General features: G+C 45.7%; 11 protein-coding genes, 2 long non-coding RNA genes and 2 other non-coding genes across 41 annotated transcripts; 9 read left to right on the top strand and 6 right to left on the bottom strand.

Moving 5' to 3' along the window:
• The first annotated feature begins 12,111 nt into the window (after positions 1-12,111).
• Dpysl5 (dihydropyrimidinase like 5) lies at positions 12,112-95,433 on the top strand. Of its 3 annotated transcripts, none has more exons than XM_040271469.2 (13): positions 12,112-12,351; positions 47,153-47,417; positions 72,118-72,276; positions 74,290-74,469; positions 75,288-75,356; positions 76,793-76,837; positions 78,551-78,626; positions 79,795-79,951; positions 83,859-84,000; positions 85,878-86,020; positions 86,483-86,690; positions 90,020-90,188; positions 92,482-95,433. In XM_040271469.2, the coding sequence occupies exons 2-13, from the start codon at positions 47,157-47,159 to the stop codon at positions 92,565-92,567; spliced, it is 1,695 nt and encodes a 564-aa protein (XP_040127403.1). In that variant the 5' UTR covers positions 12,112-12,351; positions 47,153-47,156; the 3' UTR covers positions 92,568-95,433. The 3 variants fall into 3 exon arrangements, with proteins under 3 accessions (XP_040127403.1, XP_005322612.1, XP_077885639.1); XM_005322555.5 differs by having other exon boundaries at positions 12,113-12,355; XM_078029513.1 differs by lacking the exon at positions 12,112-12,351 and adding an exon at positions 42,557-42,673.
• A 27,080-nt stretch (positions 95,434-122,513) lies between these two features.
• Mapre3 (microtubule associated protein RP/EB family member 3) lies at positions 122,514-175,803 on the top strand. Of its 2 annotated transcripts, XM_078029512.1 has the most exons (7): positions 122,514-122,699; positions 171,207-171,334; positions 171,967-172,112; positions 172,711-172,912; positions 174,167-174,321; positions 174,454-174,606; positions 174,879-175,803. In XM_078029512.1, the coding sequence occupies exons 2-7, from the start codon at positions 171,214-171,216 to the stop codon at positions 174,945-174,947; spliced, it is 846 nt and encodes a 281-aa protein (XP_077885638.1). In that variant the 5' UTR covers positions 122,514-122,699; positions 171,207-171,213; the 3' UTR covers positions 174,948-175,803. The 2 variants fall into 2 exon arrangements, with proteins under 2 accessions (XP_077885638.1, XP_013212870.1); XM_013357416.3 differs by lacking the exon at positions 122,514-122,699 and having other exon boundaries at positions 172,711-172,867.
• A 5,179-nt stretch (positions 175,804-180,982) lies between these two features.
• Positions 180,983-183,335, bottom strand: LOC120885072 (uncharacterized). Its single transcript, XR_013429161.1, has 2 exons — positions 183,201-183,335; positions 180,983-181,670 (listed from the first exon to the last, which is right to left on the bottom strand). It is a non-coding gene; the product is annotated as an uncharacterized LOC120885072 (long non-coding RNA).
• Positions 183,336-183,418: 83 nt separating this feature from the next.
• On the top strand, positions 183,419-192,116 carry Tmem214 (transmembrane protein 214). Of its 4 annotated transcripts, none has more exons than XM_078029509.1 (17): positions 183,419-183,596; positions 184,409-184,608; positions 185,113-185,263; positions 185,450-185,656; positions 185,824-185,906; positions 186,304-186,409; positions 186,516-186,597; positions 186,890-186,991; positions 187,375-187,516; positions 187,925-188,016; positions 188,309-188,357; positions 188,535-188,648; positions 188,864-188,981; positions 189,875-189,995; positions 190,185-190,353; positions 190,484-190,635; positions 190,852-192,116. In XM_078029509.1, exons 1-17 carry the CDS (start codon positions 183,452-183,454, stop codon positions 190,976-190,978), a joined length of 2,160 nt encoding a protein of 719 aa, XP_077885635.1. In that variant the 5' UTR covers positions 183,419-183,451; the 3' UTR covers positions 190,979-192,116. The 4 variants fall into 4 exon arrangements, with proteins under 4 accessions (XP_077885635.1, XP_077885636.1, XP_005322608.1 ...); XM_078029510.1 differs by having other exon boundaries at positions 183,420-183,596; positions 189,899-189,995; XM_005322551.5 differs by having other exon boundaries at positions 183,421-183,596; positions 185,522-185,656; positions 189,899-189,995.
• Positions 192,117-202,135: 10,019 nt separating this feature from the next.
• Positions 202,136-204,445, bottom strand: LOC144369421 (uncharacterized). Its single transcript, XR_013429160.1, has 3 exons — positions 203,495-204,445; positions 202,573-202,654; positions 202,136-202,361 (listed from the first exon to the last, which is right to left on the bottom strand). It is a non-coding gene; the product is annotated as an uncharacterized LOC144369421 (long non-coding RNA).
• A 151-nt stretch (positions 204,446-204,596) lies between these two features.
• Positions 204,597-204,685, top strand: Trnay-gua (transfer RNA tyrosine (anticodon GUA)). Its single transcript is given in 2 exon segments — positions 204,597-204,633; positions 204,650-204,685. It is a non-coding gene; the product is annotated as a tRNA-Tyr (tRNA).
• A 340-nt stretch (positions 204,686-205,025) lies between these two features.
• Trnaa-agc (transfer RNA alanine (anticodon AGC)) lies at positions 205,026-205,098 on the top strand. Its single transcript has one exon. It is a non-coding gene; the product is annotated as a tRNA-Ala (tRNA).
• Positions 205,099-205,462: 364 nt separating this feature from the next.
• Positions 205,463-223,340, top strand: Agbl5 (AGBL carboxypeptidase 5). Of its 7 annotated transcripts, XM_005322549.4 has the most exons (16): positions 205,463-205,622; positions 206,722-206,988; positions 207,225-207,396; positions 207,710-207,873; positions 208,410-208,587; positions 208,840-209,018; positions 209,423-209,879; positions 210,373-210,542; positions 210,971-211,106; positions 212,094-212,296; positions 212,821-213,035; positions 220,097-220,252; positions 221,373-221,485; positions 221,782-221,828; positions 222,323-222,456; positions 222,807-222,948. In XM_005322549.4, exons 2-15 carry the CDS (start codon positions 206,768-206,770, stop codon positions 222,369-222,371), a joined length of 2,460 nt encoding a protein of 819 aa, XP_005322606.2. In that variant the 5' UTR covers positions 205,463-205,622; positions 206,722-206,767; the 3' UTR covers positions 222,372-222,456; positions 222,807-222,948. The 7 variants fall into 7 exon arrangements, with proteins under 7 accessions (XP_005322606.2, XP_021580279.2, XP_021580277.2 ...); XM_021724604.3 differs by lacking the exon at positions 221,782-221,828 and having other exon boundaries at positions 222,807-223,340; XM_021724602.3 differs by lacking the exon at positions 221,782-221,828 and having other exon boundaries at positions 222,233-222,456; positions 222,807-223,340.
• Positions 223,203-224,349, bottom strand: Ost4 (oligosaccharyltransferase complex subunit 4, non-catalytic). The gene is made up of 2 exons (XM_005322550.5): positions 224,091-224,349; positions 223,203-223,441 (listed from the first exon to the last, which is right to left on the bottom strand). Exon 1 carries the CDS (start codon positions 224,225-224,227, stop codon positions 224,114-224,116), a length of 114 nt encoding a protein of 37 aa, XP_005322607.1. The 5' UTR covers positions 224,228-224,349; the 3' UTR covers positions 223,203-223,441; positions 224,091-224,113.
• A 6,356-nt stretch (positions 224,350-230,705) lies between these two features.
• On the top strand, positions 230,706-238,545 carry Emilin1 (elastin microfibril interfacer 1). 3 transcript variants are annotated; one of them, XM_005322547.5, is made up of 8 exons: positions 230,707-231,367; positions 232,300-232,425; positions 232,856-233,076; positions 234,255-236,180; positions 236,561-236,677; positions 237,302-237,319; positions 237,468-237,605; positions 237,803-238,545. In XM_005322547.5, exons 1-8 carry the CDS (start codon positions 231,198-231,200, stop codon positions 238,138-238,140), a joined length of 3,054 nt encoding a protein of 1,017 aa, XP_005322604.2. In that variant the 5' UTR covers positions 230,707-231,197; the 3' UTR covers positions 238,141-238,545. The 3 variants fall into 3 exon arrangements, with proteins under 3 accessions (XP_077885633.1, XP_005322604.2, XP_040127408.2); XM_040271474.2 differs by having other exon boundaries at positions 231,231-231,367; positions 231,688-232,425; XM_078029507.1 differs by lacking the exon at positions 232,300-232,425 and having other exon boundaries at positions 230,706-231,367.
• Positions 238,546-238,826: 281 nt separating this feature from the next.
• Positions 238,827-249,629, top strand: Khk (ketohexokinase). 4 transcript variants are annotated; one of them, XM_013357423.4, is made up of 9 exons: positions 238,831-239,402; positions 242,591-242,707; positions 244,738-244,872; positions 245,059-245,193; positions 246,963-247,035; positions 247,692-247,838; positions 248,870-248,958; positions 249,075-249,232; positions 249,317-249,629. In XM_013357423.4, the coding sequence occupies exons 1-9, from the start codon at positions 239,311-239,313 to the stop codon at positions 249,400-249,402; spliced, it is 1,032 nt and encodes a 343-aa protein (XP_013212877.2). In that variant the 5' UTR covers positions 238,831-239,310; the 3' UTR covers positions 249,403-249,629. The 4 variants fall into 4 exon arrangements, with proteins under 4 accessions (XP_013212876.1, XP_005322602.1, XP_013212877.2 ...); XM_013357422.4 differs by lacking the exon at positions 245,059-245,193 and having other exon boundaries at positions 238,827-239,402; positions 244,653-244,872; XM_005322545.5 differs by lacking the exon at positions 245,059-245,193 and having other exon boundaries at positions 238,830-239,402.
• Positions 249,630-250,226: 597 nt separating this feature from the next.
• Positions 250,227-264,569, bottom strand: Cgref1 (cell growth regulator with EF-hand domain 1). 4 transcript variants are annotated; one of them, XM_013357424.4, is made up of 6 exons: positions 264,415-264,567; positions 253,374-253,476; positions 252,127-252,192; positions 251,970-252,040; positions 251,715-251,836; positions 250,227-251,518 (listed from the first exon to the last, which is right to left on the bottom strand). In XM_013357424.4, exons 2-6 carry the CDS (start codon positions 253,457-253,459, stop codon positions 250,946-250,948), a joined length of 918 nt encoding a protein of 305 aa, XP_013212878.1. In that variant the 5' UTR covers positions 253,460-253,476; positions 264,415-264,567; the 3' UTR covers positions 250,227-250,945. The 4 variants fall into 4 exon arrangements, with proteins under 4 accessions (XP_013212878.1, XP_021580275.1, XP_040127417.1 ...); XM_021724600.3 differs by lacking the exon at positions 264,415-264,567 and adding an exon at positions 264,237-264,393; XM_040271483.2 differs by lacking the exon at positions 251,970-252,040 and having other exon boundaries at positions 264,415-264,569.
• A 2-nt stretch (positions 264,570-264,571) lies between these two features.
• Abhd1 (abhydrolase domain containing 1) lies at positions 264,572-273,760 on the top strand. Of its 4 annotated transcripts, none has more exons than XM_005322542.4 (11): positions 264,572-264,706; positions 267,665-267,769; positions 267,882-268,134; positions 271,392-271,552; positions 271,887-272,069; positions 272,246-272,291; positions 272,472-272,584; positions 272,711-272,884; positions 273,058-273,106; positions 273,198-273,363; positions 273,483-273,760. In XM_005322542.4, exons 3-11 carry the CDS (start codon positions 268,021-268,023, stop codon positions 273,692-273,694), a joined length of 1,218 nt encoding a protein of 405 aa, XP_005322599.2. In that variant the 5' UTR covers positions 264,572-264,706; positions 267,665-267,769; positions 267,882-268,020; the 3' UTR covers positions 273,695-273,760. The 4 variants fall into 4 exon arrangements, with proteins under 4 accessions (XP_005322599.2, XP_021580273.2, XP_040127412.2 ...); XM_021724598.3 differs by having other exon boundaries at positions 271,854-272,069; XM_040271478.2 differs by lacking the exon at positions 271,887-272,069.
• Positions 273,712-277,564, bottom strand: Preb (prolactin regulatory element binding). 4 transcript variants are annotated; one of them, XM_078029511.1, is made up of 10 exons: positions 277,193-277,334; positions 276,979-277,025; positions 276,350-276,539; positions 275,946-276,166; positions 275,699-275,779; positions 275,462-275,586; positions 275,116-275,289; positions 274,939-275,011; positions 274,605-274,764; positions 273,712-274,422 (listed from the first exon to the last, which is right to left on the bottom strand). In XM_078029511.1, the coding sequence occupies exons 3-10, from the start codon at positions 276,456-276,458 to the stop codon at positions 274,328-274,330; spliced, it is 1,038 nt and encodes a 345-aa protein (XP_077885637.1). In that variant the 5' UTR covers positions 276,459-276,539; positions 276,979-277,025; positions 277,193-277,334; the 3' UTR covers positions 273,712-274,327. The 4 variants fall into 4 exon arrangements, with proteins under 4 accessions (XP_077885637.1, XP_005322600.1, XP_013212860.1 ...); XM_005322543.5 differs by lacking the exon at positions 276,979-277,025 and having other exon boundaries at positions 277,193-277,562; XM_021724597.3 differs by lacking the exon at positions 276,979-277,025 and having other exon boundaries at positions 274,353-274,486; positions 277,193-277,564.
• A 999-nt stretch (positions 277,565-278,563) lies between these two features.
• On the bottom strand, positions 278,564-280,205 carry Prr30 (proline rich 30). Its single transcript, XM_005322638.3, has one exon. The coding sequence runs from the start codon at positions 280,131-280,133 to the stop codon at positions 278,910-278,912; it is 1,224 nt and encodes a 407-aa protein (XP_005322695.1). The 5' UTR covers positions 280,134-280,205; the 3' UTR covers positions 278,564-278,909.
• Positions 280,206-280,856: the final 651 nt, after the last annotated feature.

The raw sequence follows: 280,856 nt of genomic DNA, 5'->3' as shown, positions 1-280,856 counted from the left end.
AGTGTTGAGCAAAGTTACATGGCACGTGACAAACTGGAGATTGAATGCAAAAGATTTGAGAATCCAGCTGTCCTCTATTCAGCTGAACGTGATTTGCAAATACAAATTCTTCTCACTGGGCAAGGTGGCACATGCCTGTGATCCCAGCAGATCAGGAGGCTGAAATAGGAGGATCGTAAGTTCAAAGCCAGCCTCAGCAATTTAGTGAGGCCCTAAGCAACTTAGTGAGGCCCTGTCTCAAAATAAAAATAAAAGAGGCTAGGGATGTGACTCAATGGTTAATTACCCTGGGTTCAATCCCTGGAACCAAAATCAAACCAACAAAAACAACAGAATGTTACCTCCATTTTGGTTGAAAATATATTTATTTTTCATACAATATGTTAGCATGTAGTGATTTCAGCATTTCTCATTTCAAACAAATAGATATTTTTTAAAATTCCATTTTAATGGAAATGTCTGGGAATTATTAATATATGTAACTCATATAAACAAGTGCCCTTTGGGATCCTCAATAATGTTTTATATGTAAAGGTCTCTAAGACCAAAATGCTTGAGACCTGCTGCTTTAGGAAAACTACTCTTTTTCCTTGAAAAACAAAAGGCACACAGCATCAACAATGCTTATTAATTATAACTGTTACATAAAGTAACTAATTTCTATTTTACACACACAAAATTAATAAACAAGTGTTGAATAATTGAGAAATGTCTGTTACCCATACATATTTTTTGCAGAATACACATAACAACTTCATGTAGCCTTTTATATCTTTTTTAAGGAGCAAAAAAGAACACCTTCATTAATATGTCCCAAAGATATAGTTTCCCTCTGACATACTAAACATATAAAAACCTCTATTTAACACATAAAAAATAACAAATGCAGCATTTAAATGTAAAATTACCTTAGTGATTTGTTTCAGTATTTTATCTCATTTGAAGATTTTCTAAGTATCCAATGATTATCAAGTGATTCAATTTAGTTTTAGCCTGAAGTTTTAAGTCACCTAAATATCTTGATAATAATCTTCAAGAAGATATATGATAAAATGTAGTTACTGTGAACTTAAAGCTTATCAGGCATGTAGATAACAGACACAGAAAGTTCTCAGAGTAGCTGCTCAGTAGCTTTGCCACAGGTGGGTAGCAAACTCAGGAGGTGGGAGTGCAGCTCAACGGTGCAACTTGCCCAACGAGCACCAAACCCTAGGTTCCATCCCCAGCATTGGGGTGGGGGTCTAATCTAGCCTGAAACCTAATTCTAACCTTGAAGAAATGTTCTTCCCAGTGGGCATGATAGTCTTAATTGGTTTGAGCTCAAAATAGACCAAAAAAAATTTTTTTTTAAAAAACCCTCTCATTTGTCACCCAGAAGGGAATAATTTCTGTACAGAGATTCCCAAATTCTCAGACCATAAATTCCAGTTGTTGCTGCCACCCCAGGAGAAAAACACTGACTCTGGGCACCCCAGTTTAAGCAAAATATAAAACTGTAAGGTGTGGGGGGCACAGAGAGGAATAGAGAGCAGAATAAAGTTCAATTACAACTTGGGGGTCACTCTGAAAGCCAAGGGAAAGACCTGACTGGGCATAAGCAGCCCTCAGGTAAGCTCACTTGGGTGAATTCATTGGGTGCCTTGATGGGACATTCACAACCAATAAGGAATAATGATCAAATTATGACTTTGTATGGGCACGAGTGTGTGTGGTGTGTGGGGTGTGTGTGTGTGTGTGTGTGTCTGTGTGTGTGTTGCTAAGGATGCACTTAGGGCTTTGCACATACCAGACAAGCATTCTACCCCTGAGCTACACCCCCTGTCCAGTACATTACAACTTTTTAAATGACAAAATTATGACTCTTGTGATTAGTTCATGCTAATATGAGATAAACATATATTAAATATTTATTTAACTTAATAATTAATGAAGGAACCCATTAACTTGTCAGAACTTATTCCAAGAGGAATACAAAAGACAGACAAATATATAGACAACTGGACAAGCTAAAAAAAAAAAAAAACTTGCTAATAAGGCAAGACTGGCTTCTTTCACTGGACAGAAATCCATTTCATCTTTATCAGACAAAACCCATTTGCCTTCCTATAAATAGGAACCATTTGCATCACCATCAGTCATCCACAAGTTAATTTCTATTTTTTAAAATATTTTTTAAGATGTTGATGGATCTTTATTGGATTCATTTATTTATATGTGGTGCTGAGAATCGAACCCAAGGCCTCACATATGCTAGGCAAATGCTCTTACCACTGAGCCGCAACTCCAGGCCCACAAGTTAATTTATCTCCAGAGTTGCAAAGTATTCAATGACAATGAAAGATACAGGTTCCTTATAGAACCAGACAACCTAGATAAAGTCCTCTGAAAATCCCAGTAGAAATAGAAATACAAGACAAGCCACAAGTAAAACTAAATTTTTTCTATTGCCATATTTTAAAAAGTTGAATGACAGATGAATTGATTTTAATGATATATTTTATTTAACCCAATATAACCAAAATAACATCATTTCAATTTGGAATCAGTACAAAAATACTGGTTTGTTTAATTTGTGATGACTTTCATTTTTGTACTGTCTTTAAAATCCAGTGTGTATCTTGGACTTCACACTAGTCACCTCCAAGTGGTCAAGTGTGGTTAGTGTCCAGCATCTCAACAAAAGGATACTTGATCATTATTTTAAAAGTCCTTCACAAAATTTTCTGGCAAAAAATAATGATACGAATTAACACAGAAAAAGGCTAGGCTAAAAAATGACATTTTAAATATAATCTTATTTTTTTTAGAAAAAAAAACCCACTTAAAAAAACTTGGAGAGATATATGCCAAAATATTTACTGTGATTTTCTCTGGTGATGGAATCGTGGGTGGCTTTTTTAAACTCTTTTTTTTTTCCTTATTTATCCTCTTCAATTTTCCACAGCAAATACATCCTGCTTCTACCATTTAAAAAATCAATAAAATGCAATTTTGAAAAGACATTTAAAAGCTCTAACCTAGATTTTATTTACTGTGAGCAAATTTTGATGCAATATCAAGCCAAGTGCTCCCAGCCCATTGATATATCTGGAACAATCCTTATTCTTTTTTTTTGGAGGCAGGTACTGGGAATTGAACTCAGGGGCACTAAACCACTGAGCCACATCCCCATTCCCATTTTGTATTTTATTTAGAGACAGGGTTTCACTGAGTTGCTTGGAGCCTTTTGCTGAGGCTGAGCCCCACCACAACTGGCCTTGGGGTTATTCTTAAACCCAGGACTTGCCAGGCATCGTGGCACATACCTGTTATCCCAACAACTCAGGAGGCTGAGGCAGGAGGATCATGAGTTCAAAGCCAACCTCAGCAACTTAGTGAGAATCTAAGCAACTTAGTGAGATCCTGTCTCAAAATTAAAAAAAAAAAAAAAAAAAACTGGCTGGGGATGTTGCTCAGTGGTTAAGTGGCTCTGGGTTCAATCCCTGGTACCAAAAAACAAAACAAAATAAAGAACCCCAGGACCTTATGAGAATAATAAAGGCTCTGAGAAGAATGATTAAACTCTTCCTAAGATGGAAATCCAATGTTTCCAGCAGATTGCCCCAAGATCTTCAGGAATTTTTAGTAAATGTTATTTCCTTTCTTCTCTTTCTATACCTTCAGCCTTGACGAGGTACAGATCAAATGGCCTTTGAAGGTCAATGCTGTGTTGAACATACCTTCTTGGCTTCTTTCTCTCTCTTTTTCAGTACTGAAATCAGAGTCTCTTGCATGCCAGGCAAGCAGTCTACTGCTGAGCGATATCCCTAGCTGCTCTCCCATGTTTAAAAATTATCTTTGAGAAAGGGTCTTTATAAATTGCCCAGGTTGGCCTTGAACTTGCAGTCCTCCTGCCTCAGGCTCCAAGTAACTGGGTTTACAGGTCTTAGTGGCTTCTTTTGACCACTGTCCTTCATGAACAGTCTATGTGCCTTTCTGGTCTAGAATCTGATCTTGGCTCTCACCTGGACCTCTCCAAGTGATAACCACTGAGTCTGGGATTTATTTTATACCCCAGTACCCTGTCCTTCAAGCTAAGGTAATAAAGGACATACCCAAGATCCCCCATGAGTCCTGGCAGTTCCTTCCTTATAGAGAATCTGCCTCAAGATGGATGTTAGGGTTCACTGTGCCTTTAAGTACATCGAGCACATTTGAACCATTGTCTGGGGAGTCCCAGGGTTGATTTTTACATCTCTCTCCCTATCCAGCTGCTGAGAGCCCTTCTCCTATCATGGGAAAAAAAAAGGCCCCAGCTCTCCTTGGCCCTGGGGCAATGCTTGGGAACTTGGAGCAGGATGGTCTGGGTTCAAGCTGGGTCTCTACTATTTCCTGATCTCAGGCACGTGACTCAGCCTCTCTTTCAGTGTCCTCCCTGTCCACACTATTACTATGGGAAAGTGGAAGCCTGGAGGCCAGAACAAAGACGCAGCAGCATGGGTTGCTGTGAGGGAGAGTCAGTGCTGAGGACAGGTGCTTGCTTACCTTTTCCTGCCATCAGCCACGGAGCCCAAGTAATTGCTGGGCAAAGCAAGGCCAGTGGCTTCTTTCAGGCTGAGCCAGGGTTGGCATCACACTCAGCCTGTGCCTGGAGGGCAGCTTCTGAGTAAAGGAAGAGCTGTTCTTCTATCCCAGGATGCGGGAGGTGACAAGGTTGATCATGCTGGGTAAACTGACCCTGGACTTTACACTTTTCACAGCAGGGCTTGGGGTTGCCCAAAGTTCACGCATTGGCATCTTAATCCTCAAATTTAGAGATGGAGCCTTTGAGAGCTAGTTGGGATTAGATGAGGCCTTGAGGGTGGGGCCCCATGATGACATTAGTGGCTTTATGAGAAGGGAGACTGGAGCTAGCTCTGTCTTGCTATGTGATGCCTTTGTCATGATATGATGCAGCATTATGGCCCTGACCAGATGTCAGCACCATGTTCTTGCACTTCTCAGCCTCCAGAACCATGACACAAATAAACTTTCCTTCTTTATAAAGTACCTTGTTTCAAGCATTTTGTTATAGCAACAGAGAATAGACTAAGACAGGATGTGTGTCATAATCAGGAAACAGCCAGAATCCATATCCAGAACAGCCCCTAGATGGCCCTTGTGAGTGGTCACTCCCAAATACCTCAAATATACTAACATGGGAACTGAGCTTAAGTGTTGACTCACGGTGCCTCTCAGTCCTGACACGGGGACCCTTTCTCACATGGTCAATCTGACACAATGCTTATGTTTATGGCATGCCTGTAATCCCAGTGACTCCAGAGCTGAGGCAGGAGGATTACAAGTTTGAGGTCAGCCTTAACAACTTAGCGAGGCCTTGTCTCAAAATAAAAAATAAAAAGGGCTGGAGATGAAGCTGAGTGGTAAAGCACCCCTAGGTTCAATCTTAATCATTTTTAGATGGTATATCATTCTTGATATAACACCTATAACACTGTAGGACCTCAATAAATGTTTGACCGAATTCAATGGAGAAGAATCTTTCCCATATCACATCTATATTTGCTGCAGGAAATAATTACAGAAGGATTAGTAAAAGATACGTGTGAGAAGCTCTTCAGGACTTCATGCCGAATATAGATTATAGAGATGGACAGGAGACCTGAGCAAAACAAGACCAAGAACCAAGAAGAAAAAAATGACCGTTGAGGGCTACAGGGCTGCTCCATCCAGTCATCATGCTGGTCAGAGGGCTAAATCTTTGTCCATGTTGGCCCAGCATCTAGGCTGGGGGCCTACACAAGAGTATGGGGCCTGTCCCCCTGGGTGGCTCAACATGGGAGTGCGTTTCCTCAGAAGAGCTAGTGACTGATGGCACTCTATAGTGTGAATGCCACCTGTCCGTGCTGGCTGTGGGGAAGGGGGCCCTATTCTGTAATAGGAACCTACCTAAAGAGTTGACCACAAGACTTGTTAGGTGAATAAAGCAACCGCACACATGATTAGCTTTCCTCCTCGGAGCTTTTTCTCCTCATGCAGAGTTCTGACTCTCCCTCTAGTTAATGGCCATTTCTTTCCTGCAGACTCAAGAGGAAGGATTCCCATACAAGCAATGAACCTCCTTCTCCATCTTTTTTTTTTTTTCATGCTAGGGATTGAACCCAGAGATGCTCTACCACTGAGCTACACCCCCCAGACCTTTTACAATTTTATTTTGGAACAGGGTCTTGCTAAGTTGCCCAGACTGGCCTTGAACTTACAATCCTCCTGCATCAGCCTCCCTAGTCACTGGGTTGTAGGTGTGCACCACAACACCTGGATCCTCTATCTTAAGGCAGTTTGAAGTTTAAATTGGTGTTTGCAGGGAAAGTTATACCTGTCTTTGTCTAGAAGGGGTTTCAGTAAATTTTTTGATTCTTTAACTCATTTTGTCTATACTTCAGCCCAGGAGAAGAACAAACTTTACAAAAGACACCCCTTCCATCAATCCAGGTAGTGTGTAATCCTAAGGCTAGCACCTGCTGATCAACTCCCCATACATAAAAAGGGAACAAAACCTGGTGACAATTTAGGCCTCAGATCAAATCACATGAGAGTAATAACTGGCATCAACAGAATGCTTTATATTCAATTCAAAACAAGATCAGGCTATTTCCTAAAAGTCACCTTGTTTGATCAGGTGTCCTAAGGCATTGTCTGATCCTTAGGTCCTCTGCCTGGGCTCAAGTGAACACAATTCCCAGCACAAACATCTGTTGACATGGCTCAAAGAAAACCTTAATTTTAGCCAACTGGAGCACAGTGGCCCCTTCCCAAGAGAAAACAGCTCAAGTGAGTTAAAGGAGATGATACGCTGGTCCCCTTCTTATTCTGGCCTTAAGGTGGTTGGGGTAACAGCCCCATTGTTTGGCTGATGGTTCTCATTTTCATCCTTCTAATGGGAGAACCTCTGGCTGGGCATGGCCTGGCCCCCTTCAGGAAGTGTGGCCTATTGAATGACAGGCACAATAATCTTAGCTTATGGTGTCCACGTCAGAGAGGGGATAAGAGAGTGAGAGAAGTGGAGGCCTCTGCTTGGATTCTGGATGCACAGAACAAAATCTCCAAAGCTTGTTTGAAGGACTTCAGCCCAACTTCAATCCCTGGACAGGTGCCCAGACCTTGTTAGGAACTGGCTGAACACCTAGCAAGTCTGGTGTGTCAAGATTCCCAGCAGAGAACGGCAAGGATCTCAAAAGACTATTTCCACTCCAAATACAATAAAGCCAAGTAGACTTCTCTTATTCTTATCAGGACCAGGATCTATATACTGTTTCACACTTGGTGGGCATTTGGTTCACTAACAGATAATAATGGTCGTAGTTACAATTGCTGACATCTTTTGAGAATTTACTTGAGCATTGACTTATTCAATCCTCATCACACTCTGCAAAGTGGGTGCTCTCTCCTAACAGTAATTCTTGGTTGTATGGGCTTTACTGTGACAAAGCTGTAGCTTATTAAAATGAATATATATCAATGAATCTATATTGATGAATCTATATCAAAGATTGACACTGAACATGTACTGTATACACAAGCACCTTATGTACACATCCTTATTCATTCCCTGCAGCCTCTTTGAGGATAGGTACTGAACTGGCCTCTTTCCACTGAGGAGGACACCAAGGCGTAGAGAGGCTGTTTAACCTGACATATTTTCACAGGGGAGTGAATGGTTCAGGCAGGTGTCAAATATAGTCCACCAGCTCCAACAGGCTGGGACTTGTCCCTTCTCTGTTGATCCTCAAAATAACAGAACCACAGATCATGGACCTAAGTGGGGAAGAAAGCATCCACTGGGGGAAGTGACCCCTTCCAGGTCACTTAGGCCCTTGTCTCCACTGACCCCAAAGTACAAGTCTCTGGAAGATGGGAGGATTTAACAGCAGGACACCTGGTTCCCTGGGGACCTTACTAGAGGCTTTTTATTTAAAACTGGGAAATCAAATTCAATAAAATCACCAAGCTCCATGGGGTGCCCACTGCCTTGAAAATTACAATATGAATTCAAAATATCAAAAGGCCAAATACAAAAGGAATAATGATCATGAGAGGCAGTGTGGTGTAATGGAACCTGAAGTCAAACGGGGGCTTTGATCTTGGCTCTGCCCCTTCAAATTGACAAGGTGAGTTACTAGCCTTTAAGGACCCATTTCCCTCTTCCATAAAGTGGAAGCCATATCTGTCTTACAGGTGCGCTGTGGGGTTGAATGAATGCCATACATAAAGGACTCAAGAAATGCTCAATAAATATTAACTTTAATAGTTTTACTTACTCATTTATTTTAAAAAGGGGTTGCCCCGGCTGACCCTGAACTCTGATGCCCAAGCAATCTTCCTGCTGTGATTACAAGCTAACTTTAATTCTTATTGAAATAAGTTCTGATTAATGCAACTAAAAAGGAAAAACCAGATCAACAAATGGCTGGCTTCATACTATCAGAAATAAAAAATCAGGTAAAGGCAGCAATGGGTGTTTCTTGCTATTTTATTTCTTTGGATTCATTTTATTAAAAACTCAATTTGAGATGAGGGACTTCTTTCCAATGTCCTCAGCTCCTCACATTGGTAGAGTTTAATAAGGCATTATGTTGTACAGTGTGACTGGTGGGGGCAGAGGAAAGATGATTAAAGTTCTGGTTCTTCGCTGATGTAGTGGCCTGTAATCCCAGCAGCTTGGGAGGCTGGGGCAGGAGTTCTAAGCCACTCTCAGTAACAGTGAGGTGCTAAGCAACCTAGTGAGACCTTGTCTCTAAATAAAATCAAAATAGGACTGGAAAGTGGGTTAGTGGTCGAGTGCCCCTGAGTTCAATTCCCTGTACAAAAAAAAAAAAAATCTGGTTCTTAAAGTAACTCTTTAACTCTTGTTCTCTGAAGGTGATTGTTTATCAGAGTTGTGTTTCTTGCCCTCATTGTTATTCTTGCTAACACACAAATGAATTTTACTAAAGGAGAAAAAAGCATAAAACAAAGCATCGTTATCCTCATCCATATAATGTTGGCATTGTGAGACTCTGCAATGTCTAGGTTCCTTTTGGCTTAAAGAATTGTTATATGTGTGTGAAATAAATGCAAATTGAGAACTATGGGTTTCTGTTATGGGGCTCAGGCAGCTGCATCATCTTGCAATTCCTCCCTTATGCTGGTGTCTGGCCATTCTAATTCCAAGAGAAGACAAATTCTTATTTTAAAATCAAACTTGCCAGAAGGAATGATTTAAATTTGGGGGGCGGGCTGGGGATGTGGCTCAAGTGGTAGCGCGCTCGCCTGGCATGCGTGTGGCCCGGGTTCCATCCTCAGCACCACATACAAACAAAGATGTTGTGTCCATCGAAAACTAAAAAATAAATAAATAAATAAATGTTAAATTTATCTTGAGGTTAATGTATTAAATCATTAAAAAAAATAAAAAATAAACAACAAAAATTAAAATAAATAAATAAATAAATAAATTTGGGGGGAAGCTGGGCACAATGGCACATGCCTATAATCCTAGCAGCTTCAGAGGCTGAGGCAGGAGGCATGTGAGTTCAAAACCAGCCTCAGCAACAGTGAGATAGGTGCTAAGCAACTCAGTGAGACCCTGTATCTAAATAAAATACAAAACAGGGCTGGGTATGTGGCTCAGTGTTCAAGTGCCCCTGAGTTCAATCCCTGGTACTTAAATAAAATAAAATAAAATAATATAAAATTGGAGGGAGTTCATTGGCCTTTCAAGGGTAGTGATAAGCCACTGGAATTGATTCTGATGTTTTCTGCTGGAGCTCCCACCTCCCAGCCTCTCCAGGCTCCTTCCCTATTTCCTATATGGGACTGGGTAGCCACAGGTCTGGGGTCTAGAATTCTTTAGATCTCATTTCCCACTGTCTCAGTTTCTGCATCTAATTTTCTCTATCTATCTATCTATCTATCTCTATTCTATCTCTATCTCTCCCTCTCTTTTTGGTACTGGGGGGTGAATCCAGGGCCTCATTCATAATAGACAAGCTCTCTACCATTGGGCTAGATCCTCAGCTGCGTTTCTGTTTGTAGAGCTTCTTTGTGCTTCCTCTGTGTCCTGTCATCCTCTCCCAATGTGTGTTTGTCTGTCTTCTAGTCCATTTTTTGGCTCCTGCTCTGTGGAAGTGACCTGGATATAGAGGTTTGTTGTTGACTCATGATGATTTCAATGGCTAATGGACTTGACAATGTGTTCCCCATATTGGTGTTGGCACCAAGAAGTATGAGAGGGGCAAATAGGTGAAAAGAGAAGTCTGAGGAGGAAAACAATATAGTTTCTCAGCATGTTGGAGACCCTTTTCCCAGAGGGCACCCAGGGGATGAATCCGTCCAAACAGCAGAGGAAGGAACATCTAGGGGCTGATGGCTTGCCAATAGCCTCTCCATGAGTCATCCACTATTAGGACAGTCTCTGCCCTGGAGATCCAGCCCTCTGGAGGGAGAAAGAGGAAGGAGTGAGCTGAGGCAGAAGAGCTGTGTAATTCTAAGCTCTGCACTCTTTTTGATACTCAAGAGAGAACCTAGACTGTAAATGTGTGTGTGTGTGTTTTGTGTGTGTGTGTGTGTATATATATATATATATATATATATATATATATATATATATATATATATATAATTCAATTTTGGGGATATTTGCAATCTTGGGTTTGGGTACGACCTTTTTCAAGCCAACAGATATTCTTAAGCCAGCCCTTTCTTTGGTCAGGGCAGGTAGGACCAAGAAAGTAGAGTCCCAATTCAAGGTCCACTAAACACTGCAGAAAACATTTCCTGCCACTAGAGGACTCCCTCTGCCTTAGGCAAAAAGCGCGTGGTGGCACGGCGCGGTAGCGGGCGGATCAGCTGCAGGGAGGCGGCTGGTAACTCCGCTCCACCTGGCAAAGTAGCTCACTTGGACCCCGCTTTGGCGGGCTTTGCAGGCCGCTTGCCAGAGTAGATTCGGTTGTGATGCCGGGGGCGAGGACTTGCCCCCAGGAGTCGTGAAGTATGCTTTTCTTTGAAAGTAACCTGAGGTCACCTCACGAGACTATGGCTTGAGGAAGGCATTGGGTGGTGGTGCGGAGGATGACTCCCCACGGTGGAGTGGGGAGGGAGAACCCGGGACAGGAGGGTCTTCTTCAGCAACCGGTTAGGGGGTCCCCGGATGGGGTTAAGATGCTTCATTTTAACGTTTTGAAACACCTATGAGGTGATATTAAGCGAAAAGAAGCAAATTACTAAACCATATCCAAAGAATCATTATAACTACAGAAAATAACGCAGATGTACAGCAAAGGCTTGAGCGGGGATAACGAAGTGAGGAACGGGGTGATGATCCTCCTACTCCTTTTATAAATTGTTTTTGTTAAATGATGCGTGTAAAACGTGAAGAAAAAGGTGAAGCGGGTGGAAATTGGGTTACAAAATATTTCCAGTGGTTTCACCATCCCTTGAAAGGAGATGCCAGAAATAGGACAGTCAGCCTGGGCCAGAAAGCTCTGGATGCGGAAACCCCAGCGCAGCGCTGGTCAAAATCGTCGCCGTCCGAAAATGAACTCTACCAGACCTCAAAGGGGCCAGCTGATTTCGCAGCGAAATCAGCTGGCCCCGCTTGGCGAGAAGAGTTTCCCTGTAACGACTACCCTAGCCCTCTGCAGCTAGCAATTCCGCCGGCGTCGCACCGGGTCCGGGCGCGAACTCGGAGGCCTCGGTGGGGCCCCACAGGAAGGGGCAGCTCCGCAACTGCCAGGGAGAAGCTGCAGCCTCATTGTTCCAGGCCCTCGGGTGGGGTCCTGCAGGGGGAGGGGAGGCAGTGTGTCCTCGGAACCCTCCCCCGTAGCCCTCCCAGGAGACCAGTGCATCAGCGCGTTCCAACGCCCGGGCTTTGTGAAATGTTGCAAGTCACCATGGAAACCCAAAGGAACGCGGAGAAGGGCGCGCCGGGGGGGGGGGGTCACCCGGGTTCTCGGGCCGCGCCCTCTGTCCCCTCTCGGACCCCGGCTCTGCAGCAGGGTCTGTCGGGAGTTGTAGTCCCAAGGCGGCAGCCGCCGCGCGCCGCGCGGAGGGTGCGGGATGCCGCGGGTCCCAGTCTCCCCCTAACCTGCTAGCGAGAGGTGGGGAGCGCTGGGGAGGAGCCATCTGATCCGTGATTGGCCCAGGCCTCTCCCAGCCCCCACTCGCGTCCCCTCCCCCGCTCGCCACTTCGGAGTCCAGCGCCAAGCGCGCTAAGGCGGCCACCGAGCGAGCGCGCTTGCAGCCGCTGGCGCCCCAAGCACCGGCAGCTCCCGCGCCGCGGCGAGACCGGGAGACAGAACGATCAACCAACCATCTCAGCAGCATCACGGAGGAGTGGGTGAGGGCGGTGGGCACAGGGTAGAGGTGGGCATAGTCTCCCCAGGCTGGGACCTCCATCTCGCTCCCTCCCTGTTTTTCTCTGAGGTGCACAAAAGGGAGGGAATGGGGTGCGTCGAGGGGCCCAGCTGCCGGGGACGCGGCGGAAGGTTTGGAATTGGGGACGGCCAGCCTGCTGAACGGGAGTGCTAGGCAGGTCCTCTTTGTACGCCCACAGGATATCGTGCCTTGGCGTTTTATGTGTTCGTGGGATTTGCAAATAATTGGGGCGAGGAGGTGGCTGGGTGGAAGGGATTCGTGCTCAGCACACAGTAGGTGCCCTACCCTTGTTGATCCGCGTGCAGTGAATGGCTGGAAGGCAAGGGGCGAGGTTGGTTTCTCCGTTCGCCGGCTCGTCCTGCCGCGTTCCTGGATCGGCGCTGTCCCCGGTCCCCACCCACCATCCAGATACACAACCTCAGTCCATCCCACTTTATGCCAAGCCTGTACCAGACTCCGCGGTCCGTTCCATCCGCCCGGTTAGCGAGCGGACGCCCGCAGAAGACTCCCGCCATCGCCTTTGAGGCACCTGCGGGAACCACAAAGGCCTACTGCCGCTACCCGACCCCTTCCCGGCGCGTATCTGCGTCCCTTCCTTGAGCCCTGAGCCAGAGCCCAACCCGCAATATCGATCCCGGCGGGCGAGGACCTCGACGCCCTGGGCTAGGGGAGGGGGCTAGAGTCTGAGCTGGAGAGGAGCCGGGAAGGGAAGAGACAGAGGCAAAGGCCTCGTTTTGAGCAAAGATAGGGAAGGCTGAAGAGTTGGGTGGGGACAGGTGACTGAGTCTGAGGGAAGACTGTAGGGACCGGGGTTTGAGAAGGGAACGGGATGGGGGGCGGTGAGGGAGGTTCGGAGGGCAGAGGGAAGGCGCTCGGTGCAGGTGGCGCGGGGCGAGGCTGATCGATGAAGAATGAGAAGTGGAGGAGAGATGCGGGAGGGTGGAGACCGCCTGGGTTTGAGGAGGGAAGCCCGGAGGGGGTTGGAGCCTAGAGCTCTGCGGGGGAGGGGTCTGCCTTAGGAAGGGCCGTCTTCCGGGGGGAGGGGCAGGCAGCTGAGAGGCGGGTCTCGGGCCTAAAGACCCTCAGTGCTGGGGAAGGGGCGCGGCGGCCCAAGTGGCCGGCTGGGCGTGGTCCTAGGACGGGGCAAGGGACTCAGGATGGCGGCTCTCGGACGGGTGTGAAGCAGTCCCCGCGAGGAGCTTTGTTTCCCAGCTTGGAACGTGCCCGTAGGGACTCAGTTAGGATTTTGTGATAATCTGCAGCGCCCCCGGCACGCCCTGTTCTCGCAGAGCTGAAGGGCTTTGCCCGGAGGCAAATGCTGCCAGGGAGGCGGTATGGGGGGCGTCTCCCGCCCCGGAGAACAATAGCCGACCCTGGTGTTCGCCCGACGTCGAAACAGGGCCCCCCAGAATTTAGGTGTGCAATGTTCTGGTATGGAAAATGCTCCCGGAGAAACCTCAAGGCACGTGCTGTCTCGTTGGGGTTTGCGTTGGGGCCCTCGGCCCCGTTGAGAATTCCACTTGGGAGTAGAGCGTCCCCACGCTGTGAGGCTGGGGCACAGTCGCCTCCCCAGCTTAGGGTGCCTTCAGGCTGAGGCGCCGCCGTCTGCCCCAAGCTGTTGACCAGCAGCTCAGACGTGCTGTGCTTAGCGGCGCGCAGCGGACGGTTGCAATGCAAGTCCCAGAGGCCAGAGGTCTCCTGGGTATAGAGTCTGCTCTCGAAAGTAGCTGGCTTTGTGTGACCAGATTGCCCGGGTCTAGGGACTGCTGTGCTTCCTAGGGGTAGTCATCAGGGCTGGTGTTAAAACTGGGGAGAAACAGGCTTGGGGATTACCCGCCAAGGGTGCGGCTCTTGGTTTTATAGCCTACAACCGGGGGATCAGTGCTTTCATTTGCCGGTGACCACACCCAAGCCAGTGCGTTCTTTGCAGATTTCGCCTGTATTGTCTGCTGACCTAAGACTGAGATGGCTCTGCCATAGGTGGTGGCTGCTTGCCCATGGGAAAGCAGATGAACAGAGTGGAAACACAGAACAGGGATTCAGCTGAGCTTTAGGTGTACTTAGTCTTGCCAGCTATCTAAGCACCTTGCGTGTCAGAGCTGCAGAGCCTTGACATGTGAAATGTCAGTCAAACAGGATTCTGTTATGTAAGTTTTCTGTGATAATTGTTTAACTGATAAGTTAAAGGTGACTCTTTAAAATAAAGTTAAATTGCCATTGGTTTAAAAAAGAAAAAGCAAAGTAGATGCATTATTGTTTCAAGAGTGAGGAAAACTTGTCTAAATAACAAAACAAAATAGAACAGATCGTCGTCACTTACGTTTGCCATTAAGTTAATGGATGAACCTTATGGCTGTCTTATCGTAGCCTTGAAACCTCAGGAATTTATTTACTAACCTGGTTAGTAAAGTAAGGGACTGTGATGTGACGGTTGGTTCTTGCCCAGTCCAGACAGTACTTATCCACATTAAGGTCTCTTGTCCAGGATCAGCAGTAGGTAGGTCTTGCTGCTTTTAAAAAATGGTGCTTTAAGGAGGTGCCTCCCAGAATTTACAAAATTGATCTGAGCTTTAAGGAGGTGCCTCCCAGAATTTACAAAATTGATCTGAGAGGATTATCTGGAACATTGTTCATTGGATGTTTTTATCTGTATTTTGGTTAAGAATGAAATACAAATGAATATACATGCATGCATTCATGTATACACTCATGTATGTTTGCATACTTGCATCCTAAGTGTGTAAAACTAGGAATCCCAATGTCGGAAAGTCAGAAATCTAAACGTGGAGTTTTTCTTGTATTTTTGTGAAAGAAATGTTTTCATGTCATTGCCCGAAGAGAAAAGTTTCAAGAGGGACTGTTTTATAGGCTTATTCTTTGTGTAATAATTGAACAGATTTTCAGGAGGGTTTAATTATATGAAAACATTCTGAAAAATCCAGTAGGAACCCATCCTCATGGAGGAGAGTCTAAGGATGAAGACTGCAGTATGCCAGCTCATTTTTACAAAGAAGAGGGAGGGAAAGCAACAGCATCCCCATCTCTTCTGCTGAGGCTGCTCCTGTGAAAACTTCTGGGACACAGAACCCAAGAGGGGAAAGACAAGTGGCCTCAGAGAAGGACTTTATACCTCTAGGATTCTAGAGTGCCATTCTTTTTTTTTTTTTTTTTTAAGAGAGAGTGAGAGAGGAGAGAGAGAGAGAGAGAGAGAGAGAGAGAGAGAGAGAGAGAGAGAGAGAATTCTTAATATTTATTTATTTTTTTAGTTCTCGGCGGACACAACATCTTTGTTGGTATGTGGTGCTGAGGATGGAACCTGGGCCGCACGCATGCCAGGCTACCGCTTGAGCCACATCCCCAGCCCATAGAGTGCCATTCTTAACTCTTTGTCTCCCTGACTTTGGGGATCTTAGCTAAGTCTACACAAAGATGTTCATGGACCATGAAGCCCAAGCAGTTTTCAACATAATCTCTCCCAGATGAGAGAGGAGCCAGGATAGTTCTATGATTCTCAATGTGCTGCTACATGCGTCTATCTCTGGAAGCAGTTGCACAGCAAGGCACATTTACAGTTTGGAGACTTAGAATAGCCTTCACTTGTAGTACCTCCACCTGTCTCCATATTCCTCCTGATGTGGGTATCTGAGAATATTCCCTCCCTAATATCTCCTCTGATGCCGGATTCAGCTCAATCCTGCGTTAATGCCATAGAACTATGGACCAAAGGATATTGTAATTGTGGACAAATCTCTGGGACAAAAAGTAAACTGTTTTTATAAGTCTTTTTCTTTTAAATTAGGGCTTAGAAAAATATTGAGAGCCAGTCGAGTTGGTATTATTAGACAAGAGTATTTGAGACCCAGTCTATCTTTCTGGTGTAAAAAATTATCACTTTCTGATAGAATCTGATCCTGTATATCCTTTTTTTGTTTTCTGAGCTATAAAAAAAATAATTTGAGGGGCTGGGGTTGTGGCTTAGTAGTGGAGCGCTTGCCTAGCATGTGTGAGGCAAGTTCGATTCTCAGCACCGCATATAAATAAATGAAATAAAGGTCCACTAACAACTAAAAAATATTTTTAAAAAAGAAAATAATTTGAAAAGTAGTTCACAGGATCCTATAGGAGAACAATAATACAGAACATCTTTTGTCAATGTGAAATCCTATAGGAAGAAATTGGTGTAATAGGAGAGCAAATTAGAATAAATGTGTTTTATTATTTTTCAAGAAAGTGGATGTTTGATTTTATTGCACTGCTAGTGAATAAATGAGAAGTAATTTCAAAATGGCCTTGCCTTATGTTTTTTAGATAAAGATGAAAGACTCAAATAGTAAAGTATGAATCTTTTATGAACTTTGATATTTATGTATAAAAATGGGCATAAATTATATATTTCAACAAAAATCCATGAAGGAACCTGTTTATAATTTCTTCTATTTCAGTCTTGAGACTTGTTTAAAATAGGTTGACTTAACCATAGCACCGTCTGAGCATGTCAAATGCTGCCATCAATCAAAGCTCAGTTTGTGCTTCCTCCCTTGCCTCTTGCTCTGTGGACTCCTCCTCACAATCCAGGCTCAGAGTGTACACAGAAGGGGAAACTAGACCTTGGGCCAGAAAGCCTGGGCTCAAATACACCCCTTTCACTTTCTGTCTGTCCTTAGGTGAGTTGTTTGTCTATCAGGGACTCAATTTGGTCCTCTGCATAATGAGCATGGTTGGTGGATGTAGCATCTACCTGGAGAGCCCTGACAGCATTTATTGATCATCTAATGAGTGATCAATAAAGGTCAGCTATCATCATCATCACCATCATCATCCTCCTGTCCCCCCAAAACATATGCCCACAAAAACAACACTTTAATTCCCCATTGAATTTTTCAGTCCTGGGGGGTCAGGGCAGGTTGCTGTGATAGAATATCAACAGTGAGGACAGAAAGAATGATGAGGACCCCTTTTTGAAAACTCCACCCTTGCAAATAGTAGGAATAGCTCTGTGCTGGGTCTGTTCCTGGGTAACCCTGTTATACTCAGCTGCTTTGAGCAGCTGAGAACTTGGAGAGTTAGGAATGTTCCAGAAGTGCTTTGACCCCAGCGTTGCCAGATTGTCCCTATGTGTGGGGTTAGTCTGATGTCTCACTCTGCCACCTGTGACTGGTGAGGGTCATGGTACAAGGCTGTTCTGTTCTTGGAGGAGAAAGGAATAACTAGTTGATGACAAATTATTAGAAATATAACATCTGTAGTTTTCCAGCTAAGAAATATAGATGCTACATCTTTCACAAACACTTTCAAAATACCTTCTCTGTTCTGGGGGGGTTTCTAATTCCTATGAGTTAGAAGGCTTTTATTATTCCCATCTTACAGATGAGGTAATGGAGGTAGAAGGATCATCGAGGGAGGGAAATGGCAGAACCAGAGCTCTAACACTGAAGCCTGCTCAGGATCAGTGTCAGTTTATCTTCCCCAGAAAAGCAGAAGCCTATAGGGTTTGTGTGATGGAGGAGACTGGCATGTATGATATTTGGAGGACAGGCAGGCAGGAGCTGATGTTTCCATCTTAAACTAGAATTTCTTCTTTCTTAGGGACATCTCAGCTTTTCACTTATTCAACGTATGAGGCTCACTCCAATCACTGAAGGAAGTTTCCTTTATGCTAATTGATTGTGGATGTTACATCTACAAAATTCCTTCTGGGCAACACTTAGATGAGTCTTTGATAACTGGGTACTACAGCCTAACCAAGTTGACACAAAAATACTAATCATCTCAAGTTCCATGCTTTTAAACACTACCCCAACCTGAGAACTTCAGAGTTGGGTATTAAGTTTACAATAAACTAAAGAATTTAGCAGTGGGTTATCAAATAGCAGCTCATCATGTTGAAAATAGAATTTGTACCTCTTTTCTCAGCCATGTAGTTTCTAACACAAAATATTGCTCAGAGCAGGCATCCAATAGATAATATTGAAAGGATGACTGAATGATCTAGATATTATTTTTATGGGATTTTTGCAGCCATTGAGACCAATGGGTTCCCCTTTAAATTTAAAATCATTTTGCCCTTGTGAAGTTGAGGTTTTATGAATGACTAGATTCTCTTGAAAAAAGGAGCATTTCTGCATTCCAAATTGATCCATGTCATTCCCTGCCCCCTGACATCTGTCCGTTTTCATTGGCTTGGCAGAGTTTTTTGGGTCTCTCCGGCCTGGACTGCGTGTGAATGTGTGTCTCCCACACATTAGCAGTGCCCTCAATCACACTATCTTTGTGTCACGCCAGTGTCCATTCCAGGCTGCCCCTTTGTTGCTTTCAAATCTGCCGTGGGCTCACTCTCATTTCTCAGGCCTGGGTCTTTATTCTCACTTCTTTGTCTGGTCCTGTCCTTCCCTTTGTCCTTCTGCAGAGCAAGACCTGCTATTGATGCAAAAGCCGTCTTCTTTCTCATTTTTACCACTTTGGATTTCCATCCTTGTGGACTGACGTACTCATTCTGTTGTTAAACCAAAACACCACAGCTGATTTTAAAATTTCAGATCATTTTGGTCTTGTTTCCAACATCTGTGGAATCCTTGTAACCTTCGTGAAGTTACTTGGACTGATTTAAGCATACCACATTGCCAAGTGGCAATACACATACATAAAATGCTGACTTTGGGGGAGAGAGATTGGCTGAGGGTATATTAAAATATGTATGAATATGTATTTAATGTAAATATATGTATATATATATCTATAAATATGTATAGATAGATTCTAATAGATAGATAGATGATTTTTTTCATTACTGGGGATTGAACCCAGAGGCATTCTATCACTGTGGCACATCTTCAGCCCTATCTATCTATCTATCTATCTGATTATTTATTTATAGTGGAGATTGAACCCAGGGGTACTTTATCACTGAGCTACATCCCCAGGGCCCCCCCACGTCCCTCCCCTTTTTTTTTTCTTTCTTTTTTTTTGATACAGGGGCTTGCTAAGCTGCTTAGGACCTCACTAAGCTGCTTGGGACCTTGCTAAGTTGCTGAGGCTGGCCTCAAACTTTCAGTTCCCTTGCCTCAGCCTCCTGAATTGCTGAAGTTACAGGCATGTGACAACATACCCAGCTTATTTTTTAATTTGAGAACAGAGTCTAAGTTGCCAAGGTTGGCCTCAAATTTGGCCTCCCACCTCAGCCTCCTGAGTCGCTGGGATTACAGGCATGTGCCACTGAGCCCTACTATAATTAACTATAAATAAATAAATTTAAATTTTAAAAATATGTGTATTTGGTGCTGTGGATCAAACCCAGGGTCTTGCATATGCTAGGCAAGCACTCTACCAATGTTGGGGTAGGTTTCCTTCCAGCCCCCAAAATATGTTTAAAAACTTTTTAGTGAGATATAACAGGTACATAGAGAAGTATGCAAATCATAAAAGCATACCTTGATGAATTTTTGCAAACTAAATATACCCATGTAATCAGCCTCAAGTCAAGAAACAGAAGATTACAAGTACCCAAAGCCCCTGTGTCATCTCCCAGTGACTAATGTTTCCTTCAAGGTAGCTAACCACTATCCTGACTTCTTACAGAGTCAATCAACTTTGCCTGTTTCAAACTTTTTACAAAGCGAATCATAGGCACTCTTCCTGAGTGGCTTCTTTTGCTGTTATGTTTGTGAGATTCCTCTTATTGTTATATTTAATTTGCTCATTTTCAATACAAAGTATTGCATTTTATAAACATCCCACAGTTTATTATGTTGTTGACAGGTGTTGGGGTAGGGTTCCAGTTTGGGGGGCTATTAAGAACACTGCTGCTATGAACGTTCTACTAGTAGGTGTCTTTGGTGAATATGTGTGTTTTCCTCTTGGGTATATACTGATGAGTGGAATTGCTGAGTCAAAGTACACATGTTCTGTTTTAGTAGATTGTGACCCCCACCTCCATCAGCCTCCAACAACTCCCTACTCTTTACTGTGAATTTGACCATTTTGGTTTCTTCATGTGATTGACACAGGCAGTATCTGTTGTTCTGTGACTGACGCTTTTCACTTAGCGAAATGTCCTCCAGGTTCATTCATGTTGTTGCAAATGACAGGATATTTTCCCTTTTTAGAGGCTGAATAATATTCCATTGCACATGTCTGCCTCATTTTCTTTCTCCATCCATCCACTTAGGGACACTTAGTTTGCTTCCATATCCTGGCTGTTACGAATAATGCTGCTGTGAACATGTTCAGTGCACAAAAACATGATACCTCTTCAAGATGTAATTATAACTCCTCTGAATGTATACTCAGATGTGGGGTTGCTGGATCCTATAGTAGTTTTATTTGATTTTTAAAGAAACCTCTATACAATGTTCCATAGTAGCTTCATTCCCACCAAGAGTTCCCTTTTCCCCACATTCTCACTGATCCTTTTTTTCTCTCCTCTCTCTGATGATAGCCATCCTAACATGAGTGAGGTGATCTCTCTTTGTGGTTTTGGTTTGCACTTCACTAGTTAGTGAGGTTGAGAACCTCTTCTGTATCTTTAGGCCATTCTTTGAAGAAATGTCTATTCAAGTCTTTTATCCATTTTCAGTCAATGTTTATTTTTGCTATACATTAGTGTGTAACTTACATATTTTGACAATTTACTCTTTATTGGATATATGGTTTGCAAATATTTTCTCCTACTTTGTAGGTTGTCTTTTCATTTGATTATTTCCTTTGTAGAAGTTTTTTAGTTTGGTATAATATCAAGTTGATTTTTATGTATGGTGTAAGACAAGGGCCTAATTTCATGCTTTTTCATAATTTATTGAAGAAACTATCTTTTCCCCATTATGTGTTCTTGATACTCTTGTCAAAGATCAGTTGATAGTATACATGTTGGTTTTTTTTCTTGGCTCTGTCCAGTTCCATTGGTCTATAGATCCCAGGTTTTTTGCTAGTATCACATTGATTTGAATGCTTTATAATGCATTTTGAAATTGGGAAATGTGAGTCTTTCTGCTTTTTTGTTCGTGATTCAAATTGCTTTGATTTTTCAGAGTCTGTCAGGTTTCATATGAATTTTGGGTTTTTTTGTTTTTGTTTTTGTTTTTTCTATTTCTGTAAAAACTTTATTGAGATCTTGATCAGGATTCCATTGAGTCTTTAGATCACTGTTAGCAGTATAGACATTTTAACAATTGTAATTCTTCCAATCTATGAACAGGAAGTCTGTGCTTTTATTATTTTTTTTTTAATCAGTGTTTTATAGGTTTCACTGTACAAGTCTTTCAAAAGGAGGGCAGTGGTTTCAGAGGTCTCAGTCCAGGGTCCACTGACTGTATTGCTCTGGGCCTACATGAGGCAGAGCATCATGGCAGAAGGGTAGCAGTGGAGGAAGATTGTTCAGCTTGTGATATCCAGGGAGCAGAGAGAGAAAGAAAGAATGTATCTCATTTTTTAATGGACTTCTGAAAAGACTCAAAATAGATATGATTCCTCCAATTGAATTATAATAGAAAGAACCTCTGCGACTAATGAAAAACCATAAAGATCAGGCATGGACACTTGAGCAGTAACCTTTAGATTGTGGATAGAAGGCAAAGCCAGTTCATCTCTGTGACTGGTCTTCACTGTGTGGCCCAGGGAGCATGGCAGTGATAACTAAGGCCAGTGTAGACACGGCAGTGATTTAGGAGTAACTAGACAATGGCGGTAATGAAACATGTATACCAAAGGATTCTAACAAGGCAGTCATGAATTCAAAACTTGGCTGTTTTCTTTCTTTCTTTCTTTCTTTCTTTCTTTCTTTCTTTCTTTCTTTCTTTTTTGTCTTTCTTTTTTTTTTTTTTTGGCTGTTTTTTTCTTAGAAGATCTGTTCACACCCCAAGTTATTCCTGAGAAAGATTTTTATTTTCTTAGCATGAGCCCTGTTTGGTGTTGGTCCTCCTACAAGCAAATATGTAAGATCAGTTCATTGCTCTAAAGCCTAGACTTAATGATTAAACTCTGAACCCTGTAAGCACTTAGATATTTCATGTTATTTATATATAGGATTTAATTTTGTACACTAAAATGTATAAATCTAATATTCTAATATTTAATCAATTAACCGTTTACCAACCCAGCCAATGTAATTTTTGCTTGTTCCATTCAAATCCTTGTCCAAATGCTGGTCTAATTCTTACAGAATTGAAAACACACTGGATTCTAGTTCATATTCTCTTCTTTCAGAAATCTGACTTTAGAAAATAGTTTTGCTCATCTCTACCTAATTTACAGATGCAAGCTTTTAAATGGCTGTCTACCCTTCCATTGGAATGTACTGTCTTCTATTTAAACATTTACTTATTGATGGACATTTAAACTGTGTCTGATTTTTTATTATTTCAGAAAAAAAATAGCAGTGAAAATCCTTGTTCATTTCTCGTGACAATCACAGACATGATTTTACTACCCAGCTGATAATACTTTTTTGTTGTGTTTTGAGACATTGTCTCTCTAAATTGCCCAGACTAGCTCTTCTTGCCCCTATCCCTCCAGAAGCTGGGATTACAGGGATGCACCATCATGTCAGGCCCAGTAATATGTATGTTTGTTTGTACTGGTGACTGAACCCAGGGACACTTTACCCCACTGAACCTTATCCCCAGTCCTTTCTATTTTTTATTTTGAGACAGGGCCTCTCTAAGTTGTTGAGGCTGGCCTGAAACTTGCAGTCCTCCTCCTGCAACCTCCTGAGTCACTGGGATTATAAGTGTGTGCCACTGTACCCCGCCAATAATAAGGTTTTAAGAAAATACACACACATACACACCCATACACACACATAATGTGTTAAGAAATATATATCTTTCTTTATATTTGCTACTTTTTTTCTTTTTCTTTGTTCTTTTTAGATATACTTGACAGTAGAGTGTATTTTAACATATTACACATATTTAGAATATAACTTATTCTAATTAGCATCCCATTATTGTGGTTGTACATGATGTGGAGTTACACTGGTCATGATTTCATATATGAACATAGGAAAGTTATGTCTGATTCATTCCACTGTCTTTCCTAATCCCATCCCCTCCCTTACATATATTTCCCCCCCCATTTTTCCCAAGGTCATATAGCTACCATATAGCAAATGGCAGTCACTTATTCCCCCCTGATTCTTCTCAACAGATTAGTCTTTAAATAATCCGATTATTTTTCCTTCTCTTTCCCACTGCAGTTTCTCATCTCCTGCTTTTATATGCCTGATTTAGTTTTTAAAAATGAATTCTTTTTAAATTTCTATTATTTGAAAATGACTTTTCATTCATCACTCTGTTCCCCCTCCCCATGCTTGATACAATAAACAGTATAATAGTGGTTTCCAGAAAAAGGCATCTCTCTCTTTCTCTTCAGATAAGCAGTTTAGGGAATTTTCTTCCAAACTGAGCAGAAACTACTTCTTCCTTGAAGACTCCACCATTACCTCCTCCCTGGCTCTCCCTGGGTCAGTCCCTGGGGATGGCAGCTATCTGCCTGCCTTTGGCCCTGGTCAGGGTAGAGGTGCCTGCATCAGGACCTGAGCAAGTCACAGGAGGGTTATGGGGCACTGCCACCTGTGTGGCCAAGGAGGCAGAGCTGATAGCAAATTCCAAAGAGGGGCTGCTAAATATTAAGTCATTCTTACTCCCTTAAGCATCTTTGCCCTACAGCTCCCAAGGCCCCTGTGAGAAGGGAGAAGGGCTTAGTCTGCACATACACACACACACACACACACACACACTCTCTCTCTCTCTCTCTCTCTCTCTCTCTCTCTCTCTCTCTCTCTCTCTCTCTCTTAGCCAGACTCAGCCAGCCTCATCAATAAGAAGCCCTGTGGCTTTGGAACTAAGCAGGTCAGTGGTTGGATTGTCATCTCCACCAGGATGGGAACTGTATACATCCCTTCTCCAAAAAAGTGTCCTAACTAATACTGTGACTAATATAAGTGATTGGGTAGAGTCAGAATATATAATTTTTAAAATTGCTTTTTTGATGGATTTGCATATCTAGACATATGTAAACGAAACCATGTATGTATGTGGTCTTTTATGACTGTTAAAGCCTCGTGTTTTAATCTTTAAAAAAAATGCAATGTCTAGTTCACAATATGCTCTTTTTGCTTTAATATAAAGATATAAAGTAGTTTGGAAATTACATACAGTTAAATGGTTAGCCCCACCAGCATGCTCTGGGAAGAAGTGCCCTTTTGTCCTTAAGGTCTCAATTAATGCCACACTTTTGGACCCCTATCTGAAAGAAGCAGACACAGACAATTCTGAGGACATCTTAGATGGCTTTCCATCCAGAGCAGGTGCAAATCCCAGAGTAGAATTATTTGAATAGATGATGGGGAAGATAGCTGACATTCTCTGAGCATCTGCCAATCTCAGACCCATCAGAGTACCATAGAAAGGAAAAGATGGATAGGAGCCCCAACCATTAAGGAGGCTCAGCTGCTTCCTGTTTGGAGACTATGCAGTGGGCAGTGAAGAGGCAGAGTGTAGCAATGTGGGGCAGGGCCCATGGGGCTGCAGGCAAGAGAACCATCCTAACTATTGGGATCCAGCCAAGGTCTTCACAACCAGGTGTGTGGGTGGAATTTAGGGGACAAGATGCCAGACAGAAGGATGGGTGTGAAGCTGCAGGGCAGGTTCCAAGGACCTGAGGGATTGGCTTGGAAGGTGTGTGGAGGAAGAGGAGCAGAAACAGAGGGAAAGATACCCAACGAAGCTGGGGCAACTAAGCATGTTGCTACTCTCCAGTTTCATCTCTTCCTGGCTCTTTCTAGTTGGAGTCTGTGTGCTACAGGGAGTACAAGGCTGGGACCCAAGGAAGGGGCCCAGGAGAGTGGAAAATTAGCAGAACCTGGCTTTATCTGTATTAATTAACTCAAACCCATGTTGTCCTGAGCCTCCAGACCACGCTCAGAAATTTTTCTTTGCTAATTAAAATCAGTGACAAGCTTGAAAAATATAGATTTGTTTCTGTGTGTGTGTAAGAAAATTGTGTGCATGAATGCAACTGTTTTTCTCCTTTGAACTTGTATTAAATTAACATCTTTTGTTCCTCCTTCCTCTGGGAACTTTTGTGCATGCTCCAAATAGCCAACAAAAATACATAAAATATGGATTTTCCTCCTAACTGTAGAGTCCTATTCCCAGTTAAGATGTGGAGGTAGGGTTTTATGTTTGTTTTTAGGTTTAGGGTGAGCTTGGAATAATTGGAGCATATTAAATATTATATAAAAATTATATTGCAATGGGTGAGGCCCATGAGAAAGACACTATGGGTGAAGAGAGAGTCAAGAGCTGGAAAAAACAGCTCATGGATTCTCCTGCTGTGTTTTCACTCTTCAGTTAGTAATCAGTGATTCAAACATGTACAGAGACCTGCGCCAAGACATCGATACTAACTGTCCTTGCCTCCTCAAGCAGTCACAGGCTGAAATGCTAATGGCCTTGAGATTCCTGAAGGCCAGGACCCTGTAGTACTTGTTTTGAACCCCAGCATCAAGGATAGTGAGAGGTACCTGCCAGGGGTTTCTATGCATGGTAAATGAGGGGACGCACGGGTTGGCCAGATGAGGGAATAAATGCCCTGTGAACTACAGAGCTCCCAAGGTGAGAAAGCAGTGCAGGAGAATGTCTAGGAGTTAAACCTACATTTAGACCTTGTCTTGCCACACTTACCAGTAACCTGTGAGACACACGCAGGTTACCTAACCTTTCTGAGACCCGTAGGCCTCCTCCATTATAGTGTTGCCATAAGGATTAGAGAAAAAGTACTGTGGTATCCATGTCTGCCAATTCTGCATCCTCAGATTTAATCAACCATGGATGGAAAATACTTGGGAAAAAAATTTTGTACTGAACACAGATAACATGCTTTTTTGTCATTATTTCCTAAACAATATAGTATAACAACTATTTACATAGCATTTACTTTGGATTGAATATTAAAAGTTATCTAGAGATGATTTAAAGTAAGCAGAAGAAAAATAAAGTACGCAGGAGGATATATATATATATATATATCCTCCTGCGTACTTTATTTTTATATATATTATTTATATATATATATAAATAATATATTAATATAATAATATTTATATATATTCTATGCAAAATATTCTATGCAAATAGAGGTCTTGAGCTTCCATAGATTTTGGTGTCATGCAGAGAGGGGTGTCCTGGAGCCAACCTGTGGATATAGAGGGACAGCTGTGTATAAAACTTCTGTTCCTACTCGTGGCACATAATAAGGCTCAGTGAATTTGATAGGCCTTAAAGAATTAGTAGATTGTTTTTGCCTCAATGAAAATCATTTCATTGCTTTTTTCTTCTGACTTTATTAACAATACATATCCACTTCGAAAGTTAAAACATAACATTAAAAATGTATAAGGAAGAGAAAGGCACCCCAAATCCCTCAACCCTAATATAGCCACCTAGTAATTTGGTGACCACTTTCCTGCATTTCATCATGCAGATACACATACTCAACATTCACTCTGTTTTAATTATTGGTAGCTTTTGTTTCTTTTTTTAAATAATGAAGATTTTTTTTTCTATCATTATCTCCAACTTTATGATTTGAATGTGAGGTGTCCCCCAAAAGCTCCTGTGTTAATGCAGGAATGGTGAGAGGTGAAATGATGATTGGGGGAGCAGAAACCTAATCAGGTTAACCTAGTTTGAATGGACTGGGTGGTAACTGTAGGAAGGTAGATTGGGGCTGGAGGAGGTGGGCACTGTGGGATTGCCCTGGTAGGCTCTGTCTTTCCTGTCGCCCCTCTTGCCCCTTTCTCTTTGCTTCCTCTGCCCCATCTTGGGCCATGATATGATACCTCATCTTGGTCCCAAAGCAATGGAGTCGCCTGTCTATGGACTGAGATCTCCAAAACTGTGAGCCTCAAATAAACTTTTCCTCCTCTGAGTTGTTCTCGTGGCATATTTTGGTCACAGTGACTCAATAGCTGACTAAAACACCAACTAAATATTATGTTGAGGAAATCAACATCAACAGGGGGTTCCCACCCATACTTTACTCCATTCACAAGCCAGTGAATATAAATACATGTACATGGGTAGGTTGTTTTTTTGTTCTTGTTCATTTTACCAAAATGGGATCTGGTTATTTATGCCTATATATGGGGAAATATTGGATCTTACTTGGGTAAAATGTATCTCTGCAACCCACCTTGTCAGTGGTGGAGATCTAAATTTTAAAAATTGCAGAACATTCTAAGGCATGGATCCCACCAGAGTCTATTCAACCATTGTGTATTCATCCACATTCAGTTTATTTCTGGTTGTTTGTGTTTTGCCCTACCGACAGTTCTGCTGTGGCCATCTCAGTAGCTGTCTCCTAATGTTCTGTTGCTTTTATTTTTATGCATAGAGTCCTAGCATAAGGACTTAAAAGGACCTTAAAAAGGGTCTTTTTAACATTTTAATAGAGGTCTCTTCAGATCTTTCCTGAGGGGTGTAAGACTTGGTATTTCCATCAGCAGTGTCAGACCATTCTCACAACCCGACCTGCACCTTTCCCAAGTTTTGTCAGGAATCCCTCTTGAATTTTGCCATCTAACGAAAGTGAAATATGAAACCTCATTGCTACTCTCACGTGCATGTCCTTGGCTACTCAGAGTTTGAACCTCTTTTCCTACACTGTGGTCATTTAGATTTGATCTGCTGTGTATCATTTGCTCTGTCCTAAGCTCCACTTTCTCTTGTTTCTTGTGTTTTTCCAGTTGATAAATAAGAGCTCATAGCTGTCAAATGCATTGCACATGTTTTCCCAGGCTATTTATTACCTATTAATTTTATTTCTATGGCGCCTTTACTTTACCAAATTAAAATTATTTTATAGTATCATAAATGTGTCTTTTCTTTTATGGGTTCTGGATTTCCAGGCTGAGTTTAAAAGTCTCCCTTGTTTCTTTGTTGTGCATGTAGTTTCCTGGAACATCTTCTAGTATTTTTCTATGGCTTTTTGTTTTACATTTAAATAAATTTCAGATAGATTACAGATTTTGGTGCATGCTGTAAGACAGGAAGCCAATTTTATTTTCTTCCTGACGAATAGCCAGTATTGTATTGCATAAATCATTTCCACTGAATTGAAATATCACTTTCATTGCATTTAATTTAAATCTGCTACCCAAGCAGTCAGTTCTGCTCTTCTCCCTTTGTCTAGTCTGATGCTGATGTCATATACAGTTTTTCATATGATTTCATATAACATATTTAATATTTACTGAGAAAGTCCATACTAGTCACCAAAAGTGTATAATTTACTGATTAGATATTTACAGTTATGTTAGTCTAATTTTAGGAAATTTCCATCACTTCAAAAAGAAACTTTGAGCCCATTTGTCCTCAATTCCTATTGCAACTCTCAATCCTAGGCAGCCACTAATCAAATAGATCAAAATAGAGAAAATACGCTCTATCTAGATGTGCCTTTTCTGAACCATTCTTAATGTTTTATTCCTTATAGTAAAATGTGTTTCATTATTGTGAATACAACATTTTTTTCCTATTTCTTGCTAGCTATTTGCTCATATACAAAATACTGACTTTATTATATTTATAATAACTATTATCTTACCACTTTTCTTAAGTTTTCTAGGTATATAGTCATAACACAATTTATCTGTTTTTAATGTTTTTTCGGAAGATTTTGTTTTCTTATGTTACTATATTTTCTAATAATTTACAACATTGTTTAGTAATAGTGGTCAAGGGAAATCGTCCCTGCTTTTTCCTAATTAAAATGACTATGAATTCACTGTTTTAGCCATCAGGATGATTTTTTTTATTATTATTTTATTTTTTTTCTGGTAGCTTGTTCTTTTTACACGTGAGTAGTGAAATTCCTTCTAGAGCTGACTCAAATTCACTAAAATATTCTGACTGAAACCTCTTTCTGACAGTCCAAGCAGTTAAATGAGAAACCTCCCTTTTATCTGACTATAATGAGGGTTTCTTTCTTTGCTTGAACTGCCAGGATGCTTACAGCTAAATGTAATTCCTACTTTCCTCCTCCTTCTCTTTGTTTTCTTTCTACTTCTATCAACTTTTTTAAAGTTTTAAATTGCATACAGTAAACAGCCTTTTCAAAGTATGTTTATTTTAAATATGTAAATATGTTTTACATATTTATATACTTATATAACCACTACCATAATCAAGATATGGCATATTTCCATTACCCCAAAGAGTTCCCTTGTGCTTCTTTCAAGCCAATCTCCTTCACCCCTACCCGCTGGGTAACCATGACCTGCTGTCCCTGTAGATCAGTGATTCCCAACCAAGGCTGATTTTGCCCCTCAGGGGATATAGGGCAATGACAGGACACATTTTTTGTTTTTCACAATAGAGCAGGTACCCACTACCTGGGTGGGTAGAGGCTAAGAACTTAACAGTGCCAAGATTGAGAAGCCCTGCCATAGATAGAGATTGGGGTATGAAAATGATGGCCTATAGACCAAATCCAGCCTAGCTGCATGCTTCTGTGTGGCCTGAAAGCTACAAATGGTATTTGTATGTTTAAGTGGTTGAAAAAAAAAATCAAAAGAAGAGTGATACATCATGACCAGTGTTCTATTCTGGCCCTAGACAGACTGGATGATGTCTCTCCACACTGGTAAGGATGAATCTTCGTTTCTCAAGTCTACTGATTCAAATGGCAATCTCTTCTGGAACACCCTCGCCAACACACCAGGCAATAATATTTTGACATTTCTCTAGGCATCCCTTAACCCCCACTTAACTTGACACATAAAATTAGCCTTCACACTATTCTAATGGGCCTATAGTGGTATTTCATTATAATTTTAATTTGTGTTTCCCTGATAATCAATGATGTTGAACATCTTTTCACGTGCTTATCTGCCATTTGAATCCTCTTTGTGAAGTGTCTCTTTAAATCTTTGGCTCATTTTCCTGTTGCATTTTTTTGTCTTATTGAGTTGTAAGAGTTCTCTTTATATTCTGGCTATAAGTCCTTTATCGGGTTATGATTTGCAAATGTTCGTTTCTGATCTGTGACTTACTTTTCATTTTCTTCACAGTGTCAATTGAAGAGTAAATTTTAAATTCATTTTCTTACTAGTATTTATTGGAGAGCAAACATTTAAATTTTGATAAAATTCTGTTTTTTTCAGTGTTATCTTTTGAGGTTCTTTTTTTTTTTTTGGTTTTTCTAACTCAAGGTCCTTCTCTTTCTCCTATGTTTTCTTCTTTCATGGAAGCATGTATTTTACATCTATGATGAGGTCTCTGATCCCTTTTGAGTCCATTTTTTTTCCTATATGGACATCATTTGTTCAAGCATCATTTATTAAAAAGACTACTCTTTCCTCCATTGAATTACTGGCAACTTTTTCAAAAATTAATCCATCAAACTGCCTAGCATGGGTGAGGCACTGGGATGGATTCTCAGTACCACATACAAATAAATAAAATAAAGGTCCATCAACAACTAAAAACATTTTTTAATTAATCTATCATATATGTGTAAGTACTTGGACTCTATTCTGTAATATTCTTTTCTCCTCTGCCTCCCAGTGATACTGGGGAATGAACCCAGGACCTCTTGCATGCTAAGCAAGTACTCTATCATTGAGCTACATCCCCAGTCCACATGTTTGCCTGTTCTTACACCAGTACCACAACCATCTTGAAACTGGGGATTTATATTAAGTCTTGAAAGCAGTAGTTTATCTTCCAACTTTATTGTTTTTCAAAATTGGTTTGCCTCTTTTAGGTCCTGTGCATTTTTATGTAAATTTGGAATCAGCTTATCAATATCTACAAATGGCCTATTAGGACTTTGAGGCCATATTGAATCTAGAAGTTGAATTAGAGAGAAGTGATACCTTAATATTGAGTCTTCCAATGAAAAGTCTTTATTTATTTAGTTCTCAATTTTTTTAACAACATTGTATAGTTTATACAGATTTCTCATGTATTTTTAAAATCCATCCTGGTTTTTGATGTTATTTTAATGAGATGAACATATTTTAATATTGAGAGCTGCCTCATTCTGTCAGTTCACAGAAAAGCAATGATCACTTTATTACCTGTGACAAAATAAGGCAGATTGAGAAGGGCTAGGCCTGGAATGGGTGGGGCAGGGTGAGGGGACCACCGGTCACAGACACTAGAGCAGTTGCATTCCACTGTACACACCTGTGATGGCAGGGAACAGCTGGGGTGACCCATGAAAACAGATGGGTAGGGCACAATGACAGGAGTGTAGGCACAGGTAGAGGCAGGCAAGCAGCTGGAGTCTAGTAGTCGGAAGTCCTCAGACACAGCTGGGTAGGCTTCAGCACCTGGAGAAAGCAGTGGGTAACAATGGAGGGGAGTGTCACCTTTATAACCGGGGCTGGAGCACAGGGAACTGGTATATAATGTGGAGTCCGGGGTCCAACACTCAGGTCCAACCTTGGAGCAGGCAGAGAGGGTTTAATCTAGCACTAGGTGTCCGAACCTAGAGTCTCAGCATGGCTCAAAACTTGCCTTCTGGTCCTTGGCCTGGATCAGGAGTTGCCTGGAAAGGAGGCTGCCAGGGACTGGGAACCAAGACAATCTAAGCAGCTTCGCTGGGAGGTGGAAAGAGATTAATTGAAAGCATTTATAAAAAGAATCTGGGTATCTGTCATCAGTTCCAGCTTTTCCTGTCCTCTAGCAGGAGCAGATAGAGAAGAGGAAGTGCAAGCAATCAGGATGAATGAATTAGATGTGCAGACAGCCAGACCTCTATTCCTGCCATTTGCTTGCTTTCAAGATGTAGCTGTAGGCATCTCTCTTGTTGGGAGGCGTTCTGCAGTTGCTCAACAGCACAGCACAGTCTGGAAGGGAAGGTTCGCTGCCTCTTTTTATTAAAAGTAAATGAAGTTGTCTGCATTTTTTTGGACTCAACCACTAGGAAAAGCCTTGGAACCCAAACAATCTGTTGAATCTCTTCATCCCCTTGTTCAAGGAAGGTAGCAGCCAGGCTGGCCAGATCACACAGGGTATCTGGTTTGCAGCTCTTTGAGAAGATGCTGCCATATCCAGGGCCCAATAAACAGAATGAAGGAAGGGGGACTTATGGAGTTGGACCTAACATTTGCTCTTCTCATCGAAGGTGATATGATGCCCTTGCCACTGGTCCCAGGGCAGAGTACAGTGGGGGCATCTTTCACTGATGGGAGACACTGGAACAGGAGCCAGGTGGAGACTGAGCTTGATGAACTTAGTTTTAGACATGGACCAGTAAGACATCAAAATAGAGAGATCTACACACCTCTAGATGTGCAGATGAATGGTTGTGTATTTATATGTAACGTGTGGGTTTGCTCATGAATTGCTGGCCCCGGCACTATCTTCCTCAGCACGTACTCCAGCACAGTAGCTCCCTTGCAGGGCTACTGCTGATTCCATGGCAATTTTATTGTAAAGATATTTGAACAGTGCAGAGATCCAGTCCCACAGCAATTCCCTTTCTCTGGGACAAGGCAGTTAAAGGTTTGTTGGAAAACCTTCCCAGTGTTTTATGCAGAATTATATTTGTATAAAGGAGATTTCACATATATGAAATACACTCACACATATAATTTCTCTTACATAAATACACAGACACATGTACCATGAGTTCTGTTCTGGAACCTGCTTTCCTCACCTAGTACCAGATCACCTTCCAAATTGAACTTAGGGATCTACATAGTCCTTTCCAATGACTGTATAGCCTTCTGTTGTGTGAATGTACCATCATGTATTTATTTTTTATTTTTCCACCTTTTTTTTGTTGGTGCATTATAGTTGTACATAATGGCGGATTCATTGTTACATACTCGTACATGCACACAACAATATAATTTGGCCAATATCATTCCCTAGTATTTCCCTGCTCTCTCCCTTCCTCTCTCTCCTGGTCCCTTTCTTCTACTCTCTCCCTTTGATTTTCATGAGACCCACCCCCAACCTTCCTTTTCATATGAAAGAAAACATGACCCTTGACTTTCTGAGTCTGGTTTACTTCACTTAACATAATGTTCTCAAATTCCATCCATTTTCCTTTAAATGACGTAATTTTAATCTTCTTTTTGGCTGAATAAAACTTCATTGTGTACCACATTTTCCTTATCCATTCATCCATTGATGGACACCTAGGCTGTTTCCATGGTTTAGCTGCTGTGAAGTGTGCTGCTATAAACGTGGGTACGCATGTATTGCTGTAGTATGTTCATCATTTATTTGCACAGTCTTCCTGTCACCAGACCTTGAGCTTCTTGTACAGATACTTGCCATTATAAACAACAATGCAGTCAGTGCAATAACTTCACAATGCATCTTTGTACAGCTTTTCTTTTTTTTTTTTTTGAGAGAGAGAGAGAGAGAGAGAATTTAATATTTATTTTTTAGTTTTCGGCGGACACAACATCTTTGTTTGTATGTGGTGCTGAGGATCGAACCCGGGCCGCACGCATGCCAGGCGAGTGTGCTACTGCTTGAGCCACATCCCCAGCCCTGTACAACTTTTCAGTTATTTCCTTAGAAGAAATTCTTAGACATGAAATGTACATTCTGAGTTTTCATTATAGACGTATAGATTTCCTTCTGGAAAGGTGGTACCCATTTGAATTCCTGTTAAGAGCATATGCTTTTCTCACTTGCTCTGAGCATTTTTCTCTTCCATTGGTGCCATTATGACAGTTGAAAAATGTGATATCGTTTTGATTTGCATTTCTTTGATGATTAACAAAGGTGAGCATCTTTCATTTGCCCATGACCATGTATTTCTCCCCTCCTCCAGTGAGTTGCTTATTTATCCTTTGCCTAGATTTTTCTAGTGAAGCATTTGTTTTTCTCTTCAGATTCATAAGTGCTCTTATATACTACAGATATTAATCCTTGGTTATGTTACAAACCAGTTTTATTTGCCTTTATTAAAAATAACTTATAGTATCTCTTGCTATATCACCATTTTTCACTATTAAGTAGCCTCATCTAAGTCAGTCTTATTTTTTATGTTTTCGGGCTTTGGATTATGCTAAGAAAAGCATAACCCAACCAAAGTTATAAACCTACCCTTCTATGTTTTCTTCTAATACTTTATACTGTTATATTTTTATGTAAAAATGCAAATCTAATGATGCCACTTCTTCACTTGAATCCCCAGAAAGCCTTCCCTTACCCTCAACATCTAGGTCACACTCTCAAGTGGCATGTCCCAGACCTTGGAGACCCACACTCAACCATCACATCCCCAGCCCTCCTGAATGCACTGAGCACGAGGGCACCATGCAGCTCTGTCCAGCATGCCCTTCTTGGCTTCCCGGTCATGCTGGATGAACTCCTAAGCCTCACCTCAGTGGCGCTTCTAAGGAGAGTCCTCCACCCCAATTCGTGTTAATGTTTCCACACCTTTCCTGTCCTGACACAGCCCTCCCAGCTCTTTGTCTCACACTGAAATGTCTGTGCTTTCTTTTCCACTGTGAACTTCTGAGCTCCTTGAGAGTTGGCTCAGTATCTGGCACCCGATGCAAGGCAAGTCGTAGGTGCTAAGCCTGCTTCTGTGATCCGATTGCCCTTAGCAAAGCTCAATCTGCTAACAGTGTGGAGGCCTCAAGATTGATTAGAACAGCCACATAATGGTGCTGTCATAGTGTCTAGGAAGGAGATAAAGGCTAGAGTGAGGCCGTGGGTGGAGACAAGAGGACGGATGAGAGACAGATCAAGTAGGTAGAACTGACAGTGTGAGCAGTGTTGGGTTGTGATGTCCCCTAACTATTCAGCACAAGGGATCAGTGAGTTAGCCCATCATCACAGTCCTGATCTTTGATTTTTGTTTTTTTGTGTCTGTGTGTATGTGTGTGTGTGTTTAGAATTACCCCTATTCTTCTTCCCTTCCACAAAGCTGTGTGACCTTATCTAGCAACCCTCCGTGTCATCATCCATCAAATGGGGTTAGTATATCCACCTCCAAGAACACCTGTGAGTGGTTTCCTTGAAGCACCATGTATAAGAGCCCTCCAGTCCCTGACACACAGTAGCACTTAGGGTTTTGTGCTCTCCTCCACTCCCTTACCTTGGGTGAGTGGGTTAGCGCCATCTCCTGACTGATCTGAAGAATTCCTAGGGAGAGCAGGCAAAAATCCGCTTTTGTTAATGGATTTCCATAAGTCATGGGTGCAGCCTGGCCAGCAGGTCCCCATCTGTTCACGTGGCTCTATGCTCTGCTCTGCCACTGTCATCCCCAAGCTATTCTTTTCCTCCAGGGACATCCCAGCATTCCATCCTTTCTGAGTTCTGCTTCTTCCTTTTCTATTCCGCAGGCACCGCCTAGTTAGCCCAGTTGCGTCCTCATGCCTGGCTATCGCAGCCATTGTCCCCCTGCCTGCAGTCAGCCTGGGCCAGGTGAAAGAGTGGGAGATCAGCCCCCAAAGCCCGTTTTCATCTGTGAGCAAACTCAGGCTCCTGCTTTGGCTGCTGCAGGGCATCATGTGAGCTGTGAGTCTTTTGGGCTCTCCAAGCGCCTTTCTCATCCCCCGCCTGTTACCCCAAGACAGAGAACCTACCCACCACCCCCAACTTACACTTGCTGATTTCTGTAAGAGCAGTAAGAGAGAGCCCTCTGGTCTTCTGACCCACTCCTTGAACAAACACTCAGAATTGCACCAAGGGCTCTTGGGAGAATCCTTCCTGCCCCTCCCTGTTAGCGCATTCCTGCGGCCACATCGTCACATATACAGAGCTCTTCACACCAGCTCACTGTCCTCCAGGGCCCCAGAGCATGTCTGCCTTCACCAGGCATCTAGTGAGACCCCCTCCGTGGGCCAGGCCCCGAGAAGGATGACATGAGGCAAAGGCTCTGCTCTCGAGGGGCTCCAGTGTGAAGGGCAGGAATTCCAACCCGAGTTTCCTGGGCCCCAAGGGGATGGTGTTTGATTACCTCAGAGGCTGTTGTAGGATTTATGTGAATTGTGTGTGGGCCTGACACATAAGAGTTCAAAGTGATGACGATATGCTGATGGTGTGGATGTCACCCGGCAGCCACAGCCACGTGGCCAGAGGGCAAACAGAGCCAAGTGGATGCTCCTGGCTCCGCTCCACCCTATCACCTTTTCCAGTCCCCCTTCATACTCCTTCTGCGTCCTTTGCCACCCCTACTTCTTCTAAGACAGGACTCCGAAATGTTAGAGGCATCAGCCCTGGCCTAGGGAAAGTTGGACATTTTCATCCCAAGGCCTTTTTTAAAGTGTCCTGAATGCTCACTTGGCCTGTTGCTTCTGGTGGGCCCCATGCTCCCCGTAGGAGCCTGGGTGTCCCACACAAGTGTCCCAGCTCACAGTGGCCCATCCACCCTGTCACCCATCCCATGAGTTGAGTTTCGTTACTTGTGTGTCTCCACTTGTACTGAAGGGACTTGGCACTCAGGCTCAGGAATTCTGGATTGGGATGAGCGTGTCTGTTTGCCTCAGTGAGGGAGGTGACTGGGGCCCTTGAGAAGGCAGTAGCAGAGAAAGGCACAAGGGATAGGGACATCCTTGACTGGGCAGAAGCATTCTTGGATCTCAGTAACTGGCAGGTAAAAGCAGCTTCAATTGGGGGAAACATGTTTTAAGCAGAAGATGAAATTACCTGGTACCTGACACTCTGAAGGAGTTCTATATCTCAGAGGAGATGGCAGGTGCCCTCCTGAAATCTGTTTAATTTCAAGAGTCAAACAGCCCTTTCTCAAAACCTTCGAGAAGGTGACATCATGGTGCGGGCAAGACTTCTTGAAAAGAAGAGGGGAAAATTTTCACTTTATTGCAATTTTTTCCCAAACAATATAAAGTACCAGCATGGCTTAAAATATTTACTATTTTTGTTCCTTGCCACATTGGGGGTTGAATCCAGGGGTGCTCTACCACCCAGTTACATCCCAGCCCTTTTATTTTTATTTTAAAAAATATTTTTAAATTGCCAATGGATTTTTAACTTTGTTTATTCATATGTGGTGCTGAGGATCAAACCCAGGGCCTCACACATGCTAGGCAAGTCCTCTGCCACTGAGCCACAATCCCAGACCCCCTTTTATTTTTTTGAGACAGGGTCTTTCTAAGCTGTCAAGACTGGCCTTGAACTTGCCTATCTTCCTGCCTCACCCTCCCGAGTCACTGGTATTATAGGCTTTTACCACTGCCCCTGGCCACAATATTTTCTTGAGGGAAACATCACCTGTAACCTTTCAATACAAACCCTTGTTTATTCTCATGGGGTCTGTTTTTGCACACATATTTTGGTTTTGATAATACTTGACATGTATTTGTATAAACATGCAATTATTCCAAGATTTAAAAATTTTTAAATGTTTGATGAATTATATACGGAAGAGTGAAGAGGATGTATGTGCAGTTTAAAGACTAAAGCCATCTGCATCACTCCTGTGTCCTCTCTTATACCTGACACTTGAAGCCTTTGAGAGCTCCCTCTGCCCAAGAGCCCCTCCCTCCCCCCAGATGGAACCCCACTGTCCTGACTTTTCTGGTCATCACAACTTTTTCTTCATGATTTTACCATTATATGCTAAAACTCTATTTCACTTGTTGTCTGGTCTTGATCATTATCTGAATGAAATCATACTTTTATTTACTATTTCATGTCTACTTATTTCTCTCAATTATTGCTTGCAAGATATTGCAAATGTCTATAGTTAGTTGATACTAATTTTTCGTTTAAAAGAGAAAAAAATAGAAATTTTATATTCCTGCTCAATTTTGTCCCCAAATCTAGATTTGTCAAATGGCCCGGACTTGCAGTACCTTTATACTTAGGAACAGGTGTTTTTTTCTCCTATTAGTGACTCACAGAAGAGTGCAGAGGATATATGCGCAGTTATCACACCCCATCTGTGAACATAGTCCCAAGCTGAGAAGAGTCTGCCCCATCACTTCCCACAGTGGGGGGCCGGCCCCTCCACCCTTTGGCTGGCCTGCTGGGAAGCAGCCACTCTGGGCCACTGGAGCCTTGGAGATGCAGCTGCTGTTCTTCCAAGGGAGCCGATGGAATTCTTCCTGGGATCAGGGACAGCTGGCGAGGGCCTGGAAAGCTTGGCAAGGGTGAGGAATCTGCCAGGGGATCGTCAGGGGTGGCGACTCTACTGGCCACCTGGTATTCTCTGGTTAAAACTTCCGCCAACAGCCTGAAGTCCTCATCACCCCTATATGCACACCCCTTCTGTCCTTCTCAGGGTTCTGCAGGAACTGGCCTCGTGGAAGTGGGATCATTCAGACTTACATTTCCCAGTATTCAGCCTCCCTGAACCTCAGATGTAGCCTCCTGATGGTGATGAGTGAGTGACACCTACAAGGAGCCAGGTTTCTGCACAAATACCAAGGTCTGCGCTACACACCCCTGGGATCGGATGCACACCTAGGTACACGTGCACTAACACACAACTAAACCTGACCTATCCCAACATGTACCACCACGCTGACTCAGTTTTGGCTTTCCACAACGACAACTGCCAGTTTTTCTTCTGCGCCTTAGAGCTAATCTTGTTGAACAAGTGGTCTGTGGCTCCATTTCTTTCCACCCTCTCAGAGCTAATCCTTGGGAATTTAGCTTTTGTCCTGTGCGCACTGATGGTGCTTGCTCTTTACATCCTGCCGTGCCGAGCCAGGCCAATCCAGATGAACCCGTGGGATTAAAACCTCTTACTCCATCTTAGCCTGTGAAGGACTCAATCCTTTGGATTTACATTCTCCTTCCCAGAAGCTGTTTGTTTCACTCAACTCTGGCTGGGCCCACCAGGTGCCATCTCTCGGGTGGGCTTGAAGCAGTCCTTTGTCCTTAAGTTTGTTTTTAAATGTCCTCAAGAACAAGCCCTTGTTCACTGTGTTCACACCCATCGTGCAGACAGGTTGGGATGGTGTTTGCTTCTCTCTGACAGTTCTGAAGAGGCTGTTCTGGTGCTGGCTCCGAACTGTAGTCCTGCCCTCCCCTGACCAACTTGGTCCTCTCCAACTTCTATGCAGCACAGTGACAAAGGTGGTGGCAGTACTCTGGTGGAGATGCTTCATGGTCCCTAACTACAAACACTCTTGGCCAGTCCTCCCCAAGAATGATGCAGGCCATCTTATAGATTTGACCTTGTCCAGCCTCTGGGTTAATAAAAAGGACCTGGTGGGGCATGAAGAGGCCTCCTAACTAGCCAGTTTGACATGGAACTATGCTTATGGACCCAGGGTGTGTCATGGTAGACATAATATAGGCCACAGCCTCTCTGTAGCCTCTGTCCATGTGCTATTCTAACATATGTTGGTCCACCTTCCTGTTCCAGGCCCTGGTACCAGGTCCCCCACCAGGTTGGGTTGACTCTAGGAGGAGTTCCAGATTTCTGGGGACCATGAGGGTTGATAGTGGGGTTGTTTTTGGACAGGCTGAATTCCTGCTGCCTGTGGAACATCCTAAAAAAGTGGTCCAGTGGGCATTTGGACAATAGTAAAATGCCCCTGATCCGTCAATAGGTTTTCAGATTTCTGCCTGCTTTGGAAAGTGGAGGAGAGGGTAGTAAAGAACTTGCTCACAGAGCAGGTGGGGTAGGTCTCTGGGAGAGGAGGTCATAGGGGAAGAAATAGCTACAATCTATTTTTTTTTTACTGGTGACCTGATTGTTATGAGTCATTAGTTTATATAAATGCACTAGGGAATTGAGAAGGAGGACATGAGGTTAGTTGGATAAGGTGTGGGGACTTGGATGATAACAATGCTGAGTCCACAGGTCTTTGCATCATTATTCTGTATGCCTTACTTGGGTGTTAGAAATATTTTTTTATTCTATTTTGTTGATTTATTTGTGTTTAGTGCTAGAGTTTGAACCCAGGGCCTTGCACATGCTGAACACAAGCTCTCTACTACTGAGTTAACATCCCCAGCCTCATAAATATTAAATCTACTCAATAGTTTAATTAAAACAATATAGAGGGCTGGGGTTGTGTCTCAGTGGTAGAGCACTTGCGTAGCATGTGTGAGGCACTGGGTTCAATCCTCAGCACCACATTAAAAAAAATATAATTGAAATATATTAAGGTTTAAAAAAATAAAGAATTAATTATAACATTATACTGTGTGTTAATATTAGTTAAATATTATTTAGTGCTTTCTAAATTTGGAAAGCAATTTACTTTTTTTTTAAATTAAATGTATTAACCTAGACCTTCAACGTCTCCCACTCATCTCAGACTCCCCTTTGATTTGGGGGATCTGTTGAACCTTTGATTTGCTGTCATGTTTCATCTCAAAAGAGAATCCCTTTCCTGAGTGACCCTAGGGTGCTACAAGTGCCAACATTCCCCTCCCCATTAGGGATGGCTCTAAATTAGAACAGAGAGAAGGCTTCTGAAAGCTGCTGATCAGAAGAAAAATAGCTGCGGGTTAGGGTTCCCAAACAAGTGTGCCGGGTGCCTTTTGATCCTTTAGAAGTGTCATCTGTCTGGAGCCAGCCTGTGTCCTCTGCCACTTGTGCTGACTTCACCTGCCCTTCACGTTGCCACCCAGGTTGCCATTAGGCTTGGCTTCATGTCACGTCAGTTGTGTAGCTTTCCTCTCGCAGGACATCACAGTGATAGATTATATGTAAAAATCACACATTTTTCTCTGGATTCGATCCAAAGAGGGAATGCAAGTCAAACTGTGCCTGTTAGAAAGAGGAAATCCATGTGTTAAACCAATACCTATCAAGTTTATTTTCAGGTCTTTATGCAAGAAGGGTCCCCTTTGCACCTTTCTGGCCCCATGTGTCTGTGCAGACTCCAGCTGAGCTGCGGCAGGGCCAGCTGTGCAGGACAGACCGTTCAGCTCCCCTTGTCTCACACCTCCCCACAGGCCCGGGAAACTGGGAAGGTGATGACAGAAGTAGACAACTCCAAAATGCGGTGTTGGGGTTGGCATTTCCTTGGCAGAACTACACTGCATGCCTTGTAGGAGGGTAGGGTGTTCGCTTGTCATGGGCAAACAGCGGTAGCCGGCATAACCTTGACTGTCCCCTCAGCACGATGCTCCCTGTGCTGTTCTCTGCATGGGAACAGCTCCAAGGCAGTTAAAAAGGGTTGGGGAGCTGGGATTTGTTATCTAGCAAAGTTGTTGTTGATGGCAAAAGAGTGTTACTATTTTAAACATGAAGAGGCTCTTTCATAAAAGACCTGGTTATAGTGTTGTCCCCACCTGGAAATCCCAGTTTCAGCATCGCACATCACCTTCACTCTGAACCGTAACTGGTTCAGGAGCATAAGAACACTATGCCACAGAACTGGGAAATCATGGGATGCAAGCTGTGTACGGTTGGATAAATCTTGGCATAGCAAAGATACCCACCATCTTGCCATGGAAGGCATCATTGCTTCCTTGAATAAATTGTAAAATCCTTCAGGTCCCTGTATCTGCCGTGTACCACCACCCTGCTAGTCCTGGACTACTGCCCTTCAGTTCAAGGTCACTGTTGATAAAATCTGGGGACTGGAGGGAAAGTTAGGGCAAACTGGATGAATCTGCACAGTGCTAGAATTCCTTACTTCTGACTTATTCTTATAGCTTTAACTATCAAACATTTTTCATCATTTCTGTCTGAGAGGATAGACATGTGTTCTGGATTCTTTTGTTTGCATAGACAAAATAGCTGAATGATTAAAATTTTTTGTTAAACATATGGGCATGTGTGATATAGCCAGACGTCTTTAATGGAAGTGACATTTATTTTAAGGCCCAGTTGTTCCTTAGTGATGATTTGATTATAATGTTCGTTTCTGTCTAGTGTAATATCTTGGTGCATTTGGCTGCTGTAACAAAAATAGCATAGACTGGGTGACTTAAACCACAAACATTCATTCCCTCACAGTTTTGAAGACTGGAAGGTCAAGGTTCCTGCTGATTTGGTTCCTGGTGAGGGTTCTTTTCCTGGCTAAGGGACAGATCTCTTGTTGTTTCTTCATGCGGCAGAGAGAGATCTCTTCTGTCTCTTCTAATAAGGGCACTAATCCCATTCATGAGGCTCCACCCACATGATCTAATTACTCCCAAAGGCCCTGCCTCTAAGAACCATCACACTGGGGATTAGGGATTCAGGGCATGGGGTGGGGGAAGGGCACAAACATGTGTTCATAGCATGCAGTGACCCAGTGGGCCAGATGGCTGGCTCTGTCTTCACAGTTACTGCAATTTAGAATAAACCAGGTGGCTTGAAGCATCATAAATTGGTAAATCTGCTACTGACCTTCTGGAGAGCTTCTATTTCCTTCTGACCACAACCTCTGGTAAGAGTGTTCTCTGGATACATGGCCTCCATCAGAGCAGAGGGAGAAAGGCAGCCGGTGGTCTTTAGTGTTTAAGAGCCAATGTTACAATTGCCCTGAAATCCTTCCCTTTGTGGGGACTCTCCTGAGAGGTGCAGAGTACCCACCCCACCCAGACACCCCCAGCTCCATGCACAGACCACATATATGCTGCAGAGAGAGATGCCAGGGACATTTCCTTTGTGTAGTTTAGCAAAGACTAACAGAGAGGAGGAGCTAATGAGGTTACAGGGGGAGGTAGGGAGCAGCAGAATGAAGGTCAACAGTCAACAGGTAGAGGGGATTGGAAGGGGTTGGGCATAACTTGGAAATGTAGAAATGTGTGGGAGAATTGATGACCACGGAACTGCTGGTGTCACCCTTGCCGGCTCTGATCTCTGGAGGGAAAGACTCCATTTTAAATCAACACCTGCCAAATTAGTTAGTGTCCGGCTCATCCTTCAATCCCTTAGTGAAGCAGTTGCCTCTCTCCCCCAGTAGGCTGAGTTTCTTGAGAGCAGAGCCTGTGTTTTTGCCAGAGTTGTCTCCAGTGGAAAGGAATGAAGTTATGAACTATTATACCATACACAAATGTTCATTTTCAAAAGCTATTCTCCAAATGCACATAGGTAGGGAATATGTTAAGCAATTGTGCTACAATATTATCCACATAAGCCAGCGCAGGCCTAGAGGGTCCCAAGGCTTGGGTGAACCGGACAAGTTGAACAGGTGGTTCTGATGACAGCAGGCCACATCATTCCCTGTAACTAGAAGTGGCCCAGGAGGCAAGGGTAGAGCTCACCATGCCAGGTTCAGTCAGGCCTCCAGGGTGGGTTATGATTTACACTGAAGTGTTTCTACTGGGTAGCTGAAGATCTGGGGACTGAGTGACCCCACTTCCATACTGGCAGCATGGTTCAAAGCTAAGAGTGTAGGCACTTGTGTTCATCTGTAGAGCTGGATGACAGAATGCCATAGACAAGGTGGCTGAACAGAAATGTTTTCTCACAGTCTGAAGGCTAGAAGCCTAAGGGTCCATTTCTGGTGAGGACTGTCCTCCTGACTGGTAGATGACTGTGTCCTCAGATGACCTTTCTTCTGTTCACATTCATGGAGAAAGAGAGAGGATACTCCAATGTCGCCTCCTCCAAGGTCACTACTCACATCAGATCAGGGCCCCACCCTTAGATTCATTTAACCTTAAATTCCTTAAGGGCTGCATCTCCAAATGTAGCCAACTGCACTGGAGGTTAGGGATATTCAGCATATGAATTTGGGGATGAGGAGAGACAAACCTTCATCCCTTAACTGCTCCAAAGACAAACTCTCTTTCCATCTCTGCTCTTATAAACTTTATCTTAAGGAAGTTTCTTAACTTTCCTAAGCCTCAGCATCCTCTTGGTAAAAAAATGGAGTGGTCATGGTGCTGTCCGGGGCATTGTAAGGATTAAATAAGATAGTGCATATATGGGCTTAGTGAAAGGTCTCATGAATAGGAGGTGCTTAATGACCATAAGTTAACATTATTCATAAGGTCCTCTCTGCTTTGAGATGAGTTACCTCTGCACTAGTTACAGGAGTGCAGTCCAGCCTGGATTTCTAGGACTAGTCCAAGCCTGTGGGAATGGGATCCCTGGGCCAGGGAGGTCCCAGAACTTTCCTCTATTCTTTAGGGGAACCGACCCTCTTCTGCGCCAGGCTAACCTTCTGAGATTTCCGGCAGGAGCTGGAACAGGTGGTGGCAGTCCAAGGGCCAAGAGAAGGGGAGTAAGTGCTGGGACTGGTGGAGCAGCTCTGTCTCCTCCCAGAAAGGATGTGGCAGAAGGGACGGCACCCGGTGGACCTGAGTGAAGGCCATTGGATTCCTTCTGGATTCTATTTAGCTTAAAAAAGGGAAAAGCTCTTTAACATAAATGCTCAGACTAACCCAAGTTTATTATATAAATTTTTGAAAACATAGGAACTTATGGGCTGGGGATGTGGCTCAAGCGGTAGTGCGCTCACCTGGCATGTGTGCGGCTCGGGTTCGATCCTCAGTACCACATACAAACAAAGATGTTGTGTCCGCCGAGAACTAAAAAATAAATATTGAAAAATTCTCTCTCTCTCTTTAAAAAAAAAAATAGTAACTTATGAAGACCATAACAATCACCCCCGCCTCTTTTATGCAGAGTTCACACTTCCAACTTCCTTTGCAGCCAGACAGACCTGGTCTGAAGCCCACACCCCCTCCTGGAGTTGTGTGACCCTTAGTTGGCTCTTGTTTCCTATTACTTTTCAAATTCTGTTTCCTGCTCCTCTAATGATGCGAACATTTACCCCCCTCCCTTGTTCCCATTTTGTAGAATTGCTGTGTAGATAAAATGCATGTGTAGTGCTGGGTGTGTGGTATTGAGAGCCATTGCTCTTGCTTCTCTTGAAGATGATGCCCTTGGCTTTGATTGGAGTAGCAAAACTCAGTCATTACTATACCACACACTTCCTGGTTCTGCACCAGGCATGTGCTGTGAAATGGAAGCAAACCAATGTTGTTATTTCCAACAGGGACTTAAGAACTATGCTCCTTTTACCCTGAAACTGTTCTGGAAATGTAAGGATTCATATTTGCACAGAGGATCAGATGTGTGTCCTCTTTCAGCAACCCCTGCCACTATCATCACTCCCCTCTTGTGATGCAAACTGAGAACTTGGACCTGTGTTTTCATAGTCACACCTGAGCATGGCTTTGGAATAACTGAGAGGGAGAGGGAGAGGGAGAGAGATTTGGTCAGAGTAGCTTTGTCCATCATCTGAGAACCCAACCATTTCAAAATTATTGCTTCTGAAATTAAGTCTCTGGTTTTCAGATCATGAGACGAAAGATCCTCAGAAATATGCCCAGTTTCCACCAATAAACAGAATTGTGGCTGTGGTCATCCCAATTCTTCCCAGTCTCTCCAGCTCAACTCCTCCCATGGCCTCTCTGCCCTTCCACACCAGGGAGCAGATCTCTTCTCCCCGGAGGTCAGAATGATAGCTTGCAAAGAGCAGGTGTTCATAGGGTACCACTGTCACTCCCAGCTACCTATCTTGTTTCCCAGCGCTCCCCCGCGCAGGGCCCCAAGGGCCAGCCTGTGTGAACTGCAGGAGCACCTGGTGCTCAAGGCTCGGAGGGCCCTGAAAGCTTCTTGGTGTTGAGATTCCAGGCGCTCCAGCCTGGCCCACTTGGCAAAAGAATAAGCCAACTGCTTAAGCCAACTGTGTCCAGGAGAGCAGGCCAAGAGCAGAGAGCAGAGAGATGATGTGTCCCCTTTCAAGAGGAGTCCCTTCCACAGGTCCTCAGGCCTCTTCATCCTGGACACTTGCCTGGTGGAAGACAAAATGAAGTGACGAGAATGAGAGACAATATGTTCACAGTTATTTGTTGTATTCAAGAAGTTGACCATTTATCCTAGACAGAGATGCCAAATAGCCCAGGAGACAAATATGGAATCGGCCTACTCAGTGCCTTAACATTTTGGTTGTGTCAGAGTGCAACAAGAAGATGAGGTTATTCATTCGATTATTCACCAGTTTCAGGTGTCCTCTAAGAGAGGCTGGGGATGAAGAGGAGGTGAAGGCAAAGGTCACCGATACCATGTGGTCTTGAGGGTCTCAGTCACTTGGTGGGGACAGAATCCAGAGCTGTAGAAGCATTTAATCCCCCGAAGACCCAGAGAATCCGTGAAAGCTGCTTAGAAGAAGAGACGGTTGAATTGAGTCCTAAAGAATGAGAAGTTTGCTGGGTATAAAAGTGGCCTTCATTCAACCCCCAAATCTCTGGGGGTGGGGCTTGGCCACAGGTGTTTTCAACAGCTCTCAGAAGAGCTGACCATGCAGCCCCATGGGGGAGGGCAGCCTTCTGGAGGCCCACCCTGAGGCGTGAACGGAGAGGGTCCACCTGAAGAATGCTATGAATTAGGCAGCTGGGAGGGCTGGAGGATCTGGCTGAGACTCGCCCCAGGAGCCTCTGACGTCTCGGGACACCACGGAGCATAGTAGAGACACTGGTCATGTAAGACCTGCTCGTTGGCTTGGCTACTTGGTAGACATAAAGTCCTTGGCACTTTGACTTTCTCATCTGTAAAATGCGACTCCTGGAGTTATTGGGGAGCTAAAATGAGATAGTAGATATGAAAGTGCTTTAGAACTCTCACAGCATTTCTGGAAGGTAAAAAGGGTATTTTTGTGGGCCCCAGCTTCCTCTTTACTGCCACTGTGTCATGAGTTCCATTGTGAGGTCATTGGGAGGCTCATGACCCCCAGTTGGCTGTAGGACCAGTTTTCTGAGGCTCAAGAGTAACTTTCTCCCCATTTCTGCTCACCTTGACCACAGAGTTTGGCTCTAGGAAGGGGTGACTGAAGTGTGGCTAGGAAGGAGTGGGCCTTAGTGACTGTGAAAGGAACTTTGACCTTGACTGGTTCCCCTGTCACCTTCCACAGGAACATGCTTGCCAATTCAGCCAGCGTGCGTATTCTCATCAAGGGAGGCAAGGTGGTGAATGATGACTGCACCCACGAGGCCGATGTCTACATTGAGAATGGCATCATCCAGCAGGTGGGCCGAGAGCTGATGATCCCCGGAGGGGCCAAGGTGATTGACGCCACTGGGAAACTGGTGATCCCTGGAGGCATCGACACCAGCACCCACTTCCACCAGACCTTCATGAATGCCACCTGCGTGGATGACTTCTACCATGGGACCAAGGTAATGCTCCTGTTTGCCAAAAGTGGCTTCTTTATTCTGCTCCTGGGGCTGCTCCAGATGAAACCCTGATACCATTTGGCCTTGAGTCTCAGTCACTCAGTGGGAACAGAACCCAAGAGTGGATGCTCCCACTCTGTTGCTACCAGAAGAAGGGTGTCTCCAGGGGCTTTTATGGCAACTAGGGTAGGGATTTCCACCTACTTGTCTCAGACAGTTTAAAAGACAGAATTTAAACCTGTTTGTTGATTGCATTACTTACCCATGTACCCAGGCCAGGAACTGATTGTATTTTCATATATTTAAAAAAATTTTTTTTTTCACAACACTGGGAATTGAACCCAGGGCCTCATGCATGCTAGGCAAGTGCTCTAGCTCTGAGCTACAACCCCCCCCAACCCTTTTTAAATTTTATTTCATAAGAGGATCTCACTAAGTTGCTGAGGCTGGCCTTAAACTTGCAGTCCTCCTGCCTCAGCCTCCCAAATAGCTAGGATTACAGACAGGCGTGCACCCAGTTATTTTTATATTTTTATGTCATGTTATACAGAACTAGAGAAAGAAGAGGATCAGCTGTGTTTATTATTGTGTAGGAGGGAAGAGTTGGCTTGGTGGACTTGTTTATGCTTGATAAGCTAAATTGAATCCCCAAAGTGTGACAGATTATAAGTCACCTCTCTAGTTGGTTTTGATAGCAGAAATCGTGAAAAAGCCATAATTATCTTCTGTTTTCTCTCCTAGCTTGTTTGTAGTTTGTATAAATGACTTAAAAAATACCGATTGTTCTCTTTTTAGTGTGAGTTATCAGGAACAATATTTAATTGGGCTGGGTCTGAGCTACTGTATGTTCCTGAATGCAGAGGACAAAAATTCAAGCCTGTGAAACATAGGAATCAGGAGCCACACAGATGGGTTCTTTCATTCTTTCTCTGTGCTCCAAACCTATCATTGATGTCATTCCTCTTCATCATAATGATCTGTCACATTCCAGCCTCTTCCTGGACATCAGACATCGGGAACATGCAGGGCAAAGCCTCTGCATTCCTCAGCTTTCCTGGAGCCCGCACTGACCTGGAGCCTAGCTGCCCGTGAATATTTGTAGAATGAATGGGCAAATGCTGCATATCCAGATGGCTCTCTACACCCAGGGGGCGTCAGATACATCTAGGAAGTTGTTTTCAAATACAGAACTGAATCAGAATCTCAAGGGCGCCAGTCTCTGACCCTGGCAGCAGTTCCTTATGCTGACTATTTACAGTGGGCTTGGCCTCTAATGCTCCCTGGGTGAGAGGAATTCACCAGTTCTTGGTCCTAGATAGGCTGACAGCCTCAAACCCCCACCCCCCGGGGCCTTACAACCTAAAATCCTACTAGTACTCTATCTGGGGTTAGGGGCGTTGTCAGAGAACCCTTCCCCTGTGCTCAGGGATTTCCCCCTGGGATTCATTTCTTGGGGGCTCAGGTGTTCCTGATGCTAGGCAGCAGCTGATGAGGCCCCTCAAGGCCACCCTTGAGGAGTCTGGCTGGGTCTGTACTATAGGAGAGGCTGGCCCCTATGGACCCGTCTGCCCCAGGTAGGTGGCCTGACAGTCTCCCTGAGGTAAGAACCGTTCTTGCCCCATCCAGGATCTGCAGAATAGACCCTTGGAAGGTTGAGCTGTGATGAGTCAGGACCCAATAGCCAGGAACCAATCTGAGTTGGGGTAAGGACATTCCCTGGCCTCCGAGAGCACACCTGCCCTCTCTTGTCAAGCCCAGGGAAGTCAGGCGGAGGGAAGATCCTTCTTCTCTCCTCTGAGAACTCCCTTGGACTCTGCAGGTGATGTCTTGCTAATGAAGTGGGTAACCCCATCCTCATAAACTGGGGTCCTCTTGCATGGTACCCAGGTGGTAATCAGTACCTTTTTAAAGTGAGTAAACCTATCCAGCTTGCCGTCCTATGCACCAGGGCAGGACAGGACAGGACAGGACAGTTTTATTTGTGGTTATTTTTGATGTCATTTTTGTTGAAATGTAGCCTGCATATGGAGAAGTGCACAGATATTAAATATACAGAATTATCAAAACTGAACACACCCTTGTAACCAGCTCCCTGTCGATTAACCAAATGTTATTAGCATCCAGAAGCCCCTTCCCGTCACTGGTCCCCACCAAGGATAACCACTATTCTAACTATAATCAGAATACTGTAGTATTTTTAAAATACCATAAGTTTTTTAAATCTAATTCACATATACACCCATCTAAATTGTAAGAGCCAGGGATTTTTAGTGCATTCATTACAGATTGGTTTGGAATATCATTACTTTATGTGAATGAAATCAAGCCAGGTGTGCCTTTGCATTGACTTCTTTTGCTCAGATTCACCCATGTTGTTGTGTGTGTGTGTGTTGCTTGTGGTTCTTTCACTCTCGTTGCTGTGTAGTATTCCACTGTGTGACAGACTACATGTACTTACCCATTCTGTTGTCACTGGGCATTTAGGTCCTTGCTGGTTTGAGGTTAAGACATCGTGGTATGAACATTTTGTATACATCTTTGGCAAACATGTATGTGCACAATTTGTTGGGCATTTTCCTAGGAGTGGAATTAACAGGTCAAAATATGACACAAAATGTTCAGCTTCAGTGGATACTGCCAAACAGTTTTCCAAACTGTGACAGTGTATGCTCCCCGCAGTATGAAAGAAAGGCCACAGTATTTCACATTGACATGCCTCTGATAGTGAGTGACACCAGTCTATGCTGGGGTGGTATGCTGAGGCCTTGTACCAAAAAATGGTTAGTGTTCCTGCTTTGGGGGACCTTTAGTTCAGGGCCAGATGCCATGCTGTCCCTGTGCTGTCTGCCGGCCTCATGGAGGGCAGCCTGGCCCTCTCAGTCTTATTTTCCACATTGTCATCTGCCAGAGCCTCATTAGCCAGGAGTTACAGGTTTTCCCCTGAGAGCCTTCAGCTCTTCAGAGCCAAAGAAGAGCTCTGCACACGAATCTTTGTGCAAAATGGAGGGTAACTCTTGATCTTTTACAGGCTTCTCCACTGTTACTGGGGTTGGCTTCCTCCAGAAAACATCTGAAGGACCCTGTGTGATTAAAGGCTCCAGACCTTCCAGTTTCTGCAGGTTCGGGGTGCCTTCATATCAGGCACCAGTTGTGCTGAATTTAGACCATAGACGACCCCCACCAAGCCACCTGATTGGTGGTGTCACCTAAACAGACTCTATTATATCCATCCCCTCAGCAAGATTGCATGTGTCTTTACGCCCCAGCCTTCCTGTTGCCCAGCCCCTGAGCTAGCCTCCTGGACCCCTTTAGTAGACCTGCCCAGAGTCCTCCTCAGGCCTCCAAGAAGGATTCCTGCCCTTGCACCCTTCTGCCCTCCACTCTCACATGGCTGCTCCTACCGCTCAACATTTTGTCTTCCCATTTCCTCTGGTTCCTGAAAATTTCCTGGGAAGAGAAAATGCTCTCCTGTTAGAACACTGGCTGACAGGGACGTGTGGGTTTAATTATTCACTCCACCTTGGCACTTGTGCAGAGGCCATGTGCCCTGATAGACCGCCACCAACCTATTCAGCTCACACCAAGAAAGTCTGGCTCACTTGAAGCATATTATTATAATAGAAGAATGATCCCAAGGAAGAGCTCACTGAGCGATTAGCCAAGAGAGATGGAGGGATCACATCTCGTCTTTTTGTGCTTATCAGACAGATCCTCCGGGTCTTGAGCCTTGAACCCCCTCAGCTTTCGCCTACTTGTGGATTTGGCAGCAGCAGCCAGGGCTGGAAAAACAAAACAGTTGAGAGCCTGGCTTTGCCCGGAACATCTGGGTCTCCATTGTACTCAGCCTGAAGGGATTTCTCGCCAGCACTTTAGCAAACGCCTTCCACGCCGCAGCAGCCTCTGAGGCTGCGACAGGCTCTGCCTGGCTCCCCTGCTCACAGCCTGGTCACTTGATCGTCCGCCCTGCCCCAGGCACCACCGCCCTCTTCCCCTCTAACCTGCAGACCTCGTCCTCCAAGGCCAGAAGCAGTGTTTACCGGGAGGTGCCAGGACCACCTGCTTGCTGATAATACAGACTCTCTTCTAGAAAGAAACTGTGGGGAGACAAGGAGAGGGGTACTGAGGGGATCCAGTGACCCACCTGTGTTGGTAAAGGTCTGGAATTACAGTCAGGTTGTGGGGACTTGACCTACATAGAAGTTAACATTTATTCTTTTGTACATATTTAATATTGCATCACAAAGAATGTTCATATGGGCTCTCGACCAGGGGTTCTCATGTCCAGGTGGAAATACAGAATCAGTCCTTTCAGCTAGAGACACTAGCCCCTTCACTAAGCCGGTAGAGAAGGAGCAGCCATAGACAACTGAAAAAATTCTGCATCCCTTCCCTGCCTCCCTCTCCTCCAAAAATATTTTAAGAACCACAGTTGGGCCAATGGTTTTCAACCCTTGGAAGCAAATTACATTAGAACCACTTGGGGGATTTTTAAGAGATGTCAGTGTCAGGCCCCAGCCCAGACCAATTAAATCCATGTCTCTAGGCCTGCCTCCTCCCCCATAAATATTTTTTAAAGCATCTCTGGTGATTCTGATCACTGGCCAGAAGATTATTCAGAAGATTTCTTGGTGTTTGGAATGGCCCAACAACCTGGCTGTACTATGGTGCCCATCTGACCCTCACCTTATATGCCAAGACTGACACCTGAATCTCCTTTGAAAGTATAGGCCTTGCCTGACCTTTGCCTGTCTTATTTGCTTCTCTCTTTTCATTCACACTCCAAGACCCAAACCCCAGCCTAGGGCCTAGATCCCTTAGGCTTGCCAAGTGTCCCTGGCATGACGTTTGCCCTTCTATCCATACCCCCATGGGTTCATCATGGTGAGAGAAGTTGGCAGTGGTAGAGGTGTCATCAAGTGGAAGATTGACTGGGGTTGGCCCACTTCCTGGAGGGCCAGAGACAACCTCTATCTAGTCTTGCCAGGGGTTGTACGTCGTAGAGACAGACAGCCTTCCAGGAACTAAAAAATCAGCACCAGTAGGAGATCTTACAGTCAACTTATAGAGGAAGCCAAATCCAAAGCAGAAGAATGCTTGTTCAGCACGGGATTGGCCTGGTGGACGTTCAGTGGCATAGACTAGAATGACGTGCTGGGTCCCACCCCAGCCGAGGATTTTGGCTCTCCCTTTCCTCTCCCACTGCAGAGGAGCCTCTGTGGTGGAATCCTGAGATGTGCCACATAAATAGATGTAAACACGAACTCCCTTTGGTGTGCAGCCCTGCCAGCATCCTTACGAAGGATCCCATCCATCCATTGGGCACACTACTCTTGCCTTTGAAATTTGGCTTTAACCTTTAAATGCTGCTCATGTCCTTTCTTCTTTTTCTTTGACTCTATTTAATTCTGGTCAGAATATCTTTTTAGTCTTGAAACTCTGCTGTGTTTTCCAGCCTATGGTGACCCATGCTTATGTGGTCTTATTTATTGATTGGTGTTCCCAAGTTCACATATTCCTTCATTATTCTATAATGTTGGAAGGGACCTTAGAAATCATGAACCCAGGGCTGGGGTTGTGGCTCAGCCGTAGAATGCTCGCCTAGCATGAGTGAGGCCCAACACCACATAAAAATAAATTAAAAAAAAAAAAGGTATTGTGTCTAACCAAAAAATAAATATTAAAAAAAAAGAAAGAAATCATGAACCCATCCTCCCATTGATAGGAGGCCCAGAGAAAATGAATGCATTGCCCCCAGTCCCAAACACAGCTGGACCCGAATGCAGGTTTCTCAGTATAAGACTAATTCTTTCACCAGTCCATTCAAGGTCTCCTGAAACCCCAGAACTGACTGGATAGTCATTCCATTAGTCAGCCTGTGACCTCTTGGCTGGCTGTATACAAATACTTTCCTTCACCCAATATGACTCTAAACTTGCCTGGACCAGAGGAGGGTGTCAAGAAACTGAGACCTCTCAGGCAGAGGCTGACAAACTGCTTGCCCACCAAGATGGTGGCTTTGAGAAGCAGCATTTCCCCCTGCAGGGCTAACATCGCAGTTGGTGCCTCAGAACAGGACCTTTGATAAATGGTGATTGTGAGGATTAACGAGGTGGTGTGTGACAAATACTTCAGAGTGCTTGATCAGACGTAGAATAAATATTGGGGTCTGCCTACTTCCACCCCAGGCCTGTCTTCCAGTTTCTTGAGTTCCTTGAGAAAAAATCTGCCCACTTTGGCTCCACAGTGAAATTGATCTACCACCCATCTGTGCCCATGCTGCCTGGGTCCCTGGCCGTACACCCTGGTGGGTCTTCTCTGGACATTTGTCCTCACCTCCCAGCTTGTTTTCCCGGTTCAGCTGCTATCACATCCTTTCTGCTCACTCTACTCCTCTGCCACTGGCCGTGCTGGTTAGGATCACTGTCTTCTCCGAGTCACCCACAGTCCCACCAGAGAGTGCTATGAGTGCTTCATGACTTGGCTTTCCCTCCCCAAGGGGGAAACGTCCCTTCTACCCTTCCCTGTGTTGTCTGGTCCACTTGCAGGGTGTGTGTTAGTTTTCTTCTGTATAACTAAATACTGAAAATTTAGCTATTTAAAATACCCATTTATTAGCTCATAGTTCTGTAGTCTGAAGTCTGGGCATGGTGTGACTGAGTTCGCTGTCCCCACATGGGACATCGGGGTGTCACTGGGCTTCATTCTCATCCAGAGTTCAGGGTCCCCTCCCAAGCTTATGTGGTGGTGGAGTTCGGGGCCTGAGATGCCCATTTCCTTGATGGCTGTCAGTCAAGAACGGATCTCAGATTCTAGAGGAGGCCAGCAGGCCATGCCATGTGCCACCTCCATCATAAAGCCATCACCTGATGCTCTCACCCTGAATCCCTCTCCCACATCAAGCCCCTGGCTGGAATCTCTCTCAGCAAGAAGAGCCCCTTCGGGCTGGGGATGTGTCTCAAGTGGTAGCGCGCTCACCTAGCATGCGTGAGGCACTTGGTTCGATTCTTAGCACCACATAAAAATAAAATAAAGACATTGTGTCCACCTAAGACTGAAAAATAAATATTTAAAAAAGATTAAAAAAAACAAAGAGCCCCTTCCCTGTGTGAGCTCCCATGACTAGTTTAGGCCCACTGAGGGTCAGCTCCCTTATTTGAAATCACTGTGTGTGCCACACAACATGACCTTTTCATAGGTTGGGTTTCACATCTTATTCACTGGGTCCCTTCCCCACTCAACAGGAAGGACTGTCGAGGTGGCCGTCATGGGAGTCATCTTAGAAGCCTTTCTGCCACCAGGGGCCACATGTACTAACATGGCCACCCTATAGACATTTTGCCCTGATATGCCTCTGCTCACCAATTTTGCTGTAACTATTTAAATCTGTTTAAGATTCCATTTTTAAAATAAAAAATCACCTTAGCCACTGTCACCTCACAGCTCTCTCTGCTTTGTACCATGTCCCCACCTGAGCACCTGCAATGATTCTCTGTTATCTAAGACATCAAGGGTGAATTTCTGGACCCTCGACCTGGGCAACTCCTGATCTGACTTTGTCCTGGCCAGGCATCCCTCACAGCCAGCTGCTCTCTGCCTGTGCCGTTCATCAGGGAGATGGTTTTCTCAGCCTGCCCCTGTGAGCATCCCCTCCCCACCTGTCCACAGAACCCCTCCTTCCAAGCTCAGTCACTCTTGTTGCACTTCTTTGGCAGATTCAGCCCTAGCATCTTGCTTCTCACCAGCTGAAGTCATGTGTCACCCCGGGGCTTTCAGATTGTTTCCCATGTTAAGTTTGTCTCGAGGTGAGGGTGAAGACTCCAAGGGGCCGAGACCACGATTTATATGTGAGTCCCCACAGACACACAGATGGTATAGTCTGTGTATATGGTAGACATCCATGCATTCGCTGTCAGCTCAGCCTGATGGTTAGAATGAGCCCTGGACAGGCTGCCGGAACCGAATTTCAGCTCCACTTAACTAGGTGTGTGATATGGGCAAGTTAATGTCTCCTGGACCTCCATTTCCTTATCTGGAAAATGGAGACTATAACGGCGCTTTCTGTGGATTCATTGAGCCGCTATTTGTAGAGAACTCAAACTAGTACTTAGTACTTACTAAGCATTATATGAATTTTTAAAAATAAATAAATGGATCATATTGATCAAAGACAGACCTTTTAAAAAGCCATTTGTGCAGTTTCCTCCTGAGCATACATATTAAACTGTTAAGCATCAAATAGTAGCTGAAAAATTGGATTCCATTTCTACCGTAAGGGTCAACTCTGTGTATTAGATTTCAAATGGAACCTATTAGTAATGGTGAGAAATTCTAATGTTCTCTGTTTTCTCTTTCTCCTAAAAGCAGACAGAGCCGGTTATAAATTTTGCTGGCATTTAAAGACGTCCACTTCAAACCACTTACCTTGCTTAACAAAACCTCGATGGCAACTCTCCTCCTACCTGTGCGTTAATTGGCTGCCCAGAATGTAAGCCAGGTTGATCCTTCCTGGCGGATCTAGCTCTTTTATCAACTTTTGCATTTATAGTGGAAATAACCTCCTGTGGTGACAAAGCAGCTCTTCAGTTCCCAGAACAAAGAGTATTTGCAAAGTATCTATCGACATAAAGAGATCTTTGAATTTTTAAAATCTTGAGTTCAGAATAGAAACACCTGTATGCATCTTGGAAACCATTCATACCTAGGACAAGAAACCTGCATTTTGCTCTCATCCTTGAGTCTAAAAAGAAAAAAGGAAGAAGAAAAGATATCATGTGCTGTATGTGCACTTCCGTGATACATATGGCATATGAATTATGTATTTTTCTTTTTCTTTTCCCTTTTCTTAAATTCCTACTTTTTTTTAGTTGTAGATGGACACAATAACTTTATTTAATTTATTTATTTTTATGTGGTGCTGAGGATCAAACTCAGTGCCTTACATGTGCTAGGCAAGTGCTTTACCATTGAGCCACAACCCCAGTCCATGATTACATATTTTTTAGAGTTTAAAAAATTTTTTTCTGAATGTGACCTTATGGAAAATTTCAAAAAATCTCAGTTGAAAGTATCTTTTTTCTCAAACTTTTCTAAGTTGCCATATTTCTGTGTTGAACACGAGGTGTATGTCTTAGAATGGTTCATACCAGGTGGACCTGAGTGTAGCTGTTCCCTCTCCCCTGGGTGGTTTCAGCCTCCTCCTTCCCTTGGGTTATCATTGCAGCCAACTGTGTTTTTCTCTCCTTCTGATCCTTTTTTATTTCTCATTAATTAAAACAAAATCTATACTTAATGACTATATGAAGATAAAACAAAGGGCCAACAATAGTGAGAGCTTTCTCGCTGACCAGTGTTTTCCTCTCATTCCACATCTCTCATTTGGACATCCTCTCACTTGCACATTTATGCACCTGTTTTAGATTTAGAATTACCATTAGAGATGAATTAATCCAACCCCTGATCCAGAAATAACTTTCCTATTTGATTCAAACTCTCCAGAGTAGTCTCAATTAATATTTGAAAATAAAATTAAAATTGATATAAGATGGTGAGCTCTAGAAAAGAATATGTAGAGAAAGTAAGAGGTCATAGCAAGGTGCATGCCTATAATCCCAGCTGTTTGGGAGGCTGAGGCAAAGGGATCACGCATTCAAAGCCAGCCTCAGCAAAAGCAAGGTGCTAAGCAACTCAGTGAGACCTTGTCTAAATAAAATACAAAAATAGGGCTGGGGATGTGGCTCAGTGGTCGAGTGCCCCTGAGTTCAATTCCCAGTACCAAAGATAGAGAGAGGTCAGAAATAAATAACTTGAGAAACCACTCTTTTTCTTTTTTAATATACATCTTACTTTTAAAAAAAAAAACTTGATTGAAGTATCACTGATGTACAATAAGTTGCACATTTTACATTATAAAGTTTAATACATTTTGACATATGTATACACCATGAAGTCATCACAACTAATATAATAAATACATCCATCTCCCCCAACCCCAGTTTCTTTATGTCCTTGTAATCATCTCTCCTTCCAACCCTGCTCCTGTCCCAGGTAATCCCTGATCTGTTTTTTTATGTTTTTTTTTTTCTTTTCTTTTGGCTTTCCTTCTGTTTTATTGTCATTTTTCACTCATCTGTTTTCTGTCACTACAGATTAGTTTGCATTTCCTAGAAGTTTTATGTAAATGGAATGAACGATACAGTGTGTATTCCTTTTTTGATCTGATTTCTTTCCCTCAGCATTAGTAAGTCTGGGGCTAAAGCTTCTCTGAATGCTCATGTACACGTGTATGTGGACATAAGCTGTCATTGCACTTGGGCAATTATCTAGAAGTGGAATGTCTCAGTTGCTGGATTATGTTTAGCTTTTTAAGAAATTTCCATACTGGTTTCCAAAGCGGTTGCAACAGTGGATATTCCTAGTGGTAGCTGCTCGGCATCTCTGCTGTCTTGTTATGTTCAGTCTTTTCCATCTTAGCCTCAAGTGGGTGTGAAGTGGTATCCCATTGTGCTTTTAAATTGCATTTCCCTCATCACTAACATTGAGTATTTTTATGTGTTTGTTTATCTCTGTGTCTTTGGTGAAGTGTCTGTTCATGCTTTTTGCCCATGTTTTAATTGAGTTGCTGGTCTTCTTTTTATCTAATTGTAAGATATATAGTCTGGTTATAAGTCATTTGTTGATTATATGTTTTGCAAATAATTTCTTCCAGTCTGTTTAATTTAACCTTTTCATTTTCTTAACAGTATCTTTTGAAGTATAAATTTTTAAATTTTGCAGTGTAATTTATTGTTTTTTTTTCTTTTATAGTTCAAGCTTTTTGTGTTATAATCAATTTTTTTTATGATATCTGAAGTCATTTAAAATTTTTCTCCTATATTTTCTTAGTCCATTTTCTGTTGCTATAACTAAACATCACAAACTGGGTAATTTATGAAGAATAGCGATTTATTTGGCCCACAGTTCTGGAGACTGGCCAGTCCAAGAACATGTGCCAGCATCTGGTGAGGACCTTCTTGCTGCATCATGGCAAAGCAGAGAGCATCATATGGGCAAGAAGTGCAAGGGTGCTAGCTCTGGTCTTCCTTCCTCTTCTTATGGATCCAGCCCACCCTCATGACTTCATCTAATCCTAGTTATTTCCCAAAAGCCCACTTCCAAAACCATCAACAAGAAGTCAGAGATTAAGTTTTAACACTGGGGGCTGGGGATGTGGCTCAAGCGGTAGCGCGCTCGCTTGGCATGCGTGCGGCCCGGGTTCGATCCTCAGCACCACATACCAACAAAGATGTTGTGTCTGCCGAGAACTAAAAAATAAATATTAAAATTCTCTCTCCTCTCTCACTCTCTCTTAAAAAAAAAAAAAAAAGTTTTAACACTGGAACTTTCGAGGGATACATGAAAACCATAGTATTTTTCTTACGGTTAGGTCTACAATGCATTTAAGTTTATGCATGTAAGCATCTTAAGTTAATTTATGTACAGCATGTAGGAAGGGTTGAGGTTCCTAATTTTTTTTGCATAAGACTATCCAGTTGTCCCAACACCATTTGTTGAAAATATTTTCCCTTGTCAAAAATCAGTTGACCATATACATGTAGGCCTGTTTCTGGAATCTGTTTTCTCTTCTGTGGATCTATTTATCTATCTTTGTACAGCAGTACTGCACTTGATTATTGTAGCTGTACAGTAAGTCTTGAAAGCAGGTAGTGTAAGTTCTCCAACTTTGTTCTTCGATTTCAAAGTTGGTTTAGCTAATCGTTGTCCTTGGAAACAACCACTTTTAGAGCAGGCTCTAAATCAAAAACTGTGAACAGAGCTCATGAACCAGGCACCTAATAAACATTCTCAGTCATTAGCATGGTCCCTTTCAGTTGGCTAAGAGTAAAAACTTTCTCAAGTTACTTGGAGGAAAAAAAATCTATGACATGATTATAGATATTATAGATACATAATCCACATCTTAAAGTGCAGTGTGATGACATCATTGGGGACAGTTGGTTCCATACCCACTTTGCCTTAGGGTCAGCGGAGAGTAGTGATAAACGGGGGTGTCCCAAGCAGACAAGATTGGGATAAAACTTTTCCTGAACTGAAATTCTAACCACAGTGCCATTGCCACCATCTGCCGTGTCAGGTTTCTGTTCTTTTCGGTTCCATTCTTCTCATGGGGACTGGGCTGTAGCTTTCCTTTTTGGGTTTATTGTCTTGACTCCGTTTTGCCAGGCTTAGCACAAGCCAGGACTTGTGTTCAGGAGGGTGCTCTGGCTCTGAATCTCTGTGCCCTAGACTCAGTGGCCATCAAAGAGTAGATTTTTCCTTCCTTGTGGGAAATGTAGTGTCCTGAGTGTGGGGCACACTCAGTCCCTGGCCGACTCGGCATTCCAGACCCCAACTGGCACCTGGTGGCGTGTGACTCCCCATGCGACCTGAAGCCTTAGCTTCCACCCGCCTGCTGTCTCCCCCTGTAGTGCGGCTGCACCTGAGCACGGAGGCCTGTGCCTTGGATTAGAGTGCTCCTGTATCCATTATGTTTGTTTTGATCCTTGAAGCCCTGCTCAGGTAGATCTCATGATCCTTCCCTCACAGGTGGCAAGCTGGGTTGCAGAGGTGAAATAACCCACCGGGCGGATAGGTGCAGGGCAGGTCTGCCAGCCTCCCCTGGCCTCGCTGCCCCGATTCTTCAACATCAGTTTCCAGGGAGGGGGCTTGGCAGCCTGCCTCAGCAGCTTCACAGCACTGTCACCACCTTGCCGTGGGACTGGAGAGGACCTTGACAATGCTGAAACAGATGAGGAACAGAAAGCAAGTGGGGTCACATGTGTTTCATTCCAGATTGCTGATGAGTCCCTCCTCTGTGGCATCTGTGGGCAGCCCGGACGCTCAATAAACATCACTGTGGCCTGCTGGCCCGTAAACTTCCCCACTATGGGATCAGAAAGAGCTTTGTCGCGGAGTTGAGTGACAAAGGACCTCTCTGTGCAGCTCTATTTTAGATTGGCTTCCGCAGGCCCCTTCGCCTGGTTCCCTCTGCCACCCAGCTCCCTTTGAGGATCATCTGCAGTCTCCATGGCAACTGCATGTCGGGAGACAGTCTGCTCTGGTGCTGGGGCTTTGTATTAAACACAATGAATTTAAATTGGATGCTCAGCAGTGAAGATAATCATTCTGGATTAGAGGGGAGCCTGGAGCTCCTCATTTCATAATTTTAAATGTTGGCACAATTCTCACTTTTAGCCCCATAATTCAAGCCCCAGCCACACCTACTCTTCTGGGTCTAAGCTACAGCTAGGTTTCTTTTCACGTGGAATTTCTCCATTCTTTGACCAAGAAATCTTGGAGATGGGGACACCTTGGTCAGGCCAGGGGTACCATAAGCTCAGAAGGGGGATGGCCTAATGTAAAGGAACGTGGAGCTCTGAAGTCAGGCGGACCCTCTTTCAGTCTGGCTGTGCGATTTCCTTTGTGCCTGTTTTCTTGTCTGTAAAATGAGAAGAGCGGTCCCTACCCTACAAAGTCCTTTTTTAAAATTTTTATGTTGGTTGAATATTCATAACATGAAATTTTCCATTTTAATCGTGTCTAAGCATACATTCACTGGGCTTAAGCATATTCACATTATTGTACAGCTGACACCACCACCCATCTCCAGAGCTGTTTCAGCTTCCCCACCTGGAACTCCAAACCCATTAAATACTAACTCCTCCTCCCTCTTCCCTCTGACAACCACCATTCAACTATCTTTTTCTTGGTTAAGGGTGGGGTTGCAGTACTAGGTATTGAACTTGGGACACTCAGCCACTGAGCCACATCCCCAGCCCTATTTTTTATATTTTATTTAAAGACAGGATCTCACTAAGTTGCTTAGAGCCTCGCTTTTGCTGAGGGTTTGAACTCTCCATCCTCCTGCCTTAGCCTCTCCCAGTTGCTGGGATTACAGGCGTTCACCATTCAACTTTCTGAATCTATGAATCTGACTCTAGGTCCTTCATATATGTGGAATCATATAGTATTTATCCTTCAGTGACTGTCAATTGTTTCACTTAGCATAATGTCCCCGAGGCTCATCTATGTTACAACATGTCAGAATTGCCTTCCTTCTCAAGGCTGAATAGTATTCCATTGTGTGCATAGACTACATTTTTCTCTCCCATTCATTCATGGATGGATACTTGCGTTGCTATTTTAAATGCTGAGACACGTGAGTGTACATTTATCTGTTTGAGTCCCTGCTTTAAATTACAAAGTCATTGAGATTCAAATAATAAATATTAAGAACCCTGCACATAATAGGCCATTAGTAAGTGCTAATTCCTTTCCTGTAGTAAACCCAGAAACTCCTGGTCTGATGATTTTGGTGAGGGACGTCACTTTGTGCTAGCAGGCTGCTTCTGTACCCCTGGGACTTGCTGGCCCGACAGCCTGGAATTTCATTCATTCTGGGATTTAAGGATATGTGTGTCTTCACCATGGAAATGGCCATCATGTCTCACCATAGAAACAAGCATGCTTATATATTTCTCCTACCAATTGATACCCTTATATTCCTACTTCCAAAATGAAAAAAGGAAATGTCAGAGCTGTTGTGTACACTTCCTCATCTGTGGCTATTTTAAGTATTCCCTCTGGGAGACTCCGAAGCTGGGCTGGATGGCTGCAGGCTTCGAGGCTCAGTGCTTAGCTACTGGATCAGACTCAGTATCACAGGAGAGTGTGAGGCTTGGAGTAAAAATACCTGGATCTCAGACTTGACTGATCACTAAAAAGCTAAGATGATGGCAGTGACTGCCACTCATGGTGTCTGAAGGTTAAAAGGGGCAAGTACTTTACTGCACTGACCCTGCATTCCTGGAATGCTCCATGCATGTGACAGAAGGGACAGGGCCTTGGGCTGGTTTTGCAAATCTCTGGAGATTCTCTCTGGGTCTAATTCATCTGAAAGCATCCTTTGGGGAGTATCCATCCACCTGCTGCCTGGGAACCCTCAGAGGTGAGGATCCCAGGCCTGGAGCCATCTTTCCCTGTGGGTGCTCTGCAGTGATCTTTCCAGGCTCCAGCCAATGTTTCTGCTGCCAGCCCTGCTGCCTGTGCGGTGGAGAGAGCCAACTGTCTGTGTAGAGGAACTTGTGGCAGAAGGCAGAGGCAGCCTCCTGACCATGTAGGCCCGGCTGCTCCACAGCGCAGCCATCGAGCCTGCTCCTTGTTGGCAAGGCTGTTTGGAGGAGGTGGGGGGTTTCACACAGCCTCACAGAGCTTTCTCTTCCTTGGCAGCCACGGCTGTTGCAGGTAGTGTGGTACGCACCTGGAGTCTGCCTGTTAAGCAGGCCTTCCTGAGTAGATGTGCTCATTGTCCTTGAAACACAGAAGGAGCCCTGGTCTGCTTATCTGTGGGGGGTGAAGGCTCAGGGGTCCCAGGAAGGTGCTGCATCTTGACCTCCGAGTTCCCCTCTTCTTGAAGCTCGTGAGCACAGGGAGTGTCTGCACCTTGGCAAGAAGGTAGCTTGACTTCCGTAACCCTGTGCCAGCCTGGGCTTCCTCTTGGAGATTCCTTCCCATTCTCCCTCCTGGTCTTGTCTTCATCTTGACCCTTACCAGATGGTCTTCTCCTCAGCCACTTCTCAGGGAATCCGTTGCTGATGATTCCCATGTTTATGGCTACAGCCTAGACACCTCCATGCACTTCAAAAGACCCTCACACTGAACACTCCCGCCACTGGGATCCTCTCCATCGTGGCCTGCTCCACTTCCAGAGATGGCACCCCCAATCACTCCATCCAGGGCTTCCTAGCCCAAGACAGAGGGTACCTGAGTAATTCAGCCAGGACTGCACTCCAGGTCTGCTGGTCTCCTTTCCATGGCGGTGACAACTACCTGAGAAAAACAACGTAGAGAAGGAAAGATTTGTTTTGGCTCCTGGTTTCAGTCCATGGTTGACCAACCCCATTGTTTTGGGACTGAGTTGAGGCAGAACATCATGGTGGAGGGCCATGGTGGGGGAAAGCTGCTCTGCTCATGGCAGCCAGGAAACAGGAAGAGACAGAGAAGGATGGGCTAGGAACAGGTATAGTCTCCGTGCACCCAAGGACCTACACCGTCCAGCCATGCTCCCTGCCTACAGTTTCCACTACCTCCCAGTAGTCCATGTGGCTTTCAATGGATTAGCCCACTGATGAGGTCAGAGGCCTCAAGATCCATTTACTTTCCTCCAGCCTCACCTCTGAGCTTTGCTGCATCAGGAACCAAGCCCTCAAAACATGAATCTTTGGGGGAGACTTCCTAGCCAAACCATAACAGACAGCCTCCAAACTTCCCAGCTTCTCCCGCCATCACCTCCCGCCCCTGCCCACGATCACAGAATTGAATTGCATTTCTAGCAAACTCGAGAGTGCAAATATTACTTTCAACCCTCAGCCCCCACCAAACTCAGCCTGCCTTGGGACCCCCCCCCATTCTGGAACTGTGCTGGACTTCTACCAGGACCCCTTTGTTGGCCACCCCTGCTCTCAGCTATCCCAGCCTAGTTCTGCCTCAGCTCCTTAGGCCTCAGCTCCTCAGCATCCATTCCATAAGTCACAGCATACCACCTTGGCTTGAGCCAAGGTGACTTCCCCTCTTGTTAACTGTGCAGGGCATTTTCCATGTGGTTGTCCTAAACTTCATCTTGACTCACACCAATACTCCTGGTTGCCCAAAACCTTCCCTTCAGGAATTTGGCTTCTTTCCTATTTTGCTTCTTTTTTTGTGTCAGTACATATTAATTATACAGAATAGTGGCTTTCGTTGTGGCATTTTTGTGCATGCACGTAACATATTTTGATCATTTCCATCCCGCCCCATCACCTGCCCTTATCCTCTCCCTTCCCCTCCCTCTCATCCCCTTCCTCTTCACTAACCGTCTCTCTCCTACATTCAAGTCACCTAACTTCCTATTTTGCTGAGAAGCCGAGTTCTCTCAGCTCTCTTCCATGTGACCTGTGACTGTCTCCTGTATCCACATTCCCTCAATGGATGGGAAGAAGTCTCCCAGCCTAATCCATATGAATGTCCACCCTCAGTTCCCTGTCTGATCAAGGGGATTAAGGGCATCCATTTCATAAGGAACTCTAAGAAGTAAACACACAGAGTAGGTGCTCAGTGATGGTACTAGTTATTAGTTCTCTTCATCTCTACCTGAGGTCTCTTAATGAGCTCATATCTCATTATATCTAAAAACTGCCCACCCACTAAATTTGGTCTTCCTCTTGTGAGACTGTTTTTCAGACACTGTGAAAACTCTACCCCCTTATTTATTTTCACCTCCTCCTCTGTTACCAAAACTTGCTTCTTCCAGGAAATATGCCCCTTCTGTCTCAGTCCCCAAATTCAGGTCTGTCATCCCAGCGCTGCCGTTGAACTTGCGCCCACAGCCAGAGTGATGTTCTTAAGTCTGATTTCCATGGTCTTCCTCTGCCTGGAAACCTGAGGTCCATGAGACGGCCATCCCCGGGAAAGGAGCTGTCCCAGGATGTGGCCAGGGTCCTCTCAGCCATGAACTCCTCGGTCCACACCTCCTGAACTCCCTCATTACTACACTTACAAGTGTCCATACTTACAAGTTGACAAACTTGTGGATTAGATGGAATCCAGGTTAATCAAAGTCTACACACTTGGTCTTAATCAGATTTGCCTCAGCCCAAACCAAGCAGGTCCATTCTCTGTCCACTGGCTGTGTCCTTGACTGTGCCACATCGCTTCCTGACCTGGATGTCATGCTCACCTTATGGCTCACAGCCTTCTGGTCCTAATGTGGTCTTTCCTTCCTCTGGTTTTCTTTTGAACTTGATGTTCTCCATCATTACTGAGGAATATTATCTTGTACTCTCATAGTATTCAGAAGTCATTTCTATTAAAAAAAAATTAACTGCTTTCCTGTCCTGTTTGTGAGTTGGACTCTAAGCTTACATTTCTCCCTTCTTCCAGAGCACCTGGTACTCAGTGCAGGGGCGCACAGCGTGTGCGTTAGTGCTGCCTACCAGTTATGCTGTTGTCAACAATCACCACAGTTTACTGGGCTCCTACTATGTGCAGGCACCAGGCTGGGTGCTTTCCATGCATTGTCTCATTAGGTTCTCATAGAATCCCCTCAAGGAATATGTTATTATCCCCATTTGTAAAATGGAACTCAAAGCGATTAAGTAACTTGCTCAAGGTCTTACTGCTAATAAGTGATGGAGCTAGGATTTAAACCTAGGTCTACCTACCTGACAGTCTCATTCATGTCACTAGCCTAGTTTGCTTCTACATAGCACTAATGTGTTTTAAATAGCAGTCGAGTTAAGTATGGGAAAATGTGACTTTACTAAAGTATGCTGTGGATTGAATGCTGTCTGTTTACCCCCAAAACAGTTGAAAGAATAAAGTGTGAGTTTTAGACCTGGTAATGCTTAGAGTGACCACACTAAGATGTCAGGAGATATGGTAGAGACTGTAGCTCCAGAAGGTAGGAGTGGAGAATAAGAGGAAGTTGAGAAGAGCAATCAGCTTGTTAGTACACAAGTTAGAGAAAACCCATCAGCTGCTGGATAAACTCAACAGGCTGCTAATTATCACTCAAAGATAAGACTTGAGAGCTGTATGTGGCCAGAGGGGACAGTGAGAGTGGCCTTGAGAAACTGATGATGCAGTACTTGGGTGCCCTAGAAGAAGCTTCAGAGAGGCATTTGATAAAAGAGGGTGGGAGAGGGCTAGGGTTGTGGCTCAGTGGTAAAGTGCTTGCCTAGCTTGTGTGAGGCTCTGGGTTTGATTCTTAGCACTGCATATAAATAAATAAGTAATATAAAGGTCCATCAATTACATATATATGGGGGAGGGGCTCAAAGAAGGTGGAAACAGGGGTCAGCATCCCAGCAACCTAATTAGGGAAATGATTGAGTGTCCACAGCTCCAGTGTGTGCTGGTGAGTTGCCTGGTCACTGTGTCAGCCCATGTAGATGGTGAGCTGGTGGAAGGAATGACTATTTGCAGAGCCTTGTGCACAAGGGAAATGTGGAACTGCTTTTTTGGTTTGGTGTTTGTTTGTTTGTTTGTTTGTTTAACTGTGGGTTGAACCCAGGGATGCTTTACCACTGAGCTACATTCCCAGCTCTTTTCATTTTTATTTTGAGACAGAGTCTTGCTAAGTTGCTTAGGCCTCACTAAGTTGCTGAGGCTGGCCTTGAACTCAGGCTCTTGAGTTGCCTGGATTATAGGCATACAGCACCATGCCTGATGGGAATTCCTTTTTTAAAGAAAAAATAATTAAGAATTTCCAGAGAGCGACTGCAGAACATTAAACCAAGTGAGTACACGAGGTCCATGAAGCTGGCCTGGCTGTGGGCTTGTGGGCTTGTGGTCCAGGATGGGAAGGGTGTTTGCCCCATGTCAGGCATGGTTCTGTCTGCCCTGTATGTATCTTCTCACTTAGTGATAATGCTTGACCCCTCTTTCTGGAAGCTACTTCTGTCACAAGACAAGATGGTGCTAATACCAGGTCTCCTGGAGGACCAGTAAGCGGCAAACAGCTGCTGAAGGTGAAGGAAGTTACCCCAAGAAAGAGAAAAACTACTGAGCTGGTACATTTTCTTCCCCTCTTATATTTAAGGATGATATGTACAAAAAAAAAACAGAAGATAATTTTAATATGAAAAGAAAAAGATACAGTTCAGCAATTCTCAGAGAAACAGAACCATCTGAACAAATGATGGCTTCCCTAACCACATTAAGAGATGCACATGTTTTCATTTCACTGACTAGTTTATGAGGCATAACTGTATTCATCTGCTTTCTATTGCTGTAATGAAATACCTGAGGCTGCATACTTTATAAAGAAGAGAGGTTTATTTTGACTCATTGTTTTGGAGGTCCCAGGCTGAGGGACTACATCTGATGATGGCCTTCTTGCTGGCAGAGTCCTGAGACAGGGAAGAGCATCACATAGCAAGAGAGAGAGAACATGAGTATGAGTCTGTATATCCTCTGGTCCCTCCCTTCTTATAAAGCCATCAGTATTTAATTGGGGGCTCCACCCTGAAGACTTTAGGTAATCCTAATCACCTCCCAAAGACTCCACCTTTGATCACTATAATAGGATTAAGTTTTCATCTTAATAACCTCACAATGGAGATTAAATTTCAACACCTGAACTCAAACTATATCCAAACCATGGCAAATCTAAATACTTGTCATTTGATTCTCAGTGCAGTATCCCCCTTTAAAGATCGCGTCGCCCTTAATCCATGCATCTGGATAGTAGCAGACCCCGCTTTTCTGATTCCAGTGTCACCTCCTCAACACACACCCCTTTACCATGCACCTGTACGAAAATGTGCTCAGAAAGCCCCTCCCCTCCTCCAGTGGAAGAGAATCCCACAGATTGGTTCTGGCCCAACTGCTTTCTCAAAGCATAGCACAAAGTTTGTGCCTTGACCCATGGGTTCTTGGCTTTGGAGTAAGACAACCGCATTGTGGCCGGGGGAAGGGAGATTGCAGGAGGAGGAGGAAACCATGGCTACAGGAAACTCAGAAAAGCACGATTTGTTACATGGCAATATGGAAGATGGTAAGATCAGAGACCTCTGCCCTGATAAGAGAGGAAGTATCAATACATTGTTTTCTCTAATATTGTGAGGTTGGCAAGTAAATCACATAGGAACAGACTTAATATCTGAAATTTCTTTCCAATTGCTGATCAAGTCCTACTTGACCTAAAGTCCTGCTTGTCCCACAATGGTCTGATAAACTTCCGAAGCATAAAGATGACATTTAGGAAAGGTCTAGGTTGAGTTCTATATAAGATCCTGCTCTTTGCTAAGTAGGTGCCTGGAAATTGTGTCATTTGGATTACCATTCTGTATATTGGGTGTTTTTAGGGAGCAAATTGGGCAATACTGAGTATCAAACAAATCCAGGTTTACGTAGCAGTGCATCATAAATGTCAACAGCAAAAAAGAGTGACCCTTTGAAATAGTAAAATTAAGTTTTGTACCCTGCCCCATGTGTAGAATGGTGTACTGTGACTGTTGGTTAAACAAACAGTCCTAGTACCAGATTAAATATTCTGGGTATTCACAGACATGTGAAGTCCTACATGAGGACAAAAACATGCTCACTTTCATAGTGGCAAAGACTTAGCTGGACAGAAGTTTAAATTTAAAAAATAATAATAAGGGCTTGGGTTGTTGAGTGGGCAGTTTTGGTCAGCCACAGGCCCCAGGACGCCCTAGCAAGGCAGCTTCTCCTTGGAGGGTCTGGGGTAGTTGGCAGTGTGCACGCCACAGACTGCAACCCCACCTCCTGGCAGAGTGTGGGCTCTGCTCATAGGTGCACAAGAATGTTCAGATATCAGGTTAAGTGTCTATGAACTCAGGAACAGATAAATTCATGGAGGGATGTTCAGATCTTGAATGAATTAAAAGGAATGAAATAAATTTTAATAAAGAAAATATTGAGTAAGAAAAAAAGCGACTTACAAAGAGATAGACAGTAGGATGCCTTTTGTTTGTTTGTTCTTTGGGTACAGAGATTGAACTCCGGGGCACTCAGCTACTGAGCCACATCCCCAGCTTTTTTTTTTTTTTTTTTTTGTATTTTATTTAGAGACAGGGTTTCAGTGGGTTGCTTAGGGCCTCACTTTTGCTGACGCTGGCTTTGAACTCATGATTCTCCTGCCTCAGCCTCCCAAACTGAGGCATGCATCACCACACCCGGCAGGCCTTTTGTGTACATTCTTTAAAAAAAAAAAATAGTAAAAGCATAAAAACATAAATGGAAGGAATTTATATCAACCTCAGAGAAGCAGGGGTGGAAATAGGATGGAGACCTTCATCAGAATTATTTCATTTCTTTTTTTTGTTTTGTTTTGTTTTAAGCATCAGGGTGGAGGGTTTAGATGGTTTTTTAAAATTTCATTTTAAATTTTTTTCTGTGTGTTGGGATCCAGCTCAGGGCCTGGTACACACTGAGCATACCCTGTACCACTGAGTGCATCCCCAGCGCCCTCCCCCACCTACACAGTTGCATGGTCTTAACACAATCCTTTTGAAAGCCTCAGGACCAGAGCTGGGCCGAGCTCCACGGATGATCTCAGGTTGGCTGTGGGCTGACACTGAAATGGTCTGTCACATCCGTGATATTATATTCCTGTGGAGACAGCGCCTGCAGCATTCATCCAGGGGTTGGAACTGCACATATTTTAAAAGCCAGCTCTGTGTGTCTTATCCAAGAGAAGACAAGCACCATCCAGCCAGGCTCCAGGCTGGGCTCCCAAGCCTCCAGCTGGGAGAGTGTGCTGACCCTCTCTGCACTCTGGGGGCTCAGGTGCAGAGCGGGCACATGGCTGTTCCTGGATCTCAAATGATTTGTGGAGAATCAAGACCCACCCGGTGTCCCACACTCCCTCCAGAACTCCTAGACCCAGGAAGGAAGGGACTCTGCCCCAGGTGCTGAACTCTCAAGGACACTGCTTGGACCTTCTGACAAGTTGTTCCCCTTCCTCCCAGGGCTCAAGAGCCATTCCTGCCCAGACCCCCACAGCCCACTCCCAGGCCACTGGGATCCCTGCAATTCCCTGACCAAGGTCCTGAGCCCTTCTAGGGCCTGCAGAAACGTGAATCTCTCCTCCAGGGACCCAGACCACGAGTGTGTGCACGCTAAGCCCAGGGGCAGCATTTTGCAGGGTCAGACAGAGCTTAGACCTGTGGGCTGCAGGGCGAATCCGGGGTGGAAAGTGAGGGCTGGGTGGGGCAGGCATAAAGGCTGAGGCCAACTTCCCCCTCAGTGTAGCTCAGAATTTTGAAGACCCCCTGCCAAAAAATTCTAGATGCAAGCCTTGCCCTCTCGATCATTATAAGGATATATTTGTCAAAGGATAGAATATACTCTGTGTCACAATTCATTAGCTCGCTCTCTGCCTTTTGAATATTTATACTGGCACATGCACCTCCTTTTCCACTCTCGCCCTGGGATCCCCAAATATCAAGGACAGTCCTGGGTCTTTTAGCACGCTGTATTGTGGTTCAGGTTCCCTTTTTTCTCTCCAAGCCTGCGGATGTACTGATGGAGAATGCAAAGGAAAGCAATCTGGAACCACAGAAAAATAAAACAATTTAGTGTGTAAAATCCCAATATATCAAACACCCCCACTTGCACGTGTACAAGCAAGAAATGCATTTCAGGACAAAATAGAGTACAACCACCTGCTATGCAGATGAATCAGCCTGGCAGCATCCAGCAGAATCAGAAATAGAAGCCAGCGAGTAAGCTACAATCTGCCTCGTGCTTCCCTTCTCTCTCTCCCCCACCCATCTCTATTCCTACTGTGTCACAGAACTACCACCCTCTGTTGGTGGCTTGAAGTCATGCCACTGAGGCCCCCAAGAGGGCATGGAGAGAATTCTCACTGCCCCAGTCACGTCAGTGTAGACAACCAAGGTTGCAAAGTTTTATTTTTTCCTTTTTATTTGGCCACGAAACTAGTTGTCCTCAGTGCCTTATTTCCTAGCAGTATTTCTGAATTGTGATCAAGGATTTAACTGAATAGAGAAGCATGAAATCATGAAGACAACTCCATTATGTTTTTTACCCATGCAGAAAACAGGTGAACACCTACATTCTGAATAATTAAACACACACATCAGGACACTTTACCAGATCTATTCCATAAGTGATGACCTACTTGACTTTTTACAGCTGTCCAGTAGGAAGCTGACCCAGGTATAGACAAAGAACCTGCATCTCAGAAGTTGCCTGGGTGCAGTGATCACCTATGAGGTCGCAGAGCAGGACTCCAACCTGGAGCCCCGATTCCGAATCACTCTGAGTTATTTTCAATTTTAATAACAAAGTGTTGTTTGGGAACAACGCATTACCTGAAACACAAACTCGGGTGTCACCTGGCCAAATTTGTTTTCTAAAGTTGAGAGGAACTTGATATATGTTTAGTAATTTTCTCTATCAGTGTGTTTTGTGATTGCAAGTAAGGCTTTTTAAAAATTTCTTAAAAATGTAGAATTTTGTGGAGATTGTGAATTGGATTTTTTTCACTGATAAATTAGAGTCAGCATCTAAAAAGTACTCCATCTAAAGAAAGCTAATGTGCTTGGAAAAACTGAAGATAGAGACCCTGATGTTGAAGAACCGGTTAAAAAGATAGAGTAAGATTGTTTCTTGAAGTGTGAGAGAAGAAAACAAAACAATATATCCCAATTAACATTTTATACCTTGTGGTTTAAGTATTTGTGTATAACTAAATTAGCAAATGTTACAAATGGACATTTGGTTATGCTTTATATTACATTAAATTATATGATAGCATTTGATTGTGTCATCTTTGTATTCAGGTTGACAAAAAGTCATCTGGGGGAGATCCTACCTGGCAAATAGAGATTGCTCTGGGCGTGGTGACACACTAAGTTGTTTCCCAGGATAGCAAATTGAAACCCGAATGGGGAAGAGACAGGCTTGTGTGCTGGACCCACAGTAATAATAAGGAACGGATGGCATTCAGTCACACACTGGCTCTGTCCTTGGTGCAACCACTAAGGTTTCCCAAACCTTGCTGCCTTTAGTCCTCACAGCCTCTTGGGAGGTAGGCTCTGTGGTTGACCTGAGTGTCCCTCAGGACCACATCTTGCCACATCAGTGACTTGGGTTCAGGTAGAACCGTGACAAGACTGCTTTTTCCTCTCTTCCTCAGGCAGCGCTTGTTGGAGGCACCACCATGATCATTGGCCACGTCCTGCCTGACAAGGAGACCTCTCTCGTGGATGCCTATGAGAAGTGCAGGGGTCTCGCCGACCCCAAGGTCTGCTGTGACTACGCCCTCCATGTGGGGATCACCTGGTGGGCACCCAAGGTACTTCTGCTGGTAGAATCTTCAAAGAAGGCATGAGAGGTCTTGTGGGCAAAGGGGCCATCTGGACTCAGCCAGCTGGGCCCTGGTGCTCTCCTGCCTGGGTGGGGAGGGATGCCCACTAATGCCCCCACTTGCCAAAGCAACTGACCTGGGGTTCCACAAGGACAGTGGGTGGGCCTACCCTGCTTTACCCATATTGCAGCAGACACAGGGAGTGCCAGGCTGCAACAGAGTCCAAGGCTAGGGACCAGAGGCCAGGCCTCAAGAGCACTGGCTCCTTGCTCTGACCATAGGCTTTCAGCATATTATGTCATACGAGGTGTCACTGTCGTCTAATGGGGAGCATGCCAATTGGCTGGCTGAGACAGCTCAGGTGCAGAGGGTGGTGTCCTGTTTGTACTGGGAGTTGATAACACTGAGCTGAGGTCTCTAAACTGAGGGTCATTCATGTCCTGGCTCAACATTGCCTGGGACAAATGGCCCAGGGGATGCTTCTTTCCTATAGGAGCCTAGCGTTTACTGGGAGAAGACTTGAACCTGTCCTGGACTGCCCTGAGGCTGGTTGCCTCTGAGCCCTTTCTCAGTCCAGCTTCTGAGCCCATGTTGTGTCTCTGCCCTTGGCCTCTAGCTTTCCTATCCTCCCCCTGCCCAGGACCAAGGGCCAGAGCCCAGCCTCTTCTCCCTGGATTCCTACTTCCTTTTTCTTCCTGAAAATAGTATATAGGCATTCAGGTTTTGCTTCATTGCTGGAGTTTTATTGCTTATTACCCAGGGAAGTAGACTGTGCATTCATTCTTCCCTTATTTATTAAGCTCAATGTGCCAGTAGTTTGGTGGATGCCCCATACCATAACTAACATGTAAGCTTCACAAAATGTACAATTGTGGACCCTAGTCTAAAGGGTCCTCCAACCCCCTTCTGAGATGGTAACTAAAAGCCCCATTCTACCTCTGCCCTTCTGGTATTAGCCTTGAGTTGGGGACTTGCCCAGCCTCTCTCATCATTTCCTACCTGTTACTTATGGAAAGTGAGACCCTCACACACGAAGGCCCCCCTGATTGTACCAGGCTAATGGTGCAGAGCATGCTTATCTCAGATGGGAGTCTCCTTTCTGGACACCCTTCTGGGCTGTGACCCCTACTTGGAGCCCCTCTGCCTCCCCCTGGAATTGGCCTGAAACTGAGGACCCTTGCAGATTCCCAGCAACACTAGGGCCAGATCAGCTGCCCCTAAGTTGCCAGAGGTTGTGTAGACATTCATTTATCTAAAATTCTAAATTCTTTTTTAATAACATCATTTTTTAATCACATCTTTTTTATAAAAAAGGAAACACATAATCCATTTAGGCTTATTTCTTTCAGTCTAGTCCATGCTTTTCCATAGCAGCTCTGTGAGCACTCTCTATTTTTGTTGCACAGTCTTTATGAGCTTTGATGTTAATGGCCACCTAACATTCTAGCAAGCAAATGAACCTCAAGTTGGTTTCCTACCATTAGAACAATGTTGCTTCCATTTTTCCCCCCTAACATAAATAATGTTCGGATGAATGCCCTTATTTGCATAGCTTTGTTCATGTTTTGTTTTGTTCCTAATTTGATTTTCCCAGTCTCTGGTTTTTTAGTGTAAGTATGCCTTCTTTGTGACCCCACTTCCACTCTGGGGGCTGGGGAACAGACCACAAGAATAAAAGTTGTTTTTCCTACATTTATCAAGGAGGCTGGCTTGGAGGTGCAGACCCAGGACAAGTCTGTGTGATGGGAAAAGCATGTTGATAATCTAAGAACACAGTTTATAATCTAAGTTCAAAGGACTTAGGCATCCTCTTGGTCAAGTGACCTCACAGCAGCCTGGGGTGGAAGGACAGTGAGACACTGCGAGGTTGAGGGGAGTCATAAGGTGATTTGACCTGCAGAGCTGGGACTGGCCCTGAGTATCCATGCTGGGCCAGTGCCTGCCCCATCGCCTCTGGGATCTCAGTACTCACCTGGCATTACCTTGCGTTATACTCTCCAGGTAAAAGCAGAAATGGAAACCCTGGTGAGAGAGAAAGGCGTCAACTCGTTCCAGATGTTCATGACCTACAAGGACTTGTACATGCTTCGGGACAACGAGTTATACCAAGTGTTACATGCTTGCAAGGACATCGGGGCCATCCCCCGAGTCCATGCTGAAAATGGGGAGCTTGTGGCCGAGGCAAGTGTGCAGGAGAGGGAGGCAGATGGGGTGGCACCAGTGGGGACAATTTGTTGGGGTGTGAGGAGGAGTGTCCTGACCACCTGTCGCTGATACTGCAAGATTCAGGCAAAACAAGTTATAAAAGAATTGTGAGATGCAAACACTGTCGGTGCCAAATGGTAGTCAGAAAATCCAAACTTATATACTGTATATTAAAAGGAATACCTCTTTTTTAAGTTCTAATGGCAAGATGTTTAAAGTCCATTATCACAAAAGAGTTTGGAACACCTCTTAGAGATATTTTTCATGAGATTTGACATACAGAACAAACAAGAATCAAGCTTTCTACCTTCCTATATCTCTTTGGAGGAACTGAATTAGTATAGAGATCTATTCTCTGATGCCAAGAAGGATAGACCTCTGGATTCTCCTGGGTCTTGGGATGAGGGTTGGTCTAGGAGTTGCTGAAGCTAGAGTATCTAGACTTCCAGTGAGGAAATACTGACTTTCAAGCCAATCAACAGTGTTTGTCTTTGGCATCCCTGTCCTGTTGGCTAGTTATGGAATTATATTTTTAACAGAAAAATGTATGTCTGCCATTAAGAAGAAGAATCGGGGCTGGAGTGTAGCTTGGCAGTAAAGAAGTGAGAGCAGGAAGGTCCTCACTTACTATTGGGATCATGGGTTTCCTCTCTGAAGATAAGTGTTATAGAAGACAAGTGTTATAAGGGCTGTGGCCACCCTGTGAGGACAGCAGTGTCTAGCATACGTTTTGTCCTTTGGATTAGGTATTTTCTTGTATTTCTATGATTCAGTTTTCCTTTGCTATTATTTAGGGTGCTAAGGAGGCACTAGATTTGGGTATCACAGGCCCCGAAGGAATCGAGATCAGCCGTCCAGAGGAGGTAAGGAAGAGCTCCTGTGTCCTCTGTCAGCTTCTCTCCTGCAGGCTCACAGAATCTTGTAGGATGGAAGAGGGGTCAAGAATATAACTCATATCACTTCCTCTCTGGGTGAAATTTCCATCTGGAAGCTTCCCAGGGTTCAACTTCCTCCATGCTGAGGCCAACCTGATCTCGAGCTTCCTTAAAAGAGATAGTTGTGGGGCATCATAAAGACCCCACCCCATTTGATTCTGGGGAAAATGTCATCGGTTCCAGGAGTTGCTTTGCCCAAAACTGAATCAGGAGACAGAGAGACTGAAAGGGATTTTGGATGCTAGAAGGAAGTCCAAACCATAAGTCAGGGTCTTAGCATGTGGGGAATCAGATCCCATCTGAGGAGCACCTTGGACCATTCCCACCAGAAACGAGGGGCACCTGCCTGTCTGTGCTCTTCTGCCCTGCTTACTCATTGAGATGGAAATTAAAAGCCCTGACAGCAGAATTAATTACATAACTTTCCTATGTTCATATATTAATACACCACCAGTAAAACTCCACATCATGTACAACCACAAGAATGGAATCCTAAATAGAATAAGTTATACTCCATGTATGTATAATATGTCAAAACACATTCTACTGACATGTATATCTAAAAAGAACAAATTTTAAAAATTTTAAAGAAATTAAAAGCCCTTTCTCCTCTGCCCTCTGATTTTTATCTTTGCATACAGTTTTGCAGGGTATTGACACACATAGTGCCCCTGCTACAGAATTCTGCTCTGGAGGTTCTGTATCAGATAAACAATGCCTTCTTGCCCCGTGAGTGTTCCGACATCCTCTACTATGTGTAAGGGAAAGTGCTTTTCCTTTCCTCAAATGTAGAGTGGTGGTTGGATATCAACAATGTCAAGGAGATGGGATTTGTGGTCCCACTATCACCCAGGAGCCATGGTGGCCCGCCTTCCTCCTGCCCTGCACCTGTCTCTGAATATAGGTCCTGTTTGGGCACCTCAGAATTGGTAGAGAAGGATGCACCAAATAACAGTCAGTCGCCTGAGGGTGCCCATGAGAACGGGTGAGCAGGGATGTGCCCAGGCCTGTACTTGCTTTGTTAGGTTACATGAGGAAAGAGCAAGGCTTTCACTGAGGTGATGACAAACAACAACATCTGCCGGTTAAAGGGAACCGCTGGTACCAGCCGATGGGATTACAGCGGTGCCTTTTAACTATGCCCTGAGTAGCGTCCAGCAAGGATGTGCATAGTATTCTAAGTCCCAGGACCCTCTCTCCATTGGAGCAGAAGTTTTTGGAGCCTAGTGGCCAGGCCTTGCCCTCAACCCTCAACCCCATCAGCCCCTGAGGGTACAGCCAGCCCCTCCTGGCATCCCTCCAAGGCTACTGTGGCTCAAGGAGATGCTGAAGCTGGGTTCCTTCCTGTTCTTTGTTTCTAACAGCTGGAAGCAGAAGCAACTCACCGAGTCATCACCATTGCCAACAGGGTAAGTAGCCGGGATCCCAGAGTGGCCTCACTCTGCTGTGGCCCCCAGGGCCCCAGCTGTTTGCTGAGTGGAGTGTTATTGCTCTCTGTTCCACTGACTTGAGCTAACTGAAGCCCTAGTTCATTGCTCAAGGGTAAATGGCCCAGGGAGGCAGAGGAAGGTGGGGGAACCCCGAGACTCTCTGCAACTGGAATCTTATTCCTTTTGGAGGAACAGGTAGACTTATAGTTTAGAAAATCACAATTAGACCTCTGCTGCTACATCGTTGTTTTTGAACATTTTTCCTTGGTCTAGTTCAGGTAAAGCCCCCGCAGGGTTGAGAAGGCACTGGTGGAGGGTGATGACGGGACGGTGATGTCAGAGTTCCAGACTCGGCCTTCACCTAACCTCAGCTTTTGACCACATGCCCTCTGATCTGCTATCTCATTATATAAAGTTGGAATAATTGTGTCACTTGCTTTTCACAGGGGAGTTGTAAGATCAAAGGAGCCCAGGAAGGGAAAGCACTTCACAGACAGTAGAGCCCAGGCAGGTCATTGCCCCCAAGCCAGCGCTGAAGGAGTCGATTTGCTCAGATAATCTGACTACTGCCTCCAGAACAGCTGCTTTCACCCCGTGGTCTCTGGACCTGCAGTATCAGCATCATTTATCAGAATTAGGGACTTGGAAGCACAAATTCCCACTAAATCAGAAACAGGGTGATTTCCAGCAATTTGTATATAATAAGCCCCCCAGTGATCCTATAGGACCTTCCCTTCTGGAATGGCCTGGGCCACCCAAAGCCTATAATCTGGGAGATGTAGTCTTAAGAATTTGGTGGTAGTGGGGGACAAAGAGGCTGTAAGTCATTCAGCCCCAGAATTAATTAGTTGACTTGTAACATGCACATGATATAAAGCCAGTTCCTAAACTCTTATATCCTCCTAATTTGATTAGCAAAGAAAGCATCCAAATAACATTTGATGAAACAGTTTCTATTAGCTCTTTATAGCTCTGGCAGTTAGACAAGGACCTTATTTCATTTATTGTGACAATAGTTACTTTAGCAATTACCTCCTGATGGGAATTTACCCCAGAATAAGGAAAGACTAGAACAATGAAAAGGCAGCTCTTTGGTTTCTAGCTCAAACGGGTGCCCAGAGAAGGTAAGCCATGCGCCATAGCCACACAGTTCAACAGAGGAAAAGCTAATCAATTTGACAATCTAGGTGTCCACTCACAAGATGGTCTTGTCTGTCCTACACTCTGAACCCTGACCCTGTTGTATTTTGTTCTTCCCCAGGGTACAGCTGTCTCCTAATAGGGCAGCCTGTAGACAGCAGGCATTGTAATTTTAGATATAGGATACAATACACTACTATCTCTAGGTCATCATGTTTATAAACAGGAAGTTGAAATAGGAAAAACAGTCCCTCCCTTTAAATTACAGTCCAGGCCGTTGGATGGGAGAAAATGGGAGGTTCAGACTCGACTGTCTTGACCTGAGGTTGCCTCCAGGGTTGGCCTCCCTGGCAGGATCTGCTGCTGGCTGCCACCTGCTGCCTCCTTGCAGCCAGCCCTGCATCCCAGCATAAGACTGTCACCTGGACAGTGGGGTTGAGTTACATGGGCCAGTGGTGATGCCCATGCTGGGACTGATTGTTCCAGGGTTAATTTGGTGCTTGTTACCTGTTTGGGGGTTGATGCTCTACTTCCTGCATTTCTTGTATTTAGACTCACTGTCCCATCTACCTGGTCAATGTGTCCAGCATCTCTGCTGGTGACGTTATTGCAGCTGCTAAGATGCAAGGTAAGTGCTCAGGCTTGGGTGCATGTAGTGTTGTGGATTGGAGAACTGCAGGGCACACCAGCTCAGTGCACGCTCAGGCCTGGCTTCTGAGGTCGGGATGTGTACCCACTCTTCCCTGTTCTGTGCTCCTGTGGGCCTCAGAGTGCCCCGCCCTCGCTTGGGTTCATTCTGTGAAACAGGAGTTTTCTCCTCCGCACATTTGTAAGTGTAACAGCTTTGCAGAAATGTCTGTCACCTCGCCTGGGTCTGATAAAATGATCTAAGTTTTAAATTGACTCATTAATTAGTGTCTTTTTGGCCTCAGATTTTACTAACAGTTGCCTTGACAACTACCATAAAACCCTGGGCCAATTCCAGTGGGCATTTCTGGGGGTGTAAGGAAGTCCCTGGAGGAATGACAGTGTGTGAGCCCAACTTCCTTTTTCAGCCATTTGGAGCCCTATGTGCAAGCCCTCAGGGCACTCGTGTAGCTCCCAGTGCTGATCCCCTTGCAGTACCTGCTTTATGGCTGTGTGTGGTCCACCCAGCACAGGGTGCTGGCAAGGGCCTAGTAACAGGGAAAACAAAGTCATGGTCACCACCCTAGGGATGTCAGTCAGAAGCAAAATCACCCCAGAGTTCCACAGTTTTACCTTCTAGGCCCCACCCTTTGCCTCTCCCCTAATTGAAGCCCCTTGTTGGGATCCCACTGGATTCTTGCCCCACCCTGCTGGGTGGATCCCCCTCATATCTCCCTGCCGTCTAACCTTACTACGGATCCCACCCCAGCAGTTCTTTTGGAGCTGCTCACAGCACCTGCCAGCTCAGAAACAGGCCAGGCTGCCCCTTTTCCCAGGTTTCATGCCCTGCATCCTGCCAGTCACCACCAAGCCTCAGCTCCCTGCGGTACCCTACACACACCCTGGCCAAACTGGGTTCCTCAAAGCGTTGCTCTGTGCTCCCTGGCCTCAGAGCCTACGCCCTGCTGTTCCCCTTGCCCAGAGTTAGCAGGACAGTAGGGAAGTCCCTGGACTTGGACCGAGCCAGGCTTTCAGATGCCCCAGTAAGCTTGGGGAAGTCCCTTCCCTTCTCCGCCTTCAGCTCCTTCAGCTCTAAATGAGAGGCTCGGGCCAGTGATCTCTTGGACTCAGTGGCTTCCAAGTTACAATTTTGCCTCTTTTTCTTCCAGGGAAGGTGGTGCTGGCTGAGACCACCACCGCACATGCCACACTGACAGGCTTGCACTACTACCACCAGGACTGGTCCCATGCGGCCGCCTATGTCACCGTGCCTCCTTTGAGACTGGACACCAACACCTCCACCTACCTCATGAGTCTGCTGGCCAAGTAAGACATTCCAGCAGGACCACGCAGCCATCGGCCCACTGTGCATGCCCCACAGTGGATTCATAGGTCTTTAGGAAGATGTCCCAGAGTCCAGGAAACAGACCTGACCTAGGTTTGGTTTTGTTGTGCCCGTGAGATGCGTTTCTTGTATTTCCCTCTCCTGAGCCCATCATAATCCCTTGGGCTTCTCTGACCCCTTGAGAGGGAGTTTCTGGGGTGTGAGAAGGAAGGGTTGGAAAGCTGAGAGCAGTGGTGAGTCAGCATTGCAAAGGACAATGACACTCCAAAGCCCAGTGGGGAGCTGGAGGATGTGGCCCATAGGAAGGGTCCTTTTTCTCTCCCCCTGCATCTCTCTCTTCCTCTTTCTGTGTGTCTTTCGCTTCTTTCTTCCCTCTCCTCCCTTTTTTCCTTTTCCCTCTTCTCTTCCCACCCTCCCTCCAGGTCCCCTTCCCTCCAGCACCTCTCTAGCACAGCCTTTCCCTGTTCCGTCCCAAACTGAAGAAGATGGTCCAGTGAACAGTCGGAATTCAGTAAGGCAGAGCCATGAAAAGATTTTGAGAATCGTAAGTTCAAGGCCAGTCTCAGCAACTCAGAAAGACCCTGTCTCAAAATAAAAAAGGGCTGGGGATGTGGCTCAGTGGTTGAGCACCCCTGGGTTCAATCCCTGGTACAAAAAAAAAAAAAAATTGTTTTGTCCCAGTAACTTCCTGCAGCTTCTTTCTCTTTTCTAGTGACATTGGGGGAGGAGCCATTGCTTTGTCTTCACTTTTGGCGGTTAAAGTGACATCTAGTTTAAAAGACAATCTAAAAAAAAAAGAAAAAAAAAGTTAGTCTCCTCCCCTTCCTTTCCCAGCTCAATTCAAGTTAGGGTAGGTGGATGAGGGGGAAAGAGGGCTCTTCCCCATGCCCAGGCCTGCGTCTTTCCTTGCTCCCAGTGCTAGCGAGGACCCTGGCAAGGCAGTGTATGTCTGGAAGCTTACAGAGCTTGGCCCACCCTCCCCAGCACTCCTCACCCAGAGCTTAGGGGCAGAGCTGCCAGTCCACTGCCCATCACTGTCTCCTCTGCCCTCTTGAAATGCTCCTACTTGATGCTGGGGTGGAGAGTCTGAGAGCAGAGCTGCACCTGGAATAGGAGGCAGGGCAAGACACCAGGCCACTGCATCCAGTGGACACTCTTTCTTCCACAGACCAGGGGCTGGGGGAAGGCAAAGGTATCTCTTCTGGGATGATGCAAGGGAGTTGAAGGAGATGATAGGCCCTAATGGAAGGTGGTTCTCTTTAGATCATGTGGCACTTAATTCATCCCTGTCCTTGGTATTCAGTCCTGGTTGCCAACAACTAGAATCTCAACACTTGACATGTTAAGGCCCTAAAGAGAAGGGTGGGGAGGGGGCTTTCCGTGGAATGGAGTCTGGGGTAGAGGCCAGTGTGCACCATGGTCTAGTGGCAGTAGTTAGAATCAGTCTCATTGTTTGGGTGTGGTGCTAGGCAGCAGCAGCAGCAGTTCTTACAGATTCATTAGACAGATTCATTAGACAAATTGAGAGGGTAAAGAGGTAAAGAGAGAATGTGCTGGGTCTGCTTTTCCTTGGGAGAAACCAACCTCCTTTTCATAATTATTAACAACCCACCATATATAATAACTTGGGCTTGGTTCCAAAGTCAGAGAATCTTTTGAAATGCCTCCACTTGGTACAAGCAAATTTACTGCAATAGCAAAAGATAATAAGTGCCCCAAACCCACACAAATCAAGAATTATTAATTGAATAACTGAAGTGTTTATATCTAGCCTATTTTGTCCCAGAATTTAAATAAATTCTATTCATTTAAGAAGAATTTCAATTTTATTTGTTAGAATTATCTGAAACCCTTTTTAATCAGTACATATTGTATTTTATAGGATTTGGAGCGTACTTTTCACATTTTAATTATTTATAGAAATTTGTGGTTACTATAATTTTGCCTATATAATATATTGGTGGTGTAATTTCCATGATGCAAAATACTTGATAGAAAACCCAGACACCAATTATTATTGCTAAAAGAGAATAAGAGTTACTCTATCATTATCTATTTTAAGATGTGATGTCATGCTGAATAGGAAAAAAAAACCCACAATCTATACATATGAGGATTTGTCCTTTATTTAAAAATCTGTCTTGGGGCTAGGGTTGTGGCTTAGTGGTAGAGCGCTTTCCTGGCATGTGCAAGGCTCTGGGTTCAATCCTCAGTGCCACATAAAAATAAAATAAAGACATTGTGTCAACTACAACTAAAAAATATATTTTAAAAAATCTGTCTTCTTAAAAGGCCCAGAATTTTTTTTTTCATTTGAACATGTAAAACATTGAAGTACATCTTTGACAAACCCAGTCTTATTTTTAAGCTTTGAAGATTTTGGATGGGTATTTTCCATCTCCCAGATTTGGGGCAGTACTAGGAGAACTCAAATGCTCTTCCAGAAAGTAATGCATTCATTCTCACCTTCCTACTTGTTGGGGAGCCTTCTGAGAAAGTTAGGCATCTATCCCATGCTGCAAGGTCCTGACCTGCAATCCCTGACTCTGTGGTGGGGTCTTTCCTGATTTAAGCCATTCCTGGTATCTGGAGGCTCCTAGAGAGACCTTGAAAGCCCTGGAGATCCCGCTGTCTGGTGGGTTTTGCAGGTGTGGAGAACACGGGGAGCCATGGGGCTCTAGAACACACCCTCTGCTCAGTGCAAGAGTCTCTTCCGCTGTCTCTGAAGCCTAGGGGATTGTTAGCCTCAGTTGCAGAAAGGGCTAAGTCATCTTACTGTGGATTTGACCAAGCACATCAATCATTTGGCAAGAGCTGAAACTGATGAGCCTGCCAGGCCCGGTGGAGATAGCCCATGCGTGGTGTTCGCTGGCTGTTGTCTGAGAGCCTCAAGATTATGCCTCCTGACCCCACCAGGGGGCTTTCTGCTCCAGATTCCCCTTCAAAGTCAGCATCGTAGGTGGCCTGTGCACACTCACCTTGTGCCTCCCACAGGGCAAAATGAGGCTCCTGCAGCAGACCCACGAGGGCCCCACTGTGCACTCCAGCAGTTCCCTGGCCTCCTGCCCTCCTAGGGCATTTCTTCCCAGGGTTGCCTGACCTTGTTGACATGGGCTTTCTCTCTCTCTGCTCCTCACAGCCTCTGAGCCCTCTGCCCACAGATATCTCGAGTAGGGGCCAGCTGCCTTCCTCCTCCTTTGGCAGAGTGCAGGCCACCGTGTGTCTTGTCCTGAGTCTTAGCCATCCTGCAAGCCATTGCAAGCCTGGCCTGTGCCTTATGCATCCACAACCCTAATAACCGTCTGAGGACCGTGAGCATGGACAGCATTAGTGACGAACCAATCAACTTTCAGACCATGTCAATGATGTCCCTTTCTCTTCTGTTGTCCCTCTTTCTCTTCTGGATGTTTAGAGCCTCTGCATCCATAGAAGACTGTGGCTCCAAGCCACTCACCAAAGCTTCACATTGAACTTGTGAATGTCTCACTGGCACCCGCTTGCTGCCAATAGGGTTGGGGGTCTCAGGGGGAACTGATGAGAGGAATTCTGGCGTTTGGTTCCATGATAGAAAACCACCTCCGTCATTTCATTTCAGCTGAACCCAAAGTTCGGTTGTTCTCTGCCCTGTCTCATAAAAATCGCCTTCTCAAAGGCTGTCACTAAAGTCTCCTGTGACGCGTACTGCACATATTCCCATTCTGTAGATGAGTAAACTGGAATTCACTTAGGCGAACTCATTATAGGTCACACAGCTACTACAGGGCACCGCTAAGACCAGAGTCAGCTTAGCCTGGTTCCCAAGCCCAGGCTTTTCCCCGGTACCTATCCCTCCCTCTGGGGACCCTGGCCTCCCCTCCCCTCATTGGTTGTTTGCTTTTCTCTCCCCAGTGACACTCTGAACATTGTGGCATCAGATCACCGGCCATTCACCACGAAGCAGAAAGCTATGGGCAAGGAGGACTTCACCAAGATCCCGCACGGGGTGAGCGGCGTGCAGGACCGCATGAGCGTCATCTGGGAGAGAGGAGTGGTACGTGTCTCGGGACCTGGCTCCTGGGGGCTGGGGGCAAGTTTTCACTCTGAGGACCCTGCCAAAGACCATCTTCAGGAGGGCTGCTTCAGCCACAGCTCCTTATTCCACCCAAAAACAAAAAGCTCAGGGTGGGGCTGGGGCTGGGACTCAGTGGCAGAGCACTTACCTAGTATGTGTGAGGCACTGGGTTCGAGCCTTAGTACCACATACAAAAATAAATGAAATAAAGGCATGCTGCTCGTCTACAACTACGAAAAAAATTAAAAAGAAAAAGCTCAGCTGGGTGCGGGGGCATACGCCTATAATCCTAGTAGTTTGGGAGGGGGAGGCAGGAGGATCATGAGTTCAGAGCCAGCCTCAGCAATTTAGTGAGGTGCTAAGCAACCCGGTGAGATCCTGTCTCTAATAAAATACAAAAATAGGGCTGAGGATGTGGCTCAGTGGTCAAGTGCCCCTGAGTTTAATCCCCGGTACCCAAAAGAAAAAGAAAAAGCTTAAGGTGAGCTCAGTGGTAGAAAATATGCTTGGCAGGTGCAAGGGCCCGGGTTTGATCCCCAGCTGCAAAACAAAACAAAAAATCCATGACACAAAAAAGGTCTTTTCTCCCCTGATTAGAAAGGTGGTAAGACTTATTATAAAAATTGGGAAAATACAGAAAAGTATAGGAAAACAATTCCTGTCATTCCAGGCCTAGAAATTAAACTATTAACATTTTGGTGTATTTCTTTCTAGTTTGAGGTGTGTACCATACATTATTTTAAGAACTGGGGATATCTTTTTTCTTGGTAATTAGTATATCTTGAATGTCTTATATCAGTAAAAGGTCTTTTAAACATCTTTTGAAGGCTGAATAATATTCCCTCCAGTTGAAGTACTGTGCTTTATTTAATCCTTCCTGGTATTCAGAACTTGGGCTGTTTCAAATTTTTGTACTTAATAATGCCATAGAGAACCACTTTGTTCATGAGTGTATGTCAGTATTTCTAATGCTCCCGTAGGATAGATTCCTAGAAGTCGATTTCTGAACCAAGGGATATAACATTTGTAAGGTTCTTGGTATATTTTATCTAATTGAATTTCAAAAAAGATAGGGACTGCATTTGAATACCACCTGTTCTGCCCATGAAGAATAAGTTATTTTTGGTCTTGATCTATCACGGATTAAACTCAACACAAAATATGAGCTGAAAGAGATTTGAAGTCCCCCAGCTCAGAGGAGGCCCATGAGCTGGCTCAGGGCCCCTTGAGGGGAGTCCGCACTTCAGGGAGGGAGGCTGGGGTAGTAGGATGCTTCTCCAGAGCACAGAAATACACCTCATTATGTACTCTCTTATCCAGTGCCACTTTCCACCATTTTAGCTACATTCCATCAACCTCAGTCCAAAAGTAACAAATGGAAAATTCCGGAAATAAGTAATTCATAAGTTTAAAATAATTGTATTACAGTCTATTATTATAATTGTTGTTTTATTATTGGTTATTATTATTAATCTATTGTTGTTCCTAATTTATAAGTTAATTTTTTTTCACAGCTTTGTATGTATAGGAGAAAGCACAGGCTACATAGGGCTCAGTACTCTCTGCAGTTTCAAGCCTGCACTGGGGAGTCTTGGAACATCTCCCTCACAGAAAAGGGAGAACTACTGTAACCCCTTTGCAGATAAAGGGAGGCCCTGACGCGTCCCTAGTGGGCACAGGAGTAGACTGCGCCTGGCTCCTTGGCTGATCTGAGACGGTGCTCACGGCAGTGTCCTCCTTAGGATCATAATTGTCATACCCTGATCTAAAAGGCCACAGGGCCAGGGTCAAAAGTGACCAGGATGAGGGGTGCCCACCTGGAGCCTGGTTGATGTGACTCCTCTACAATGTTCCAGGTTGGAGGAAAGATGGACGAGAACCGTTTCGTGGCTGTTACCAGTTCCAACGCGGCTAAGATTCTCAACCTGTATCCCCGCAAGGGCCGCATCATCCCGGGAGCTGATGCCGACGTGGTGGTGTGGGACCCGGAAGCCACAAAGTAAAACTTGCTGCTGGTCTCCAGGGCTAAGGGGACTTGGGATTTCAAAGAGCTTGTATTGGAGAACTCCCAAAGCAGATGGTCTCCGCACCACTTCTGGCCTAGAGAATGTGACCCTGGCTTACTGATGGCCATCTTCTCCCTCTGTTTCCTAGGGGCACCTCATGTTTGGTGTCTCCTCTTTTTATAAGGATCCCAGTCAGACTGGATTGAGACCCACCTGTCCTGTGAGCTCGTTTTTGCCTTAGTTACCTTGCTAACTGCCCTGTCTCCAAAGATGGTCACATCCTGGGGTCCCGGGGATTAAGCCTTCAAAATGTAACTTTTGAGGGGTCAGAGTTCAGCCCATGACAACCAGCCTTTGCAGGCCATCCCTTCCCATGCGCTGTCATCCCTTTCCATCAAGGGGTGGCATCTTGACCTCTTCTCAGAGCCTTTTCTCCCACCGTTGCCTCCCACCAGGACCATCTCCGCCAGCACCCAGGTTCAAGGAGGGGACTTCAACCTGTATGAGAACATGCGCTGCCATGGCGTGCCGCTGGTCACCATCAGCCGGGGGCGTGTTGTGTATGAGAACGGTGTCTTCATGTGTGCCGAGGGCACCGGCAAGTTCTGTCCCCTACGGTCCTTCCCAGACACTGTCTACAAGAAACTGGTCCAGAGAGAGAAGGTGAGGTGGGCAGGGCAGGAAGATGGGTGGGAAGAGGTCAAAGCTTCCACTGGTGGACAGCTCTTGTGACTGTTTAAAAGTCCTGTTGCCATCTAGCCAGTGTTGAGAAGGCAGGACAAGGGAGAATGCTAGAGTTGGAAAATTTTGGTTTCCATTTCCCATCTTTGATTACCAGATAGAATTTTTTAAGAACAGGCAAGCAGGGAGTCCTGAGTTCCTGGACACACTAGGGAAACGTGTGTCTGTGACCGCTGAGATCCTTTTATACACAGGCTGGCCCTGGAGTGACAGCCTTTGCTTCCTCCCACACTTTCTATGAGTGAAGGTGGGTGGAGCGGGCATTCGAAGGCCGTCATCCAGAGCATAAGGGGAAGCAGGTCTGCTGACTCTCAAGACCAAGACTGCTGGAAAGCTCTCCACATGAGAGGGCCTGAGCTCCCTGAGTCACTGAGGCCAACGGTACAGAACCCCATCAGTATAGAGCACTGTGGGGGCGGAGGCTTGGGCTGCCAGAAACAGGCGTGACTTTAGTTACCATAGCATTGAATCCAAGCACAAACTCAGGGTGTCTCAGGCAGGCCGGCAAATAGTTTCATCTTAAGGTGCTGATCCCCATACTTAGACAGTGGGCAGGAGGAGGCCTCAGCCTCTGGAGAAGGTGCCAGAAAGAGCTGGAAAAGCAGGGCATCTGCACTTAAGATTGTCTGACCGAGGGAGGCCATATTCGGAACACAGGAGAATAACAAGTGTGGGCGAGAATGTGGAGAAACTGGAACCCTCAGTCTTTGCTGGAAGGAATGTAAAATGGTTCAGCCACAGTGGAAGAGTTTTGCACTTTCCCCAAAAGTTAAATAGACAGTTAGCATATGACCCAGCAATTCTACCCTCAGGTTTCTACCTAAGAGAGATGAAAACATGTCCATGCAAAAACATGCACCTAATCATTCATATAACACTATGGATAAAAGCCCAAAAGTAGCAACAACCCAAATGTCCATCAGCTGTTGAAAGGGTAAACTTGTGGTATATCCATCCAGTGAAATATGATTCAGCCACAAAAAGGAATAAAGATGGATAAAAACAGTACATTCAATGTGGATAAATCTGTTATTCTGAGTCAAAGAAGCCCAATACAAAAGATAACATATTATATGATAGTATATGAAACGTCCAGAAGAAAATACAATCCGTAGACAGAAAATAGATTAGTGGTTATTTAGGACTGGGAGAAGGGGAGAAAAAGGAGTGATCAGTTTTCTTTGCAGGATAATGAAAATGTTTTGGAATTAATGGCAACAGTAGAAAACCTTGTGAAATACTAAATCCCACTAGATTTTATACTTTACATTGTGAATTGTGTAATATTCTAATTATGTCTCAACTAAAAAAGAAGAATCATCTCTGACAAGGGTCCATGGCAATTCCTGAACAAATATAGTCAGGAAATAGGATGAAAAGAGCCAAAGACGCGTCTCAGACTTCTAGGAGCCAGCCTCCTCACTGTGGGCCAGTGGGTGGGGGAGCAGCCCCGGGCCTCAGGAGGAAGCTCCCCAGAGCTTGTGGGCCAAGGCCAGTGACTGTTCCAAGAAGCAGCAAGTAGGGGGAAAGGCACAGACTGTGTTTGCAGGTCAGACCAAGGGATGGAACCTGCCCGCTGGGAGGGCACCTGAGTCCCCATGTTCTCAGAAATATACTACAGAGGAAGGTCTGCCAATCTTGAGGATGTTCTTGCTGTCTCATGAATGCAGCGCCCCAGCTGAGACTCAGGAAGCCTTGAGGTCCAGACCCTGCCAAATGTGCAGTGTGACTAAGTCCCACTTAGACCAGAGTCCTTAACGCTGTCTGTTTAAGGAACCTGATCTTCCGCCACAGGCCGGGTGTCTGGAATTTGTTCTGCCTGCCCAGCAACCTAGGAAGACCACATCTCCACTTTTGAGCAACACTTCCTTCCTCCACCTTGACCTTGGGACTTCAGTGAAACTGCAATCTCTGATGTCCAGCTGGTCAGCTGTGGGGAAGGTGGGGCCCAGAGCAGCCAGAGCGCTGCTCAGGAAACCTGACAATGGACCCAAGGACAGAAAGCCCCGCTGATAGCAAAGCTGGGATCAAGCTACCTTCCCCTGTGGAGGGTTACTTTTGCAAAACATGATACAGAAAATTGGGCAAAGTGACAAGATTATAGATAGATGGAGAGAGTTTTTAATGACCAACAACAAAAAAAGAAAAAAAAACAGGTTTGGGGTAAGGCTGCAAAGGCCTGGAAATCAATAACAAGTAGGATGTCACCCAGCTTGTGTAGCAGCCAGTGTTGGCCGGCAAGCCCCAGAGTTAGACTTGTGGACTGGCTCTACTGTTTAACAGCTGTGTAACCTTGAGCAAATTGCTTAACCTCTCTGGAACTCAGCTGCCACATGGGGTAATAACAGCACTTCCTCATAAAGTTGTGTGAGAATTAAATGTGTTAATAAATATCAAGTCCTTATAATGGCATCTGAGTGCTTGATACATATGATCACTCTCTTTCCCACTTGGAAAAGGAAAACTTGATCTGTTGTCAGAGAACATGAAGGAATGGACTTTGAGAAATCACCCAGGTCTGTTCTCTCTTAACAAGATTGTCAATGAGCATTAAGCAGCAATGCAGTTGACGCTGCATCCCTGAGGGGTGGCAGAGTGTAAATGGTCTCTGCTGCTCCTTCACATTTACGTTCACACACCCCCACACACATCTTCCTGCCCACCAAAAACAACCTGGGCTGGAGCAGTTCTAAGAGCTTTACTCCTATTCATTTATTGTATCTCATGACAACTCTTGTGATGTAGGTACAGTTACCATCCTAATGTTGCAAAAAGAGGAAGGAGAAATTAAGTGATTTACACACTGTCACACGGCTTACAACTGGCCGTTAGGATTGGAACCCAGGCAGCCTGGTTGCTCATAACCCTGCTGGTTTGGGGAGTATAGGATTAACTAGCCTTCCAACTCAGGGTCTCCAGATCAGCTCCAGAGCCTCTATTCCCACAGTTATCAGACCATAGTAAAAGGCATGGCCCCTTGGGAGCCCGGCACAGAGGGGTAGCATTGTCCCATGTGAGCTAGCATTGTCCCACGCTAGACGAGTCACCAGAGTTCCGCCAGTTTTGAGGGGAGCCTTGGGTCTCTCTCTAGCACACGACGCCCTGAGCACATGCACATAGGCGCTGTTTAGGGGGAGCAAGAAAAGAACCCCCAACCTCTGAGCTGAGGCACGGGAAGCCCCGCTGACGCCTGACTCAGGTCCCCTCGCGTTTCCCTCGACTCTGACACTATTGTCCTTTGCCTTCACCAGACCTTAAAGGTGAGGGGAGTGGACCGCACTCCCTACCTGGGGGACGTCGCTGTCGTTGTGCATCCTGGGAAAAAAGAGATGGGCACGCCGCTGGCAGACACGCCCACACGGCCGGTCACCCGGCACGGGGGCATGCGGGACCTTCACGAATCCAGCTTCAGCCTCTCTGGTAAGGGTGGGATGGCGGGGCCAGGGCCTGGAAGGCCTGCTGGACCTGGGCATCCCTCCTCCTCCCCCGGGAGGAGCGCTGGGCCTGCTGTAGACACACAAATATGGGGAGGGATGAGCAGCACAGGGCTCCCCCTGGGCTCCCCACACACCGGGTGCCCAGCGATGCCCAGGCTGCTGCGGTTCACGGCCCTCGGCAGCTCCTCTGGGGGCCGGTCATCCTGCTCTTTGTTTCTCTCCGACCCTGCCTCACCATCCTCACTTTTCCTCTGTTTCCATCTTTAAAAAAAAAAAAAAAAAAGGAACTATATTATATATATTTAATTCTCTCTCTCTCTCTCTCTCTCTCTCTCTCTCTCTCTCATACACACACACACACACACTCTATTTATTTTAAATATTTTCTGTCTCTTGACCTCTGACTCCCAGTTCTTTTCTTATCTCTCTGTCCCTTGGGCCATGTCCTAGCCCCCGTCTGTCTGCAGAATCTCTGAGCTCCTTGGCTGTGTCCTGTCCTCGTTCTTTTTTTCTTTTCTTTTTGTTTAATATTTATTCTTAAGTTTTAGGTGGGGGCTGGGGATGTGGCTCAAGCGGTAGCGCGCTCGCCTGCCATGCGTGTGGCCCAAGTTCGATCCCCAGCACCACATATAAACAAAGATGTTGTGTCTGCCGAAAACTAAAAAGTAAATATTAAAATTTAAAAAAAAGAAATACTGTAAAGTTTTAGGTGGACACAGTATCTTTATTTTACATTTATGTGGTGCTGAGGATTGAACCCAGTGTCTCGTGCGTGCTAGGCAAGTGCTCTACCACTGAGCCACAACCCCAGCCCCAAATTCTTTTTTTGTGTGTGCTGCTGGGGATTGAACCCAGGGCCTTGTGCATGCCAGACAGGCACTCTGCCAACTGAGCTATGTCCCTACTGAGCTATGTCCCTAGCCCTTCTGTCCCCATTCTTTATGCCATAATCTCCTACCGACACCAACAGCAGAGCCCTAGGCTCCCCTCAGCCATGGCCATGTGTGCACAGGGACCTCCCTGTATGGAACTGGGATGCGATCACTGCCTCATAAGTGGTAGCCTTCAGTGGAGGAGGTAGAGGCTGTGAGATGTCTTGGTCCTTCTGGAGACTTTGGTGGAAACTGTCACCACCGCTTAAAAGGAGCAGGGGGCTTGGGTCCTCTCAACCTCGGCCCAGTAGCCCTCAGGACCAGCCCAGAGAGAGTCCTCTCTGCCAGAGCTATGCTTGGGGTGGGGACAGCAAGAAAAGTAAGACCCCCATCATCCCACCCAGAGCACAGACCACTCCCTAGGACAGGCAGAGGCTGAGTGAGGGCTGGTGAAGGAACCTGCCTGCAGAGGCCCCTCCTGCACAGTAGGAGCGCAGTGAAGTTCCCATCCGAGGTAGTGGTGACCTGTGGGTCAAGATCCACACACACAAACACGCTGAGGGCCACTGCCACTTCCACCTGTGACAGGACATGAATGCTCAGAGTCAGAAGCATCTGTGCCTGGAGGACTTGTCCTGGCACCCTCAGGCCTCACCGGCCAGGAGGTGTGAATCCCCTAGGCTGCCTGGGTACAGTCCTGCCCTGTGGCCCTCACGCAAGAGCCACATCTGGGCAGAGCTCTGCTCAAGCACTGCAGGCTCGGGCAGCCCATCCTCACCTCTCTTGTCTACTCCAAATGGGTCAGGCCAAAGACTGCCCGCTGCCCCACCGTGCTCCCTGGGCCACTTCTGTCTTTTTTTGGCTCTAGGGATTGAACCCAGGGTGCTGTCTCACTGAGCTACACCCCAGCCCCTTTTCCTTTTTGTTTTTCATTTTGAGACAAGGTCTCACTAAGTTTAGCCCCTCCCTTTCTAAGTAAATTTTGGAATTTCAGATATGGGGCCTTTGGGGCGTGGGTCTTTCATTTTCCAAAACAATGGAGTGTCTTCCCTTCTCCCCCTCTCACCTACTCACTGAGGCACATGTATAGAGGTCCTGGCTGAGAGGCTGATCCGTGGTCTGCATGGTGACAGACTGTGCCCTGGCTGCAGGCCACAAGCCCACAGGGAGGGGGGCAGCTGATAGAGTAGACTGAGTCAGGAAAACCTAGGTTCGAATCCAGGCTCCACTACTTAACAGGGACAGTTACTCACTGTCCCTGAGCCTGAGTCCTCATCTGTAAAATGGGATGGTGTTGAGATAATACCTACAAGGGGCTTAATTTAGTCGGTTGTCTCCTGGAGGCAGCCGTGGCCTGTTACCCAAGCAGGCTGCTTGGCTCACCCTCGGCTTCCCTCCCTGCAGGTTCTCAGATTGATGACCACGTTCCAAAGCGAGCCTCAGCTCGGATCCTCGCGCCCCCTGGAGGCAGGTCGAGCGGCATTTGGTAAAGGCCCTTACCGGCCCCCCAAGTGAGGATGCGCCACTGCCACCCACCTGCACACCTTCCGGCCACAGCTACAGGGGGCCGGAGAGGCTGGGCTGGCAGCACCACCTGCGGGGGGGCCCCCCCCAGACCGGGGAGCCTCCCCACATCTGAACGTGATTCGCTGGGCTTCGAGCCACCCTAACAGGCACTTTGAGCTGTCCCTCCTGCTGTGCTCCCTTCCTGCGGCAGGGGCTTCTCCGGGCCCCAGAAGCCCACACTATGCACGGAGGGGAGCAATGCATAGCCCTGGCCCAGCCCCTCCTCCCACCACTGCCACCTCTGCTGGCTCTGGGAAGGCCCAGACTCTAGTGCCCTGCCCCTGGCCACCCCACCAGGTGTCCAGAGCACTTTAGCAAATGTGTTTTATAAGTAATGGCCTCCCTCCCCCACCCCCTTAGGCCCCTTGGTGACATTTCCCAAGTCAGACAGGCGTCAGCTTCCCAGCCATGCCTAGGACATCCTATCTCTCCTAACGCACCTCTAGTCCTGTGTGGGTGTAGTCGGGACACTCTGGGTGTGGGTGTGGTTGGGACACCCTGTGCCCTTTGCCAGCCTCTTTCAGCTCCAAACCCATACCCTCTGTGAGACCCAGGCCCCAAGGGGTAGCTGGGCAGGGGTGTAAGGCTGGTGCCAGGCGCGTGTAAATGGTTTTGTTTTGCACGTTTGGTTTGCGCAGTGGTTTGGTTTGACTTGTTTGTGCATCCTGTGGAAAATAACGGTGCTTCGTGTCACTAGCATAGCATAGAAACAGGAATAGATGTGGTCCTTAGGAGATGCTGCACTCGCCACCAACCAGACAGCACAGGGCAGAGTTGATGGGGCCAGGCCGCACGGGCCCCTCCCCCAGGCTTCCTGGGCCAGGACCCACTTCCCTCCTTCATTTGGATTTTCTTCATTCTAAGAAGGGGACCTGGACACTGGCCCTTGAAACCTTCAGGCAGTAGGTCAGCCCCTCCCATCTCTGGCCCTGGTCATTCCCAGCACTAACCACTCCCAACACACACACACAGCTCCCTGTAACTTCCTCTTGCTGGACAGAGGCCTGGCCACTCCTCCTGTGTGATTGGCAAGAGGCCTCATGCCTGCTGAGAGAGGGGGAGTGGAAGAGGGACTGGCCAAATGCCCAGGGCCAGGGAGGGAGACGCCAGCCACAGGGACAATGGTAAATCCACATCACTGCATAAGTGCCGTGGACTCCCGTAGTCAGCACCCCACCTTCACTGGCTGGTGGCCTCATCTCCCACGTTCCATAGAGATTATCACGGGAGCCCTGGAGGCAGGTGATGTCCATCTATCCCTAGTGGTATGGGAAGTGGCCCAGCCACCTCCCCTTGATAAGCCTTGTTTCCCCCTCGGGAAGTGATTTCATGTCGAGCCTTTGGTTTGATCCTCCCCAAGCTTTCAGGAGGCCCCTGGACTCTTGGTTAAAGGTCATACCCTGCGCATTTCTAGAGCGCTTCTGCATATCAAAGCTCTTCCATATAAAGATTTCACTCACTCCTCACAACCATAGAGCACACCTATTATTCTTCCCACTTTACAGATGATGGAACTGAGGCCCAGAAAATTTAGACCCTCTGGTCCCAGAAGTGCCCATGACTGCCCTGTGACCATAGCTCTCTAGCCTAGCTATGGAGGAGGAGGTATGGGGTGGTGTCTGCTGTCAAACCCACCAACAACTAACTAGAAGACTTACTCCTTGGTAGGCATTCTGCTTTGTTTTGCACAAATAGATTTTTCTCTGTTGTAAACAAATTAATGCACATTCTTGGTTTGAGTCAGGACTAGCCAAATGTTGGGGTCCTCCTGTGTCATTTGAGCTTCATCCACATCCTCCCTTCACTCCCCTTAATCTCACTTAGGGGCTGAAAGGATATATGGTAACCCAGGGAACAGAGGCAGCTATGGGGACAGTAGGTAGGGACCCAGGCCTGGGAAAGCCACAATGGACAAGGGAAACTGTGACACTGACCCCTGGTACAATGCACACCATCTTTATCCCTTTCAGCTCTAGCTGGGTCATGGGCCTTGGGCAGATGCCAAAGAGCCAAGTGGTGGTGAGGCCAGCTGGGCAGAGCACCCTGCTTGGGCTAGCAAAGCTTTACCTTCTCTGAGTGCCTCCGCCCAAGAGATGCATGACCCAGGGTGCTGGGAGACCACATCTTGGAGGGGCCCACTGGAGGCCTCCCACTTCATCCACTCCCACCCTGCATAGACCCGACCCTCACCCAGGAGCTTCTAGATGGAAATCAGAAGGAGGTTCAAGGAGCAAACGAATGGTCATCCCCACCATCCACTCCCTGCCCCGTGCAGATCCCAGCCAGCTCCATCCCCAGCCCCGAAGGCTCCCGGCTGGGATGGAAAGGGTTTCTGGTTGCACCGACTGCAGCTCTCAAACTGGTCTTGTACTTACTGAATAAATACTGTTGTTCTTGCCTTAGCTGCTCTCTAGGTTTGTGGGGTTAAGTTACCAGAAAATTGTGCTACCGTGTGTGCGTGTGTGTGCGTGTGTGTAGTGCTAGGAGTGCACAGTAGGTCTCTGTCGAGCCGATGCCATGATGACCCATACTGACCCAGAAACCACAGAACCACGCGGAAACCCAAACCCCCTCCAGCTGCCAAGGCGGCGGGCACACCCTGGGGTCGGGATGGAGCCTCCAGCACCCAAGTGACTTCCTCACTCCTCTGTAAATGTCATGGTGCTAAGACAGTGTCAACCCCAAGATGACACACAGCCCTGTGCTTTGGCCACCGTTTGAGGCAAAAACAAAACAGCCCGACACGTTGTGTTCTGGTGCAGGTTTGCATTAAACTGTAGCTACTTCTCACTCGGTCTCTGTTGTGTTTATTCAAGGAAGAAGGAGTTTGGCAGGGGACCTCTTCTGCAGTGGGTGGCGGGAGACTTTCAGCTTTCTGCAGTGGCTAGGAAAACTCAGCTTTGACCCATCACACCTGTGGAGTGGCAACTCTCTGAGAGGCTTGATCAGAGTCTGGAGATTTAAAAAAAAAAAAAAAATTGCTTTGAAGATCAGCCTCTTCTGAAATCCCAGAATTTCTTATGGGAATAAAACCAAAGTTTTTGGTGCCAGATTTCCCAGGACAAGGTTGCTCAATCATCTGAAACAGGAATAACTAGATTTAAGAGGGTAAAAAACCAGACTCCCTCCATGTACCCTTTGTCACTTGTTTTTTTGGCTACCATTCTGGAAGCCCATGCCCCCTCTCCATTCAAATCAGAACCTTGACTCATGGCCTCACAAAAATAACAAGAAAAGGGGCTGTCCCAAGGCCTCTGTGTCATTACAGGGCCTTCTGAGTGCTCTTTGGCTTTCAGAAACCTCACCTTGAGTTCAGTGGCACATGCCTGTAATCCCAGCAGCTTGGGAAGCTGAGGCAGGAGGATCACAAGTTCAAAGCCAGCCCCAGCAATTTAGCAAGACCCTAAGCAACTTAGTGACACCTATCTCAAAAAATAAAAGAGGCTGGGGATGTGGCTCAGTGGTTACGCATCCCTGGGTTCAATACCTGATAGAAAAATAAAAAAGCTTTCACATGCAGTACAGCTGCTACAGGGGTTGGCCTGCTATACCCTCAAGCCTCTTCCAGTGTCCAGACCACCCCCACTCCCATCTTCTCTTTACATCTCAAGCCTGTTGTTGGAAGGGATTATCCAATCCAACTCTTTCACACTCATAAGAAAATGAAATCATTTCTAATACTGTGGAGGGAATTGTAGGTAGTGTGTGGGGACTCTGCACACCACATTTGGGAGATCATCAGACATTAACTGCCTAAAATCCATAGTAAACATTTGGATGGAAAAATAGCATGACCCAACGTGGGACAAGCCATGTGCATATATCAGTCTATGGAGAAAAAAGAAGGTGCTTATGAAGACAGTGGATACTTTAGCATGTATGTGGTTGAAAAATAAAGACCACAGATTCAGACTTAGGAGAATTTGCATTGTGAGAAACCCAGGCCAGTCTGCAGCTAAGTAACCAACAGCCTTAATTTCTTAACTCAGAGTCGCAGGTTGACTTTCACATGCAGTACAGCTGATGCTAAGAACTGCCTTGCAGTCTGGAGGAGGAAGGGCATCATGGCACCCTAAGCACAAAGAAGAAACCTCACGAGGTTAGACAATATGGAAGGGTAGATGTTACAAATGTTAATAAAACTCTGATGGCGTTGCTGATAACATACATTTTCCTTCTGAACTTAAGTCTATGAAAGTTTTGGTTTAAAAACATCTTGTGTTTCAGTTTTTAGCTTTAATAAATACACTCATCTAGTACCATCTTTCTGACTTAGAATCATACAAATGTTTGAGATATTTTTCCTTAAAATGAAAATTTGGGGGTTGGGAGGATTACCGGGGATTGAACCCTAGGGTTCTTTACCACTGAGCTGCATTCCCACCCTTTTTGTTTTTTATTTTGAGCAGGATCTTGCTAAATTGCTGAGGGTCTTGCAAAGTTGCTGAAACTGGCCTTGAACTTTCAATCATCCTGCCCCAGCCTCCTGAGTCATTGGGATTACAAGCATGTGCCACCACACTCAGATGAAATTCTTAATTGTACACTGCCCGTGAAGTTTTGCCATGTAGATTACTCCTTTTTGATCAGTTCCTAGTTACATCAAATTTCAAACCATGAGAGAGGTCAATATCAGTAACAAAGACCTCTCAGGATAGTCTGATCCTTTCACAGCTCAGAGTGTAGAAGCCCCTGGAAAACAATTTTTCTTGGGGTATTTTGAGCCCTAGAGTAAAGGAGACCTCAGTGGCAGTGCCTTGAGGGCCTGTTTCCATCAGCCATTTTCTGGTCTGAAGGAAAGGAAATCTGGAGGCTCCACCAAGGGTATCTTAGGAGAAGGTGCCAATATGTGAGAGCTGCAGAGGTTTATTTGGACATTCAGTGTTCCAATGGCCAGACTTCCATAGATGAATTGTCCCCAATGTGACCTGGTGGCTCCCTCTTCTAAGTTGTAAGGGTTTGAGCTTATGCTTTTAGGAGCACTTTATTGTTCCTACTTTATGTCTATAACATGGGTTTGCACCATCTCCCAGTGTGGGAAGCAATGAAAGAGTTTTGCCTTTTGTAATTCTTACTTTTTGACAGATACCACATCTGGCATCATTATCATGTGAACGATCAAGATGATGGTAATTTGGACATCCTGCTCTCCAATTCCATTCTTTAAACAAATCCAGTATGTTGAGAATCAGAATGATTTAATGTGATCTGAGCAGTGACCGGGCTCCCTTCCTGCCCTTGGGCTGAAGCAACCATAGGTCAATCCAGCCCCATGGTTCTTGACCAGGGACAATTTTGTCCTCCAGGAGAAATTTGGCAATGTTCAAACACAGTTTTTTGTTGTCACAACTTAGCGGGGGACAACTTAGGGCCCTTGGGATCTAGTGAGCACAGATCAGGGATGCTGTTAAACAGCCTACAATACACAGGACAGCCTCCACAGTAAAGAATTATCCAACCCAAAGTGTCAATAGCACTGAGCTTCAGAAACCCCTGCTTACAGGTAAAAGGAGATTTATTCAGTCATTTTAGAAAATCATATAGGGAAAATTTAAGAGATAGGGAGAGGTAGCTCAGTTTATGGTACTACCTTATGTGACAGCATTCAATTAATATACCATCTCAATAGAATAAAAAATGGGATAATCAATAAATGCAGGAAAAACTATTCCATTATTATACAAAACAAAACAACTCAGGCTGGGCTGTGGCTCAGTGGCAGAGCACTTGCCTTGCATTTGTGAGGCATTGGGTTCAATCCACCACATAAGAATAAACAAATAAAATAAAGACATGCTGTCCATCTACAACTACAAAAAAGTAAAAATAAAATCCTCAACACACCAGAAACAGAAGATGTCTTCTTCAACCTGATAAAGGACGTTTATTAAAACCCTACAGTTAACATCATACTGAATGATGAAAGACATACTAACTCCCCAAGGTCAGGAATAAGACATTCAACATTATACTAAAAGTCTTAGAGTAATTAGGAAAATAGAAGAAATATAGGCATCCAAATTGAAAAGGAAGAAATAAAACTATTTGTAGATAGCATGATCTTATGTACAGAAATATCACAAGGAATCCATTAAAATGCTATTAGAATTAATAAACAAATTCAGCAAAGTTATAGAACACAATGATATACATACAATACTCAATTTTATTTCTACCAACTAACAATGAAAAATTTAAAAGTGAAGAAAACAGTTTCATTTACAGTAGCATCAAAAAGAATAAAGTGTTTAGTGTAGTGACCAGTCAAAACCTCTCCTCTCCAGGATGAAAGCCATGAATCATTCAGAGTGGCTCCCCAAAGTTTAGTGATAAGTTTAACAAAAAAAATGCAACATTTGTACTCTGAAAACTATGAAAGTATTGAAAGAAATTTTGAAAGATCTAATAAATGAATGAAAAAATCCCATATCCACAAATCAGATTAAATATCATTAAGATTGCAGTACTCCCCAAATTGATCTATAGATTCACTATAGTCTGTAAGAATCCCAGATGGCTTCTTTATAAAAATGGACACCTTCATTGTAAAATTACAATGTAAAATTGTATAAATTTTACATTGTAAAATTACAATTAATTCATTTGAAATTACAAGGGATCCAGAAGGGTAAAATAAATAAATAAATATATATATATATATAAATAAACTGGAGGGCTCACATTACCTGATTTCAGAAGGTGCTACAAAACAGTAATCAAGACAGTGTAAAGTTGGTAGAAGGAGAGACTACAGATCAACTGAATAGAATTGAAAGTGGGGGGGGAATGTCTATAATCAACTGATTTTTGAACAAGATACTGTCTCAGTCCATTTTGTTTTGCTATACTAAAATATCTGAAGCTGGATAATTTTTTTTAAAAAAGAAAGGAAAAAGGTTTATTTAGCTTGCAGTTGCTGAAGCCCAAGAACACGGCACCAGCATCTGCTCAGCTTTGTCGACCTTCTGTGAACAGGACAACATGGCAGATGGCATCATGACAGGAGTATATTCCAGAATGAAGTATCATGTGGCAAGATGGGAAGGAAGAAGGTGAAAGAGGCCAGGCTTGCTCTTTTTTTTTTTTTTTTTTCTTGTAGGAACTAACTCACTCCTCGAGACCCAACCCACTCTGGAAGACCAGAATTAAAGCATTCGTGAGAGCAGAACCCTCAATGACCTAACTATCTTCCACTAGGCCTGCCTCTCAAAATTTACACCACCTCAATATTGCCATTCTGAAGACCAAGCTTCCAGCTCATTAGCCCTTGGGGGTAACATTTAAACCATATTCAAACCATAGCAAATACCAAGTTGATTTAATGGGGAAAAATAGTGTTTTCAACAAATGATGCTTAAACAACTAGATATCCACATACAAAAGAATGAAATTGGAACTTTGCCTCATACTATGTGCAAAAATAACTCAAAATGGATCAAGTATTTAAGAGCTCAAACTGAAACTCTTAAATGAATGCAGAGAAAAACCTTTATGAGCTTGATATGGCAATAGATTGATAGGTCAGTGTCAGGGACCAAAAGGGAGTTCTCCTTCAAAGAATAGCCTGACAGTGCCAGGGACCAAAAGGGAGTTCTCCTTCAAAGAATAGCCTGACAGTTACAAGAAACAGCCCCCTAGGAGACATCTCGCCTGGGAGACACCCTGCAGCCATCCATCTCCCTGAGACATCCTGCGGCCATCTGTCTCCCTGAGACATCCTGCGCTATCTCACCTTGTGAAGACTTCTAGCAACTGCCGATAAGAGAGCTCCCCCCATCCCCAGCCCATAAATACCCCTGTGTGAACAATAAAAGTTTGCAGCTTGATCAGAACTTTTGTCTTGCTATCACCCTTCGTGTCTCTTGTCCCTTCATTCCTCCCCATCTAGGTTCGCTGCCCACGTTGATGTGTCCTGCCGGTCGGGGCATTTGGCGCCCAACGTGGGGCTCGAGCCTTTGACTGAGGGGGAACGCCGTCCTCCGGGAAGACTTGGCCAAGCGGGAGCGTGCGATCGCCTCGGAGACACGACCGAGAGACAGATCCGGGAGGAGAGCGAGGACGACGCGAGGTGAGTGGCACACCATGGGACAAGCAGTTTCGTCACATGAGTTGTTTTTGTCAGGCCTCAAGGAGGCCCTCAAGACACGGGGGGCTCGTGTTAAGAAAAAGGACTTAAAATTATTCTTTTCATACGTAGGAGAATTGTGTCCGTGGTTTCCCCTTGAAGGGACCATTGATGGTAAAAGATGGCTCAGAGTAGGAGACTGTTTAAAAGATTATTATGAATCCTTTGGCCCAGAAAAGGTGCCTATTCCCACCTTTTCTTACTGGAACTTAATTAATGAACTTCTTAAAAGTTCACCCTTTGACAACGGTACCTTAAAACTTGTCAGGATTGGGGAAGAGGCTATGCAAAAGACCTCTCGTCCCCCCTCGGCATGCCCTTCAGTTAGTATAGACACAGACCCTTCTCAGTCTCCCCAGGACTCTGGGAACCTTCCTGGTCCCGCTCAAAACCCCGCCCTAATAAATAAGGCTCCAACGGTTACCAACCGCCTTTATCCAGTTTTGAATCCTGGAGACACATTGACCCCTGGGGAGGAGGCTACCTTGGAGAAGGAAGCAGTTCGCTACCATTCAGAAGACCCGCCACCTCTCGGGACCCTGCCACAGCCTATAGGACTTACACATCCCCCTCCCTCATATATCCCTCCTGCCTTTTGTGCTCCGGCCCTTCAGGGGCCAACTGCCCCCTCAGACATTTTTTCTCCACTTCCCCTGCCTGATCTGGCTCCCTTGCGAGAGTCCCTCCAACATAGACGGGAACAGATCCAACTTTTAAAAGAATTAAGATCCCTTGACTCTGAGCTCAGCTCATTAGCCTTAGGCACGGAGTCAACCCGAGCTGGCCCAAGGCGATCCGATACAAAGGCTAAGCCGCGCCCTCGGCCTGTTCTCACCTTCCCAGTCACCCGCAGTCAGACAGATAAGCCCGCCCAGGCTGAGGACAAAGAATTGAAAGCCGAGGAAACAGATCTAGAGGAGGAAGCCGAGGAAACGGATCAGGGGGATGAAGGGGGGGGGGAGGGCAAGAGGAAGATCAGGACTCAGAGGATGAGGAGTTCACCCCTAGGCAGGAAGGAACCCAGAGTGCTTACAAAAAATTAAGCCTGCGCTTTCTTGAAAAACTTAAAAAGGCTTGTGCTCACTATGGACCCACTGCGCCCTACACATTGGCTTTACTAGAGAGTCACAGCGCACAATGGCTTACTCCTAATGACTGGAAATTTTTAGCCCGAGCTACCCTCAGTGCCGGAGACTTCCTGTTATGGAATGCAGATTTCAAAGAGCACTGTCGGGAAACTGCTCAAAAAAATTTAACAAAGGCCTCCTCTAAATCCTGGACTTATGTTAAGCTAGTGGGCAATGCGCCCTTTGACACTAACCCTAAACAGGCGCGTTTCCCTGCTGGACTTTTGGCGCAGATTCAGACGGCTGGCTTACAGGCTTGGAGACGCCTCCCTCAAAAGGGCTCGGCTACCACTTCCCTGGCAAAAATCCGACAAGGGCCTGACGAGCCTTATAGCGACTTTGTTGCCCGGCTTAACCTAGCCGCGGAGCGCCTGCTTGGACCAAGCGAAAGCGAAAGCCCCTTTGTAAAACATCTTGCCTTTGAAAACGCCAACCCGGCATGTCAGGATGTTCTTCGACCACATAAGGACAAAGGGGAACTTTCTGACTTTATTAGACTCTGTGCCGGGGTGGGTGCAGCCCATGCCATGGGTCTGGCCATAGGTGCTGCCTTTTCCAAGGCCTTTCGCAATCCTGGCTCACGTACTTGCTTTACTTGTAAACAGCCTGGCCATTTTGCACGCGAGTGTCCGACAGGCAAGCAAAGCCTAGGGATGGTGTCTCCTCAAACCGGGGCTAAACCGCCCCCAGCCACCCCTTGCCCTAGATGTGGTAGAGGTCGTCACTGGGCTAGTGAGTGTAGATCTAAGACAAATGCCCTTGGACAGCCTACTTCTTCCCGCTTCCCGGGAAACTCCCTGCGGGGCCGGCCCCTGGCCCCGACCTCCCCCAGGACAAACCTAGGGGCAATAAGGTTTGTTCCCTCCCAAACTCCCAACCTACCTCAAAATCCTTCTCCATGATTGCCTCCCTCCAACGAGCCACCCCAGGCAGCGCAGGATTGGACCTCTGTGCCACCACCGATACAATATTAGACTCCATGCAAGGGCCCCAGATAATACCCACTGGAATTATGGGTCCCCCTCCATCTCATACATGTGCCCTTATTCTTGGAAGGGCCTCTACTACCTTACAAGGTGTTCAGGTCTTCCCTGGCATTATTGATAATGATTTCACTGGAGAAATAAAAATACTGGCCACAGCTATTAATGGAGTTGCAGCCATCCCAACAGGAACAAGACTCGCACAATTAATACTCCTTCCCTTAGATTCAGGAGGCACTTCCACCTCCCAAACCCTACCTCGGGGCACTGCCTCCCTGGGCTCCTCTGATGCGTATTGGGTTCAGCCCATTTCTCACGATAGACCCACCCTTACCCTACTTATTGAAGGAAAGGACTTCCAAGGAATCCTAGATACTGGGGCTGATGCCACAATTATCTCTCAAAAATACTGGCCATCAGGCTGGCCCCTCACCCCATCCTTGACTGACCTTAAAGGGATAGGACAGTCAAAAAATCCTCTGGTCAGCTCTAGGGCTCTTAGCTGGACTGATAAAGAGGGTAATAAGGGAACTGTCACTCCTTTTGTCGTTCCTGACCTCCCCGTTAACCTATGGGGCAGAGATATTTTGAGTCAAATGGAAGTTATTCTTGCCAGTCCCAATTCCATAGTGACTCATCAAATGCTTCGTATGAATTTTGTTCCTGGTACAGGCCTTGGGAGACTGAGACAAGGACTGGTTGAGCCCATGCAACCCATACAAAAAACAGATACAAATGGACTTGGGTATTCGGATTTTTAGTGTCGGTCCCTGACCCTCCTGTACCCCATGAAGATAAGATTATTTGGGAGACTCAGACTCCTGTGTGGGTGGATCAGTGGCCCCTTACCCAAGAAAAATTGGAGGCTGCCTCCATGTTAGTGCAGGAACAGCTGGCAGCCAGCCATGTAGAGCCCTCAACCTCACCATGGAATACTCCTATTTTTGTTATCAAGAAAAAATCAGGCAAGTGGCGCCTTTTACAAGATTTACGTGCCGTTAATAAAGTTATGCGCCCAATGGGAGCACTACAGCCAGGCATTCCCACACCAGTGGCTATTCCCAAAAACTATTGTAAAATGGTTATTGACTTAAAAGATTGCTTTTTTACCATTCCTTTACATCCTGAGGATAGACCCTATTTTGCCTTTAGTCTCCCTCGCATTAATTTTCAGGGCCCTATGCAGAGGTTTCAATGGAAGGTTCTCCCCCAAGGTATGGCTAACAGCCCTAGTCTTTGCCAAAAATACGTGGCTCAAGCAGTAGACCCTGTAAGAGAGCGATGGCCACAAACTTATATTTTACATTATATGGATGATTTGTTAATTGCTGCACCTAATAACCATGACCTTAATAATTGTTACTTGGACCTTTACAAAGCCCTCACTACCTTGGGACTACAGATAGCTCCTGATAAGGTTCAAACACAAGACCCTTATACCTATTTGGGCCTTAAACTTCAAGATAATCAGATCCAAATTCCTAAAATACAACTACGTATGGACCAACTTCACACCCTTAATGATTTTCAAAAATTACTGGGGGATATTCAATGGCTAAGACCATATTTAAAATTACCCACTTGTGTACTTCTGCCCCTTAATGATATTTTGAGAGGTGATTCCCACCCCTCCTCCCCTCGAAAGCTTACTCCCGAGGCACGACAGGCATTAAACCAAGTCACAGAAGCCATTGCCCAACAGTTTGTTACACAAATTTCCTATAACCTTCCTCTGGTTCTGGTTATTTTACACACTCCTCATACACCCACAGGAATATTTTGGCAGCGGAATCCACATTTTAAAAATAAAGGCTGCCCCTTGCTTTGGGTCCATTTACCCACCACATCTTCCAAGGTTATTACTGTTTATCCTGCTCAGGTAGCTTCTATTATTATCAAAGGTCGTTTGCTTTCTCGACAACATTTTGGCAAAGACCCTGATAATATTTTAATTCCATATACTAAGGACCAAACCCAACTTTTACTACAGACAGGGGATGAATGGGGTATTGCCCTATCAGGCTTTTTGGGAACAATTGATAACCACCTCCCCAATGACCCCCTTTTACATTTTGCCCAATTACATCCATTTATTTTTCCCAAAATTACTCAAAAGGCTCCCATTCCCCAAGCCCTTACTGTCTTTACAGACAGCTCCAGTAACGGCCGTGCGGTCTTTGTTGTCAATAACCAGCCTACCATCTTTGATACTGTCTATCAGTCAGCACAGCTTGTGGAATTGTTTGCCATAACACAAGTTTTTATAACATTTTTCGATAAGCCTGTTAATATTTATACAGACAGTGCCTACATTGCTCATTCTGTGCCCCTGCTGGAAATTTCACCTGCCATTAAGGCTTCTTCCAATGCGGCCTTTCTGTTTCACCAGCTTCAGCAGCTAATTCAGGCCAGACAACACCCATTTTTCTTAGGACACATCAGGGCACACTCTGATCTTCCCGGCCCTCTAACACAAGGCAATGCCCAGGCTGATGCAGCAACTCGTTCCATCTTTCCAATTTTTGTTGGCTCCGTTCAAAAGGCCACGGAGTTACACAATCTTCACCATCTAAATTCCCAGAGCCTTCGATTACTTTGTAAAATTACCAGGCAGCAGGCACGAGAAATAGTAAAAGCATGTCCTGCTTGCACTGTCTCCCTCCCCATTCAACACTTGGGAGTTAATCCCCGAGGATTGCTGCCCAATCAGGTTTGGCAAATGGATGTCACTCATTTTCCTGAATTTGGAAAAACCAAATATATACACGTTTCTATAGATACCTTCAGTGGCTTTATTTTCGCATCACCACATTCCGGAGAGGCTACCAAAGATGTCCTTTCCCATCTTGTTTCAGCCTTTTCCATAATGGGTAAACCAATACATATTAAAACAGATAATGGTCCTGCATATACCAGTGCCAAGTTTAAACAGTTTTGTGCCACCTTGCAAATTTGTCATACTACTGGAATTCCATACAACCCTCAGGGCCAAGGCATTGTGGAACGTGCCCATCTTACCTTAAAGACTAGGCTAACCCGCCTTAAGGCTTCCGCCCTTATATTTACCACTCCCAGGGATCACCTTAACCATGCATTATTTGCCCTTAATTTTCTTACCCTAGACAGTGAAGGCCATTCGGCCGCAGACAGACACTGGCATCCCTCGTCCAGTTCTGTTCGTCCCCCTGTTATGTGGCGTGATCCCCTTACAAATAAATGGAAAGGCCCAGATCCTGTCCTCATCTGGGGACGAGGCTCAGCTTGTGTTTTGGACCAAGAGCAAGCAGCCCCAAGATGGTTACCAGAACACCTGGTTAAACAGGTTCATGACTTACCTCCACCCAGGGACGGAGACCCTCCCCCTGAGGACAAATTTTCCTCTTTTTCAGATGCAGCCAATAATCTGTGTGAGGATCCTGCTTAAGGCACTTCTGTTGAACAGGTTTGTACACAGAGGCCTTGGCCCTCCACCTTCCAACATCAGGAAGTACCTTTTTGGCCCCCCCTGCGAATGCAGGGGAGGATTTTGGACTCAGGCTCCCACTAGTTGGACCCAGACTGCTGACTGCATGACTAAGGTGGCTTACCTCCGTGCTGAGGTTGACCATAAACTTGGAGGATTTCATAAGCCTGAATGGGTATGTGTTAACAAGCCAAAGATTATTCCCCCCAGTACAAGTAAAGCTCTCCAAAATTGTTCTGCAACTTGTACGCATACCCAGGCGATGCATGTCTCTTGTTATGCATCAGCCTCAATTTGTGTTAACAAGAAGGGAGAACAATTTTTTGAAGCCACCCTAACCAAAACTCATGCAGCAAGGGGGACCACTATTCATTATACTCCCGTTCTCTTTGACCGGGGAGGAGAAGGCATATACACCAAGTTACAGTCAGCTGGATGCCAAGGCACTGTTGGTAAACCCTCCTGCTGGCCCATTAAGGCCCCTACAGGGGTCTCTGATGGTGGAGGACCCACTGATGCTGTCAAGCATCTTCAGATAATCAAACTTTTGAAACCACAAATCCCTGAGCTCACATATCATCCCTTAGTGCTGCCTAAATCCCAGCTCCCAGATTTAGATACCAATACATTAGATATTTTGGGAACTACCTTCTCCTTGCTTAATAATTCCAACCCCACCCTTGCTGGTGATTGCTGGCTCTGCATGACAACAGGGGCAGTCATGCCTATGGCGGTTCCTATAAATTCTATCATAGACAATTATAATACATGCCAACCTGGATTTCCTTTTAAAGTACAGCCTATAGGCACATTTACATTATGTCTTTTAGGTGTGATGCAAAATAATACCTATGATATTGATGTTGGAGTTACTTCCTTTGGAAATTGCTCAACAGTAAAAAATTATTCCTCACCCACCCCATCTCTTTGTCCCCCCAATGGCACAGTTTTTATGTGTGGAGGAAACTCAGCCTTCCTCAGGCTTCCAGCGAATTGGACCGGTGGCTGTGTTCTTGCCTTATTACTCCCTGATATAACTATTGTCCCAGGAGATGAACCTCTACCCATTCCTAGCCTAGACACCTTAGTTAAAAGACATAGGAGGGCAATACAGGCCTTACCACTCCTTGCCACCCTTGGAATTACAGCTGCTGTGGGCACAGGTACAGCTGGCTTAGGCACAGCTATACACTCTTACCGTCGTCTATCTCAGCAACTTATAGATGATGTACAAACTCTATCAGGAACCATTAAAGATATACAGGACCAAATAGACTCCCTGGCAGAAGTTGTCCTTCAAAACAGACGAGGCTTAGATTTGCTGACAGCTAACCAGGGAGGTGTTTGCTTGGCCTTAGGGGAACGATGCTGCTTTTATGCCAATAAATCAGGCATAGTACGGACTAAAATTAAGCAGCTTCAAGAAGATCTAGAAAAGAGACAAAGGGAACTATTTGAAAATCCCCTCTGGACTGGGCTTAATGGATTTTTACCCTACCTTCTTCCACTATTAGGCCCTTTGTTGGGTTTACTTTTAATAATGTCCATAGGACCCTGCATTATAAACAGGCTGGTTCAATTTATTAAAGAACAGATTAATATTTTAGCCTCTAAGCCCATACAGGTTCACTATCATCGTCTGGAGATGGAAGACCGCGCTGCCAACATTTAAAAGGATGCTATACCCTTCTCACAGGTTCATTTCTTAAGTTTACATGCCCACAGATCCTCCTTTATTAAAAGTGTCCTTTTACCTGAACACAAACAAGACCAAACCAAAAAGTAAATTGTATGATATTTACTAATTACTGGCCAGTCATTTTGACTCTTGTTTTTTCCGTAGATTCTGTATTTTTTGAGCTCATGGACAAGTTAATGCTTTCTGATCAGTTCTATTTTTGATGAACTGTGGAGTTTTTAAACATTGCAATGAAAAAAAAAAAAAAAACTACAAGGCCTTGTGTATGTGTTACACTCATGTTATGTGTTGTATGTCCTATGTCTGTGTGTGTGTATGTCCATATATTATGCAGTTATATGACAATTGGCAGATATACAAAGAGCGCTCAAAAAAAAAAAAAAGGGATCCAAATATCTTTGATTCACGTGATTCAAATGGTTCAATTTAAACTGGGTAAACAGATAGAAGTAAAGATGTCTTTAAAATTAAGCTTATAAGTTTTTCTAGGTTTTCAATAATAAAATGTTGATGTCTATAAAATAATTGCTTAAATTCAGAAATTTACAAGTATTATTTCAAAATGTGAAAAAAAAGAAGGTTAACAGATGAAAAAGAAAAACTAAAAGGTTCTAGATATGGATTTAATAGAGGGAAAATGTGTTTCTGGATTAAAAAAAAAAAAGTCTATATGATTAAGTTAACAAAAGGGTTTAAGCAAGTGATGAAAAAGGTCTGTGTAAATTGGTTATATGTATAAGTTTTTAAAATTATACAACTATGGTTAAATAACAACTGTTATTTCTTCAATATTGTAATGTTATTTCTTTAAGAGCTAAACTTGGTCAATATAAAATCATCAATGTAATTATGGTGCTATTAATTCATATCTTCCAGGTATAGAAGTCTGTAAGGTAGAAGCTTCAAAAGAGCATTATATCAAGCTGGTGTTCTGAAGTTATATGGTAATTTTAGGCTTAAAAAAAAAAATCTTGGAGATTTATTTATATCATTTGTGTTCTCTAACTGGATTTGTTATCAATAAGATATGTAAAGTTCCATGTTACTTTACACTGAGATACAATTTAAATGTATTTTCAAGTTAATGGGAGCCTAATCTGTGTGAAGGTTTTATTGTACAACACAAAAGTACTTTGCTACTAAAAAAAAAAAAAAAAAAAAAAAAAAAAAAGAGGGGGGGGTAGAAGTTTTCAGCCTTTAGTTCATGTTGTAGATGTGATGTGTTAGCTAATGTTCATGTAAACTTGAGCAACAATTTATGAAGGCTTTGTAAAATGATCAGCTTCAGAACTATAGTACTTAAGATTTATAAAGAGCCCTGCCTTGCCTGAGATAAGGCTGTATGTCCCGTCTCACTACATGCGAGAGCGACTATGAAAGAAGCAGACCAGATTTCAGTACATTTAAAAGTTGTGTCCAAAAGTTGGTTCTTGTCACGATTACCAGGATCTCAAACAGGGGATTATAATATATAACTCTGCCAGAATTCAAGGTAGCTATTACATAAACTAAATATGCTTTTACCCTAGTTAATTTTAGTTTGTAGTTTGCTTATAGGTGGTCTAAGGATTGCTTGTTGCTGTTCTACAGAGGTACTGATTTAAGAACACACAACCTGGGCTAATTTAAGATAAGGAGTTATCACCTACAGGATAGAGAGACATTAAAGCCCAGTACTATTAATATAAGGCTGTTAAAACTTATTTGCTGGATGTTTAAGATTAAGTTCTAAAATTAAAATTAAATTAAAAGGGCCAAGAAAACCAATATTTGGCTCTTGCCCTCAGAGTCAGTCTGAGTCAGGGAATAAGGGACTTCTCCAAAGGGCTCTGCAACCCTAGGCCACATAACCTCCTGAACAGGGAGATTAATGAGACCAGTGGAGGACAGAAAGCCAATCAGTGCATTTGCTGTGAAGAGGAGGGTTACCAGAAAAGGGAGACATCCCTGATGCTTCCAAGGGAAGCCACATGGTCAAGCAAGGCCTGGACCCATCCTAGCGCAAATGGCACTAGCAGAACTGAGAAGCTGCTGTGAAGTTCCCAAGGATTTCCAGAGTAACTCAGCTGACTTAACAATAGGTAGAAACAAAAATCAGTTTGACTTGCTTCATCTTAAACACTTAGCAAAGACAGTCAAAGCCTAAACACTGCTATTCCTGGGCATTTTAAATGATAATAATAGTTAAATGTAACTTCCAAAAATAAGTAAACTGGAAGCTGCAAAAGAGATTCTCAGACAGGAATGCCTGATAACCATCAAAAGGGACTGCCAGAATAGATTTTAGTTTAAGGCCTTTATTTCTAACCTACACAGGTAGGCTTAATGTTTGCTAGTATGGTTATCCAGCCTTAAGTAATAGAATTAAAGATTTCTCTATTAGACATAGGCCGGTAAGGTATGGTCATATATTTTATATAAGTAAGGGGGAGGTCAGATACCAAAACCACAAGCAACAAAAGAAAAAAAAACAGAAATATTCGACTTCATCAAAATTAAATTTTTTTGTACTTCAAAAGAAACCACCAAGAAAGAGAAAAGAACCCATAGAATGGAAGAGAACATCTGCAAATCATATAGCTGAGGTGAGAGAGGAAAAGCAATCTTGGGGTAGTGCAGAGGGAAAACTCTAGAAGACAACTCTGCAGCAGAGAACAACTGGTCCAGAGGGACACAGTCCTGAGAAAATCCTGACCAGGAGACTAGGACAGACACCTGCTCTCAGTATTTCCTCATTTGTAACAATGTTTTACAAATACCTAGCTGACAAATTTCTTCAGAAATGACAGAACAACCAGCAAGTATAGCCCTAGCTCTTGATAAAGAAACCAGAGAGGGACTGGGGTTGTGACTCAGTGGTAGAGCACTTGCCTGGCATGTATGAGGCACTGGGTTCAATTCTCAGTACCACATATAAATAAATTAAATAAAGGTCCATCAACAAATATATATATATTTAAAGAACCTAAGAAGCATATTTATTTGGAAGAATGAATCATGGAGTCTCCGAGTTTGGAGGTTTCTTACAAACATATAATTTATTCTCTGTAGAAATTTCTACCATATCTCTGACAGATCATCTAGCCTAGGATACAGGACATTTAAATAAGTGACAGGGAAATGATTTTACCAGGTTTACTATGCCTCTCCCCTCAAGCTCTTTATCCAATATTACTTCCTTAATTGAAACAGAATTTTATCTCTGCAACTTGTGCCCATTTGTCCTAACTCTTCCCTCCAGAGCGACAATCTTATTCATGCAACAATATTTGCACATTGTTGCAGACTCCATCTGTCTGTGCCTACCACACTACTTTTTTCTCTAAGCCAGTAGTTCTTGGGAGGGCATCACAATCACCCAGAGGGCTTGCTTAAATAATTTCTTGGGCCCCACCCCCAGAATTTCTGACTTAGTGGCTCTGTCAGGCTAAAGAATTTGCATTTCTTACCAGCTTCCAAGTATGCTGAAAACTAAGCTTTGAGAAATACTGCTCTAAAAAAAAAAACAACTCCCATTCCTCCATAGAATTCTTTTCATGCCACTCATCTTCATCTTAAAATGTAGCAGCCTGGGGATGTAGCTCAGTGGTGGAGCATCTGCCCAGCATACCAGGAGGCCCTGGGTTTGATTCCCAGCACTGTAATGTGTACACCAGAACAGAGTTCTCTGACCAAAGGCATCCAGGAGAGAGTGCCCACCAATGCAGAGGAAAGGACTGATGGTGCTTTGCAGGAGCAAAGATAGAGCCCCCCAACCATTAACCAGCTGAGCAGTGATGAATTCAGCTGGTATACAGGAGTTGCCTGGGGACTCCTCCAAAACAGCCATCCCCAGGAATTTAAGAGTCCCAGCCAGCCTGTTCAGTATTACCCTTACTGAGGTTTCCAAGGGACTGTGAACCTCTCTGGCCCAAGACTTCCACCCCCAGGGAAATGCTTTGGGTGGACATCTTTGGGAATGAACTGTCTTGAACATGTCTTCCTCCAAGATGTCTCCTTCCCAGTCTCTCAATTTTTGTGACTCTTTCTCACCCTTAAATTTCTTCCATGATTTTGTTTTCCTGGATTATTTGCCACAGTTTTTTATTAATCTCTCCAAGACCAGATCCAAAATCTGAACCCTGAGCTGCCAGAGATGATGAGAAGCTGGTTTTCCACTGCTCTGAGAGGATTCAATGGACAGAGGCAGGCCTTGCTTGCTTGAGAACCGCCCTCTGGGCAGCAGGAAGTCCTCTCGCTCACACACACACACACACACACACACACACACACACACACACACACCGAGGAAGAAGGAACTTCTGAGGGTAGCCTGGGAAGACAAGGAGACAAAAAGAGGCATTCCCACTGGCAACAGTCCATCCCCATCCCTAGAGAAAAGGAAAGTGACAAGTATTAATAGCCTACAATGTGCCAAGTACTTTGCTGTAGACTTTATGTGTTCTTGATGTCAGATGGGCAGAAATTCCCTTTATTGTTGGCCCCAAAGATTTTGTTTTTCTCTGGAAGATAATGATGTCTAACAAACCTCTAAGAAGAAAAGTAACATTGTTTAAAAAACCAAACTTAAGCACAAGCCACGGGCTGGGGATGAAGAGGATTGCCTAGCATCCTGAGGCCCTAGGTTCCAACCCTAGCAGTGCAAAAAGAAAATGAAAAAAAAAAAAAAAAAAAAAAAGCATGAGCTATAGTACTCTCAACCAATCCAGATCATGACCTTTCTCCTAAAACAACGATTTTGGCCTGGGAAAAAGCCGGGAACTGCTAGAGGATTCTGGGAAAGGGAAATCCTTGGTAGTAACCTCCTTTGGAGAATGCCTCAGTTCCCAGGGGCCAGAGCAGCAACAGCAGCAGCAAACTGAAAATGCTAGGAAAGGTTCTCTTCTTACTGCCTTCCTCTTGTCAATGCCTTGTTTGGCTTTTTTCTGCTCCCATGCAACACCCAGAGAGACCTCCAGAGGGTGCTTTAAGCTCATTGATGGCTGCTTCTTTGGTTTAAAGATGCCAACGTTAGAACCTAAGTATATAACAGGTAAGGCTCAGCGAAAGGTAGTTCTGGTCAAGGTACCATCATCCTCAGTCCCAGCCCCCAGAGCTGCTCAGGGTCAGGGCAGGAGTGACCTTTCTCGCATCTGGAACTCCTCTGGGGAAGTTGTCCCTTTCATGGTCTATTTTCATATATGGATAAGGTTACCAGATTTAGCAAATCAAAATATAGGACACCCACTTAAATTTGAATTTCATATAAAAATACTCTTTAAGTATAAATATGTCCTAAATAGTGTTTGTGGAATACTAATACTGAAAATAAAAGTTACCTGAAATCCAAATTTAACTAAGTTGTCTCACATTTTTTCCATATTTTTATTGGTGCATTATAGTTGTACATAATGGGGGATTAGTTGTCTCATATTTATACATACACAGAATATAACAATATAATTTGGCCAATATCATTCCCCAGAATTTCTCCTTCTCTCTCCCCTTTCCCTCTTGGTCCCTTTTCTCTACTCTACTGATCTCCCTTCAATTGTCATGAGATTCCCCCTAGCTTTCTCTAAGGTATCATACATTTATCTGGAAATTCTGGTTTGGGCTTATGCACGTGAATTTCCCCCTTTCTGTTTAATGAGTTAATGGAATGTCTACCAGGCTTATGTCTACCACCCCACAAAAATGAATCAAAGCAGCTCCTGAATTCAAAAGTGAGTTGAGGAAAAGACATATTGACAGTTATAGTATAGAAAGTATAGGAAGCAAAGAATTAGTGGAAGAAAATTGGATTTTCATGTTAGGTTTAAATTCAAAGTCCACATATGATGGCCACTAATTGTGTGTCTTTGTCAAGTTATGAACCTCTGGGCTTCTGTTGAGAAAATGTGAATAATACCACCCTGTTAAGACCAAGGAGGTCATCAAAGATTATACACATTTCATGCCTGGCTATAGTAGGAGCTAAATAAACATTAGTCCACACCCACCTTTTGTGGTGCTGGGTATCAAACCCAGGGTCTTTCCCAGGCTAGGCAAGCATTCTACCACTCAGTTGTATCCCCAACCTCTAGTGTCCCTTTTACAAATAAGAAATGCTATTTAATAGAGGGCACATAAAATGCCATAGTAGAAATGAGTTTTGAGAAAATCTTTACAAAGGAAGTAATGCTTCATTTTTTAAATAAAAATAATAGCTGATATCATTTATCAAATGTTCACAACATGCTAAGCATTGTCCTAAGAACCTGATAAACATGATCATGTTTTATCCTTACATTAACTCTCTGTGGTACTTACTATTATGATCTCCACCTTACAGATGGAGAAACTGAGTTAAGTAACTTGCTGTAGAGCCATTAAGTGGAAGATTTAGCATTTCCACTCAGACAGTCCCTACCCCTCACCTACAACTTATGCCACCTTGCATGAATTGGCCCTTGAGGTTTGAGTGTATGATCACTTGAGAAAAAAAGTACCATTTGTGTCTGCCCAGCTGCAAGGGCAGCTGATGTAAATGCAAAAGACGAGAAGATGGAAGAAGAGTCCTGAGGTCCTGACACTGCCTCAAGCTCTTCCAGGTTCATCCAAGTTTTTATCACCTACCCGCTTCTCAAGGGCAGAGCTCTCTGCAGGTTAACATATTGAAATCTAAGCCACTGGACTAGCGTTGTTGGTCATTCTGAGTACACTAAGTTGTTAATGTTCACAGGAGATTTGTCTTAAGAAGAGCTTCACAGATTTTCAGTTTGCAAATTTGTAATATAATAAAGCATAATTGAGGCAGAAGGGTGACAAATGACTTATTGACTCCAATGCGGTTTTGATTATTAATGATAATCACCATGTATTGTGTATTTACAGTGTATCAGATACTGCTAGGCAGTTTTCATATATTATCTCATTTAGCCATCATCACAACCATAGGAAAACCAAGGTCAAAGTCACATACTCAGAAAGTATTGGGCCTGGTGTTCATGGGGCTCTAGTAGGGTGGAGGGTTGATTCACTCTCTAAATAAAGACTCATTTACTCAAGGTGTGTAATTAAAATCTATTTCCATGGCAAAATTACATATTGCTTATATGAGTCCCCTATAAAAGTTCAAAACCATGTTGAGGAGTTACTATATTGTGAGCACCAGTCCTATTTTAGTGCCCTGTTCCACTTTTAGCTAGTTTCCCATAAATAATGAACAGGGTTGGTAGCAGTTACCAGTCCTGCAACACCTCACCTCTACCTCACAGCAAGGCCACGTATCTCAAAACCAAATTCTAATCTACCTTTATCCCCCCGATCAGCAGAGTTAACCCCTTCTCTTAGCCATTCTCTTGGCTTCCCCAGTCACCCTAGGCAAAGCATAAAAAGGTCAGATTGTTTTTAACTCACGTGACTGTTTCCAGTCCTGCGCAAGGTGCTAAGGATACAAAGGTAAATAAAGACATGGTGTTGAGTGTGAGGGCCTCCTCAGAGAAAGATGTGAACAATCATAGTAACACAAAGAGGGACTTAACAAAAAATGTACTTGGTGCCAAAGAGAAAGAATCTGCCATTTTGGGGTTGGGATGGGACTGGGGGAGTTCATGACAGAGCCACAGAGGAGCTGATATTAGGGCTGGTCTTAAAGAATAGTTAGAAGTTTGCCTGATGAAGAAAAAGAAGGAATGACCCCTTGCAGGTTCAGCCACAAAGCAGAACTGTTTGGTTGGACAATTGCAAGTGGTTGCTTTCATGACTGACGTACATGATGAGAAATGTGAGGTGGGGCAGGGCGTGAAAGGAGTGGAGATGAAGTGAAAGTGGTTGGTAGGGGCCAGATTGTAAGGGTTCATCCACCATATGAAGGCGTCTGAACTTTTAAGTCAATATTTCTTAAACGTTTTCACTGAAGAATCCCAAAGGCAGTGGGCAGCACAGGCCTAGGAGTGGACAGCACCCAGTCTTGAGCCGTGTATCCATCAGCTTTCCACCACGGTGACAAAATCCTTGAGAAAACCAATTTAAAAGGAGGAAAGATTTATTTGGGCTCATGGTTCCAGAGGTTTCAGTCCCCATCTTTGTGCGCTTGTGGTATGGCAGAACATCATGAAAGAACAAGTAGTGGACCTAAGCTATTTACCTCACGGTGGCAGGAAGCAGAATGAGGGAAGGGGTCCAGGGACAAGAAACACCCTTCCAGGGTATGCCCCCAGTGACCTACTTCCTCCAACTGGACCTTACTTCCTACGGTTTCTACCAACTCCCAATAGTCTATTCAATTTTGAGTCCATAAATGGGTTAACCCATTGATGAAGTCAGGGACTTCATGAGCCAATCACTTCCCCAAAGCCCCGTCTCTGATGATTGCCACACTGGGGACCAAGACTTCAACACATGAGGCTTTGTGGAATATTCCAGATCTAAACTGTAACAAGCCCATCTCCCTTAAAAAGTCTTTTGTATTCTATTACATATGTCTATTCATTTTAATATAAAAATATTCTTTTCCTGAAACTCCAAATAAAAAATTAGACTTTACCTGTTCTAAAGCTCTTCCATCCTATGTACTTCCATGGATCTCCCTTTCCCAGAAGTTGTCTAAGCCAGTTTAAGAGAGTCATAGGATTTAAGCAGGGAGTTATGTGAAAAGCTTTATCTTCTAGAAAGAGGCTTCTGGCACTAGTGCTGAGGTTGGATCAAAGGTGAGGAAAGTCAAGAGAGAGGAGGTTGGACATTCTGCAGTAATAGCCAGGCCAGAGATGGTCAAGATGAGGGAGATAAAGAAGGGAAGAGATTTGAGAGACATTTAAGAAGTAGAATTGATAATAATAGAAAACTGTCCTGGGAACTGGGGAGAGAGATGGGTTAGGACTACCCCAATGTGTTTTAGAGAATGATGCTATTAACAACAATAGGGGAAGGGCAAATAATTTAAGCACACTGAGTCTGAGGTGACTATGGAAAGAGGGGTAAAACTGTCTAGAAGGCAATGGCACATACAGGTCTGAGAGTTGGGAGAACTAATTAGGATGGAGATATAGACTCAGAAGTCACTGAATAGATGAGGCTACTCAGAGAACCTGGATAGAGAGAGGAAAGTGAGATGGAAACCCTGGGAATCATCAATATCTAATGGCAGATTTAGGGAACAAGGGAGACTGGGCAAAGGAATGTCAAAAGGTCAGGAGTATGATATCAAAGGCATAGGTAACAAAATTTTAAAAATGGACAAACTAGACTTCATGAAAATTTTAAAAATTGGTGCATCTAAAGACTATCAACAGAATAAAAGAGCAACCCATAGAATGGGAAAAAATATTTGCAAGTCATAGATCTACTAAGAGGTTACTATCCAGAATATATAGAAACCCCCTAAAACTCAATAACAACCAAAAAAACAAAAACCCCACCAAATTAAAAACTGGAAAAAGAGACTTGAATAAAGGTTTCTCCAAAGAAGATACGCAAATGGCCAAATAGCACATGAAAAGATGCTCAATATCTTAATTACTAGGGAAATGCAAATCAAAACTATAATGAAATACCAACTCACAGCCATTATGATAAGCTACTATCAAAAAACAGAAAATAATAAATGTTGGTGCAGATTTGGAGAAAATGGAATGCTTTCACAGTTAGTGGAAGTGGAAAATTGTTCAGGTGTTACAGAAACAGTATGACAGTTCCTCAAAAAATTAAACATAGGTTTACTATATGATCCTTCAGTTCCTCTTCTGATCAGAAACCCCAAGAAATTTAAAACAGGGTCTAAAAATGATGTCTGTACACCCATGTACATAGCAACATATAGCACAACTAAAAGGTAGAAGCAAACAGAATACTCTTTGATGGATGAATGAATAAGCAAATTGTGTTATAAAAATATAGTGGACTCTATTATTAAGCCTTAAAAAAGAAGGACATTCTATTATATGCTACAACAAATTCTGATACATATGCTACATGAACCTTGAAGACACTATGTTAAGTGAAATAAGACAGGTACAAAAAGATAAATGCAGTATGACTCTACATATATGAGACACTTAGTCAAAATCAGAGACAAACAAGAGAACGGTGGTTTCCAGGGCTGGAGGGAGAAGGGGATGGGAATTGTTGTTTAATGGGTACAGAGTTTCACTTACAAGATGAAAAAAGTTTGGAAATGGATAGTGGTTGTCATGGTTTAGCTCTGAAATGTTCTCCAAAGGCTCATGTGTTGAAGTCTTGGTCCCCAATGTAGCAATATTCAGGATGAGGCTGTGGGGAAATGCTTGAATCATGAGGGGTCTGATATCATCAGTGGATTAATCCACCGATAGACTTGGGTTGAAGGGATAATTGGGAGGTGGGAGAAACTAGGAAGTGGGACCTAGTTGAAAAAAGTAGGTCACTTGGGGCATGCCACGAAAGGGTGTATCTTGTCCCTGACCCCCCCCCATCTCTCTCCCTCCTTCTCCCTCTCTCTGTCTTTCTCTATTTCTCTCCCTCCTTCCTGGCCACCATGAGGTGAGCAGTTTTGTTCCACTACTCATTCCTCACTATGACATTCTGCCTTACCACGTACCCAGAAGCAGTGGAGCCAGGTGACCATGGACTGAAACCATGAGCCCAAGTAAATTTTTCCACCTGTAAGTCGTGTTTTGCAGATATTTTGTCATCAGTGACAGAAAGATGACAGTCAACAGTGGTGATTTATACCATTGAACTATATACTTTAAAACGGTTAAAATGGTATATTTTACTTTTTAAGTTGTAGATGGACACAATACATTTATTTTATTTATTTTTATGCGGGGCTGAGGATAGAACCCAGAGTCTCACACATGCTAGGTAAGTACTCTAACACTAAGCTACAACTCCAGACCAAGATGGTATATTTTAAGTATATTTTACCACATGAAGCATTTGGAAAAAATAAGAACAGGAGAATCTATGGCTTCTTGGAGAAGTAACTGACTCCAGGGCTAGGGCAAGGGAGGTGCAAGATGAGCCTGTAACATCTTGTGCCAGATTTAGGAAATGCTCAAAGAAAAATGGGGACAATTCCTAAGGACACAGGACTGCTTGAAGTTTCTTTCACTGGTCAAATCTTTGATATATTGAACATCAAATCAAATAATCTTAGGAAAGAATTGCAACCCACTGGCAAAGAAATCCATATCTTCATTGATACAAATAAATGAGAGTAGAGCTGAACCTGGATCATGATCCTGGTATCATGCACCTGGCCAGATTTCAGAGTCACTATGAACTAAGAACTGCTATGTGTGTCTTTTGTTTTCCTCCTTCTTGAGTTGAGAATGTCCATAACAATTATCCTACACCTGGGCCAGTAATGTGTGTTGGGTATATAAGAGGTAGATGGTGTGTCTTCTGACCTTACAGGTCTTCAGATCAAAGGAGTGGTACTGGTACTCAGGAGTTGTACCCAAGGTCCTTGACCTAAGGAGCTATATCCATACAAGGACCTGATTCAGATCACAAGATTCTGATTTTGAGCTGATGATGTCATGGGATGAGATTTGAAGGTCTTGGAGGAGATGAGTGTATTTTGCATTGAGTGTGATGTGAATTGTTATTGGGGACTGCAAATCAAGTCAAGATGGCGCCTGGCAGTTTGCCAGGAGGAGTAGTTTGTGAGGCAATGCCACCGAGCCATTAAAATGGTAGGGATTCCTTATTGGCTGATTGCTGTAACTGGATGATGCTAATTGAGTCAAGCTGTATGTAATCAGTTAGGTATATATACCTCTGCTGTTTTGCAATGAAGCGGCTCCCGCTACCTTGGGTGCCCGCTACCTTGGGTGCCCGCTACCTTGAGCTCCCGCTGAGTTCCCACTGAGTTCCTTCGCAATAAAGCAGTTCCTGCTTCAACCTTCAAGTTGTTTGTCACCTCCCAGTTATTTTGCCCAGCCGGACTGCGGCAAACTGTGATCAGAGGGCAAGGTGTGACAAATTATATTTTCCAAAATATCAGCTTTAACAATATTTCCATTCACAACTTATTGTGTGACTTTGAGACTTACTGCATTCTTATGTGATTTATATCCCATTGAGAGATGGGTTCTATGTTCCCTCCTCTTGTCATTGGATAGGCCACTGTGATTTTTTTGTGGTTTTTTTTCAATGAATAAGTGTATGATTCAGAATACAACTTCTCTATTGTTCACTGAAATACTTGAAACCTTCAACTACCAAGTGAGTACTGAAACCACCATGTGGTGAGAAATTCAAACTAGCTCTAAGACAATATGATGAGAGAGGGTTGTCCAGCTAGCCTCTGATGCTTGAGTTCCAGTCACCATGTGACTGCAATTACATCCTGAGCAGAACCACCCAACTGAGCTCCTACTGAACTCCCATCCCACAGAAATAGAGATAATTAAATGGTTGTTGTCTTACACCAACAAGTTTGAGTGATTCATTTTGTAGAAATAGATGATTGGCACAGCTTAAAATGTGAACATGTGAAGAGTCTAGATACTGATATATAGTGATTCTTTGTGGAATGGTCCTCCGCTTTGTAGGGATAAGAGGATCTTTGCCTCTTCTCAGAGTTACTCGGGAAGTCTATACCTCTCAACTCTTCATATACAACCATTGAGTTGAGCTGGAACTTCAGAAAAGGAAAGGAAGTAAAAATAATCTGAGCTTGAATTTTCTCCCTTGTCTTTCATTAGAGCTCCCAGAAACCTTGTAGGTGCAGTTAGGAATAGCTTCAGTTTTTCACCTTTGTTCCTAGGAATAAGTGTAGCCTGGGTTTCTACTCTCTTAATCACTGATTTGTCTTGAAACTTATTGTCCACTAGAACCCTCTCCAGAGAATGGCAGTAGATGGGAGGAGAGGGCATAGATTCAGTATGTGCTGTGTCCCTCTTTTCTTACCAATTTGCTCCTTCTTTTTCCTGGAGAAAATGGACTCTTTTGGGGTGCTTTGATACCAATAGTTCTGAGGTGGAATTTGTAGGAGCTAGATAGAGAGACTCAGGGGAGAATGCCAGGTTGCAAGTTTATACTTCTGAGTCACTTGAAGAGAATGTAGCATCTCTGGTATGTCAACAAGCCCAGCCAAATCCAGTGATGTTCACCAAGAGGGTTTAATGAGGAGTGGGTTAGGGAAGATAGAAAGGTAAGGTGTGAAGAGAGTTTACATTGATTAGAGAGGGCGACAGAGGAGGTCATTACCCAGTGAGGAAATCTTTTCTCAGTGGAAACATTTGGGATAGTGTAGATTCGAGGATTCATGAAATTGAGAATGCCAGTCTTGATTAATAGGGGACTAGGGTCTTGGCATTAAGATTGAGAGCAAAGGGCTCAGAAGAATTATAATAGTAGCAGCCATACTTAAAGACAAAATATGTATATCAATAATAAGGAAAATGATGACTGAGAGTCTGAGGCGGTTAGGCCAGAAAAAGTGAGAAAGAATGAAAATCTTTGTCTTCTCTTGATTCAATTACATAAACATTTTTTTGGGAACTCTACAATGTGTCACATTCTGTGCTAGATGCTGAGGGGGCTGGATGAGTAAGACAGAATTCCTGCCCACCAGGGAGAGTCTAACGGGGAGACAGACGTGTAAACAAAGGACAATACTGTAAGATGTGTGTAATGAAAGAAGTATATACAAGGTAGGTATGGAGGTGACATCCAGACATTGGTGGGAGTCAGGGTCAAAGTCTCAGATCCAGGAGTCATCTGTACCAAGAAAATGAACACAGAATAAGGGTGGGCATCTGGAGCCCTGGGAAGAGCAGTGGGGAGGAAGAGAAGGAAGAGGAGAGATGGAGAGGATAAAAACAGACTTAGAGTGGGAAAATCGAACCGGCAGATCAAAGAAGGAGCTAGTTGTGAGGAAGTCGAATCTAATCGGAGAGTGGGCCAGAGGAAGAAACAAAAGTCGTTTACAAATTCATTGGGAAGACAACACTCTTGGTAAAAACTCGTGTGATTTGGGTAGGGACGATTTTGTTAGCTCGATTTAAAAATAAAGGCACAGACTTTCTGGTAGGAAAATGCAGAAAACTTAATTTGGTTGATTAAAGTAACAAGCTGTGATTGGGAGCCACAAACCAAGAAGGGCGATCAAACGTGGCCTCTGCTCGTCCACGTCTCTGGAAGAGAGCAAATAGTCTCTTTGCCTTTTCAGAAGCCATAAGAGAAAAGAACCCGATGGCTACAGAATCAGGTGTAAACGCTTGTTCCTTCTGTGACTGGACGGGGTGGAGGAATTGTTGCCCTGTTGCTAAGGACAAGGGAAGGGGCTGTTCCCAGTTGCCGTGGTGACAAGGTGAGAGCGGTCCCGCGGTACCGCTGCACGTTCACGAGGCAGTGTCGTCCCCTCGTTGCTATGGCGACCTAGCGGGACTGTTCTCGTCGCCCGCACCTCCCGTCGCAGTTGCTAAGAAGTGGTGGAGGTAGGGGCTGTCCTCCGCTCGCCACCCGGTTGCCTTGGAGACGGCGGGTGCGCTGGCCCCGCCCCGCTCGGACTGACAGCGGTGGCCGCATCGCGCCTGCGCAGTGTTCTCTTCCCCCGCAGTCTCTGTGCGTTGAAGCCGGAGACCGCGGCGGCCTCTGCTAGGACCCTCCGCCCCAGAGCCGCCGGCCGGAGCCGCAGCCTCAGCCGCAGCGCCCCCGCCGCCCGTCCCCCTCCCCAGTCGCCTCCGCCGGAGCCGCCTCGCGCACTGTGAGTCCGGGCCGAGGCGACGGACGCCGTGGGGCTGAGTCAGCGGGAGGCCCGGGCCGGGCTGGGGGAGGGGAACCGGGCTCCCCATCCCCGCCGCCCCCGCCCCCACCCCCAGCCGCGTCTGCCCCGCCGGCCTCCTTCCCTCCGTCCCTCTCTCGGGGCTCCCTGCGGCCGGTAGACAGGCCTCCCCGAGCCACTCCTCCATGCCCTCCTACCTCCCTCCTTCCCTCCCTCTGAACCCACCTCGGGGTCCTTACCCACTAGATGTGGCGCTGCCGCTCCTTTGCTCTGGCCTGATATTTCCCCTCAAAACTACCTCGCCTCGCTCCTGTCCCTCCTTCGTTCTCCTTACTCCTGGGCCTGACATCTCCTGGCCTCTCTGGTTTTCCCCAGTGATTTGCCAGAGAAAGAGTGACAAGGGAGAGAGCGAGGGGAGACTTGGGGGAGGGGTACATTCTGCCTGTCCAAACCTTGGGACCCCAGGGTTCAACCCACACGCTGCAGCCCTGGCTGGTTTGGGGAAGCAGATTTGGACAGTTCTAGCTGCTGAGAGCTTGTGGAGCTTTCAGAATAGGTTTCGCGATCAAGGTTCAGACCCTTCGTGATCGGCTACTGTTTAGTGAACACCGTTGCTGGAGCACGGTGGCCTCCCAGAGGGTTGAGTGACTGCCCTGGCCGCACTGTGCAGGGGAGTAGAGGTGGAAAAGGGAGGGGAGAAAAGGTTTGGGAACTCAAGTTCTTGTGCTTCCGGTGCGTCCTTGTGAATAACCATGTTGCAGTACTCTTTAAAATGCCTTTTAAAAAAATCACCTTCAAATTAGTACAACGTGAGGTTTGAAAACAGTCCATATCAAGTGTTTACTGTTTATATTAGGGGAATGGGTAGGACTTGATCTGATACTATAAATTCCATGAAGTAACCAACTGGGTAATAGTGAGTTTTGACAGCATGATCCCAGTGGAGAGGAGGAGAATTGAGGTTTCTCCATGATGTAGGTCTGTTGCCTACATCATGTCAAGGAGTGAAATCATTATTTCTCACTGTTTGCAACTCCAGCTATGAGTCTTGCTGGGAGATGCCACCTGATAAGGTTTCTAGTATGTTTGAACAATTCTGGGTCGTTTGCTACCCATCCACTTGCAGTCCTTGATCTTGGAACAGAGGAGAGCCCCAAATTGTTTTCTTTTTCCAGAAGCTGAGCTGAAGTCAGAGTTGGTGCTCACAGCCAGGAACTCTTAATAGACATGCCTCAACTTGAGGGCTCCTAACTACTGTGTGTACCTCATTGTCAACTTTCCTTTGATTCTTTTTTTTTCTTCCAGATTTCAGTGTACTGTTAGAAAATATATGTAAACAAAAGCTAGTTCTTCTACTTTACAAGAGGCTTGGGTTTTTTACTCCAGGCTGCAAAGGAGTGGGATGGTTCACTTCTAAAAATCCTAGTGAAGGAGTTTCTGGGGTTTCAAACAGTGAGAAATAATGATTTCACTCCTTGACTTTGCTCAATCATGGCCTATTGGCAGCCTTCTCAGAGCCACTCCCTGCCCCCATGCCCATCAGATTAGTTTACAGTAGCAAAGACGGCTGTTGCCCTAGTTTTAAACATAGAGATGAAGTTCAGGAAAACTACAGCCCCCATCCAGCAGTGCAGTTTCTTCTGTTTCAAATGCCAGTCTGGGGTTTGGCGGGATGCACCTGCCTGTAGCGCAATGGGAGCTATGGGGCCTGAGAGTTAAATTCCTTCTTGTGGTCCTCTCTGTGTCACATAGCTCACCGAAATACCCGAGGAGGGCAGGAGAAGACAGCTGTGCTGGAGAGCTGCTCCTCCTGGGCTGAGTGTATTTTGGGAATCAGTGATATTACTGGGTTGGAGGGTTGTGAATTAAGCAAGAAAATGTGTCAAGGCTAGATAGATCAGGAGGGTGTGAGTAAAATGTTCCCTTTCCAGTTTGCTGTGTGATGCTACCTTTTCAGAGCATCAGAGTGGTTTTTATATGGGTTAATTTGCCTTTGAAATCCATACCTATGTTTTATGAGATAATGATGGAATGCCTTTTAAACTACTTCTCTTAGGAAACAGGACTGTCACCCCTCTTATATGCCTATTTCGCCATTATTAAAGGTAATTGTTCAATCAGGGAGAGGGACATGATTAGAATCAAGTTAAATCTAAATCTATATAATGGATGTTATGGTTTTGTAGGACTGTATTACCTTGATTCTAAGACACACCAGAAATTTACAACAACTTTTAGGTAAAATAATGTTACCGATCAAAATTATATAGATTCCAAGGTGCATTCTAATTCTAATTTCAGAAACATTAAAACAGCCAGAAGTGGCAATCCTTGAAGGAGTTATTTGTGTGTCTTAGAATTAGAAAGAATGGTGTGATGCTGCAGGTACTGACATATCTTCCTGAGAATGGTGCACTGTGAAGGCAGGTTTCTTCAAGTCCTTCCTCCAAACCCATCTGCTTTGTGGGGTTGTATTTGTAAGATGATCTGCTAGAGTTAGGCATGGTTGTGGCTGTTGAACAGAGGGAAGTTCCCATATGGGAATCCAACCCAGGGCCTCAATGTGGTACTCTCAAGAAACCAAGCAAGTAGTTGGTAGCAGACATCCTATGAGCTATACCTGAATTTAGCCAAGTAATATTTTTCAGAAACTGAACAGAAAATACAGTTTTTATGACCAGAATACATCTGCCCAGAATTGTTAAAAGACATATTTGTAAGGATTCTAAGGTACATATCCTCCTCTTCGGATGTTATAAATCTGAGGAGGGGATCTTAGATGGTATAGCTTAATGTTCTTATTTCCAGATTTTGACATGAGACACCAAGAGTTAAGTGACTTTCCCTGAGGTCACCAAACTAATGTAGAAAGTATGTAAAGACACCTTGCCAACTTCATACACCATGCAAATGATTGTTGGTGGTTATTAGTGTCTGAGTCAGAATTAGAGTCCAAATTTCTAGACTAGAGCTATTTTACAACACCACACTGCTTCATCTCTCATATTAATAGTCCACAGGGTTTTAATAAAAATAATTTAGTTGTCTGTAATTAGCTGTGTAGTCGAGGGCTTGTTTTATTGTCTTAGATACTGCAAAGCCAGGCAAACTTTGGTCTCAAACTGTCTAATCAAATATTTATTCTCGCCACCTTAAAAATAATTATTTTTCCTCGCACATTCCAACCTTTTTCTTTTTAAAATTTGCACCAATTAACAAAAACAATGCAAAGTTGGGAATTTGAGTCTCAACTTCCTATCTGTGGGGCTGTGGCATTCCAGAGGGCTAGTAGAGAGGGACAGTGCTTGACAGGAGGAGCAAGCACCTTGGATGGCTGCAAGATTTTCTCCAGTTCTACCAGATGTAACCTTCTGAAGTTCTTGGGAGCCATGAGGACTTTTAAGCCTATCCTTGGGGAAGTGAGGCAGTCTGGCCTCTGGAGCTGACAGACCTGAGTTCAAATCCCAGCCTTTTACTTCCTGCTGTGTGACATTGGGCAGGTTATATAAACTCTGAGTGCCTGGAATAATGACCATCTGATTTACAGGATTATTTGGAGAATTAAGTGAATGGAAGTATATAAAATACTCACTTAATAAGAGATAGCAATCATTTCATATTTACCAAGATCTAAAGTTTTTTTTAAAATAATGCTTGCAAATTTTATCATGACTTAAATGCATCCCCAGCCCTCAAATTCAGTAGCCTCCATTTCTCTGGAGCCCTCTTAGTGCATTTGACATGCACAGAGAGATTTGTCCTGTGAAGACTTGGCATTTGGAGTATTATTTCTAACTGCCAAAATAGGAACAGCGTGTATATGAAATGCCCCTTTGTCTCCATGTATTCAGCTGACCTGGTTATCAGAAAGAATTGTGGAGCACGAGCAGTTGACTGTAGCAGAGGACAGACTTGGTGTGTTTTGTGTTGTGGGGGCCTTTAGTCCTTCAGTGGGGGAGGCCAGTGTGAAGAGTGATCTTAATTTGAAATGGAAAAGCTGCACAGTGCTTGCTGGTGAGGAAAGCTCACATGGCCTTCAGTCACTTTCTCTACCATTAGAGATGTAGTTTGAATAGGTAGGTGACTTTGCTCAGATCAGCTCTGCACATGTGAGACATAGAGGACAGGGAAAGGAACTACTTGTCTCAGGAGGAAACCTCCTTGCAAGTGAGCAGAGGCAAAGGGAGGTCATCTTGGATAGGAACAATTATAGAAAGACTGAAAGCAGAGACTAGTGAGTAACTAAGGAGCCAGGGCAAGCCGTTCAGGTAGGGAAATTCCTAGGTATATTTCCTTAAGTGAGAGAATGCCATGGATAAGCATCAAGGATTGAAAAGATAAATTCAGCTATTTACCTATGGCAAGTGGGATTTATATGTGGGGAGGGAAAAGGAGAGTCAAGGGAAACTTTTGCTTTATATGCTTCAGTGCTTGACTTGTTAAACAGGATGCATGCGTGCTTTGTAATTTAGTGAAGACCAAGTAGAGTTGGTTGTGGTAATTGTTCAGTAGATATATTTTGGTACAAAATAAACAATTGCCTTTTCTTGGCTCCTTCATCAGTGGAGCCCACAGGGTTAAACTGCTTCCTTCTGGCATACCAAGCCAGTGTCCACCAAACCAGGCTTTTAAGTGAAGGTAGGCTCCTCCAATGTGGCTGCTTCCTGGGCAGCCCAGAATAATTAATGGACCACTACTTTTCCCAATCTTTTCATTCCATTTTTGAGAATAGTCTCCTTCTCTTGACCAACTGAAGTACATTACCTTTCTAATAACTATTTTTTTAAACTACTAACTAAAATGTCATCTGGCCAGTTTGACCTTTATGAAAGATATGTGTCTCTAATTTATCATCAAGAGGGCTTAACCTTCCAGGGGAACCCTGGAGTGCTGGTACCCTCTGTTACAGCTGTGGCCTAGAGCGGACCTGGCTGATACCAGCACACTTTCTACATAGCAACTTACTAAGGGCTTCTGTTAGGAATTACTGATAAACTATAAGATCATTAAGTAATGTTGAACTTTTAATTTTGTCATGAGCTGGCTGGCTGTATTTTCTAGCCAGATGTCCTGTCTATTATAGAAAGATGACACACCTTTCATTTGACATGTGCTTTGGGTGCTTACCCAGCGGTTAGGATGAGTTTTGCTGAGTAATTCACATTCCATCACCCAACCTCCCTTTTGGCCAAGAGTACAAATACAAATTTGTGTGACAGTTGGCCAAGGTCAATGAGGCATCTTTTGGCCAAGGATAGGCTTTCCTCTATGGAGAGTTGTCTGGCCAACCCTGGCCCATGCCCTGGATCTAGTTTTCACTAGCTCTATGCCCTACCACCTTTGTTAAACTGGCTGGATGTTGTTACCCAACTTTTTATCAAAACATCAATATTTTGAGCTCTGGGTGTTCCATTTGCCTCAAGTAAATAAGAACTTAGCCTGTCTGAAATATTTTGACTCCATGCAAATGATTTTTTTACAAAACTGTTTCCTACATAGAAGAGATACATACTACTGTATGAGATATTTAAAATAACTGAACAAGAGCATATTTTAGATCTGCCCAGTAGTTTTGACTATATAACAAAAGCCTTAAAATGACAGAAATTGCTGTTCTAGGGATATTCAGAAATCAAAGGTGTATTTAAAAATACTTGTACATATGTTATTAATACAACATAATTAATAATATGAAATATTTAAAACAATCAAAAGGGTCAGCAAATGGGGATTGGTCAGGTTCACACAAATTACTGCACAAGCATTAAGAACATTTATAGAAGTTTGTTGATAGCAGAAATTTGTATATAATCAATGAAGAAAAATGCAAAATAGTATATCAAGAATGATACCATTTTTATAAAGAAAAATATGAGGGCTGAGATTGTGGCTCAGTGGTAGAGCTCTTGCCTAGCATGTGTGAGGCACTGAGTTTGATTCTAAGCACCACATGTAAGTAAAAAAAAATTAAGAAAAATGTGAAAATATTCTAGAAGAGCTTATGCCAAATAATGGATGACTGTCACTGAGTAATGGATTTGAAGTGAATGGCTCTTCATAATACTTTTCAGTGTTTTCTGAGCTTTCCTGCATTAAGCAACTATAACTTTATTATTTATTAAACCAGTGACATTCAGATTCCATGTTGTAATCTCTAAGAAAATCACTAAGTATTTAGTTTGAAATGCTTATTTTGTTTCACTATTGTCATGGCTAATGGTAAATACTTCTCAGAGGTGTTTCTTTAGACAGCCTCTTCATTTGTTCTTGAAGAGCGCATGCCCAAAGTATGAGTGCTTAGATGTGTGTCTTAAAAACAGAGCCCAGAAACCCGAGTCCATTCATCCAAATGAAGCAGTCTCTCTTGATTCAAATAAGATATTTAAAAATTAGGAAAAGAAAGCAAGTCTTAAGATAGTTTTCTTTGCCTCTTAACTTTTGCTATTTAAATATATCAGAACCATACTACAGGGCTTTATTTTGCGTAGCCTCTCTTTCTCCTGGATCTTTTCAGATTCTCTGGATTCCCGGTTCGCCAGGGTAGCAGGTGCCAGCTGGAGGCTTCACCTTGTATTTGGGTGTCTGTGTACGTATCTGAGCTGTTTTAAAGGGCTGTGCCCAGGCCTGTCAAAGCCTCCTTCCTCCTTTTCCATCAGTTACATTCTGTTTGGCTCTCAACTAGGAGGCCCCTTTTTCCTCCAAGATGATGATTGTCAGGTAACTGCCCATTGGAAAGACGCCCTGAGCAGGAATGGTCTAGGCACCTTGCTCTTTGCTACTCCAGGTCTCTGGAGCTGCTCACAGGCAGAGGGGATGGCCTGGCAGCTGTCTTCTCTCTCATCTTTCCTTTTTACACATACACTGTACATCACCTCAGAATGTTAGTGGAGTTTTTTAAGGGTAGAGACTGTGTCTTACACAATAAAGCACCAAAGACATGATACTGAAATCGTGTTGTCATATAGACTAGTCACGTGCCACACATCCATCTTATCTTCCAGTCCCGTGGACTGACACCTGCCTTCTACCAGCAGTGGAGTCTGCCCAACTCAGCACTGGCAAAGCCTCCTCCTGAGGATCCAGAACTTGGATTTGAGGGACATATGGCCTGTCGCACAGCTCGGCCTCTGCAGTAATAAATGTTTGCTAAGCAAGATCTGCCTCTTCCTCCAAATGGTTCTGACTACCCAAACACTTGTCCCAGATGGGGCAGATGCCCTCCCTGCTGCCTGAAATTATTAGTGAACAAGTTGTCATGTATGTTTGGCTGGTGAAGCTCTACCACCAGGTGATTGTCAGAGAAACAGACATCTTATCTTGAAAGTATTGTTGTCCTGGTCACCTTGTAATATAATATAATTATAAAATATCCTAGTCACCTTGTAATGGTGTTTCCTGACTGGTAAGAAATGAAACCTTAGCTGCTTCTGAGTCAGCAAGATTATAGTTGAGACTAACATGCTTGTTGCCATGTGAAAGGAGCAGGTCTTGGACCACTGGATGAAAATAAATATCCCTTCCCATATGAGGAGTGTTGTGCCAAAGGCTTATCTCGGATGGTGTATGATGTACTGTGTAGCCAGACTTTTCTGTAGCACCAGACTCTTGGCAGCCAGCCACCTGTACCCACTTCCTTGCAGGTTATTGCCACTTGTCAAGGACGCTGATTTCGTCTCTGATTTGTTCTGATTTTAGATGGGTGGCATTCACAACTGAAAGCTTCCACTTTGGGCATCCTATTAACACCTTTAAGTGACAGAACCACTGTTAAGTACAGAGATGTGTTATGCAGGCCCCAAAATAGCAAGGTACTGTGTTTTAAGACAACTTGATAAGACCGTATTCCCCAGAAAGTACAGTTTTCAGGTTTATAGGTTATTCATGTTTGCATATTGTCTTCACAAATCCTTATTTTAAGTAGACTGTCAACATATATTTGCCAAAGTCTTTTTCTGGTTTTTATTTGTAGTAAAGGAAATGAGATTCAACCTCTGTCCATGAGGAGACAGTAGTCTGGAGTGGAAGATGGATGTGTGGGACGATGAGTATATGTGACAGTACTGCATGTTAGCAACATTCTTTAGTGCCTTCTTGTAGAAAGCATAATCTTTGCCCTTAAGGAACTCAGGGAACATTCTAGTGAGTGAGTTGAATATAAGGGGATGGAAACTCAATGATGGGAATGGATGCTTTGGTAATCCAGCCCAAAGAGTGGTTTCGGAGCCTGGGAGAGCCAGGGAAGGCTTGGGAGAGGGACACACACTGCAGCTGGGTGTGCAGGATGATGTGGAAGCCCACCAGTGAATGGCCAAGTAAGAGTCAGGCAAAAGAAATGGACAGTGTGTTGGGTGCCATTGCGATTATGCTGTATAGACTCCAGAAGAATTCTAAGAGGAAAATAATCATTGTGAACCCGAGTAATTGGGAAAGACTTCACACAGGAAGTGGAACATGGCCTTGCCCTGAAGATGAGCAAGCTGTGAATAGACAGAACACCAGAGAGGGCTTTCCATGGGGTGAGGTGCAGCATCAGCAAGGGGATGACCTTAGGAGCAAGTGTGACTGTAAGCTGGTCACCCTAACTAGAATGAGGGTGTGAGCTGTTTTGAGTTTGGGAGCATATTGGTGACATTATCTAGAAATTAGGAAGTTTAAAGAGACACTTTGAAGAGGGGTTTAGTTTTAGCCATGAAGAATACACTTTGGGTGACAATGAGGATGTCCAGGTGGACAGAAGCTGAGGTGGGGTTGGGGAGGGAGCGGTAGGTAGGTAGGTGTGGAGTCAACAACACAGAAGTGGGTTGGCTTGCCTGACAGAATCTCCCCAGAGGTTTTGGGTGCACGGTCGAAGACCATGACCCAAGGGAATTGTCCCTAGTTAAGAAGAAATGACAAGATGGGAAAATTAGGATGATTTGGTGTCAAGTGAGCGGACTATGCCAAGAAGGGGGTTGTAGTGCTCCAATTTAAGTAAATTCAGAATTAACTGGAAGAAAGTCCTGATGATTGCTTAGGGTGTCAGTTCAGTAAAACACTGGAGATGGAAGCCAGATCACAGAGGGGAAAGGAGGGAACTGGGAGAAAGAAAATAGAGATGATTGGTGGTCACCCGAGAATGGCAACAGGGCAGGTGAGGAAAGTGGCAATCAGAAGAAACAATAAGATAGGATAAAAATTTTTGTTATAAAATTATTCTTTATCAGCAAACATACATAAAACTATAATAAGTTTTTTTCAGTAAGTTTTGTATTTGTGGTTTTAAATATATATTTTATGTATTAAAATGTGCTTCATCTACTGAGTTCTCTATATCAATCTACTTCATATATCTGTCACTTCAAATATCTCATTACTTCTATGATTTCCCACTGCATTGATACCAAATATGCTTCACTGTCAATCTGTTTTTGAAAGTCAGGCTATTTCTAACATTTTGCACATGTAAATATCTCTGTTCTGAACATTATTGTGCAAGTGGCTTTCTTTTCTTTTGTAGGTTATTTCTCCAAGACATATTCCATAAAGTGGAATTACAGAGGCAAAGACTCTGTACCATTCCATGTTATTTTCCATGGTGATCCAACCAACTTTCAGTTAGAGTTTGGTATTAACTTAGAATGATTTTTTTTTTTATAATAAGGAAGTCTGACCATGTTTAATGGCAGAGGATATATCTGCAGGTTCCTCAACTGCAGATTTGACCAACCACAGATCAAAAATATTCCAAAGAAATTCCAGAAATTTCCAAAATGCAAAATTTAAATTTGCCATGTGCCAAGTACTATGCTGAATCCATGGAAATGAAGGGATATGTAGTCATTGCATTAAATATTATAAGTGATTAGGAGATGATCTTTGAGATCCTAGGAAACTGGTAACACTGCAAGGAGGGGAAACTTGCCTTCCTCTCAGACTGGTGAGGGGACAGGTATGGCTCTTTCTACTTAGCCTACAGGGTGAAGTTCAGGGGTGATGACTAGAGTTCCTACTAAGGAAAAAACCTTCATTTCCTCTAAAACAGCCAAGGTCACTGCTGATGAGGGGTGAGCGGGTGGAAGTGGGAGACTGAGGTCTTAAAGGCCTGAGTTAACCACAGTGAGAAATGAGCCTGGGTGTATGGAGATGAATAGAAGTTTTGTTGAGCATGGCTGAGGGCTAAGTTGACCCCGGAATTCATAATGGACTGAGTCTTTGAAGTCCGCTGGCCTGGAGGAGCAGCAGTGGGAGGCGGGCAGCAGGGTGGCTTGGCATGTTCAGGGCAAGCTTTCTGAGAAGGCAGAGTTTAAGATGGCAGGAAGCAGCTGGCCCTCAGGCCAGAGGTGGAGGGAGGGGCTGCAAAATAAGGACGGTACTGGTCATCAGCCTGATGAGGGGCAGAGTAATTACAGGCTCCAGTGAGAAGGAAACAGGTTTGGAACATGACGATGCGCAGCGAGGAGGTCATTGACAGAGGAAGATTTTAATTTTTTAGTTTGGCAGAGGCTGTTTTTACTTTTAATTGTTTACCTTTGTGTCAGGGTTGGATTTTCACATGGGCGTATGTAACCAGTAACATCTTTAACTTAGTGGTTCCCATCTTAGGAGGGGAGCTGCCTTCAGGGTGCACCAGGATTGCTTTGACCCTGAACGAAGGAGAATGAAGATGGAGGCGGATCGTGGATCTGCTTTGATATGGATCTGCTTTGATATGGTGTTCAACTGAGGAACCTCCGCTTGTCGGCCAGTAGCCCCTATGATCCCAGCTTGTCACCACTACAGTGACACCAGCCACCAGCCTTTATCTGGCCGTAGGCCCGTAGGGTATAAAACCCAAAATGCTGGCCTTGCTAGGCTTAATGGTGGGATCCTAGATATGCTGTTGTGTGTGTTGATTGTTTCCAACTCTCTGACCAGATGCCCTACTAAGCCATTCTTCTCTGGCCTCTGAGAGCAAAGGAGGACCATCTTTGTGTCCTCCAATTTGTGAGTTAGGTGTGGATTCCAGGCCTCTCTCATCCACTCTACTGGGTTCTTTATACAGTGTACAAACTGTACAACTGTATATAATCATCCTGTTTTTCTCTTGCTTGTTTTGAAATTGGCCTAAGGCCCTTGCCTCCTCTGACCCCTCTTTTTTTTTTTTTTTTTTTGGTACTGGGGCACTTAACCACTGAACCAAATCCCTACCCCTTTTTATTTAAGACAGGGTCTCTCTGAGTTGCTTAGGGCCTCACTAAATTGCTGAGGCTAGTTCTGAGCTCTTGATCCTCCTGCCTCAGCCTCCTGAGTCACTGAGATTACAGGCATGTGCCACTGCACCTGGCTCCCTCTCCTTCTCATATTCCACCCTGACCCTGACTGACCTCCTTGTTGTGGGCTTTATTTTACCTGCTGGACTTACACTACCTTCATACTGCATAGCTGAAGCCATTTACACAGCTAACCATGCACAACAGTCAGGGACGATAGCAGGAGACTGACACTGTGGGAACGTGTGGGCAGCCAGGTGTGCCATCAATATGGGGAAATACAAAAGCTGGGCGACTTCCTTTCCTGAGCTTTAAACCAAGTCTAAACCCTGCCTGGACATTTTTGTAAATGTCCTTTCATAAAAGCCAGGACCTAAGCAGAAGGTGGCTCCCTGCCAGTCCCTACCAGGAAGGAACAAACCCTTGCAGAGCAGGCGTGAAGCCAGGTGGGGTAAGAGCTGAGGTGCATTGTTTTGCATGTTGAATTAAATGGGCTCTTTGTAAACATAGCCTCCTGCTGCTGTTCTCTTTTCTTTTAGCCATCTGAGGAGAGAATAATTAGTCCTTGGCCTATAATTAGATAAAATGAAAAAGAACACTAGAGCTGATAGGCTGCAGGGCAATAAAAAAAAAATCTTGAACTTTAGCCGGACACAGTGGTAAATACTTACAATGCTAGTGACTCAGGAGGCTGAGGCAGGAGGATTCCAATTTTGAGGCCAGCCTCAGCAATTTAACTACACCCATCTCAAAATAAAATAAGAAGTGATTGGATGTAACTCAGTGGTAGAGAACATTTGTTTAGCTTGTGCAAGGCCCTGGGTTTAATTCCCAGAATTGTGTGCTTGTGTTCATGCACACACATATACACACAAAATAAACAAACAAACATAAAAGGAATCTTAAACTTAGAGTCTGGAGAGCTGGACTTAGAGTACTGAGTTATGGGACTTTGAGCAAATCACATTCCTCTACCTCCCCCTGACTTGGAATTGAACCCAGGGGCATTCTGTCACTGAACTATATTCTCAATCCTTTTTATTTTTTATTTTGAGACAAGGCCTCACTAAGTTGCCAAGGCTGGCCTCAAACTTGTGGTCCTCCTGCCTCAGCCTGAGCAATTAACATCTTTATCTATTTCCTTTTCTGTAAAATAAGAAATCTTTATATATATTGTTTCCTCTGTTTAGACATTCTTTCTTGACCTTTTAACTAACTCTCTTATATATGCTGAGTTAAAAAATGTAATTTTTTACTAATAGATTGAAAGTCTCTGCTTTCAAAATCCTGTAACCTAAGTTTGAAAATGTAGCTGAGTGGTGGAACACTTGCCTAGCAAAACAGGGCCCCAGGTTCAGTCCCCAGCACTGAAAACAAAAGCAAAAAAAAACACTCTCTCCTTGTATTTTTCCTGAAGGGCACATAATGTGCTTCAGCACCTGTTAATAGTTATACAGTTGCTGGCATGATTCTTTTATTACCATTCATCCATTTCACTAGCTAACCAGCTCATGAGGCAGGGACCATAACTGGCTGACTTATCCAAATAAGACATGGCGAGAGCTGGGGCTCAAGCAATTATTGCTGAATGAATTTGTTGCTGTCAGTCCTTAGTTCTGTGAACTGGTTCCTAGGAGTGGGTAGATAGTGATTTCAATAATAAACTAAAAAGTCCTCCTATGTATCTGTAACCAATAAACGTACCAGGAAGAGCAATCTGTTGATTTCATAACTTCCAGGTTGGGAGTGGCACTCGGAATGCCACTCTACTTGGGCTGCTGGAGGCAGGAGGCGAGCTGAGAGAGACACCCGAGAGCCTTTGCCTCAAGGGTTCCCTGGATGGCAGCTGCCTGCTCCATGGGCCCCTTCCCCATGTTGGGGACTTGGGGTTTGGGAGGCATCTCTCAGATGGCTGCCAGCTCTGCAGTTACCCTCCAGGGAACACTCTCGAGCATGTTGCATCAGTTGACTCACTCTCGCGCTAATTATGTGTGTATCCATGTATTAGCTTTCCCATGAATTTAAGAACAAAAATTAAAAGATTATTCTCAAGGGCTGGGGTTGTGGCTTGGTGATAGAGCACTTGACTAGCATGTGCGAGGCACTGGGCTCGATCCTCAGCACCATGTATAAGTAAATAAAGGTATGTGTCCAACTACAACTTAAAAAAATGAATAAAAAGATTATTTTCAAATCACTACCCTGCCCATATTTTCAGAGAAAAAAAAATTTGGTGGAGAGGGCATGGTACTTGGGATTAAACCCAGGACCTTGTATATACTAGGCAAGTGCTCTACCACTGAGCCACATTCCCAGCCCTTTTTATTTTTATTTTGAGACAGGGTCTCACTAACTTTCCCAGGCTAACCTTGAACTTGTGATCCTCATCTCAGCCTCCCAAGTAGCTGGGATTATAGGTGTATACCACCATGCCTGGCTCAGAGACACTTCTAAGAGCAATGTGTGTTTAATGTCTTTAGTGTACCAAAACCCTCCCTTTAAAGTAACAAATATAATGTAAAATTACATTTAAAATGAAAACACTGCAGAAATAAATAAGGCAGAACATAGAAATCCTTTATAATCTTGTCCACAAAAGAGAATCACTGCCACTAATTTTTTAACTATTCAAACTTTTTTCTGTATGCACGATCATGTTTATTTTTAAAAACAAGAGGTCTTGCCAGGCACAGGTGGCACATTCCCAGTGACTCAGGAGCTGAGGCAGGAGGATCACAAGTTTGAGGCCAGCTTGGGCAACTAGCAAGGCCCTAAGCAACTTAGTGATACCTTGTCTCAAAATTTTAAAAAGATGAGGAGCTGGGGATTGTGACTCAGTGGTAAAAGCACTTCTAGGTTCATTCCCCAGGAAGAAAAAAAGAGAGAGAGGGAGATCTTTACTATTTTTCATTTATAGAAAAATTGAAAGAGAAAAGAGTAAATGTGAAAATTAAAACCACTTTTAATTATCCCACTCAGACAGAAGTGTTACCTAGGGGTGGCTTAGATGGGCTTTAGCACTGCCCACCCAAAGCCATCGCCAGTAAGCAGTAAGCCAAAGAATAGCCGAAGCCACCAGAGGAGTAAAGAGCAGACTTCCCTAGAACCTTCAGAAGGAGCGAAAACCATTCCAACACTTTGGTTTTGGACTTCTGACCTCCAAGACAATGAGAGAGTACATTTCTGTTGTTTTAAGCCACTTGGTTTGTGGTAGTTTTGTTATGGGGCGCCATGGGAAACTCATAGAGTAAGGCATAATCAAGGTGTTGGCGGAACTGTGTTTCTTCTGGAAACCTAGGAGAAAATCCATTCATTTCCTTGCCCTTTCCAGTGTCTGGAGGCGGCCTGCCTTCCTTGGCTCACAGCGCTGCATCTCTCGGATTCCCTTGTCACATCCCCTCCTCTGACCTCCTGCTTTCCTCTCATAAGAGGCCATAATGTGGGGCTGGGGCTGGGGCTCAGTGGTAGAGCACTTGACTAGCATGTGCAAGGCACTGGGTTCGATTCACAGCACCACATATAAATAAATTAAATAAAGGTCATTGACAACTAAAAATATACTGAGAAAAAAAAAAAAAAAGAAGACATAATGTGCCCACCTGGATAATCCAGGAAAATCTTCCCATCCTCAGATCCTTAACTTATTCACATCTGCAAAGTCTGTTTTGCCATTTAAGGTAGCATATTCACAGGCTGGAACATAAGTATCTTTAGGAGCCTACAAAAAGTCTATCCCAAAAGGTAGATGGTAAAAATGGCAGATTTGTTCACCACATCCCAGTTCTGATTGGATGCTACTCCTTGAAGATTGAAAAAAGGAAAATTAAAGAAAAGACTTTTTTATATCATTTACTTTTTAGATTTATTTTTGAATTACACTTTTTAATGAGGTTATATAATTTTATTTTAACTAATCAGGACTGGTTTTATTTTCCATTTATAATAGTGCTACAAAGGCAAGTTAAGTGTGGATTTCATGCTAAAAATAGCACAGATCTGTTTGTATGCTAAAGTTTTTATCAACAATGCAGTTGAAAAAATATCTTAGCTCAAGGAAAAGCTGTAGATATCAATCCAGCCTTAAAAACCCACTTGGCATTTGGTGCATTGTTTCAGACCAAAGAAAATACTTCTTGATGGAGAAGTAGTATGCATCAACTCCATAGCCCCCTTTTTTTGAGAGAGAGAGAGAGAGAGAGAGAATTTTTTAATATTTAGTTTTCGGTGGACATAACATCTTTATTTTTTAGGAGTGCTGAGGATTGAACCCGGGTCCTGCCCGTGCGAGGCGAGTGCTCTACCGCTGAGCCACAATCCCAGCCCCCCTCATAGTTTCCTTTAGGCAGAGATCACAGAAGGACCTAGATCAGCACTGGTAAAAAGATGGGGTATGAAAGTATGCTGGTAAGAGAAAGTGCTCCTTTTAAACTTTTGAGGTGATAATGGGGGAAAGGGATGACTTCTGCAGTATCTCCAGTGCTTATCTGGTCAGCTGAGCTGAAGAGGCCTTTGATTTGGCTCAATAAGAACATTTTGTGGAGCCATCAATCATAATGTTGATGCCTGTGGAGAAACAAGCCACTAGTGATGAATCAAGAAGGATACAGGGCACAGGGGCTAGAGGTGATGGGCAAGTTCCTCTTAATTAGAGAGTTACAGAGCATGGGGGTGTATTGGTTCCCACTATAAAAGATGGAGTTGGTTTGTGGGGATGTGAGTCAGAAGGGTGGGTGGGAAGCTGAGGAGTCATCTTTTGAAACTTCCATCCAGCCTGAGGCCTGACTATGTCTGCATAGACACTGATGATTTCCTGACTGCCCCTAGGAAGTGCCTTCACACGTATACCCTTTCCCAGTAGACTTCTCAGGAGGCCAGCCCTATGTCTCAGGCCAGGGAAGGAATTGTTTCCTCATCTCTCTTCCCTCTTCTACCATTTTTGGAACTCTACCTGGTAATGTTGTGAATTGCCAAAGCAAAGCTAATGCAGATAAACTAGAGCACATGTCTCCACCAATGCAAAATTACATTTTTATTCCTATGCTCTGGGCCCATTCTTCCCAATGCCAACAGATTTCTCAGTGTGTTTCTATGGTAGTTGACTTTAAGTATTGGAAATTGGACTGACATAATGGCACAAGCATTTAATCCCAGTACCTTGGGATGCTGAGGAAGAAGGATCCCAGTTTGGAGGCTAGCCTCAGCAACTTAGCAAGTCTTTGTCTCAAAATAAAAAATAAACAAGTCCTATGGATGTAGTCATAGAGTACCCTTTGGTTCCAACCCAAAACCACAAAAAATTAAAATAAATTAATTAATTTAATTTAATTAAAAATAAAGGTGAGGGGAAAAAAAAAAAGAAACTTCCATCCAGAGGGAAGAGCTCAGGAGGAAGCCGCCCAGCGATAGTGGCTATTGAAGGCAGATGGAGTTACTTGAGGCAGTTTGAAAGTCTGAATCAAGACTGTCAAAAGCCAAGTCCCCATTATGTTCTTGCTTGTCTCCTTAGCTATGGAAAATAATGATTTCTTTCTCAGATGTAAGTGAAACTTCCTCTTTGGAGAGGATGAGAAAGCATTCATTATTAATGTTTATTTTCATATTTACAGATGAAAGGCATGCTGACTTCAAAGAGGTAGATTGGGACTGGGGAAGAGAATTCATTCTCAACTTTAAAATTATCTACTAGAAACCACTCGTGCCATTTTGAAAATTTTTCTCATGATTGAATATAAAGTTGAGAATTTCAAAGAGAGTTTTGACAAAAAATAAAAGGATCAGAGAGGAGCCTATTAGGACAGAAATGTGTGTTCCTCACCACCCAACTCATTTCTAGGACAAGGCATTAGAGGAAGGTGTCAATAAACAGCCACCTCCCACATGCTTGTGAGACATAGTGAGAAAGTATGGTGGACACTTGGAACCTTGCCAAATAATTACTGCTCACTTCTGTGTCAGCTGCTCTTCTTATACCACAAAGGTTTGAGACTCCAATTAATGAATTGCACTTTTAAAAGGAGCTTGTTTGGTGGAGCACACAGTTCAAGGTTAAGCACCCAAAAAGAACACATCCTCCTGGGACCTCCTCTCCATAGACAATGCTGCCACCACCTCCCAGGCAACCAGCTGCTAGAGGCCAGATTCTAACCACTGGGACTGTTAGCTACATGGTGTATCTCTTGGCCTGCTGATCTGAGCAGCCACAGTAATGTGACACCAATGTCTTCTATGGGACCAGCATCTGGACTTGATGGAAGAGAAGTCTCCTCCTTGACAGTTTTTGAATATAAGGACATCAGCATTTGTCTCTATCTCTCTTTTAAAATTTGCGTATCTGGGGGCTGGGGATGTGGCTCAAACGGTGGCGCACTCGCCTGGCATGCGTGCGGCCCGGGTTCGATCCTCAGCACCACATACAAACAAAGATGCTGTACCCGCCGATTACTAAATAATAAATATTTAAAAAAAAATAAAATAAAATAAAATTTGCATATCTGATCATCAAAAAGAACACTGTACACATTTAGCTGCTTTCTAAATGTTGGCAGAAGAAACCAATTATCTAAGTGATCATTAGTCGCTGTGACCCATCATTAAAATTTTTTTCTGCATCCATACAGGAAGTCAGTATATTTCATTATATTTATTCCCCAAGTCGCTTTATCCTATTACAACATTCTAGAATCAACCTTTTGGAGATGAAGGAAAATCACAAGGTTAAAAAACCATGTTTTTATTTAACACGTCTAAGCAATTGCTTGTGTTACTCTTTAATTTTAACACTTGTGCTGAATAAAATGCTTATGCATTTATAGGAATATCACAGTGCAAAATATTGCTAGCCCAGGTGCAGAGTGTTAAAAAGTATCTGGTGAAGATCGATGATTGTATTAAAACTGTTGTGTGATTATACCTCAAAAAAAAAAAAAACAGAACAAAACAAAAGGGCTTTGCCTTGGCTTAGGTTATTACTACTCAGGCCTCTGATTGATCAGCAGTGACAGGCACAGAGATTTTGTATGCATTCTCTGGAGCAGGGCTTCTCAGGCATAGTCCTGCCACTGGCTCACCAGGAGAGCCTTTGGAAAATAGTCCTAAGCCTCTCTGCATCTGTCCCTCTCTGGAGATGTGCTTGGGAATCTGCTTTAGTAATAATCCAGTCAGGTGATTCCTATGCACCCTACATTTTGAGAACCTCTACTCTAAGGAGGGTTTCCTTCTTGAAGTACATATGGTCAATCTTGGCTTGACAAATTTTACCCAAAGTCTAAAAGGACCTCTGCCACTCCTTAGCAGGAAAGTAATCCTGGACCTCTTTTCCTCTTCCCTTGGACCCAGGAAAGAGTTGTGCACTAGCTCAGCACTAAATACCAGGAAGTTTTGTGTTTATTACTCATTACCACCTCAACTTTTTCATAAATAGCCATTAAATCCAGAACCCTGTGTCCTGAAATGATTCAGAAGCCAACTCTAGAGTTACACTCATCTTTGCCTCTTTTGTTGTGTGATGACATTCTGAAGTTTTTCCTGACACCTTAAGAAAAGATAGCACAGAATTTCTGATGGTGGTTTTGTAAAACATCAAGAAATACCACTAAGCTCCAGAACTCTGGGAAGTCCCTGCTTGGGTGTGGTCAAGAGGAGAAATGACTCATCTCTTCATGAGCTGGTCACAGTACAGGAAGCTTTCTATACACTGCCTCGATGAGAAAAGCCATCCAGGACCTGTGTAATTCAGGAGAAAGGACAATAACATCATGAACGATGACATCAGGCTGGACTCTGGTTTGTGAGCCTTGGTGTTGACTGACTTACTGTGGTAGGAAAGTTCCTGGTGCCTCTACTTGTCCTTCTATAAAATTAGGTTATTACCTGTTCCCATTGCCCAAGCATGAGGTCAGTGTTAGGAATACTTTGAACTTCTGAGATGAAAGCTGATATAAAACTACAAAGTGAAGAGTTGTGGTAGGACTGAGTGCTGGAAGACTGCAAATGAGATGGCTATGAGAAAATCAGGATGTCTCACTCTGCTGCTGTGGGGACTCTGGGAACCTTCATTCACCTGCCTGTCTAATGAAGAGTATGAATGCATACACTCATGTAAGGAGAGGCAGCCTAGTGTCATGGTTAAGAGCAAAGGCTTTGGGGATCATCAGCCTACTGGATCATAATCTTGAGGTTAGAGATGGAGCAGCTATAGTTTTAAGAAATTACCAAAATGATTCTAATGCACACCAAAGTTTGAAGAGCAACATGGTCCACCAGATTACTGATGATTCCCAAAGAGGCTGTGTATTTCCATGCCTCTTCTATATGTTCATGCTGTCCCCACTCCCTGAGTCCCCTTTCCCATTCAGTCCCCTCCCATGTATGCATCATATGCATGAACCCACCTCTTTCTCCAAAGCTAGATTGCATGTCACCTTTTACCCAAAAACCTTTCCAGAGGAATCTTTTCAAAGGAAGGAATTATTCCCAGGTATGAAAAAATACCATGCAAACATCAAGGAGAATGAGGCAAATCTCCATTCCCCGGATGGAAAAGAAACCATATTTTTAGAGGAAAAAAGAGGATATTTATACTTTGATTCTGTTTTTTTAAACAGCTGTACAAGTATATTAGTAAATTAGTTTGTATATGTGAGTGTTTAAAGAATACACATACCTATTAACAGGAAACTTTACTTTTTAATTTTTTGCACATCTGTGTTATTTAAATTTTCATACTTCTTATGGATTTTTCAAGTTTACTAACAAAGTAATTACAAAGAGTAGTTGCTCAAATAGTTACCAATGTAAAAACCAATTGCTATTATAGCTCTTGTGTATCATGTTATCATTGTGCACATCTCTTTCCACTATTCAGCTTTTTTTAAAATTTCCAATACTTGGATTAGACCCAGGAGCACTTAGCACTTTACCACTGAACTACATTACAAGCCCTTTTTAGTTTATTTTGAGACAGGGCCTTAGTATATTATGGAGGCTAGCCTCAAACTTGCCCTCCTCCTAAATTTCTGGGATTCAGGTATGCTGCTCTGTGCCCAGTCCTGACCTCCTTGGAGCTATTCATTTGCCCATCACCAATGTCCAGCCCTGTCCCTGACACTTCATGAGTTCACAGTGCTTACTTACTGGATTTAAGCAATCTAAAACACATTATGGAGGAAGTCAGTTGATCATTCTTGGGGATGATCAGTGAGGCACAGCAGATGATCAGTTGGCATTTCTGAGTCCTAGTAGAAGAGCAATAGCAGGAAGGAAATGGTTGTGATAGTTGGACCAATATTGTCTACCACCTCCATCACAAAAGAGTTTGACATTGGTGGTAGGAAGAAGACAACTTTGAGGTGGCAAGTGGCTGTAAATGGTCTGTGGGTCACTGCCACTCATCTTGTTAAAAGTCATGACTAAAATTTTATGACCCATGTCTTCCTGCTCTATTGTAGCTCCTCCTATTATTTTTCAAAACAATAAATTTCTCATTCACTGTGTAGAATATGAAAAATGGACTCATTTTCACAGTGTCATATCCTCCTTTCAATCTCTAACTCCAAAAATCCTGCATCATGAGATTGCCTAAATGATCTCTCTGGAAGGCCCTGGCACCTTCTCGACATCTACTCTCAGCCTCACATTTGTAGATGAGACTCAAACTCTAAAGGAAACCAGTGGCAGTCAGTAACTCCTCTCCATCCTTACTGAAATAACTGTCCTAAGTCAAGCTGGGCTTTTCACCTTGACCTCCTTGGGCCACACACGTGGCCTTCATCACCACCCATACACAGTCTTTGTGCCAACCTCCTGGTAGGAATCGGATGTGAATAACTTCTTAATCTCTTGATTTGGGGAAATCAGAAACTATTATGACTCCTTTAACTAAAGAAGAACACCAAATAAGATATGTTTATATTTGTTATATCTGAAAGCTAGAGCAATACCTTTTGACAGAAATGTGACAGAAATATGGGGGTATAACTCAGTGGTAAAGCACTTGCCAAGCATGCTCCAAGCCCCAAGTTTGATCTCCAGTACCATAAAATAAAATATAGTTTTGGGGACTGGGATTGTGGCTCAGTGGTAGAGCGCTTGCCTCACACATGTGAGGTGCTGGGTTCAATCCTCAGCACCATATAAAAAGTAAATAAGTCAAATAAAGTATTGTGTCCATCTATAAATAACCTTTTTTAAAAAAATGAAGTTTTAAAGCCATATTTTAGGGAAAGCAAGGTGCTGTTCTCAGTAATGTTCTTAGAAAATTTTTTAAAATACTAATTTACTATAGGAGTTGGGGATGATATTTGAAGGTAAGAAAAGGCAGATTAGTTATGAACATTAAGCATCTACTTTGGTTATGTTTTGGAATTAGAGAGACATGTATGAGGAGACACTACCCCGTCACTCCCCTGAATTCATGATGCAGTTTTAATATACTCTGCCATAATTATGAAACTGCTGCATATGTCCCATAAAACTAGAGTCAGATAAGAATCCGTCACACCTACTCGGCGCATCCTTGTTGAGACATCGTATAGGTCATGAGTGGGAAGATGACTTGAAAGCCTTCCCTTCCCCACATGGAGTGTTGATTCTGTATAATGTGTTGCTTCTCTCCTGAGAAATCCAGGGTTCTGCTGTGTTTCCTATTACACATGTTGTGCTTTCACACCCTTTTCCTATTTTGCCACCTTCCCCAAAGGGGCTGGCTTCCATGGAGTCATAAGGATTGCACAGCTCCCACTTTCCTTCCTCTGCAAATACCATGCATGTGCACTGGGAAGACCCTGATGAGGGGAAATGTTGAGCTTTATTAAAATAAAACCAGAAACTGATTTGCTGCAGTTCCTTTCTCATCACTTTTTAGCCATCTATTCTGTCATTAGTCACTTCAGGGCATTTGGTGTCAAATTTGCAGAGTCCCCCAGCAGATTATACCCTCTCTCCAGTCAGAGCCCAAGTCCTTCTCCAGGTCACAGAAAGAAGTCATTCCCAAGGACAGAAAAGCTTCGCTATGGGAAAGTCCGCAGAGATCCCAGGGCAGCGCCTAGTAGACACCTCTGAGCTCTCAGGGTGGTGTCTGAGCTCGTGGTGTGTGGATGTAGCTTGCTGCCATGTCCCTTTGCAAGGCTGAAGGCCAGCTGAGGAGCCCTCTGTCCCCTTCTCAGCCTTCCCAACTGTGATACTTGCTAGATTTAAGAAATATAATAGTTCTGATCCTTTAGCCTATTAATCACTGTAGGCCCAGTTTGGTTTGTGACCACATGATGGGTCCAAAAATTCATAGGGGATGTATTGAGAACCATGCTCCTCTGAGTAAGGGGTGGACTTCTTTCTGGAAATAGACTGATTGAGAACATTGACATTAAGGAATGCTATCAGGATCCCCCCCACACCCGCCCCAATTTGGCTTTAGCCTAATCTTTGCAGGTAGGAGCTGTCCAACATTTCAGCATAATTTTACATCTGTCTTTTGAAAGAAATGTAAGAATAATCTATCTTGATTGTTTTGTTGTATGCTGTGTTCTGAGGAAGCTCACATAGTCCAGAATCCTAGCCTCTCAGGGCTTTAGATCTGACCACTTAATGGTCAGCTGTTACTCTTCCACCACTTCCTCCTTTTTTTTTTTTAGGTGGGGAGTGGGGTACTGGGGATTGAACCCAGAGCCACAATCCCAACCCTTTTTATTTTATTTTGAGAAAGGGTTTTGATAAGTTGCTCAGGCTGGCCTCAAATTTGCTATCCTCCTGGCTCAGACTTCTGAGTCCCTTGGATTACAAGGATGTGCCACCATGTCTTACTGTTGAATATGTCTTAAGGTCACTGAGCCTTAAGAAAACTAACTTTCATTTATTTGCTCAGGTATATTTGTACCAGAAAGTCAATTTAATATGGCAAAGAATGTACTTTTTCCCTATATATGCCTTGAAAATCAGAAAGATAATCAGAGCTTGCTTTGTAAGCATGAAGACAAGAGCAAATAGAGTTGGAAAACAATAAGAAGTGGTGTGTCGTCTATACCATGGTTGAACTTGGTTAATGCTCCCCTCTTCACTAGGTGAACATCATCTTAGTGACCAGAATACCAATTCCAACCAACCAGGATACTACTACATTGGACGTGTTTTTTAAAAAAAACTATACATTAACATAGTTTTGCCTTCCAGTCACTTTTTCTAGATTCCATAATAACCCTGTTTAACAATGCCATTACAGTCAAATTCTACATCATACCATGTTGCAGTTTTCCACATTTGTTGCTCTTACACTGACAAATTTTAAGTCAGGGCTACCTGGTCACATCTAGGAAGACATAAGTTGTTTTTACAATATCTCTAGATCACAGCATTTCTCCTGAGCAGTAACCCTGTTTGTATCATGTAGCCAGTTCTTAGCAGGTATAAGCAGGCACTTTCTATAAGTAAAAAATTTCACTTGATACTGGAGATTGAATCCAGGAATACTCCACCACTGAGCTATACCCTCAGCTCTTTGTATTTTATTTTAAGACAGGTCCTCAAGTCACACAGGCTTGACTTCAAACCTGCAGTCCTCCTACCTCAGACTCCCAAGTCACTAGGATTATAGGTGTGTGCCACCAGGACCAAGCCAATTAGAAAATATGTTACCATGTAGGCAAAATGGTCTCGATAAAAACTACACTGCTACTGTCATGAAGCCACCTATATCACACAATAGGGAAATTAATGGATGTGACTATTATTCCAATAAAACTTTTTTACCCCCAAACAAACAGGATTTCTAGTTCATAATTTGCTGGGTCCGTTTATAAGTCATGGTCACAGAGGTGACTCTTTCCTGGCTTTGCCACAATCCTCTTTTATCCTAATATTGGTGTGAAGCTTAAGTTTTCAAACAGAATTCTACTCTGCCATAACAGGTGCTGGAATGCTTAGAGAAATAGCTTGCTGAAGTCTGAGGTAGGAGCTGGTCATGGTGGTATGAACCTCAAAATAAAAAGGGGTGGGGAGATAGCTCAGTGCTATAGCACTCCTAGGTTCAATCCCAAATACTGCCAAAAATAGAATGAGGTAAGGAAACTATGATTAAGCCTGGGACTTCTGCTCCAGAAAGTGAGGACCTTCTCAAAGAATAGCATTGAAAAGCCAGGAGCCCTATGGAAGCATCCCCCAGCCCATGCTTGGGGCAATTTGAGCACCAAAATAAATGACAATAATGCATCATAACCCTTTGAATAAAATAATAACCTCTGTTTATACTGATTCAAGGAGAAAATTGCAAAAGTTAAGGAAGAGAAAGATCTTCCTTAATGAGGAATGGGTGAGGAGAGAAGAGCAGTTCTTAAACTAGTTGGAGGACAAATGAGAATGGGAGCTTTTTCAATACCTAAGCCTCTTGCTAGAGAGAAGGGCATGTGTGGTGTGTGTTGGAAAAGCTCCCCAGGAAGCGCTGATGGGCATTCTTGGGGACCACTGATACTTGGGCACAGAAGACAGCAAAGGAAATGTTGTGTGTTAAGCCTGCCTGACACACTCCTGCCTGCCTCCACCTTGACTCTTGCATAATTCTTACCAGCATGTTTGGACTTCTTAGAACCTGGTGAGTTCAGAGGAAGGAGCTCCTGCCTCTTGGGTCTTCGGGTACCCTTGAGAAACATGAGACATTAGAAAACAGGAGTTTTCTTTACTAGCAGAGATCTCCCTACAATGCTTCCTTTTTTTAAGCTCTTCAAGTAAGGAACAGAAAAAATACCTGGAAAAAAGTACCTAATGAAGGCTGGATTGTCACTTTCAAGACAGAAAAGACAAGTCCAATAACAAACTAAAGTCATGTCGTGAAGTGAGTGTTTAAAACATTTCTATTCTGTTTTGAGCAAGTGTAGATAAATGGGGAAATATATATGATACATGGTCTGTGATCCCTGGCTCCAGGATACTTATCTGTTTGTGAAGATGTTAGAAAAAAAATTAAATGGCAACATAAAGTTTAGACTGGGAACCCAATGCTGTCACAGGATATGTATGTGCTTGATCACCAAAAGAATTGAGTCAATTCATAGAATTCACAGTGGAAGAATAAAGGATCACTGAAGGGCACAGGGGTTAGAAAGGTAGAATCTCGTTTTGTAGCATCAATTGGAAGTGATAATAGAAAATCACGTAAAAAACTAAAACCACTGGGGCTGTGGCTCAGTGGTAGAGTACTTGCCTAGCACATGTGAGCACTGGATTTGAACCTCAGCATCACATAAATAAATAAAATAAAGATATGTGTCCATCTACAACTTAAAAATATATTTTAAAAAAAATAAACCTAAAATCTCTCCTAGTCCCGCCTTTGATCTGGCTCTTGGCCCCACTAGGACATCCCTGCAGCGTGTCATGAGCTAGAAAACCTGCCACAGTGGGGCCCGCACCTTCCTGGGGCAGCCTGTTGTCTTTAACCAGCTCTGCTGGGAAAGTTCTTCTTCAGTGGGTCCACAGCTCTTTTTCTGTTTTCTTTTAACACTTTGGTCATAGCTTTACCCCTTGTGGCCTAAGAAGATAAGTCTGATCCTTCTCTTGTCCTGGTGGCCCTTGAGTAATTAGGCCACTCTCAGCCCTCTCTTGTCTCTAAATGAACTCCCCAGTTTTCCCAGCAGATCCGCCAGCTGGCCTGGACCAGCTCTGAACATGCTCTTTCCTGTGACTGTTACTCTAAAAGTTTGCTGCCCAGGACTGAATTCAGTATTCCAGTTACAGTCTGATGAGCCCAGAGCAGAGTAATATTATCATCTTCTTCATTGTAGAAGAAGGACTTTATAATCAGATACCTGGTTTCAAATGAGTTCCCTTCTTCCTAGCTGTAGCAAAGTTACAAGCTCTGTGAACCTCAGTTCAGTTCTGCTAATAACTGAGGATATGCCATGTGTTAGGCACCATGCTAGACAACAGTGATGCAAAAACTGAATCCCAGCCCCCCTATTGAAGTGAAAGAAGTAGATCTGGTACGTACTCTCTGTGTCGGTGGTGAGCCACACAGTGTTACAGAAGCACCTAGAAGCCTATCTAATCCAGCCCAGAAGAAGGAGTCAGGAGTCAGGAACAACTCCCAGGGGAGCTGTCCCTTGAGAAGAGGTGAACTTTTTTTTTTTTAGTTATAGATGGACACAATATCTTGATTTTATTCATTTATTTATATGTGGTGCTGAGGATTGAACCCAGGGCCTTACACATGCGAGGCAAGCACTCTACCACTGAGCCACAACCCCAGCCCCACAATACTTTTACTTTATTTATTTATATGTGGTGCTGAGGATCAAACATGCTAGGTGAGCACTCAACCACTGAGCCCCAGCCCCAGCCCCAGCCCAAGAGTTGATTATTTTTCAGATTAAGATCAGAACCAAGGAAGGGAAGGCACTTCAGATGGAAGAGTAAGCAGAGACTGATGCGGTACCTTAGCACTGGGCTGTGGAGGGAGGGGCCTGGGGTGGGGTGAACTGCAAGGGCAGGCAAGTGCCAGTCTTGGGAGGAGTGCTGGGGACAGTGGGAAGACAAGGAATTCAGTAGTCTGCAAAGAAGTGATGGGAAGCCTATAAAATGGCGCTGTCGATGCCTTCAGCACAGCCACACCTCACAGTGTCCAGATTAGGTGAGGTCAGGTGCACTGTCGGGCCCAGTCAAGGGCAGTCCTTTCCCCAGCCTATAAGTGAAGCTTTCTTCCCAAGGCAATGGCAACTCACACTGTGCTTCTGCCAGTTTAAAATTCATATTTGCATACAGTGTTACAAATTGTTGTCTTTTTGCCAAATATTTGCCTCCTGTTCCTTTTTTAAGATCAAACGCAAGACTCACCTGTATTTCTTTTGAGTGGTTCAGCTCTTATCCTAGCCTGTCACAGTGATTCAGGACCCAGCTCCTATCAACTAGTGCTGGTAGAAATGGTAGAACATGATTGTGACCTTAAGAGGGCAACATTCAGCTAGTCAAGGCCAGGAGGTAGTCAGTATTAGGAGGGAGGACAACAGACTGAAGCTGAGGGATTGGGGATAGAGAAGTCAGAGAAGAGGTTGGGGAAAATGAAGTAAAGGAAACTGTGAACACAGGCCAAAAGCTTGATCTTCACACTGTACGATCTGTAAGGTACCAAGTGCCCCTGGGAGGGTAGTAGGTGGTCAAAGCAGTGGCTTGGGAAAATTTGTTGTACAATGAGAGTCAAGAAAAGTTTAGAGACTAGAGGCAATAATACTGGACAAGGATGGAAGGGACAAGATGAATGAGAAAATCAATGACTTGGTGACAACTTGGCCAAATTTAATGTGGTATTTCATGTATCACTGCAGATTTGTTAGCATTTTAATGGATAATAAAGATTTAAAATATAAATTAATATATTTAATGGTAAAACATTTCATCATTTTATCATTATTAATGCTAGTATATCAATTCTGGATCTATCTATCTCTCTCTCTCTCTCTCTCTCTCTGGCACTAGGCCATCTTACCAGGCCACTGTACATGGCTCAATATTTTTAAACTGTAGTTAGGAAGAAAAAATTAAGTTTTTCCACCAATTCTCAGTTATTGGTTCTTAAAAATGATTCACAAGACCTTAATTTTTAAAATGTCAGAAACAGATTTCTATTTAGTTATATGAATGACTGATTTTACAAATAAGTATGTGTGTTGTGTCAGCATTATGCTTTATCCAGATAAAACAGTCAAGAAACTAACTCAGCAATATCAAGTGAACCTCCAGCAGGTGAGTACTGCAAGGTGGCACTTAGGGCTGAAAGACATGGGAGCTCACTGCTGAGCACGGGGAGAGGCCCGAGACAGAGAAGTCTAGTGCTGGGTCTGCCAGGGAGGACAGGGGTACAAGGTCCTCAAATAGCACTGCCAGGTGAGGAGGGAGGAGGAGAGCAGGAAAAGAAACCAAGGAAGAAGAGGGAGGTGAAGAGTGGAAGATTCACAACCAGGGGGAGAAGAGCATGAAGAGGAAAGAGACGTTAGAAGAAAATAACTTCCCCTTTGCTACACTTTATATGATGTGTGAAGTCTTTTCAGAGAGGTGATCACATTTGATTCTTCAAGAAGCTGGAGACAGCAAGAAATGAGAGACAGGCAGTCTAGGTCTGGACTGGGGAGAGAGCTTTGCCAGGAAGAGTTCAGAGCCCTCATGTCAGAGGCCAGATCCAGCCAGCCCTATTCCTTTCTTTCTCTCTCCCTCTCTCCCTCTCTCCCTCCCTCCCCCCCTCCCCCTCCCCGTCCCCCTCCCCCTCTCCCTCTCCCTCTCCCTCTACACAATGGAGTATTACTCTGCATTAAAAAATGACAAAATCATAGAATTTGGAGGGAAATGGATGGCATTAGAGCAGATTATGCTAAGTGAAGCTAGTCAATCTTTAAAAAACAAATACCAAATGACCCCTTTGATATAAGGGAAGTAAACAAGGACAGGGTAGGGACTGAAGAGCTTGAGAAGAAGATTTACATTAAACAGGGATGAGAGGTGGGAGGGAAAGGGAGTGAGAAGGGAAATCGCATGGAAATGGAAGGCGATCCTCAGGGTTATACAAAATGGTATATAAGAGGAAAAGAGGGGTAAAACAAGATAATACAAATGGAAGAAATGATTTACAGTAGAAGGGGTAGAGAGAGAAAAGGGGAGGGGAGGGGAGGGGAGGGGGGATAGTAGAGAATAGGACAGACAGCAGAATACATCAGACACTAGAAAGGCAATATGTCAATCAATGGAAGGGTAACTGATGTGATACAGCAATCTGTATACGGGGTAAAGTTGGGAGTTCATAACCCGCTTGAATCAAACTGTGAAATATGATGTATTAAGAACTATGTAATGTTTTGAACGACCAACAATTAAAAAAAAAAAAAGAAATTGAACCCAGGGGCACTCAACCACTGAGCCACATCCCCAGCCCTTTTTATATTTTATTTAGAGACAGGGCCTCTCTAACTTGTTGAGGCTGGCTTTGAATTCGCAATCCTCTGATTTAACCTCCCCAGCTGCTGGGATTACAGGCGAGTGCCACTACACCTGGTTATACCACATTTTCTTTACTCATTCATCTGTGGAATGACTCCTAGGTTGGTTCCACAGCTTAGTTATTGTGAACTGAGCTACTATAAAACATTGGTGTGACCACGTCACTATAGTATCCTGATTTTAAGTCCTTAAAATTGGGTCAAATGGTGGTTCCACTCCAAGTTTTCTAAGGAATCTCCATACTGCTTTCCAGAGTTGTTGTACCAATTTGCAGTCCAGAGGAACCTTTTAAATCCAGGGAATTTGCTGGAAAGTCTGAACCACCTGGACAGAATCAGCAACAGCCTGGAACTGGTTATTCTGGTGCCTGTTGTCAAGGACTTCACTGCCTGACCACAGCCTTTCAGCCATTAATTCTCTTCCCAGTTTGATTTTTTAAAAATATATTTTATTGAGGGGCTGGGGATGTGGCTCAAGCAGTAGCAAGCTCGCCTGGCATGCACAGGGCACTGGGTTCTATCCTCAACACCACATAAAAATAAAAATAAAGATATTTTGTCCATCTAAAAAAAATTAAAAAATAAAAAATATTGAAAAAAATATTTTTATTGAGGTTTTTTTTCCTTGTCACAGTAGTAATATATGTTCATTAGAAAATGGTGATTTTCATAGAAAATCCAGATAAATCTAAAGAATAAAAATCCCCTACAGTCCTACCATCTGGACAGTTGCAATTTTAGAGCCCTCACATTGTTCTCCGGTGTCTGCTTGTCTCGTTGGAGCTGTGCACCTCTCTGCCCACTCACACATGTGCATTTATCATCTCCCTGGCTTCATCAGTTGGAATAGTGTTTAATAGAAGTCATAGCAAACTCTATTAACAGTGAATTGAACTATTAATGGCAACGGTGTTTTGCTTATATGAAAAGAGTCTGGAAGTAGGGAATCTAGGCTGGTAGAACAGCTCAAGGACCTGTCAAGGACATTCCAGCTCCCTTAGGCTGTTGTGGTACCCCATGGTCCCAAGGTAGCTCTTAACTCTAGGAGGCTTGGAATACAAGTATTTTGTTTTTCTGGCCCCTCTGGTGGAGACAGGGAGGAAGGTGTTAGGATGGGTGCTGAGTCAGCCAGCCTACAGTGCCAGAGAGTCATTGTAGTCTTCTAGAATCTCTCTCCTCTATCAGCTGCACAGTTTAGATGTAACATGATGTATTTAACAGTTCATTGTTGGACATTTTAGTTGCTAGTTTTTCATTTATGTAAACATGCTTTGTACATAATCATAATTAGTGATTTAATATAAAATTCCTAGTAATGGAATTAAGTCAAAGAATATATATATAATGTAAATATTTTCTTTGTTTATCAAATTGCCCTCCAAAAAGGCAAGGATATACTAAGTTGCCCTCTCATCCATCATGTTTAAAAGAGCCCATTTCCCCACACCCTCAACAACAGATTTTTTGTTTGTTTTGTCATTAAGCTATCACCCCACAACAATTATCCAGGTGCTGTGGATTTGACTTTGTGTTATCCCTGGCCACATTCTAAACAGCTCCCTCGCCTCTTGGAACCCAGATCAGGGACCCTGTGAGTTCCAGCTCATCCCTGTCCTTGTCCATGGCTGCCTGTCCTGGGGGCACAGGGAGGCTGGCGCAGGCCTCACTCAGCCATCCATATTTTGACAGCCCTTTCTGCTGTCCTATCTTAGTCCTTATTCAGGCCATTCTGTTTAGATTGAGATGCTCCTGGGATCCAGCCTCCATTGAAACAGCTCTCCCTGAAGGCTCACAATCCCTCTTACCTGAGCCACTTCAGGTCTCTTGTCATCTGTGGTGGTGGGCTAGGGTTGTAGCACAGTGGTAGAGTACATGCCTTGCATGTGCAAAGCAAGGGGGGAAAAGAACCTTGGGCATATCTGAAAGCAAAGGCTGAGAAGACACTATCGGTAGATTCTGGGAATATTTTGATCACATTAAGCTGCCAAAGTGACTTGCTGCAATTTCCTGGGGAAGCAGTCAAGAGTAAATTATCCCTGGATGTCACCATTCTTTGAAACACTTATTAACTACTGAGCAGTTAGCCACTGTGTACAGTCCTCCTTATCAAATGAGGAGTCAGCCAGGGGCGAGAGGAGGATTCCCCTGGACAACCGCAGGTCATGCTGTGCACACAGCAGGTGCTCAGTGTCCATGTGTAAGCTGTCCTGGGTGAACAAACAGGGAATGGGGAAATCCAGCCAGGACTTGAGCTGAATGCAGGCATAGAACCCTACTCACACCATCATCCCTCTAAAATAAGAAAAAGAAAATTCCAGAATCCTGATTCCAGGAGGAAAATAAGGATTCTATTTTATTGGTCCCCTCAGTACCTTACCCTCTGCCCTGAGAGTTGATGCTGAAAGTATAGAAAACACTCCCTCTGGGAAACTGAGCTCTCTGGGAGCTTTCCTTGGGGTATAGTTTTAATACTTCTCTGTCAGTTGTCACTACCACTACAGAATAAAAAGGAAGAGAAAGTAAAATTTATGAAGTACCTGTTGTGCATCCACAGGTTCAGATCATGATACCCTGTCCTGTCACTACTGTCAGATTCCCAGCTCACAGCTTCTCCCCAAATCCTTCACATTCCCCACATGTGAATCTTCACATTTATTAAATCAGCACTTTAAAAAATATCACTCAGTGTTGGTGAGAGTTGTTGAAATGAGCATGGAACTTCTGAGAGACAAAACTCACCTTATTTAACAATACAGTAGCCCCAAGCTCCTTCTCCCTAGTAATCATGTTGTTCCTGGCCCTTATGTCAAAGATTTTCTAAAATTCCTCCTCTAAATTGCATTAACTATCTCTAACTTCTGCCCATCCCTAACCTGAATTGCCTAATGCTGAGCTCCCGATGGCTGCTCCACCTAGTTTGGCTTTACCCTTCACCACAGTCTGGCGACAGGTATTTTTTAAATTGTTAGTTGATCATGTTTCCTGTGTCGTTGGCCCTTTCATTCCCTCTTCCATGAGTCAGCTAACTTTCAGAGTTTCTGTGAGCCATACCCACAGCGATGTCAAAAGGGCACTTTTGTTTTATGATAACTCAGGCCTAGAGAGGCCCCCTTTGTCCAGAGCATGGCGGCTCTTCGGCATCTTTCTCTCCACTTCCTCGTTCACCATGCTGTTGGTCAACACAGCTAATCATGCTGGTGCATCTCTGAGGAAGTATGTCATAAGGATATTTTGGTAGTCTAATTAAAGTGTCCTTTCTGAATCCTCTATTTCTCCTACTCTGTAGAATCTCGGGAAATCCTAAGCTATTTCCCCCTTTTTGCCACCCTGATTTTCTAGGCAAAAGTATGAGGGGGAGTGTTTTGGATGGTGTCCAGCTTTGTCTTGGTCCCCTGGTAATTCGAATTTTTCATGTTACCAAACTTCCACTTTTTCCGTCTCAAAATACATTTCAGGATAGCTGGAATATGGCAACAGGATTTTGCTTTTAATAATTACCTTAGGTGAATCTTCAAAAACCTTTGTATTAGGACATTTTCTAGCATCTCAGGCTTAGAATAAATTACATGAAATCATAAGGATTTAGTAAGAAAAAGCAAAATATAAATGCCATGTCTATGACTGAGGTCAGTACAGATTTATTCCAGGATCCTCAATCTTCAGCCGAAGGTGTGAATGGTGAGGAATTCATCATCGGGCTTTCCAGATATTCATTAGACATGAGAACATGGATTTCCAGATGTTGGTTAGACATGACCATCCCACCAATTCTGCAGCCCAAAACAATTCACAAAAGAAGATGTATATGTGGGTAATAAGCATGAAAATATTTTCTCCCTCACTAGTAATCAGTTTTTTAGATTTTTTTAAATACTTGTAGATGGACATCATGCCTTTATTTATTTTTTTTTTTGTGGTACTGAGGATGGAACCTAGTACCTCACACATGCTAGGCAAGTGTTCTGCTACTGAGCTATAGCCCCAGCCCAGTAATCAAAGATATTTAAAAGAATAATATTATTTTTATTAAATCAACACTTTAAAAAATATCACTCAGTGTTGGTGAGAGCTGTTGAAATGAGCATGGAACTTCTGAAAGACAAATGAAAGTCACATTCTTTTGGGAAAGCTATTAAACTTAAAAAAAAAAAAAAAGTGTTTTGCCCTTTGCCCCAGTAATTCCTTGCTCAAGGAAAGAGACATATATTTAAACAAAAAATAAACATTTGAAGATTTTAGTTATAGGATCATTTAAATATTGAAACTATCCAGCAGTTGGAGAATAACTAAAGAACAGCATAGAATATTATGCTCTATTAAATATTTCCAGAGCTGTGGATATAGTTCAGTGGTAAAGCACTTGCCTAGCATATGTAGCACCTTGAAAAAAAAATACAGGTTTCCAAATATCCTTAACTGTTCTTTAATGTGTCCACAATATTAATCACTTAATATTAGAAGCTCCTGGTCTTCACTCCACACTCAAACCTGCTCCTCCTGCAGTTTTCTCTATCTTTCCATTGACTTGGGCCAGAAACCCTATAGTCACCCTTGACCTCCTTCTTTTACATCCCACAATCCTGTAGCAAATCCTGTCAGTTGAACATTCAAAAGGATCCTCCCCACTTCCAGGCCTTTTGTAAAGCATGAACTGAAAGAATTTGAAGAGAAAATAAAGCAATTCTGAATGCCCCTGGGTTGGGTTCCTAAATCAAGGCTCAGTTTTTCTCGTCCTTGAATAAAGTTACCTAACAATTTCTTTTTCCTAGAGCAGAAGCCAATAGCCCACATAGCCTTATTGAGAACATGACATGTGAAGGCGGAGTAACAGGACTCAAAGAATGATTACAATGAATAGAAATCCATGAGGGAGGGAGGACCAGCATTTCATTTGTGGTAAGCACACTGGTGGTTAGAAATGCTGTGTATTTTCAGTGAATGCTAAATAGTGTACAGCAAGGAGAACCATCAAATGTAAAGGAGTCCCCAAAACCAGGTGTGCAGAGCCTCCACTAGCACAGCATCCATGGCTGTCAGGCAGGAGAGTAAGCCTTGTGCTGGGACCAAGAGAGACTTTGCTTATTGATATGGATGACTTCCATTGTTGAGAAGGAAATAAAATTTCTTCTTGGCTCTCATAAATTCATAATTGGGACATACCCCTCCAACAAAAGACAGATTAGCAAGAGAAAAACAAGCAAGTTTATTAACATTTGGAGTGCACATTATGCAGGAGAAGCCTCAGGTGATGGCTTACCATCTGACTCAGAGCATCTTCAACAAAGAACAGTGAATCTGTAGAGCCATGACAGGACAAAAGAAAGAGACTTTACTCTTCCAAAAGTGAGAAACTGGGCAAAGGTAAATACTTGGGGAGAAACTCATGGAGTAAGTTCTGCTTGCAGATTCCTCTGGAGGGTCTCTGGGCTGGTAAGAACTGTCTACGGTAAAAGGGAATGTATATCCTACCTTTAGTCAGAAAAGCAGGGGATAGAGAAGGCTTTTCCTCTGTTTGCAGTTTATTAATTACCTTTAGCTCAATTAAAAAAAAATGTGACTCCTCTGAAAACCTCTGTTCTTTCAGAAAGAAAACAAAAGATGACTTAGTCAGTCTTAGAGCTCCCCTCATATTTAGGACACAACAAAAACCATATAATGTGGGGTAAGAGGAGAATGGTAAGGACAGGGTCCTTGAGGTTCTAGTTGAGGACTTGCGAAAAATATGGGCCTAGGTAAATCCTCAGAGCAGAACAGTCCAGGTGGGTTGCTTATTCTCCCAGGAGAGGGCAAGCAAATATTGACTAATGTGCTGTAAAAGAACATTAAAGAAACAGAGTATGTATCTGCAGTGCAGCCTTAGGAGGCATTGAAAATAAAACAGTCTTGACTTTGGTAGGGGGAGTGACTATTCTATTTATGGCTCCAGTGCCCTCAGCAAATCCATACATCCAGCTATAGGAGTTTTTGACTGGGAGGGTCAGGATCCTACAAGGACTTATTCAAGATACCATTATTCCTTTTCTATCATGCTTTTGACTCTTTTAGTCCTTCTTTAGCTCTGGTTTAAGAGGGTATTGTGGGGATGGGGATGTAGCTCAGTGGTAGAGCACTTTCCTAGCATGTGTGAGGCACTGGTTTCGATACTCAGAACCACATATAAATAAATAAATAAAATAAAGGTATTTGTCAGGGCTGGGATTGTGGCTCATCGGTAGAGCGCTCGCCTAGCATGGGCGGGGCCCGGGTTCGATCCTTAGCACCACATAAAAATAATGGTATTGTGTTGTGTCCATCTACACCTAAAAAATAATTTTAAAAAAAGGTGTTTGGTCCAACTACAATTTTTAAAAAAAATTTTTTTTTTTTTTAAAAAGAGGTTGTTGTGCACATCTGGATAGAAATTCAGACAGGTCATTCTGAACCTTGATGAATTAAGTCCAAATAATTCTGTGAATAATTGGATGATTAAAACTTTATTGCCTTGGAAGCAGAGGCCGGAGCATCATAAGTTCAAAGCCAGCCTCAGCAACTTAGGGAGGCCCTAAGGACTTAGTAAGACCCTGTCTCAAAAAAAAAAAAAAGGCTGGGAATGTGGCTCAGTGGTTAAGCACCTCTGGGTTCAGTCCCTGGTACCAAATAAATAAAAAAAATAAACAAAAACTTTGTTATTCAAAGTGCCTCTCAAACAATTTTGTTTATGTCAAAGTTTCTCTGAACTGGGCACTATAATTCTAAATTATCCTTGATGAAATTATGCCATCTAGAAAAATAAGGTCACAAATTTAGGTGATAGTGTAAATGCATGTAAGAAGCAGGAGTCTGTCCTGGAGGGGCACAGATTTAGGTTTAGAATAAGACAAAAGTGCAGTTCTGGGGACAGCCAATCCAAAGAGTTGCTCCTGATCAAATGCCTGGGTCTTGAACTACACATCTCACCTAGCTTTATGGTTCCCACAGGACAGAAAGGTCTGGAGAGATTACTCCCAGAGCTAGACTCTTGTAGGCAAAGCAAGAGAAGCCTGGGAGTTTTCATAGGGTTTATTATAATCTCCAAAAATGGGAAATAACTCAGATATCTTTCTGTGAATGAATGGATGAACTGTGATACATCCACATGTGTTCCATTGCTTGGAATACTACTCAGCAATTAAAAAAAATCTATACAGCAGTGTTGATGGAAGAGAAGAATAAACAAATTTGATTAGGAAGGACTTTGGGGTCCTCAGACGCCCACAGATGCCCACTCACTCACTCATTCACTTGCCATTTACGGAATGCGTGCTCCAGATACGGTGCTGAAGGGAAAAAAAAAAAGCCAATCTCAATGGTTACTATATGATCATATATATATATATATATATATATATATATATAAAATATTTACAAAATGACAAAATCAGAGTGGTAGAGAACAGATCTATGTTGGAGATTGGAATCTGGAGGAGGCGCAATCCCCACGGGGCAACTCTAAGGATTTTCTTCGAGGTTATAGAACAATTCTATAATTACATGAGTCTTTACATGTGATAAAATTTCACAGACTTTACACACACAAAAAAAAAGGTGCATGTAGAAATGGGTGAAGTTCAAATAAGGTTTGTAGTATAATAATATACAAATGTCAACTTGCTGAATTCAATAACTATTACATAAGATGTTTCTGGGGGAAACTGGATGAGGATACATGGGAATGCTTTGTTCTTTTTGGAATTTTGAATCTGAAATTATTTCAAAATAAAAAGTTCATGAAAATTTTAGGGGTGCAGATTTATGCAGCAGCTCTGTAGGATTCTCTTCAATATTAACCAGAAAAGAATATAAAATAAAGACTCTGAATAATTATAAATTGAATATAGTTTCCAAGCACTGTGATTTCATTTGTTATAATTTTGATTTGGAAGTTATTCTCTGTTATTTTAACTATACGAGTATTTTGTGTTGTTACAATACATAAAAGAAAAAAATCCTTTGGTGAGTTTCCCTCCAGGATAAAATTAGTCTTAGACCATGGGTACAAAAGTCCCTTCTGGTGATGGGGCTTTTGTCTACCTTTTTAGCCACATCTCCTGCTCACAACATGTGTTCTGGGTGAACTCTTTGCAGGTCTCTCCCTCTTCCCCATACATTTCCTTTCTCTTGATTCTCAGTTCAAGCAATGCTTCCTTTCTGAAGCTATCCCTAACCAAGAAGCAAAGTGGCTTCAGCAGCTTCTGGGGGTTGAAGTGAAGTATATTGACCTTTGCTTATTTCATTCATGCATCTAGCTCTCACCCTGTCCTTGGATTCCTCAAGGGCCCAGACTGGGTCCCATTCCTTCCTCTGAATCCTGGCACAGCACCTGGTACACAATACCGTATCTGGAGCACGCATTCCGTAAATGGCAAGTGAATGAGTGAGTGAGTGGGCATCTGTGGGCGTCTGAGGACCCCAAAGTCCTTCCTAATCAAATTTGTTTATTCTTCTCTTTTTTTTTTTTTTTTTTTTTTGTAGTACTGGGGATTGAACCCAGGGCCTTGTGCATGCAAGGCAAGTACTCTACCAACTAAGCCATATCCCTAGCCCTCCTTCTCTGCCTTTTTTTTTTTTTTTAAAGAGAGAGTGAGAGAGAGAGGGGGACAGAGAGAGAGAGAGAGAGAATTTTAACATTTATTTATTTTTTCTTAGTTCTTGGCGGACACAACATCTTTGTTGGTATGTGGTGCTACTGAGGATCGAACCCGGGCCGCACGCATGCTAGGCGAGTGCGCTACCGCTTGAGCCACATCCCCAGCCCCTCCTTCTCTGTCTTAATACAGTAATTTCCAACAAAACTAAAGGTCCAAAGGGGTTCTGATTAACCACAGCTAAATAGAGCAGTAAACTAATACTTAAAACATTGTTTTTCAAATAATCAACTTAATTAAGATTTTATTATATTAACATTTCACCCATTATTTCTTTTCATTCTTGCACAGTGTTTTAAGCAGCTGAGCATAGCTCAGAGGGTTGTGCTTACTAGGCTCCTTGACATAAGTTCTAGAACTTACATAAGGGAGGCTGTGGGTTCTGCAAGAGGATGGGAGGATATTAAGAGCACAGGCCTATGTTTAATTTCTCTTTTGCTCTAAATTTTAACTAAAGGAATCAAGCTGTTCTCCACCCTGCAGCAGCCACTCTACCCAAAATGCTGCAGCAGATATGAATGGTCTTTATAAACAAGCTCTATTTTCCCTCCTCAGCATCCTCTGGGCAAATAGTCTGGGACACCCTAACTGTCTGCAAGTGTAGCTTCTGTCCCCACATTTCAACATTAGATTGTTACACAATCTAATGACATTCTCCACCTAAGGTCTGGCAGCTTCATTAAACAGGGCAGATGTCATCCTCCATGAAACAGGGCCCTCCCTTTCCCCTCCTTACCTTGATTGCATGCCCTAACATTCCTAAGACTTAGTCACAGGTTGTATGCTCACTTTTTCAAATAAAAGTAATAGTAAACATGTTTTCATGACCCAAATTTTCTTCCTGACATTCTGTCATCTTTAAAGGCCCAAATTAGATGCCGCCTTTCCCCAGAAACCATCTACCCACTGAGCCCCCACTCATCCTTTGCACACTGAGACATTTGAATGTCAAATTTACTTTCACTGTTGAGTACTTTATACATTTCAATTTGTAAGCTCCTTCTTGTTTTAGGAATTACCCCTCTCTCTTCAGACCGTATAAGGCTCCTTAAAGATAAGACCCAGGCCTTAAAATGATCCCTTAAAAGGCTCCATGGTGCCTTGCTGGTGTTTAGCATGTTGTGACAGTGGCCAGTGAAAACTTGATTAAAAAGACTGGGGCTGTAGCTCAGTGGCAAGCACTTGCCTAGCACGTGTGACACTGGATTCCATCCTTAGCACCACATAAAAATAAACAGATCAAGACATTCTGTCCATCTACAACTACAAAAAATTTTTTAAATTAAGCCAGTGTTGCAATAACTTAGAGAAAGAAGAATCTATGAGATTCTTTTTTCCTCTTCCTACACCAGAGCTTTGTAAAATCAAACTTCTCTTCCTGCCACAGTGCGCTGGCATGGAAAGAGCATGGGATTGGGTTCAGATGGCCTGGGCTCAGCTCTGACTGTGCCAGTGGTTGATCTTGAACTTAGGTAAATCACTTGACTCCTGTTTTTATTTCCTCATATAACTCGGAAGAGTTCATAATTAAGAATTTTTGAAGACGTTTGCTCTAACCCATGAGAGGGGCACTGCGGGTGGCCCTGCAGCAGGCCAGGAAAGCAGCTACATGAAAGGAGGCAAGCCCTCCGTTTGTGTCCCCACTAGGGGGTGCTGACTGTCTCCATTTGAAGTTAGTCCTGCTGGACAGGCAGGTAGAGTGGACTTGGAGTCTTGAGGAAGGACAGAATCAAATAACACTGAATCTTAACTACATTTGTTGTAGACATCAGGTCAGACTTTCTGGTGGACAGGCTAGAGGATAAATGAGTAGTCAGGGCCTGTCACAAGGGCAAGGAAATAAAACTGGGAGGTATCTGAGAGTGGATGAATGTGGAGTGGAAAGAAGGATGACAGCAGAGAAGGGGCCATGTGTAGGGATGGAGGGAAGCAGGCTAACAGCACATGGACTCCAAGCATTTTGAGAAGGGCGAGGACATGCTGCTTAGCCCATCTGGCAGCTACAGACCGACCAGACTGCTGAAGAAAGAGTTTTGAAGAAACATAAAATGACGTGGCTTGTATGTATCCCCCAAGAAACAGCCCATGATTTTGGAACATGAAGGACCACGAAGGAAGCATGAGATTCTCTAGGGCTACTGGAAACAAGGAAGTCCTTCCCAACGCATCACAGCAGCTCCTGCAGCTGCTTTCCCTCTCTGTCCTCAGGCCAGCTGCAGATGGGCCAGCTGCCCACCCCCAGAGCAGGTCAGGCAGAAAGGTGCTCCCAGCAGGTTCCACTTTGGGACCATGCTAAGCCCTGCTCTGAGGAATCTGGCAGCACCATGATCCATGCGTCAGAGGAGGAGACATTCAAGTCTCTTGCTAAGAACCCCAGGCTTTCGGAGGCATGTGGTTGTGCGGGACAGAGAATGCAGCTGGCATTCTGCTCACCCCTTCACATAGCCAGCAGCACCTCCTCCAGATGGACACACAGAAACAAGAAAACTGTCCTTTCTGAGTCCACCTGCCATCTGACCCCACCCTGGTGACCTGTCCCTTCAAGATTTACTTATCAAGCAGAGCCCACGGTAACTGAAGAGAGAAATGAGTGGCATAGTTCCAAAAGTTACAAAGGGCCATGAAGATCAGGCAGCAGAGAATGGAAAGCCAAGCCTGTTCCTGCTTTCTCCCTACCCAGGACCCTGGTCAGAGGGGCTGCAGGGTGCTCGAGAGAAGAATGTGAGTTAAATATGATTCTTGAAATTGCTTAGCCTCCAAAAGGTGATGAAGAGACTGTGGCTCCCACAGGCAGCGTCTCTTGTATTCTTGTACCCTCCTTAATGTCACCATTCAGACTCTTCAGATATGAGAACTGCGGCATGGATTCCCTCATCCACTTCCCACAGTCTCTAAGCAGAAAGTGGCAAAGCGCACAAACAAGCTCCATGTCTGCCATAAACCCTGTCTCACCACACTGCAGGTTCCAGAAGCTACTACTGGTACCCTTGGTTTGATGATGGCTCCATGAAAGTTTGTTGACTTAAAAGTAGCTGTTTAGCCAGGCACAATGGTGCACACCTATAATCCCAGCCACTCAGAAGGCTAAGGCAGGAGGATGCCAAATTCAAGGCCAGCACATGCAGCTTAGTAAGACTTTGTCTCAAAATAAAAAGGGTGGGGATGTAGCTTAGTGTTAGCATGCCCCTGTGCCCAATCCCCAGTGCCACCCCACCACTCCTCAACACACCCACATAAGTGTTTAAAGAACTTAGACTTTCAGGGAAGAACCTTTAGAAAGAAAGTGTTGCCTTTCTATCTGCCCACTTAGCCAGGCCCTACTAAATGAGATTAATTTTAGCAATAGGATTTCTGTTTACTACACTCCACGTTTCCCTTAAGCCTGTGAGTCAGGTCAGATAGAGCAACCATCTGGTACTCTCCCTGAGCGTGGCTTCCGCTAACCAGCGGATACGAGGGGAATGGCAGCATCACCAGACCAGCCTGGGGAAGCCTCTGTGAGTTCAGATTGTGTTCAGGGACACATCCAGGAACCAATGTCTGGGATCTCTGCTGGGCTTAGGATCTTGAGAAAGAGATAAAAGACCTGAAAGTTTCAGGAGAACAGAATCCTGGAAAAGCTCCAGTCCCTACCTGACCCTATAACTATCCCTTGTCCTGGATCTGCTGAAGTAGACACATGCCGGTCCCCCAGCCAACCCTGGTACTATTCCAGTTGCCCCATCTGTACCTTTAACCAATTCAGCTTTGAGCCTCTCTATGAGTCAGGTCCTTGCTCAGCCATGAGAAGAAGATGATTGGCTGCATGTGCCAGGGCTTTGTGACCCGCTGGCAGGGCTCCTCCAGCCCCTCAGAACCCTTCATCCCTGCCTTTACATATCGCCTCCATGCAACCCCAGAACAACCTGGATGTGTGAGCCAAGGGGGGAAAGGGTAGCAATTTTGCAGATTTTCCAAACAGGTGACTTCAGCCCCCCTGGGCCTGGGCTGGAAGGGGTAGCCCAGTGACAATGGGCATAGCCCCACCTCAGGAGCAGACACGTTTTGGCAGGCTTTGCAGAACTCTCTCCTCTGATCCCACAGCATCTGTTCTGGTTTCCCTGGCCGGTAAGATGACATCTACAGAGAAGACGTGGGAAATGTGGAACTGGGGAGGGATCGTGGTCAGAGATGCAGCTTTAAGAAGCCCAAATAGCTGTTCTAGATACAAGGGGCAGATAAAAGCACAATTTTATAGTGTGTCTCCCTTCTGGATTGTCCGTTCCATAGTCTCAGAGGCTCTAAGCTGACAGTGTGTCAGACACCTGCTTCTCAAACAAGTCTCCTTGGATTCTCACTGTATTCCCAGTGATGCTGAAAGCACTTAGCAAATGCTGCATAGCAGGCGCTGTGCTCAGTGCTTTGTATGCATGGCTCACTTAGTCTCCAAAATAGCTCTATGATGTGGGAATTGTCACCATCTCCATTTTATAGATGAAGAAACTGAGGCCTAAAATCAAACAGGACACAGTAGAGCCAGGAGTTGAACCTAAGTGGTCTGATGATGATCCAGACCTCTAAATGCACAGACACTTTGAAGCTGGCTGGTAGCATGCCAGCCACCACCTACAGTTCTGGAATACCTGTATGCCTTTGCTAGCCACACAGGGTGGAGGTGGTGACATGGGATCTGCAGGGGGTTCTCCAGGGCCCAACTAGAATAGGGCTAAACTTGGAGTAAAGAGAGCCCTAGAGAATTAGGGAAGTTTGAGGGGCCCTACATTGTCTTTAGGACATATTTGTGGAAGATAGATTTTACAATTAGATCTCTGAAATTAGATCTAGGCTGCTGCTAAGACCATTCAATATTAGAATGTGAGATTTCAGAGTTATGCAAATTTTTTGACCATCTTTAAGATTTAGGAATAGAACTGCCTAAATAAGTGCCGCCTTAGTGTCTGGGAGGGAACTCTTCTGACTATGAAATATCAAGATTTGGTTTTTGATGACCATTTTCAAGCTCTCAGTCTACAGCAGCTCCCCTCTCGCAGTGAGAACCATAGCAGCTTTTCCTTGCTGGTGACTACACCATAAGCCTGATGGTCCTAGCCCAGGAAGTGATTTAGCAAAGTCACCAGATTAAACCCCCTCAATTTCCGGTTTGCTCCATCTCCAGACCTACTAGCAGGAGTCAAGTCCCTGCACAGCAGGCTTTTTTCAAAGTCAGCATCTTACCTTGATCCTTAAATAGGGTTTCCAGCCAACCTGGAGGGTGTCATGCTATAACCCAGTCAGGAGCTCCTCCTACTCTTGATGGTCACCCTGTACCATTGGTGAGAGTGGAAACATAGAGACAAGAGTGGAAGGCCCTGCTAGTGCAGCCTTTAAGACAGGGCCTGCCTGATCTTGGTAGTTCTCTATCATTCTTTCAGGGAGGTGAAGAGCTCTTGGTAACAAGTGTGGGGTTTTTGTTGTTTTTTGTTTTGTTTTATTTTGGCAGAGGGCAAGGGTTGTTTTGTTTTGTTTTTTGGTACCAGAGATTGAACCCAGGGATGCTTAGCCACTGAGCCACTTTTAATTTTGAGACAGGGTCTTGCTAAGTTGCTTAGAGCCTCATTAAATTGCTGAGGCTGGTTTTGAACTTGCAATCCTCCTGCCTCAGCCTCCCAAGCCACCAAGATTACAGACATGTGCCTCTGCACCTGGCAACAAGTGTGTTTTTTCAGATACATGGGCAAGTGCTTTCTGTACCTCTGCCCAGCAACTTCCCTTATTTGAGTCCAGGCCCATGTCAATGCCCAATTCAAAAGGCCATCAGAATCTGGATCAGTTTATGAGTTCAACTTGTGGCTTTAGTTTAGTCCAGTTCAAAATATTAGAGCAGACTTCATACCCAGACCACTCCAGCTGGCCCAGCTCTGAGAGAACATGTGGAGCAGGAAATTCAACTGGAGTTTGAGACTCAGTGCACTCAACCCCCTTCCCTGACATCACTGGGTCTTGGTAGAAACCAGCTTCTTCTCTGGGGAGCCAGATCAAAGTTAGGGGCTTTCCTTTTTCTAAATTGAGCTAGGGAAAGGGGTTTGGTGGATGTGGGAAGGGGTTAAAGGAGTCTTTGTTCAGGACCAGAGTGCCACCTGCTGGTCATGTTTAGTTCCATGCAGAAGGCCAAACTCAGGAAAGAGAAACTAAAAGGGCACTGCCCTCCCTAGTGAAACAAGAGGTGAGGAAGCAGGAAGGCTGGTTTCTTCATCAAGCTCCAGAAAGTGTGACAGAGGGTCATTTTAGAGATCCTGGGGTGCATTAGAAAAGTCTCTTGAGTCAAGATGAACCCCAACCAGGGCAGAAAGTAGCACCACTTGTGAGAGCAAACCTGAGCCAGTCCCGAGTCCAGACAATGGCTCTAGTCTTAGTACTAGCTGTCTCCCCTTCTCCCAAACCCTATGGGTGAAGCATGACTGACTAGTAGACCCTAAAGGGGTAGTCTCTTTCAGCTCCCTTCTTTCAGGCACTGTGGCCACTTTGGGACCCTAGATTCAGACTGATCAAAGATGATCTATGCCCTCCCATCATCAAGCATTGACAAAACTGGGAGTTTCTGGCCAACCCAAGAAGACCTGAGCATTTTCCAAATAGCTATGTAGCTCTTGGTAACTCCTGATAGCAGGTTCTTCACCTGTGTTCTAAACTCCAGGGAAACTGACGATTTTTCCTTGGTACCAAGAAGGAAGATGGCTAACACATACCTCTAGGGAGAGGGCAAAAAGGCCCAGCATCCCCACCTATGCCACTGCAACATAGGCCAGTAAATCCCAGCTAAGCCCATGTATCCAGTGAGGGCTGAGGTTTTAATGACTGGCTGTACATCAAAATTACCTGGAGTGTGAGCATAATATGTACATACTTATTATACATACACACATCTACACTAACATTTATTATACACATGTGCACACACACACATTTGGGCTGCTTCTATCAAGGAGCCTTTGAAATGCATTCAATCCCAGAGAGCTCACACTCAGGTTGGAGTATCTTTGAGGTTCAAATAATTTCAGTCAAAATCCACAGCACAACCTTGGACTAGGACCACTGCCTCTGCTTTTCTTCAATAATCAAAGGTGCAGATTCTCCTACTGGTAATCCCAGCAACCTAGGAGGCTGAGGCAGGAGGATTGAAATTTCAGCAATGTAGCAATTTCAGTCCAGTTTCAGCAATGTAGCAAGACTCTGTCTGTCTTAAAATAAAAAATAAAAAATGGCTGAGGATGTAGTTCAGAGATAGACCAAGACCAACCTTGGGTTCAATCCTGAGTATGGAAAAATCATCATCATTATCAGAAGCATCAGCAGCCTTTGAAACTCATACCCATTAAACAGAAAAAAATCCCTAAAGGGGCTCAGGAATTCCTAGGACCACCCTAAGAACTCTCTAGTCCCCCAGAACCACCCCCAACCAGCTGAGACCCTCTGAGGCCTAGCAGAATGTCAGCCACAGCTGGTCCTGAATCATGCTGCCCCCAGAAGCCCAGGGACAAAAATGGCCCTGGGTCCTTCCAGAGAAATGAGTCTCTGAGTCTTGGAAAGCTTCCAGACATTCTGGACAGTTACCAGAATAGCCTATATCCACCACACAAGAGGCCTGGCCAGCCTCTGCAGACCCATTGCAGACCTGGCAGAGTCTGACCACTCATACTTGGGACCATTCATAAAAACCTCACTCTGATCTGCACTCTCCCTCTGTCCTGACTTCCTGTAGCAAGCACCACACCTTGGGGCATTTGGTTCTATTCTCATGTGTGTCTCCCCAGTAAGATTTATAAACTCCTTGAAGATGGACGATCTTTCCAGTTCCTCACAGTTCATATGAAATAAATATGGAAATAAAATGCACTTTCCTTGACCCTCCCCATCCTGCCTCTTTCAAAGCATAGTGTCCTCATGCTCCCATCTGCTCCCACTGCTGATTCTTTAGGTGAGTGCCCTGAGAGCTTGGCAGTGCACTCCTAACTCTCTACCATTCCCTTCCACCAAGACTCGGTCCAAAGTTAAATGAAACAGCCTGTCCATTGAATAGCTCACACACAGGTGGAAAAAACAGAGACATGGTCCACAATTTTGAGAGAATCAGACAAATGCCACGAGGAGCTGTGATTCAAGTGCTATAGAGCCCCACAGGGCCTCAGAGGAAGTTTTCTGGAGAGAATGGAGAAGCCAAGTCCTACAGGTTGAGGGGAGGTGGGGGACTCAGGCCAGAAGCTGATGAAAGAGAAGACATGAGGACAGGACGTGTGTCACTCAACCCTTCAACAACATTACTGAACACCTTGCCTGTGACAGGAAGAAGAATCCCCATTTCTTCTCGGGAAGCGTCATATAAACAGTTTTGGTGTGAGGTGAGGCTCAGAGTACAGGGCAGTGAGCTCAAAGCCATTGTGTAAGAGGAGCTTCAAATGCAGTCAAAATTACTCTGGGAAATCTCTGAAACTGCCAAATCCTAAGTCTTTAGAAGCTCCCAGGACAATAATTTGTGTTTTTCTTGGCTTCAGAGCCCTGCCTGGCCTCTGTTTCTCTGGGCAATGAAGGACAAGGCTTATTTTTAAAAGGAAGAATGACTAGAATAAATAAGAGGGTTTCATCATGATTTTTATTCAAAAGAATTATATTAAATATAAATGTACCTAGGCGGTTTCATGCGATAAATATGCTTAGGGTTGAGAGGGAGTGTGAGGGGAGCAAGTCCAGAGGATGCCAAGCTGGGCCCCTTCTCTACAGCACGCTTCTCACACCTGACTGTGCCTGCAGGCCTTCTGGGTGTCTTGGTCCAAGGCAGATTCTGATTCAGGGGTCTGGGGTAGGGTGCAGGAGTTGGAGTGATAATAAGCAGATGCCCATGTAGCCCCAGGGCTTTGGTCCAGGGACTGGGGAGCAGTGAATGAACGGACTCTGCAGTGGGAGCAGCACCGTGGACAGGGTGAGTAGGGAGTGGCCACCAGATTCTCACTGGGGGAATGAAGTGGGAGTTAAGGCTGGAGTGGTGGGTTTCATTTAGAAGTTGGATAAGTGGTAGAGAAGGGGTCACATTCAGCTGCTTACAGGGGACTGGGTTGCCTGTGGGGAAGTGGGCTATGTGTATTCTTACTTCACAGAGATACTTTGTATATTACGCATGGGAGGAACTTCTTCACCCTAGAAAAATGAACTATCACAATTCTCAGAATACAAGATCCTTTTGGTCTATGTTGTTTCTCCATTTCTGATAAAGACTTAGTTACAAGAAATGGTTCCCTCTTAACAGTGACAAACAGCAGACACTTGGCCTCTCTGGGGATGGGGATGGGGGATAGGGAAGCAGTCCACCTGATGACCAGAGGTGGGCGCCCCTACTCAGCTCCAGCTTGGTTGTGGTGCCAGAACACAGGCCCACAGTTGCCAAAAACCAGAAATCCCACATTGTTTGTGTGAAGCTTCCAACTTTAAAATATTGGACACTAACTCAAAATTGTTTCCAACACTGTGAGTACTAAAGAGTTCAAGCGTATGAGGTTGAAAAGGCCAACAGTGTCCTGTTTACAACTGTTGGCTAAAAGCGTTTGAAACTGGGGTGTGGATGGCCAGGCCTACTTTTAGATGGATTCTGACCACAGCAGTGTCAGGGATGGATTGTGGGAGGGAGGAGCTGGAAGATAGAAGGCCTCTAAGGAGGCTCCTGGTAGCTTTGGCTAGAGAGAAGTCCCAGGGTGGGAACATCTAGGCATCTGGAGGAGGGAGGGTTGAGGCATGAGCAGATATGTACTGGAGGGAGAGTAGACTGGCTGGGGCAACCCAACAGGTTTCCAAATCAAGTGACTGGGGACCAGGGTGACATTCACCACAATAATAAATACAGGAACAGAAACATGCTTTAAGAGAAGGTTCTGGACAAGTAGAATTTAGGTGCCTCTGGGTTAGCCAATAGGTCAGAGGTAAAGCTTAATTAGCTTTCTAAAACACAGAATCTGGTGAGGTTACTATCACTTAATATCCCTCTGATGGCTTCCCTTTGACTAAATAGAAAATCCAGACTCCTCATCCTGGTAAACAAAGCCCTTCCAGATCTGTGTCTGCCAACCTCAATGTTTCACACCCCAACACAGAAACCTGCTCCCCAGGCCTGCTGAACAACTCTGAGTTCCAGGAATAAGCCGTGTCTTTGTTCTTGTTAGTCCTTAGGCCTGCGATGCCTTTCTACCACATCCCTTTGTGTGTCTGGAAAATTCCTACTCCCATCAGGTTCCAACATCTCTACTCTGAACCTTTAACTGACCCTGCCAAGCAGAAGTGAGCACACCCTTGTTTGTGCCATTCTTGAATTTTTATATGCTTCTTTTACTGCCCCATCTCTCCCTGCTGAAGGAATTTGCCCGTCTAAACTCCTGGAAGGCAGAGACCACATCTTAACTTTGTACCACATCCTAGCACAGATCTGGTGTATAGAAGACACTAGTTAAATGTTTAAAGAATAAGTGCCCCTTTTCTAGGAGGGTGAACTGCAAAGCTGGTCTGAAGGCAGTGGTTTTCTCATTTCCCCAGGGGGCATCCAGCGCCTCCTCTGTCTGCTGCTGAAGGACAGCATGAGGCCCCAGGTCTGACCTCACCTCTGTTCTTTCTTTGCAGCTGGGGTATGGCCGTCAATGTGTACTCCACATCTGTGACCAGTGAAAATCTGAGTCGCCATGATATGCTTGCATGGGTCAATGACTCTCTGCACCTCAACTATACCAAGATAGAACAGCTCTGTTCAGGTAGGAGGTGGGGATGGGGAGCAGCCCTGCTGCAGGGAGAGGAAGCCAGGGTGTGAAGGCAGAAGAGTACAGCAAATAAAGTTTCTTGTCATTAGTATGAAGAAGAGCTGGAGAGCCAAAGTAGTCACATTGCTTGAAGCTGAAGCCAGGAAACAAGCAGAAAAAGTGAAGAGGCAGAGAGGCGCCCATGGGGGGTCAAAAAACAGGCCACAGGTTAACAGCACAGGGTCAGTGTAGCTGCTGTGGGTCCAGCTCTTAGCTCCTATACTGCTGGTGCAGCTCTAGGAACATCATTACATCTCTCAAGGTTTCATTTTTCTCATCTGTACAGTGGCAGTCCCATCAACTATCTACCTAGGGTCACTGTTAGGATTGAGCCACATTTACACAGTGTTGAGAATGGTGGTGGCATACAGTATGCAGCAATAGTTACAAATAGGCATATTCTTAGAAAGCTGGGGGGAAATTGGCTGTGTCTAACTGGTAAGTAGTATGATTGGCCTCACCCCATGACAAGGAGAGAGATGAGGGTCCAGGTCAGGGGAGTAGACCAGCACAGGGCCTGTGGGGGTGAGAGAGCAGCTCAAGGGGAGCAGCTGGAACCTGCCTCAGTCAGCCGTGCCTCTCCACAGGGGCAGCCTACTGCCAGTTCATGGACATGCTCTTCCCTGGCTGTGTGCACTTGAGGAAGGTCAAGTTCCAGGCCAAACTAGAACATGAATACATCCACAACTTCAAGGTGCTGCAAGCAGCTTTCAAGAAGATGGGTGTTGACAAAGTAGGTGCCTGCCACTCTGGGGCCCTGAGGAGCTATGTACCCAGGGAAGAAGATGGCCCACCAGCTGGAGTGATGGGCTGCTTGGGTTACTCCAGTGTGTGTGTGTGTGTGTGTGTTCACTCCCTCCTCCACCCAACTCTCCAAAGGAAATGCTTCCCCAGCCCAAAGCACAGTGGGACCCACCACCACTTGCCATCCCTTTCTCCTCCACGGACCCCACACCCCTAAATACTCAGGCACTGTACACCACTCCTGTTGTGTGTCTCTGGAGGGCTGCAGAAATCTCCTTGCTCACTTTCCCACCTTAATAGTCCCAGGGCTGTGGGTCTTGAGCTTTCAGCTCACGTGCAGGCAGCAGAACCAAGAGACATCCGTACACAGTCCTTCCTGAGCCGATGGGAGAAGGATGGCTTCTGGATCACTGGCCAGCCTGCCAGCCTGCCTGTCTGTTCTGGTGCCATGGGAGGGGGGCAGGTGGAGAAGGTGGGCAATGCTGCAGCCCAGGGCTGGCTTTCCTGAGAGCAGCGGTCCTCTCACAGAGGAAGGCGGCCCTGCGCAGCAGGTGGCTAAAGTGCTCTGCTTATGTGGTCTATTTCAGATCATTCCTGTAGAAAAATTAGTGAAAGGAAAATTCCAAGATAATTTTGAGTTTATTCAGTGGTTTAAGAAATTCTTTGACGCAAACTATGATGGAAAGGATTACAACCCTCTGCTGGCGCGGCAGGGCCAGGACGTAGCACCACCTCCTAACCCAGGTGATCAGATCTTCAACAAATCCAAGAAACTCATTGGCACAGCAGGTAACGTGCCCGAGCTGGGGGAGGGAGTTTGGGGGGCCAGGCCGGCAGGACTCAACAGCCAGGAGTGCCCCCAGGGCCGCCGGCCTGGCCTTACCAGCCTGGAGGAGACTGTTATCACGGAGTTCAGATGGCGCCGCCTGCTGCCTGCTTGTTGGGAATCTCAGGAAGGGGTGAGAGGGCTCCAAAACCCACTCTGAAAGCCACCTGCACCAGCACAGTGGCACCTGAGGCCCAGGGGACTTTGTTTCCTATCCTAGCATGAGCTAACTTGTTTGCCTTCAAGATCACAGGCAGCAAAGTGGCATGATTTCTCTGTCCAAGTTCATTAGGCCAAGGTCTTATACCAGCACCATAGTCCCTTCCTGTCCCTGCCCTTTGTATACCCAGGGGCAGGAGTTTGCCAAGCTGGATCCTATCTCCCCCCATTCCAAGGCCCTTAGCGCGAAGTCCTCAAGAGATGAATCTCTAGAATGAGCCTTTGTCTGGGTGCTAAAGGGGCAGGGGAAGAAGCAATAGGGCCTTTGGGGGGACAGCAAGGTTGGGAAGGAAGAGAGAGGAGCAGCCCTAGCCTACATCTGACCCGTCATAGCAGAGCCGCCTCCTCTGTTTGCGCTGCTGTCCCGCCTGGGCCTGTCCCCACTCACCTGCTTGCTTTGCATTAGAAGCAGCCGCTCTATCTAGGGAGGTGAAGTGGCTAGAAAGCAAGTGGCCATAGCATGCAGGCTATGCTCGGAGGAGCTGGGGTCCCTGCCCAGCTGTGTGGCTAGAGGGTCCAGCCCAGCAGAGGGCAACAGAGCCCATCCTAAGACAGGGACCCAGGAGGTGTGGGACAGGTTTCACAGGGAGGGTGGCTTTGGGCTAGTTGCTTGTGTTAGGGGAAACCCTGAGCCAACTGCTTTCTCTTGGGTTCCTGCTGTCAGTTTAAGAGGGCCCTGAACTCTCCCAGCTCCACTTCCCTGATTCACAGCCCCAGCACCTCAGTCCTCCCTCAGGCCAGCTCTCTTTGTGCCCTGACTTCTCACACCTTCCTTTAGTTCCCTGTGGTCCCTGCTCTCCCAGGCTTGTCAAAGGGCTGCCTAGCTGCTGTAGTGTCATGTGTGGCCGAGGCTCGAAGCCTAGATGTAGATGCCCTTCCTGAGTGGGGTGTGTCTGCCTGTCGCATGGGTCTGCCCCCGCAGTCCTCACACCTCGCTGTCTTGTGCCATGTGAACTATGGGCTCCTGTGGCCACATCTGACTCTTTTCCTCTGGGCAGTTCCACAGAGGACATCCCCCACAGGCCCCAAGAACATGCAGACCTCTGGCCGACTGAGCAATGTGGCCCCACCCTGCATCCTCCGGAAGAATCCCCCATCAGCCCGAAATGGTGGCCATGAGACTGATGCCCAAATTCTTGAACTCAACCAACAGGTAAGTGGTATGGGAAAGGGTAGCTGAGATAGCCCTGGTACAAAGGCCAAGACACACACTGGGCATCAGAAGGTCAAGAGGGGGTGGGCAGGGCAGGGACTCTAGCTTGAGCACCACCTTCCACCTGAGCAGCTCCTGGACTTGAAGTTGACAGTGGACGGGCTGGAAAAGGAGCGAGACTTCTACTTCAGCAAACTGCGTGACATCGAGCTCATCTGCCAGGAACACGAGAGTGAAAACAGCCCTGTCATTTCAGGCATCATTGGCATTCTGTATGCCACTGAGGTGAGTGCTCCTTTGCCTACTACTGGCCCAGGCCTGTGGGCCACCCTGAGACCAGAAGCATGGTAGAACCAGAAGGGACGTTGGAGAACATTTACTAATAAGGAGAGAGATGAAGTCACTAGCCCAGAGTTGCATACAGCCAGTAGCAGGAAAAGCAGGACTATAATTCGGGGCTTCTGGGTGCTCAGCCCCATCTCCTACGCCACCATATCAGACCTGACACCTCAGCCTGACCTGCCTGGATCACTAGCCCTCTTCCTTGCCCTCTCCAGGAAGGATTTGCACCCCCTGAGGATGATGAGATTGAAGAACACCAACAAGAAGACCAGGACGAGTACTGAGGGCGGCTCCAGCCCTGGCTGACTGCACGGCTCCGTGCCTCCCCCCATGCCCACCCCCACATTATAATTCTTTCCCTCCAGCCAGTCAGCCGGCCGGGTGCTTTGTGTCAGTGCCGCAGCATTGGGGAGCCCGGCGAGGGGGGTTGGGGGATGGGGCAGGTGAGCAGGCAGAGGCCTTGTCCTGGTCCCCAGTGGCACTGGCCCAGGGAGCAGGACCCCTGCCCACTCCCCACCCCTATTTATTTCCGTTGTCTCTATGCTGTGTTGGCCAACACTTCCCAGGGTGCTGCCGCCACCCACCCAGCCAGCCACCTGCTCCCCCAACAGCCAGCAGCTGTATATTTGACAAAGTCATTGGTATATTTTTACTTACTGGATTGTCCTTGCACTTTACCTGTTTTTTCCAGGGCTGACAGCGGGGCTGGGGGCAGCATGCCTGGCTTGGCTCCCCTTTCCCTTGGCCCAGTCCGGGGCAGGACTCACTGATTCTTATTTATTTTGTCTTTTGACTTCCCAATAGTTGAGGGGGAAGGCTGATGTGAGGAGAAGGAGGGGACTGAGGAGGCAGTGCTGTGGCCCCAGGGGTCAGGGAGAGGGAGGGGAGCATGCGAGGGACAGCAGTGACTTCCTGGCACTGGGCTCACTCACCCAAGACCTCTGTCCCAGCACCAAAGCCCAGTACTGCCCCAAAGCCCTCAGCTACTCCCTCCTGCAGCCTAGTTCACACCACACAGACTCTGCCTGGCCCTCACTGTACGTCTGCCTCCCACCCGCCAGCCTCCCCTCCCCTGCCCCTCGGGCACCAGCCTGCATATGTGTTCACTTTTATTTAAATAAACTTGTGTGGTAAAAAGTCTGTCCCATGTCTCCTTCAACTCAGCCACAGCCTGGGTCTCAGGGCTTGTCACCTTCCAGCTACCCCTCCTCTCTAGAAGTGACGATTATGCGGCATAGCTTCACTGCCATCAGAAGCCACCACTGGCAGCCTGGTGTGGTGGAGCACACCTGAAATTCCAGCAACTGGGGAGGCTGAGGCAGGAGGATTGCAAGTTCAAAGCCATCCTCAGCAACAGCAAAGCACTACGCAATTCAGTGAGACCCTGTCTCTAAATAAAATACAAAATAGGGTTGGGGATGTGGCTCATTGGTTGAGTGCCCCTGAGTTCAATCCCTGGTACCCTCCCCCCACCAAAAAAAAAAAAAAAAGAAGAAGAAGAAGAAAAAGAAACCACCACTGGCACTGGGCTGTGACCTAGGCCCAACTCTCAATACTGGTGACAGACTTCTAAGGGAAGACATGGGGGCCCCAAGACCTTTTCCCTGAGGAGGAACAAAGTCTGGAGCCATGGCTGATGATGGCAGCCCCATCAAGTGGTGGGGAGCTGGTAAAGAGGTGCTTTGTTCCAGTCTCCTTTGGGCAAAATTGGATTGCATATGGGCCCCCTGCACCTGTCAAAGCTCACACACCTCACAACAGTGATGCAGCTGAGGACAGGGACTCATGTGACAGAGCTAGAAGGGTATAGAGAATAAGCAGTTTTAGTCTGAGCACTAAAACCCAGGAAGACAGCAATGTCCCAGTGGTTCCTTTACAGAAACAAGCAGTAATGGGAAGAGGGAGTCAGGACACTGCCACAGCATCCACATGGCCCCAGGGTGTGCCCAGCCCAGGGCCATCACAGCCAAGGGCCTGGAAACCAACAGGGACCAACGGTGCTGATGTCAATGTGAGCACCTTGGAGCTACCCAAACCAGCTCTGAGGTCTGAGGCCCACAGGTGACACAACTTGAAAGAGGTAGTAGAAACAGACTACAATTCAGAACTCTTGACTCATGGCACAGTGCTCATCCTCAGAGCCACAGAGGTGGGCCAGAAGCTCCTCCAGTTTCAGGTCAGCCCTGGCAGTTATGTCCTTGACATCGTTAGTATGCCCATGACCAAAATGTAGTTGGGCAGTCTCTTTAGTGCTCTGTCCCAAGCCCCTCCTCCCAGACCACTGTCTTTCCTCTAATGATCCAGTAGAGCCGTAAATAAGCCATTCCCATCTGTTCATTCCTCATTCCTTTACCTTCTGACTCCCATTCCCACATACATAGATAATTCTGGATTTGTTCTTTTTCTTCTCCAACAAGTTCCTTGCTTGCTTTTATTTGTCTTGATGATGCTTAATCCCCTTCCCTAATATTAAAAGGCTTTCCCTCCATTATTCTAGTAGATGCTATAAAAAGGTAGGGTCATTCTTCACTATCCAATGTTCATCTTCAGGCCAAGATCACCCTGATCATAAAGTGAATGTATGTGGTAGACAGCAAGATGCCCACATCATAATCCCCAGGGCCTGCGGATATTCAAGATTACATGGCAAAGGCGATTAAGATTACAGATGGATTTGAGACTATGAACAACTGAACAACCTTAGCATAGAGATTCCTGGATTACCCAGGGGGCCCAATATAATCAAAAGTGTCATAAGGGTAGAAAAGGAAGGTAGAAAAGGTCAGAATGATATCATGTGAAAGTCACTCAACCAACTCTTGCTGGCATTGAAGATCGAAGGGGCCATGAGTGAAGGCAGCCTGGAACATCTGGGAAAGCAGAACTGCCTTCTACCCTGGCGCCTCCAAGGACACACCCCTACAGTCGTCTTGTTGCTGAAAGCTCCTTTCTAATCCCCAATGCCAATCCAATTACGAGGACACAGTTTTGAGAAAAAGGAAAAAAGAAAGTTTATTGCTTTTCTACAAAGGAGAAACACAGGGGACTTCTATCCCAGAGGCTGTGATTCTGCCCATCAATAGGAACAGGGGGCTTTTAAAGAGGTGGCTGAAAGGTTACGTTCCATGTGTTCTCTGTCTGGAATTGTAATTCACTTGTTAATTTGGGGGACAGTCATTTCTAAGATCTTCTAGTACCTTCCTCAAAGTCTGGATTACTTCATTCCCATGGTAGATGTGCACTCAAGGAGAGATAAATCTGCTTAGGATGGGGAAAAAAGGCAATCCTGTCTCCCCTAAGATTAGAGAGGAGCAGGGAGAGAGGAAGAGAAAGAAACATGTCCATTTTAAAAATAAATTGCAAACCAGGTGTGGTGGTGCATGCCTATAAACCCAGGGGCTCAGGAGGCTGAGGCAAGAGGATTGAGAGTTCAAAGCCAGCCTCAGAATGGCAAGGAGCTAAGCAACTCAGTGAGACCCTGTCTCTAAATAAAACACAAAAAAAGGACTGGGATATGGCTCAGCAGTCGAGTACCCCTGAGTTTAATCCCCAGTTCAAAAAAAAAAAAAAAAAAACCAAGTTGCAGTGTCAGAGCAGCAAGGGCTATATTTAAAACATAAAGAGGACCACTGTTACAACTTCTACTTTAGTCAAAGGAAATTTGACCCAGACTTCTGTCCTCCAGAATCCTAAAATGATAAATTTGTGTTGTTTTAAGCACTAGCTTTGTGACAGTTACAGAAGTAAGGAGAAACTAATGCAATGGGCATGTTACTGAAAGCCTGATCCTTGTTCCCAATGCCAATTCATGCCAACTTAATAATGAGGATATGATTTTGAGTAAAAGGAAAAGGAAGGTTTATTGCTTTGCTAGCAAAGAAGAAACACGGGGAGACTCCAGTCCCAGTGGCTGTGGTTCTGCCAGCAGGGAAAACAGAGAGCTTTTAAAGAAGCTCTTCCAAGAATTAAAACCAAGAATCAACAAATGGGATGTATTCAAACTAAAAAATTTTTTCTCAGCAAAAGAAATAATATGTGAGGTGAATAGGAAGCCTACATCCTGGGAACAATTTTTTACCCCTTACACATCAGATAGAGCTCTAATCTCTAGGGTATATAAAGAGCTGAACAAGATCAGCACCAAAAAAAAATAATAATAATAATCCAATCAATAAATGGGCCAAGGACCTGAACAGACACCTCTCAGAAGAGGATATACAATCAATCAACAAATATACAAAAAAAAAATGCTCATCATTTCTAGCAATCAGAGAAATGCAAATTAAAACTACTCTAAGATACCATCTCACTCCAGTAAGAGTGGCAGCCATTATGAAGACAAACAACAACAAGTGCTGACGAGGATATGGGGAAAAAGGTACACTCATACACTGCTGATGGGACTGCAAATTGATGTGGTCAATTTGGAAAGCAGTATGGAGATTCCTTGGAAAACTGGGAATGGAACTACCATTTGACCTAGCTATTCCTCTTCTTGTACTATACCCAAAGGAGCTAAAAACAGCATATTACAGGGACACAACCATATCAATGTTTATAGCAGCGAATTCACAATAGCTAAACTGTGGAGCCAACCTAGATGTCCTTCAGTGGATGAATGGATAAAAAAAAATGTGGCATTTATACACAATGGAATATTACTCAGCAATAAAAAAGAATAAGATCATGGCATTTGCAGGGAAATGGATGGCATTAGAGAAGATATGCTAAGTGAAGTTAGCAAATCCCAAAAGAAAAAAAAATGCCGAATGTCTTCTCTGATATAAGGGGGGGTGACTCAAAATGGGGTTGGGAGGGAGAGCAAGGGAGGAAGATTGCCTCTAGATAGGGAATAGGGGTGGGAGGGAAAGGGAGGGAAAAGGGGAATAGCATGGATGGTGAAAGGAGACCCTCATCATTATACAAAATACATGTATGAAGATGTGAATTTGGTGTCAACATACCTTATATATAATCAGAGATATGATAAACTATTGTATAAAGGTATATTAACAATTGTAATGCAAATAAATAAATAAATAAATAAATAAAGTTCCAGATCTTTAAAAAGAAAGAAAGAAACTCTTCCAAGGCTACATCCAGGTGTGCCCTGGCAAGGGGTCCTAGGTGCACCGTGACAGTGTGTTGAAATTCACTTGTTAATTTGGGAAATAGTCACTCCTAGTTCTTCTGGAGAACAGATAACTCAAGGTAATCTTGTTCCCCATCCCCAGGTTATGGAGGGAGAGAGAGAAAGGAAGAAAAGAAAACATGTTCCTTTTAAAATAAGTAGCAGGGGCTATATTCAATAGGTAAAATGGACCACTGTGACAGGCAAACGATGCTCAGTGACCTCATTCTTCTTGTCCCTACACTGAACACCACTTAACCTCTTTAGCATAACATCTTCTGGACATTGAAACCTCATGCGGGACCTATCTACAAGCTCTCCTCTGTAGTAATGTCTGAGGCTGCCCTTCAAACATCTAGAGCTCAGGAATGTAAAGCCACTGCTTCCCCAGGTCCTCCCACTACCCCACAACAAGGTGTCTTTCCTCTGGACACTTAAGATAGTAAATGTAATTTTCTGTTCATACATTAGTCTCCCATACAGGCTTCAAGTTCCTCATGAGCACAGGAGGTGTATCGCACAGCTCCACACCTAGCACAGGGCCTGACCCAGAAGGAAATGTTGCAGGATAAGTAAAGGCATGGATTCTATTCCCTAAGTGCCATGTTCCAACAGATAATCTGCCAGACATTTTGATGAGTGATAGAAAAAAAAATCCCTCCCCTACCCTTAGGTTTCTGCCATGGAGCAGCCCCTCCTTTGCATCTAAAGAAAACCAGTTCTGCTTCTCTTCCCCAAATAGGGCCTCTTCTGTTGAAACTGGAGTTTTGAGATGAGACTAGATTTCCCGCTTCACCAATTTCCTCTGCAGGTGCTGGGGATATAGCTCAGTTGGTAGAGTGCTTGTCTTGCATGCACAAGGCCCTGTGTTCAATCTCCAGCAAGACATACACACAAAAAATATTCCTCTGGGTTCCTGTCTCACAAATTTTCATGAATAAACTCCAATGCAGGCACAGGGGCACTTGCCTATAATTCCAACAGTTCAGGAGGCTGAGACAGGAGAATCAAGAGTTCAAAGCAAACACCAGCAAGAGCGAGGTGCTAAGCAAGTCAGTGAGACCCTGTCTCTAAATAAAATAAAAAACAGGGCTGAGGATGTGGCTCAGTGGTCAGGTGCCCCTGAGTTTAGTCTGCAGTACCCCCCACACACAAAAAAAGAATAAAATCCACATGCAATCACCAAAGGGAAGAGTAAATGGAGCAAGATTTATTTAAGCCAGAAGAGCTAGGACTCCCACGATGCAGAAGAGGGCCTGATAGCAGAAAAATCCATTTTAATGTGCCAGCTTAGGAGTTTATACATAGTTCTGGGCAGAGCATGGAGCAACGTGTATGTTAAACACCATGCATTATAAAGTATTAAGGCTATAGTCCTCCTTTCCATCCAAGTTCACCCCCACCTTCCTTCATATAACTTCCATCTGGGTTCACCCCACCTTGAGTTTTCCACATCTGGGACAAAGGAGTTGGCTGGAAGTGTTCCCACAGAGAGCCTCAAGGTCTTCTACATTGGAAATAGGCCATGCCAGTGCTCACAAATATGTCTATGGTTAGCCTCCAGGTGTGGTTCCTGTGTCTGAATAAGATTGACCATTGATATTCTTTCTCACTGAAGGAATTGAACAAAGAGGGGGCATCATTATTGTTGTCTTTTAAGTAGAGGTAAACCACTGATCTGAAAAACGAATTGATTAATAATGATCAGCCCAATTGTGTTCCTTGACAAAAGCATTTCAAGTCAGAGCCCCTTGAGGCAAAACCAGGGGAGGAGGTTCAAGAGCTGGGCATTTCCCACCTGCTTTTCCCCTCCACACAGCCACATTTGCTTTCCAAAACAGTAGAGCATGCCACCTTCCCACTGGATTCCCAGGACCTGAAGGATAAAGTCCAGATTCAGCAGGGAAAGCCCTTGGCATAATGGCTTCAAGTCTCTTTCCAACCTCATCACTTCCAAAGTCCCATTAAGCATCGTCACACTGAATTTTCTTCTAGCTTCCTACCCTCTATGCCTTTGCTTAAATTAACTGACTTAATGGCAAATTGATACAACCACTATGGAAAGCAGTATGAACGGAATGGAACCACCATTTGACCCAGTTATCCCACTCCTTGGTTTATACAGAGAACTTAAAATCAGCACACTATAGCCACATCAATGTTTATAGTAGCTCAATTCACAATAACTAGAACTATGGAACCAACCTAGATGCCCTTCAATAGATGAATGGATAAAGAAAATGTGTTACATATACACAATGGAATATTACTCAGCTTTAAAGAAGAATGAAATTATGACATTTGCAGGTAAATGGATGGAGCTGGAGAATACCATGCTAAGCGAAATAAGCCAAACCCAAAAAAAACAAAGGCCAAATGTTTTCTCTGATAAGCAGATGCTTATCAGGTGTGTGGGGGTGAGTGGGGAAGAGTGAAGGAATTTTGGATTGTGTAGAGGGGAGTGACAGTGAGGGGAGGGGGTGCAGGGATGAGAAGGATGGTGGAATGAGACAGACATCACCCTATATACATGTATGATTACACTACCAGTGTGACTCTACACCATGTACAGCCAGAGGAAGGAGAAATTGTACTCCATTTGTGTAGAATTGCCAAAATACATTCTACTGTCATGTATAACTAGTTAGAACAAATTAAAAAATAAATAAAGTGACTTAGCTTGGCACGGTGGTGCACACCTGGGTGCTTATAGTCCTAGTTACACAGAAGGCTGAGGCAGGAGAATCACTTCAGGCTAGGAGTTTAAGGTCAGCTTTGAACAAAGTGAGATCCTGTCTCAAACCAATTAACAAAGGACTCACACAATTGGAGTGTTCTCTCCACCTACCCTGATCCCCAACCCTGAAAATTCTCCCATTCCTCAGGACCCATCTCAAGTGCCCGTCTCCTTCCTAAGGAGTCCCTCAGTTGTGTATCCTGTTGAAAGGTATAGTCTATCATAGAATATATACTCCACCTCAGCATGGCAGGTATGCATCTCATCTTCAAACACAGGTGTACACAAAATGAGCACATTTTTATTCTCCTGGTCCTCCCTTTCCTGCCACATCTGTAACCTGGAATGGGCTCTGGTGATGGAAGCTAGAGCCTGCTCGTTCTCATTTCCTAGAAGGGGAACCCTGGCACTAGCTAACCCAGTTTCCCAGAGCCCAGCAAAGGTGGGATTTCCACGAGAGTTTTCCAGCCCCCCCCTCCCCCTGGGGCCCCCTCCCCCTGGGGCCCCCTCCCCACACTCGGCCCCTCCCTCCAGCCCACGCTCTCCTTTGTTCTTCCGCAGACTTTGCCCATTTAACCCAAAGTTAGTCGCTAGCACAGGAATGCTAGAATGAAAAAAAAAAAAGCATTTAATTTTCAAACTCTCCCCAGGTGAGAAATATTTCCATACCATCCTTCGAGTGCCACTAGAAAAATCAAGAAAAATGAAGAGTCCGTTTCCAGCTCAGCCAGCGCAGGTGGCCCTCCACGCCCCAGGTGTCCCGGGTGACCAGCGTCCGGCTTCGGGCCGGGGTGCGGCGCGGCGCCGGTGGGGACTACGAGTCCCAGGCTGCCTCGCGGCGCCGGCGGCGGCAGACGTGGCACCGCGCGCGCCCGCGCCGGCCGGAAAGCCGGGAGGTGGTCAGGCGGAGGGCCGGAGCCATGGCGGCCAGGGCGGCGGGTGGGGGGCGCTGGGAGGTGGTGAAGAAGGGCCGGCGGCCGACGGCCAGCGGCGGTGGTCGAGGCGGCGGCGGGGACCGCCGGGCGCTCGGGGAGGCGAACGGAGTGTGGAAATACGACCTGACCCGTGAGTACCCGCCCGCCGCCACCGCCCCCGGCCTACCGGGCAGGGGCGCAGGGGCAGCTCCCTGAGCCCAGGCACCAAACTCTAGCGGGCTCTCGGATCCGGAGCCCGCGGGCCGACCCCCGAGGCCACCCTGCCAGATGGCTCAAGGGGAGGTGGCTGTCTTCACTGCACAGATGGGAAAACTGAGGCCCAGCGGAGTCGACAGCTGGCCCAGGTTCCCGTGTCGAGGGGTACTGGGTTTCAGTCTTCAGCCCCTCAGGTCTCTGCACACAACACTCCCAGCTGCCCTGGCCTTCGCTGGCCTCTCCCCGCGGGGGCATCCTGGATCCTGCACTGTGCTCCCTCACCCCTTAAGTAACCAGCAGGTCCAGGAGGGACCGTCGGGAGGCCCATTAGTGAAAGAAATGACCCGCCACACACTCAGCACGCACCAGGAGTGCATCCGACGGGTGGAGAACACTTGTCACTTGTTGATTATAGACTTGTCACCTCAGAACCAAGAAGGAAAAAACCTGAGCTCTAGTAACACGCACCAAAGAGGCCAGTCCTCTGTATCCGCGCCTTTACCAGTTCCCATACACTCTAATTTGTCTAATGAAGAACTGCCTGGCCTCTGTTCAAGAGCCCTGGACTGGCGTTGTGATGACCAAAAGCAGCCACCAGGAGGGCTCCCTGCCCTGCTCCTAAGCAACCTGCAAGAGGAGTTGAGGAAACCTCCTCCTTGCAGATGAATTAGGTGCTGGTATGGTGGAGGAGACCACCGTTCCTGTGAGGTCCTAGGGACTTAAGTGTGGCCCTCTTTCTCTGCCCAGCTCCAATCCAGACCACAAGCACCCTTTATGAACGGGGCTTTGAGAAAATCATGAAGAGGCAAAATAAGGAACAGGTTCCACCCCCTGCTGTGGATCCTAAGAAACCTGCCAACAAGAAGCAGCCTAAGAAGGTGGCAACTGTCACCAACCAAAATCAGAAGCAGGGCCGCTTCCGCAGCCTAGAGGAGGCCATGAGAGCTGTGAGTATCCCTAGACATGAGGTGTAGAAAGATTCAGGGGCTTGAAGAGCAGAGAAGATGGGGACAGGCAGTTTAGAGACCTGTGGGATTTGGGATTCCATTGATTAGGAGGAGTTCAGGAAAAGATGAAAACCCCAAGGAGATGGAATATTTACATTCAAGAATGGAAGGGAAATGGGAAATCTGTAGGGTGTACCAGGGAGGGGATAGAGAAGCTGATTCTGGTTCCCTCTCCCACAGAAGCAGTAATCTTACACTTTCCATCTTGTCCTTGTTTTTTTCCTCTTTATGGCTTAAGAGCACAGGGCCATGAGATCAGCATCCTCAGCTGTCCTCATCCACACTTTTTGTGCATGAACATAATGATGGCATTCTACATACTTATGCTAAAAACAGAAACCTTATTGCTTCCTACTACCACATCATTTGTCCATTCCCCCCACCACCACCCTTTTTTCCTTCCACTCACTCCCAACTCACCATGGAGGCGTTTATCTTTGGCAGCTGGATGTGGCAGCTCTGCAGAAGGAACTGGACAAGAGCCAGAGTGTGTTCGTTGGAAACCCCTCTGTGTGGTTGAAGGACCTGGCCAGCTACCTCAACTACAAGCTCCAGGCTCCTCAGAGTGAACCCACACTCAGCCAGCATACTCATGGTTAGTCTTCCCAACATCCTTAGCTCAGACAAAATCAAGAAAATTCTAGAAAGGCTATTTGTTCATAACAGAGCTCAGTGCCCCCACCATCCTGATTCATACTTGGCTGTGCAAGTGTGTGGGCTTCCTTGGGAGAGGGAGGAACACCAGCCTCAGGGACCTCTGCCCCCACTCACTGTTCTCTAGGGAGAGCACCAGCATTCTCAGACTGGCAGGGCATTTGGTCCCAGTACTCACATAGAGGCCAACGGGCCCCAGATTATCCCTACAGCCTGGTGAGCCGAGAGCTGCGTGGGATCATCCGAGGGCTCCTGGCAAAGGCATCAGGGTCTCTGGACCTCTTTTTTGACCATTGTCTGTTCACCATGTTGCAGGAACTCGATAAGACACCAGGTGAGAGGGGCCCAGCAGAGAAATGTGCCGATTTTGACACTTTTTGGAAAGGGAGGAGATTAAGACTCAGTGGGCCCAGCTTCTGGGTTTACAGCTCTCAAAAGGGGAGATTTCAGGTTTGGGAAGCTTTTAAGTAGTAAAACAGTTTAAAACGTGTGTCTCTCCAGGAGAGTCATTACATGGTTACCGCATCTGCATCCAGGCCATTCTACAAGACAAGCCCAAGATTGCCACCATGAATCTGAGCAAGGTAAGCTTTGGATGGCGTTGGGGTCACCAGGGCCAGGACTGGGGAGGCCATTCAGAATCTAATTGTTGGACTATGTAGTGAAATAGAGGGAGACCCTGTAACACCAGGAATGGTGCATGATGCTGTGAGCTCTCTCTGATATGCATGAGAATGCACTATTAACCCCTTCCTGACAGTGGGAAGATTTGGCACAGAGGGTTCTGCAGCTTTCCTAGGTCTAGCCAACCAGAAAGTGCAAAGTATGGGTGAAGCCCATGCTGGAATCAGTACACCACACTGCTATAGTGCTTCACTGTCACTTGGCTGACTCCTTTTCTCCCAGTTGACATCTCTCTTCCCACCTTACTCTCCCCTGCCCTGGTGATCTCTCTTGTCCCAACCCAATATCCCTTCTCAGTTCCTGGAACTGCTGAGGTCCCACCAGAACCGGCCAGCAAAGTGCCTGACCATCATGTGGGCCCTGGGACAAGCAGGTTTTGCCAACCTCACCGAGGGACTGAAAGGTAACAAGGAAGTGAGGAAGAAAGGGAAGGTCTTGGAGCCCGGGCACTCCCCTTGGTGTGCCCTGTGGACAGGCTGAAGCCTTCTCCCTGACCTTTGTCTCTGTAGTGTGGCTGGGGATCATGCTGCCTGTGCTGGGCATCAAGTCTCTGTCTCCCTTTGCCATCGCATACCTGGATCGGCTGCTCCTGTGAGTAATGGGGGGACAGCAAGGGGAAGGCCCAGGGTGTCCACAGGATGCTGTTTCGGCAAAATGGGATGCTGTGATCCTGGTCTCCATAGATGCGAGGAAAATCAGGACAGCTCCTCCCACCTCCAAATGTGATGGTGAGGAAGGAAAGGGAGGGAACCATTAAGGGCTGGGGGAGGGGTAGTGTTTATGCCCTTTTTCCTGTATATTGTCCTAACTAGGGTCGTGGCCAAACAGCTGGCCTGAGTAGTGGTCTCCAACAAGCCTATTTCTTCCTCCCTCTGCCCTCAAGGATGCATCCCAACCTCACCAAGGGCTTTGGCATGATTGGCCCCAAGGACTTCTTCCCACTTTTGGACTTTGCCTATATGCCCAACAACTCCTTGTCACCCAGGTAGGTCTGCCCTGCTCAGCCCTGCTGTGAAGGGATCCTAGTTCAAGGTCAGGCCCAGGCACTATATTTCCATCTCTTCTCCCCCAGCTGCCCAAGATCTGAGGTTCACAGCCTAGAAATTCAAGGGTGGATTTCAAGGAATCAGTGAATCCCCCAAATTATATAACCCTTGCGTGTGATTAGCACGTGGATATTTCCATAAGGAGAGGGCCTGTGTCTTTCAACGGATTTTCCAAGGAGTCCTGATTTAAAATATTCAGAGTCATCACAAGGTCTTTAATGATTCTCCTCTCAGCCAGGGCGTGGGCTGTGAGGCAGGCAAAAGGCTCAGTGGCATAGCTCCTTTTACAGCTGTGCCTGGACCTCCTCCCACCCCTCTGCAGCCTGCAGGAACAGCTGTGTAAGCTCTACCCCCGACTGAAGGTGCTGGCATTTGGAGCAAAGCCGGAATCTACCCTGCACACCTACTTCCCTTCTTTCCTGTCCAGAGCCACCCCTAACTGTCCGTCTGGGATGAAGAAAGAGGTGAGGAACTGGCGTCAGGCTTGTCACTTGCCCAGTTCAGCTCTGGTAGCTCCGTCTGCTGACAAAGGTCCTGTCTTCTTGGAGCCTGTATCCCAGTATTTCCTTAGTTCACTCCCACAGCCACCTGTCTACTCCCTCACACCTGCCTTTAGGAGCACAATTGTTAAAGGGTAGCATATTCAGGCCTGGGACATCTTTGGTTCCTGTGCCTTAGAAATGAGCAATCTTTTAGTTCAGTCTCTAGCTCAGGAGCCCCTCTTCCCCCCAATAGCGTCTCTCAGAGCTTATAGGAATCTTGATCGTATTTCTACACCTGTGGGGTGGATGTGCTGCCCAGGTGGCCTCTGGGTGTTTTCCCTCTCTATCAGCCCCAACCCTCAGCAATCTCTCTTGTGTCCTCTTCTACAGCTCCTGGGCAGCCTGACCCAGTGCCTGACAGTGGACCCCCTCAGCACCAGCATCTGGAGGCAGCTGTACATCAAACACCTGTCACAATCCAGGCAGGTGGGGGTAGGGCTCTGATCCACAGAGAAGCCTCCCAGTTCATGCTTCCCAGCCTGTGACTGGCCCGTCCTTATCCTAGAAGTAGGGGGAACATTGGTCTTTGTTCTGTTAGCTCATACCACCCAGCTTCAGTAGGAGTTTTGTTGGAGTGCCCTCTAGGGAGCTGCTTCTCTGTGGATAGGGGATGGAAGGTCTTTCATCCTGAAGGAGCCAGGGCCACAGGGGGTTATAAGAAGGTGGGAAGGCTGAGCAGCCACCTAAATACAAGGGTGTGTGCTTTCCCCACAGCCTGCTGTTGGAGCACTTGCTCAAGTCCTGGGAGCGGATTCCCAAGAAGGTAAGGAGCTAAGAGGATATAGCAGGCTGGGCCTCACCTGGGTTCTGAGTTCATGCCCTTCAGCCACTGTCTTCCTTTCCCTATGTTCTTGGCATGAAAAGTGAAACAGGGTGGAAGCTCAGGATTCGCTAATGGGCTAGATCTCCTGTTCTCAATCCAGCTTTTGTTGTCTTAAAGATACAGAAGCCTCTGCAAGAAACCATTCAGTCCTTCAAGCTTACCAACCAGGAGCTACTAAAGAAGGGCAGCAGTAACAACCAGCATGTTGTCACCTGTGATGTGGCCTGCAAGGTGCTAGCACTCAGCTTCTCCAACCAACTAATGGTCCTACATCTCTCAGTATTCTCCTGGTTGGGCCCGAATCATACCCCTACCCCACGTGTCTTGCCCCCACCTCACCCCTGACTTGGGGCTAATGTGCAGGCCTTCCTCCTTGAAGAGGCCTGCCTAGAGGCAAGGACCAGACTCTCCCTTCTGACCACTGTTTCTTCCCCGTCTCTTACCAGGGCTTGTTGCAACAGGCACGGGGCCCTCGGCCACCCTGGACCCGGCTATTGCTATTGCTGCTAGTCTTTGCCATAGGTTTCCTGTGTCATGACCTCCGGTCACACAACTCTTTTCATGGTAAGCGGTGATTGGCAATCGAGAAAGAGAGAAGATGGTGGGCACAGAGCTAGGTGTAGCACCCCAGTACCTACATTTGGCCTAATGTATTCTCAATGCCACCAAATGAACATTTTTCAACTGAATTTTCTGTTTTCTGTCTAAAAATGTGACATTACCACATCAGAGTGCACTGGTGCTTGTAGTATAGAAATAATTGTATATTTATGACACCCTTTGACTTAAGTATTAACCTCCTTTTGATTCCTGAGAAATTGAGGCTCAGAAATATTTAACTATTAGCTTAATATCATAGCTAGCACACAGTGGCACACAGCTGTGCTAATAATTACTTGTAAGGCCAAGGCAAGGAGATTGCAAGTTTGAGGCCAGCCCAAGCAACTTAGCAAGACCCTGTCTCAAAAAATAAAAAAATGGGCAAGCTGGGCATATTAGCACATGCTTGTAATCCCAGTGACTTGGGAGGCTGAGGCAGGAGGATCTCAAGTTTAAGGCCAGCCTCAGCAACTTAACAAGACCCTATCTCAATATAAAAAATAAGGGGTGGGGAATAGTCTAGTGATAGAGCACCCCTGGGTTCAATCCCCAATATTGCCTAAAATAAATAAATAAATAAATAAAATCACAGCTAGTAAATAGAAGGGCAAATGCTCAGACCTGAGGCTTCCTGACACCCAAGTCTAGGACTCCACCTTATACCTGTTCCTCCTGTTCACCTGAGAAGATTCAGCCCCCTAGGCTCACATGCCTCTCTCCAAGCCTGCTCCAGACTAACTGAAGTCAGCTTTTCAACCCTTGAGCACACAAAGTTCTGCCCCACTGCCCCACCTTATTTTGCCTGCCCAGGGACTTTAGTGTCTGTCATCTAAGTCCCTGCCCCTCTCAACTCCCAGCTCACCAGGGCCTCCTTTTCTCAGCCTCCCTCACTGGCAGGTTGCTTCAGTCATCTGGTTTCTTGCCTGCTGGCCAGCAAGTATATGCCAGACTTTACTCCTACAGCCTGCAAGGCTACAGGTAAGCTGCTCCCAGGGAGGATAGAGGAGTGTAAGAGGGAAGGTTTGGGGTTCAGGGTGGTACAGGTGGCTATGTGGGTATTAGCAATCAACAGGAGGTTCTGTGGTCTTCCTTTCTCAAGGCCTCCCTTGGAGCTGAACTGGCCTGCAGGAGCTAAGAACTCTCTTATCCCCTCTGTCTTCTCCACAGCTGGCTAGAGGAGACATTGCCAGCCTGTGGCTCCCACCTACTTACCATGGTACAACCCAGTTTGCAACAGGCCTGGGCCCACACCAATGCCACAGTCAGCTTCCTTTCTGCCCACTGTGCCTCCCACCTTGCCTGGTTCAGTGACAGCTTCACCAGCCTCTCTCAGAGGGTAAGCACGAAAAGAGACAGGCTGGACTTCTCAAGAGATCTTGGAAAGAGATAGCCCAATGTGAATAGGATCCTTAGGCCAGGATGCATTGCCCTGGGTGCCCTGACCCCAACCGTTCCCCATTGTTTAGCTACAGATCCAGCTTCCTGACACCCTGCACCAGCTGCTCCATTATCTGAGGGAGCTGTTCCTGCTTCTCTACCAGAGTGTGCTGCTGCCTATTTGGCATATGCTGCTTGAGGCCCTTTCCCGGGCCCAGGAGTACTGCCATGAGGTGTGCAGGTAAGACCTTCACCCAGAGCTCGGGCAGGCCCTTCTAATGGGCCTACTTTCTGTCCCCGGGGACAGGGCATCATTATTCAGTCTCATGCTGCCCTGCCCCTTACATACCCAGGCCACTCTGGAATGAAGATTGTGGGTCTAAGCTACAGCCCTGTGATTTGACACAGCTGCATGCACACATACCCCTGCCTCTAAAATATTCTGCTTTTCTCCCAGAGGTGAGGTGACCTGGGACTGCCTGAGGACACAGCTCAACGAGGCTGTCCACTGGACCTGGCTCTGCCTACAGGACATCACAGTGGCTTTCTTGGACTGGGGACTTGCCATGATATCCCAGCAATAGGCCCTGCCTTCCTGACCACTGGTTCTGTCATGGGCAGGCCATCTGAGACTGCTGGAGGGTAGAAGGTGACTCTTTTAATTTGGTGCCTGAGTTCTGTCTCCTAGGCAAAGTAGCCAGTTGCTTCTAGCCCAGTTCCTCCATCTTTAGTAGGGGCTGGGCCAGAGATCTCTCAATCTGCCCACAAGTCCATGGGAGGACCCACAGGGCTTCGTGGGAGCTGTGCAACGGGCCTTCATCCCTGGGCTGGTAACCTATACTACTCTCTTGCCTCCTGCTCTCCACTGCCCTCCATCTCACTTCTAAAGCCCCAAATTCATCTCCAAAAAGATGAGACTCTCAGCAAGTTTCACAGCCTCTCTTTTCATTATCAGTCACAACCTTAGTTACAACAGAAAAAAACTAGGGGCTTCCAGACTGATCGAGCAGCACAGTGGGCAACAGCAGCTTCACCTCTGCCTGCAGCCTGCATGTGCTGACAGTGGATCTGGGGGCCTGGTGGAAATGCATCTTACCTCAGAACACCCAGAAGGCCCTTTGAGGTCCATCACTACCCGCTCCCATCAGAGTCCTACCCAACATCAACTCTCCATACCACTTCAGTGCTGGGGGCTTTGCCTCAAAGTTCAGTTTCTCCACTACCCACCCTACTATCCACCTGGAAAGCAGAGCCCAGGTAGCTGTGTGCCTTGGGCCCAGGAACCTTCCATTAGCCTGTTGAGACAGGAGTCTACATATGGCTCCTAGGTGTGCCTACTAGGTGGAATAAAGGACACAGGTTTGATTTCTAGCTTTCCTCTCTGTGTTCTTGTACAGAAATTATAGTTATGGGGAGGACAACAAAATAGTAGTCCCCTGCCCTGAGGATTGTAGCCATTGATTGTATTTGAGCTTCTGGCAGGGAAAGTCTACATCCATCGTTCAACAAAGCTAGATACCCTTCCTCTTGTTACCCTAACTATATTGTCTGACATGTTACTGTGATTTACGTTCCAAGATTTGCCTCGATAGCTTGAATGTTTTATGAGAAAGTGAGTGAAAGATAATGACTCTAAGAGACAAACCCAGGACTTATCACCAAAGTCCCTTTCTAGTTTTTGTCTGAGACATAAATAAAAATCAGGCCCATGTTCAGTTCTTACCCAGGTTTTTTTCCTCAATGTTTCAAATCTAAGCAGTTCTTAGGGATGCCGTTCTAACTTTACAGGATAATTTCTGCTTCCCTGGCACCTTGTGGTGCTTAGATACCCTTGCTTTTCCCTCAGTGAGATTATAGCAAATGTGCAGATGCTTGACCCAAAGTGAGGTCATGAAGACTATAGCACTATATGCTTTAATTACCTCTTCTCTTGGGAAGCAAACAACCCATGTGAGGCATATTCCTTGCTTACCTAGTGACAGTTAGCCATGACCATTTTTCACAGAGAAGAGAAACATTACCCAGCAAAGAGCCAACCAAGGTGTAGGCCTGCTGGGCTGGATTGTTCAAGAGCCCCAGAACCTTGGGCATTTCCTCAATTAGGCTCAAACAGGTTCCCTAAGAATAGGAAGTGCTTGTAACTAGCTGTATTAAAGGTAAGTTGGACTGGGAGGCTGGGTCAGCAACAGCACAAGACTCAAGATAGCATTCCCTACCATGATAACCAGTCTAAAGCTCCTGGGCTGAGTTCTTTGAATTTAGCACCTCACAATGTTACAAGTGCTGTGCTGGCTTCTAACGTATGTACTAGGTTTACCTTATAAGATTCATGTCATTTCTGAAACTAGCCCTTGAGGGCAACATTTTTTTAATCAATTTAGATTGTAGGAGTCCCCACAGCCTCTCTGAATCAGATACTGACACCTTAGTAGGCAGTAGGGCAGTTTAAGTATCGTTATCTCTAGTGATTGCCAACACTTGTGTGGACCTAAAAATAATACACCTCATTTCTAAACTGTCCTATTATTTTGTAAGTCTGAAAGCAAATTTCCATGTTTCTCTCTCTAGGTGTGTGTATGTAGTCCATAGCTTCGGTTTTCTGAATAGGACAGGCTGGTAGGTCACCAGACTTACTGTAGACATATATGGCTGGACTCACACCTGAGGCATTATGTGTCCATACTCAAAATGCCGTCCCACCCCAGAGTGGATGGTTCCCTATTTCAAATGCCCCACTGTCAAATACGCAGATGTTTTTGCGATTGGATGACTTCTGAGCATTTTAATAACTCCTAAGGGGTTTTGATTTAAGTGGATGCTTAAAGTGATCCATCCTCTTACTACATAAGCTTAACAGTTCTGTTCCCAAAGGTGCTTGAGGGCATTAAGGGACTGCTTTTCCCTATGGTATTCCATTTATATTGGGCAGTTTCTGTTGCCCTAGACTTGGAAATACAAAGGAATCTGAAGGCAGCTTCCAAGGTATGGGTGAATATTTATAGAATCTTGAATATTCTGCCTATTAGTAAAAAGCATGTACTTCCAATGTGGTGTTAGATGAGTGTTGGCGTAATTTTTTACTGTGTTAGCACACACCAGTTACTAATTTTTAATAGTCTTAACTTCTTTAGACTATTAAAAAATGAGCAAAAGTATAGGCTCCCACCTTCTCTGCGCGCACACACACATACTGCCTCCTCACCAACATCTCACACCATTGTGGTACCTGCATGTGTTGATTGATTAATCTGTACTGCCTCATGGTTACTACCCAAAGTACACAGCTTTTACTGGGTTTCACTATTTGTTTTGTACAGTCAGTAGGTTACGCTAATGCCTAATGATATGTGTCTTCCACTTTACATGCCAAGTTCACTAATCTAGAAATCCCCTGGGCTTCACCTGTTCCTCCCTCCACATCTCCCAGAGCCACTAGCACCCTCTAGTCTTTTGGTCTGTAGCATTCTGCCTTTCCACAATGCCATGACATTGATCACTACAAATATTTGTAGTTAGAATCTCTCCCACCAAAGAGATAAGATTTAGGTTCCAGGTCCCAAACATCAGACTTGAGATTCAGATGAATTGAAATTATAACTCTCATCCTGAAGCAATTGTATCTGTATAGGATCAGGAAATCACACTAAAGGAAAAGTCAACTGGAAGTTTCTTCACTTAAGTGAGTTTCTCATAAATTTGCCATGTTCCTATTAGACGACCTGTTTCATGATTCCTGGGCCACAGCCACTTCTTTTGATGGTTTGGCTCCATCTCTGGATACCACTGAGGGAATCTGGCATCATGAGCATTTACCCAGGGACAGATTCTACTATGGAAAAACCTGGGGCTGAAAGTGATACCTAGAAATGTTTTTCTGAGACGGGGAAAGCAAGGTTTTCTACTCTTAATCTCAAGTGCAGTAGTGTTAAAACTAGGAGAAAAGCATGGTTTAGTCTTCACATTTAGTCACATGTCACAGAACATTAAACACTACTGGAAGAAAATGTTACCGTCTATAGTGTCTACAAGCTAGAGTGGGAGAAAAGACCAGATTAATAAAATCCCTGTGTGTTGATGGTGGAGAATCTCTGAAGTCAGAGATAATTTAAATTTTCTCCTCATAGTTCATTGGGCACCCAAAAAATGCCATTAAATGAAATCCTCTGTAAGCCAAATGAGGCCATCAAGGAAGCTGCCTGGAAAAATCCTCACCAAAATTGAAGGCTCTGAAGTTATTTGGATTATAATATTAAAATAAAGAACCTGGACAGCATACTGTCATTTTATCATCATCATCATTATTACTTTATTATTAATATTTGTGAGGGTTTCTTTTGGGGGGGTACCAGGGATTGAACTTAAGAGACACTCGACACTGAGCCACATCCCCGGCCCTATTTTGTATTTTATTTAGAGATAAGATTTAGGTTCCAGGTCCCAAAGCCCTGAGTTGCTTAGGGCTTTGCTTTTGCTTAGGCTGGCTTTGAACTCAAAGTCCTCCTGCCTCAGACCCCTGAGCCACTGGGATTAGAGATGTGTACAACAGCACCCAGCTGTCACTATCATTAAACATTGCATTGTGATGGCGTACGTAGTAGCTCGGGAGGCTAAGGCAGGAGGATCATGGATTCAAAGCCAGCCTTAGAAACTTATTGAGACACAACTCAGCAAGACCCTCTCTCTAAATAAAATACAAAAAAGGGCTGTGAATGTGGCTCAGTGGTTAAGCCTCCTAGATTCCATCCCTGATACCAAAAAAAAAGGTGTCAACTTTCTAACCTATTGATTTTCAAATCAGTGTTAAGTGGACTCTGGGGAGTCTTACGACCCTTTTGGGGATTCTGAGAATTCAGAATATTATATAATATTATTTTTCATAATAATATTAAAATATCATTCATCTTTGTTCCAGCATTGACATGAGTTCTGCTGTGTGTGAAAACAAGTATGAATCAAGGCAGTGTCTCCAAAATATACTAATAGTTATTGTATTTCTCATCCCTAACATTTCATATTACTTTTTAAAAAGCCAGTTTCACTTAAGAATGCTCTTGATGAAGTGGTAAAATGTATTAATTAAAATGTATTAATTTTTGTAGAAAGTCTTGATATCAGGAAGTATGAGTCCTCCAACTTTGTTCTTTTTTTTTTCAGTATTATTTGGCTACTTGGGAGATATTGAAATTCCTTATGAATTTCAGGATTGTAGTTTCCATTTACACAATAAGTCGTTGGAATTTTGATAGGGATTGCAGAGAACTTATAGATTGATTGGGTGGTATTGTCATTTTAACAATATTAAGCCTCTTAATCCATCCACCCAGAATGTCTTTTTGTTGAGGTCTTTTTTCTCTTGGCAATGTTTTGTAGTTTTCAGTGTACAACTCTTCTACCTCCATGTTTAATTTATTCCAAAGCATTTTTATCATTTTGGATACTATTGTAAATGCAATTGTTTTCTTTTTTTCAGATTGTTCGTTACTGGTGTATAGAAACACAACTGTTTATGGTAATGTGGTGTCATTCTTGTCCTCTGCTATTTTGCCAAATTTGTTTCTTAATTCTTTTTTTTTTTTTTGGCAAATTTTTTGGGGTTTTCTATGTATCAGATAATGTTATCTGTAAATGGGGTCATTTTACTTCTTATTTGGATGGCTTTTATTTCTTGTTCTCTGACTAGAACTTACAGTGCAATGGTGAAGGTGGGCATCCTTGTCTTCCCAATCTTAGAAAATTTTCAGTCTTTTATACTGGGATGATACTAGCTGTGGGTTTTTCATAAATAAGAAAGTTCCCTTCCAGTTCTAGTTTTCTGTGTGTTTCATCATGAAATCCCCCAAAATGCCAAATGCCTTTTTGCATCAACTGAGATGAGCATATGTTTTTCTACTCTATCCTATCAATATGCATTATGCTGATTGATTTTCTTGTGTGAACATCCTCACCTTACTTCAATAAGTCTCACTTGTTGTTGTCCTCTTGATAAGATGTTGGATTCAGTTTGCCACTATGTTGTTGAGGATTTTTGCAACTATATTCATAAAGAATATTGATATGTAGTTATCTTGTTCCTTGTCTAGTTTTATTTATATTATTTGGCTACTTGTGAGACCTTGAAATTCCTTATCGGTGTGATATTGGCCTCACAGAATGAATTAAGAAGAATTTTTCTATTTTTAAGAAGAGTTTGAAAGGATTGATATTAATTCTTTTTTTAAATGTTTGGTAGAATTCACATTAAAATTTTCTGGTACTGGACTTCTTTCTATTGGGAGGTTTTTGACTGATTTAATCTCTTTTTATATTTCTTTTCAGATTTTCTCTTTTGGAGTCAGTCTGGGTCATTTTTTTTTTCTAGGAATTTGTCCTTTTTAACCAGATTACCTAATTTTTTGTCATAGTATTTATTCTCTTTTATTTCATTTATTTATTTTGGGTACCAGAGATTGAATTCAGGGGCACTTGACCACTGAGCCACATCCCCAGCCCTATTTTTTATTTTATTTAGAGATAGAGTCTCACTGAATTGTTGACTCGATTATTTGCTAAAGCTGGCTTGAACTCTTCCTCCTGCCTCAGCCTCCCAAGCCACTGGGAGGTGCAACCTGGCTTATTCTCTTTTAATCCTTTGTATTTTTGTAAGCTTGATAGGAAGTCCCCACATTTCTTTCTGATTTTAGTTTTTGTTTCTTCTGTCTTTCTTTGTCATCTTTGCTAAAGGTTGATAATTTTGTTGATCCTTTCAATGAGCCAACTTTTAGTTTTATCAGTTTCTTATTTTTAATTTTCTATTTATTTAATTTCCCTCTAACGTATTATTTCCCTCCTTCTGCTACCTTTTGTTTTCTAGTTCAAATTAGAAAACTTATAAAGTTAGGCTAATGATGTGAGGTCATTTTTTCCTTTTTTAAATATAGTTATGTACTATATTAAATTTAATATAAGCATGTACTGCTATAAATTTCCCCCTGAATACTATTTTTGCCGCATCTCATATGTTTTGGTATGTTATGCTTTCATTTCCATTCACCTCTAAGGATTTTCTAATTTCCTTTGCCCATTTGTTGCCTAAGAGTTATGTTGTTTAATTTCCACATACAACAGATTATCCAGTTTTCCTTCTCTTATTGTTTTCTAGCATCGTTAAAATTTCAGTCTTTGAAATTTCTTTTTTTCTTTTTTTTTTTTTTAGAGAGAATTTTTAATATTTATTTTTTAGTTTTCGGTGGACACAACATCATATTTTATTTTTATGTGGTGCTGAGGATCGAACCCAGCGCCCCTCTCATTCCAGGTAAACGTGCTACCGCTTGAGCCACATCCCAAGCCCCCTTTGAAATTTCTTGAGATTTATTTGTTGCCTAACTGTGATCCATCCAGGAGAATGTTCTATGTGCTCTTGGATAGAATGTATGTTTGGCTGTTGTTAGATGGTTCTATGGATTTCTATCAGATCTTGTGTGTTTGTAGTATTGATTAGATCCTCCATTTCTTTACTGACCTTCTGTCTTGATGTTCTATTTATTGCTGAAGATGGGATACTGAAGTTTCCAACTGCTATTGAACAATTTGTATTATTTATTTATATATTTATTTTTGGTGCTACAGATTGGCCCCAGGACCTTGTGCATGCTAAACATGCACACTACCACTAAGCTCTACCCCCGGTCTATTTTTCTTTTTAATTTTATTCATGTTTGCTTCATCTATTTTATGATTCTAATGTTTCATGCATATCTGTTTATAATTGTCATATTTTCTTGATAGATTGGCCCTTTTATCAATATATAATATCTTGGAACATCATTTTTAATTGAAAGAACAACTGACAAACCACGATTGTTTAGTGTGTACTTGGCAGACATTTTCTTCAATGAAAAAAGTGAGCCTTTCACCAGGAAGACAACTGACACTATTTGTTGCCAATAATAGAATCTGGACTTTCAAATGAACTGCCGTGTTAGAAAAATGGTACCTTCCTACATCGCCTTGTGAGATTCCTTAAACTTAAAACTTTTTGAGTGATATTCAAAATTATGATTTTTTTAAAATCATTTTTTAGTTGTAGATGGACACAATACCTTTATGTTTTTTTTAATGTAGTACTGAGGATTGAACCCAGGGCCTCACACATGTTAGACGAGCACTCTACTACTGAACCACAACTCCAGCCCCTTTATGTAAAATGTTGAATATTGAAATTTTGATGTGGAAGCAAAGAATGTCCAGAATTACCTAAAAAGGCTATTAAAATATTATTTTCCTTTCCAACTATGTATCTGTATACAACCTTTTTTTCATACACCAGAGCAACAAATAATGAGATTTAATATAGTAATACAGATGGGTAATTATGCAAAAGTATAAAGGTGTGCAAAAGAATAAAATAATGCCACAAAATAATATCACACTGGTTATAAAGTTTTTGTTTTTCAAAATATACTTATTGTTTATTAAAATGTTGTAGAATTTTTATTGCTATTAATTTCTTAATTGATTAAATAACATGTACATTTTTCTCACTTTTCTTTCTTTCTTTTCTTTTTTTTTTTTTTTTTTGGTAGTGGGGATTGAACCCAAGAGCACTTTATCACTGAACTATAGCCCAGCCCTTTTAATTTTTTGTTTTGAGACAGGGTCCCAGAATTATAGGTGTATGCCACTGAACCTATTGTCACTTATAATTTCCAATATGGTCAATGTCTATATGTATAATCCAAATAAACTAAAATCTTTTGGATTCTCAATAGTGTAATAGTATAATAAGAGTTTTGAGATTGCTGTTCTAGCCTAGGCAATAAGGCAGATAAAATAAATTAGCAATATAAATTAAAATTGGTTACTCTTTTAAAGGAAACTTTTAGAACTAATAGGAAGGTAATAAATTAGTTGGATATGAAATTTTAAAAATATTTTCCATACTCTAGTGATAGAGAATAATGAGGTAAGGATCCATTCACAAAAGCAACAAAAACATACAAAATCCTTAAATGATTTTTAAAAGCATACCTAATTAACAAAAATAAAAACATTAAGAATTTCTAGGTTTAGACAGTTTTAGATAATGAAGGGCAATGCCATAATTCTGGATTTCTAAATATAAAAACCTCGGGAGTGGCTGCGCCTAATGATACATGCCTGTAATCTCAGTACTGGGGAGGCTGAGGCAGGAGGATTGCAAGTTCAAAACCATCCTTGCTAAACAACTCAGTGAGTGGCTCAGTGGTGGAGTGCCTCTGAGTTCATTCCCTGGGAAACCTGCCCTGTCCCCCAAGAGGGGGAAAAAAAAAAACCCTCTAGGAGTGAGACCAAAGCATTAGCAATTTTTAAAAAATACTTTTTAGTTGTCAATGGATCAGTGCGAAGGATCAAACCCAGGGCCTCACACATACCAGACAAGCACTCTACTACGAAGCCACAACTCTAGCCCCAACAGTAGAATTTTTTAAAGCTGTCCAAGTGATTTAAGTGTGCAGCTAAGGTTGAGAACAAGTGGTTTTGTTTTTATATTCACACAACATACCTAAATAAGTTTCAAATAGAATTAAGAAGAAAATTTAAAAAGAAGAAAATAAAAATGAATATTTAACCTTCACTTGGAAAAGAATTTTCTAAATTTTAAAGCAATGGTAAAATATCATGAAATGAGTGTCACTTTACAAAAATTTTTAAATGTGTATATAATTCAAAGCATAATAGGTAAAAAATTTAAAAACAAACTAGTGAAAAATACTTGTAACAAATATATGACATACATATTTTATTTTTTATTTATATGTGACAGAATGCATTACATATGTGTAATAATTCTTATTACACATATAGAGCACAATTTTTCATATTTCTGGTTGTATACATAGTATATTTATACCAATTCATGTCTTCATACCTGTACTTTAGATAATAATGATCATCATAATCCACCATCATAAATAACCCCATGCCCCTTCCCTTCCCCTCCCACCCCTCTGCCCTAGGTTTATCTATTTCTCCCATGCTCCCTTTCCCTATCCCACTATGAATCATCCTCCTTATATCAAAGAAAACATTTGGCATTTGGTTTTTTGGGATTGGCTAACTTCACTTAGCATTATCTTCTCTAACTCCATCCATTTATCTACAAATGCCATATTTTTATTCTCTTTTATTGCTGAGTAATATTCCATTGTGTATATAAGTCACATTTTTTTTTTAATCCATCTATTGAAGGGCATCTAGGTTGGTTCCACAGTTTAACTATTGCGAATTGTGCTACTATAAACATTGATGTGGCTCTGTCCCTGTAGTATGCTGTTTTTAAGTCCTTTGGGTATAGATGGAGGAGAGGGATAGTTGGGTCAAATGGTGGTTCCATTCCCATTTTTCCAAGAAATCTTCATACTGCTTTCCAAATTGGCTGCACCAATTTGCAGTCCCACCAGCAGTGTATGAGTGTGCCTTCCCCCCCACCACCACATCTTTAATGTTTTAAACAAACTTCTACAAACCAGTAAGAAAAGCATTAAACATGATGACAAGGACTTGAAAACAGTCCCTCTTCATTAGTCAAGAAGTACAAATATAAGATGCCACTTACTTGTGCCCATCATATTAATAATGATTTTTTTCAAGTGATAATATACTCAGTGAATGCTATGATAGAATTTGGTATGTTCCTGGGAAGTGATTTGGCAATCTTTATCAGAAGTCTGAAAAGTTTCATACTATTTGACCAAGCAATTCCAGGCCTAAGATATATTCTAGAGAAGTAAACAGAAATATATTGATATTTTATTATGTTGTTAAAGGTATTTTGAAGCAGGACTTTTCACCAATAACCAGCGATATCAGTAGGGGATGTATTCAGAGGTGGTTAAAAAGTTTTGAAACTAGAGAGAGGTGATATTTGCACAGCATGGTGATTGCACTAAATGACACAGAATTTCTCACTTTAAAATGGTTAATTGTTCTCAGCAGCAGACTGAAGTTAACCTAAAACTACTGCCTGACCTGGATTTGCCAGGGCCTGGATTTACCTTTGCTCAAGGTAGCACAGGCAGTTTGGCCTTTGGCGGGAGCTGGAGGCCAGGTCTCCCTGGACACTCACCCTATAGTCTACGAATAACATGTTCTATGTATAAGAACATCTGTTATAGCAGTATTTATACAGAAAATTTTGATACAAATTAAGTGTTCCAAAGAAGGTGAATACTTTCACAAAGTATGGTGAAACTGAAATACAAAAAGTGAAAAACTAAATGGTAACTTCAAAATACCTTTAACGACATAAGAAAATATCAATAATTAAATGCAATGTACTAAAAATATTGGCCATAGTTTTGTTTTTTTTTTAAATGGAAAATATGTGTTGGCAAGGATGTGAAGAAATTGGAACCTTAATATATTCCTAGTGGGAATCTGAAATGGTGCTGCTACTGTGGAAAACAGTTTTGCCATTACTCAAAAGCCTTATATAATCATCATATGACCGGTAATTCCCTTTCTAGGTATATACACCCAAGAGAAATTAAAACATATGTCCACACAGAAACTTGTTCACAATATTTATAGCATCATTTCTCATAATAACCAAAAGGTGGAGACAGCCAGATGTCTACAAGTAAATGAATGTATAAACTAATAGTAGTACATCCATAACCATGTAATATTATTCAGTCATAAGAAGGAAGGAAGTGCTGATAAGTGCTACAACTTGGATCAATCCAAAAATAAGTGAAAGAAGTCAGACAAAAATGGTCACATATTTTATGATTTCTTTTATTCAGAATCTCTGGAATACGCAAATCCATAGAGACAAGAAGCCCATTAGTAGTTGCCAGGGGATGAGGGGAAGTGATGGTGGGGAGTGATTACTTAAAGGGTAGTGAAGCCAGAATTAGACAGGCAGTCAGTGTAGATAGGTAAATCCAGTCAGGTCGGATCAAGGAGGTCAATTTTGAGCGAGCCCAGCAGGTTGGAGATTGTCTCCTGAGGGATTGAAACGTTAATTCCTTTAGAGCCCTTCCTCCACACTTACCAAGAACCTCCCTCTGCTCCACCCTGTTGTTAAGGCAACCTGCCCTAGGAATTGTCGCCCCCCCTACAGGGAGCTGTAGGGTTGTTAATTAACGTGTCCTGGCTGTTCCATGCAGCCTTCCCCCTTCAGCCTGAAAGACCCTAGCCCAGTTAGCCCAGTTACCTAAGGCCAAGATATGAAACCAAGATACCAGGCACCAGGCATGCTCTCTGGACAACCGGTTGAAGAACAGAGCACCCGCATCCTGAGGCATGAATGAATAAACCGGAACAGATAAGCAGGAACAGAAAGAATAGAATGCAGACCTGTGGTTTTTGGAATGCAGACCTGTACCCCCTAGGTGGCCTATATGCTAGATTTAAACAAACCAATAAGAAACCTGTTGCTTCCCGCCCCCGCGAAACCTGTCCCAAACCCTATAAAAATCTCTGTATCCCCAAGCCCGGTGTGCCAGTTCACCAAAGCTCCGGCTGAGGTTCTGCTGGACACCCGCAGGCGCCTGTGTCCCAATAAACCAACCTCTTGCTTTTGCAGCCAGTGTTTCGTGTGATTCTCCTTGGACAGGGATATGGGGGTCTTTCATTGGACGGGGGTCTTTCAAGCCTACCTGTTTCCCACCTTTTGGCCATCCCACAGAGCATTCCCGGGCCTAGACACATAGGCTGGAAGGAGAGAGATGAGGGGAAGAGGAACAAAGGATGCCTAGGACATATAAAAAGAGCAGAACACCTCGCTTCTGGGGATACAGGGATACCAGTTATGGCCCCTTCTTCTTCCAGGGAGAAGTCTGTTGCCCCTTTTTGAATAAATCCTGCTTTATATGCTTGCTTCTGCTCGCTTCTCTAATGTTCAAACTTCAACATGTGAGGAAGTAGGACTCCGATAACCAGCGATATCAGTAGGGGATGTAGTCAGAGGTGGTTAAAAAGTTTTGAAACTAGAGAGAGGTGGTATTTGCACAGCATGGTGATTGCACTAAATGACACAGAACTGCTCACTTTAAAATGGTTAATTGTTCTGAGCAGCAGACTGAAGTTGACCTAAAACTACTGCCTGACCTGGATTTGCCAGGGCCTGGATTTACCTTTGCTCAAGGTAGCCTTTGGCGGGAGCTGGAGGCCAGGTCTCCCTGCACACTCACCCCGACAGTCTACCAAGCAAGGCTTCACAAAGGAGCTAGGGTTGGTTTCTGTGTTTTATAATCCGATAGCTTTCGGTGAGCCAAGGCTTGTGGGCTGGCACTGCAGGCCAAAAAAAAAATCAGCGAAATGTGAACCGGGTGGCGGTAGAGGTAGGGCAGGTAGCGGGGTCAGTCCATGATCCCACAAAAGATACCTACACCCTCGGTGGCTGGGGAGTCCCAGGCCCTGGGGAAACGCGATTCTCCAAGGGCAAGAGAACCTGTGCATAAACCCATAAGGGCGACCAGTGCCCCGAGCCGGGCACTGTAGGACGGTCCCGTCCCCGACCCAACGTGGGTCTCTGGGGTTGCGGCAGAAGAATCCTTCCTGCTTGTGAGCACTTCCGAGGGCTGGAAGTGCGGGACATCCAGCTCGCTGCCCTTGCCACACTTGTAGCTGCTGCGGGGTGGGTGGCGCATCGCCCCCACCCGAATCCCCGCCGCCAGGGCCGCCAGGGCCCAGGGGATTCGGCACAGCCTCAACAGCCTTTTTTGTTCTGTTCAGGACGAATCGATTCCGACAAAAAGTTAGATGATTGAGAGGATGGATGTCTTCGCATCCAGTAAAGCATGCATTTTGCTGGGACCCCCAAAAAAACGAAGGAAACTGTGGAAGTAGGGAAGCAAATACGATGCATCGGCTTTACGCAGTGGATTTGCGCGTCGCGACGTGGAGCCCGTGCGCCCACAAGATGGAGAAACGCTGCCCAGAAACTCAACCGTGTGACGGCTGTCTACGCGATCTGTAGGCAGTGTCACAGGGCGCAACATTTTGTTAAAGCAGGGAAACGTCAGTGAAGCACATTTCCTAGGTTTCTTTCGCCCTGGGTTAGGAACTGGAGTTTGGGGCAGCGTTCTTACCCATCTCCGGCTCTGTAGAACCCGGAGAAACTCCAGTCCCGGCGGGTTGCTTTGGCTGAAAATCAGGGTGTGGAACAGGCTCATTGAAAGAATATAGCCTCAGTAGCTATTAGAGGGGAACCCGCAGGCCCAATGAGCAGCGGGGCCTTCGATAGCTCAGTTGGTAGAGCGGAGGACTGTAGTGGAAATCCTGTGGCAATCCTTAGGTCGCTGGTTCGATTCCGGCTCGAAGGACTTCGTACAATTTTTTTTTTTTAACCCCAGTTTAGTTCAATTACCTATGGCTTCCTTAGAGGTCGGCAATGACCTTGTGTTGGTACTTCGGATATCCGGTAAGACCGGCAGTGTTGGTGTACAGTACAGCTCGGTTAAGCGTCACATACGAAGAAATATCGACGTGTGCCTCAAAGTAGAACTTTATTCTTCATGTGTAATTATTATATGCCTTATTTTCAAAAGTTTGCCCTCGCTTCCATTGTTAAATAAATATTCCTAATTGCAGTTGATCTATCCATTGGTCGGTGGACAGCTCAAAACAACCTGTAAGGCAGAAGGAAAGCGAGCCTCAGCAGCTGGGGGATTAGCTCAAATGGTAGAGCGCTCGCTTAGCATGCGAGAGGTAGCGGGATCGATGCCCGCATCCTCCACTAGGAACCTTTTTTTTTTTTTTTCTTCCTGCTCTTTACACTGGCTGCCCGGGAGATCGGCAGAACCTGGGTGGGTGTTTTAATATACAGTGTAATGAGGGGCACGCTAAGTGGTGATCGGCTCCATATGGCTCCCTTTTATTCGCAGTGAGTCTTTTCCCGACTCCTGCTCGGTCACTTTTATCTTTCCCGCCTCTGGGAGACAGGCCGTTAACCGCCTACAGAGACTTGGCTGGAATCCTGTCCGCGCCTGTCCGCCAGAGCCCCCAAACGGCACTGGTGCAGGTACCCGCTAACGTGCGCGGAACCCTGCTTGCTGACCAATGGCAGTGCGCTTTACTGGGCGGGTAGCCAGCTGCAGCCGCGGCCAATAGGCGAGAGACTTCTTGTTTCCTGGCAGAGCGGGGTCCCGGCACCGCGGCACTCGGGTTTTGTTTGGGTCCTGGGTGGAGGACCCGGGTGCCGGGGCCCGAGGTGCCGCCTCGCTAGCGGGAGAGGGAGCGGGAGCACCGGCCCGGAGAGAGGTGAGGGGCTCTGCGTGCATTGCGGCCCCGCCCCCTTCTCGCAGCCCCTCCAGCCCGAGCCCCTCTCGAAGGCCACCCCGCCCCCGGCCTGGCCGGGACAGGCGACCCCGCCCCTGCCTGCCCAGCTGCCGGGTGGCCGTCCTCAGCCTCCTGCCCTCTGTAGCCTCACCTCTGACCCCTAGGCCGTGCCTTCCCACCCCCTCCAGTGTGTCTGTCTCAACCCTTCCAGTTTCTCCAAATAGGGCAAGCCCGACAGTGTGAGGGACCTCCCGAGTTCGGGGGTCGCGAAGCCGCCCCTTGCCCCCAGGCGGAACTCTACCAGCCCAGCTTTTTTAGCAGTGTTTAGGACACCCGTTACTGACCCACAACTACCAGGGTAGCTTTTGCAGGGGTTCCAGTGTCTACAGGGCAAGAAATGGAAACAGACCCGTGCCTTAACTGGAGCTGAGCTGAGGGCTCTAGGTGAGCAGGTGGCATCTGCCCAGTTTCCTTTGGCTTGGCACAGACCACACTTTTATAGTTTTCGTCCATAATAGGCATAGAGTAGGAGCAAAAAAAAAAAAAAGAAAGAAAAGAAAAAAGGGATGAATCAGCCCTTCAGGGCCCAGGAAAGCAACAGCAGAATTCTGGTCCATACTTGTGAGGACACAGGAGCAAAGGGAGGGAGCGAGTCATTCAAACATAAGAGTTTTGGTTCTCCTGGAATAGGTCCAGAATGGCCATCTCTAAAGATGGCCATGTGCTGTGGGTAAGTGTGTAATGGCTAGTTTTGGGAAATCTGATTTCTCAATCTCTACTCTTTGGACTGCAAAAAAGCTTTGCTCTTGTCTCAACACTTTAGCCATTGCATATTTATTTGATTTGAAAACAAGGCATTATAGCAAAATGGGATCCCTTTAAGTCAGTCATAACCCTTAGCATAGGGTAGAGTATTGTTTTTCTCTTGGTCTTGCTGGAAGGTCACGTCCATATTTTTTAATGAGCGAGCATTTTGCTTCACAGGACACTCCCTAAGAACAGCTCTCACTTATCCAGAGATACCAAAAAAATCATGTTTAATTTTTGTTCTCCCTTCCTACCCCAACCCTCTTTTCCCCAGCTCTCAGGGCCAGAGTGGGGCAAGAGGATGCTTTCCCAGCCCCACCATGGAGCTGCGCTGTGGGGGATTGCTGTTCAGTTCTCGCTTTGATTCAGGGAACCTAGCCCATGTGGAAAAGGTGGAATCTGTGTCTAGTGATGGGGAAGGAGTAGGAGTAGGAGGAGGGGCATCGGCCCCCACTGTTAGCATTGCTTCTTCCCCTGACTACGAGTTCAACGTGTGGACCCGACCAGACTGTGCAGAAACCGAATTTGAGAACGGGAACAGGTATGAGGAAAGAATCGGAGGGTGGAAGGAGAAAAGGCATGTTCAGGTACCCAAATCCATGCTTCAGTTGGAGGCCATTTGACTTACTTGTTCATACCCTTCCTCTTCCAGCCCCTCCTCACCTCTTCCCCTCCTTGCTAAATAGCCATTTCCCAGTTTGGTGTGCTCCAGGGCTCCCACCATGTCCTATCTCCAACCTCCCAAATATAATGACCTATCTCTCCTCTGGCCCTCAGGTCATGGTTTTACTTCAGTGTCCGGGGAGGAACTCCAGGGAAACTCATCAAGATCAACATTATGAACATGAACAAGCAAAGCAAACTTTATTCCCAGGGTATGGCCCCCTTTGTGCGCACACTGCCCTACCGGCCACGCTGGGAACGCATTCGAGACCGGCCCACCTTTGAAGTAAGTTCTCCATGAAGAAGAGAGAGGACTTGGGTGCTAGTAGAGGAAAGTAAACAATAAATTCGCTCTTGGTAGAGAGTAGTAGGCAGGTGGGACCCCAGGTTACTGTGTCAGCTTTCCTTACACTGCTAAGGTGAGCCCCTGCCTTTGGAAGCCCCACAGAGCTGGTTGTCTTAATGGAAAGTATCAGAGGGAGGGAAGGAAGTTGGTAGAGGTGAAAAAGGTGTAAAGTCAGTTCCTAGTGACCCTAACAGGAGCTCAGTTCTGACACAAATGGCATGTTGCTCCTCCCTCTTCTTTCTCTGCTCCTCAGATGACAGAGACGCAGTTTGTGTTATCCTTTGTTCATCGTTTTGTGGAGGGCCGTGGGGCCACCACCTTCTTCGCCTTCTGCTACCCTTTCTCCTACAGTGACTGCCAGGATTTGCTAAACCAATTAGACCAGCGCTTTCTGGAGAACCACCCTACCCATAACAGGTGCCAACCCCATTCTTACTCCTTCTATACCATCCTGTATCTGCACCTCTGCTATTTCTGGAATTTACCCTAAAATCTCTGCACCAAAACTTCATCAGTCTTTTCTCTGTACAGAATGTGGGACTTTGGACACCTTTGAAAAATGTGTTTCCTTGTGATCTTGACTTCAGTATATCCCATCTAGTCCACTCCTTCCTGCCAGTTCAAGCCTCTTACTATTCTAGTGCTCAGTTATCAATTATCTGTGATTTAACCAGCACTGCCATTGCTCATCTGTTCCCCCAGAGGGCAACTGTCTCTGTCTACACAAAGTATTCTCTTTTAAGGAGACATTAACTGGGGAAAAAACAATAAACTCACTCTGTCCTGTAGTCTGCATCCTAGCAATGCTAAACCCACCCAAATCCTAGTGTGAAGGACTATGAGGCCAAGAGGTTAGGATGAAGGACCAGATTTTACAAATTTGGGCTGGTGATGAGGCCCACCTCTTGCTAGGTCTTTTGGAACTTCTGGAGTAATTATTTTTATTCCTGCAGCCCCCTGGATACCATCTATTACCACCGGGAGCTCCTTTGCTATTCTCTGGATGGACTTCGTGTGGATCTGTTAACAATCACTTCCTGCCATGGGCTTCGAGAAGATCGAGAGCCCCGACTAGAGCAGCTGTTTCCTGATACCAGCACCCCCCGACCATTCCGTTTTACAGGCAAGAGGGTGAGTGGGGAGAGCATAAAGGCAGTTCTTTGCCCTTTTTGTAGCTCCAGACACTGTGACTAGCTTAAAGCTGTTTTCTCTAGGCATCCTGGACCTAGCTCAGCCTATAGACTAAGGCAAGGGTGACAGCTGCTGCTTCACTTGCAGACCCAGGCAGCTGGCAGTCCAGTGGCTTTTTCTGCCTCATCCACTCCTTCCTGATGTGTGTCATTGGAACCGTAGTGTAACTGTCTACTCTCCTCTCCACCTCAGATCTTCTTCTTAAGCAGCAGAGTACACCCTGGGGAGACTCCATCTAGCTTTGTCTTCAATGGCTTTCTGGACTTCATCCTTCGACCCGATGACCCCCGGGCCCAAACCCTACGCCGCCTTTTTGTATTTAAGCTGATTCCCATGTTGAATCCTGATGGTGTGGTCCGGGGCCACTACCGGTAAGTAGTCTCCCCATCCTTTCTGGATTGCTCCCAGTCCTCCTATATGCCATTTTTTCCTCAGTGAAAGATTGCTACCTTCTAGCTTCTCCTGTATTCCCAATCCTCTTGCGCCTTAACAAGGGCAGGCCCATCTGATGTTCCAGAGACCTGAGAGGAGAATTTCATCTAGTGGCATTCCTAGGAAGGAGCAAAACTAGGATAGGTGCAGGCCTATATGGGTGGAGGGTGCTATCCTTAGTTTTCTCTGGTATCTTAGGTTGACATCAGGTCAGTGAGGGGTCCTGTCTGTAATTCTTTCCTAGCACAATTTCAGCCTCTCTTTGATAAGTCAATCTCTTAGTCTCCTTGTCATCCACTGGCTCAGGCCTCTAGACCTTGCTTCAGTCCCTGTTTTCCTACAGCACTGATTCACGGGGAGTGAATCTGAACCGTCAGTACCTGAAACCTGATGCTGTCCTGCACCCGGCCATTTTTGGGGCTAAAGCTGTGCTTCTTTACCACCATGTGCACTCTCGTCTGAACTCCCAGAGTCCCTCTGAACACGAGCCCAGTCCCCGCCTCCCTTGTGATGCTCCTCTTTCTGATCTTGAGAAAGCCAACAATCTCCACAATGAAAGTCGCCTTGGACAGTTATCTGACAGTGATAACCCTGAGACCTGGACCCAGGCAGAGCCAGTGGAACAGAAGGCCAACAGTGAGTGGATTATGCCAGAACAGTCTACTGAACTTGAGGCACCAGCCCCTGACACAATTCCCCCCAAAGAGAGTGGTGTTGCTTACTATGTGGACCTGCACGGACATGCTTCCAAAAGGGGCTGCTTCATGTACGGAAACAGCTTTAGTGATGAGAGCACCCAGGTAGGAGTCCTAAGGATGTCATGTGAATGTGGGAATCATTGTAATTATAAAAAAAGGCTAGGCCACAGAGAGGAAACATAGCCTGAAAGGAAGTACTATACAGACTGCCTCTATATGAACTTCAAAGAGCCAAGAAGAATCAGCATCGGGGCCTTGTATCATTAAATCCCATTAAATCATGCCTTTGAGTGAGGTTCATGCTGTCAGCATCATAGTCTTAAGAGTTTGGGGAACCAAGAGAAAAGAAAATTTTGCATTTTATTGGAGAAAAGAAACTTAGAACTTAAAATGTGATAGAATTATATCTGCTTAACACCTAGAAATAATGTCAAACATTGAAAATTTTTAAAATGTTAATTGCTACTGACGGTTTTAGGGTTATAGTGGTATCTGCTGTGTATGAGTCACATGGCCATATGCTTGCCATCTCTCCTTTGCCCCTTGTCACTTCTTTCTGTCTCTCTTTCTAAGAACATTTTTCTCCCCTCAACAGGTGGAAAACATGCTATATCCAAAGCTCATCTCCTTGAATTCAGCCCACTTTGACTTCCAGGGCTGCAATTTCTCAGAGAAAAATATGTACGCTCGAGACCGTAGAGATGGCCAATCCAAAGAGGGAAGCGGTCGTGTTGCAATCTACAAAGCCTCAGGGATAATCCACAGGTTGGGTGAAAACTGGTATTTAGTTGAGGAGATAGCTTCCCTAAAGAAAATACCCTGGGTCTGTGGGTGTAGCTCAGTGGTAGAGCATTTGCCTAGCATGCCTAGTGCCCTGGGTTCAGTCCCAGTGCAGCAAAATGAAGAAAATAATAGGCAGCTTAGGGCCTGAGGAGACCAGGACTATCCAAGTCTTTTCAAAAGAGAGCCTTACAATCAGCAGGATTATTTTAGTCTAGGACTCTCCTTTTCTGGGATTTATTGGGTACATAGTGTGGTGCCAAGGTAAACAGCTAGTTACTAGGGGTTGTTAGCACCTTCCACCTGTGTTCACTTTTTTCCAAGTAATTATCTTCTTAGACCACAGGGCTGGCCCCTGTGGTTGTCATGATATCCATTCAGGCAGGACACTGATAAAGGTCTTTGTGTCTTAGCTACACACTTGAATGCAACTACAACACTGGACGCTCAGTAAACAGCATCCCTGCTGCCTGCCACGACAATGGGCGTGCCAGCCCTCCTCCCCCGCCAGCTTTCCCTTCCAGATACACTGTGGAACTATTTGAGCAGGTATGAATCCTTGGCATAAGTGGGAAAGGGGAACCTCAAACCTGGAAAGACCTTCCCTCTTGTTACCTGACTCTAAGGTCCTCTACAGAGATGTTCATTGATGTAATCATCTCACCACTGTGTTAATAGGAGCATGGCTCCTATAGACTATAAGGGTATTGAGAGAATGAACAGAGAATCCTCTAGCACATCTGAGTCAGATTCTTTACCTCTGAGTTGGTCTTTCTCATTCTGTTGGAAGGTTTATTTACTCCTGGGCTCAAAAGTATCCCCACTATTGTGATCTTGGTGACTACTTATTCTAGGGAGTTCAAAGGGAGTAGAAAGAGCTTCAGGTTAGAAAAGAAATTCTAACACCTTCTGTTAGAATTCCTTTATGTGAGCCAGAAAGCACATCTGCCCCTGCCATAATAAATGAGGTCCCAGCAGGGGTGGTTGCATACACATGTAATCCCAGCAATTTGGGAGGCTGGGGTGGGATGATCTCAAGTTCCAGGCCAGTCTCAGCAATATATAAATTAAGGCCCTGTCTCAAAATTTAAAAAAATAAAGGACTGGGGATATAGCTCAGTGGTAAAGTACCCTGGGTTCAATCCCAAGTACCATAATTAATTAATTAATTAATTATGGAATTAGATTTGGTAGCACATATCCATAATCATAGTGACTGAGGCTGAGGCAGGAGGATGGCAAGTTTGAGGTCAGTCTCAGCAAATGAGTGAGACCCTGTCTCAAAAAATAAAAAGGACTGGGGATGTAGCTTAGTGAACCTGGGTTGAATCCCTAATATCTCCCTTTATTATTAAAATGGATGAGTGTCCTAAAATAGTCAATGGTTAGGGAACATCTAGGCACAAATTTAGGGTACCCAGTGAGCAGATTTTAGGTCTGGCCTCTTCTTCCCTTCCTTTGTGTTATGTAACCCACCCCACATAGCAGGCTGGATTAGGGGTCCAAGATGCTAAGCCAAACTGGAATCCCCCACAGGTGGGACGAGCTATGGCCATTGCAGCTCTGGACATGGCAGAATGTAATCCATGGCCACGAATTGTGCTGTCAGAGCACAGCAGCCTCACTAATCTACGGGCCTGGATGCTAAAGCATGTACGAAACACCCGAGGCCTCAGCAGCACTGTGAACATGGGCATCAGCAAGAAGAGAGGCTCTCGAACTCCACCCAAAAGTAACAAGTAAGACCAGCAGCATGGCAGGGAGAGGGCAGGAGAGTGGGCAAGGCTTTAGACCTAGGAGTTCCATGGGATTTGTATTCCTTCCCTCTTTCTAAAAGCACCACATGCTGAGAATTTTCTGGGTAAATTAGAATTAGCAAGATCATTTTTTTGAGATGGGATCCACTTCCCTTTCACCAGGAGTTACATACTTCTAAGAAACCTGAAAATCAGGCCAAGGGACTCCCTATTATAGAACTTTGCACTAAACTTTCAAAGGTGGTGAATGATTGATTGAAGGAAGTGGAAGGGCCAGTGCCAGGGCTGTAAAGGAGGAATCCATTGGGAGATAAAGCTGCTCAGGACAGCCCTGCTATTAGCTGGTATGCCCCAGGTTAAATACCTCATCTACGGAGATGAATTCCTCCCTTCTTCCTTTAAATGAGTTCTTTTACCCCAAGGTGAAAGTTTTACTGAACATCAGACCCTGGGGAAAGCCCTGAGAAAGCCTGACCCAGAGTTGATTGGCATCTGCTTCTTTGCAGTGTATTGCCCATTTCCTGCTCTGAAAACACCTTGAGCCGGGCACGAAGTTTTAGCACTGGCACAAGTGCTGGTGGTAGCAGCAGCAGCCAACAGAATTCTCCACAGATGAAGAACTCCCCCAGCTTTCCTTTTCATGGCAGTCGGCCTGCAGGGCTGCCAGGCCTGGGCTCTAGCACCCAAAAGGTCAACCACCGGGTGCTGGGTCCTGTCAGAGGTAAGCCAGTCTGGGAGCCCCTGCAGCAGGTGTTCGGTTGTTTGGGACATTGCTGGGGAAAATGAGAGCTTGAAGACATACACTTGGCCCAGGACCAAGGGGTGAATCAATAAAATTAGTCTGTAGCAGAATCTACAACCTCTCCTGCGATCTTCGTGTTCCCTGCGGCATTGACTCCAGAGGATGTTACATGTGGCCACGGGGAAACCTGGGGATCTGGGCTTCAGCTTGTTAGGAGCTGGGGAAGTTTCCAAGGACAAAACACTAGTTGAAGCAGTGCCAAATACAGACATTGAGGCTCCACATCAAAGACAATATCATTGTATTTTCTTGGGAGCAGTACAGAAGAATGTCCTTAGAATCCAAATTGCAGCACTATAAAGATGGAGGATCCTGTCGTGGTCTTTATGGGCTGAAATTGTCCTGGCTTCAGAGCTTATTCAGAAAGTGATATAAGGATTCCAACTCTTTCAAAGAAAAATGGAACAAACTACAGAAGCTTCTGTTCTAGGCTCACAAATCAAGTATCTAGCCCTTTCTATCAGTGATCACAATGCTCAACTGCATCATTACCACTAGGTTTTGCATGAAAGATTCTTTTTTTTCTGTGTATTTTTCCACAGAAAATTACACAGAGAAAAAAAGAAGGTAACTGGAAGTAAGCTGGATTGTGAAGGGGGGAGAGATTGGTAATAGGGCAACTTCCCCAAATTACGCTATATATCATATGAGTATTGTATGTGCCATCAGGGTTACAGAAGTTGGCTAAATATGGAGGCCTGTAAGCTGGAATGAAGTGCTTTGGTGATCTTCTACCTACACCCATCCTTATTTAGCATATCCTTGCTCTCAGTTTGCAACATAGCTTTTGAACAGATGTGATATGCACTGGGTCAGTGGCTGTAAATCTGACTGTAGAGAAGCCAGAAGGAGCAATGGCCTTTACCAGTTTTGACCATTATAATATTCTATTCTTGAGCCAGTTGTGGTGACACACTTTTATAATCCTAGCCACTTGGGAGGCTGAGGCAGGAGAATTGCAAGTTCGAGTTCGGCCTCAGCAACTTGGTGAAGCCCTAAGGAACTTAGCAAGACCGTCTCCAAGTTTAAAAAGGGGGGCGGGGGGGGTAGGGATATGGTTCAGTGGTAAAGTGTCCCTGAGTTTGATCCCCAGTGGCCCCCCAAAAAACAAATTCTGATATTCAGTCTCATAGTTTTTATTCCCAACCCTGTTCTTTGAGATTCTGTCTTCATTGGTATAGACTACTTTGCATACTATATTTGAAAGAGTATTAAACTAATATTGATATCTTATGTTTAAATTGTATTTAACAGAAAACAAGAGAGTTTCATATAATTTCATGCAGTTCTCATGAGGACCTGTGGGATGGGTGATGTTTCCATTTTTCTGATAAAGAAACTTAGGCTGTTGAAGAGTATCCAAGATTGCAGGGCTATTAAGTGGCAGAGTTATTCCAGCTGATACATTTGCATGTTCCATTGTAACTAATTTCCCATGTTAAATCTGGATGAAATTTTTCTTCGGTTTTCTTTTCCTTTCTTTTTTGGTCAGCCTTCCCTAGCTCATAACTCAGGGTTCCTGGGTATTACTTCATCAGCATCATAAATTATCCTCTGACCACAAAGAGAAAAGGCCTTTTTTAGGTTGTCACTGGAGGATTCTAGGCAGTGTTTAGTCAGTATTCTATTGACATCCTCCAAGTTCCCCTCCCAATGCAAAAACACTTTTGAGCTCCGTGAGGTGAGGGATGTGTATTGTATTTCTCTGTTACTTCACCTGATAACTAATGGAAAATATGCAGCATCAGTACTAAATAATTCCTAGCTGATTGACTTGGAACTTAACAGAGCAAACAGGACAGTAAATACAACTTACAAGCATAGTCACATCATAAACATCCAGGACATTTAGAGCTACTATGGTAGATTAACACGAGTAATTAACCAAAGAATGTTAAGAAATAGTTTTGAAGAACAAGTAGTAGATGGTTTGATAAAAACATTCCAGAAATGAGAAATGACAGGATCAGGAACAGAACTCCTGGGTAGAGAGGAACTATGAAGCTTTCAAGGATACAAGCTAAAGAAGTAAGGGTGGCATTTAAGACATTGTTTTGGTAGTGGTGGGGTGATAAGTGATCTACTTCAGATTTGCTTGGATGCCTTAGGATATATATATATATATATATATATGCATGCATGCCCTGCAGGTAGAAAAGGACTGAAGAAAAGGTGAGCCAAAGGGGTTGAAGGTCTAGGAGTGATCCACATATAGGTGCCAGGTAAAAATCAAGGGAGAAGGCATGTTTCCCCAGGGAATGAGCTTCGAAGTAGAAAGAGTACCAGTACAGAGACACCCCAAGGATTTGCAAAAATATTTCTAAGAATTAGGAAACTATACAATCAAGGAATCAAGATAAGTTACTAATAATACCAAACAGTGATACTGTAAGGAATTGAAAGGTGAGATCCCAGGAATTTTGACTCTCTTCCCCTGGACATTGCTGGTACTGTGATTTTTGCTGTTTTATCTTTTAAGCATGCAGGATGGAAGACTGACCCTAGTTTGGGATAGGGGCCACATTCTGATGTGCCATTTGGACATGGTATCTTCAACCAACTCTTGGGAAAACTTCTTTGTCCTGTGTTATTTGTCCTGTTGCTTTGTGACACTTCTGCTCCATACATCTGGTATTTTGGCCTATGCCATATCTAGCTATATTTTGTTTTCCCATCTAGAAAGATCATAACCCCCATATCTTAGAAATCTTAACTATAAATGAGCTACACTTTCAACCCCAAATTAGAATTGATTTGGAAAAGGATTTTTTTGACATGTGAATTTATAAGAAAATTTCCACTAATAGATAAAAATTATGAAACTCAGCCAGATGCAGTGGCACATGCCTATAATCCCAGCTACTTGGAGGTTGGGGTAGGAGGATTACAAAGTCCAGCATAGCCTGGGAAACTTAGCAAAACACTGTCTTAAAATAAAAGGGCTTTGGTATGTAGTTAAATGGTAGAACACCTAACTAGTATGCATGAGGCTCTGGGTTCAATTTCCAGTACCTCAAGAAAAATATATTTAACTGTACATTTAATTTACTATCCTTATTGGCTAAAACAAGTACAAGATTGGGCTTCCAGTGAATCTCAGAAAAGATTGAGGCAGCTCAACCAGGAGCTTAAGGCAGAGATTCAGGGCACTAGTTTGACAGGTCCTGTCTGGAGGCTGGATATTTTAGAAGGCCAACCAGTAGCCAACTTGGGGCAAACAGGAATGGCCCTGGAACAGAAGGTTGTAAGTTCAGTAAACATTAGCTACGAGCATCCTCTGACCTTTGTGCCAGAATCTTCTCTACTTAGTTCTCCCTAGCCACAAAACATGTTCTGAAGTACCACCTTCTCAGATTGCTGTTGATGTAGGGGAAGTAGTTGTCACTGGAGAATAGCTAATGCAGTGATGAATTGAGAGAAATCAAAAGCCTTCAAGATAACTTGCAAAAGCAGGTACAGAGCTAAAGAAGGGCCTGCTGGGGCTGGGGTGGGGGAGGTAAAACATTTTTTCCTTATATCCATTAAATATGAATTAAAGTAGGGCAAAGACTAGGGGGAGGCAGGTAGGTACTCACAGGGCTGTGCAAGTGCCTTCTTCACTTTTGCATTCTAGGTGCTTCACTTGTTTTATTCTAGTCCTAGCTTGGAGTTCCAGAAATAGTCTCATTCAACAATTTGGAACTTCCTTCCTGGCTCCCCAGCCTACCCAGCAGAATGCTGGTATGACAAGACAAGGTGCTAAAGTATAAAAGCAGGAGCCTTCAGATGTCACTACCACCATTGCTCTTATCCCTCCCACCTGTCACTTAAACCTGAGGTTACCAGAACTCTTTGCTGATCTCTAATGCCTTTGCTCAGCTGACAGGCAATTTTTGTTAGAGCAGCTGATGTCCAGCAGTGAGTAGAGGTTCTCGGAGTCAACAGGACTTAGTGCCTGCATTGCCATTGCCGCTTCTACGTTTACCACTGTAAATTATAGTATCAAGAAATGTCTCCCAACACATCTATTTAGCATCTGGCACTGTGCCTAGCTCTTTATTAGGTAGAAGGCAAATATTTTTTGAATGAATAAAAACTTTAATTAGAGAGCAAAAACCAGGCCTGTGATCATCCCAGGGATTTAATAAGATCTGGGGTATTCCATGGGGGACAGTTCTAAAGATTTTTGCGGAGATGAAACAGGGTATAGGCACAAGTCAACTAACTCCTATTCTAAATTGAGACTTTAGAACATCCATTTTAACTTTCACAAGGTGAGATCAGTTTGGCTTAACCCTTAGACCTTAGCCCTCAGACTGTCTTGCCACCCCAACATGGAACCTCTGGCTGATTCCATAAAATGTCTTATAACCTCTGGGCACACAGCTGATCATGTATCACTCTTGCACTCAGCCTTAAGCTGCTATTCCTATAGAACCAAAACATAGAATTGGGGCTTCTCCATTTCATTTTTGTCTCAACAGGGACTAAGTAGGCCTAGATTACAGTAGGGGCCAAGAGTCAAAACACTAGAAACTGTGTGCCCTAACAAATTATAGGCAATCCTGGCCAGGTCTTGAGGCAGTCTTTTAAGAGAAGATTGGTTGAAATGCTACCTTTAAATACCTTATACTTTCAGAGCAAGCCTTTCCCCTAAATCAGACCTTGTCCCCATCCTAAAACCCTGATTGGGGTGGAATTCCTGAGTTACAATCTTAGTATTCTTTCCTATGATCCCTTCTCCATTTTGCATTGGCAATTTTTACATCATTTGCCTATTTTGCTTCACGACTTCTGAAGTGTTGTCCAGTTTATTACTATAACCAATAATGTCCCGAAGTCTCTCTCCCTTTCTTGGGGTGGGATGAGAGTTCATCCCTTAACGTGATTTCAGCATGCCTTTCTGTATAGATATTTCTCAGATTGTCTACAAATCTGTGATTTCCTCAATCAACTTCATTATTTCTGCCTACTATGCACTGTCACCTACACATCATTCTGATGTTTGTTTTAATCACAGCATTACCCAAGTCTTGGCCTTAGAGTATCTCTTAAGTCATTGGTGGTGGCTAATGTTTCAGGTTATTTGACTGTAGCTAAGTCTCTCTGGCTTCTGTTGTAACTCTGTGCCAACTCTCAAACAAGCCTCTAAGGTGTGGTTGTTTTTGACTCTTATGAGTACATACCTTGAATCTTAATTGGCACCTAGTGCCTCAGTACAACTTCACATAGCTAAAATGATTTCCATTCTGAGATCTTTGTGCTTTTTTAAAATTCTTCTATTTATTTTTTAGTTGTAGTTGGACACAATACCTTCATTTTATTTGTTTTTATGTAGTGCTGAGAATCAAACCCAGGGCCTCACACATTCTAGGTTGAGTGCTCCACTGCTGAGCCACAACCCCAGCTCTTCTTCTTTTTTTAATCTGGAAAACTTTCAGAAGTATTCATGATACTGCCTGTTACTATTGCTTACTGCAGCTAGACAAGACGAAGTTGAGGTCGCCTACTTCCTATATCTGAGGCTTTTCACACCCAACACGTGTTAGGGCACTGGCATGCTGGTAACTCACTGAACTTGGTTCTGGAAGTTCAAGAGTACTGGAGGCCTGGGAGGCTGGGGATATGGTTCAGTGGTGAAATGCCTGCCTAACATGCGCCAGGCCCTGGGTTCAACCTCCATTACTACCAAAAAAAAAAAAAAAGTATTTGGCACCAGTTTTCTCTCTGTGATGACGAAGTACCTACTGAATCTGCAAGCCTCCCTACTCCATCCATTCTCCATCTGTCCCACTGGGACCTTACCCTTCAGAACAGATAGCAGTAAGGATCCAGCCTTGGGAAGGGTTGCCCCAGAGTATAAATGTATTTTTAAACTCCAAGCGATGATGAATCCATGAACAACAACTAGCCATTGAACAAAGGACAATGAACAATTAGTTTTAACTCTCTAATTGTCAAGGAGCCTCACAGAGATAACATTTGAGATGGGACAGGGAAGATGGTCGGATTCACTAGAAAGGGAAAGAAATTCTAGAGGAACTACACAAATAGTAGCAGCAGGAGCTATAGCAAAGGGTATAAGAGATCAGATGGTCAGCATTGTACGAAGGATACGTGGATTGGAACAACACTGGGCAGAGTTTTGAATGGGCCATGTAAAAAGGTTTAGACTTTATCCTTTAAAAGACATTCGGTACTTCCCCTTGCCTAAGCCACAGTGATTTCTGACCAGGTCTCTGTTTTAGAAAAGTAATTTGTGGTACCTATGTAAAGGATGGATGGTAAAAAGAAAGATAGTCAAGCTGGGGAAACCAATAGGGAAATAAAATTTGAGTGGAAATTAAAGATCTGTATATATCTGGACAATGGCAAGGGAGAAGAAAGGAGGAATTCAGATGAATGCAGAGGTAGAACCATAAGGATTTGACTAAATACAAACCTAAATGTAAGGGAGGAGTAGAAAGATAAAACAGGGTTTCTAGGTTTTTCACCAAGATAAGAAGAATGAGGGAGGGAGAAACTGTTTTGGTTTGGTCATAGGGGACTTCCAGGTAGAAATGTCCAGTGGACAAGTACAGCTGGATTTCAGGAGAAAGGGCTAGAAAGAGATTTGGGAATATAAGAGTAAGTAGAACAAGAGAGACCTAAGGACAGAATGGTAGGGAACATGGACATTTAAGAGGCAGGAAGATCAATTTAAGAGGAGCAGTTAGAGGTAAGAGGAGAACCTAGGAAAGTAGTTTTAGAAGCCAAATTCAATAATTTCCTGCCAAAAGAATGAATTGGTAAGATGAAGACCAAGAAATGAATAACTGATTTTAGAATAAATTTTAAAATAAATTTTAGAGGTCTTTCTACTCATTGTATAGTTACTTCTGAAGAAGGGTGCTGGTCTGATGACAAGCTTACAAACACAAATTCTGACCAAGGGGAGCCAGCAGGTCAGTGAAGGCTAGCTAATAGTGCGTGACTAACCTGCTTGTGTCCTTTCCACTCAGAGCCCCGAAGCCAGGACAGGAGACGGAGGCAACAGCCACTGAACCATCGACCTCCTGCAAGCAGCCTGGCCCCATCCCCAACTCCTGCTAGTACTGGCCCAGCCTCCTCACGCAACCTGGGCTCCTGCCTCCTGCCCAATTCACTCAGTCTATCAGGTCTGTACCCACTGCCACTGAAATCTGGGTTGGCCAGCTTCTTCCCTTCCCTACCACCCAGGGTTTAGAACAGGCACCCAGTTAAGCTTGAAGAAATTCCTTTAGCCACACTGCCACCTAACTTGGGCTCCCTTGACCTGATATAATACAAGGCACTCCAGCCAAGAGCACCAGTTATCCTCCTGGTACCCTAAATCTCTAAACCTGTGCCTTTGTACAGGAGGCTGGGACTTACTGAAATGTCGTCTTTGTAAAATAAAATAACATTTATTGAATGTTTACTATGTGCCAGGCACTGCTATACACACTATCTAATTTAATCCTCATTTTTATAGTTGAGGAACCTGAGGACTTTTCCTACCTGCAAAGTGCCACTTACCCAAGTTCCCCGATTCCAGAAGCTGGGCAACATTAAGACAAAACTGGAGAAGAAAAAAAGCATAGGCCTTTCACCTGTCATCACTGCAGTGTCCTATCATCCACAGAAAACTTAAGCCATCTACTCTCCTTTTAAGCTATAGACCCAGATGTGTAAAGGACTGGATGGGATTGATTTCTGCCTTACCCCGAGCCACTACTCCCAACCTGTCAATTCAATGGGTAGCCCTCAATCCAGGTCTTGGATAGAGTGGACTTGATCCTCAAATGCCTAAATATATGATTGGAGTGGCCCCAGGGTCTATAAATTTATATAGTACTTAAATTTGAGTAGATTCTACTTTTAGTCAAAAGTTCTCTGTTCTCCCTCTTGGACCAGAGTGAAGCTTCACTCAGGGGTGATCTTGCCCAGCAACATATGGAGACTTTTTTGGTTGTAACAATGGAGGAGGCCTGGGGAGGAAACTGCATATAGTAGACGCTGCTCATCATCCTACAATGTGCAAAAGAGCTCCTACAAAGGATTACCCAACACAAAATGTCAATAGTGGAAGATTGGGGGCTGGGGGTACAGCTCAGCAGTAGAGTTCTACCTTAGCATGCACAAAGTCCTAGGTTCAATCCCCAGCACTAAAAGCGCGCGTATACACACACACACACAAAGTTGAGAAACTGATCTAAAGGAAATTACCTCCTTTCTTCATAGCCCCTACCTTGATGATCAGTTTCCTCTGTTCTTTAGGGAGTAGCTGCTCACTCTTATCTTCAGGGGACAAGCCAGAGGCTGTCATGGTGATTGGGAAAGGTCTGCTAGGGGCTGGCGCTCGGATCCCCTGCATCAGGACTCGATTGCAGGTAACATTTTCTCTGGTCCCCATCATAAGAAGTCTGGCAGAACCCATCAAGGCACTGATCATCGGGGCAGTGGGAGGGAAAATGCTCAGCCCTGCTTTACAGCCTCTACTTCCAGCCATATCATGGAGCTGCTCTGGTGCCTGAGTGCTTATCTGCCCAGCCCCACCCCAATCCCCATCAGCCAGGTGTCTTGCTTGCTTCCAACCCACTGTCCCTGCCAGATGCACCCCAACCTCAGCCTGCTAGCTTTGGCTTTCCCTGCCCCTGCCCTTAGCTTCTCCTCTCTTTCTGCCCAGACCTGCCAGAGGAGAGTTTCCGCCAGGAGGGGTCCCGGATTCCCCAGGTAACACATTTGGTTGCTGCTCCTAGGAACAGCCTTGCCACCACCTCCAAGTCAGTCCAGATCCCCATATTAGTTTAGCTAAAGTTGGGTACAGGCAGAAGCTGACTGGATGGGTGAAGCTTAAGCTGCTCTGGCAGGGGCTGAGGCCTAGAAGGACCTGAAGGAGGTCTACCAGTCCCTCATATTTCTACACAGTGCTTTTGTACTCAGGCAGGCCTTGGCCATGGTTTACCCATGAAGGCTAAATGCTAGGTCCTTCTGCCACCTTTGTGCTAGTTACGTAAGACTTGGAGTACATAGTCATGGACTGAAGCTAGGAGTTCTGTTATCTTGCCTCATCCTCTCAACTAGAAACAATGCCCAAGAATTCAAGGCTCTACTACCTCTGTTGACTCCTATACTAGACTCTTATGCATGGAAACTCAAGAGGCAAACCTAGAAGCAGAAAAGCTCATGGAAGAACCCAGCCTCTTAGCCTAATCCTGTCTACACAGGCTAGGCCCAGGTTGGGCCGGGGCTCACCGCCGACTTGCAGAGGGGTAAGAGGCTCTTCAGGCCCCACATCCCCTATCTCCAGGACCAGAGAAAGCAGTGAGCCAGAGGCGGGACCCGGTCCTGCTATACCAGGGTGAGCACCTACACCCAGTTCTCTCAGCCCTCCCCTTATTTCTTCTATCCCCTCATCTCCATTTCTACCATTCCAGATCACTTTCATCCTTCCCTACTCCCTTTAACCCCAAAGACTGAATGTGCTTTCATTAAGCATCTAGTCCCTGATTTTTTATTCCATCATGACCCCAGTGTTTATTTAAAAGGACTAGAAAACAACTGCTAGTTAGAGTCTTAAGGCCTAGGAGCTAGCTAGCAGGTTCCAGCATGTGACCTCTGTGCAGCCATCAACCTGCCTCTCTTCTCTTAAAGCTACCAGCCTCTGGCTAACAGACCATAACCTTGATTCTTCTCTCTTTTCTGTTGCAGGATGCCTCAGGCCGGCCCCCCACGGCCCCGCTCTGCCCCTGCCTTTTCTCCTATTTCCTGTACTCTATCTGATGTCCCATCCCGGATTTGTTACAGCAGGGGGCCCTTGGGCCAGCCTGAGGTTTGTTTTGTACCTAAATCTCCCCCACTCACCGTTTCTCCCCGGGTTTGATAATGCCTTTACTTCCATGCCCAGGATAGGGTCCCAAAGTTGGGGAACACAGTGAGAAATATGATAGTCCCCTCCTTGGGCTGCAGATTCCATGTTACAACATAACTCTTTGGAATGCCAGCCACTATCTGAGGCCTTGCAGAGCATTACCTTGAGATGGGACAAAACAGGGACCTGTACCCCTTCCCTCCCTCCACAGCACAAGATTTTGGGACCACAAAAAATATATATCTATATTTTTGTATTGGGGGGAGGGGAGGGAGTAGAAAAGCAGCCCCTATACTGGGCCCTATTCAGTGGCAGCTTCTTGTTCCATAGGGTTAAGGAAGACTTTGAGGAAATAAAAGTTGTTTGGAAAAATCCAGGTGTAGTTGCTTTGTATGTTGTGATGGGTAGAAGGGATGAAGTGAAGTGTGAAGGCCCCTCACACCCTCCATCTTGCCTCAGACTATGTCCTGGAACCCTAGAAAAGAGGGGGAAAGACCTGAGGTAAGGAAAATGCTGCAGCTTTCCCCTGGGAATCCTGGAGGCAACTCCCAGTGAACCTGTTCCCCTTTACATCTCTGACCCAAACTTAAGGTTGATTCCCAAGCTCCCCACCCCCACTTTATTCTTTCTAGCTTGGGTCTACAGTACCCAACCACTAAACCAATGACTCTGGCTTAAGAATATGGAAATAGAAGACATTTTTCACCCGCTCAAAAAAAAAAAATTCTACCTAAATAAGAAGCCTAAACAACCCTGGAAAAGTGGCGGCTATTTAAGAACGCTTATCCTCATGGCACCTTTGCTTCTACCGCTGCCAGTGCCTCCAATGCCCCCAACTTGGGCAACTTGCTACTGGAAAACCCAAGAAGATAGGGACCGAGGAAGATTGGGATATACCCCCACCCCACCCCATCCTATCCTATCCTATCCTCGCAGGGAGAAGTTTAGGAGGAAGGAGCAGGACACTGCAAAGCACTGTACTCTGCGGATAAAGGGGCCCAATTCTGGACTGTCTCATGCTTGGCCCGACACTTTCGGATTTAAAGTTTCGAACCTTGCAGGCCCTAACGCGGTCCTCTCCACTCAGCTCTCTGGGGACTGGGCGCTACAGCCCCGACCGTTACCTGGGGCGGAGAAAGCGCCACTTTCATTCCTGCTTCTTGGGATTGTTGACGGCCACGTAGTGATAGAGAACCACAAGCAAGAATAGCGACACGCCCAGCATGTTGGCGAAGATGGCGAGCTGAACGTCTGTGATCATCCTGCAGAGAAGGGGAGGGACTGAGCCTCGGGTCGGCACGCTTCTCGCGCTCTCTAGGGCGAGTCTGAGACCCCGCGACCCGGCCAACTTGGGACTGGTCCGTGAGACAGCGCCTGCGTGCCTCTCACCTGACCAGCTCGACTCCGCTCCGACGCTGCCTGCGTACCAGCTGGAGGTAGGAGACTTGGACCGGAACTTGGTAGCGTCAGCTGCGGCCCAAGCAGGTACTTCCGCCGGGCTGCGAGCTGGAACCACCTCTCTAGCCCCGCGGTCTCGTCTGCTCCCTCTGCGCGCGCGCAGGGGGCGGAGCAGCAGTGGGACAGACAACTGTGCTTGTGGGCGGGGCCGCGGAGGCGTGCCTCGTGCTTTAATGGCACAGCTGGCCGCAGCTGGGGCGGTCGGGCTCGGGGTTAGCAAAGCTGTGGTGGCCGCCTCCCTGGAGCCGAGGAGTGTATTAGAGCGAGGGTGGGCTGCGGGGCCGGGCGGGAGACTTAGCTTGACCCGCAAGCTCTGGCCCACTTTCCTGTCCCGGCCCCCCGCACTGCTGCCCACCCTTCATTTCCCGGCCCGGCCCGGCCCAGCCAGGTGCTTCCTTTGTGTCCTGCCCTCACGGTCCCCTCCCTGGCTTGGGCGGCGGGGACTGGGTGGGAGGCAGTGCAGAGGTGCAGAAGGGGAATAGGAATGCGGCTGCTGCTGTCAACCTTTCTGACCTACATCCTACCTAGGAGACTGATCTGCCTGTAATCTGAACAGAGCCTGCCTTCTCCAGGTCCCCACTTCCACCCCACTCCTGGAGGTGGGCGTAGAAAATAGGGCGGACCCTCCCGGAATCAAAAACCAAGCTGTGGGACCTCCGCCAAGTGGGAAATCACCCCCCGGATGTGAGGGAGGGGGTAGGGGAGGAAGGGCTGGGACAAGCCAGAGGGATCCTGGGTTCCGGGCAGAGAAAGGAGAGGTAGCTGTGGTAGACGGCCCAGGATCTCTTGTGAGGGGAGCAGCAGCCTAGCTCTACAACCCTCTGCCCAGCTAGAACCTTCTTCTCCACCCCCACTTATTCCTGGCTTTCTCGGCTTCACCATAAAAGGGAACGGCATGGAGCCAGACGGGCCGGGGGCTGGGCTGTTGCTCTGGAGCTGTCAGGGGTAATGGAAGCCAGTTGCTTGGCGGTAGAGGGGGGCCAGGGCTCAGGGGAGGCCTATGCTTCCCTGAGCCAAAGAAAACTCTACAGGAGCTGGTATGGGACTGGAACATCTGGGACAGGGGAACAACTTGCCTCCTGTATATACAGTGAGCTGGGGTTGTACTATCCCAAAGTGCCTTCCCCAGCCTAAGACTATCAGCAGTTTGTGTCCTTTGTATTCTCCTTTCACCCACTACTTCCGCCAATGATTCCTAAATTCAGTACCTGCCTTTGGTAGTTTGTAGTTTCCCTGACCTCCCTCCCCCTTTCCCTGAATCCCCCATCTACTCTTTCCCCAAAGTTTCATATGTAGAATCCCAGGCCTCCCCTCCACATAACATCGGTGAAACCCCTGATATGCTCTCCCTATGCACATCTCTGTGAGCAGGTTGTTCCCAGCTCTTCTCTGGAAGAATGAGGGTCTAGGTCTTAAATAATTACACATCATTATGCTTCCTGTCTCCTGGAAATTTGGAGCAGATTGAAGTCCAACCAGACACTTAGATCTACTGTTGAATCAAAAGTAGAGCTTCCTTTTTAAAATAAGCTGTACCTCTAAGCTAACCCTGGAAGGTAAACTTCCTATACCGTACATGGAATGAGAGAGGACTTTGAGAAGTGCATCAGATTTCCCAGACTGTCCTAAAACCAACACAGGTGCATAGTATCCTAAACAATCACAGTGAATCATAAACAATCACAATTGAAGGGAGCCTTCAGGATCATTTTATAAAGAAGAAAACAGGCCCAGAAAGTAATTTGACCTAGGTTCTGCAACTGGTTAGAGATAGTTCTCCTACCTCCTTTCTATATTCCTGGTTGGACTATGGACTCAATAGGTTGTCCCAGGGTCAGGGACAAAAGAGAAAGGATTTATTTTTGAATTACCCAGAAATGTCCTTCACCTCCCAGAACTTCCTGTGCTTAGGTCAGTGAGTCTTCATCAGCATTAAGTGGGGTCATTTGGCCTAATGCCTGGAAGAACCAAAATGAAAACGTTCTCCAAACTGAACTAGACTCAGCTAAGAGCTGACAAAGTTTGAAAAAAGCTTGGTGGAAAAGTATGTGGGGGGGATTAGAGTTGGGAGACAATGGGGAACACTTATGGAGTTTAATCTCTGATTCAAGGAAAGGACTTGAGACCAGGATTAGGCTCAGGTATAAGAAAGCAACAAGACCTGGGAAAAGGGGACTATGTCCAGAGAGGCCAGTTCTTAAAGTATGATATGTGAAGGAAGAGTTAGGTGGGAAAAGTGTGTGCTTTGGGGGAGCAGTGGACTTTGGCTCAAGACTCCCCCCAAGGTGGAATTCCCATCTGGATTGTCAGGATGCAAGGATTCCCTTTCATCCTCCTAGTATTCAGTCCTGTGACAGAGGGTATTATATATAATATATTTATTGCTGATGTCTCCACCTGGCCTGGCCCTGGGAATCTGAGTTTATTGCTCAGTGAATGATGGTTGCATGAATGAGTTAGTTGCCTAGTATGGCTAAGACTTCCCATTAGCACTAGATCCTTGGAAATCCCCATCTTAGAGAAGTTGTAAAATAGATCTTGTCCTACTATTCCAGGGATTTTTTTGGCATTCTTGCCAATTGCTTTGGGAATTTGTGGCTGCCAGCACTGTCATCACAAGCCACTGCTCCATCACCACCACCACTGCATTCTTTCTAACCTTGGTTTCCATTGCAGCATGCTTGCCCATCCTCAGACTGAAAATGAGAACTGTAGTCCCCAATGAACCGAGGGCCACCAGTTTACTTGAAATCTCACAAACATTCATGTTCATGTCAGTTCCCAAGTCTTGGCTCTTAATTATAAAATTAAACAAGCCCAATACGGTGGCACACACCTATAATCCCAGTGGCTTAGGAGGCTGAGGCAGGAGGAATGCAAGTTTGAAACTAGTCTCAGCAATTTAGTGAGGCCCTAAGCAACTTAGTGAGACTCTGTCTCAAAATAAAAAATAAAATTGCCTGGGGCTGTGGCTCTGGGTTCAACCCCTGATACACACACACACACAAAAAAAAAAAAAAAAAAAAAAAAACCTAAACAAAATACAAAATGCAACCTAATGCAATTGTATTTCAAAGCCAACATTTTTACTTGACACACTTAAACTGTACAATTTTTGGGGGGAGGGGTGGAGGTACGGGGGATTGAACTCAGGGGCACTAAACCACTGAGCCACATCCCCAAGCCCTATTTTGTATTTTATTTAGAGATGGGGTTCACTGAGTTGCTTAGTGCTTCACTTTTGCTGAGGCTGGCTTTGAACTCACTATACTCCTGCCTTAGCCTACTGAGGTTGCTGGGATTACAGGTATGCGCCAATGCACACAGCTGTACAATGTATTTTTTTATTAGTATTTATTTTTTAGTTGTAGTTGAACATAATACCTTTATTTTATTTATTTTCTTTTATGTTGTGCTGAGGATCAAACCCAGGGCCTCTCACGTGCTAGGCGAGTGTTCCTTTGCTGTGCTACAACCTCAGCCCCTATACAATGTATTTTTTAACTCCAGGGGGCAGGAGAAGGAATGAGTGACAACTGGACAGTGACAAGATATCAGGATGATTTCTAAGGTTTCCAGAAGCCCCCTGAAGAAGAGAAGAATGGGGAGAACAACAACAACAAAAAAAAACTATAGTGACAGGGCAATCTGGAGGGGAAGTGGGCTGGCTTCCTGCCAGAGCCAGAGCCAAGGCCTGAAACTAATGAAGAGACTAGGGACAAAGCTACAACCTTCCTCTGAAGATGCTTTGAAATCAGGATCTCCTGTGAACATTTCCTTTAAGTCACCCTGTTTATTACTCTCCAGACCTCTAAGGAGCTGCCACAAATTTCCATTTATATTGGTTCCAGGATTTATTTTCACCACCCTGACTTTGCACTAACACTTCTTTCAGCCATCAAGGTTATATTTTAGACCAGAAGTCATTAGAGGTAGAGACAGATCACCCAAAGTCACACTGAAGATCTAGCGGCATCCATTCTCATGGCTTTCAATTGCCCTTCAAATCATTCCCAAAAATCTATGTCTACATTTCTTTCTTTTTTGTGTGTGTGTGTGTGTGTGTGTATGTGTGTGCGTGTGTTGCTAGGGATTGAACCCAGGGCTTTATGCATGCAAGGCAAGCACTCTACCAACTGAGCTATATCCCCAGCCCTCTTTTTTTCTTTTATGTACCAGGTATTAAAACCAGGGGTGCTTAAACACTGAGCTACATCCAGCCCTTTTTATTTTTTTTATTTTGAGACAGTGTCTTACTAAGTTACATAGGGCCTCACTAAGTTGCTGAGGCTGGTCTTGAACTTGTGATCCTCTTGCCTCAGTCTCCTGAGTCAATAGAATGACAGGCATGCACCACTGCACCCAGCTGCACCCTCCCTATTGTGACTTAAACTCTGGAATCTTCTCTGATGTCTTCTTTCATCTGTTCTCTCATTACCAAGGCAGGCATCAAGTAGTCACCACCTTCCATTCCCCCCGCCCCCCATGGTTACTGTCTCCACCAGAGCCTACCTGCATCACTTTGCAATGTGAATTTTGGAAGGGGCCTTAGACAACAGACTCCTAATGGTGTCATGGGATTTGCTTAGTTATATCACTGGTTGGATGAGTGGGAATAGATTCCTGTGCCCTGACACCCTGGCTCTCACTGACATCTTTCTGTGCATGAGTATACTCCTCTACTCAAAACCTTGCAACCCAACCCCTTACCCAGCCATCTGAGCCTTCCCTTTTTCCCTAATTTGCACAGTCTATCTCCTGGGCTTTCATCCTGCTCCTCCCTGACACAGATAAGACCTAACATTTACTGAGCATTTACCATGTCCCAGGCACTGTTCTAAAATGCTTTACATGCATTAACTTCCTTAATCACAAACCTAGGATGGAGGGTACTATTATTATTCCTATGTTACAGAGGAGGCAGCTGAGGCAGACCACTGTCCCCGAGTCTGAAATCTCTGTCGTCCCCCTTGCTTCTGTTCACTCCATCCCCACTCTGCCCAGCACTGTTCACATTCTGACTTTTCCAGCATTTCCAGCAGCTCTCCTCTGTCCATCCCCAGCAGCCAGCTGTGTCTCCCCCTCCTCTAGCCAGAACACACATCATCCCTTTGTCCTGATGATGGTCTGGTCTGTCTTGCTTTGTGGTGGTTCTGTTTGGGGGCTGTGTCTCATTTCCCAACAGTCTGAATTGCTCCTTAGTTGACAGTGACTAACCCTCAGATGTGCCTTTGCTGTCTAGGTACCTCCTTGGTGCCTGGCCCACAGATTCTCCTGTCTCCTAACTTCTTCTCTCTCCCACCCAGAACACCCTGGTTCAAGCACAGTGTTGTGGACCAGTGGGGTGCAGGGGTGGGGTGGCCAGGCTGACCGAACAGATATCTCACCAGGATCTTTCAAGATAAGATAAGACCTAACAAGATAAGACTTTGGGGTCTTTGAGGGCTGCAGGAAAAAACTTGCCTCCAGGCTGTGGAGTGGCTTTCTCTGGCTATACAGATAGGTCCCACTTACTACCACCACTTCCACCTACCTCCAGGTAGGGCCTGACATTCATCAAAACAAACCTGAGGCCTGTATTCATTTGATGCTTTAAGGAGATTCTGTCTTCTCTTTCCCACATCCCCTTCCTTACTAAAGTAGACTGCTCTCAATTTCCAGATTTCCTTCTTCCTCTTCTGTCTTCCCAGGATTTTATACCTGCCTCAGTGGATTGTTTTTTTTTTTTTTTTTTCTCCCTGGCCACTTCAGTCACTGACCTGGGTATATAGAGTTTAATTTACCTGTGTTAACTTGGGGCATTATCTGCCTGTGTTACTTTGGGCAGGTAACTTTCCTGTTCTGGACTTCAGTGTTCATGTCTCTAAAAGGAGGCAACTGGGCAGATGGTCAGTGAGGCCTTGCTGGGCCTGCTGGTTCATTCTTCCCTGTATAGTCCTGCTCTTCTGCTTTCCCCTCTGGGCTTCCCCTCTCTCAGTCCTCTCCCACGGGAGGCTACCCTGGCCCAGGAGAGCTGTGGCTCTGGCTCCCACACCCTGTCTCAGTCACCAGCCTTGGGCCTCCTCTCCAGCTTTGGCCCCAGCTCCATGTGGCCTGTCTGAGAGGCTGGCCCCAAGCCCGGCGGCAACTCCACATTTCTCTGTTTTTCCTTTTTTTTTTCCCCCTCTCTTTCCCGGAGTTAACAAGAAGCAGATGTGGCGCAGGATGGTTGGAGAGGTGGGGGGAGGAAGGGGGAGGCTAGACCGCCAGTCAGACAGGGGGGAAGGGAGGGGAGTGAGCAGGGAGGGAGGAGGCTGGCCCGCCCCACAGTCACTCTTGCGCCTCTGTGCCTCTGCACAGCCACAGGGGCAAAGCCTTGTCACCCCCCACCCCCCAAGATCCGGTCATCAGGGAAAAGAACTGGGAGACCAGAAGAGGGCCAGCTGGGGTGAGGGGGCGGAGGCCCAGAAAGCAGCATCTGAGAAGAGCAGGGACCAGGCATAGGAGGCCAGGGGCCCAGAGAACAGACTCCCCTCAGAAGTGGAGAAGAGGAGAACGGAAGGAACCAAGGGAGGGACAGACGTGAGCCTGAGGAGGAAAGAGGTGGGGAAGAGGGGTCAGGCCCGGCGGGAGCCAAGGAGGAGGCTTGTGGCTGGGGGCTGCCGGCAGGAAACTGGGGACAGGACTGGCCTGGAGTGGTGTCCCCTGGAGGAGCAGCATCCCCCAGAGCCCGGCAGAAGCGCCAGTGGTCAGGCCAGGATGTGCCTCTGAGGGTCACCGCAGAACACCTCACCATGGCCCCCGGCACACTCTGGAGCTGCTACCTCTGCTGCCTGCTGACTGCTGCCACAAGGGCTGCCAGCTACCCTCCTCGAGGTTACAGCCTCTATACAGGGGGCGGCGGGGCCCTCAGCCCCGGAGGGCCCCAGGCCCAGAGTGCTCCCCGGCCTGCCAGCCGCCACAGGTAAGAATCTGGGTCCCAGCTCAGGGCTGGAGGTGGGTGGGAAGCAGGCTAAAGGTGGGTGTGCTGGCCACCCTTCTGGTACCCTCCATGCTGGGGAGAGAGTAGCCCATCCATCAGTGACCTCTCACATGCCCACGTTACTTGAGAGCCTTTTCTAGGATCTGGGTGGCCTAGGGGGGATGAGCTCCCATCTTCTCCCCACAGAAACCTGCAGTTCAGTGCCCAGGGAAACTATCCCGAGGGGCATGAGCCAGACATTTCTGCCAGCTGCCTATTGTATGCCAGTTCTGATCCTCAGCAGATCTTTTGTCCCTTTCTAGGGCTTCCTTGGCCCCATCCAGTAATCTATAATTCTGACACCACTCCTGCTCTGCTTCACTTCAGCCGGCCACAGATCAGAGGCCGGCATGAATGGGGCCAAGAGTGCAACGCTGCAAGCCCCAAGGGGGGCCGAGTTCATCAATGGCTTATTCTCTACTTAACCCTGAGCCGGACCTCGGCCTGCCCCTGTCCTCTTCCCTGAGGTGTAGTTGGAAGAGCCACATCCAGGCGATCATCTGCTGGGACCCAGCTGGCTGGCTCACGTACTGCATGACAAGCTGGGGCTTGAGACAGGGCCAGAAAGGGATATAAATGACTATGTGAATTCAGAGGTTCCCCAGGACCCCACAGCCATGAAGACTGACTTCTCTGCAGCTGTGCTTTTCCATTCTGTGCCTCTCCCCATCTTGAAAAGTCTTTATCTGCACTGGCTACACAGGAAAGTGTGTGTGTGTGTGGGGGGGGGTGCTGCCCCTGCCAAAACTCTGGCTCTCACTGGTCTCCAAGGGCCCTACATCTTTTGACCCTCCGTCAGTCCCTCTGATAGTCTCTGGGCCCTCCTCTGGGCATGTGTTTCTGGTCCTTGGGCCCAGGTAGGGTTGTGCCTACAGGAACTGGTGTGCCTATGTGGTGACCCGGACAGTGAGCTGTGTCCTTGAAGATGGAGTAGAGACCTTCGTCAAGCCAGACTATCAGCCCTGTGGCTGGGGCCAGCCCCAGTGTCCCCGAAGCATCATGTAAGCCTCCAGTGCTGAGGAATGAGCACCTGATGGGAGGTGGGCAAGGCTGAAGGTGGCTAATGGGGAGTTTATGTAAAGCCCTTAGCAAGTGGCAGGACAGAGCTTTGGTCAGAGCCATTTCGAGGAGATGCTGGGGCAATAGCTTGCCTGATGGGAACTACAAGAACATTTCCCTTACTTGCCAATACCCAGGCCCTCTCTGACACAGGTCAAGGAGGGATGCTTAAGTTTCCAGCATGGGGCAAGGGGAAGAAAAGCAAGGATTTGGCCCTTGGCCAAAAAGCTGACAGCTGTCAACTGAGCAAGGCCACATGCTGGCCAGAAAGGGGCATCCAGCCTGAGGGAAAGGGCTTGTCCACCAGCAGCTGCCCAGGGTCACTGAAAACACAGGGAGAAGAAGACAGAGGGCTTCCTCTGCTTCTTCCAGGTACCGAAGCTTCCTCCGCCCTCGCTACCGTGTGGCCTACAAGACAGTGACAGATATGGAGTGGAGGTGCTGTCAAGGGTATGCAGGAGATGATTGTGGGGAAGGTCCTGCCCCAGCATTGGGCCCTGCACCCTCCACACCACTCCCCCGGCCCCGGCCTGCCCGTCCCAACCTCTCTGGCTCCAGTGCTGGCAGCCACCTCAGTGGACTAGGAGGAGAAGGTGAGTGTGGGAGTTTCTGGCAGGAGTAATGGGAGACAATCCTGGGGGCAGGGATATGTGGCGCCAAGCTACTGACAGAAAACTCTTGTGCTCAAAGTCAGAGAAGAGAGGGGCAGAAGGCAGTTAATGAGATCCCTGAGATGATTCTGGTGTGTGTGTGTGTGTGTGTGTGTGTGTGTGTGTGTGTGATAGAGAAAGACAGAGAGAGAGAGAATGTGAGACAGACAGACACAGAGACAGAAAGACGTGCAAACCAGACAGAGAAAAAGAAGACAGAAAGAGAATGTGCTCACACACGCCCACATGTGGCCAAGATCCTTCCTAGTTGGGACCAACTGAGGGAAGAACAGGGAATTCCTTTGAGAAGCGGTCCATGGGGAAGCCAGTTGAGACTACAAGTCCTAGCATGCACTGCACCTGACTACAGGTCCCAGGCCTCTCCATGGCCTCTGGAGACTGCAGGTCCCAGAATGCAGCAGTCTTCCCGTGGTGGTGTGTGTGTGTGTTGGGCAAACCGGATGTACTGACTTTTCCTGCCAAAGAGATAGCAGTACTATAATTATGGAAACAGGAACTTCTAGCTAACTCTCTCACCATCCAGCCAGAGCCCAGAAGGCTTGCCACAGAGCTTTCCTCTTGTTTGTCCCAGATGACTGGGAAATGCCCAGTCATTGCTACAGTGTGATGTCCAAAACACCTCCCCCACAGTCCCATTTTGGGCCCTTTGACAGCCGGATGAGGGAGGACAGATAATGTCATTCTCATTTCCTAGATGAAGAAACAATTTCCAAGATGTTAAGAGACACTGAAAAAGTGGAAAGGACCTGGGCTGGTGGCCAGACAGATGATCTGGATTTGAAATTTGGCATTACCATTTATTAAACCTGTAATCTGTGGCCAGTTACCTAATATCTCTGGTCTTCTGTTTCCCAGTCTATCCAACAGGAAGAGTTCGTAGTATCTACCCAGGGGAGAAGTTGCAAGGGGATCGAGTCATATTTCAAATTTGGCCTATACATTCAGTGAATGGAATTTTCTTCTCTTCTTGCCTGAATTACCTAAAGAAGAGGCAGAGCTGGCTATGCCTCTGACCCATGCTGGAACTAGGGTGAGCAGGGCCTAGGAGATAGGCCCTAAGTTCTGACACCTCTTTGCCCTCTGCCTTCCCCTGTCTTCAGGTCCTGGAGAGTCAGAGAAGGTACAGCAGCTGGAGGAGCAGGTGCAGAGCCTGACCAAGGAGCTGCAAGGCCTTCGGGGAGTCCTGCAGGGACTGAGTGGGCGCCTGGCAGAAGATGTGCAGAGGGCTGTGGAGACAGCCTTTAATGGACGGCAGCAGCCAGCAGATGCAGCTGCCCGCCCTGGCGTGCATGAAACACTCAATGAGATCCAGCACCAGCTGCAGCTCCTGGACAACCGCGTCTCCACCCACGACCAGGAACTGGGCCACCTCAATAACCACCACAGTGGTGGCAGTGGTGGAGGCGGTAGGGCCCCAGCCCCTGTCCCAGCCCCTCCTGGCCCCAGTGAGGAGCTGCTACGACAGCTGGAGCGGCGGCTGCAAGAGTCCTGTTCTGTGTGCCTGGCTGGGCTGGATGGCTTCCGCCAGCAGCAGCAGGAAGACAGGGAGCGGCTTCGAGCACTGGAGAAGCTACTGGCCTCTGTGGAAGAGCGGCAGCGGCAGCTCACAGGGCCTGCTATGGGCCGCAGGCCCCTTCAGGAATGCTGCCCTCCAGAGCTGGGCCGACGACTGGCAGAGCTGGAGCGCAGGCTGGACGTAGTGGCCGGCTCAGTAACAGTGCTGAGTGGGCGGAGAGACACTGAGCTGGGAGGAGCTACTGGGCAAGGGGGACACCCCCCAGGATACACCAGCTTAGCCTCCCGCCTCTCTCGCTTGGAGGACCGCTTCAACTCCACCCTGGGTCCCTCAGAGGAGCAGGAGGAGGGCTGGCCTGGGGGTCCTAGGGGGCTGGGCCTCTGGCTGCCTGCTGCCCAGGGCCGGCTGGAGAGATTGGAGGGACTGCTAGCCAATGTGAGTGGGGAGTTGGGTGGGCGTCTGGATCTGCTGGAAGAGCAGGTGGCAGGGGCTGTGCAGGCATGTGGGCAGCTCTGCTCTGGGGCTCCTGGGGATCAGGACTCTCAGGTCAGTGAGATCCTCAGTGCCTTGGAGCGCAGGGTACTGGACAGTGAGAGCCAGCTGCGACTGATAGGCTCAGGTCTACACAAGGTGGGAGCAGCAGGGGAGGCCCAGCAGGCCACGCTAGAGGGACTGCAAGGGATTGTGGGCCAGCTCCAAGAGCGTGTGGATGCACAGGAGAAGACGGCTACAGAGCTCACACTGCAGCTGAATCTCACAGTGGCACAGCTGAGCCAGTTGAAGGGTCTTTTGCAGGCCCGTGGGGATGAGGGCTGTGGGGCCTGTGGCGGTGTCCAAGAAGAGCTGGGCCGTCTACGGGATGGTGTGGAGCGTTGCTCCTGCCCTCTGTTACCTCCACGGGGTCCTGGGGCTGGCCCGGGCGTTGGAGGACCAAGCCGTGGGCCTCTAGATGGTTTCAGCGTGTTCGGGGGCAGCTCTGGCTCTGCCCTACAGGCCCTGCAAGGAGAGCTCTCTGAGGTCATTCTCACCTTTAGCTCCCTCAATGACTCACTGCATGAGCTCCAGACCACTGTGGAGGGACAGGGTGCTGATCTGGCTGACCTGGGGGCCACCAAGGACAGCATCATATCTGAGATTAACAGATTGCAGCAGGAGGCCACAGAGCATGCTACAGAGAGCGAGGAGCGCTTCCGAGGCCTGGAGGAGGGACAGGCACAGGCTGGCCAGTGCCCGAGTCTGGAGGGGCGATTGGGCCGTCTTGAGGGAGTCTGTGAGCGTTTGGACACTGTGGCAGGGGGACTACAGGGCCTGCGCGAGGGCCTTTCCAGACACGTGGCTGGGCTCTGGGCTGGGCTACGGGAAACCAACAGCACCAGCCAGACACAGGCAGCCCTGCTAGAGAAGCTGCTGGGGGGTCAGGCAGGCCTGGGCAGACGGCTAGGTGCCCTCAACAGCTCCTTGCTGCTCCTAGAGGACCGTCTGCAACAGATCAGCCTGAGGGACCTCACTGGTAAGGGGCAAGAAGAGGCATGGGGAGACCCTTTCCAATCCTTTCTTTCTTCTCCCACCCCACAATAGCCCAGGCTTGATCTTCTCCCTGTTCTGTCCAGCATGAACTACAGCTCAAACCAATGTCCCAGGGGTCACAATGTGTCCAGATATGATGCAAGGTTCTAGCTGCCTGCCTTCTCTCTGGCTGCTCAGATAGGTCTGTGGGTGGAGGTGGGATGTTGCTCTGCCAGCATCCAGCATGGGCAGCAAGGGTCCCATCTCCCCATCATCCTGCAAGTCCCGCCTATTTCACCCTATCTCCCTCTCCATGGAACCATCTTTCTCATCCATTGAATGCTCCCTTTAGGGCTCTCCTTCAACTTATTTTTGTCTCCATAGGGCCTCCTGGTGAGGTTGGGCCTCCAGGGCCTCCTGGTGTACAGGGACCCCCAGGCCCTGCTGGACCTCCAGGACTTCCAGGCAAGGATGGACAAAAGGGGCCTATTGGCCCCCCAGGTATGTGGGCTGTGACCCCTGCTGGAGCTAGGGTTGCCACTCCCTGGGCAGCCCTTAGCTTGACATTAATTACACTCTGAGCTTGACAGAGAAGGAGAAGCCAGTAAGAAATAAGGGACTAATAGTAGATAGAGGAAAGTGACTAGTAGCTGGCATAGTGCCTGCATTTGAGTATGTTGGTCCCACTGCTGTACTGGAGACTAAGGCTGAGCCTACACAGACCATCTGGGTGTGTGGAAGAAAGTCTAGAGACAAGGGCTCATGGTCCAACAGTCAAACAGAATGGACCTTACCTATCTTTCTTTTTGGTATTGGAAATTGAACCCAGGGTCGCTTAACAACTGAGCCACATCCCCAGCCTTTTTAAAAAATGTTTTATTTAGAGACAGGGTCTCATTAAGTTGCTTAGGGCCTCAGGCTGGCTTTGAACTCACAATTCTCCTGAGCCCCTGGGATTACAAGTGTGTGCTACTATGCCTGGCTATTTCTCCTTTTCTTGATCCCTCTTTCTTGCTTTGAAATTCACATAGCACGCGGAATGGCAGAAGAGACACAGCAGATGTTTGCTGAGTGATTTTGTGAGAGCTGCCCTCCTTCTCACTGCTCCTTTTTCTCTTTCCACAGGTCCCCAGGGTGAACAGGGTAAGTTCCTCTCATTAGGTGACAGAGGGAGAACTGATCTCTAGTTGGAGGATGGAAGTCCTCAGGCAGCCCAGATGGAGATCCCCTAGGGAAAGGGAGCCAGCTCTGGCTGAGCATCCACTCTAACACCTGCCCTACCCCCATGCAGGAGTGGAGGGAGCACCAGCAGTGTCTGTGCCTCGGGTAGCATTTTCAGCTGCCCTGAGTTTGCCCCGGTCTGAACCAGGCACAGTCCCCTTTGACAGAGTCCTGCTCAATGATGGAGGTTACTATGACCCAGTGACAGGTAAGCCAGGGATGGGCTGAACTGAGCGTTTGGGGAAATGCAGGAGGCTGGGCAGTGATGTCTTCTCATTCTTACTCCTTGATATAATGCCAATCTTTTTACACTCTGACTTGGGGAGACCTCTACTCTAGGAATCTATGCTCTGTGAGGCCTTCCAGGCTACCGTCTTCCCTTCTGATCGCTATCCTTGTCCCTAGGTATATTCACCGCACCACTGTCGGGACGCTATTTGCTGAGCGCAGTGCTGACTGGGCACCGACACGAGAAAGTGGAGGCAGTGCTGTCCCGCTCTAACCTGGGCGTGGCCCGCATAGACTCAGGCGGCTACGAGCCTGAGGGCCTGGAGAACAAGCCGGTGGCAGAGAGCCAGCCCAGCCCGGGTGCTCTGGGCGTCTTCAGCCTCATCCTGCCGCTGCAGGCGGGGGACACAGTCTGCATCGACCTGGTCATGGGGCAGCTGGCACACTCAGAGGAGCCACTCACCATCTTCAGTGGAGCGCTGCTCTATGGCGACCAGGAGCTTGAACAGGCGTAGGGGGGACTGGCCTGACCACCAGGATGGTCTACACCCGCCACAGGGCCAGCGGGGCGTCGGGATCCTGGGGCTCCTGGCCTGGTTCGGGACACCCAGCCTTCGGCAATCCGCCGCACCTGGCCCCGCCACGATACAGGCGCACACAGCGACCTCTCCCCACGCCAGGTGCGCGCTGGCTCGGGGACTTTGTCCTCCCTTTGTCCAGACTGAGTCTGACCAATGTCCCTTCCAGAATGCCCTCCAGGACCCGGAATGCGGTGAAGGAGCCGATCCTCGCACCCTTTGCGCCCTCAACCTGCGCTCTAGGCCGAATGCCCAGCTCCTGGGCTATGCCCAGCGGGCTCGGGCCCATAGCGCCATACTAAACAATTCAGGAATAAAGACACTTGGTTTTTTCTACAAAAACATTACTGTTCTGCTCCAGTGAGTGCTCAGGGGTAGACAGGAGCACACGTGACGCGAGGAGAGGCCTATGGAGGGGACCCGGGGCCCGCTCGGCTCGGCTCCGGGTGGCTCGGCCCGCCTAGAGCGCGGGGTACTGGCCGCCAGGTGAGCCAGCATCTTCGGGCCCCAGCCAGCACGTCCTCCTGGTCGTGCCTATTCTCCCGCGTCCGCCAGAGGTCGCTGGGCGCGAGACCTTAGAGCAGCTGGGCCGGGTTCCCCATCACGTGACGCCCCGCAGTCCGCCTGACTCCGGGCGGCGGAGGTGGGGTGCAGGCTGGGAAGGCCCGGGTTGCGGGGTCGGGGCGGTGGGCCCGAACTAGCGGAGGCTGGGGCTACGAGCTCAGGGCTGTGGCGGCCAGACCAGGCTCCACGCGATTGTCCAGGGTCAGGAGTCAGAGCTGCAGGTGCAGGACAGGGCGGGCCAGGTGGCACATTACTAGCGCCTTTCGCGTTGCATTCTTGGGATTGCCTAGCTGCGCTCTAGAGGTTTGCATCCGCCCAGTGAGGAAACTGAGGGCGAAAAGTGGGAGGAGGTTCCATCTACAGGGCCAGGCCACCTGCACCCCTCCCCACTGCACTTCGCGACGCCGCAGGCGCTTCCCTGAAGGAGGAGCCCCGCGCGCGGAGGAGGAGCCAGGGCAGCCCCCGGGAGCCAGAACACCATTCTCCAGGATAAGAGACAGATTCTGACAGGCACCCCGCCACGGGCAGGAGGGGCACAGCCTCATGGAAGAGAAGCAAATTCTATGCGTGGGGCTGGTGGTGCTGGACATCATCAATGTGGTGGACAAGTACCCGGAGGAGGACACGGATAGCAGGTAGGGGCGCCCAGGCCCCTCGGAGACCCCACGGGCTATTGGATCTCCAACAGCGCCCGGCGCCAGTGTTCCAGGGTGCTGAGCCAGGGACCCCACAATGAGGCGGTGAGGGTCCAACCTCAAAAGCCCTCTGCCAGGGAAGCCTGGGAGCTCTCAGGAGAGAGGAGAGAATGGAGGACTTTCAAAATAAGACTCAGGCTTTGTATAACAGTTTGTAGCCTGTTCCCAACTCAGCTGTGGGACTGTGCCCGGCACCAGGATCCCCATTTTACAAGCAAGTAGAGACTGAGGGATGAAGTGATTCACCCAAGGGGGTGCAGTTAGGAAGACGCAGAAGGTGTGGAGCCAGTTTTCCTTTTTTTAAAACTCCAAACCTATGCACTTGCCTCTCACCCAATTTACCTCTAATTTATTTGCCACACACATATCTCAGCTATTTCTTAAAAATATGAGGTCGCTTGCAGTGAAAGGTGTGTGTAGTTAGATTGGCATTTGAGCTTTGACTACAGCTCAGGGCTCACTAGCTCTGTGGCATCAGGATCAGGGGAAATTTTTTTCTAATGTTAAATCCAAAAGGAATCTACCAGAGGCCTTTTTACAAAGACAGGTGAACAACAGTGGAAGTTGAAGTTGAAAAGTTATTGGACAGTTCTTATCTTTACTTATTATTTTATTTTTAGTATTTTTAGTCATAGGTGGACACAATACCTTTATTTTATTTCTTTGCTTTTTAAATCTGGTGCTGAGCTTCAGAACGCACTGCCTCACATGTGCTAGGCAAGCACTCTACCATTGAGCTACAACTCCAGCCCTTATCTTTACTCTTGATAAGGGCCACCCAGTGTCAAGCCACTGAGGTGTTTCTGAGGGATGGAACACTGGCTTTCTCTTGGTGCAGCCTACTACTCCAAGCAATGAGAATTGCTCCTTAGCTATTGGTTGTCTCAACCAAGAACTCGATGAAATGCAGTTCAGGGCTGAACTCTGGCAAGACGCTACAGCATGGACAGCTACAAGGCTGGCCGAAGCAGGAGACCAGGTTGCCCTTCTGGCTTTGAGTCCACAGAGCACTGTCACATTCACTGTTTCATACCTTCCCTGGGACCTGTGTAAGCACCAGTCAAATCCTTCTTATATATGAGGAAACTGAAGATCTGGAGAAATTCAATGATTTTTATCAGGCCCCATATTTAGTAAGTAGCAGAGCAGCGATTACAATTTATGTCTCCTACCTCCAAGTCTAGCGCTGTGGTCCTCTGCCATCTCCTGTCTTTCCTGTCCTTTTGCTGCCTCTCATCTCATGGAGTTAACCCTCTGCTTTGGGCTGCTTTGTTTGTCAGAGGTTTCGAACCCCTTGTCAGGGTGCAGAGACAGTGGGGAAGGGGCACTAGATATGCTATGTAGACCTAACTCACCTACCAAAGTAGAACCCGCTCCAGGACCTGGTGCTCAGTGAAGAGTTAGTCTTCCTCTCAGGAGAACATGCAAATTCCAGCACTGTAGTTTCTCCAAGGACTGGGCAAGGACCAAGGAAGACTTGAATTGTTGTTCTCCTTAAACTTGATGCTGTAGGAGGCCAGGAGAAGGAGGGCCTGCTAGCTCCCATGTTGATGAGGCAGCTTCAGAAAGTGAATCCTATGGGAAGTACCTCTGTAAGAGACCTTCCCTTGTTTTCTGAGCTTCTTGCCCTCTGGGTGTGCTGCCTGCCTCCCCCACCTCATCAGCCGGGCTTTTTCTCTATAGCCCGGCTCCTGGACTCTCCTGGGCCCCTCAGAAGAGCAAGCCTGAGTTGGACCCATTCCTTCGTGGTCATCTGAGCTCTGCCTGTCCCAGGAACTCTGAGGTTATGGAGCTCAGCCAGACCTGTGAAGAGTGGCCCCTACCTCCCAAGGCCTATGTCAAGGAGAACCTTCCCCCAAGTGTCTTTATGTCTGCTGAGCAGCTCCACACAAGAGTATCAGTGAGACATCGAAGGGTGGTTCAGGGTGATATCCTGCAACCCTTCTTAGAAACCTAATTGATTCTTGGGCTTAATTGATTTTTGTTTCAAAATACAGGATAAATAGTAGTGGCTTTGGAGTTGGGAAACCTGGCTTCTAATATCAACTTTACCATTAACTATTCGTATGATCTTTAGCAAGTCCCATTTCCTCTAGGCTCCTCCTTTCTTTGCTTGAAAATTTCCCTAAAGCACATGGCTTGATGACTCTTTGACCCTTTACAAATTTGCATCCTCTTTTCCTCATGAGATCATATTCCCCTGAAGGGAACTTCAAAGTTTTGTGTACAAGTATACCTTAGTCCAAAGATTCGATTTCACTTATTTCTCTTAATTAGTGGTTATTTATCATTTTTGTTGTTGTTGATAATGGAAATTCTTCAGGATTATCTTTTAAAATTTTTTTTTTAGTTGTAGATGGACACAATACCTTTATTATAGTTATTTATTTTTCTGTGGTGCTGAGGATCAAACCCAGTGCCTCATACCTGCTGGGCAAGCACTCTACCACTGAACCACAACTCCAGCTCCTTCAGGTGTATATTGTTACTTTCCTTTTGATAGATTTTCAGTAAAGATGGAGAAAAACTGGTCTGCACTCGAATCTTTTGAACTTTTGACATAGTAGGTCACCTATTTTTGTTTTGTGGTGCTGGGAATGGAACCAGGGCCTCATTCATGCCAGGGCAAGCCATATCCCCAGGCCTTACAAACTTCTTAAGGAATCACAGCATGGGGTTTGCTTTCCTTTCTTGCTCATTTCATTTTGTAAGGTGTTTTATTGTTGAAGTTGACTCTCCTGAGACAGGAGTAGATTGCACATGTGATCCCTTTGAGAGGAGGCCTTAGGAGTTGATCTGGCCATCAAGGGGGAGGCTGAAAGGATGTCCTCTTGGGAGCAACTCTGACTGGAGGAAAGGGGTCATTGTGACCAAAAAGTGGACGCAGAGTTAGTGATGGAGCCCAATGAGTGCTTTCCTGCCCTAAGATCAGGTAAAAACATAAAAAGTAAATGTTTTGAGCTTGAATGTAACGCAGACTTCAGGGACAGAACTGGCCCACAGCTAAGCCCCTTCCCCTGGCTGAGCCTCAGCTGCCTAGGTGCTCTCTGAGGGACAGTAGTTGGCCTTGCTTCTCCCAGGACCAGTTTACTGGTGCTGCAGGGAGGGACCTGCCTTGTGCCTTCCAGGTGTCTCTCCCAGAGATGGCAACGTGGAGGCAACGCGTCCAACTCCTGCACCGTCCTGTCCCTGCTCGGAGCCCCCTGTGCCTTCATGGGCTCGCTGGCCTCTGGCCCTGTTGCCGAGTGAGTGCAGGAGGGAGCCCTTGCTGGGGGACACTTGCCTTCAGGGTGTGGAGAGAAGGATGTCTGAACCCTGGGTGGGTGGGGTAGAAGAAATGAACAGTGGCCACCAGAAATGAGTGGGAGTGGGTATAGCAGAGTCCAGACTCTGAGACCTGTCTGAGGTGGCCTGTCCACCATTCGGGTATTAACGCTGTTCCTGCAAAGATTTCTTTTCCACAGCTCACAGCAAAGCCGACCTAGGTTTCTCCACCTTTTGCTTCCTTCCTTGCTTCCTACAGATTGTGATGGATTCCCTTTGCCCTTCTCCAGACCTTTATCTTGGCTGTGCTCAAGGGAGAAGGCAGTTAGGGACATACTGTCCCCACCCTCCTCAGGAACATCCAGCATCCATGATCCCAGGGCCCAGGCCTACATTTTATTTCCCCATTGAAGGGCAGGGCCAATGTTCATGTCCTTATTGTTCACTGAAGTAGCAAGAGTGCCCGGCTGGGGACATCTCAAAGCCACATGCTAGAGGTAGCCCAGAATCCACACCTCCCAGCCTGCAGTGGAGGCTGCGGTCCATAAGTGGCCCATGCGCTTTCTCCGTGTTGACTGCTGCAAGGACCCAAAAGCCCTTTGACCTCTGGCACTGCCGACTCAGCAAGCACATATCGGGAATGAGGCCCACACTTTGCCCACTGTGGGCATCAGGGCAGACTGCCAGGCTGCTGTCCTGTGAAGCACAGCCCTTTGAACCCTGGTTTGAAGGGGCTATTGCCAGAGGCCAACTTCCTGAGTCGCAGCCAAACTCTCTGCCTCAAGGAGCTGGCATAAAGCAAGGAGGGGGAGAGAATCTGTCCTGGAGATGGGACAGAGGGACTTGGCACCAAGGGCTCATCACTTGTTAACCCTCTTCCGTTAGCTCCTTCCCTCCTAGTTGAAGGCAGAACTGTGGCTCTTGCCTAGGACGGTGGCCTCTCCTTTATAAAGCAATCATGCTGGTGGGTGGGCCATTCCAAATTCGCCTCATGTGTTCAACAAACATTTAATGAGCACCTACTCTATGCTAGGCACTGTAGGTGCAAAAAGTTATTTGGTAAACCAAACCTTATTTACTTTGGGAAAGCTACTACTTAAAGTATCCTTGAGTTGTAAGATGCCCACAACTCTGTCTTATCCAACTTTGATGTTACTGCAAGTCAATGAGAAAACCCAGTATGGTGCTGGATTGCTGGGCATAGCTGCGAGCTTTTGAGCACAGAACAGTGTGATTCCAAGAAGGCTCAGGAACGGTGAGGCTGGGCTCCTAATTCTCCTGCTGGTGCAGTCTTCTTGAAAGGATGTTCCTGGGCTCGCTCTGCTTGGAAGTTGTCCTAACCAGGCCCAAACTGGAGGGGCCTCAGGCATTCAAAGCCAGCTTATTGCCCAGGGAGCGTTTAACCTGGCTTGGAGAGAACACGCTAGTGAGCAGGCCCACCAAGCAGCACCAATTCCTGGCTGGGCACTATGGAAGCCAGCATAGCATTGAGAGGAATCATGGGAGGCCTGGAAGGGACTCCAAAGAGCAGAGCTCCATGGGAGTGATCGTGCAGAGGGCAGCTGGGGGGTACAAAGTACCACCTTGGTGATTAATAATTAATTCTGTCTTGGCCTGGCCCTTGCTTGAAAGGCTACAATGAATGCCCACACCTGCTTGATTCAAACAGGATATAGGTTCTAGACCTCAAATCTATCCCATATCTGGCTTTATGAGCAGGAGCAAATCTTCCCAAACTGAGCTGTACTGGAAGACGGAGTCAAGAGTTAGAGTTTGCTGTAGTCAGGACCTAAAAGAATGTCCTTTTGTGTTTCTCTCTCTCAGCTCCAGGCTCTGCACCCCTGCCAGGCCCCTCTTGCACAGCCTGTAGCAAACTGGGATTCTTAGTTCTCTCTCAGCCCCCTCTGCTCACACCTTGCTTTTCAGGGTCCCTAGTGGCCCTGCCAGCTGCCCTCCAGTCCCCCAAACCCTTGCCGAACTGCACCTCCCCTGGGTTACTCCACCCTGGCAGTTTTGTCCTGGATGACCTCCGTCGCTATTCCGTGGACCTACGCTACACGGTCTTTCAGACCTTGGGCTCCATCCCCATCTCCACAGTCATCATCAACGAGACCAGTGGTAGCCGCACCATCCTCCATGCCTACAGGTTTGTGCACCTGTTTGTGCTTTGCCAGATGCCGCCGCTGTCACCAAACGTCCAGGACAGGACCCTTCTTCTCTCATAGGCCGTGTGCTCCAGCACTGCTTTCCCACTCCTGTGGGAGGTCCAGGCCATGTGTGGGCTCTAATCTGTGTCTCCTTGCCCTTTTTCTGGCTCGGTCTCCACCCCAAGCTTCCTGGTGGCTGACTTCAGGCAGCGAGGCATAGATGTGTCTCATGTGGCCTGGCAGAGTAGAGGGGACACCCCCTGCTCTTGCTGCATCGTCAACAACTCCAGTGGCTCCCGTACCATTGTGCTCTACGACACGTAAGGCCCCCTGGCCTCAACCTGCCACAACCCACCAATCAGTTCCCTCATTCACCACTGGGGACAACCCAGGTCCCCCCACCAATGGCTTCTCTGAATCAGAAATTGCCCCCAAGTCCAACTGTTCAGTGATTTCTGAATTGTTTTCAATTAGGGGAGAAGTGAGGTGGGAAGAGGTGGGTTCTGGTCTGCCTGGTCACTTGGCCTTGGTCAACACCAATAATGAGCAGGCAGACCTGTACAAAATGTGATTGATGATGTGATTCTTTCATAATTAGTCAATCAGCAGCTTGGGTGTGGGTGTGGGTGTGGGGAAATTGTTCCCAGGACAGAGGGGTGGGAGATGTAAATCAATCCCTATTATACCAACTAGGATAGGGGACTCAGATTTTCAGAGTAAGCCCCAGGGTTGCCACCCTGTGGCATGGCATCAAGAGCTGGGTTTTGTGTGTCCGAAAGGGATGAGGGGCACCCAAAAGTCCTAGCATGATGAAACCAAACACACCACACACCATTTGCAGCTATTGCTAATGGAGAGGGAAGGGAAACTGGGTCAGCAGGTCAGGACCATCTGATGTGGTGGTAAACTTGGGGATATCCCTCTGGTGTCCCACGGTCCTCAGGAGAGGTCCTGTGGGGCTTGACATTCCTTCCCCTCCAGATTCCTTCCTGAAGAATCCCAGAGGTTCAGTTTACTGAGAACCTAGTATGTGCCAGGGACTGTTAGGGCGGGAGGGCCCAAGCCCAGCTGCCCTGGGGTTCAGGCTCTCTATTGTCTGGCACGACCACTGGACCTGGGGAAGGGGGAGGTTATGTCAAGACAGACTTTATGATCCTTGGGGTCCATGTGTCCCAGAGTGAGTAGGTACACATATGTGTTAGAGGTGACATTAAGATTGGGCAGTCATTGTCATCTGCCCATTAAGCAGCAATCTGGAGCAACTTTGATCAAGGATACAACATGGGACTCACAAGAAGGGAGGGGAGGAACTTTGGGGAGAAATGTTTCTTGCCCACTGGTCGCTATCCAGACATGTTCACGCACACATCTCCAACTTCAGCAGGCAGGTTTCAATCCCATGAGATTGCGGGTTTCAGTGCCATGGAGAGATGGGGAAGCAGCCTCAGGTCACACAGTTAGTGAAGTAGACCAAGGATTCAGCCTCAGAACACAGAGGGAGGACATCAGCTGGACGTAGGTCTCTGGCCAAGGCGGGTTGAGATAGATCTCTTCCTGGGTCTCCACATATAGGACAGCCAAACATAAACTTTTCCTCAAGTGCCAACTTTGATCTCAGGGTTACAACAGGAAGCTGCTAAACTCAGAATAGGGTGCTCTGGGTGTTATGAACAAATTCCCAGTGCTGAAGCACCAGAACCGAGCAGGACTAGAGTGAGCTCCCAGCAGAGTGGCCATAGGCTTTGTAGTTCAATGGGTGAGAGCTTTGCTAGGAGCTAGTGTAGTCCCTGGCACTTTTAGAGCATTCTGGGAGATGTGGTCTCCAGAGCACACAGAGCTGGCCCCTTGGCACACGTTGTAGTTGAGTTTACCCTTAGAAATAGTACAGCGTCAGTCTCAGAAAGGGGAACCTCAGCAAACTGGTACAGAGCTTATCCTAGAGCTGAGGCTGGGAACCCTGTGCTTCTTAGCACCCTGCTCTACCATTAGTAGTGCTAGTAGGCAGAGGGCCCCCAGCAGTCAGTCAGAGATCATGGCCCTGGCTGACCTTATGCCCTTTCTTCTCTATCCTTCCCATCTTGTGACCCAGGAACCTACCAGATGTGTCTGCTAAGGACTTTGAGAAGGTGGATCTGACGCGGTTCAAGTGGATTCACATTGAGGCAAGCTCTGCCTTACCTGTGTTTCCAGGGGTTCAGCCTACCAGGCCCATCCACATGTTCTGCTTCCTTCTTGGGTTCTTTGGACTATGAAGTACCTTAGAAATAAATGAATCCACCCTCCCACCTCCCCTCTCCATTCTCCCTAAGTCTTTCATGTAAGAAAACTAAGGCCAGAAGGACTGGGTGAAGGAGGCACTGGCTCTGCTACTTTTTGTGTTATGGTGGCCTTGCCTCGCCCAGCTCTACCTCTGGCAGGAGGCTGGATGCTTAGGGATTGACCTATCTTACATCCGAGGAAGCAGGAATAAGATGGTCGGACCCAGATCTCAAAGAGAACTAGAACCTTCATCCAGGGGAGAAGTTTTGAAGTCTAGTCAAAGGAAACCCAAGGAGTCCTGAGTTCCAGCCCTATCCCACTCATTTAACTTACTGCAGGTCCTTCAGAAAGCCTCTTATTCTATAGTGTTCACATCTGTGAAATGGGAGAGCTAGTTGGTAAGGTCTTCAGAGTCTATGGCAGCCCTAGAATTTTGTAACTTAGGATGAGTTTCCAGCTCAGCTTCCCCAGCTCCTCTCCCTCCTCACCCAAAGTCCAACAGGGAGGGAGGATGAGCTAGATTGGCCAGAACTGCCTGAGCTACCCTGTTCTGTCCCAGGGCAGGAATGTTTCAGAACAGGTAAAGATGCTGCAGCGGATAGAGCATCACAATGCCAGGCAGCCTCCAGAGCAGAAGATCCGGGTATCCGTGGAGATAGAGAAGCCCCGAGAGGAGCTGTTCCAGCTGTTTGGCTATGGGGAGTTGGTGAGTGCCCCTGCAGCCCCTTCTTGCCACATCCAGCCAACTCAGTTCTTAAAGGGAGCTGGAGAGGCCCCTGACCTGCCTGCCACACTCAAAATGGCAGCTCTGGGGTGGCAATGTTGGAAGGGCCAGAGCTCCAATTGTAGGTTCTCCAGTGGCCAAGAAGTAGGATTTTTCTACCTCAGGTGGGTGCACAGGAATAAGTGTGCCCAGAGGGTTTGCTCACGGCCTGGAAAACCACAGGCATCTCCTCTTGGGCCTCCTGTCTTTTTCTCTGCAAAATGAGGGAACTGAACTATTCTCTGGTTTCAGGCCTCTTCCAACTCTGGGGTGTGAGTGGCAGGTTGTAGAATCTACTAGAATTGAGGGGAAGGTGAGAGGGAGACTTACACAACTGGGCAGAGCCTAGTACAAATTCAATTTAGGTAACAATCCCAGCATCAAAGCCAAAGCTGGTTGGAGATGTCTAGCTTTTGGTCCTCAGCCTTGGTGTATCATTTTAAAAAAACAATTGCCTGAGCCTCACCTCCTCATTTGTTTTTTTTTTAATTGGTAGGGGTAGAACCAGCTCTATTTCTTTTTCTTTTTTTTTTTTTTAACAAAAACTATTTTTGGAGATTCGATCGTATAGTTAGTGGTGGATTTCTAGAAACCCTAGAGCTTTGTTTTACAGATGAAGAAACAGGCTCTAGAGGGCACGGTGGTGTGGGGAAAACAAAACAAAACTATTCCTGAGAGCCAGGGTGCTTTGACTGGACAGGATAGATTTCACCCTAAGATGGCATTCCAGGCTCTCTGTGGGTTTTCAATTCGCTGATCCTAGAGCAAATAGACAGGGTTTTGCCTTCACAATTCATAAGGCTATAGTCTAGCATGTTTTAAGCAAGCATAAAAACGGGACAGCAAGATGCCGTGTTGGAGATTTATGTGGCCATGTTGGGGGAATCATGCTATAGCCTAGGACCACACGGGGCTTTTGTTGGTAAGTGACTAGAGTTAGAGGTGGCTGCCAGCTTCTCTTCCACTGCCCACAGGTGTTTGTCAGCAAAGATGTGGCCAAGCACCTGGGGTTCCAGTCAGCAGTGGAAGCCCTGAGGGGCTTGTATGGTCGTGTGAGGAAAGGGTGAGTGGGGAAGCCAGAAGGGGCCTTAGGGAGTTGGTGGGGGGGAGCCTAGACTCCCAGGGTCTGCCTGACAGGTCTGGAGTGGGCCAACCCCCAGCTGAGTGGAAGTCTTACAGGGCCACCCTTGTCTGTGCCTGGGCTGAGGAGGGTGCTGATGTCCTGGGCCCTGATGGCCAGCTGCTCCATTCGGATGCCTTCCCACCACCCCGGGTAGTGGACACTCTGGGGGCTGGAGATACCTTCAATGCCTCTGTCATCTTCAGCCTCGCCCAGGGTGAGTACCCCAGCCAGCAGGGTCAGGACTGAGGCCTACCCTTTTTAAGAACACCAGGATGACCCACTATTGTCCCTCCTCTAGGCAAGAGCATGCAGGAGGCACTGAGATTTGGCTGCCAGGTGGCTGGCAAGAAGTGTGGCCTACAGGGGTTTGATGGCATCGTGTGAGGGCCATGTGGCAGGAGACACGGGCTCATCGTCTCCCTTGAAGGCTGGCATCACTGGCTACCACTGCCTTCGCCCTTCGTCTAGCCTGGCATCCAGGCTGCCCTGAACCCAGGCAGATGTGGTCAGTGGGAAGGACTCTGCCTGTGTCCTGTGACCTTTGTCCCTCCCTTTCCCCATATCTCACCCTGCAGAGCCTCAGATCAAATAAATCTTCCCCTGAGCCAGTTTCCTCTGGCCACCTATTTGTCCTTCTTGATGTTGAAACTGCTCTGAGACTTTAACACTATGGTCTTTCCTCTTTTTCTCCATTCCCCAAATTAACCTCCACGACTCCCAGAGGAGTTGCTGCCACAGCAGCAGGAAGCACCTGGTCTTGTGGTCAGCTGTGTGGGAGGCTCAGTTTTCCCCTGTGAAGATAGATCATCCGCGAGTAGGGGAGAGGGAGAGACCTTGAGCTCTCTTGCCACAGCCCAGCCATCCATCCAAATAACCAGAAGCCTCGAGGAAAGCCTCTGCTCTGTGCAGGTTCCACTTAGAGGCCCCAGAGCCAGGAGTCAGCATGCCAGACCACAGGCCAGTGAGCAGGAGCCAACTCTGTGGTTCTGTGGGGCCCTCATAGTCCAAAAATACTGCTTCCATTGGCTGCCCCAGAGTCTGCCGTGTGGTTAAGGTGCAAATGTGGCCCAGATACAAAGTGTTGCTGTCCCTCTGGTAGGTCAGGTCCAAATGGTCCAAATCCTATTGTGGCCAACTCCCATAATGGAGTTGGCACAGGAAGGGTGACGCCATGTAACGTGATCAAGAGCATGGGTATCAGCCTGAGGTCTGAATTCAATTCTGCCATTTATTAGCCATGTGACACTTTATGGCCCATTATTTAACTCCACCTTCTGCAATCTCTTTTATGTCAAATGGGGCTAATTCTGCCTGGTCATAGAATTATTATGAGGATAAAAATCAGACAACCTAAAATGTCAGCATCGTACTTGGTATATACTAGGCTCTCAATAAAATGATAGTTATTACTAATATTACTGGGGGGTGTTGCACAGAGACAGGGTGATAGGGACCATCTGTCCTGAGCTGCAGGAGGGAACAGGGTATCTGAACCCAGTAAAGAGGGAACAGGAGGTTGTTTGGGCCCCAGGGGTAAACTGAGTCTTCTTCATGGGGTTATCTGCAGCTAGTACTAGAGACTCTGCTGTCTTGGCACCCCAGGCCCAGGCACACTGGGAAAGCTTAATTTCTGCCCCTCCAAGAGGCCTGTCTAGTTGCCAATTCCCTGTGCCCATTGGGGATGGACTGGTGGAGAAATGGCCCAGGGGAAGAATTCATTTCATTGTTTATTTGTTGTTTGGGCCTGAAAGCTGTCCCTTAACTTACGGCGCCCCCTAAGCTCAGAAAGACCTGCAGAGAAAGACCTGCCATCCACTGGGGCCAGAAAGGCCAGAGGTGGTCCTCATTCCAACCTATACACCCCTGCCCTTTGAGCTTATGTTCCTTCACAGAGAACACAAGGGACACAGGCCCGTCTCCTCCAGGCTTACATCTCATCGTTGTCCAGTTGAATATTATGCACCTCAAACTCATTTGGGGTGTTCTTGGACTCCAGTGTTTCTCCTGGAAGCTCTTTGCCTTCCCTTCCATTGTCCCTAGCCACTGCCTGTCCTGTGGCCTCCCCTCCAGGACCTGGGGCATCTCCTTCAGCCTCTACCTGTCCCCTGGCCTCCCCTCCAGGACCTGGGGCATCTCCTTCAGCCTCTACCTGCCCCCTAGCCTCCCCTGTGGAGCCTGGAGTATCTCTTTCAGCCCCCGCCTGATGCCCAGCCTCCTGTATAGGCTCCAAGGATTCCCTTCTGGCTTCTTCCTGGCCTCCGGCTTCTTCTCTGAGACCTAGGGCTTCCAGGGTTTCTTGTTTCAGTGGGACCTTAGCCAGTGGGGGCTGCCTCCCAGCAGCTTGTAGTTCCTGAGGAGCTGGAGCAAGGTGCTCTCTGGGCTCTGTATGCCCTGCATTCCCAGGGGCCTCTCCTGGGAAGCTGATGAGCTCTGCAGGGGTCATGAGCCCATCCCTATTCAGGTCCTGGGTCTCGAGCACCTTGTCCACTACCAGGATCACCTGTGGAAGCACAAAGTCACCATGGGGTCTCTAGTGTCCAAAGATGTTCCCAGGAGCCTTGTCCCTTCCCAATACCCCCCCATTCCTGCCATGCAGGATCTAATCCCCCTCCCTCTTACAGGGAATCTGTAAAAAGTCATGATGAAAATATCCAAAGTGCCAAGGAGCTGGTCTCCTGGTCTCCAGCAGAGCTTACCGGGTTGATGGGAAAGTCAGCAGCCCTTGGGGCCAGAGCTGCTGTCAACATGGACAAGAGCTCCAGGCCATCCAGCTGTCCACTCTGGTCATAGTCATGGAGGGCAAAAAGGTAGAGGAGAACTGGGGAGGAGAAGCTGAGTTAGAAGAGGCCCTGAGGACAGGTGAAAAAGGCAGGAGCCAACAGGGCAGCCAGGGCTCAGTCCTAGTCTGGCTGCCCTGAGCCTCCCAGCCCAGCAGCCCAGCAGCCCCTCACCCTGTTCCCGATTCATGTGCTCTGGCTCCTCTTCCATTCTTTCTAGTCCCTTTAGGTAGTTCTGCAGAAGTCTGTTGGGAAAGTAGCAAATCAGCCCCGGCAAGGCCAGTCCCCAGGCCTGACATAGTCACCCAAGGACCCAGCCCAACCTACTCACCGGAGCTGCTCTGGGCCTGGCTGGAAGGGGTTGGACAGGGGCTGCTGCTGAGCTTCAGGGTCTGGCCTGGAGGAGAGAAGGACCAGCATTGCAGAGAGCCCAACCTGCCAGCCTTCCCCCACTGTCTCCCAGTAGAATTCTCTCCCCAGAACCAAAGGGACTTGTTCTCTCAAATTCCCAAAACCCTTGTGGGGAAGAAGGCTTCCAGACTCCTCGGATTTTGTTTTTGCAATTGCCTTATTTAGACTTTCAGTGAAAACCCAAAGAAAGTATCAGGTGAAGGCCAGGTGCGGTAGCACTCGCCTGTAATCCCAGCATCTCGGGAGGCTGAATCAGGAGGATCAGGAGTTCAGAGCCAGCCTCAGCAAAGCGAGGTGCTAAGCAACTCAGATCCTATCTCTAATAAAATACAAAATAGAGCTGGGGATGTGGCTCAGTGCCCCTGAGTTCAATCCCAGTGTCCCCTCTCCCCACAAAAAGAAAGTATCAGATGAGGTAGAGGCCAGATGAGGCCACACCTTATAGACACAAGTCAGGGGCCTAAGAAGACAGCCCAATGAGTGGAGGACAACATGGATCATGGCAGCCTACTCCTTCATTGCTGGGAGCCAAGGAGCAGGTCTCTAGCTAGGCCTGGCAGTGTCACCCAGGTTTAGATAGACACAGATTACAATTAACTATTTTTTCAAGGAAAGGGTGCATATGTCAAAATGTGCTCCCAGTTCTAGATGGAGCTACGTGTTTGCCCTTGTCAGTGCAGGCTTGTAATGCCAGAAAGCTGGCAGGGGTTGTTGCAGTCATTTTGGTCACAGGTGCCAGCCTTTGCCACTCTTCCTATATTTTTCTCCATACCTACCCAGTATATCCAACTGCACAGCATAAAAAAATAAGACCTTCAGAAAGTGATTCTATGAAACAGAAGTGATGTGGGAATGATGTCTATTTCTTTGGTGTTCCCACAAGTAGGTCTTGATTAGAGGACCACAGCCCTTTTCCTGGCCTCTGGCTTCTTACTGTCGCTTCACCCACATTGGAGCCGAGTTCTCGGCTTCCAAAGGGCTCCAGCCAAGTGTTGAATGCCAACGTTGTGACATTCTGATAGGCACAGGACAGGTGGTTGGAGTGGGGATTCAGAGTTCAGGGAGCCTACTCCCCAGTCCCAGCTCCCAGAGGCACCTAGCACACCCTCTGAGTTCTCCAAAAACTCTCCCTGGCCCAGCCTAGGCCCTGCCCTCCTAATCCCTTACCTTGTGGCACCATCCTTGGGAGCAGCTTGACTCAGCGGGAGCAGCAGCAGTGGCAGCATTAACGCTCTCATCTGCCAAGGTGACATCCTTCCTAGAACTGGATCTGGGAATAGAATTAGGGTTTCAGGGGACAGGGGTGTCTGCCACCATATTGGGGACCATTTGGGTCAGCAGACAGAAATGCCTTCTTTCTTTGCCTCTACCTGCAGAGCAGGGGACAGGATTCTTGCCCAGGGAAGATTCCTGGGTGGATCTTAGCAATCTTCCATGGCATTGTGTTCAAAATCCATCCTACTCCAGCTCCAGGCCATAGAGCAGCGCTGGGAAGTGGGGGGGGGGCAGGGGCCCCTCCCCAGATTACATGCATTCTGTCCCTGTCAGCCTGCAGGGTGCTCAGAGAGGTACCACCTTAAGTGTCACCTAACTTTAGTTCAGGTCACTTGTTTATTTTGCAGTGCTAGGAATGAACCCAGGGATTTATTTTAAAAAAATGTTTTTTGACTAGTAGAGCAGTCTTCTACTGAGCCACATCCCCAGCCCCAGGCCATTTAAAAAAAATTTTTTTTGTAGTTGTAGATGGACAGAATGCCTTTATTTTATTTGTTTATTTTTATGGGGTGCTGAGGATCAAACCCAGTGTCTCAGGCATGCTGGCAAACGCTCTGCCTCTGAGCTGCAGCCCCAGCCCCCAGGCCATTTGTTTTATAGACAGAAAGGGAAAAGACAAGATTAGCTACTCAGGGAGTCATATGAAGACCAAGACTTAAACAGAGACACAGACAGGGAGACAGATTGTTAGCTTGTGCTTATTAAAAAAAAACACTGGAAGACAAATCCAAAAAAGGCACAGACTCCTTAAAAAATTCAAACTAAGGTATAGATTGAAAGCAACAAATCGAAGTCCAACCACAGTGGCCCAGGAGTTGCTGTTTACCAAAGGCAGTTAGGAAAAGCAGATCTCAGTATGAAGGAAAAAATAAGAATTTCCCCTGAGAGCTATATTATGTAGGTTCATACGCCAAAAAAAGAAGTCACTTGATTACATGGAAAGAGTCAAATTGGCAGAGCCAGGGTTGTGGCTCAGCACTAGAGTGCTTGCCTAGCTGCATGAGGCACTGGGTTCGATCCCTGACACCACATAAAAATAAGCAAATAAAATAAAGGTATTGTGTCCATCTACAACTAAAAAATAAATAAATAATTTTTAAAAAGAGTCAAATTGGATCAATTGATGAAACCAATCAATTGAAAACAAAACACAAAGCTTTCTGATTAGCTCCAGGTGTGTGTATATATTAATGTGAATTTTCCAGGAAGTAAAAGCCCACCAGAGTTCAGCTCTGAAACCCTAAACCCATCGTCAGATGCTTGATGGTCAAAGCAGAGGATTAGGAACCCCCTTACATGGTACCCTACGCTCTGGCTGACACTGGATTTTCCTAGAGGGAAGTTTGTTAGTGTAGTTAGTTAGAGATGAAAAGGAATGGTAGAAGGGGAAATGAGAGACAGGGTGGCTATAAAAGGGTCCCTAACTGGCAACTGACCTAGAAGACTCAATACCCATTGTGCCACACCATGAGGGCTATAGAAAAGCAGGTAGACCACTCAGAGCCACTGAAGGGCATCACCAGTCTCCCCAGCTGCTATATTCCAGAAAGAGATCGATCACATCCTTCATGGATTTATGGGTGCACATCATACTGCCAAGGTCACATGTACCCACAAGCTGCTCTGAGGGTCAGTTGACTATTATATGACCTTCTGCTGGAAATGCTAGGTCAGAAAGGACCAAGTGACCCAAGTACGCAGGCACATGCCATGAGGGATTGAACCCAGGTGCACTGAGCTGCCTTTTTTATGTTTTATTTTGAGACAAGTTCTTGCTAAGTTGCTTAGGGCCTCACTAAGTTGCTAAGGCTGGCCTTGAACTTGCGATCCTCCTGCCTCAGCCTCCTGAGTTACTGGGATTACAGGCTTGTACCATTGTGCCTAGCTGCTCTCAGTTTTCACACAGCACAGGCATATGACTTCCCCCAAAACAGGCAATAAGCAAGACAACCTCTGGGCCCAGAGAGGCATGGCTACCTGCCACTCCATTTTAGCTCTACTACAAATTCCTACCTCCTAGTCTAACAAAAACCCAAAGCCTAATCATTTCATTAGGTCCCTGGCTGATCTGTAGAGCCCTCTCTCCAGGGTGTATTTCACTTTCTCTTTCCTTTCCTGCAATAAACCTGCTCTAATCCCTGCCCTGCTGTACTTCTGTTTCTGCACCTGAGTAATTATCCTAATTTTAGGTATTGCACCCAAATACTGAGGATCACTTTAGAGTTGACTCTCAACTTCTGGAAACAAGTTCATGACTTTCATTCAATTCTCCAAGAGTTCCACAACCCCTAATAAAGTCCAGAACCACTGCTAGAGTGGACATCAATTTCCTGTGAGGGTGGAGCAGATGAACATCTGGCTCACGGGGAGAAAAACAAAAATTTACCTTTTTGAGTGACCTTGAGCAAGAATCTACAACGCATGGAAGTCCACAAAAAGGTGAAGCCTCAGAGATGGTAGAACCTGTCTTCATTTTTCTATGGGTATGATGGGCCCAAACAGCCATAGTGAAGACACATAGTTTATCAGTGTCTCTAAGCCCCAGTCACCAAAAGAATGTTGAAACCACAGCTGCCCTAAAAGTGTTTGTCAATACCAGCTTGCACTTACAGATCCTTGGGTTTTAGTTGTTGTGCCCAGAAGGAGAAAAGGTCTTGGGCTTGTTCAAGATAGGCAGTTGGAACTGACATCTCCATATCAACATGTCATCCTCAAAGGCATATAGACCAGTAGCTGAGTGAGCCAGCAAAATGCCCAGACTGCTCTGTCTTGTAGTATGATAGTAAGTGTCCCAAAGAAAGTAACTACAAAGTTGGATAAAAATAGAGTATCTTTTCAAAAGCATCGAGTTGGCAAGAAATTTTCAGTGCACAAAAGCACCATGGAAATAGTAATCTGGGAGAAAAGAAAGCTTGACGTCAGCTTTTGCCTCAAGAGTGGCCACCAAACTCAACCCACATGAACTTGAGCTAGCAGTTTGAGTGCTGCACATAGCAGAGGAGATCAGCAATAAAAATTGGGCTCACCAATATGAAGAGATGAATAGGAAATTTCCTGGGTGAAGCTGGCTCCAAAGAGCTATGTCTTCAATACAAGGGTGAACAAAAGTTTGCCATGAAGAAAGGAAGCAAAGAATCCTGCCTATCTTGACGGTGGCACCAGGTAGAGGGAGGGAAAAAAATCCCCTGAGAGTTTGACTTAGCAGGGAATTGAGCCCAGGAGTACTTAAACACTGAGCCCCACCCTTAGCCCTTTTTATTTTTTATTTTGAGACAGCGTCTCACTAAGTTGCTTAGAGCCTCGTTAAATTGCTGAGGCTAGCTTTGAACTCACAATCTTCCTGCCTCAGGCTTCAAGCCAATGGGATTACAGGCATGTGCCACTGCATTCCGCTTCCCTGAGAATTTGTTCTAATGTGGGTTTGAGGACTGGATTAATGCAGATGTATGGTTCAGAAAACCTAGAACCATAAATAATTTATTTTGAAGGTGATTTGGTTGGTAGTGGCTCCAACTGACTGACAGGAGGGACCCAACTCCAATTTGGGCCTATAATAATTTCCATTGGTAAAGTTTCAAGAAATTTGAACTCACAGACAAAAAGTTATAAATATGAGAAGGAATAAGACATTGTGAATGAAAGTCAGCAGAACAAGAGCAGGCAAACGTAGTCCTGCAAAAATGAAATTGCTATATTGGAATTATCACATGTGAAATATAAAGTAAGTGTATTTAATATACTTTAAGAAATTGAAGGGAAGCTTGAAACTATGAGAAAGAAATGAGATTATAAAAAATGATCATGTCTGTAATCCCAGCAACTCTGGAGGCAGAGACAGGAGGATTACAAGTTCAAGGCCAGCCTCAGCAACTTGGCAAGGTCCTAAGCAATTTAGCAAGACCCTGTCTCAAAATAAAAAATAAAAAGGGCTATAGCTCAGTGAAAAAGTGCTCTTGGGTTCAATCCCCAGTACTCAATCAATCAATCAATCAAGTAGACTTGAAGAACAAAATCAAAATTTTTAGAAATAAAAAACTAATTTAAAAAATGCAACAGGTAAGTTAAATAGATTAGACATAGCTGATATGAAAATTAATGAGAGGGCTGGGCCTGTGGCTCAGCGGTAGCACACTTACCTGGCATGTGTGAGGCACTGAGTTCGATTCTCAGCACCACATATAAATAAATAAATAAAGGTCTATATCAACAACTTAAAAAAAATTAACAAAAGAAAATTAATGAATTGGAAAATAGATCTGAATAAATTATTCAGAATGCAGCTTACTGAGTTAAAGATAAAATATAAAACAAAGGTTAAGCAGTATGAAGGATGGAAAAAACAATAGATAAAATTAGATAGAAACAGTATTTGAAAAGATACTAGCTGAGACTTTTCCATAAGGTTGCAAAACACTAATATTCCAACACAGGAAGCCCAACAATCCCACATGGACTAAATAAACAGAAAGACATCTCTGGACCTATTGTTCTTAAATTATAGAACATCAAGAAAAAGAGAAGGTAAGGTGCTTAGACTGACAGCAATTTCCTCACAGCAAGTAATGCCAAAATGCAGTATTAGAGAATTTGTATGTGTTCAGAGAGCAGGGGACAATGCTATTCTAGAATTCTATTCTCAACAAAATTATCTTTCAAGGCTATGGTTATAGCTCAGTGTTATAGCTCAGCTTAGCATCAATTCCCAATGTGGCAGGAAAAAAAGTCTTCAAAGAAGTAAAATGAAAACAATTTTAGATGAACAACTTAAGGGAATTTATCATCAACATTTCTTCATTGAAGGAAGTTCTAAAGAATAATTTCTGGGAAAGGATCTTAGAAGGGAGGTCTGAAATTCAAGGAAAAATGTTGAGCAAAGGAATTAGAAAATACGTGAGTAAATCTAAACTGACTGACCATTAAGCAATGATAATTAGGTTAATAGGTGGAGCAAAAAAGGTCTGAACTACAATATATAACAATAAAACACATAAAGTGAATGAAGGTGGTTGTTTGGGAAGAGAGTGGACAGGTTGATTAATTTTATCAAACATGCAGCTTAAAATATAAAAGTAATTGCTAAGAAAAAATAGAAATGGAATATGCAATATTACAACAAGTAGAGGAAAAAAAATCAATGAAATTTGTTTTTTCTGGTATTAGGGATGGCCGCATGCTAATACCAGGGTCTCATTAAGTTCTCCAGTCTGACCTTGAACTTATGATCCTCCTGTCTCAGTTTCTGGAGCAGCTTAGATACAGGCATGCACTACTGAGACTGACATGAATGGATTTTTTTTAAAATCAATTCAAAAGAAGGCAGGAAAATAGAAAAAAGAAATCAACAAAATAAAAAATAAAATAAAGTTGTAACAAGTATATCAGTAATCATAATAAATACAGAATATATAAACTCATCAGTTAAAAAAAATAGAGATTATCTAAAGGTATACAAAATAAAGTACACTTATACCCAATTTTCAAGAAGTTAACAAAGAGTAAAGATCCAGAAAGACTGAAAGCAAAAAGATGAAAAACAATAAAAAGGTAATACTAGTCCATAGAAAGCTGGTATAGTTTTACTGACATCAGACAAAATAGACTTTAAAATGAAAATACTTTTTATAAATAAAAGAGGACTATTCCAATGGCCCAAGAGACTGAGGCAGGAGGATCACAAGTTCAAAGTCAGCCTAAGCAACTTAGTGAGACTTGTCTCTAAATAAAAAATAAAAAGGGTTGGGGATGTGGCTCCATGGCTAAATTCCCCTTTTTATTTTTCAACCCATTTATTCAATCCCCAGTATCAAAAAAAAAAAAAAAAAAAGTCTAAACCTCTTTACAGTGAAAGAGACCATAAGTCAAGTTCAAGGAGACAGTGATAGCAGCTAGTGCTTGGAGGCTACCAGAGTCCTCAGTGGGTGCAGCCTCAGCAGGGAGGTGAAGATTGAAATCTCCCTTGAAACCCCCACAGCCATTGAATAGAAATCCAAGAATTGCAGAGTTGTTTGCGTTGCTTCCTAGGAGGTTAGTGGGAAGGCCCTGCCTTCAATGGGCCTGAATAGCCAGGCAGCTGGATGAAACATGGTTAAATGAGCCAGAGAAATGCTTTGTATCTAGTCTGCTGGTGTGAAGGGTGGGTCAGCTGGAGGTTCCAGTCTTTATGGTGAAATGAGGGGTGCATATGAGAGGACCAGCTGGCCGGAAGGGGCAAGAAGGAGAAGTCCAAAAGGTGAGGATCCTGGGCTGGGCACCACAGAGGATACTATGGTGCTATCATTTAAATCTGGATGTCCTCCAAAAGCCCTTGTGTTAAAGGCTTGGCCCTCAGCTTGGTGCTATCGGGAGGTGGTAGAAACTCTAAGAGGTGGGGCCTAATGGGAGGTTTTTAAGTGTTGGAGGTGTTTTGGATTGTGAGACCTGGGTCTCTTATCTTTTGCTTCCCAGCCATGAGGCAAGCAGCTTTCTTCTACCACACACTCCCTGCTATGATGTGCAGCCTTACAACAAGCCAAAAGCAATGGCCCCAACAGAGCATGGATTGGAACCTCCAAAACTATGAGCCAAAATGAACCTTTACAAGATGGTTACCTCAGGTCTTTGTTACAGTGATGGAAAGCTGAAAACCCACATGGGAAGTACCATAGATTTCACATGACAAAGACCAGAGGGGCAAGCATCCTTAGGAAGGAAAGTGTTAATGTGTGTAGAATAAAAATAAACAATAACAATTTAATTTTTTTTCCTGTTTTTGCAGTACATCAAACCCAGGGCCTCTACATGTTAAGCATATATATGTTCTACCACTGTTAAGCACATGCTCACATTCCCAGTCTATTTCTTTAATATTTATTAGGCACCTACTATAAGTGAGGCACTATCTTATCAATACTAAGCTGATAATTGGGCTAGTACCACATTTCTTATTCTTTTCCCCCCTTTAGTCTTTAAAATATTTAATAAGGGGCTGGGGGTGTGGCTCAAGTGGTAGCGAGCTCGCCTAGCATGCGTGCGGCCCGAGTTCGATCCTTAGCACAACATACAAAGATGGTGTGCGCGCCAAATACTAAAAAATAAATAAATATTAAAATTCTCTCTCTCTTAAAAAAATTAAAATAAAATATTTAATAAAAAAAGATATAAATGTTAAAACAATTAAGAGGAAAAAAAACAGAATTTGGGTGCAGTGGCACACACCTGTAATCCCTGCTACTCAGGAGGTTGAAGCAGGAGAATTGCAAGTCATGAGCTTAAGGCCAACCTGGGAAAATTAGTGAGATCCTCATCTAAAAAGAGAGAAAGATACAATTGCTAAGGAAGGGTGGTCTAGCCTAAAGTTCAAGGGTACAGTCCTTGACCTCAGGCTGCCTAAATTCAAGTGCAGGTTTTGGAGTTCACTAGCTGAGAGCCTTCTCCATCTCAGGTCTGTGACATCAGGCTAATGAGAGCTCTCCCCAGGGCTGTAGGGAAGAAATGAGACAAGGCCTGTAAAGTACAGCACCTGTTATACAATTAGAACTTTTTCCTTCTTAAGTTCTCCTGGGCTGCTCTGCAGTGGCTTTACATATATCCTCCCTCCTTGTCTTCCCACCTGGAGCCTCTCTAATTGCTTTCTCCTCCCCATCTGTTCTCTGCTGGGACCTAGGCCCCAGGAGTCACTGGAGTAATTTACATCCTTCAGAGCTGTCAAAACTTATTATAGGCTTAGTGTACTGCCATCCTCTAGCAGCTGCCTTTCAGAAGAGACATTTGGGAACTCCAAAGACTGATTTTCTGGTGGTGGCAGTTTGGGCACAAGGGGGAAGCACCCTCCAACCCCACTGATCTACTTACTCAGGCCAACCATGATGGTTCCAAAAACATGTCCACAAAGTTTTTTATATTCCTGCCAAACCTGGAGTCTAATTCCCTTCCCCTCCTGTTGCATATGATTTGGGTTTAGTGGCTTGCCTCCAGTGAATTGTTGAAATGATGCCATGTGATGGCCAGGTCCAGGTAGTTTACACTTAGTTCTAGTTCCACCCACTTACCCACTGCCATGTGGGAAAACTACATTGGGATAGAGATACCTGGGGAACCTAGAGCTTCCCATGGGCAGTGAGCAAACCTTTACCAATTCCAATCCCCAGCCTTAACGGTGTCCTAACAAACACTGAAAGAATAGAAATATAGAAATGTACTTGTCTCCAACTACCCTATCCAGACATGCACTCAAGAATAAAGTCAACAGAACCATTTTAAGCCTCTAAGCCACCCCGCCCCCTTTAAGATCCTACATAAGAATAGCTCCAAAGAAAGGTAGAAAAGAAAGTGAGAAAAATCTATGCATCACTGTTTGTATGTGAGGAAAAAAAAAAAAAAAAAGGAAAGAGGATTCCCATGGCCCAGCTAGGAGGTGAAGAGTTTATCCAATAATCTAGTCTGCCAGGGAGCAATGCCAGGGCTAGGACTATTTTCAGCCCCAAGTATGCATTCAGGGTGTCTGATGCTTGGGGGTGAGTGAGTGGAGTCTGCAGGCTGGTGATCATTTGTAAGCATTAATAGAGCACCTGGTGGAATTCCAAAGGACACAAGGGCTCTCCCTTATCTTCTATTTTAAGTCATTACATTTTAAGATAGGGTGTTCAGTCAAGAATTAGAATACCAACTCCATAAGGGCTGGCCTCATGGGTGTGCAACTTGTGTAGTCACATAAGGCCTTGCTGGGTTGGGCTGGGTCCTTGTACTTAGTCTAATGCTGTGCTGTCACTGTCTTGAAATTCTCAATCATTTTTGCACCAAGACTTGCAAGTTAGATACCTGGTTCTGAGCCCCACCCACATGAATCACTAACTCTCTCCTCCTCTCAGTCTTATGCATCCCTTACATATGTAACTATCCAATATGTGTAGAGGACAGAGAATAGCTTCAGAACTAGCAGTACCCATTTTCAGCTCCCAGTTCCACTACTGACTGATTATCCTGTGACCTTGAATCAGTTAATTATCCTAACCAAACTTAAGTTACATTGTCTGCTTACTGGAGATAATATTTACCACACAAAGGTGTAGCAACTACTAAGTGGATAGTAAATTTCTTCATGCACACACTAATATAGTATTCTTTTACTGTTGTCTCTGCCTCTGGTGTATTCCTCATACACACCCATATCAGATAAATCTTCATTTGCTAATGTCCTTCTCCAAACTCCTCAATGGCTCCTATTTCTATTACAATCCAGAGTCCTTACCTGAGCATTCAAGGCCTTCTATAGATATCAAGTTATGTTTGATTCATCTTTCAGTGTTCTATTACCCTAACACTCTGCTTCAAAACAGTCTCCTAAGAAACTTTTCACTTCACTTTCCAAGGCTTGGGTCCAAACTGTTCCATCATCAATCTGAAATATCCTGGACCCTTCTGACAACTTTGGCATAGTTCACTTCAAAAACTTAAATAATTGCATGTGAACTTTTACAGTAATATTGTTTGTGTGTGTGTTTTTTTTAAATTGTGTGTGTGTGTGTGTGTGTGTGTGTGTGGTGTTGCAGGGCAAATGGGGTGTCATTCATTCTAGGCAAGTGCTGTATCACTGAGCTACATTCCCAGCTCTAATGTTATATTCACTTAAGTAATGCTTCCAGCTGTGACATTTTTAGTACAAGTAATCCACCTCCATTGTTCAAAGAAAGTCAGGTTAATGCTTCATGTAATGTGTAATGAGGTTGGTATAATGTAATTTGTTCCTATTTACACATTTTAAAGCATTTACAAAAGCTTTTGTAAGCAACAGAAATAAAGGAGTCCTTGAACCACTGTTTGTCAAATAAAAATGTTCCTAAGCATTTCCTATAATTATCATGTTCATGAACATAATTAGCCTAATAAACACATAAAGCCACCATAACTGTTATTTAACAGGATATAATTCAGTAAAGTTATTCACATTCACACACACACACACTCACATTGACCCTCCTGCCTCAGATTTCTTTCAAGCTTTTGCACCAGTGCATGGGAGGAGAGCTCAGCCTTGAGGTTAGACCTCTTATTAAATCCTACCTCTGACACTGCTATGTGATCCAGGCAGGCTGCTCAACCTGTCTGAGTCCTGGGATCTTCGGTTTTAAAATGAGGCTCACATAATCTCACCAGGGTTTGGGGAGGATGCAATGAGATAATATAGGCTAAGTGAGTGGCAGCAAGCAGGTGCTCCTTAAGTATTTCAGATACTCTAGGACATGACAGGGCTCTAGGTTATCTTGTGTAACTTCCCATTCAGTGCCAACATTTTTTTTTCCCCACAGTATCCCCATCAAAAGGCCATTCAATCTCTGCCCAAATCCTCCCAGGACAGGAACCTAGCATCTCACAGGGCGTCCATTCCATTTCTAGCTAAGTCCGACTGTTAGGAAGTTAACTGAACTGAATCCTCTGATTTATCCATCCAATTCCCCTGGGCCTCCCAACATCCCCACCCTTACTTGTAAGAAAGGAGACAGTGGTCTACAGTCAAAGGTGCAGCACACCTGAGCTGGTTTGGGCCCAGCCACTTCCAGCTAGAAGATAACCCTGGACCCTTCCCAAACCTCCACCTCGCCATATGTCAGATGAGGTGAATCTCCAGCCAGCTGCCCTCAGCCGCCAGCCGCCAGGGCTGTTGGAGCAACACCTCCCAAACGCGAGGGAAAAGCGCTGGGGGCGGCGGGGGGGCGGGATTCTGGGACCCATCATCAAACCAAGGGGCCTCAGGGGGCGCTTTTCAGACCCTTCCTCTACCTGCTCTCAAGGATGACCTCTTCCCAGCGGTGCCAAGAGGCGAGGGCCAGCTCCAGTCGGGTCCAAGCCGCAGGGATGCAGAGGAACTGGCTCTTAAGATCCGACCAGAGGCAGGAGGCCGCCTGGCCCTGGCACCCGGTACCCGCCCACAGCCCGCCCGGGGCGGGGTCGGACCCACCTGCTGCGGCGGCGCTGAGCGGGGCTGGGGCTCCGGCTTCGGCTTCGTGCGAGCTCCAGGCTGCCGCGCCGCGGGTGCCTTGCCACCAGCCGCCTGCCCTCCCCCGGGCGGCTCCACGTGGCCGCTCCACGTCGCCCGCCCGCCTGGTTGCAGCCGCCGCCCAGGGCCGGGCAGAGTCCGGAGCAGCGCCAGCAGCGCCCCGCCCGCCTCCCCTGCCCCCCCGGTCCACGGAGCCCTGCGATCCCGCGGGAGGAAGGGGCGGGGTACCGGTGTCACTGAGACCAACAGACTGGTGAGGCTGGTGTGTGTGACACACACACACACACACACACACACACACCTAGAGAGGCAGACAGAGGGCAAGGCTGGTACTATGAGAGGGTTTAACTGTGGTCATGCCATGGGTGCAAGTGGCTCTGCTTGGGAGATGCAGATGTATGTGACAAAATAGAATGGAATAATTTACTCCTTTCATGTGTGATTGTGACTGGTGTATGCGGCCATGGGTATGAGGAACTTGACATAGTGGGGATATTTTGTGTCTGTGTCCAGTGTGGAATGGGCTTGAGAGAGTATGGCCAACGTGTGCTTGATCTTCTAGGTGTGTGATAGTATGAGATTCAAGCACTATATGTATAAAGGTATCTGGGTGAACTCTTCCGGAATTGTTAATGATGTTCAAATGACACTGAGCTGCATGCGACTGCTGTTTCCAGTGAAGGTGTCACTGTGTAACTGAGGAATGAGGGGAGGGTCAGGTGGGGTTGTCAGGAGAAACTATCACCACAAGGGCCGTGGTGGCAGCATTGCAATTGTGTGGCTGTAGCTTTGTGATCAAAATGAGGTTGTCACCTGCTTTTGTCCTAGTGGCCAGTCCCTCTACCTAGGTTCTGCACTGCATCCTCACCCACTGACCCAAAGACTTAGTTCTTTAAATGACCTCATGTCTTGATCTTCAGCTTCCCCCTCTCCAGCAGACCTTCCATCAGCAGTCATGACAGCAGCAAGCCATTCTCACCTGTCATCCTTCCTATGGGGAGTCTTGATGGCCACTGCCTCCTTGGTTCACAATATCCACTCCTCCCTCCCTCCCTCCCTCCCTCCCTCCCTCTCTGGGCATTTCATACCCCATCTGTTCAATGTTTATGGCTAACATAACTTTCATCATCTCTGTTATGGGTTCAGTTGTGTCTTCCAAAAATTTATATGTTGAAATTAACTCCTAGTACCTCAAAATGTGCCTTAATTGGGAATAGGGTCCTTGCCCATGTAATTAATTAAGATGAGGTCAGTGGGTGTGGTGGCACACACCTATAATTCTACAACTTGGGAGGCTGAGGAAGGAGGATCACAAGTTTGAGATCAACCTGGCAACTTAGGGAGACCCTGTCTCAATATAAAACAAAAAGGGTTGAGGGTGTAGGTCAGAGGCAGAGCACTTGCCTAACATGCTCAAGGCAATGGGTTAAACTGCCCTACCAAAAAATGGGAATGGGGCTTCAGAGTTCCCCTTCTGCAGTTCTTGCTGCACACCCCACACCCCCCCCTCCTTTATTGGTATCAGAGATTGAATTCAGGGGCACTTAACCACTGAGCCACATCCCCAGCCCCTTCTGTCTTTTCTGCACTGTGAGGTCAAGTAGGTGGCACTCTCTCTCTATATATTTTTTTTAATATTTATTTTTTTTAGGTACAGATGGACACAACACAATGCCTTTATTTTTTTTATGTGGTGCTGAGGATCAAACCCGGATCCCACCCGTGCTAGGAGAGCACTCTACCACTGAACCACAATCCCAGCCCCTTTATGTCTTGCTGAGGATTGAACCCAGGGCCTCACATGCTAGGCGAGCACTCTACCACTGAGCCACAACACCAGCCCCAGGCACTATATTTGAAGAACAGACCATTACCAGACACTGAACATGTTGGCACTTTGATCTTGGATTTTTCAGCCTCCAGAATTGTGAGAAATAAATTTCTGTTGCTTATAAATTTCCCCAGTTTGTGGTATTTTGTTATAGCAGCCCATAGAGACTAAGACAAACCTACATGAAAATGGAGATAGAGATGCAGGTAATGCTTCTACAAGCCAAGGAACACTAAGGATTGTGGGTAAACCACCAGAAGCTAGGGGAAAGACATGCATGGAACAGATCCTCACAGCCTTCAGGAGGATCAACTGTGTTGACATCTTGATCTTGACTTCTAGCATCCAAAAGTGTTAGGACAGTAGTTTCTGTTGTTTACAATACTTTGTTCTAGCAACCCTGTAAACTAATGAATCATCTAAATGCTAATGACTAGCAAATCTCTAATTTCCATTTGTAAGTAAGAACCTACTTATTTGGGCTGGGGATGTGGCTCAAGCGGTAGCGTGCTCGCCTGGCGTGCTCGCCTGGCATGCGTGCGGCCCAGGTTCGATCCTCAGCACCACATACAAATAAAGATGTTGTGTCTGCCGAAAACTAAAACAATAAATATTAAAGTTCTCTCTCTCTCTCTCTCTCTCTCTCTCTCTCTCTCTCTCAAAAAAAAAGTTAAAAAAAAAAAAAAAAGAAGTCTCTCACTTATCCTGGAGCTAGCACTCCCACCTCCCACTTGCCTGGGTAACTCCTATTCATTTTTTTGTCCCCCCCCCCCAATGAAGCTTGGGCACCCTCCTCAGTGCCACTATGGCAGCAAGTACTTCCTTTTTCTAGCATCACTCCCTGTAGTAGAGGTTCAACCCTGAGGACATATTCGAATCGCATTGATACCTGAGATGTTCTTCAGATCAACTCTATCAGAGGTGGGATATGGGCACTGACAGTTTATACAACTCCCAAGTGATTCTCATCTGCAATCAAGGTAGAAAATCATAGCTCTTCTATGTTCCTTATTACTCTATCCCAATGAAGACAGGATCAGAATCCTTGGGATATCTATATCCAGTGCCTGGTACAGAGTGAATGATGAATAAAGTATCTTTTATATGACTACTATTGGCAGGGATTGTATGAGACAACAGAGTGACACTGCAGGAATGACATTAACCTGGGATTTGGATTGCCACCACTGAGCATCAGAACCCGGAGCGCGTAACAGTTTGGGGTTGTCACAGTTGTACAGTGGTTGTACCCTGTGTATGAAGGTCACTGTGAATATACTCTGCATGGCAGGGCAGAATATCCCACAAGAATGGCTGTGCCCAGAGTGTGATTGAGTAATTGGAAAGTTCTGACCAGGATGTTTGATTTTGCTGTTGCAGGGGAAGTTTGAGGAAGGAGCCGGAGATGGCTCACAAGATGGCAGCCGTGGGAGAGGCTGCTTGTCCTTGAGCTGCACGCTTGTAACCGCGAAGGGGACTTGGGAGGTAAGGAAGAGGGGGCCGGAGGCCATTGGCAAGTCATTGGTGCTGCCTCAGTGAGGGCGGCTACGCAGCTCGCTCAGCGCCCTGGCACCTTCTCTCGTCGCTCCATTCCCAGCACAGGCGGGAGGCGGGTCTTTGAAGACCGACCAATGGTGTGAAAGGGGCGGGGCCGACGCCGAACTGCGAGCGGAAGAGTCAAGGTTCAGGATCTGGAGCCGGTCGGGAGCTTGGGAGTTGGGAGCTCCCTACTCAAGATGCTGAGTTTCTCCCTGAGCTACCAGAACGGCACATGGACAGAGACATTCTCTCTGCTTTTGGCTCTTGGCGTTGCCCTCTACTTGGGCTACTATTGGGCGTGTGTGCTCCAGGTGGGTGCGAGCCCAGCGCTCTGAACGGTGGGTTTGGGGTACTCGGTGTAGGGAGCCACTTCCAACCGGAATTCGAGCCTTTTGTGAAAACTTTGATGGTTAGGTCTCGTGCCTCAGGTGAAATTTGCCTTTATCACTTAATGGAGAGTCAGTTCTTTGCCTCCCTAGATTCTCTGCATTCTCCCATGCCAGCTGATCCGGCTGGGCACCATGTGGACAGGCATTTGGGGAAAGGCAGGGTGAAAGACATCCCGAAGTGTCAAAAGAGACGTGCACACTCCGCTTTCCTTTTTAGGTGGTCTAGCAGTTTTCTCATTAGCAGCACTGAATGATGGAAACAGGCCTGTGGTTTGTAGGCAATCCCAGGACCAGCTCCATCAGCCCAATAAAGGCTCCCTTCCTTTGAGGGCTGTCAGACCTGATGGATAACCTTAGCTGTCTATGTACATTCAGCCCTGTATTAAGTTCTCCACATATAGTGTGATGAAAAAGTATAAAGAGGCTGATTTTGATCAGTTTGGGGATTTTCTTACTGAAATTTGATAAGTACAGAAAAATCTTTTGATCTTCATTAAAAATCTGTTTCAGCTAGCTGAGTCTCAACAAGAAACCTATCGATTCAAGTCCTTAAAAGAGGCCTATAGGAGCCTGGTGTGGTGGTGCTCATCTGTAATCCCAGTGGCTTAGGAGGCTGAGGCAGGAGAATCACAAATTCCAGGCTAGTCTCAGCAAATTAGTGAGGCCCTAAGAAATTTAGTGAGACCCTGACTCAAATTAAAAAAGGATTGGGGATGTGGCTCAGTGGGAAAGGTCTTGTGCCTCATTTGGGTTCAATCCCCAATAACCCCCCACACACACACACACAAATGTAAATAAAAGGCCTATAGGAGCTGGGCCCTGTGGCTCTTGCACCTGTTGTCACAGCTGTTGGGGCTAGGACTGAGGCAGGAGGATTGCTTTAGCTCAAGAGTTCAGACCAGCCTGAGCAACATTTCAAGACACTATAAGTTTGGGCTGGATGTGTAGATCAGTGGTAGAGTGTGTGTTCTTAGCATGCTTGAGGCCCTGGACTTGATCCTCACCATGGATAATAATAATAAGCCTTCCTTAATAAAAACAGTTTAAAATCCCACAGTCTCACAATACTGTTAAGCCTCACCTTATACAGCAGATTTGGAAAGATGGTCAGATCAGACCTATCCTGAATAAAATATTTTTCTTTCTTTCTTTCTTTTTTTTAAAGAGAGAGAGAGGTAGAGAGAGAGAGAGAGAATTTTTAATATTTATTACTTAGTTATCAGCTGGTACAACATCTTTGTTTGTATGTGGTGCTGAGGATCGAACCCGGGCTGCATGCATGCCAGGCGAGCGCGCCACGGCTTGAGCCACATCCCCAGCCAAATAAAACATTTTTCTTTGCTTGCATCCAGCCACACAGCAGAGTCCCTACTCTATACTCCAAACCCTTTCTTGACTTCCAGATACTGAAGCAAGGAAAGTACCATTCTGGAGAGCCCGAGGACATGGAATTTAGGCTGTCCAGCATGGTAATGGATTATTACTGATTTATCCACAGCAGCCAATGGCATATTACTAGGATTGAGTCAAGAAACATTTTGCTAGAGATCAAGAGGCTGACTCACATAAGTCAAGCCTGTAAACTAATTTGTTGGTCTTGTTCTCTACTACTGAGCTGTGTGAGGATTTAATAAGTTGATAGCAACTCAAAATCTTGGCAATTAGGAGGTAATATAGTACAGTGACTAAATGGCTCAGTTCTAGAGTCAGAACATCTTGGATTTGAATCTTCAGCTCTGACACAAAGCTGTTGTTTGATCCAGGAGCATGCCTGTAATCCCAGCAGCTCAGGAGGCTGAGGCAGGAGAACCGAGAGTTCAAAGACAGCCTCAGCAAAATTGAGGCACTAAGCAACTCAGTGAGACCCTGTCTCTAAATAAAAATACAAAACAGGGCTGGGGATGTGGCTCAGTGGTCAAGTGCCCCAAGTTTGACTTCTGACAAGTTATTTGACTTTCAGACTGTTCACCGAGAGGGATCATAGAGCTTAAAGAACCATTATGACAATCATAAAATAAAATCATGTAAAGTGCTTATTAGCACAATGCCTAGAACATAATGAGCACTCCAGATTTTACCTACAAGTATTACTGATACCATAATTATTAATTCTGCCTTGCCTCTTGTTTGCTATGTGACTGGGTAAACCAGATGACCTTTGAGAATCATAACTTCTTCACTTATATCTTATCTCATAAGGTTGGTTTAAACTAGTGCATTTAGCACCCTGTGAGTCATTACTTTTATTCCAGGGTTTAAGGAGCAGGGTCCAAGTCATATCTCCCAAAAGTCACACTATTAACTTGACCTCTCTGGTTTATCTTATCATTTGCCCAGTCCCTTTTGAGCATCTGGATTGTAAGAAAAGAGAGGAATCTGAGCAAGTTCCTCCGAAATGCAATTTCTGTTACTGAGGCTGAGGCCTTTTGCCTGTTCCACATACTCCTTCTTAAGCTTTCTATGTGGCTGGGCCTTCATTCACTTGATGCCTATTCTGAACCAAGCAGGGAAAGCGAAAGTTAGGTCAGTACCCACTAATCTCATCTGCCCCTGTTTGCCCATTGCTGCGCCCTTTGTCCTGGCTGGCATGAATAAAAATATTTATTTACATGAAGACTGTTCTTTCTGTAAAGAAAGGTCTAATAGTAGGTGCCCTGAAGAAAGAAGCCCTTCAACAGTGAGCAGAGACATTAGGAACAACAGGAATATGCAGATGAGGTACTAAAATCCAGAGGGGCCTGTGACCAGAGGGCACCTCAGGAAGAAGACAGCAAGGAAAAGACTGCCAATGGTGCTACATTTTTTCAGCCCCTACTCACAACCCCAGCTCTTCCTGCAGGGGATCAGCTTTATATTACCTGCTGTCTCCCAAGTGGGTTGGGAGCAGGGATAGGCTGAGCAAGGCAGTCAGCACTCAGCTGCAGCAGCTCTCAGTTTAGGGTCAATTTGGGAGAGATGACACTCCAGGACTGGGGTTCTGTGGAATTCTGGCTGACTGTTCATGGCCATTCGTGACTAAGATGTGGTAGATAAGTCACTTGACAAAGCAGGGTCCTCTAGGCTGATCTCTGGGGAGAATGGTTACTCACCTCCTGGTGCTAGGTGCCTCACAAGCTTGGGGCAAAATCAAGGAAGATTATGGGGCAAAAATCAAGGAAGATTTTGCTATGTGATTACAGAGGCCTCGCCTGGTGGCTGGACCCCAGTTTCTGGCCTTCCTGGAGCAACACTGTCCAATCACTAAGGAAATTTTCTACCCCACACTGTGGTGTTTTGAGGGACGGCTACAAACCATCTTTCGAGTCCTCCTACAGTCTCAGCCCCTAGTCCCTTACCAGAGGTAAGAAGGGACAGAATGGGGTGGACATGAAGCTGCAAGTCCCTAGGGGAAACCTATCTACCTCTTTTAAAGTGAAGGTAATCTTTGCTCCATTTACCTCAGTGTGTTGAGAGCACAGTGAGATTGAGTAAATGGAAGGGCTCTCTGATTGCACACCACAAGGTAATATTCAATCTCATGCCCCATTCTGGTCAGTCTTAGTTTTTACATAAGCATACCTTCAAATGATGCTAGTGGGAAACTTTTAGACGTATCAGTGAGGCAGGGGATGAACTTTTGAAGTACATCAAATCCCTAGTAGTATCTTTGTGTGCCCATCTCTTCCAAACCACAGTGAAGTCCTCCAAACTCCAGATGGAGGCCAGTTCATGCTAGACTGGGCAGTGCAGCCCACCAGCAGTCACTACTCTGATCCTGCCACCCAGCCCATTGTGTTGCTGCTTCCTGGCATCAGTGGCAGTAGCCAAGAGACATACATTTTACACCTGGCAAGCCAAGCTTTAAGGGACGGCTACAGGTAAGGATGGTACAGTTCAGGAGTTGGGGAGCCTGAGAAATTATAATAGGGAGAAGTCAGTCCAATCCTGATGGAGAGCTTTAGGAAGGGAGTCTTAACAGTCTCTTTGAAGACTATCAAAAGGGGAGGGGATCAAAAGGGGAAGGTTTGGTTGATGTACCTATGTATGCCCCCAGAGCTGTCGTATTTAATAACCGGGGCTGCCGTGGGGAAGAACTGCTGGTGAGTACCCTCCTTCCCCATGATGGCTCTGTATCTGCTCCCTTTTGAGACACTTGGCCCTGGGGCCCTATCCTCCTGCCTACCTACCCTTCCTCCCTTTCCCCACCACCTCCTAAGCCCTTCCATTTTGCTACCTTCTAGTCTCCTCCCTCCCTGTCCAATAATCCCATTTGCCCTTAGACCCACAGGGCATATTGTGCCAGCAATACTGAAGATCTAGAGACAGTTGTGAACCTCATAAAGCGCCGCTACCCCCAAGCTCCATTGCTGGCTGTGGGCATCTCTTTTGGAGGGTAATGGTTGCCTGGGCTTAAGTCAAAGGCCCAGTCTTCCCTTCTTTCCACCTCCATGTCCTTTCTTTCTCCATCCCAACTCACTCGTGCAAACCTTCTTTCATGGCCCCTTGTCCAATCCTGCAGGATACTGGTGCTGAACTACCTGGCACGAACTGGGAAGGCTGCGGGATTAGTGGCAGGACTGACTCTATCTGCATGCTGGGATTCCTTTGAGACCTCTCACTCCTTGGAGACCCCCCTCAACTCACTGCTCTTCAATGGGCCCCTCACTGCTGGGCTCTGCCAGTTTGTGAACAGGTAGGGAGGGTAGGAGGGAGCAGAAGAGAGGGCAGGACAGCAGATGTGCCAGGCTTTCCCAATACTTGGTCAGTTCTTACCTAGGCTTTCTCATGTGTGAGATAGTACAATAGGCTAAAGGCTTTGGGCCATAAGCAGGAGTCAAGATAAACAGTGATTATACTCTTTTCCAGAAATAGAAGGACAATTGAAAACGTGGTGGATGTAGACTTTGTGCTACAGGTATAATCTTTCAACCATCCTCAGCCCCAATATTACTCTACCACTGTCTTCCTCTTCTGTTATCTTAGCCCCTCCTGCCCCTACCACATAGGCCCGCACAATCCGCCAGCTTGATGAGCGCTACACATCTATAGCCTTTGGGTATAAAGACTGTGATGACTATTACCAAGCATCAAGCCCAAGAACCAAGGTCAATGCCATCCAGATCCCTGTGCTCTGCCTCAATGCAGCAGATGACCCCTTCTCCCCAGTCCATGGTGAGTAGTTTGAATCATGAAACCTTAACCTCAGAGAAAGTAGACCATGCGGTACAGGTAGAAAAACTGAATTCTCATTAAATACCAGGTCCCTAACCTCTTTTCTGACTCCCTCCCAGCCTTACCCCTACAGGCTGCCCAGCGCTCTCCCCAGGTTGCACTACTCATCACAGCTCGGGGTGGCCACATCGGTTTCATGGAAGGGCTGCTGCCTTGGCAGCACTGCTACATGAACCGCCTCTTGCATCAGTACGCCAGCGCCATCTTCCAGCATCCAGCAGAGCTGATTGACCTAAAGGCACTCCCACCTTCTGGGGACATAAAGAGCTGACAAGAGTACATTTGGGATCTCAGTTCAATCTTCCCTTGTTTATTAAATATCAACTCGTCTTGCCTACTGGGCTGAGGTTCATTTTTCCCTTTCTTCAAGGCCGGGGTAGACCATCCAGGAACTTACTGCTTGTTTAGCCTGGTTGGCTTGGCACTACCCACCTGAACTCAGAGGTTGCCACCTGAGTCTTCTTTTTGCCCTTTCCTGCCTTAATAGTAGGTGCCAGTCCAGTCCTTGTCTCAACAAAGACCAGGGTTATCATTTGAAGGCTGTGAGGGGAGAAGGACGGCAGTACCTCCAGGGTCTTCAGCATCTTCACATGTTCCTGGAGGAGGACAAGCTCAACACTGGAGCCTCTGATAGACAGAGGGAAGGAGGCAGGTAGTATTTATGGTCCAGGTTTTAGACATTAGTGTCTTGGGTGGACCCACAGGTGATGAATCCAGGGCTCCCAGGACCCAGAATCACACAGGGCCACAACCAAGCTTTAACAGAGAAGGGCAAGCAGGGCCCATCAGTCTCATCAGAGGCAGCTTCAACTATGGATCCAAGTGGAGTAATAAGAGTCCAGGCCTCTATTCTGCTCTTGAAGGTGGCAGTGTCCAGGCCCCTGATTCCCAGGGGCTAAAGAGGCTAAAGGAAACCTGGAAAGGCACTCTGGAGCAGCAGGATGGTCACAACAATAAGCCCGACACATAACAGGAGCAGCAGCCACACAGGAACACTCCCTGTGGGTGGAGGTGAGAGAAATGAGCAAAGGGGCTTCAGAGACTGAAGACCAAAACCTTCAACCTGTTAAGGAGGAGGCAAATGGATGGCTATAAACAAAGCAAACAAGCAGCTATTCTCCGTGGGTGAGTTTCTGCTACAGCTAAAGGTGGGATAGGAACCCAAACCCCCAATGACTCACGCCTTGAGGGCAACAGGTGCAACTGGCAACGACTGTCCACAGCCACAGAGAACAGGGCAGTTTCATGGGACCCGAGAAGTTCTGGACCACGACCCTTCTCAGGTAGGAAGGCCACATCTGTAACCACAATGCCATGGGCCTCCCTCATGTAATAGAGGCGCTGAAGACAGGAAGAAAAATAGTGAGGGAAAGCCCAGTTAGAAGCGTTCCCTCTGGGAGACATTCTGCCCACCCCCACCAGGCTTCCCCTATGGATGGGCCAGATCCCTTCTGGCACTCAGGGTAGAGTAGCCAACAGTCTTCTCACAGGGCTATGCCAATGTCCACCCATTACCTGAAGAGAGAAAGCTATGTAGATGGCTACAGAGCCAGTGACCGTACCCAGGCCTAGGAAGGTGCCCGATTCACTGTAACAAACAACAAAAGTTCATTATCTTCAGGAACTCAGGCAGGACTGTTCCCAAACTCCCCCAGGACCCCTCTGCCCAGCCAAGCCACCACTGTCTCATACCTGACACTGAGGCAGGAGATGACTTCATTGCCACAGGGCTTGGTACGAAGAGGCAAGAAGGAAGAACCATCCCAGGCTGTGAGGTAGCAAGGTGGGGGCTGGCGCAGCCGCTTGTGGGGGATCTGCACTGTGAACAGCCGCAGCCCAGAAGGCTGGTCTGGAACCTGCCCAAACCTAGGAGCCAGGCAAGGGACTATTCAGTTCCTCGGTCTTCCTCTTCAGAGGTTTGTACACTCCTGTCCCTAATCATGCTGGATGTTAACACCTGGCAAGGCCACAGTTCCTCCACCTCTCCCCCACCATAGCTAGGCTATGCCTCTTTTAGCCACTGTCAGGGTCTTCATACCTGCAAGCCTGATAGCGGTAAGGCGTGTTAGAAAAGGTGGGTCCATTTTCTTGCCAGTGCAGCTGCATCAGTAGCTGATCTTTCTGCCACACAGAGGCCTTAAGGTCCCAGCCTACAGTTACCAACTAGTTAGGAATAAAGATTCCAGAGATGGCTAGTTAGGGATCTACTTCCTGTGCAAACAGTATAAGCACTTCCTTACTCCTTTCTACATCCCCTTCCCACACTCCACCTCACCTTGCCATCAGGCCCCAAAGCCAGGTCTTCAATATCCCCTTCATGGGCTTTGAACTCCAGAACTTTCTCCAGGCTGGGTACCTGCAGCCAAGCCACCAATCTGATTAGGCCAGATAGCAAGAGCACTATGATCCTCACCCCTCTTCTTCAATGGCCACTCACAAGTTTCCCAGAACTCATTCAGATTATTACAATTTTGGTCTTGTTGCAACTACCATTCATCTTCCCTAAACCCCCAAAGTCACACCTTCCAGACACGAACAAAGCCATCTGTTCCTCCAGTGGCAAGCAGGGTGTTATCATGGTTGAAACACACAACTTTCTGCAGTGGATCAGAGCCGAAGTTTGTCTGCACTGCCTGCAAATTCTCAACCTTGAGCTCTCCCCCCTCAGGATGGGTTTCAGCTCCTGATTTCTTCTCTTCTGGGGTTGCCCCCTTCCTTTGTCGAAGCCCTTGCTCCTTGGAACCTGCAACACAAACAGCTTGCCAGGATCCAGCCCTCTGTATTAAATAGAATTGGTCGCTCTCTATATGGCAAGGATTTCTGCAGCTTCTAGCTGCTAACATGACCTTATTTGCAATTTCACTTCTTTAAAAGAAAAAGATGAAAATGATCTTATTCATTTAACCCTTTTCCCAAAGCTCCTCACCTGCCTTCTCTGCCTTGTTGTCTTTCTGCTTATGGACCCGGAAACGCAGGAGCTGACATTGGGCATCCTGCCCTGCAGCAAGGATATCACCCGCCAGTGCCAAGTTCATGGTAGCCCGTGTCTCCGTGTCATGGGAGTGCAGCAGGGAAGCGCTTAGGCGCCCATTAATTTGTTCTAGCTGCAGAAAGTGCTATGAGAGAGGGAACAAGGATGGGCAAAGTTCAGGGGTGCACGGAGCACATGCAAGGCAAACTTCTCTTAGTTCTTACCCTTTTTGATCACTGCACTTTCTAATTCACAGGGTTTTTCGCGCTGTTTATCTTTTTTGGGGGGCTTTCCAAATTTGTATAGCAAGCAGGCTGGGATAATTATCTCCAGTTTACAGATAAACAGGGTGGAACTCCAAAAAGTGAAGGAACCCGGGCTGGGGATATAGCTCAGTTGGTAGGGTGCTTGCCTCGCAGGCACAAGACCTTGGGTTCACACACACATACAAATACAGAGGGAACCTAGGTAGCCTAAGGGCCAACAGCAGCGCTGGAGCCTGCTACAGGGCAGATCAACAAGAAAAAGCCCGGATAAGACCCCTGGAGCTGTTCGCAAGGTGTAGCTTAGGCATTCCTGCCTACCCGGCGGGTGTGCAGCTTTTACTTCTCCTTCCGAGTCTCTCAACCGCCTGCTGAGTAAAATTCTCGGTTGAAATTCGCACGGGGGTTCCCGGTCTGCCGGGTTTTCCCACCGTAAATGGGCAGGACCCGAAGCTGGGGTGCGGGCCACCCCTGCGGCCCCGGAATTGTCCCCAGCCCGCGGTGTGACCCGGTCCTACTGGCCTCGCGCTCTCACCACTCCATTCTTTATGCCGGTCTTGGCAGCGCCTCCTCCGCCCGCAGCGATGAGCAGGCCCGCGCTGGGGTCGACCTGAAGCGCGTACAACGGGAACGGGGCCCGGTAAAGCTCTGGAGCCCGGCGACGGCCCATCCCGCCCGCCGCGCGTTCACTGTCAGCCCCGAGGCACCGAGGACATGCCGCGTCCGCACTTCGGCTACTTCCCCGGCCGCTGCTGAACTTAGATCGGTCGCTGGCGGGAGGACTCCCGATCCCTTTCACACACGCCGGGTTGCGACAACTCTAACCACCCACCAGCAGCTATCTCCACTCGGGTCTGACTCTAGCTCGAAGACGCGCACTGCGCAGGCGCCCCTACCCGCGGCTTTCTCTGCGCAGGCGCACAACGTCGGTACGCGTCAGCACTAGCGGGCCGCTGGGCTACAGCAGCGGAATTCCGACTCGGATCGGGTTCACCGCTTGTGGTGACCACAGACCCGCCATCTTTGTTCTGGGCGCGGGAAGCAGCGGAGGCGGGCCTGGAAGAGGCTACCGAGGGTCAATAAGCCTTTCATAAACAAATCCTCCAATTACGACTCTTCACCTGAGTAGTGATCCACCGACTCATACATGCAGTCTTTATCTATTACACCAGGGAGGACGTGATTAGTCCAAGCGCACAGGCTGGAGACCGCCTGCGGCTCTTGCCTCTTTGAGGCGAGATGGACTTGAAACGAACCTGGCTTCAAATCCCAGATTCACGGGGCTGGGGATGTGGCTCAAGCGGTGGCGCGCTCGCCTGGCATGCGTGCGGCCCGGGTTCGATCCTCAGCACCACATACCAACAAAGATGCTGTACACGCCGATTACTAAATAATATTAAAAAATAGATTCACTTACCTCCTAATGTGTGGAAACTGTTCTCCATCCTTACCTTGTCCTATGGTTGGCAGAGTCTTCGATTCCCTTTCTCTGGGCTTCTCATTTGCACTTCTGCAGTGAAGGTGTACCCTAACAGACTTGGGGACAGCTTGGTTCCCTGGACGGTGTCTTGGGGACAGCTTGGTTCCCTGGACGGTGTCTTCCTTGCCTGACACCCCACCCTTCTGAGAGTGCCTTCGTTTTTTCATCTATGTCAGGATCCCTGTGCTCCCCCTGCGAATGAGCTTTAGGAATGCCCTTCCCGGCCAAGAGAAATGGGCAGTTGCATCCTCAGAGGCCCAAGTGGAATGGGCTTGGTGACTTCATCTGTGAGGATACCAGTGTCTGGTTCCACAGAGTTGAATTAAAAGTGTGAAGGGCCTGACCTAGCCCTTGTGCATCTCAGGACCTAGGGACTTTTGGGTCCCTTCCCCACCTGGGATAGGACACCTGTTGTCCTTGGCCCTTCTATTTCTTTTGACATCCCTGCTTCCTACCCTGGCCTTGTAGGGAACTGGCACCCCTGTAGCTGCAGCCACCCATTCTTTGAGCTCAGGACACAAATATAAGTTTCTCAGGGTCAGGCTTTATTGGATACACTGAAGGCTGAATGGGGCTTTAGGTGCCTTGGGTCCTCTTCAGCCAGGAGACAGCAAACTCCATAAGGGGTTTCCAGGGTTCAGGGCAGGAGAACAGACCTGACCTCCAGTCAACCAGCCCTTCAGGGTGTCTCGGGGGCTCCCCGAGATCTGGGACCTGGTGGGTAGGGTGGGGGTTTGAGGGGGTGCTCCAGGGAGCCTCCGCAGTTCTGGAACTAGGATTGTGACTTTTGGAGAACAGGCTCTGGAGAGGAAGGCCTCTTTGGGACAGGAGGCAGCTTGGGCTTCAGGGAAGCAGTGGCCTGTTTTGGTGCCTGAGGTGGAGGCCCCGAACACCAGGTGGATCTTGGAGATGGGAGGCCTGCAGACCTGTGGCTCCCGGCCTGCGAGGGTGTGCCTGGGACTGAATTTGCCTGATTCTGAGCCGCTGGGGCTCTGAGCCGCTGAGCTGCTGGGGTCTGGGCTGCTGGTGCTTGATGCGGAGGAGCCTGAGTGGCCTTGCCCTGAAGCCCTACTTCTTCCCGCCTTTTTTCTGGCAACAGATGCAAGGCCCTGGCCTGGCCCTGAGGCAGGCGGAGGCCAAAGCCGATGCCTATACGGAGTGGCCCAGATTCCTGGCCCTGTGCACAGGGCAGTAGCTGGGGGAATGCAAGCAGCCGGGGTCCAGTCCTGTACTTGGTTTTGGGGCAAGAGGGACCGCGGAGTCGCAGGCACACCAGGCATACGGGATACTCCACAACTGGGGCCTGGCCTGTTTTGCCTAGCCACAGGCGCTGCAGAAGCAGAAGCCGCAGGTCGTGGGCGATGCGGCGGTGGCCCAGGTGGACCACCAGGGCCTGGGCCAGGGCCCCTGGGTCCCTGAACTCTGCAGGGTCCTTCTCGCTTGCCACGCATCCTCCCACCACCCCAGGGGACTTGGTTTCCCTGTACTGAGGCCAGTGCCATGTCTGCTTGTTAGAGTGGACCCCTGGAGAAGGTAGGCTGGGGGAAGTGAGCGTGGAGCTAGGTAGGTCTTGCTGGCAGGAAGGAGTCTGATAACCGGAGCGGGGAGAGTTGTGTGGCTGGGAAGGAGAGGAGGAGCGGGTCAGAGGAGGAGATGGGTAGAGCTGTTGGTTGGACGGGGAGGAGGACTGTGGAAAGGCAATAGTGCCGTAGCTCTGGTGAAAGAAAGTGGGGGAACTTGGGAGGGGAGAGGAGTAGGGGTGTGGAGCAAAGTCAGAATTTGACTCAGAAGAGTAGGAATGGAGGCCAGGACTAGGGGACAGTGGAGAAGGGGAGAAAGGGAGATAGGACTGTGTGGAAGAGGAGAAAGGTGGGTAGGGAGAGAGAGGCTCTAGGGTTAGGGTAGAGGAGTCCACAAGTTGAGGAAGGCCCTGCGGGGGGCGCCCAGGGGGCACTGCGTTCTGTTGCAGCACCTGGTCCTTATTTTGAGGCAACATTGCCTTGAATCCAATAGGGACTGGGGCCACAAGACCAAGGACAGAGACCTAGCAGAATCAGGACAAGGGTCTCTGAGGCTAGTTGTGGCTGAGAATCAAGGAAGCCTTCTGTGTGCAGTGTGGCTCCGGCCTGATGTTGCTGTGGGCATTGGCAGCAGGAGGAGACACGGAGCCCTCTGGCACCGGGCTCTCGAGGTGCTCAGCGGGGAGCCTAGGTTTAAGCTTGGCTTCTCACTTCTTTGCAGTCAGCCATTGACGAGGGATGTATGGGAATGAGAAATCAGAGCTGCCTTTTGGGAACTGAGGGGCAGCGGTGACTCTCTGGATGGAGCAGAGGAAGACACAGCTCATAGGATCTGCAGAGAAGGAGACAGAGCCCATGATATGGGGTATTGGTCCATTTCTGGCTCTGCATCTGGTGAAAGAAAGTTGCGGGGCCAAGCTTCAGGCTGGACTTACCAAGTCCCTAAGTCTTTGTCCCCTTTAGAGTTGGAAGAACTGACAAAATACTCCCAGGAGGTAAGAAATTGGGAGGAAAAGATGAGGGAGGAGAGAGAGAGAGGGGTGGAGTTGGAGAAGGAGACTTTGGGGATGGGAACTGAGTGGAGGGTATTCTGGTTCTCTTGAGTTCTTACCAATGAGGATTCCTCTGGGCTGTTTCACAAGACACTTCAGCAAAGAGGGGACCTGGGAGAGAGATAAGAGTTATCAAATGGTGAAAGA

Source organism: Ictidomys tridecemlineatus, chromosome 12 (genome assembly GCF_052094955.1).
Source record: "Ictidomys tridecemlineatus isolate mIctTri1 chromosome 12, mIctTri1.hap1, whole genome shotgun sequence".
Taxonomy (NCBI): Eukaryota; Metazoa; Chordata; class Mammalia; order Rodentia; family Sciuridae; genus Ictidomys; species Ictidomys tridecemlineatus.
Note: the sequence above shows the minus strand (reverse complement) of the source record. Positions and strands in the feature narration are given on the sequence as shown.

What these genes read in the sequence shown, in the direction of transcription:
- Ost4 (XM_005322550.5), bottom strand. Translation starts at nt 224,227, where the DNA reads ATGATCACAGACGTTCAGCTCGCCATCTTCGCCAACATGCTGGGCGTG.
- Preb (XM_005322543.5), bottom strand. Translation starts at nt 277,327, where the DNA reads ATGGGCCGTCGCCGGGCTCCAGAGCTTTACCGGGCCCCGTTCCCGTTG. An exon ending in CAACAAGGCAGAGAAGGCAG is followed by an intron (nt 276,167 to 276,349) that starts GTGAGGAGCTTT and finishes TTTGTGTTGCAG; the next exon opens with GTTCCAAGGAGCAAGGGCTT. An exon ending in GCACCTGTTGCCCTCAAGGC is followed by an intron (nt 274,423 to 274,604) that starts GTGAGTCATTGG and finishes CTCCACCCACAG; the next exon opens with GGAGTGTTCCTGTGTGGCTG.
- Tmem214 (XM_078029509.1), top strand. Translation starts at nt 183,452, where the DNA reads ATGGCGGCCAGGGCGGCGGGTGGGGGGCGCTGGGAGGTGGTGAAGAAG. An exon ending in TAGAGGAGGCCATGAGAGCT is followed by an intron (nt 184,609 to 185,112) that starts GTGAGTATCCCT and finishes TATCTTTGGCAG; the next exon opens with CTGGATGTGGCAGCTCTGCA. An exon ending in AAACACCTGTCACAATCCAG is followed by an intron (nt 188,017 to 188,308) that starts GCAGGTGGGGGT and finishes CTTTCCCCACAG; the next exon opens with CCTGCTGTTGGAGCACTTGC.
- Abhd1 (XM_021724598.3), top strand. Translation starts at nt 268,021, where the DNA reads ATGCTGAGTTTCTCCCTGAGCTACCAGAACGGCACATGGACAGAGACA. An exon ending in GCTTTAAGGGACGGCTACAG is followed by an intron (nt 272,070 to 272,245) that starts GTAAGGATGGTA and finishes GTATGCCCCCAG; the next exon opens with AGCTGTCGTATTTAATAACC. An exon ending in GTGGGCATCTCTTTTGGAGG is followed by an intron (nt 272,585 to 272,710) that starts GTAATGGTTGCC and finishes CCAATCCTGCAG; the next exon opens with GATACTGGTGCTGAACTACC.
- Khk (XM_013357423.4), top strand. Translation starts at nt 239,311, where the DNA reads ATGGAAGAGAAGCAAATTCTATGCGTGGGGCTGGTGGTGCTGGACATC. An exon ending in GAGGAGGACACGGATAGCAG is followed by an intron (nt 239,403 to 242,590) that starts GTAGGGGCGCCC and finishes TGTGCCTTCCAG; the next exon opens with GTGTCTCTCCCAGAGATGGC. An exon ending in ACCATCCTCCATGCCTACAG is followed by an intron (nt 244,873 to 245,058) that starts GTTTGTGCACCT and finishes CTCCACCCCAAG; the next exon opens with CTTCCTGGTGGCTGACTTCA.
- Cgref1 (XM_013357424.4), bottom strand. Translation starts at nt 253,459, where the DNA reads ATGTCACCTTGGCAGATGAGAGCGTTAATGCTGCCACTGCTGCTGCTC. An exon ending in CCCAAGGATGGTGCCACAAG is followed by an intron (nt 252,193 to 253,373) that starts GTAAGGGATTAG and finishes TCTCTCCTCCAG; the next exon opens with GCCAGACCCTGAAGCTCAGC. An exon ending in GCACATGAATCGGGAACAGG is followed by an intron (nt 251,837 to 251,969) that starts GTGAGGGGCTGC and finishes TCTCCTCCCCAG; the next exon opens with TTCTCCTCTACCTTTTTGCC.
- Agbl5 (XM_021724602.3), top strand. Translation starts at nt 206,768, where the DNA reads ATGGAGCTGCGCTGTGGGGGATTGCTGTTCAGTTCTCGCTTTGATTCA. An exon ending in ACTCCACCCAAAAGTAACAA is followed by an intron (nt 212,297 to 212,820) that starts GTAAGACCAGCA and finishes GCTTCTTTGCAG; the next exon opens with TGTATTGCCCATTTCCTGCT. An exon ending in GGTGCTGGGTCCTGTCAGAG is followed by an intron (nt 213,036 to 220,096) that starts GTAAGCCAGTCT and finishes CTTTCCACTCAG; the next exon opens with AGCCCCGAAGCCAGGACAGG.
- Emilin1 (XM_005322547.5), top strand. Translation starts at nt 231,198, where the DNA reads ATGGCCCCCGGCACACTCTGGAGCTGCTACCTCTGCTGCCTGCTGACT. An exon ending in CAGTGGACTAGGAGGAGAAG is followed by an intron (nt 233,077 to 234,254) that starts GTGAGTGTGGGA and finishes CCCTGTCTTCAG; the next exon opens with GTCCTGGAGAGTCAGAGAAG. An exon ending in CAGCCTGAGGGACCTCACTG is followed by an intron (nt 236,181 to 236,560) that starts GTAAGGGGCAAG and finishes TTGTCTCCATAG; the next exon opens with GGCCTCCTGGTGAGGTTGGG.
- Dpysl5 (XM_040271469.2), top strand. Translation starts at nt 47,157, where the DNA reads ATGCTTGCCAATTCAGCCAGCGTGCGTATTCTCATCAAGGGAGGCAAG. An exon ending in TCATCACCATTGCCAACAGG is followed by an intron (nt 76,838 to 78,550) that starts GTAAGTAGCCGG and finishes TCTTGTATTTAG; the next exon opens with ACTCACTGTCCCATCTACCT. An exon ending in ATCCAGCTTCAGCCTCTCTG is followed by an intron (nt 90,189 to 92,481) that starts GTAAGGGTGGGA and finishes CCCTCCCTGCAG; the next exon opens with GTTCTCAGATTGATGACCAC.
- Prr30 (XM_005322638.3), bottom strand. Translation starts at nt 280,133, where the DNA reads ATGTTGCCTCAAAATAAGGACCAGGTGCTGCAACAGAACGCAGTGCCC.
- Mapre3 (XM_078029512.1), top strand. Translation starts at nt 171,214, where the DNA reads ATGGCCGTCAATGTGTACTCCACATCTGTGACCAGTGAAAATCTGAGT. An exon ending in GAAACTCATTGGCACAGCAG is followed by an intron (nt 172,913 to 174,166) that starts GTAACGTGCCCG and finishes TCCTCTGGGCAG; the next exon opens with TTCCACAGAGGACATCCCCC. An exon ending in TTCTTGAACTCAACCAACAG is followed by an intron (nt 174,322 to 174,453) that starts GTAAGTGGTATG and finishes CCACCTGAGCAG; the next exon opens with CTCCTGGACTTGAAGTTGAC.